This window comes from Diadema setosum, chromosome 1 (assembly GCF_964275005.1).
Source record: "Diadema setosum chromosome 1, eeDiaSeto1, whole genome shotgun sequence".
Classification (NCBI taxonomy): Eukaryota; Metazoa; Echinodermata; class Echinoidea; order Diadematoida; family Diadematidae; genus Diadema; species Diadema setosum.
The window spans coordinates 41,555,657-41,809,215 of record NC_092685.1 but is presented as its reverse complement, the minus strand read 5'-3'; the positions used below and the strand labels follow the sequence as shown (position 1 = coordinate 41,809,215).

Genomic DNA, 253,559 nt, shown 5'->3' with positions numbered 1-253,559 from the left:
GGTATAAAAACCAGAAAACTGCATATACTGTAAGTACAGTGTACCTATAGACTACGGTAAATAAGTAGATGGCAGTTCTGCATTCAATGTACTTCGCCTTGATCAATTTTAAGGAAAAAGGCCGAAATAACTACTGTAAAACATGATATATTCACGGCATGAATTTTTCCCGAATTGCCACTTGCATTCAATGCATATAGTGTTGGCAAAAACTTTCGCGTGCATTTTAATTTCGCGAATCTTGGCGCTCGCGAAATTTGCGAAATCAAAATGCACGCAAACATTAAAAAAAGTTGCGAAATCAAAATGCACGCGAACATTCTTTGTTTTACAGTATTATGTTTGTATGTGTTCATGAGCATCACGCATTTGTGTATAAACTTATTGTTTGACATGCATATAGGCACACTGTGTTTCTAGGCACTAAATGACATATATATGTGATACTGACTGCAGCACTGGCACATGAACAAACATAAGGGCATCAACAAAACAACAACGAAACTCAATGTCTCCTGTACGCACGTGGTGTGGAGGTGACCAAAAATAATTAGTGAAACAAAGAGAACAATTATATGTATCTAAACGTCTGTAAACAGAGGCTAGCAAACAAATTCCAGAGGGGAAACGTGAACCCCGTGACCTCACGAAGAGGACACATTTCGGCAACCCCTAGAATGAAGAGTGTTGTTGTGTCATGGGGTTAGATTTCTGCAGGGAAGATTGATCACGCTGGGTGATAAGTGTCTACCAGTCCCCATATGACCTTGGGAGGCGCTTAACAATGGCCTTCATGGTTTGACAGACAGGTTTTGGTGGAGGCAGTCAACTGCTGACGAGATTCAAGTGCTCTGCCAGTGCCACTAAATTTGGAGGAGGGGGGGGGGGGGTGGAGGGAGATCCTCCAGACAAAATGTGTGTAAGTCATATTCAAGATTAATCTTTTTTTTTTTTTTTTTCAAATCTTTACCAAGGGAAACTATGACACACTGACACTTGACATCATATCTTAGTCGCAGCATTACCGGTACTTTTTTTTTTTTTTTTTTCTACAGAGATGAACGTGAGTGCCCAGACACACATTGATCCCAACCCTAGGAGGGGGTTGTCTACTTTACAGTGATGAATTTAGATTGGAGCTGTAGCAAATATCATGAATCATAGAAAAGTATGACATTTGAATACATCAGCTGTCCTTTCTCATATACAATACATAGGTCAGGATCCACAGCGAGCCCCCCCCCCCAAAAAAAAAATGCTAATTCATCAAGACTTTTTATAATATCACATTAACGCTTCAAACGCTCAGCCACTTTTTGTCAACAGACTCCTTTTAAACTCTGATCTTTATAAAACAACCACAATGAAAATAATGAACATGATAACATAAAGATATTAAGAACAAAAACAATAACAATGATATTGGAATGCACAGCTTGATATAAGCCTAAAAAGCCTCGCTGACAAGGTAACTATTAAAAAGGGGGGAAAAAAAACACAACAACCTTGTGTTGGCTTTCCCCTGAAGCATGGCGTGAAACGCACTCCTGTAGGCATCAATGAGCCTCGGGAGTAGCCAAGCGCTACTCATTGCACATAAAAGTTGAATCTGGAAAATGGTGGGTTTTTTTATGGACGGGCAGATTTCTTTTTGGGGGGTTTGCGAAGAGAAAGAGACTGTGCTACTATTCATATAAGCATGCAATGCGCACAAAATGTATCTAAACCATGCTTGGAAAAATCTTGCTGTGCAGGTGTACCGCATAGGTATATTCACACATAAAAATACTGTGAAACAACAAAGGGACCCATCTCATGCATGAGCAATTATTTTCTTTACGATTCACTTCACTTTCAATTTACGCACATAACCCCCGTCAGTGTTATGGAATAGTGATATATAAACTCCATTTATACTGTATCTCACTGTTGATGGGGGGGGGGGGGGAGTGGAATTGCAATAATTTCAACAGAACAGATAACATATTTTCTTTCTATTCTGTGTTTACACTACTACTCATATTCCCTACAGATTTTTTAGTTTGTCCCTTTCACATGTGATGTTTAAAATTTGTGTGTCCCTTTACAACCCTGAAAATTAGATTCTTTACATGGATCATAACCTGGTATGTATATTGTAGAGGCAGATAATTCAGACCTATCCAAAAAACTGGAAACTTTTTTGCATAAAGGGAGGGTGAAACAATGCTATAGGCCTTGATTTCTAGTGAATTTATTTGGACCCAGAAAAAAACCCAAAATTGTAAATTTGCAGTACAAAAAGGGAAGTGTATTCTGGAGTGACATACGATTAGTTTTTAATTTCTTTCTTGAAAAAAACAAAAACAAAAACTGAAGGTGTATCACCGTAAGATTTCATACACCATGTTGGGAGACATTATTCTTCAACCATGTAAAATTTTGTGACGTTTGCAAAAGGGCGATATGACTTCTAATGGGCTCAATTTCAAATTCCTTGGTAAGATGCCAAGAAGACAACTTTACCCTCTGTGAACAACACACCAAGATGCCACTGACATAGCGTACAATCATGTTTAGCGACAGTAACGACAGGTTCTACACACTCATGGTACTTCAATAAAACAATGATACACAACTTGTGTGTCAATGGATTTCAATCCTGAAAAAAAAAATAAATAAAGCGAAAGCAAGAAAAAAAAAAAGAGAAAGCAAGAAAGACAGTGAGAGAGAAAGCAAAGAAAAAACAGGTGACTAAAAGGTCAAACGCACTCCAGCTAAAAATAAGTTTGATGAGTCACACAAAAGCAGGTTGCTGCTCCCTTCATTGTGGTAGCCCCCAAACCACTCACTGTTATTTACTCCCCGCTCTTCCCGTCCACTTGCTCCTCATTCACGGCTCTATCTGCACGGATACGTCATATCTCTACCATGCATGATCACCAGTGATTACTGATCATGATGTTAAAGACGGACTCATATTATACAATATGTCTTCCCCCCCCCCCAAAAAAAAAAAGAATAAAAAATAACAATAATAATTGCAATCAGATTTTCGCATTGATAACTCCCAATATGATTAAACTGTCTGAATGCTACTTCAGGGTCTTAAAATGTAACATCTTAATATTTGCAGAAAACCCCATTCAGTTTGGCTATTGGTCACAGAGAAATATGGATCATTGCAAAGCATGTCATGGGTCTGATTCTTCCAAGTTTAGCACTTGGATGCTCTTGGAACTGCATAATGTGTGAACACGATGGACAGAACTTGGAGGGAAGGGATTCCTGATATGCTCTACAAAACTTCTCATTTCTCTTTGACCACTGAAACAAATCGGATGGGGTTTTCTGTAAGAAGTGGGTAATAAGTCATAGTTTTATACCCTGAAAAATTGTATTTGGATTGACTCACTATTTTTAGAGTTATCATTGCGAAGGGTCCCATTGCAATTTCTTCTTTTTTTTTTGGGGGGGGGGACATACATTGTACAGTACATTCAAAGAGGCATTGTGGAGGACGGGGGAGGGAGTGAGGGGAAAGGAGGGGGTGGGGCTGGGATTAGTATGAGGGAGGGCCTTAAACCGGAACAAACCCATCATATCTTGATATACCCAGTACACTACAATCAAAATAAAAATCGTACCTTGAAAAATCACGATATACAGTATCCAGTACACTATAATGTATTTATTCAAATTCATGAAATTCTTTATTCAAATTCATGAAATTCTTCAGTCAAGATGTTTTCATTGCAACTGATTGACAAATTGCCCTACATTGACGTAAATAATTATTTACGTCGATGTACGGCAATTTCTCAATCGGTTGCAATACAATGTATTTGTTTTAATAGTGCACGGCTTTTACAGTCACTGGGAAGTAAATTGGACTATCAACGTTGAATATTTTTGCTGCATAAAAGATGGATGCTTGAAACATGCAAAGAAAATGAATACGAGTTCACAACTTGCTTTCAAGATCCCACTTTGAAACTGCAAGAAGTTTGATGAAATACTGTCATACATAACACTCGTATAACACGAGTACCATCTACATGGCTAAACTGTCAAAACTGAGAGAGGATATAAAATCAGATACCTCCATAAAACTCCCCTCCCCCCTCCCCCCACACACACATAATTGTGAAGTGGTAATGAAGGCAATAATCTGTATGCATACTCTGAAATGAAAATCTATTACATTAACAGCTCACATTATCGTGTTGACTTTACAGTATAAACCAAAATGATAACTATTCAATTACACAGGTACTGAGAGTAGCTTTGATTGCAACACGCACATATAAATTTGTTTTCTTCTTCTGGTCTTGGCTTGGTTTAGGCTTGTTGTCGTTGTTGTGGGGTTTTTTTTAATCAGTCATCTTTGAGTTACTTATTTTTCACACATACATAGGCTAGAAAATTCTCTGTACCTATTCATATTTCTTGCCTACCCCCAAAACTGAGAGACTAGATGCATATTCAAAAAAAAAAAATACTACAAATAAATTCTCCACCAGTAATTTAATTTGTCTGCATCTATAATCTACATTTAACAATTGTATATATTTCCTAAGGCCAAGAAAGGCATACAGTATTTTAAAGAATCAACCAACAAAATCAAGTAGGAACAAGATTTAGCTTATTTCTCCTACAACTGTAGAATAAATTGTCTAACTACACAGGGGCTTTAATGAATAAAAGTTTTTATTCCTGAGCCAAAGCTAATAGCTCACAAAACTGACTTACAAAGAAATTTTCTTTCTGCCATATATACTCACTTCACAACTTTATTCTATACTTTTCATTCATAGCTGAATATGATCTTTACACTACAGAAGTCTCTAAAGTACACATTATATATGCTGCAGTTAGGAATGCACTGGTTAAGACATGTAACCCGTTGCTGAACACCAAACTATTTCGTAGTATTTTGAATGATGATCTGGTATTAAATTATTCAAATTCATGAAATTCTTCCGTCGAGATGCTTTCATTGCAACTGATTGACAAATTGCCCTACATCGACGCTAATAAGCACTGAATTGATCAGTGTTTTAGTAGTAGCCATGATTATCATGGCTACTACTAAAACCAGGGTTCGAAATTGGCAATGGTCCGCTGGCCATTGGCCACCCAAAATCATGTCGGACTAGCTAAAAATCATAAAATTCTGAAGTTACTAGTCCATCTGGCTAGCCAAAATATTGCTTCAGTGTCAAAATTGATTCTAAGTAGTCCGCCTGGCTAGTTAAAAAAAAAGTTAAGTGCGACCCCTGAAAACACTGATCAATTCAGTGCTTATTAACTGGTATTAAATGTTCCAAAGGGAAAGCCATACATTTTTGTTTTGGCTCTGTCTTCTTTCCGGTGTTTTGGGGTCTCTTTTGTCTGTAACACAAAAGCACAGAATGCAGAGCTGAGGTTATTAACCTCCAATAGTTGCTGTATATTCAGACAATGACCTCCTACACTACATGCCTGGTGCCTCAAAAATTTCTGCTCAAATATTCCATCAACTGAATTCCTCCCCTCCCCCCCCCCCCCCACGCACACAAACGCAAAAATTCAAACATGTGAATTCACAGAAATGCATACAGAGACAACAAACAACAAAAAATAACAAAAAGGGAAAAAATAACAAAAGTAGCGAAGACATTCAAAGATATTGTCTGGCATTATTTCGCAAACATCTGCCGCTAACAGTTGAGAAATATTGGACGCCGCAGCATCGATCACAATGGCATGAGTAATGCTCCAGCGAGCCCAGTTTTAAAATGTGGCGCATCTTTCGCCCTCATAGGTCAATGACCAAACCTCCTGCTCAGTTGAGTTTTTTCCCTCTCGGTCCATTCTGATGCCAATTTGTTTGATCAAACCCAGCTATTTCAGGGGGAGAAAATACAGTGAACGTGTGAGGTTCCCATGACATTCAACATTTCAGTCATGTTTGTTTATGTTTTTGTTTTTTTAATCCCCAGACTGTATTCAGCATGAAAAGAAAAAATATATATGCATAATGGACAGCATTATCTGCGAAAAGTTAATGGGAGTGTCCTAGTTTTGCATTGTATCGTTCCAGCAAGCAAGAAGTATGATTTAAAACTGCAATTATTCCACATGGTGTTAAATTTGAGCTTAAATTGACTGTCACAGACAGTTACATCAGATAAAATGGAACAGCAAATGGGAAGGATGGGAAGATAGGATTTAAGATAAGAAAGTTGGGGACTTTTTAAGTTTAAACCATTTCACAAAATACTGATATTTAATAGTAACAACGACAACTGCAAAGTCGAGAGATGATGTCACAGCCTGACAAGTCTGCCGCTGGCATACACACATTTGAATGAAGATACTCCTTTTGACATATACAGTGTATACTGATTTCAGATCAGCTTAACCCATTAGGAACTGAAACGCCCGAAACCGCCCACCTTACTACTCCCTGAAACACCCAAAACTGCTGTTAATTTAAAAAAAAAAAAGTTTTATGCTTTACCATTTTTCTTTGTTTTGGTTTAGAACATATAATTATGTAATTTGAAAAAGGTCCAAGGTAAACAAGAGTATGTCAGAATTACTTTTGTGACACACCATTCTCTTGGTAAAGTCTTAATAGGCTTTCAAATAAAATAAAAATTATAACAGACAGAAATAAACATGCAGTGAGCTATTCTACATCATTTAGAAAGTTGTTGAAATGAGAGCAATATTGCTGTACCTTTCAGGAAATCATAGACCATTATGTACAGAATCTTCAGTTCCTAAAGGGTTAAATGAATAAAGCTTCTGTCATCACTACATATTAGCTAGCTAGAGATCAGTGGGTTTGAAAAAAAAGTGAAAAAGGTTGGTCCGAGATGGACTATTTTCCCCTATTTGAATTATTTTAACCAATACCACAGGTTTTATATGATGGTCACACTTGTGTTCACTGTATATGGGCAATTCCACGGTAAATGGGTAGTTTTATGCACTCAAGACATGGAGCAATTTCATTTGAAAATATTTGTTTGAATCATCTTTTTTTCTTTATTTCTTGAATACATGTGGTAAGGTGAAATAAAATATTCAACCTCGTTGAGTCCTGTTGTTATTTTTTTGTGATGTGCTGGTTTGTTTGTTTTTATTTAATATTATTGATAATGTGCAAATTTGAAATAAAAATTGACATAAATTGCAACTTGTATAAAATAAATTTTCTTAAAAGACACGCATCCTGGGTGGATTACAATTCAAAATTTATCACCAACGCACCGAGAAATCATTTTCTTGTTCGCCCTGAACGATTACAAGAGTTTTGAGAGAGTGGAAAGCAAGCTGGACCGAAAAGATCGGCGTTCTGTCCTACTTCAGTTACGTACGTTCGGCCTCAATTTCGTTTGGTTTCCAGGCGTCAGAGTGCAGTTATTTTGTGTTAAATACACTTTGCTGACGACAGTTTCAAGTTAGGTTTCACTAATTCAACAGAAAATCAAATCAAATATTTAATATCCGTATTCAAAGTTACCAAATTCAATTTTCTGTCCACGCCGCGAACGTACGTAACTGCTAGTTGAGACACTCCAGTGTCGTTCGATTTAACACAGAAACGCGGACACTACCCTGAAGTTAGACATCTGCCTTCGGTTTCGCGCCACAAGCATAGCTGTCTTTTCAGAACATTTAGTTATCTAGCTTCAGCTTCCTTTTCTAATTCTGTCCAGTATGTTACGTGCGTTCAGTGGGTACGCTCCGCTTGGTGGGACGCACGAACGGTGGACAGAATCGCCAATCGGTCTTCGTTACGTGTGTTCTGAACGCGCGTAACTCAGACAGATTGTTCCCATGTCTTGTTTACCTCGTTGTTTCGCGCCGTTCTGTCCGAGGTTGCGTATCGTTCGCATGAAATTTCCCGTGTTTATGTCTGCATTGCGTATGTGCAACCCATCCACTGCTCAGATCTGAATATGACGGAGGTGATTACGACTCTCGCTGACAAAAGGTAAATTTTACATTCTAGAGTAGAATCTTCCGTAGTTTTAGGATTAATGGCCCTGCTGGCATTATTAGAAATTCTTTTGAGATTCTCTGTATGCTAGCTTTCACTACTCGTTTTCGAGTTTACACGGACGATAACTGAGCCTAGTCCCACATGTGTTATTTTTTGTCAGTAAATTCTTCGTTGCTTCCAGCTTCAAATAATCTTTCTTTTCATCTTTTCGTAATATTTTTTCCTCAAAATAAAACCAAACTGACAGTGACAGAATAGCAATGAACGAAAGCTAAGCCAAGAGTGGTACTTTAAATGGCTGAATACAAGTTTAACTCCCACTGCACTGTCCATCGTGAGCTGACGCACTGTACGACCTTTTTTACGAGTGTACTGTAGAATCTAATTGTAACTTTTTACTTTTAATATAGAATTTAGAAAGCCAGGCTAGCGCTACGCTAGTGACACGAGTCCCAAGTGTAACCACACGATAACGTTAGTGTATGTAGACACCCATGATCAAGCAAGTTAGAAAAGAAAATTTACTAGGTTTACATCGGGATTTGACTTGATTTATTTCTGCCTAACATTGACAATGTAAGCAACCAAAGTGCAAACTCGACTTCCAACGTTGTTGATGTTGTCCTTCAGCCACATGAGCTCAGTCTACTCATTGCAGTTCTATCATGATTTCCATGATGTGATTTATTTATTTAGATTCTATTTCTATGTTTTGATGTAGACTAGACAACTAGCAACTTATGTGAGAAGCTGTGCTGGCCTGTTCTGCACCTTTTAGTGCAATAGTGGTGATTCAATCTGTGTCGTGAGTGACCAGAGCGTCCCTTCGATCATCATGCCGGTGCCCAGCCTGTCTGCTTTCCAGTGTTACGGTGAGGTGTGTATACATATTTTTATGATTTTGCGGGAGGGCTCATTGGAGCTAAGCAACCCTGACTCAATGTACAATCTGTTCATAACACCCTGTCTTGTGTGGCCTGGACAGTTGTCTGTGCAGAGCCTCATTCCAGCTGTTGCACCATCCACCATGTTTGCTCTTTGCTGGCCTGTGTTGTGTCCTAAAAACGATCCCTGTGATGAAATCAGCCCCAAATCTTTCTGCTCTAATAAATATATGACATGACCGAAGTTCCGCAGCTTCACTTCGCAGAAATTCTGCGATGCCGATGTTATGTATGTACAGAGCTATTTTGTATTTATTTAATGAAGATTGTAAATTTGTATTGCATACATGATTTAATGACCACTAAGCAAATTGTGTAGGAGAAATGAAATCTCTTTGTACAGTGGAAAACAGACATTACAAGTAACAGTAATACCTTTCAAAGAAGCCATGGCCTCCATATTTTTAATGCCATGCTATTATGTATTGTAAATATTTTATTTGTAGATGTCATAGAACTGGTACATAACTAGTCTTCATTTTGTTGTCTTCCATGATATTTTGGTCCATTGTCATGTAGCCACATCTGTGCTTATTTGGGGTTTTCTTCTGATACGATTATCATTTTATTTATAGAAGCTGCATGGCCCTGTTCTACAGCTTGTGGTGGAGATTTTCTGAGTGCCTGCCAGAGCATCCCTTCATCATGTCTAGCCTGTCTGCTTTGTAGTGATAAGGTGTGAATGCATATTTTCGTTTTATTATGTAATCTTTTTTTTTTTCTTTTGGCCAAAAAGGCTGCTACATTGGCACTCTTAAATATGTTAAGGTTGCATATATATATATATATATATATATTTTTTTTTTTTAAGACCATGACAAAAAAAAAAGGTTCCTTTTATTTACAGGACTATTTCTTGTTCATTTTTAAAGCACATAAATTTATAATGCATACATGAATAAATGATTGCAGAGCAATTTGTGTAGGATGTTTGTTGGAGATACGTGTATTGAATTGCTTTCTACAGTGTAAAACAAACATTAATTGTTACCCCTCAAAGATAGAAGCCATGGCCTCCATTTTTATTTAATTTTTTTACACTATGTTATATTCTTTTTTATTATGAAGATTTTATCATAGATATCTCTTTGATTTTTTTTTTTTATATTTTCATGACGTTGCAATCAATTCTCTGTATCGCCAGTGTGCAAAAAAACTTCTGTGCATGCTGAAGAGCTCTGTCACAGATACACTGTGGGATTCTTTTGTGCCCTTGTTCACTTCTGGTTGTCTCACGCTAAGTAGAGGTCGCAGTTCCCAAATGATTCAAGGGAGTTAATCGTCTGCTTTTCCATTGCCATCCCTTTTTTTTTCTTGGTTAAAATTCAGCTGAAAAGAGTTGAAAGTTTCTCAGTTTTACTGATTTGCGGTCACTAGAGTCGTGGTTCACTAGTGCAAGGCTTCAATGTGCTGGTCACATGATGGAAAGCGAAGAAATCTTCAACAAAAATATCTCTGGATAAAGATAAAGCATGATCTGAGTGCATGTGCAGCCAAAACCAGGTCAAGTTTGTCCCGTAAGCTATCTCATAATGCATCTAAAACACTGCTCTCTGCACGGCACCTAGGTATTGGCGATACCAAGAATTACACCTATCCTTTTTTTGAAACTTTGGCCAGGAAAGGTTGCTAGGTGGGTTGATAGATTTTTTTTTTTTTTTTTTTTTAAGAGTCTACTGTATTTGTAGTTTGTGTATTTTATTGCTTGGTTTACGGAATAACTAAGCAGCAAAATGTTCAACTATATTTCAATTGCAGGTGACATGTACATGCCTTTTGAACAATCTTTTTATCTGCGCTCAGTATATAGGAATATTCCAAACTTTCAAAAATTTTGATAAAATGAACTCAATATGTGTATTTGTTGATTATGTATATAATTTCTTTCTTCTTTTTTTTTTTTTGACAGGTAAAAGACATCCTGGATGATGACTTAATGGGGAAAAAAGAGGCATGGAGTTTTCATGTGGTCGATCAAAGACGACATCTCCGGAGAATCTACAAACAACATCCTGTGCAGAATGCCTGATCCCATTCTCTTGGAGGAGCAAAGCACCACAAGACAGCAGTTGTTTTTTTTTTTTTCCTTCAAGTTGTAAAGTATATCAGATGGTATGACTTTAGCTTTTAACTTTTTGCAAGATCTAATACAATGTACTAAGAAACCACTTATGAAATTTTATGAGCATACAATTCTACAAGGAATTCAAAGTTTAGCTTATGAAACATGGTCTTCAAATGGCTGAGGTATGAAGCCACAAAGTAAACCAATGTTATTGAAATAGAAGATCTGGGTTTCAACTTTTATTAGGATCACTTTGTTTAACTTTCTTTTTGGATATCTCAGCCTTTCCAAAACCGATTTTCACTTAAGTAAACTTTCAATGCCTTTAAGAGAACCTGTATGCTATTTCAAAAAGTTAAAAGCTGAGTCATCACCTAAACCAATACTTACCATCCCTTTTGTTTTAAAGCAAGATATAAACAGGGATACAACTGAATAAAAAAAGTTGTTACATTAGCTGCTTTGTTTCTTACTGTGGCTGATGAACATTAAGGCGATAAAAGAACGAACAATGTCAATTTTTATTGTGTTCAGAGCCTGTATGTTGATCGAGTTTTGGAATATGATGACTGAAATTCCAGAATGGGCCCTATACACCATTTGAATACATTGTACGTATGTATCGAATGGGCAGGCACGTAAAAGAGTGTTTTTTTTTTTGTGTGTGTGTGTGGGTTTTTTTTTTTGTGTGTGTGTGTGTCTAATTTACAAATCAACTCATAGGTTGTAAAGTTAAGAGTTCTCTGACAGTACCTGAACATTTTGGAAAGTGTTATTCTTTGAAAACAGTTGATGGCACATTAACTTCTTTATGTTTCTTACTGTGGCTGATTTACATTAAAGGTCCAGTTTACCTTTGGGAGCAGTGATTTAAAATATGTTCAAGATATCACATTCGATGCATATGTGTCAGTCTGTTGTATCACAATATCATACCATTTAAAATGTTCGCAATAAAGCCGAAAGTATAAGGAGATATCAGTATTATTCTTGATAAAGCATATGTTTCTAACTATGGCTGACGGACATTAAGGCGATAGAAGAGTGAACAATGCAAGTTTTAATTCTTGTTTATGGAGCCAGTATGTTGATGTAGTTTCAGATGTGATAACTGAAATTCAAGTTTAGGCCCTATACACCATATAAAAATGTACACTGTATTGAATTGGCAGGCAAAGAAAAGGGTGCTTTCAAATTCATGGAATTTTTCCGTCAAGATGTTTTCACTGCTGTCAGGCAGAAGCTCGGTGGTCTAGTGGAGATGACGCCTGTCCGGAGATCAGGGGGTTGTAGGTTCAAATCCTGCTCGAGCATGTACGTCCATGATTTATTAACATTTTTTTTTTTCTGCTGTCAGGCAGAAGCTCGATGGTCTAGTGGAGATGACGCCTGTCCAGAGATCAGGGGGTCGTAGGTTCAAATCCTGCTCGAGTATGTACGCCCATGATTTTTTATATCATGGCTACTATAGAAACACTGATCAATTCAGTGCTTATTTACGTTGATGTAGGGCAAATTGTCAATCAGTTGCAAAGGATGCTTTGTTCTCTAATTTACAAATCACCTCATGGGTTGTAAAGTTAAGAGTTGTCGTACAGTACCTGAACAATTCTGAAAGTGTCATTCTTTGTGTATTGATTCCCTATAAGGATTATTTCCCTAAAGAATGTTACAACTATTCATTTTCGAATGAATGTAAATTGAAATGAACAGATTTACCTGTTGCACTATCAAATAACAGTTTCTTTTCACATTGAAATCAGTTATTGGTACATTAACTGCTTTATGTTTCTAACTGTGGCTGATGGACATTAAATGCAATAGAAAAATGAACAATGCAAGTTTTAATTCTTGTTTCCAGAGCCTGTGTGTTGATTGAGTTTGGGATGTGATGACTGAAATTCTAGTTTAGTCCCTATAAACTGTATCAATACACATGTATTTTTGTATCAGTAAAAAAAAAAGTTTTAAATTTGGACAGGCAAATACAATCCACTTGATTTACATACATGTACGTGTATCTAGGAATATCAAGGTGTAATGGACACGAAATGATAACTGCTGACCCAATGACAACAGCAAAATGCTCCTTTGCACACAGTATTTTGATAGTTCAGCCTTTGTATATACTGCACATTGTGGTTTAAAATGAACTACACAATATACTGGAGAACGGGAGTGTATTGTTAACCTTGGAAATTAAAAAACTCTGTAAAGTTCAAGTTTCTGTCCTACTCTTGTGTTACATGCGTTCACCACTAATGCAGTGATACATGTCATATCATGTACTTTGGAATTTCAAGAAACTCTATTGCAATGAAGCTCTGGCTTTTCCTCACACACACATGCACCCACACAGATATGAATATGACAACACTTCGCCCGATTATGGAGGAACTTGGTACAAACACGATCTCGCCTTTCGGATATGATGCACAAATTTTCTGGCATTAATCATGAATGCACACTTCAAAATGACACAAATAATGAATGTTTTCACAAATATGGACAACCTAAATTGTTCTTATCATAATGTATCAGTACAATAAATAGTGTCAGATGATTTCAAATCAATATTTGTATTCTTTGTATGAGGAATCCATCATTCCAATATTTCTGTCCTACTCTATGTGTTACACGCGTTCGCCCCATACCTATTACACATGTCTTACTTACATACCCACTCAAGCTCTATTTGAATACAAAGTTATCTTTTCCTACTTAAAAATATTTAATATAGGTATTAGGCAACCAAACTCTGAAATATGGATACTCTGAAGACAATTTTAATTTTTCATGTTTTTCCAACCTAAAACTACCCATTTACTGTGGAAATGCCCACATATGGTACCTGCTAAAAATAATCGTAACATATTTACATTTCTTATTACATACAAGACTTTGTGAGATACGTTCGGCAGAAAGTCCAATCGATCAAGAAGAATAGTCAGTCTTTTGTACAATATGATCGTTGTTTCATAGCCGTTTGGTGTGTCCCGCAACATGGCGACGAAGTACTCGAAAGAAATCAAGCCATAAGTTACAGAGCAATACCTCCATCGACATTACTGCCTTCTCGCCAAGGAGCATGCAATCCTCTTTCCCCCCCCCCCCCTCTCTCTCTCTCTCTCTCTCTCTACATAAGGGGGGGGGGGAGACATCCAACTCCATTCAAGCTGGGTCGCACACAGGAGGCAAATGGCTCTGATATTTACTGAGCTTGATGTATAATCAAATGTGTCGCTCACATTAACATCTCGATCTGCATTCTGAGTGAAAGCAAGGTGGCCTGGTGTGTTGGTGTGTGTGTTGATGTATGTGCGTGTGCTTATGTCTACAGGGGGGTCTATGGATGTATGTAAGGTGCGTGTCTGTAGGTGTGTGTCCCCTGGGAGGTTATTGACATTTCTACCCCTCTGCCCCTGCGTCTGCTGGGATGTCATCCACACTGATGTGTGGCCGACAGCAACCTCTTCACCACAATGGCAACGGCGCATTGCCCGGACCCCTGGCAAACAAATGCAAGGAAATCTCAAACATCAGGATGCACGGAGGGTTGCACTTCTCCAACAGACAATTACCAGTTGCATGTTTCTGCTTTCAGGACATGTGACCACCTACTGCATTAAAGGTAGGGTATAATCGTTTAAGTTAAGGTATACTTTGCATATCAACTAGACTCTCTGCAAACATTATCACTATCAACGATACTACTCAATGCAGAGCCTCAGGTATGTTTAGGGATAGGTTTTGTTTTGTTTCATTTTGTTTGCTTGCTGTTGCTTCTTGGGGGAGGGTGGTAGGTGGCATCATCACAGAAAGTATTACAGAAATGCATTCTCTTTTCAATATCATATGAAGGGAGCCAAAATAGAACATGAATGTCAAGAAGATTTTGGTTTAAAATCATGACATGAACAAAATTTTATTTTGGAATCACTAACGGAACAAGTGCCATCTACAGAAAAATTTTGACAGAAACTGTAAAATCTCATAAAACAGCAATGACACAGTGTAGCACCCCCTGCCCTAAAGTTACAAAAGAGAAATGTTCCAACATTGAATTCTTAACAACCACACACAAAAAGGGACAAATATTCTATAAAAGTATGTGAATCATAGGCAAAGATATATGTATTGCTATCAGTGGTTATCAATGTCAATACAATGTATATAAATATTGATTGTTGTGTTTTTCAAAATTGAAATGATTTGAATGTTATCTCTTCATTTTTCTCCAGCTCCTTTTTCTTTTTCTATTTACAAAGTGAATAGTTACTACGTCTATGGTGATATGTACTATAGAAATGTGGTTAATTAACTAATTAATTAATCATACATGTGACATTATGAAAACTGAATCACTAATATATGATATTTCACATAATGACAAATAGGCTAAATTGTTCTGGTCCAATAGTCCAATAATCTATCTGTGTTGGTGCTCCCATGTAGATTTTGGTTGTCATTATCAACAACGCTGGGCTAGACCTGACCAACTTTTCTCAACATGTACTATCGTTGTCGAAACGATACTGGGGGCTTTAAGATGCTCCGCAATCAACAGTGCCCAGGGGGACCCACTATACAGTCTGTTAACACGGAGACAGCTGTGATGTTTAGCATTGCAAGTGAGGCAAGGGAGCATGCACGCAAGCACTCCAGCACGCAAGCAGGCAAGCGAGAAGCGGTCTCCCAGGTCTCCCCCACTGATTTGAGGCACTTCTTGGAAAGGGGTGTGGCAGGAGACATGTTACCACGGTCACCGCCACAGCCATTCATCTCAAGCGAGCAAAGGCTAATCAAACAATGTGAAGGAGGTCATGCAATCATTTTGGTAGTTCTACCACAATTGATCCCATTTAATACAACTTATCCAATTTTGTCCCCATTCCCCGGCAGATCGCTCGGCAATGAACCCTATTGATTTTTCATCTGTTTTTCTGTCAAATCTTTCCTGATTCTGCTCGGGACTCGAAAGAAATAGATGCTAGTACATAAAACAGACATTGTAAGACCCCCCCCCCCCCCCAAAAAAAAAAAAAAAAAAAATCTTCCAAGCTGTCTTTGGAGAGTGATGCCATCACATAGTTTCTCATCACTGAGCTTTTTCCATTCCATCTGGTTCTGTTCATATCTTTTCTTGAAGCTAGAATCTACTATATGCGCCATATATATATTCAGCGAGTCTAATTTTTCATGAATCCGGGACTTCCCAACAATTACGCCAGCGTTTAAATTCGTAATCGGGAAGTACAACACTGAACGAAGAAAGGTATGCATGCACATCACATTCATGCCGGGATCAGAGTTTATATACTTTGGTATGTTTTTGAATTCTTGAATAGCACCCAACACACAAACTTTGCGAAAATAAAAACCTCGCGATATATTCAGCATATACAGTACTCATTGCAGAGTATGTGAGCTGGTGCACATAAGTGACAAAAGAAGAAAGAAATAAAAAGTGTACTATTCTTCCTAGCCATTCTTGAAGAGTCATCATCATTATCATCATCATGATTTCCATTGGCACACATACCAGGTACCACTGATGTGACATGGATGAGCTCACATCAGCCTTCCCTATCTCTTGCCTGCTAGGATGCAGCTGAGCAACTCAGTCCTCCATATATCTTAATGTTTTCAGTCCAAGTTGTTATTGGTCTCCCTCGCCCCCTTTTTTCCTTCCACTTTCCCTTGAATATGAGTGTTTTTCATACAACTTCTTCTCATGAAGCATCCAAAGAGTCTGAGAGTTTGAGTGACTATCCCTTTTCTTTGCATGACTAGCCCTAGCCGATCCAATCTTCTCTTACTGTAGTAAACCATCATTTGTGTTGTGTGCTTTCCATGAAATTTTTAGCATTCCAAAGGTAACACCATATTCCAAATGCATCCAACTTCTTGCAATCTGCCTTCATGGTATGAAGAGTCAAAATCTGCATGTTTGATAATAACAATCATCTTAGAATGTATCGTTCTCTCTATATATATTTTCGCACCATGTCCTTGACATTTGCAATGATCCCTAGCTGCTTGTAGCTATCGTTTACTATAAAAAGGTTCAACAGTGCTTTCCTGTAAGTAAAACATGCATGCAGAGCTCACATTCAAAGCAGGGAGCACCAGTAGGAATTTTGACACTCTCATAAACTGAAAGCATGGTGCAGAATAATGTTTGCATGAAAATGGCTGGTACTAATAATAACCAGTTTAGATAGACCGTTAACTTCTGCTACAAAAAAATCCATTTGATGGAAACCTTGGTGAGATGAGTAACAGTGTGTGGGTGGAGAAGGAGGAAAGGAGACTTGGAATACCGGGGAAAATTAATCGTCTACTTTATTTCGCCGGGGGATCAGGAATTAAAGCGCAGCACCGCCCCATCCAACAATCAGCCTATGTTATCGCTCTTTACCCTGCAGCCTCGTCTGGACGAGTGTCGCTGCATGGCGGGTGCTTTTTCATGCCAGAGAACGGGAGACATTTGGAAAGAATTCCCCGCCTATAAATGCAGGACCCATTCATTTCCGTATCATTCCCTGTTCCTCCACGTGGTCGCAGTTACTGGCACCGGCAGGCCTTGCTTTCATTCTCTAGAGGACTGAACAAGGATCTTGATGCCTACATTGTGGCCCGCCTGAAAAAAGCAGAAGTACTTCCTGCTACGAGGCCAATTATTCTGACCCGCTTTTGCTGGCATCCCCCTTTCCCTCATTATATGTTTGTGATCTAGTTGATAATACCGCCTGAAATGGACGTGCTAAATTCCACAAAGTGCTAACAAAGGACCATTTTCACACAATCCTTTTTGTAGGAAAATGCTGTCAGTCAAAGAGCGTGTTTCTACTGAGCGACGACAATTCGAGGTGATGCCAGCCGATGTGTGGTGATACCGGCCGATACCGGTTGATGCGTGGTGACACCTCGAATTTTTCCTCAGTAGAAACAGATCGGGTAGTGGCCGATGCCGGGTGATGCGAGGTGCTCCGTCGTCCACCTATTGAGGTGGTCGATGCGTGGTGACGAGAAGGACGATTCTCAGTAGAAACACACCGGGTAGCGAAATTTGTGGTGTATCGGACGTCTAGAATTTCTCCCCGCGCTTTTCAATCGGTTCATCGCACACACTCCTTCGACACATGTGTACAAAATACGTGTGTACACACAGCGACTGTGTTCGCATCATGCTTTGTTTGTACCAACTCGCTTGTGTACGTGTTATAGGCCCTATACGTTACGTTACATGTGAATTGTGGCATTCATCGTCTATTGTTCGCATGATTAACAGCCTAACTTATTGCATTACTAAGCCCTCATCACTTACTTTGATTACACAGCGTAATTTCATTTTATATTGTCTCGAATCGCGAGAGTACCACATTAGTATGTCGCAGCCTTGAGAAAATCTCAACTGGACCCTCAATCTCCAAAGATTTCTCATCAGTCAGTGGCAGGATACCAGTATGTTGGTTCGGGGTATATTGGCTGGGGAGACGAAGAGAAATGGCTTATCAAAAATAGCTGAAGCAGTAGCAAAGCAGGCAGGGTTCGGATCGTATTATCAGGCAGTGCGCGCGTGAACCAATCTGTGACTTAAAAATACCTGACTTCCGGAATCGCCGCATTTGCACGTCACCTTTGCATCACCTCGTATTTTATCGCTCAGTAGAAACAGCTCGAGTGGTCGTACAATACGAGGTGCTGCGTTGGACAAAATTCGTGGCGATGCCAGGGATGTGAGGTGCTCTCAGTAGAAACACGCTCAAAGGCACTGTTCCACATACACTCATTGGATATGTGAATTCAAAGAGCTACTCCTATCCATTTTCAGTTGACTTTGACAAAAAGAGTAGAATCAGAAAGACAGGATGTTCTATCAACGTTGGACAAGACAGTTCAAGAGTTATACATTGGAGTTCTGGAGTTTCCCATGCTTTCACAAGCAGCAATGTTTGTTTTAATCACATGTGCATACACTGAAGTAGATCTTCTTCTTCTTATGGTATGACATACATGTATACATAGTCAAAGTCCAGGCTGCCAAGCCAGCAGGCTAGGGCGTCATCCGTTGTGTCTTTAATTTCCTCAAAGTAGATGAGGTAAGGATTATATTGGATCACCACACATAGATTTCATTGGTATGTACACACACACACACAAAATAATGATTAAAAATATCTTTGGGTTCAGTCACTTGGCAAACATGACTCGTCATAATATAATTACGGAGATTATGTCTGATGAACACAAGCAATGGATGAACCCCATGACAGATATGGTAAAACTTTCTTTGGGGAGAACATTTGATTTGCGAGTTCATCCACTCACAAATTATAGTCACACTATTTAATCCCACATGCCCATATCCATGTTGGTGCTATGTAGTATACGTAACCTTTAGCAAAGTCTATACTTTTTGACATTAATTCACTTGTCTGTAACTGGATGAAGAACATACGCAAACTTGAATAAATCAAGCATTTAGAACTTTAAGCATTTAGTGTCTTTAATTTCCTCAAAGTAGATGAGGTAAGGATTATATTAGATCACCACACATAGATTTCATTGGTATGTACACACACACACACACACACAAAATAACGATTAAAAATATCTTTGGGTTCAGTCACTTGGCAAACATGACTCGTCATAACATAATTACGGAGATTATGTCTGATGAACACAAGCAATGGATGAACCCCATGACAGATATGGTAAAACTTTTTTTGGGGAGAACATTTGATTTGCGAGTTCATCCACTCACAAATTATAGTCACACTATTTAATCCCACATGCCCATATCCATGTTGGTGCTATGTAGTATACGTAACCTTTAGCAAAGTCTATACTTTTTGACATTAATTCATTTGTCTGTAACAGGATGAAGAACATACGCAAACTTGAATAAATCAAGCATTTAGAACTCCGTACTTGTCAGTTTATCTGGTAGTAAAGTTCACATCAGGAAAACTGCAACAGGTTTTTTACAAATTGAGATTTCACGTGGACGCACCTGAAAGTCGTAGCCTCCTTTCCTCTCGACGGCAGCGACCTCTGGCGCCATCCAGTACGGAGTGCCGATGAAAGACTTCCTCTTTGCCATCGTCTGTGTGATCTGCGCCGAGACGCCAAAGTCCGCTGAAACGAGTTAAAAAAAACCCAAACACAACCAACGTGAGAAACGTTGCTGGTTTGCCTACCCTATGCGGTTAAAATTTCATGTATTGTCATATCGTAATCATTTCATACACTATTGAATGAGAAACAACAACAACAAAATCCAATCCTTTAGACCCTTCATCATATCGGGCATACAAAATAATAAAAGAAAATATAAAGATTGACTGAATCAATTGAAGGATTGATGAAAATGAGACGTGGGATTGACAGATGGGCGGACATGCCATCAAAAGACTTAATGCCTTCAGCATCCTTTGGAGTGGAGGCATATTAATTATAAATTTGTACCAGAGGAAAACCATGTTATTGTTTGCTTTAAAAGCTAGGCCATCACAAAATACTGCATCATCACTTCATGGACTTTGTATCCATTGTCAGTGACAGATAAAATTGAAATTCTCATGAGTACGGTACGCATAATACCAGCGCACATCAAAGGGGAGATTTTGTGACACGAGTTCAATGAAAGGTGGAAGAAATGATTTGTGTTAACATGAATTACAGCAGGACACACGAGTTTGTCTAGTATCTGAATCACACTTGTAGTGATGTCACTTCTAAGACTCTGCATCCATTACTAACTAAAAAGGATTTTGCATCATATCAAAAAGGGAAAGAGATCACTATAGACTTCAAAGTCAGGTGACACAATTGTAAGTATCTATTAAAAAAGCAGTACGGATTACTGGTTTGCTTAACAGATGAAATCATGTATGTTTATGTTGCTTCTTTTCAAAATCAACATTCCCTGTCAAAACAAACAAAAATACAGAAACACAGTCCTTGAAGATGTAATACTACATCAAGTAAAGAGACTTTATTAAAAGCACTGTCTATGATATAACTTGCCATGCTGTGAGCAATGTCTAAGACCGTACATTCTCCTGTGCTCTACTAATGCAATATTATGTTTGGATATTGGGGCTTTGATAGAAAACACACAAGTACTTCTCTCAACGCTATGCTGGGAAAATCATGTTTGTCTCTGTTCATGATGTACTACCTTTTCTCAACAAATGCCTACAGAACTAGAACATCAGCCCAGGTTTTAGACTATGGGTAAAAACTATACTCTTTGATGACATGCACACTTAATTACTTGTGAAGAGCCAAGCTGGGCAGGATTCAATATTTTGGAATGGCACACTTCTATGACATAATCACTGGCTCAAATTGCTGTTCGGAAGTGTCTGTCGACATATCTGTGGCTTGGAACCAGAAGGTCGTGACTGCAATTTTGGGAGGTATTGAATTATTGGTAATCACATTGTAGAGCTTGATCTCCTCTACATTATAATGTCAGTATCATATTATTTGAACTTTTAGTAAAATGTTAAAAATCAAAATCCCATGGGCCCTATTTGATCCCATATTTGGAACAATGCTTACAGCTGTATAAACTGACCCATTTTTGATTAAACAAACATTTTATTTCATGAAAATTGACTGTTTTGTTTTCAATTACAAGCTTGTATGCTCAAATCTTAGAATGCAATAGCACCCTTCTGGTTTTCAGCTAATGATATAAATGCTTATGAATATTTACATATGTGTAAATGGTAATTCATCTAATCAGCTAGTACATTCTACAGCAAACTTAGCAGCCACAAATACAGTACAATATAGATTTCAACAGTAAAATGGACTGTCTCAGAAAGCTACCATGTCATGGGGTAGGAAGAAAACAGTTGTAAACATTGCAATTCTAACCAAAATGACCATAATTTGCCATGAGTTGATTCCCCATTCCAAATATTCCCCCGAAAGAGTGGTGTGATTAAACCCTCAATATTCTACGCTTCCTACCTACATGTACCAGTGCCCCCATCCCCCATCCCCTCTCTCTCTCTCTCTCTCTATCCTCGGTAAAGCCCCATTTAAGTAAAATGAACTTGGGGTTGGCATAGGGCTTGGCTCTATCTAATCCATGAGGAAGGAAACTCAATGACAGATTATTGACATGGTGAAAATGGTATCACTTAGCACTGTCCTGGCATGGACAATTGCGCAGCCATCCCTAAATGGATTTCTCAATTATGCCCAGCTCTGCGAGCAAGCCAGCTTGCTGAAGAAAATAACAACACACACAAAACAGTAAAAACTGTCATTAAAAACCACCAATATCCGCTGCACGATGAAAACTCATTCTGCCATAACCTCACAAAAAAACAAAACAAAAAATATGAGAGTAGTGTGAGACCTTGTCACACAACTTTATCACTCTCAAACCCTGACACTTTAATTGAGAAAATGTGAGTTAATTACCGCAGAGGACGAGTTTGTGGAGGCTGACAGAACTTTACACCTATTATAATCATCATCACAGTGATTTATTAGCAGCTTTAAGTGACATAAAACGAACGAGGAACATGTAATGGTGTCAACTTTGATGACATAGCGTCACTTCACTCATAATAGATGTCCTACAGTTTTTTTTTTGCCGGTTGACTGTTTAAGATATTCATAATTGTATGACATAAAACAAGTACCTATTATAGAGTAACATTATTTAAAAAAAAAAAAGAAGAAAAGAAAAAAAGATAATAATAAAAAATTTTACAAAATTTAAACATTTGCAGGACAAATATTTCAAGTTGGGTAAATTTTACAGAAATTCTCTTGCTATTGATTTAACAGATCAGGGTGATTTTGCATAAAAGGAATATACAAATTTGCATGTTATCATTTGGAAATGGAGCACAAAATGTGTGAAAATTCCACATCGTGAATGTCATGTTCACAGTATTCTTCATTTCTAGGTTCCCATCACTCATGTCTTTCCCAGATATATATGTCCAATGCAGAAAATTTTCCAGTGCCATGTATCTGTATCAATACAAAAGGTTCTAGCAGCATGACATAAAAAATCAACATCTTTACAAAATCAATAACAAATACAGTTAATTTTGTTGAAGAATGGACATGGCTGATATAAAAATTTAAGTGTAAGCAGATTTAGCTTTTACCTCAATATATGAATCCTTCCAGGAGAAAAAAAAAAGAATCTGATTTACACAATAATAATCTGCACAGTCCTACTATGAAATCATAAAAAAAAAATGATAAGAAAATGCAAGACTATCAACATTCTCACACCAGAATCAGGGAGAAATCAAAGAGCAATCAAGAATAACTAACTTTTATTCCATACTGTTAAATGCATCTCAATAGGTCAAAATAATATCAAATCAGGGAGGGGGGGGGGTGTTTCACAAAGAACTTAAAAGTTAAGGCTACTTAAAATTATGGTATGCTGTTGGTTTCTCTTTTGGTTTTTCAGAATTCACTTCAAATTGTTATAAAAATTTACAGATAAAATTCTTTGTCCCTTATTTTATTTTGTTAACTAATGCTTGTGAGAAAAAATCTCAAAAATGTTCATTGTTATATAAGAATTAGAATATTATTGAAGTCACACACAGCCTATCATAATTTTAAGTTCATCTTAAAATTTAAGATCGACTTAAGTTCTTCGTGAAACACCCACGGGGAGGCTTTTGAATTCTATTGTTAGGACATAATGAGAAATGTCAGCTTTCACAGAGCCTCCTTGGGAATCAGGGAGACTTTGATGGCTCTGAAAATAATACAACAATTGACACCTCGTACCATAGCTATTAACTAGTACAATTATGACAAATGTCCTAAGAGCGGGAAGGATGTCCACTGTTGGTTTTGTTTCCAAATTTTCCCTGGCGCATTGCCACAAACGTGTGTGGAGTGTTTTCCTTACCAAGTTTGACATCGCCATCGTCCGTCAGCAAGATGTTTGCACCCTGCAAGAGAGAAAAAAGAGACAGAGAGAACATTTTAATGGTTACTACAAACTTGTCACAAGCAGACAGCATCGGCAAAGAGACTATAGGCGTGTCTTCATCAGCCCGAAGTTTCAAAATAGCGCGCTATCTTGCGGTTACCAAACTAGTCCGATGTCAAGATAGCGCGATATCTGTGTAGTGAAGATGCAAATAGCGAGCTATTTGATCGCGAAAATTTCCCCCGAAATCTTGGTCTAGTTCGTGAAATAGCGCGCTATTTCGGGTGCGTCTCCATCAGCCCGAAATTTTCTCGATCCCTCCACGCTTCTGGTTAGCCAGCTGGCTATTTGAAAGCGCATGTACAAGCTATAGTGATTGTGTATAGTGCATACACTCGGCGTATTTAAGGATCACATGTGTGTACTAGGCCTACTGTTGTTGACATCTTAAAAACCAGGGAGGCGATTCCGTGCATGCTAGCTGTTTTTTGTAAACTTCTTCTTCTGGTCCACTCTACCTTAGCTAAAGATTCTTGCAGATTGTGTGTATTTTGGATTTGTTTAAACATTGCAATTCGTTCATTTCATATAAGATGTGTCACTGGACAGAAGAGTAGCGTTATTAATATCCCTTTGGAGAGAATTTGCTGTACTGCTCACCTCCCTGATTGTAGTATCGTACATACGGTGTTGTAGGAGATTTTGAGCGGGAAATCCACTTTCGAACAGCGAGCTAGGCAGAGTAATGATGCAAAGTGCGCATGCGTCAATTTTCGGTCTAATTTCCTGAAGTAGGCTGTTCGAGCTGATGAAGTCGCACATTCGCTCTATCGGGCTATTTTCTAAGACCGCAAAATGTCCCGCTAGTTTGAACTTCGGGCTGATGAAGACACGCCTTATGGGTGGTTCTTGCGTGCCTGACACTTTGGGGGAACACGAAGAATTTCTGGTTTACCACAAGGCACCAGTGATGGTTTTCGATTGCATAATGACAGACAGTGCTGGATAAGTTCAGACCCCATTCACACGTGACATGAGCAAGCTCAGACTGGCTATAAAAATCAATTTGTGACCTTATATACTTCCCCTTCAGATGCAGAGTGCTCAATATATAACTATAAATATCTCTATTTCGAAGATCTCACAGGACATGAAGTTACAAAATACACTAAAGAATGGTCATGATTTCTTTGGCATTCATGACATTCTGTTCACTATTCTACTGACCTCTTACTTCTCTGTCATAACGTTGAGTCAAAACTTTCAATTTCTAGTAAAATCTATAGTACGTGATCACTTTTCCTACTCATAAAGTGGGGATTTTCCCCATATATTTTCCTGCCATGCAGTGAAATAAAATCTTTTAAAAAGACTTTTCTCAGAAAACACACTATGCACACAAGTGATAATACCCTTGTGTGCAATACACACACCTAGGCCACAGCACATCCCCCCCCCCAAAAAAAAAAAACCTGTGAAAGTGAAATGTACATCAAAGTGCATTATTCTGAAGAATCCTCTTATGCCTTTAATGAAGAGCTTCAATTGGATTGAAAACATGGTGTTCTTGTCACATTGCACTGTTCACAGGACTGTAGGGCTGTCACAGGCCAGACTGCTCGCGGAACACGGCAAATGAATTATATCATGAATGCCAACCTATGCCATTGCGGTCTTCTAATGGCTGAAAAGGCATTGTTTGGTAGAAAAAAGTATTTTTGCTTTTAACGCAATAAACATGTCATAATACATTTTTGCAATGAATAGCATTTTTCATGAAATCTGCAGTATTTCTGGCCAAAAGCAAGACAGAACAAAACAAAACAAAACAAAAAACCCCAAAAATACCACAAAAAAACAACTGACATCCTTGTTTTATTCATGCAGCATGTCGTGACATAATCACTGTTGCCCGCGCTTGCTTACCAGGGACCTGCACTACCAGGCACCAGTGAAAGTTTCAGCTGTGAGGCGCGTGCTCTACGTTCGAGCCTAGTTGTGTAGATCTGCATCAATTACTCCATGATTGGCCTAAAGTGGATTACATGCAGTTAATACCCATTCCTTGCTGTCAATTATCTTGCCAATTTTGATATTACACAGGATATCTATCCTTGGTAATGAAAACAGATACAGCAAAAATCATGTTTCGGGTATGAAAATTTGAATAATTCTTAGCGATCCCCTATTTCATTTCATCCATGTTGTGTTTGTGAGTATGAATGACAAAATATGAATTTCCTGCAATACACTGAATACATTCCAAGCATCTTTAGTCCCAATACTTTTTACATCTAAGTTTTAAGTTGATACTTTTTTGATAAACTCTATTTAGAATCTCCTTGTCCACCTCAAGATTTCATATCTCTATAAGTCTCCATCATTACTCTGCATCGAACTACCAGGAACCATAAGACAACACTTATGGTCAGTTACTTATCATATCAATCCTATTGTATTTGGACTGATCTTATGTATCCATGAGAAAATAGACATGCATTTCTTTTTCCCATTTTCTTAATGGGCAAAAATGTCCCCAACATCACTCAACTTTTTTCTTCTTCTTTTTTTTAAGGGGAGAAAGGTACACTACCTTTATCCAAATGCACGATAAGAAAAAAGTGAGACCTTATTAACTTAAAAAAAAGCATTTTTTTTTTGGTTTTCTTTTGTTTTCTTTTAGACAAATTTCACACCTGTAGACACGTTTGCATGGACTCCAGCAGTGTTGACTGAATGTTGCGAGTGCCAATTCACACAGAACCCGACAATGGGTCTGGGTCACGATTACAAATTTCCATGAATCCTGCACTTCCTCTTCCCTTCCACCAGTCAAATACAGACCACAATGCAAGGTCTGCTGATCAGTGTAAATACTTTCGGTCTTTCTACCCTGCCGGCATATACACACATTGTTGCATACAAGTTTACAGTCACCCCTGCTTAAATGGAACCAATCGGGAGTAAAGTCTTTGTTCCACTAAGGAGGGTGGATAAAAAAAAGTTTTTAAAAACCTGAGTCATCCATATGCTAAGCAAAGTTCAAAAAAATGGGCTCACATATCACATTGCACCATGCAGACATTAGATTATTATCTACCTGAATAAGATGATTCATTAAAGATGATGGGGTTTGAATTGGCTTAAAGGCACATTGCATGATGGGGTTTGAATTGGTTTAAAGGCACATTGCATTTTGATAAATTTGCAAAAGCATCTTTCAACAACCTTGAAATCGTAATATCCAATGGCAATTTTTAGAAATGGGCTCAGCATGCCAAGGACTTCATGGTGTGTTGTCAGGCAATAAAACCCTTTTCCTTTGTTGCATATTCATACATTTAATTTTCATGTCTAGTAAAACACTTTTAAACAATTCATTGGTATATACTGTATGTTGGTGTTTGTGTTTATTGTATGTATATAGTAGTAGTATTGTATCATCCAACTTATTGTAGTTAGTAAGAATGTATGCTTCTTTTGTAAAGCACTTAGCACCTTTCGTATTAAGTGCTATATAAATGTAATCTATTATTATTATCATAGTGCCATGATATGTCCCGTTAAAGCCATATAGCCATTCAGCCGAGTTCTACTTATATGGTGGCAAGTGTACAGCCAAAGTTGGTGGTCACTGGGCCTGTTTGGATGGTTACTGGGTGACACCGTGAAGGGTACACCATTGTCAATAACAATGTCAGAATGCCGAGTACAAATTGTGGTGAAGAAAAGTGTTGAACCAAAACCCTGATTTTTGTCATGCATTGCATCGTAGTTGCAGCAATTTTTAAAAAATAACCTGGAAATATGCTGGCTGATCAGAATGAAGTCTATTATAGACAGTAAAGGGGAAAATTGTCTTGATGTGTGGAGCATGTTCCGTACTTTAATACTCTGCACAATGGATGTCCACTTCCATCTTGCTTTCACACTCTATAATCACTTTATTTCAAATCAATCACCCATGCTCTTGTAGTGGCCACTTCTGTAGCTCCAGTAAATACACCTTTTGCCCGTTTCTTCCTTCAGGTTACATGTTATGCCATCTCACGAGTACCTTCATGAGTGCCAATAATGTGGTAATTACTTCATGTCTATTGTCCATGACCAATAAGTGGCAGGTTTTTCCTTCCTCTTTCAAATTTTTTCTCTTCACTTCACACTTTATCAAAATCAAATGTAAAAAGTAACCATATTTTACACAATCATGTAAATTGGTTTAGTACATTTCCTCCCACAGAACACAGTTCAACTCATACTGCTTAGAGGCAAAGAGTGAGCCTGTCCCTAAGACATGACATGCAGTCATAGTGATGTACAAGGGTAATTCCCTGAAGTTGGGGCACAACGTGTTACATTTTAGCATAACTCAATACTAATTATATGCTATACATATATTGTTTATAAGCTTTACATTTGTATTGAGACCATACATTTTCCTGGAAATTTTGTGCCATTCAGACTCAATTTTGATGAAGTTATTACAACAACATGTAACGGTGTCCTGTAGCATCGTGACGTGTCCATGTAGCATCGTGATAGTTAAAATCTGGTCCTAAAAGACAAATTAATGCAATTAGCTTGACCAAAATTTGATATAATATGCATAATTACTAGATTAGTCAGATAGCTAAATATCTTAACTCTCCTTTCCACAGTTTTACTTTTACAAGAAAATTACACAATGTGTCACTATGCTACGCGGTGTCCACCAAATGTAACAAAAAAGGACACCGCATAGCATCGTGATATATTTTGCAATTTTCTTTTAAAATTAAAACTGTGTACAGGAAATTTGAGATGGCTATCTCATTCATATCTTGTTAATGCATATTGCATCAAATTTTGGTCAAGCTAATTGCCATAATTTGTCTCTCAGGACCAAATTTTAAAATATCACGATGCTACATGAACACGTCACGATGCTACAGGACACTGTTACATATTGTTTAATAACTTCATCAAAATTGAGTCTGAATGGCACAAAATTTCCAGGAAAATGTGTGGCCTCAATGCAAATGTAAAGCCTACAAACAATAAATGTATAGCAAAGTTAATATTGAGTTATGATGAAATGTATTTTTTAAATATCACGATGCTACATGGACACTGCTCCAACTTCATGGAATTACCCACAAATAAGATCAATACTATAAATCCTGTACATTGAAAAAAAAAAAAGAAAAGGAATAATTTCATTATGTACACCTGGATACGGACTGTCATCACTACAGTATGGCAATGGAACAATGATATTAAAAAGAAGACAAGACAATAACGACACGTGAACCTATTAACTGTAACAGGAAATAGGATACTGATCTATTAAACACAAAATACTAGGAGTAGAATCTTCACTGAGAAGGATTTCATGAGAATCACTTTCCCATATAACCCATTTCCACGATTATATTTTCAGTTAGTTAACAGATCACGATTACATGTAAATTCACATATAAAGCAAGTTCCTTTCCATTTTGTATAATACTTTAAGAACTTCATGGCATTCAGTTTAAATTAGATATTATATGTTAATGATCAAGAGACCTATAAGCTGTATCAATTCATCCATCATGTCAAAATGGGTAACTACGTTACAAACACTTGGCTTCCATAAAAACTTCCTGTACATGATGACTGCGACATGGAAAGTGGAAGTAAAAAACAACTGAATCTTTGAAGGAAGGCTAATGTGCGACACATCTTGGGCGCTGCATTCTCGAAACACTTGCGCTGTCACAGATGCATGCTTGTAATGTGACCTCACCGACAGTCACACAACCTGCAGTACATTCACTATGGGGGAACCTACGCTTTAAACGAGTTATCATACTGTATTGCATCATGACAGGCAGAGAGAGTTTGAACATCGTCATCGCATGAAAGTAAGAACACTGTTTCCTGAGCCACCCAATTTGTTATTGGTCAGTATTGTGTACACTGTGTAATTACACTGTGAGATGATGTGACCATATGCAATGCCTTTCTTCCAGTCTGTGGAATGGTGCTGCAGTCAACACAGAAGATCACAAGTTTGACAGAACTATATACACAGTGTCGAACCATACACACAGTGTCAAACCATATACAGTGTTGAACCATATACACAGTGTTAAACCTTAAATTGTAGCCATTTTATCAAAATATATGACTGTATGACTTCTAACTTGTGTGTGAAGTCAGACCAGTTTGATTTTCATGTGTTAACGAATGGATTTGTACATCATTGACAATAGAGAAGCAGCCCTAGCTCGTGGTAAAAATGTCAACGTTTTGGATACGTATGGCTTCATAGATTATGTTTGCTCTGCCAATGTGATTTCAACAGTCAAACAAATCCACAGCTTGGATAAAGGCGGATAATCCCGCTGTGAACACAGTCTGATGAAGTTTCACTCTAATTTCCTTGATCAACGCAGTGTAAAGTCTCTTTTCCGCCTGAGCCTGCATCAAGATCCTCCATTTGCAGACGAACAAATCTCTGCATTGTTTACACGTCTTTTGCCCTGGTATTCAGGTCACCAGACTCGACCCCTTGTCAGATTCTAGTACAGTCGGGGGATGGACTGCCATGCATGCACGCCAATATCACGAAGACTTACACCACACCGTGTGCTATGTGTAATACATGGACTGTGAGATTGGCTATCACTATCAGATGGGCCCATCAGTGTATGTCCTGGTACCATTCTTATCCTCCGCCAAGGAGATATGTTCTTGTCGGCATTGGTTTGTCTGTCTGTTTGTTTGCTTGTCTGCGTTTGCAAAATAACTAAAAAAGTTATTACAAAAGAGATCTGCATTAAATTTTTGGTGATAAGTTTATAACCACACAAGGAACAGATGATTAAAGGGGATTAAATGAGAAGGGGTGGGTACTACATTCTAGCAAGTACCCATTAGTCAGTAATTTGTACAATTTGACAAGAAGAGAGTTTCAATTGCCCAAGGCAAATGGGTGTTAAAGGGATGGTACAGTATTGGTGGAGATGAGAACTGGGCTTTTAACTTTTTGTGAGATACATACACTTTATGATATAGTACAGAGCATACCATTTTAAGAGGAATTCAAAGTTTGTTTGATGAAAATCGGGTTTGGAATGACTGAAACATCCAAAAACAAAGTAAAACAAAGTGATCGTAATAAAGTGTGGGTCCCACACTTTATTAGAATCGCTCTTTTTTGGATATCTCAGCCATATCAAAACCAATTTTCATCAAATAAATGTTGAATTCCTCATAGAATTACATGCTCTTTCATATTTCATAAGAGGTTTCTCATTATCTCACCAAAAAATGTTAGAAACCTGAAATTAGGTCTCAACCAAAACTATACGATCCCTTTAAGTGGGTTTGTGGGGGGAGGGGAGATTATATGGTTGTATCAGCAGAGACTCCAACTCTCCCGTTTTCGACGGGAGATCTCCCGCCGAAAACCCATTTTTGCAAAATCTCCCGTTCTCCCGTTTGAGATTTAATTTCTCCCGCCCTGGCTCTGTGTCTCCCGTTCGAAAGGATTTCTTACTTATTGCTATTGTATGTTGCAAAAAATAAGCCTTATATAGGACCAGAGAGCATCTAGAACCCTGGGAACTTCGCGCTTCGCACACATCAACTTGGAGTCTCCCGTTTGCTAGGGGTTTCAGGCGGGAGAATCTCCAGATCAGAAGGTGCTTTGGGTTGGAGTCTCTGTATCAGGCAAAATGTACATGTAAGTATGCGAGTAGATTCAGTAATCATGAATGGTACCAATCGTACACTCACACTTTAAGCAGCAAGATGCATATTTTTGGCTTCTGGTAGCCCTGTAGAGGATTGATATTGCTAATAATGACTTTTTGTTTGAATTTGTCTAGTTCATGTGCAGTATACACTCAGAATGAAATGTCAATACTAAAGTGGACTGTCTATCATTGAGGGTGGCAAGGAATAACTTGTGCGAATAAGTGTGCATTAGGGTACATGAATTAAACACGAATCTCCATCCTGCATCAGACCTGAAATAGCTTGTAGTGTGCGTATATCGCATGCTTTCCCACCCTCCCTGACGAAAATGAAAGGGAAAATGTCAAGGCGAGTGACATCACTTCCACTGTTGCAGAAATTGATCTCTTTTCACCGACGCCTACCTCTTCTCCTCCCCCTCCTATTCCTCCTGTAAATTAAAGACCTAGGCTGCGTTCATGCGGAACTAGAATTGCGTTTCTAAACGCATTTAGTCGCTAAACGTGTTTAGATGCGTTGCATTCATGCGATTTTTCCATTTAAACGCATTTCAAAACGCCGATCTGAAACGTGGAAAAAAGGGCTTTTTGAATCATGATTCTGCCAGAATCAGAATCGCAGAAATCGCATGAATGCAACCCTGATTTCAATCATGATTCTGGACATCATTGTGCGCTGTGCGCATGCGTGTCTCATGGGGTATCCCACAGCTTCTGGTTCTGTTGCGCGCTTGTGTACGTCTTATGAATCGTGTGTTTCGGTACCATACCTGCACTAGTACTAGTTTGTATACATCAACGCCATACACTGATTCTATGCTAGTATCTAGCTGTTTATTATAACAATACATGTAATTACTCTCCGATTGAGTTGATCATAGTAATGGCTGCAGCTGTGTCTACCTAGGGAAACAATTAGAGAGACAAAGAATTGAGATTATTCCTCAATCTGTGGACAGAGCCTGAATGCCACAGCTTATTGGAAGGTATTCACCGAAATAAAAACGTAAAGGCCTACAATAAACTGACTGATCAGTTGGCAGAAGGATTTAACAGGATGTCAGGCTTGCAGAGACAAGGTCAAACTGCGCAGTGTGCTGGACAATGGCAAAGGATGAGCTGAGCCAGAATCAGCGTTGTGCAAGCCCGCATGAACGCTCTTCTGCGGAGACCGTGATTTGAAACACCGTTTTGGATCATGATTCATATTTGTGATTCTGGCAACGAAATTCGCATGAACGCGCCCCTAGTCTGCTTGATAACAGTAGGGACATTTACGATGCCACCGAATAACCAAAGTTCTTTTTTCTCGTACCAGGTGTCACAAATGTACACACAAGTAGTTATGTACATGTATCAAGGCTGTATGCATGGTTGTTTAATGTGTATGTACACAGGGTGACCAGATTAATGGAGAACATTCTATATGATATTAGATATAGTACATACAGGCTGACCAGATCAGTGGAGAATTTTCTACGTGGTATACAATGTAGCTACAGTACATGTATGCATGTGACAGGAAATACATTATAGCTCACTCAATCTAGAATGATTTTAACCCATTCCAGAAAATTCTAGGAAGTGCTGGCTGAGTGAGGCACTGCCCTTGTAGCCCAATGTGATTGGTAGTTAATTTTGGCAATGATGTTATGCACATATTAGGCAGTGAGTCATCCAGGATTCCTGGAATTTGGACTTGCTAGTATGTTCAGGTATGTAGCCCCAGGTTGGAGAAAATTACAGAATGTACTAGAAAGGGGTGAATGAATATATAAGCAGGAGAAATTCTGAGGTAGGCAGAGTACCCAACACCTCTGCTCTGAGAGTTACGTCACTTCTGGCTCTGAAGCGACTTGTTATAGTCAGTCCTGTGTTACCTGCTGACCTGCTATACAAATTGTGTTTGTGGAGATAAGGCCGGGAAGACATTTTTGCCTGCAGAGAATTAATTTGCCTACGTTGGAGATAGACTCCATATCTTAATGTCAACGGACATTGTTACGGCAAAGCTGTGACGGGCTGGATTCCTCGCTGGACATTATAAAGTGAATCATCATTGAACGCATCAACTGGACGTGGTCGTCATAACGTCTGGATTCTACACGTTTCGCTGTGGACATCTATCGCGGATTTTTACCCCGGATTAATAACGTGGATTAATGCAACCTGTGCCTCTGGAGTTACGTCGGAGGAATCATTCATCGGCACGTCAAGGATTATTCATTTGTGCACTGAACATCGCATTTGGACCTTTTCAATTAAAGGAATACCTGATTTCAGATATCTGTAAGTGAATCCACTACTGATTTATGATTGTTTTATTGATCATTATTGTACTGATGTGAAAACCGATTACGAGTCTGTACCCGCAATATCACTGTTAACAAGGAAAAGTAGAAATTACGCGGTGCGTAAAATATGTCCCCGCCGGAAGTAGCATTTAGTATCAAAATGTACTACATAGGTCAAAAGATCAAGGTCAAAGGTCAAAGAAGTCAAAGGTCAACATTCTGTGTAGAAGTTTTGAAGCCCTCACCTAGTGCCATCACATAAAGCAAACGGAATCGAAATCCGGTTAGAAATGGCGAAGGAGTAGCATTTTGTAGCCAATGTACAATATAGGTAAAAAATCAAGGTCAAAGGTCAAAGAAGTCAAAGGTCAAAATTCTGTGTAGAAGTTTTGAAGCCCTCACCTAGTGCCATCACATAAAGCAAACGGAATCGAAATTGGGTTAGAAATGGCGAAGGAGTAGCATTTTGCAGCAAAATGTACAATACAGGTCAAAAAATCAAGGTCAAAGGTCAAAGAAGTCAAAGGTCAAAATTCTGTGTAGAAGTTTTGAAGCCCTCACCTAGTGCCATCACATAAAGCAAACGGAATCGAAATCGGGTTAGAAATGGCGAAGGAGTAGCATTTTGTAGCAAAATGTACAATATACACTACGCGCAATAGAAAACGCCCGACGAAAGTGCGTCCAAATTTCGTCCCAACGCTTTTAGCGTTGTTGATTTCGCCTGGGACGTTTTCAACGCTTTTTGCGTCCAGACTTCATGGACGGATTTTGGACGAATTCAACGAATTCAACGAAATCCCCGAACGCTTTTCCGAAGCTGTGGACGCTTTCAACGCTTTCAATGCTTTCAACGCTTTCAACGCTTTCAACCCTTTGTACGCGCGATCACACACACAGCTACAGTGTATACAAAGTTAGCTCTAATCGCGAATCGCTAGCTCTTCTTTCGTCGAAGCTCTCTAGGTTTCCCGTCCATTTCTCTCATTTTCTCTCTTTTGCTTCCGTATCATTGTTTCCCTTTCTTTTCAGAATACAATTATACTTCTGAGAGTGTTTTTTTCTCATTTTTATTAAGTGATTACCCTGTTTGCCACAATTTGGGGTGAGTTTTTGTTCGAGTGTTTGTTGAGTTTTTCGATTGAACGATGTGTCGATTATCTTCGTGTGTGCGAGAATATCGTACCCACTCGTTTGTTTCCGTGTAAGTATTTTTACCGTAAAAGTGTCTTCATCGTTCGTCTTCACGCATCGGGTTTTCACCCTAGTTTTCCTCATCGTAGTTTTCCACGTCCATTTTTTTTTTTCCGGTGCAAGATACTCTGTGTATTTTCTGCTACGGTAAAATGCCATCGTCGATAGTTTTTGTGTATTCATCGTAGTTTTCCACCTCCATTTCATTTTTGTGTGCAAGATGTGTAGCTAGGTCTGCGATGTCTGAATCGTTTACAGATGTGTTTTGTGAGAGTATTAACCACAATGATTTTGAGGATTTTGAGGGTTTCGCTTTGGATAAGATTGACTGGAATGATAGTGGTAATGATAATGATTCTACTATCTAGTGGTGTTGATATAAGAGCTCTTATGATGATGCAATTTTAATTCGTGTGACCGACCATCATGACGTTGGCGATGACCAGTACAAAACGATGTATGTACCGTACAATGTAGGCCTGTATGATCTAAGACGAGAGTGACACTGACGACATGGCCTGGCCCTGGGGACTGTTTTAGTGTTGCTCGCTCGATCGTGCACTGGAGTGGTCTAGAGACCTGCATTTTATTTTTTCACTTAATTGTATCCTTTTGCTTGTTCACTCTGGTTTACTGCTACCAAAATGTATGTCTCTGAAGAAACTCAACCAGAAGCTAGACAATATGTTTGCATCAGGTCCAAGTCTGTAAATTGCGATGTTCCTACTCCTATTGAACTCGAAATCCCATTTTCTTTGCTCTTTTTTCCACTGATAAATTATTTAGAACTGTACTGCATTTCTGATGAATTGCTTTTGCGTTATATCAAGAGCCTGCTGAGTAGGTGTTTCATTCTTTCCTTTCAATTATCTTTCTATCACTTTCTTCTTTTGACCCTGGATGGAAAAAAAAACCCTATCTTGCCATGTAAAGACAGAACACATGCCATCATGAAATATCATGACATTACGAAAGTAATAAAAGAAATAGGTAAGCGATGAAAATTCTTGTTTGTAAAATCATAAATCAAAGGTGATTTCATATGAACCAGCTCTTTGAAATGTATTTATTTTGCCTATTGATACTTGCCTTGCAAGTATACATTTTCTCTCCCATGAACTTTGTGTCCCCCTTTTATGTGCTTTAATGATTATTATTCTAATTTGTTTTGTCAATATCATCATTATTACTGTATTAATATTACCATACTTTGATATGGTTAATTGCATTTGTTGATTGACTCTCACTTTCATTTTGTTGCCTCCTCTTGGTACTTGTACAGATCCTTTCTAGGGCTTGCTGTTTGCTCACCCCCCCCCCTTTGCTGTTGCTATTTCACTCTTTACCTTTCTTTATCTCTCTGTTGTTCCTTATCTTGTTTGATGTTGCCTCCATATTCATCCTTTTCCTTCAATGGTTGCCCCCTGGCCCTCACGGCGACCATTACTAACCTTCCCCTGCCTTTTGTCTGTCCATCCTCCTGCTCTAATCCCTCTCCCTTTACCTGTTGGGCTCCTTGCCCATGACTTCCTACCCTCTCCTTTTGTTTTCTTTGTTCCGTGTCCCTTTGCCCGTTCCTGACTGTTCTTGTTGTGTGAAGTCGCTTTACATGTGTGTGGTTGCTTTTTCTGCCTATTTGCCATTTTGCTTCTGACGAAGATTCTGCTATGATCGAAAGCTTAGGTCCCTTTTGACTCTATCCTAAAAACATTCATGTACACTCCCAAAACTTGCTGGGCTAGTAATGAAAACTTCCATTATCTAGCAGGGGAGGGGGAATGCTTTCATTTTCTCAAGAGAGCTTTTGTGTGAGAGAATGCAAAACTTGATTGAGTGTTGCCAAGTTGTTTTCAAACTCCTTCATTTTATTTGATCTTAAGCATAATCACTTTCGTAAGTACATGTACAGTATTACGATTTCTTCTCCCTTGACTGTAATCGGAAAGTTTGCCATAACGACGATCGCTAATGACTGTTTTGTGTTTGGATGTGCCGATATGCGAAACACGTGGTTCAAAGGAATGTACCATGTGCTACTAACTTACTGCCTTAGAGGTTACTGCAAGTTGAATGGATCGAATGCGCCATAGGCTTAGTTACGGTAAACAGTTTACGTTCGATGCGAATAATTATTACGTCTTTCAGGATCGAGGAATAATACACACAAAACATGCAAACAAAACAAATCCACGAACGAGTGTTGATAACCAAAATTCATTTGAAAAGTAATAGGCAGTTTTGGTGAGCGTGAAATTTTACTGTCATGATTTTGCTGTTTAATCGGGTGGTGGCTGCATCTCACATAGGACATCTCAGTGAATTTGTCTAGGCATATGAGACCTTTCATAATCTGTGATTGCATTTTTGAGTGATTAATCAATTCCTTTTTACAGCTCGGGAACATATAAATACATTGTACTTAGATCAAGTACGCAATAATCGACTGTTCGATGTATGCGCCTAAAGAAAGGCGAAAGAATCAGAACATCTTTGCAATGATTCCGTTAACTCAACTCACCAGCGAGTTCTTCGATCGATATACTACACCAGTGCGCGCATTCTTTCGTCTGGCACCTGGGGTCTGGCACGCACCTGGTTTTGTGGAAATTTCCACAAAGGGATCCGAGGGTGGGGTTTTTCCAATCCCAAGAGACCGCATTATACACAAGAAGACAATCTCGTCGCTTCTATCATTTTCCGTCACTCGTGTTTTCCCCTTATTCTTTGCTAATAATGAACGTTTCGATTGAACTTAACGATGGTTGTTCACACGTGGTTCCTTTTGTTGTGAGATGTAGGTACAGTATTTTCTTTTTTTATCATTCTTGGGAGGGGAAAGAAGAGTAAAAGAGGGAAAACTTATTTAAATAAACGAAGGGCACGTATAAACGATCAGCATCCACAGCAAGCCGTCTTTTACATCAGCATCGTTGATTATCATCACCTGCACTATCATCAGGCATCACTCATATAATGTTGTCCTTTTTTATTAACATTTAGAAACACGATCACCATCACTCGAGATAAACACGTAGCAGTGGCAGATCCAGAGGGGGCGCACGAGGCGCACGCCCCCTTTATTTATCATGAAAAAAAAAAAAAAAAAAATAGAAGTGAAACCCGGAAGTGGCACCAGAAATATTAGTTGCGCCCCTCCCCCCTCCTGTACAGAATTCCTGGATCCGCCCCTGCCTGTACAAAAATAAATGTCAACAGACAAAGTATCAACAACCTCCCCGACAACTACATACCCTTATACAAATCTGTAAAGCATGCCTCGCAAGCTTGCCGCAAGCTTGCGGATTAGCTTGCCGCAAGCTTGCGGGCCAGATCTTGGCAAGCTTGCGGCAAGCTTGCGGCAAGCTTGCGGCAAGCTTGCAGCAAGCTTGCAGGGTTCCAAATATTTAAATGAGCTGCCGAAAATTTGCATACTAGCTTGCTGCAACCTTACAGGGCTAGCTCACATACCTGCAAGCTTGCACAAAGTTTTAGCTTGCCGCAAGCTTGCTGGCCAGCTCACTGCAAGCTTGCGGGCCAGCCTGTGGCAAGCTTGCGGCAAGCTTGCAGCAAGCTTGTGGGCCAGCCTGTGGCAAGCTTGCGGCAAGCTTGCAGCAAGCTTGTGGGCCAGCCTGTGGCAAGCTTGCGGCAAGCTTGCAGCAAGCTTGCAGGGTTCCAAATATTTAAATGAGCTGCCGCAAATTTGCATACTAGCTTGCTGCAACCTTGCAGGGCTAGTTCACATACCTGCAAGCTTGCACAAAGTTTTTAGCTTGCCGCAAGCTTGCTGGCCAGCTCGCTGCAAGCTTGCGGGCCAGTTTGTGGTAAGCTTGCGGCAAGCTTGCAGGGTTCCAAATGTTCAAATGAGCAGCCGCAACCTAACATGCTAGCTTGCTGCAACCTTGCAGGGCTAGCTGACCTGCAAGCTGGCACAAAGTTTGAAACCTTGCATATTAGCTTGCCGCAACCTTGCAGGGCTACTGGTAGCTGACCTGCAAATTTGCAGCCTTTGTGTATTGACTTCTGGCAACCTTGCAGGGCTAGCTGACCTGCAAGCTTGCAGGGAGTTTGCAACCTTGTGTGCTATGCCACCAGTTCGCGGAATGCTTGCTGCTAAGCTTGTCGCAGGCCTTTGCAAGCTTAGTTTTTTAACGAAATTAAGAAATTTGATTACTATAGAGCACTCGCACAGGAGACCCATTCGAGCACTTGTAGAGTTTGTTCGCAAAAACCGATAAGTCCATTTTTGAAGATTTTGAAGTATGGTTTCTGTTATAAAGTACAAATAATACCTTTAAAATGATATATTGGTCCTTACCTATATAAAGGTACATTTTTGAAGTTACGGTCAAAAGCAGCAAACATTTTCTTATTATTCTCTTTATTTTTCTTGACCTTTAATCGCAAATATCTCCATTTGGTAAATATGGACTTATCGGTTTTTGCGAACAAACTCTTCACATATCCCCTGAACCAATCTCCCAGCCCCCATCTGGATTACTTTAGGCCAGAATGTTGTATAATATGGCAACTGTCGCAGGATACAATAAAATCTGACGAGAAATGAGGCTGGTATATAGCACATACAAGGAATATGACATGTCATCCTATAAAAGTTTGAACAATGAGAGCACTGGCAATGAACATTTTTGTTACCTAGAATAACTCCCCATAAACCTCAATAGCAAGTTTGAACAAAATTCAACAAGAAATGTGGCTGATAGAGCATGCACAAGAAATGTGACTGGCATCTAAGTTGGAGCACTGAGGGCACCACCACCACAAGCTGTTGTGTCCTACATGTAGAATGACCATTCGTTTACCGATCCTTAGCAAGTCTGAATAATTAAATCCCATAAGAATTGAGGTTACATGTAGTACCATACAGCACATACAAGAAATATGACATATCCTTAAAAGTCGGAACAATGAGGACGCTGTCAATGAAAACTTTTGTTACCGGTACCTACATGTAGAATAACCCCCCACAAAACCTCCATAGCAAGCCTGAATAAAATCCGACAAGAAATGTCGCTTCTAAATAGCTTACGAATAGAGCATACAAGATATGTGACATGGCCTCCAAGTCGGAACACTGAAGGCGCTGTCACCACAAACTGTTATGTGTCCTTCATGTACAATGTAGATTGACCACCCGCACCTCCTTTAAAATAGCAAGTCTGAGTAAAATCCAGTGAGTAACGATCAAGTCATTGCATTACCATAAGCATTTTTCCAAATTTTGACATGGTCAGGGTGACCTTTGAACCTGTAAAAGCTAGAACAGTGAGGGCAGCATTATCAATACACTGTAGGTATAGGTGTATAGATTTGACTATGATACCTTTACATACCAAATTTGAAAAAAATCGGTCGAGAAACAAGGCCAGCATCACACACACAAGCAGACCCTGCTGAATTTACCTTTTCATGTATAAAGACGGAACAAGCGAGGGCACCACCACCAAAAACAATAGGCACCTTGATTTCACTATAATGCACCTTTTTGCCAAATTTGAAGAAAATCTAATAAGAAATGTGGCTGATAGAGCACACACAAGAAATGTGACATGGCATCCAAGTCGGAACACTGAGGGCGCCATCACCACAAACTGTTGTGTCCTTCATGTAGAATGACCACCCATATACCTCCTTAGCAAGTCTGAATAAAATCCGTCGAGTATCAATCAAGTTATTGCATATATAAGCACATTTGCAAATTTTGACATGATCAGGGTGACCGTTGACCCTGTAAAAGGTGGAACAGTGAGGGCAGCATTATCAATAGGCATACACGTAGGTGTATAGATTTGACTATAATGCATTAATACATAGGCCTACCAAATTTGAAAAAAAAAAAAACGGTGAAGAAACAAGGCCAGTGTACGTTGCACATACAAGCAGACCCTGTTAAATTGACCTTATTTTCATGTATAAAGACGGAACAAGCGAGGGCGCCATCACCAGAAACAACAGACATCTTCGTTGTACCATAATACACCTTCATGCCAAATTTGAAGATGATCTACGAAGAACTGCAGCCAGTAGAGCGCTCTCACAAGAAAATCTCTGTGGCGGACGCAGCGGTGCAACGAGGCCAAATCCATAGTATCCTCCGAACTCTGTTCGGGGCCGGGATACAATTAGGAAATTTAATTGAAATTTGCACAAAAGTGAAACACAAAAAAAAGGAATGAAGTATAAATAATACACTCAAATCTGTTATACATTCATTTATTTTACTATAAAAAAAAAAAGAGAGAGGTATGCAGAATGTACCGGTATCGAGTTATATGTATAAAAATACCTGTTTATACACACACAAATTACAATGGGTGGGACTGTATTGCACATGTAGGGGAAGTTACAATGATTAATTTGTTAAAATGTGTAGATTATTGAGGTTTATGGGGAATGAAAATATGGTGAAGTTATTCAGCATGTTAATGCATGCAGTTAGTTATAATAGTATTAATCAATTTCATACCTTTGAACAGAATTATTGTCCTGAAATCTAAGCTGCACACAGAAACAGTCAAACCGCCATTTTGAATTTCAGAGTGAACAAAGTAACTTTTTTGTAACAGAGAGGGCACCAGGCAATTTTCTCTATCAATTAACCTATAAGTTTGCGACAAGCTTGCAAAGATTTTGATTGTGGCCATACAGTTGCAGTAAGCTTGCGGTAAGCTTGCAGAATTTGCTCTAACAATTTACCCACAAGCTTAAGCTTGGGACAAGCTCACGAAGATTTTGACTGCATTTTGCATGATTGCGAAGTTCTAATCCGCAAGCTTGCAGCAAGCATGCAAAGATTTTGATCACAGTTCACAAGCTTTTAGTAAGCTTGAGGAGTTTTCTTTAACAACCTGCAAGTTTGCGAGGAGTTTTCTTTAACAACCTGCAAGCTTGCGAGGAGTTTTCTTTAACAACATGCAAGCTTGCGACAAGCTCACAGAAATTCTGATAATGGCCTGCAAGCTTGTGGTAAGCTTGCGGAGATTTCTGCATTACTTGCAAGCTTACGGCCAGCTTGCAGAGCTGTTAGTTGTCTCACCGCAAGCTTGTCATAAGCTTGCACAGCTTTCATATGGTGTTGCAAACTTATCTGCAAGCTTGCGACACAATCTGCAAGCTTGCGACACAGTCTGCAAGCTTGCGATTATTTTTGCAATCATATCTGCGACCTTGCAATCGTTCACAAGCTAATGGTAAGTTTCTGCAAGCTTACCGCAAGCTTGCAGCAAGCTTACCGCAAGCTTGTAGCAAGCTTACCAGGGGATGCCAAGTTTGTATCATGCTTGCAGTAAGATGGCAATAAGCATGCGCAAGCTTGCACTCTGTAATACAAGCTAATTAAGGTTGCCGCAAGCTTACCGCAAGCTTGCTGCAAGCTTGCCGCAACCTAAGATTTTTATAAGGGTAAACATTACCACAGAGCACACCGAAGCGGCTGGCATCAAACACCCTTCGAAATACTGCAGCAAAGCGGGAAATCGCCGTTACGAAAATGCATGTACACAGTGCGAGGCAATTGAAAGAATTACCTTTAGATTAAGAATATGAAGGGAACAAATAAAGTGATATGAAACGAAAGAAATCGTACACCAAACGAGAGGTATAACGACCTCCAATAGGCCCTAAGCCGCAGCATATCAATAAACATGACGTATAAATAAGCACACGGAATATGCGTGTTTCGGATTCCTCCCTTCTATTTCTTTCCTGAACTATTCCCAATGCCCGAATAAAATAATGACTAGTTTGTTATTCTGATTTCTTCTTCTGAGGAAAGGAAGTTCGTTCATCCGAAAACAAAAGGATTGACACTCCGAAGGTTTGCTAATCGGGCAATGCCCCCCCCCCAAAAAAAAAAACAAACAAAACAAAACAAAACAAACAGCCAACAAAATGCTCGTTAATCAAAATATTGGTTAATAATGTTCAATACGATAATAATAATAATAATAATAATAATAATAATAATAATAATAATAATAATATAATAATAGACAGAAATAAAACAATATATGGCCCTATAGCAATTACCCGCAGCATGATTACATTTTCGAATCAACAAACATGGATAGGCACAAGGAATATGCGTGTTTCGGATTCGAAATAACGCCGTAACCATCGGAATAGCGCACCCGTTTTCTTTTTCGGAATAATGAACACCACGGAAATCAATAAATGATTTCAAACTAAGAATCCGTCGTAATTCTTGCCTTAAAGATTTTCCTCCCTTCTATGTTTCTTTCCTGAACTACGTGTATTCTCAATGCCCGCATAAAATAATGACTAGTTTGTTACTCTGAAAGTGGTGTTGTGAGTTAAGGAAGTTCGTTTATCCGAAAACGAAAGGATTGACACTCCGAAGGTTTACTAATCGAACAATGGGGGAAAAAATAATAATAGTAATACATTTTATTTTCACACTAGGTACGAACATCTATGGTGTAGGGAATTTGCGTGTTACGGAACATTTTATCACTTTCGCATCAGCGAACTTTACGTGCAGTGGGTACTACAAAAATGCCTCCCCCCCTAAAAAAAAAAATAAAAATGTATATATAATTACACCAACACTTGAGCATAACAACAAACAAGCAAGCAAACAAACAAATAAACAACTTAAGATTTAGTCTCATAGCTGCTTTGAATATTTCACGTTCCGCCTGTATACTTCTTTTCAGAATTATCTCTCGCTTCCCGCTTCACAACTAGGAAATAAACGATGTCAAACTATAATAAGAATTACACTTATTGTCTTGCTCTGAATATAAAATTCATTATTCCGAAAGTTCGTTTATCCGTGAATACAACAGGCTCGATACTACAGTACTCCGAAGGTTTGCTAATCCGACAATAACGCACCTATCCAATCACAAACATTCGTGCATTTTCGGATTATGAATCATAATTTGACTATCACATTTACGAACATCTATTTTTCGTGTAGGGAAGTCGCGTGTATCTGAATGTTTCATTTTCGTACTAACGAACCTTATGGGTGCATGGGTACAACGAACATGACCCTCAACCCCCACCCCCCCCCCCAAAAAAAAAGAAAGAAAGAAAGAAAGAAAGAGCCAAGTCAAACTAAGAATCAGTCTGAATTAGTCGCTTTGAAAATTCCACGTACCGTCTGAATTATCTCTCTGTCCAATAAAGAAATAAACGATATCAAACTAAGAATTAAACGTATTGTCTTGTTTTGAATATTTTTTTTTTTTTTTTTTTTTTTTTGCTTTTCTGGGGCCCGTTGCATAAAACTTACCATTGAATTTCAATGGTAACTACCGTCAAAATTAGGCATCACAGCCAATCAGCATCAAGGATTATAAAATTTACCGCTGATTTGAAGACTTGCCGCTAGAAAGGAGCGGTAAGTCCAGCGGTAAGGGTTTTATGCAACAGGGCCCTGATTCAATAAAAAAACGGGCAATGTAACGCGCAATTGCTGAAGAAAGAAAATATATTTAATGACCAAATAACGGCGAACAAATCCTTCTAATTTCTTTTTTCCTCTTTTTGGGGGTTAATTTTCTTTCTATACTCAAATGGATTTTATACGTACACGCAATTTTAGTGAAACCATTTTCTTTTTGGTCGGCATTCTACGATAAGGTTCCTGTGGGTTCCTGTGGGTTCACCCTCGCCAAAAATGCGTGATTTCTCTTAAATACTATGAACCCGAATGATCTCTGATTGGTAATTTAGTCAATTTCATGATCAACCAGTTGTTTATTTTCTGCTTGTAAAAAACAAAACAAAACACGTGAACTACTACATCGTATAACATCTCTGTTTCGTTCAGCCGAGCGAGCCATGCCATAGCAATGGCGACGCACATACGGCGCACTCGCCTTTCCCATACGTGCACATTCCCTGGTTACATGCAGCCCGCATACCACCATGTGATGTATCAGGTGACTTTCACTAAATGCAGTGAATAATCTGCTAACGGTGCCGTACTTACAGCTAGGGTAAGGGAAACTAAAACTTTTACAAATTGCTTCAATGAAAACGGCATCGATATATGTATACATGTTACCATTTTTAATATTATTATGTGTATCAGGTGAATTCCACGCCTGTCTACTGTTCTCATTCCCGACCGCTGTGCTACTTGTTGAGTCTAATCTTGCAGTGATTCTTGCCGGCTAGCGGCTGTGTACTGTATTCCATGTGCGCCTTGGATCACGGACGCTTCTAACGAAATTTGGACGAAACTGCCGAGCTCCGAACACGCATTTTCCGAACGAGCAACGCATTTGCCGAACGGAATTGAGCGGGCGGTCGTGCGTGAAATGCGTCCACAAAGCGTCCACAAAGCGTCAGAATCGTTGCTAATGGATCGATAACGAAATTTCGTCCAAATTTCGTCCAGATTTCGTTGCTACTCGATCGATAACGAACTTTCGTTGGAAAACGAAATTGACGGAGGCGTTTCTTATTGCGCGTACTGTAGTTCAAAAAATCAAGGTCAAAGGTCAAAATTCTGTGTAGAAGTTTTGAAGCCCTCACCTAGTGCCATCACATAAAGCAAACGGAATCGAAATCCGGTTAGAAATGGCGAAGGAGTAGCATTTTGTAGCAAAATGTACAATACAGGTCAAAAATCAAGGTCAAAGGTCAAAGAAGTCAAAGGTCAAAATTCTGTGTAGAAGTTTTGAAGCCCTCACCTAGTGCCATCACATAAAGCAAACGGAATCGAAATCCGGTTAGAAATGGCGAAGGAGTAGCATTTTGTAGCAAAATGTACAATACAGGTCAAAAATCAAGGTCAAAGGTCAAAGAAGTCAAAGGTCAAAATTCTGTGTAGAAATTTTGAAGCCCTCACCTAGTGCCATCACATAAAGCAAACAGAATCGAAATCGGGTTAGAAATGGCGAAGGAGTAGCATTTTGTAGCAAAATGTACAATATAGGTCAAAAAATCAAGGTCAAAGGTCAAAGAAGTCAAAGGTCAAAATTCTGTGTAGAAGTTTTGAAGCCCTCACCTAGTGCCATCACATAAAGCAAACGAAATCGAAATCGGGTTAGAAATGGCGAAGGAGTAGCATTTTGTAGCAAAATGTACAATATAGGTCAAAAAATCAAGGTCAAAGGTCAAAGAAGTCAAAGGTCAAAATTCTGTGTAGAAGTTTTGAAGTCCTCACCTAGTGCCATCACATAAAGCAAACGGAATCGAAATCGGGTTAGAAATGGCGAAGGAGTAGCATTTTGTAGCAAAATGTACAATATAGGTCAAAAAATCAAGGTCAAAGGTCAAAGAAGTCAAAGGTCAAAATTCTGTGTAGAAGTTTTGAAGCCCTCACCTAGTGCCATCACATAAAGCAAACGGAATCGAAATCGGGTTAGAAATGGCGAAGGAGTAGCATTTTGTAGCAAAATGTACAATATAGGTCAAAAAATCAAGGTCAAAGGTCAAAGAAGTCAAAGGTCAAAATTCTGTGTAGAAGTTTTGAAGCCCTCACCTAGTGCCATCACATAAATCAAACGGAATCGAAATCGGGTTAGAAATGGCGAAGGAGTAGCATTTTGTAGCAAAATGTACAATATAGGTCAAAGGTCACGACTGAAATTCTGTGTAGAAGTTTCAAAGCTCCCATGTAGTGCTATCATATAAAGCAAACAGAATCAAAATTGGCTCATAAATGACAGAGAAGTAGCAAATTGAAGATTTTGATCACACACGGACGCACACACGGACACACGGACGGACACACGGACGGACGCACGGACGGACGGACGGACACACACACGTACGGAGCCCGTTTCATAGTCCCCTGTTCGAACTCGTTCGGCGGGGACAATAAACCGCCTGAACATCAGTTGATTGTTTCTTTTGTGCGATCATTCTCAGAGTGATTTTGGTCGTAACACAGGTTTTGGTTTGTTTGTTTTTTGTCGAAAAGTTGCTAAACAACTACCTGTATGTGGGCGAAAAAACGGAATCAAAAACCTCATCACAATGTGAAGTGTTTTGTTTGTTTTTTTAACCTGGCAGTTTGATCTCTTTTTTTTTGCCAGTGTAAATTCTCGCAAATTTATTTTGGTTTTCAGTCACGTGATATCAACTCTTTGCGCAGGGGATCTCACTGCCAGCCGACATCTCTGATCTCTGTATAAAAATCACACAGATCAGCGGTTTCCACTCAAAGACAGTGTTCAGCAAGTTGGGCGTGCGCAGAGTCCTGAACCCAAAAAAAAAAAAAAAAACCCTAAACATTCCGGTTTTTCCCATGCATGCACATTTCCTACAAAAAAACTTGACAAGATTCTGGCTTTTCTGGCAGTGTAAATGATCACTTGAAAAAGTTTTTTTTTTTTCTTTATTTTATTTATTTTTTTTTCAGTGGAAATGCCCTGAGTGCTTGTTAAGGCCCGGTCCCACTGGCCGACGGACACAAAGCGTATGCAGAAAGGACAGAGCGGACGAGCAAAATTTCGGGGATGGCTTCATCCGCTGTCATCCGCTCCAGAAATTGACAAAATTGGCGAAAATTGGCGGTGACAGAACGGAAATAGAACGGACGTGGGTAGTATGTAGCGGGGATGTTAAACGGATGTTCATCGGAAGCCTAGCGGATGAAAGCGGATGGAAGGGGATGACAGCTCCGACGGAGTTACCGGAGATAATTGCGAAATGGACGCATAGCAGAAAAAGCGGATGCAGAGTGGATGCAGAGCGGATGCAGAGTGGATGCAGAGCGGATGCAGAGCGGATGTAGAGGGGATGCTTTCGAAATGCTTATATACGAGATGCATACGCTTACATCCTTTCTATTAACGTGCTATTAACGATGTAAAGACGTTCCACGTACCATATCTTTCCTCCCTCTTTCTGTTTTTAGCTGCAGCGGATGTGAGTTGCGAGGATGCCCAGAGGATGCAGAGAGGATGCAGCGGACGTTTAAGGGATGCCGCATGGACATACAACGTTTGTTGCTCGTATGTCGCGGATTTACATCGTACACAGTGGAAAGTTCATCCGTTCTAAAAGTTTTAAGCAGCTTAAAACTTTTTGCGCGGATGAAATCACAGTGGACGGATGCTCGAGGGATAGAGCGGATGAAACACGTATGCGATGGGTACACAGCGGATTCGTAGCGTTTTCCAACGGATGGCAATATTTTTTGTACGCTTTACATCCTCTTTGCATCCGTAAGTGCAGTGGGACCGGGCCTTCAATGAGGGAATCACCTGGTCATTCTTGAACAGGGCATGCACACGTGCCAGGGACAGATCAGTAAACAGACACATTTCAAAGATATCGAGTAAACCTCAGCAGCATCGAAACAGTATTGGAGTGTGACTGTCAATCATAAGAGGTCTGGTTATGACTTTTGAATACAATGATGCATCCTTCTGGAGAACTTGTTTTGGCATTCCACACTGATGATGCTGCCGACTGTCGATGAGACAGTTTAAGGCACACTGGCAAATCCATCTGCAGCATATTTTAAACAGAATAACTCTTGAAACAGAAAAAAAAAAATCTCTTGGCCTGAGATTACATGCCCTTTAAACCCAGCAAAGCCAGCAGTAAGATGCAACGTACGTGAGCAGTAAAACTGAAAAGGCAGGTAGCCATTTCTGGACAGCATGACTTGAGCTGAGTCAGCCTGATGAGGTGGAGGAGGCACACGACCTGCTGCATCCAGGAGCAATGGATGAACGTCATAACGCTCTACAACATTCACATCACTAGTTCCATCTCATTTTACCCTCAGTTCATCTTGGTTCACCCTCAGTAAAATACTCCCCCCCCCCCCCCCCCCCGGAAAAAAAAGAAACACTCAAACAAAATAACAACACCTGTCTCATGTGTAAGCCATACAACCATCCAACTACTAGTATATTGATTGTATATTGATTATATTTGCATTGTAGTTTTAGTGCACTGATTAGGCGCGGTCAGACTGGCAAAAAGATTGCGAAGTTTAAGATCGCGATCTTTAAGATCTCGAAGTTTTGCCAGTGTGAACGCAAACTTCCCGCGAAACTTCCCCAAAAACTTCTCGATCTGTTTGCGGGCGGTGCCTCCGAAGCGCGAGGCCATTGTCATGTACACATGGGCATTGTTACGTCACAATCACTAGCCATCGGACGGCGCACTCTTGCTTGTGCGCGTACCAATGGCCCAAACTTCGCGATCTTAAACTTCTCGATTTTTTGCCAGTCTGACCGCGCCTATTGAGTGACATTTGGCTTGGTGTACAAACACTGTGAAATTAGCCTACTATTACATTACATTAGCCTATGCATCGGATTATAAACTGAACAGAGTAGTTGCACAAACAACTGGACAAATGACAGTCATCCATAGACGCAAGGGAGAAAACATTAGCTGTGATGTATGGCTTAGACCCCGATCAAGTTATCACATTTTTCAGTTTAACATCTACACTTATATTTTCTCAATGTTGCAAGTGATTTCTATCCTTAATGCGTGTCACTTCTTAGGTTAATAATAACAGTAAAATATTTTTTCATCATGATGATTTATTCACAACTCATGAATAATTTTAATAGCCATTAAGTGTGGGCAATAACTCCTTGCATTAAAACCCTGACAGTGAATCATACTGTAATCTTGACAAAGCCCTTTAGTTCTTCCACCAAGCATGTGGTGCAACCATTGTCACATCCTAAACCAGGCGCAATCAAAACCAATTTGTACAATGTGAGGTTAGACCGTGCGAGAGAATGGCGGTACAGAAACGCACTCTTGATCGGATAATGTGACAACTGCTCTTTGTGTAGGTAAATCATGGGTTGACTTGACAGCCGAGACCGACAACATAACAGTTTCGTGATGCAAACCTGAGTGTGTCAAAGAAGAGCTTTGCTTTCACTGCTCACCTACTAGTCAATGAACTAACCTTGGGATAGTTTACCCTTGAACCAGAATGCAAGCTGGGGTTGATGTCATCGTTAGTCACCAGAGGGCCATGAGGAAAAAGAAGAACACACACACACACACACAAAATACCCTACACACTGTGTTTCATTTTTCCCATAACACACATGTGGCCCCTATCAAACTGTGCTTACACACTGCAAGGTGCTTGATAAATGCATTTTACATGGTTCCTCAAACATTTCACCACATGAGCGCCGTATAGTTTGGGGAACACTGATCACTGTAGATGTGTGTAATCTTTAATGTAGACAGTACTAGACAGAGCTACATACAATGGATACAGTATGTGTATATCTACCATAAACCCAGCAGACTCTGACAATCAAAGGAGAATGCTTGGATACGCCCTGCAGAAGAATCTACAGTGCATGAATGCAGAGATAACTCACCAGATTGGGGAAGCTGGTGGCAACATTGGACAAATATCTAGCGCTATGATCTCCCTGTGAATATCAATTGTAAGTGATCAATCGTGGCTGTCAATACAGTTGTATGCCTTTTCCAGAGACACTACAACACAGAACTCTGATGGCACCTGACATCAAATACTAGTACTACTTACCTCAGTTGTTTGGAAAGTGAAATATTATCTATTTCATGCTGTAAAAGCATAAATTGCTACCCTTCATTTGGGAATGGCATATTCTCACATATTCAACCAAATAGAGCACAATGACTGATTGACACCAATTCTATACAAAACACATTCTGTTTGTTGTTTTGTGTGTTTGTTTGTTTGTGTGTGTGTGTGTGTGTGTGTGTGTGAGGAAAAGGAAATACAAGCATATCAATGGAAGTTAAGCAACCAAGATAAATGGATTCTGTCCAGGAAAATAGCATAGCTTTGTTCAAAACATGTAAAGTTGGCACCATTTCCATTCATGTGTAAAAATGTTCTAATTGCAGTGATCTTAATAATTTAATCAAATTTCTGAAGTTTTCCTTTGAAGCCAAAGTATAATTTTGTACATATCATAACAATATTACCATGTGAAGTCTACCTCAAGAAATCAATGTTACACATCCTACCCAGCCATGACCCTGCAGTTACATGAGAAAGATTCATGAGCCACTCAGGAATACGTAAATTTTTTATATGCCATTTTGAGATTAGCATCAGCGACATATATAGAAAAACTCAAAATAAAGCACTGCATTCAAAAAACATATACTGAATAACAATATTTTCTTCAAAACAGTATGAAAGCTTCAAGTATTTTCATGCATGTTGTGTTTTCAAAAATAGTTTCTCAATTCATGTGGCTTTGCATGCTAACTCAGCCACTTAATTCTACACTATATCATATATTTAATCAATGGTTTGCTGTAATTCACCCAGGCACACACATGCATCAAATTTGCCATGTTCCTGGCTTGGTAAAAGTCATGTTAGCACTCCTAGCTTCTGAAAGCGTGGGTGGGCGAGTGTCAGAGAGGAGGAAAGCACTGACCTTTCAGACCCCTCCCTCTCCTTTCCCCCTCATTCCCATCAACTGCTCACTCCTTCACAACTTCCTAGTAATACCCACACACCCTAGTCCCTACCATTGGCAGTCCCGTGTTGACACTACGGCCTGTGTGACAATTTGCATGGTGTAAGTGCAGTACATGGTTTACCTGCCCTCTGCTATTGTTTTTAATTTCTTTTAGTGTCTTTTTTTTCTTCTCAAATAGAGAATATGACCATGTTTCACTTCACAAACAATGAGCTTTGTCTAGCACAGGCCAACACAGAGAAAACACTGACAACCTCTGTAAACAGATTGCATGAAGACACAGTTCTACTTTCTGGAAAATAGTAAGTGTTTTCATGTAACTTTGTGTGTGTGTGTGTGTGTGTTTGCATGTAATTTGTGTTCATAATGCAGTTCAAGTGCAGTCAAAACAACCCGTATAAATGCTGTTTTGCCTCATTCCTACCATAGTAATCACATCCATGACAACACGTTTATTAGACTGCAAAAATGTTTAGGTAACTGCCCCTATGTTTTAAGTCCTCATAAATAGTTTCCTTCCACTAAACACTGTTATTGAGCATTATGAAATAATGACAATTAAAATTTCAGTAATAAAAGCATCTAAAATACCAACCCTCAGCTACTAATTGAACATTGTCATTCTCTTCAACGCCCCCCCCCCCTTATACAAACATATTCATACTTCCTGTTAATGATATCAAAATATGCAAACAATAATGTCTAGCCGATTTGACTCCAGGTCCATATGCCATGACGTGAACACAAATCTAGATGAACAGGGTGATAACAATCAACAATACTATGTGGGGGGGGGGGGGTAGGGTGACTGGCAATATCAAGGTAAATTCAATCAATGAGCTGGATCCACTAATTGTTAGTCCCATGTAGTAATGTCCACCCAGATACACAGTATGCATTACACATACCACACCCGTCCAGCATTCCCATAAATGGACTTTCAAGAATACTACATACAACATAACAAGCCTTGTAAATTCTATCACAGATCTATATGTTTGTACACTTGATATGAAAAAAAAAAAAGTATTAAACATAGAATTAATGATACTGATTGATTCCTTCCTGTTGGCAGATTGGCGTACGAATGTTGCTGGTTAGGCCAGCACTTCCCAAACTGTCAGTAAAAATGAAAAAAGCAATCAGAGACCTTGACCAATTTGATAGTATGCTGACCCATCATATCAGGAAGTTCCAGAGCGATAATTCCCTTTCGCTTTTTCACAAAGGTGCAGTAACTTATGAATTTCAACCTCACTGCTCAACTCGACCTCCTAACATTCATACATACAGGTATCCATAATTTTTTTTTTTTTCATCTCCAACAGAAGCATGAAAATTCGAAGTTTTACAGAAAAAAAAAAGGGCGGACGTACCAGTACTAACAATAGATTTTATAATCACAACATTTATCTATGTGAATTGTAAAGAAGGTAGTAAACATTTTACATTATGTGTACAAATGCTGGAAATGGGATGGAATGTTAAAGAAGCAATGTTTCTAGGTTGTACTCCCCTAAAACTTGATATTACATATTATAAAATTAATCATTCGGAATTACAGCACACCATTTCATGACCTGCCACACTAGTCCTCGCATGGCATTTCATCAAATACAATATACTGCCTGTTGTTCTGTCTATTCTATCATCCACATGCAAATTTTCAAAGGCAAAATGGACCGAACCTCATTTTCCTCTGAATGAAAGTGCAGTTGACGGACAGGCGTGCAATTTCTTCATAGGCCTATATGTTGTATACAGTTGCCCACGGAGAGTCTGAGCGGTACATGCCAAGACAGACATGCTCCAAGAATGTACTCAGGGCGTTTGTGTGGGAGCTTGACACAGAGGTATGAGCGTTTTGCGCCACATGCACTGCTGTATCTTCTGCCTCCCCTCAAAACAGCTGTCTCTGTGCAGTAATAGCCAGTCGATTTTAAGGCCAAAAATCGTCCTGATTTGTTATTAGGTCACATCCTGCTCACACACACAGAGAAAATGTACCCATGATGTGTCTCCTATAGTAAGCTGACAATTAAGTTTTCCCATACCGAAGTATATACATCACACTTTTTTGTTCCGATGTTTTGAAACCATGAGCATAGGTAACATAATTGCATAATGGAATTCACTAGAGATATTTTCAATTGTAGTGTTAAGCTGGTTTTAGTCACTCACATACAATGTACATCTCACAATAATAAGCTTCTTGTCTGTTTGTGTATAGACCCACGGATGTCTTTTTACATACACCTTGGTGACCTGCAGTATAGAAACAGTATGTGTATACTGTTCATTAAAGTTGACCTAGAAACAGTCAATTCATACAAAACATTAATGTTGACTAGCACAGTACTGGATTTAAAAAACAAAACAAAACAAAAACAAGATATAACAAAACTCATTTTATTCATTACTTCCTATGCCACAACACTTTAACTCAAATTTATCTAACACTGCCACTGGGAGCAACGTAGAGGAATCAAGAAGTGAGACATAACAATTATGGCAATGAAAAATCAATCCAAAATGTCTCTACTTTCAGTCCGTATAATATATTAATCAGTCTTGATGTTCCCATTTTACTGCAACACACACACACACACACACACACACACACACACACACACACAAATAGATTAACCTCTATGCAGAGTTCTGCTGCAGTAATGCAAACATTAGCAATGTCAAATTCCTCGCACAGACACAATAAAATGAAAGCAGTGATTAATTATTTTGAACATTCATAAAAAGAAGACAGAAAGATAGAAGAGAAAGGGGAACAGAGAGGAGAGAGAGAGAGAGAGAGAGAGAGAATTGTGTAAAGTCCATGTTGTAAAACAATCAGGTGATACAATGCTCTCTCTACATCAGTGTACATTGTACAGCGGTCAGGTGTCCTGGGTTATTACCTTACTCCATACAAACTAATTTTGTACTCATCGTAGTGTGCACGGGTACCCACTGATCCACTTATTCGCATCAGCGCATCCATTACGTGTATACAGCCACCACGTAGCAAACTGACTCACACGTGCGCATGAAATTGACCCTCACCGCGAACTGGTGAACGTCACAGGCAAACGGGCTGTCGGCATCAGTATCAAACTCACATTGCTCATGACATTCCACCCGTTTCTGTGGCAACACGCCAATTTGTGTCCCACAATGTTTTCTTCTGGACTTGCTGCCATCATTATAAAGTGAGTGGGCACATAGACAAGAAGACATTCATGTACAACTGTGCAAGCTCAACAAAAATGACAAGAAAATTATCTCGAACCCAACTGCTCATGCCATAAACATCCTTTATTATTGACACACATTTATCACTTATGAGTCCCACTGTTTTGGAGATCAAATATGATCTGAGTGTTTGTTGTTGTTGTTGTTGCCACTGTTGCTTGCTTCATCACTGACTTTGACCTTGAAAAATACTGTTAGTCACGAACACCCATGGCCCAGTTTTGAGCATTCATTAGACAATTTGTAAAATGGATAGAAACAACAGTGTCAGAAATTTTATCTCAATGATCAAATCTAAAAACTAAACTTAACTTTGAATCAATGAATTGATTGAATACTTGTCAATCCGCTGTACTAACATTACAACTGTCTCGCGCACCAAACGATGATTCACTTATCAATCTATTTTCTTTTTGTCAATTGCTTTATAGCACCAATGCTCATCACCACCCCCCCCCCCCCTTGGAAGATTCCCTGAAATCACAAATCCATTAATGGCTGTTAATTAAGATCTCGGCTTCAAAGGGGTATACCTACTGATTTATGAAGGCAAGGATGTCATCAGATCCAAGGAAAGGCCCATTCACATTCAGAAGTTATTGGGCTTTAATCTTGGATCATGACACACACACACACACACACACAGAAATCTATTTTACTCACTGAAATTTACACTTTGGCTGCATGTGAAGCACATTTATCTCTGAACAGCATGGAACATGAACTCAAGCATCCTACACTGGGATTTGAAGCAGCAAGCTGAACCACAGGTGGAAAAAAAAAAAAATCTATTTTGTGTTTGCGTACCATCACTCACACTGCACAATGTAAATTACAGCATGGGTTAAAAAAAAAAAAAAATTGATACGGACCGACTTTTTTGCATAATGATGCTTTTTTGCAAAAGTTAATGATTACAAGAGATTATTGTAGATGTTTTGTTTTTGCCTCAAATTGCAAAAACTTGACTTTTGAAAACTGATTTTTTTTGGGTGAATGTGAATAGGCTTTGAGTAACATCATTACTACAGTAAAATGCTGAAATGATTTTCATGTCTCTATTCTGCTATCAAATTTCTGCAGTGAGTGTTATTGATTCTAATTATGATCACCTTTTTTCTATACTTGTCTTGTAGATTATGTAACATTGTAGCTACTGATGGAAAAGCCTTACCGGTACTTATAATAGTTTGGTTTGGTTTCTTTCTATGTATTAAAAATCCACAATATCTATACTATCATAACTGAAGTAAAAATTACACAAAATTTACACCCCAAATTATTAACATAGACTGCTAGATTGTGTGAATGTGATTTCCACAAACTCCTAATTCAGGGAATATATACATTGCATTTCGCACTGACCTCGGTAACATCTTAAATGACCATTTCGTCGTCGCCACGCACTTCATTTATGCATGCGCCGAGCCAGCTACTACTACTACACATAGGCCAATTAATACATACACAATACAAGACAGCCCTAAGTAAGTTCTTGTAAGCTCTTCCCCCTTGATTATGTGCACAGGCCAGTAATTAAAGCGGCCTCGATCAACCTATAGAATCTGTCCTCTATGGCGGAGCACTCCTCGCTTGGCAGATGTCACGGCGCAAGCTGCGTTTCTGTCTGCAAATCTGGTCTTCTAGCTAAATCACTTAGTCTCCTTCACCAGACCAACTTGCATAGCACACGTTACCCAGAAGGTAATATTATTAGCTTAAAGATCCAGTTTACCTTTGGGAGCAGTGATTTCAAAAATGTTCAAGATATCACATTTGATGCATATGTGTAGGTCTGTTGTATCATAAAACATCCTACCATATGAAATATTTGCAATAAAACCTAAAATATAAGGAGATATCAGGGTTTTTCTCAGTAAACCGTAACTGTATACGGTTTAGTCTGGAAACATTTTTATTATAACTATTGTTCACATTTTGTGTATTTAACAACACTTAACATCGATTATACGGATTCAAATTTCGACAGTGGTTGTTTCTATCCCTAACTCACATTTTAGAACTATTTTAAAGCACTAATGCTTTCATCTGCAAATGGTAAATTATGCCTTTAATACAAGTAGTGCAATCATTTCTAATATGTATATGTCAGGCTGTCTACACTTGTGCGATCTCTATTTCACATATAAATCTTATTAGGATTGAATATTGATTAAGGGTGTAAACTATATGGTGGACCAATACTGTCATTTGCAGCACCAAAAATACAGTCTACGTCAAGAGCATAAATCTATGCCATGACTGAGGCTTACTTGGAAAGGAGGGTCAAGACCTGTAGGTATTGGGCTCATGTTTAATTGTAGTCATATTTTGTCTCCCTCAATCACAATACATAGGTCTATTTGTATTACAGTGTGTCTGATCTCCTGTAGGCTTATCAAAGGACTGTTAGATCTGAAGGACTGTATTGCTGATGTTCACTGAAAGTGAAAGACACAATCAATGTATAGTTTACATGTTGATCGCATACCTGCCAACTTTGAAGTCCAACAAATAAACGTATGAAGAAATGACAGTACGATCGATCAAAAAAAAAAAAAATACTTGTGATACATAATTTTTCACTTTTGATGGATGTTCGTAACCACAGAAACACAAGGCTGATCGGAGCTCCATATCACAAGACACAAATGTTCCTAAAGTATGAACAGTTGGCAGGTACAAGTATTAATCACTGGTATCAATGAAGGGTGAAAGAGCCCTTCTGCAATGGCTTTTCACCCAGATTTCTGATCTAGTATACAATCAATGCTATGTCAGAGCACTGTGCTGCTTCTTTCTAAATCATAAAAAATGATTTTGAATAATCATTGGTGATTCTTGATGGTCAACGTGAGCTCAAGAGCAAGATTTTTTCTTCCCCTTTATCACATTAGCTGTGGTGATCCATAAATGAAATTTGAATTGCACAGGTTACAAAATTATTACCTCCTCGTCTACAAACTGATTACATGTGTACGAATAACGAGCATATGTGCGATACATTCACTCCTTGCATGTGGTGCCGCATCTGATGCTCTTTATTTCTCATGACATTTGTACATACAAGTTAATGTAAAATGCGGCCATTGGAAGCGACTGAAATCTTGATTTCCCCCCCCCCCCCCACACACCAAATTCTGTATGATAAATAAACACAGGTGCAGAAAGAAATTTTGCCCAACAGAATCCAGTTATGAAGCATTGTTTACTTGGAAACAAAGGTCAGACCTCTTGGCATTTGGTTGGTGGGATGCTTTTTTTTTTTCTCCTTTTTCTCCCCCTCTCTCTATCTCTACTGCAATAGCTATTCTCTGGTGTGTGCACTGAAGGACTGAATTTTGCCAACTGTAAATATTGTATGAAGATGCAGTGAATATTTGCCCTGGAATTTTGTTCTACAATTTGATGTGAGATTTTACTGTAACTATTGCTATGCACACTACAGTAGGCTTGAAAGTGATGCCTTCTGTCAGGACAATTACATACTACAAAACAACCTCCAATTTTTGCTGGTGAAAGAAGTAAAAAAAAAAACAAAAAAACACACCAATATCCACAGAAAACCCTGAAACATTACACCAACCTACACAGTAGACCAAGGGCACGGAATGGTAATAGTAACCATGAACTCCCAATCCTCTTCCTTACTCCGATTGCATGCCACAGTAGTTTCTATACATCTCCCTAGCGCTGCCGATTGGAAACATTCTGCACATACCCCCGCGAGGGCCTTCTCCAGAATTTTCAAGAATTTGATCCGGACGCACAAGTTCCTCGCCCTGCCAACCAACTGAACATCTCACCGCATTCTAATTCATTCTATTCTGACAAGAGCATCTCCTGCTGTATAGGATTGGAGGCTAGTGTGGGAGAGTTGGAATTTGCAGTCATCTCATACAACATACCCCTTTTTATACACGCACGAACAGTTGGATCAGAATATGTGATTTTCCTGGTACAGTGTATCACATCGCAATTTTGCTATGATGAATTTTTCATACCACTGCTACACAAACTATCTTTGAACATGTGTAGGAGTTTTCTCCCAGAGTATGCCATAGAAGCGTATGGGATACCATTTGAAATGGTATTCATCAGTTGAAATTGCTAATCAAATTCAAGTTGGAGAATAATTCCATGTAGATACACGCACAAAAGACCATTTCTCCAATATACTGTCAAAGTTCTTGAACGGTTAATATGAATATATGCAAATTGCACTTTATGGCAAAGTAAGCATGTCATCCCCTCACAACTTGCCATATAGTATGGTTTGTGCATAAAATTGTGAAATTTCCAGTTTTTCATTCAAACGCAATTACAATGCCCGAGGCTCAAATCCTGATATATCTAACTGATCACAATTCTGAAGTTATTCAACCAGGAATAACATCATGTTTCAGACTTCAATGACAGAAACATTGAATTTTCGTCATTTTTTGTACACAATCAATGGAAAATTGTGAGGTTATGACATGGTCAGCTCACTCATTTGCATATTCATATCCACTGTACAAAATACAAGAACTGTTTTGCAGAAATTAGCAAAACTTCAAAATTTCATAACTTTATTTTTCATCCGATTTCAGTCAAATATTTACCGTTGAGCTCGTAAGATTTTACTCTTTTTTATCAGACTAACTTATTTTTGGATCAGATTTCCCCTTTAAAGTGTGGAAGCAATCTCGAAGATGAAGATAGTTCACATAACATTCCCATATGAATTTCAATACTTATTACCACACACCTTAAAGGGTGTGTACAGTTCTGGTCGAGGTGAGGATTTAGCTTTTGACGTTTTGCGAGATATTCAGAAACCACTCTATGAGATGTCAAAGAGCATGCAGTTCTAAGGGGTATCAAAAGTTTATTCGATGAAAAACGGTTTTGGAATGGCCGATATCCAAAAACAAGGTGAAACAAAGAGATCCTAATAAAGTTGTGGCATGTCGCCTTTTATTATTAGCACTTTTTTGGGATATCTCAGCCATTTGAAAACCAATTTTCATCAAATAAACGTTGAATCCTTCTTAGAATTACATGCTCTTTCATATTTCATAAGAGGCTTTTCATTATCTCACTTAGGAATGCTCAAAACATGAATCCCCACCTCAACCAGTACTGTACAGTCCCTTTAAAGATGCAGTCAGAATGGAATAATTGCAAATCAAAAATGTGCTTTCATTCCTTTAACCCTCTGTGAGTCACATTTATTTTCTGTCATAAGTTTGTGTGCAAAATTTGTGCACATTTGACTCACTGTCACAGAGAGGGTTAAAGAGCAAAAGGTTAAGTATTGGATATTAGAAAGGATATGTCAAAATTTGATGTGTGCATACTACTGCTACTCCTTATGTCATCCACAGAGTAAAGTTTGTGGGAAGATGAGCACGATTGCAAGGGCTTGCTAATCAGCTCTGTGTGTCTGTCTTTGTGGTAGTGTCTGTATGCACCTCAACACTCACACACCATCTCTACAAACAATTTTGAATACTAGTACAGTAGTCCTACACTTGCATTTTCATAAGCTGCGATATCATGAACAATTTCTTTCTGCAAGAAACAGTAGAATGTCAATGAAAGCAACTCTCTTTACACTTTCTGCCATAAAGGATCCCCAAGTGTCATTGATAAAATATTAAAAAATCCGTAAGTATCATACAAGATATTTTTTTCCCCCAAGTATTACAAATTGAGAGTACTAATATCATTGGTTGAGAACCAGAAGGGCACTATCGGCTTCTAAGATTTGAGAGTAAATAAAAATGAAACAATCCATTTTCATGAAATAAAAAGTTTAATCAAAAGTGGGTAGATTTATAAGCACTGTTCCAAATATCAGGTAAAATAGCACCCTTAAGGTTTTAATTTTCAACATTTTTTTTGAAAATGAAAATAATTCAAAATTGACACCATAATTGAGAGGAGATCGAGGTCTACAATGTGATACCAATGATTCAATACCCTCCAAAATTGTGATAACAGCCTTCTAGTTCTCAGCCGACAATATGGAAATGAAGTACATTGAGAAAATGATATTTTTTTGCTTTCTTTACCTTGATGTCTCGATGCATCTTCCCAAGAGAATGCATGTAGGCAAGTCCTGTCAGGGTTTGCTGGCAGACGTATGCAATCTGTTTCTCTTCAAGCGGACCAGTCACTGTTACGCAGAGAGAAATAAAAAGCAAAAAAAAAAAGCGATTAACAACAATACCAATTATTACAATCTTACCTACCATAAAAGCTGTTATTTTCGCCAGGATTTCAATTTCACAAATTCTACCAATCACTGCAAAATTTTACCAATCGCTGCAAATTTAACAACACGCGAAAATATGGGCACTTTAATTTTGATCGCATATACGGACAGGTATTGGTGCACTTTAGCCTTGGTGTCAAATCGTGACGACAAAATCACAAACACACACACACACACACACACACAAAATGTCTGTGACCTCCTCGTTCGTGAAAATATCTGTATGCAAAAATAACAGCTTTAACAGATCTCAGAAGACACATGCATACAGCATTTACCAACCACTGCCACCCATTAAGCCCTCAAAACCACATACTACATATCTGTGGTTTGGTGTTGTATCTTCCATTACAGTATGATTTTTTTTTTTCACTTCTAGTATTCATTATTTTAAGTGTTTCAGATGTTTCAAAATGGACCACGTGCCAATTGTAAACATTTTAAAGTAAGTCCATTATGAGACAGAGCAAAATAAAACCTTTCCAGTAATAATCTCACTTGTAACATAACACAGCATATTTATAGTTATGATTAAAAAATATCCCATATTTTCTTATTGTTTTTTGTCTTGTTTCTGAGCAGTCTTAATGGCAAATATCTCAACTTAGCAAGAATGGAGTTAGCTCATTTTGCGATCGAACTTTTCAAATATACTCTTTCAGTCAAACCCTTTATTGTTCATATATTGTTTCCACAACGCAATTGCCAAAATCCTCTCAGCTGCTACATTTACAACTGATCCTCAAATTGGCATCTTTTCTTTCCTTTTTTTTGGGGGGGGGGGGGGAGGGGGGGGGAGGGAAGGGGGGGGGGTTAGGTTCTCTCTAGAGTTTGTACAGATTGATTATGAATTCAACCAGAGCCATTTAATCTTTCTCCAGTGCAAGATATACAGTGCAACTCAGAGGTGCCAATTTAATGACAAAATGCTAAATTTTGCAGCAATATTCCCCAGAGGCTTGATGCATTAAATGGGAGCACGTGTAGATCATAAAGCAGTGCGAAGGAGCACTTTCTGGTCTATCGAGTACGGTCAGGCGGTACATCTGTAACCAGAATGGGACGTGATCCGTATGTCAAAGAGCACATATCCCAACTCATGGATGTCATAAACAATAATACACAGCATGCATACATGCACTGAATAGAACATTTGTCTGGCATTCGCTACAAAAGGCACACAGCAGCCAGGCTGATATTTCCATTTTTGCAAAACTGCAGTGAAATCAATGAATGAGCTTCAGTGTCCTACTGGTGATAATCCCCATAGAACTCTCAGATCTACAATATTTCCACAGAAAATGAGCACACATTTATAAAAATAAGACAGTTAGTGGAATGGAGACTACGTGAGATTAACATGTTTTAGCATAATTGTATGTGCAAAAGCTTCTATTTCAATACACATGCGCCATGGCATAGCCAAAACTTACATACAGTAGGGCCTACCTTATAGATATCATGGACTGCTTCCACAAGAATTTGTTCCCACCAGGTCTTAAGTGATTGCTAAAGTACACCAATTTGTTGATTCTGAGCATATAACGAGCACATTTATAAGGCTTAGCGGGAAGTGTCATGAACTTATGACCAAAACCCTTCCTGAAACCCGTTTATAGATATTTCACACAATGAGAAACGGTTCTATGCTCCATCTTAAAGGACAAGTTCACCTTCATTAACATAAGGATTGAGAGAATGTAGCAATATTTGTAGAACACATCATTGAAAGTTTGAGGAAAATCGGACAATCCATTGAAAAGTTATGAATTTTTGAAGTTTTTGTGCAGTCACCGCTGGATGAGAAGACTACTGCAGTGTAAAAAGTGCAAAAGTTTTAAAAATTCATAACTTTTGCATCGATTGTCCAATTTTCCTCAAACTTTCACTGATGTGTTCTACTAATATTGCTGCATTCTCTTAATCCTTATGTTAATGAAGGTGAACTTGTCCTTTAATGTCTAACACAGACTGTCCCTCTTTATTACATGTAGATCTCCATTCTTTTACCTCGCATCTTACATAGAGCACTGAAATAATACATATTTCAGTGATAGCCAACTGTTCTTTTTTTTTTCTCCCCTACCAATCAGGAACACTAATTTTGTGATGCCATACGGTGCATCACTATTAACATCACATTTGTTATTTTTTGGGGGTGGGGGCTATCGGTAGATATTTCATTAAAATTGACTGGTTTTGACCAAAAACTTTCATCTCCTACAGCATTTGATAGCTGGAGTGAAAATGCAGTCCTCTTGTAATAGATGGGCAAAACATTGACCCACATCAATTGTCAGTTCTCAATGATTCACTGTTCAGTACATACCAGCATAAGCTCAACTAATGTATGTAAACATGTTGGGACTAAACATAAGGCCTCATATCTCACCAACTGTTTACCCAGTCAAAACCAAAGAATAAAAGGCAAATAGATGTAGAAAAAAGGGTTCTCTGGCACAATAAAAATGTACATTAACTGTGAATTAATCCAAACAAAAGAAAAACCCACTGTAGAAGAATACTCGCGGATCGTAGGTGGAAGAGCATTTGGTCCTCCACTGGCTAAGATACATTGCACTGTTCTGCAACCCAAGCCAGCACATACATTTGCAGCAATGCGAGGGGAGGAAAAAATGGCTCACTCAAATTACATTAAAGTCTCAGTCTCTCTCTCTCCACAGTATAAAAGGTCCTTTCTGCCGGACACTTTTGAGCTGAAATCAAAATTGCCTGAGGGTTGTCTGACATAAACTCCCTGCGAATGCTCCCGTGACTGCAGCAATAGACGGACGGACGTAAGTCGGCGGAAACCTATCCGCCCGGAATTGCGGGATATGGTAATTCCAATAACACTCTCGCGCAGTAACGTGAGAATAAGGATCGATCACGGACGGGGAACCAACAACTGAGACTAGACCTGCACTCCCTTTTGAGACCAGGGAACGTGCATCAGCTTCATGCAGGTGCACCAGATGAAAATACTTGGCCCTGAAAGCAATCATATCCTGATAGCACTCTTGACAAAACACTGGTGAATATTCTATAAAAATGATCAAATCTTGGCCCTGAAAGCATTCATATCCTGATAGCACTCTTGACAAAACACTGGTGAATATTCTATAAAAATGATAAAATAGCGCCACCACTGTTAAGTATCTATAACACAATTTTTAACACTGACGATAATTTGCCTTTTAAAAGAGCAAGGTCGAGAACTACTTCAGGTGAACACAGCCATTACATGAACTTGACAAAGGTCAAAGTCACAATGTACCAGTAAACTTTCACATAAATACATAAAGTATGGCGCGTATTCAGGCAGTAAACAGCTTCACGTATCCAGCAAGCATCATATAACATGTTTATACTTTGGCACATAAAATCTTAACCTTCACAAATATCACAAGCTTGGTTCAAAAGGCCAACACAGATTAGGTCTATTCATTGGTGATTCCAAATACACATCTAGCCTATAGTGTGTCTACAGGAAATGCCAGTATGAAAGGGCTACCGAAAGATCCAAGTAGGCCTACACTGTCGGGACAGAGAAATCGAGTTGATGCAAGACATTACAAAATTTTATTTAATATCCTACCTCCAACCCACAAAAGCAGTGAGATAATGACATGTTCTGAATTTCCTATTCAATTATGCCTATGTTGAAAGGAACTATAAATTACTTCTTCAAGAATAAAAGAGTGTATTAAATGAGTAGTTGAGGTGACTGTTTCCAGCATGCCACACTCTGCATGTTGCAACATGTTTATCACCAAAACTCACAATTTCAGGACGTGCTGGGGTCAACTTGCGCTTGTGACCCTCTTGATGCAATGCTTCAAAATGAAGAGAGCATCCCACAAGAATGGTAGCCCCTGAGTGCAAAACACCATGGGGGATCACGATATTGTACATTGTAAATGTTTAGTACCACAGAGGAGGTACTAGCCTCATACCTCCTTGGTACCACATGGACAAACATGCATGGCAACTGAGAAAATGGCAGTTACAATGGTAGTACGGTGTGACATGTACTGGCATGATATGGGAATTTGAATGTTCAGCAATCCTAACTTAAGATGACCGGCACTACTGGCATAAGGTTTGATTCGATCTATTCCTTCGCCACATGAACTATGAAAACTTAATCTATTCCTTCATAAGAATGCAATTTTTTTCCGAGTGCTCAGATTGTTCTGACATCAAGCCTTTACATGAAAAAAGCGTCATCATTTCAATTCAGCAATTGCTGAATGAGCACAACATTATTGCCATATCACTATGAAACCAGCCAGTATGGGACAAACATCAGAGACATGTCCGTACATTGTAATATCCACACTGTCGTCATCAGATAAATCCTGACAGAAGCAATGCACAACACAGACCCACCCATAAACAAAGCACTGTACGGAATGGTGATCCCAGCGTGCACATATGGATGGCAATAACATCAGAAATTCTATAATCTTCAAATTAATTTACATTGGGCCATATTGGTCTGAGCTGTTAGGACTGTGCCATAGGATTTGTGACATTATGACCACATAAAGATGTTAAGTTTTTGTTTTGTTTACAAAGGTGATAATGATAAAATCAGCCTATATAGTTTTTCTTGCTCTTGCTCAAATATCACAAGATGTCACATGAATGTGGACTGCTATTTCACCTCCTAACCTCCCCCAACCCCCATCCCCAATAACAGCAGGAGAGATTTGCCGCAACATGCCCCTGTAACCTCCCTACATTCTCATTTTTTTCAAATCAATCCACACAGCAGATAGGAGATACGTGATCCTTCACAGCCGACCATGAATCGATGCTGGAGGCATTCAGTATTCAGCATCAACTGTGCCCCAGCTAGAGGGCATAACACTCCCAGGCAGAGACACAGATAGCTCTGTGTAATATATCACCACTGTAATGTGACACAAAAGACACATTAACTGAAATGCACCTGCTACATAGGCCTATCTTATGCCATAGAGAATTGTCTTACAGTCTCTACGATCTACAGACCAAGCATTATTCAAGACACCATTCCATTTGATGTTGTACTCCTAGCTTATTACTATGTCCTGCCATCACATGCATCAAGCAAAAAAGAAAAAAAGAAAAAGTTTACTGTAAAATGAGGAATGTTCGCGTGCATTTTAATTTTGCGAATTTCGCAAGCGCCAAGATTCGCAAAATCAAAATGTACGCGAAAGTTCTCGTCTACACTATATGCATTGAATGCCACTGGCAATTCGCGAAAATTTCATGCCGCGAAAAAGGCCGTCGGCTCAAATTCGTGAAAATTTCATGCTGCGAATATATATCCTGTTTTACAGTATATCCACGAGACACAGAGCATGTACATGTATCTCCTCCACAGCCAACAGACCATGCAAATTAGATGGAAGGGACAAGAGTTTTAATGAAATGTATAATGTGCCAACATGTCATGTTAACCCCCTCAGTCAAAGTACATGAGTACCATTAAAGATAATAAAAAGTTTTGGTACCTCAAAAGTTTCCCTGAATTTAAGTGTTTCAGGTTAAAGTACCTTTCAAATAACTAACACTGTGAGACTTACTCGCCCCAAAGTGCTCTCATTTCTTAGTAATCATGCAATTAACTGCGACCAGCAGCCCCATACGCATAGCGACCAGCAGCCCCATACGCATAGCGACCAGCAGCCCCATACGCATAGCGTAATGGGGCTTCGCCTTGTAGCATTCAGGATAATGACAGATTTAGTATCGCGGGTAAATATCAACTTAAAATCCAGAAAATTCTTCAATTTGAAGACTTACCAATTAAGTTGAAGTCTTGGAAACAGGCTTCGGGCAACGTTTGGTTCTGCCAATAGTCCCTTTCTGTTCGAATTGATGACTGAATGTGACTGTCGAGAGGACCTTGGGAGAGCTACATACACTGATTACTACGGCCAGCGCATACGCACACATCACATGCGAACAAATTTCAAATCCACGAACGGATAAGATGTTTGTGTGCGCATGCGCTGGCCGTCAATTCAGTGTAGCTCTCCCAAGGTCCTCTCGACCGAGTCACATTCAGTCATCAATTCGAACAGAAATGGACTATTGGCAGAACCAAACGTTGCCCAAAGCCTGTTTTCAAGACTTCAACTTAATTGGTAAGTCTTCAAATTGAGGAATTTTTTGGATTTTAAGTTGATATTTACCCGCAATACTAAATCTGTCATGATCCTGTAAGCTACAATGCGAAGCCCCATTTAACTATGCGTATGGGGCTGCTGGTCGCAGTTAGCTACTCAGTATGCGTATGGGGCTGCACGCTGCTGGTCGCAGTTATCATGCAATAATGGTTTCGTACAATACGTGTACTACCTCGCCGCCGTACGGCGGCGGCTCTGGTACGAAACCATTATTGCATGATTACTAAGACATGAGAGCACTTTGGGGCGAGTAAGTCTCACAGTGTTAGTTATATGAAAGGTACTTTAACCTGAAACACAAACTAAGACAAGGAAATTCAGGGAAACTTTTGAGGTAATACCAAAACTTTATATTATCTTTAACATGTGAAAGCAGGTTGCTGATGTGGTACATAAATTGATGGAATTAAACAGCACAGGTTCCAATACAACTGTATCTCGACAGAGATCAACCCATAACCAGTCTGACCTAAATTTGGTTTGCCGAGCTTTTATTGAAAAAATGAGAAAAATTTACAATTATGCCCACATGTACATCCTGGCGTGGTTTTTCACTTCCTCATCGGTGCACAGAGTTCACTTCCACTGGCTGGAGAAAACGTGGAAAGGTGTGAAGAGAGAAAATGGATGGATGAAATACCGGCGGACGAGGAGACTGACAAGGATGGTGGCTGGTGTGTTCCTCTCAGATGTTACACCATGACTCATCGTTGTCCGTTTTTAATTTTCCCTGACTTCACACAGACATGGTATGGCAGAGGTTAGCTTCACTTGCAGGCTATGGGCGGATGTCCACTCTACCTTATATCAATGATTAGATTATTCTTAATCCAGTTATAGATTTAACGGATAACTTAAATTTGTCAAAACCATCATCTCGGTCAGTGTCCATTCCTATTCGCAGGTTTATACAGCCATACCGAAAACTGGATTGATAGTCGCTAACACAAGTGATGAACCATCGTTTTCATTGAGGGTGGGAGTGAAAAGAAATCCTTAAAGAGTCTGGAACCAAGGCTAATTCCAGACTCATTACAAGACCTGTACAGGCAGCAGTAGTAGGAGCACAGTGTGCAGGAAAGCTACTGTAAACGAGTTGAGTGTACATATATGACACTGTAAACAAAATACTTTCAAATTGATTACTAATCATTCATCCTGAATCATGACTAGACTAGCCTTGATACAATCTTGACACGAATACGCTCAATGTTATTTGTGGTCTCATCATGACACACACATGAATCATCACAGAACATTTAGCACACCCACACACAATCTACTGTATCGCCTACCGGTACTCGGTGGGCACACACACCACATGGCAATTTCTGAACCCCAAGTGACAATGGCATGTAAATGAGTAAATATACAACACAATGTGACGATGAACAAATTAAACTATACAGCATAACATACAAAATGCGGTTTGAATCAATAACCGTTAGCACATTCAATTGTGCATGTACAAGTCCACGCCTTGTTCATTGGTTGCCGATGATAAAGGTCAACTGCAGTGCATATTTGTTTTCATGCAGTATTTTTATTTACCTTCAATATACATAATTGGTAATCTCGATTCAGAATACAATGCCATTGTCATTACATTTCCTTTGGCTGATCACGAAAAGAAGGGAGAAAGAAGCCAAATGTTGCCACAGACTTGATCATTGCTCTCACCAAGTCACAGGTATTTGAAAATGACTGATTGTCAATTAACTCACCATGCCCAGCACCCCTGTCAGAGTTAATGTGTTTTCCATAACACACAATGTAGCTACATTTGTAGAGTTCTAGATGAGAGTTATGTGTGGGACACACACAATATTGTTTGTCGTTGTTTTGCTTTTTTTCCTCCGATATCTCTGATTCTCTCACACAAAAAATCATGAATTACACAAATTCCATAGGAAAAAAGATCTGGGGGTGGGTATGAATAGATATGATATCAGTCAAATGACTAAGCAATATCTCAAGTTTTATACTTGTTACCACTTAAACAATAAAATAAAATTGTTTAATATTCTTTATACACATAATGCAATAAGCTTCTCACAGATGTATTATCACTAAAATAAAACTGCCATTGGGCTATGTATGCATTTGTTGTACATATAATCTACAGTAGTGATAGTGCATTCAATGTCATGCACTGTATGCAATACCATAATGCAATATTAAATGGGGTGAATGTTTACATTCACAAACAGTTACACTGTGTGGCAATTCTTTTACATACAATGTGTGTACCACATACTAGTACATAGGGTAGAACTGCAGTCAATCTTTTTGCAGAAAACTCTCCCCTCCTCTCCCATCCATCCACTGCAATGTTACTTTCCTGCGCACCGACATTGTCGCGGTGCACCCTTTCCACGCAGTTCGTTCATTTATGGCCCGACTATGCACTGGGATCATGAGTTCAAAGGCCATGTCTGTTGAGTGTTTGTGTTTTATCCAACTGAATGAACTTGACAGTACTCTCCAAGGTGATGGCAAACCATGATATTGATTAAATCTTTAAGGGCAATGTCAGTTGGATTTCCTCTCATTTGCACTTGCCATGGTGGCAAGAATTAAGGTTTTGCTACATATCACTTCCAGGGTTAATCAATGGTTTAAACATATCACGTAATATCTAAGGACAATAGTCAATTTAAAATTGCATCTGACCTCTTTACAACATCAAGCCTGTAGTACAGATATGATGCATTAAACCCTTTATTCATTTCCACTTTTTTTTTTTTTTTTTTTGGGGGGGGGGATTTTTATGCAGTAAGGCATGTTCTAAGGGAAACTGTCCTCCCCCCCCCCCAAAAAAAAAGGAAAAATGATCACATTATGTACATTGTAACTTACAGCAATTCCCAGCATTTAGTTCCAACCAGTAGCAAGCAAGCATCATAAAAGCAATGAATGGCATACAATGCAGTTAAAAATGTTCAATTTCTGAATAAATATGCACAAGTAGTAATAGTATTAACATTTTTCATTAGTGGTCAGATGGGCTGTGAGAGCAATTATAATCCATTTAAATGGATTCCACTAGTCCCCCATCATTTCCAGCAATTTCTGCCTTTCCACAGGCTGAAGGGCTATTGACACTCCCAATAACTAACATTAGTGGTCATCGAGAAGGTCAGACAGATCATAAAGAGATTACTGGATAATCTATGACTGTTTAAAAATTATAATGTGATATCTGTATGGGGGTCAGATACTCCAAATGGCACCCATCTGCTTGTACTGTATGGACGGGGCATAGTCTTGACCACAGTCTGACTGATGAAAACTTGTACTTTCTAAGGAATGAAAATTATGAGGTACGCAGTCAACCGCCTGGGACAGAGACTTCATCATGAGCAGCTCAATAAATACCTCTTCTACTTTGTGGGACAGATTCTTGCTGTAGGCATATGTACACTGTACAAAGAGCACACTGATACCTAATATCATCTTCATGATGATCTTATTTTGATATCAGATGTGACTTTAGTTAACACTTCATTAATACCGAATGCTACTTTGTGACAATCCGCACTGTACCGAAACCAAAAGCATGATTTCTTTTTATTGGTACATGCACTATGTATAAAGCATCGTATTACACCATGTACAAGTGTACATCAAAGAACAGGAGTATCATCTCGCTAGCTTTGACACTGATTGGCGAATTCCCCTTGAGCTGTATTGATTGATGCCGACCTACACTCTTTTAATTGGCAGCCCCTGCATGATGCTTCAGTGGAATGCAGCATGGATGTACAGTTGTATAGTAGATCCAAGTCCTATCACCAATAATATCAGATACATTCACATTAAAATTTAAAATTTGTGGCATTAGATACCATAGTAATTTGTCAGCACCGATCTCACTGGCGAAACATCACAGTAGTAGTACCAGAAATTCACTTGGTACCATTTTCATTCACAAAACGCCATGGTATATTTCTGGTAAACATTTTACATTTACATGTGTGCATGGCTCCAATCATGGGGTACACCCAAAGTGTAACATATGGGGTCAAAAATGAAGTTCTTGGAATAAAACTGATTCTCTCCTTACAATCTTCCTTACACCCTGTATTACTCACACACCAATTTTCAGAGCTGTTCCATGGGCAGTGCACATGTAATCAAACATCGAAACATCAAGTGTCTTTGTTCATAACTCAATGTCCATTTCCTTTTCTTTCTTTTTTTGATTCATTTATGGAAGCAGTTTCAGAAAAACTTCAGTGATATATTAGTTGATAATTGCTATGACTATCATCATATACCAGAAATTCAGGGATTTGCATCTTCACCAAAGCATAGTGATTGAATCCATTATAGACAATAGTTATGAACATAAGATTTTGTGACCTATGCTGAAGAAATTTAGCAAACATCTCTGAATTGATATCATATCCCCATTAACAACATTTCAATAAACAAAGGCAATGGAGTGGACCAATATAACATAACTAAAGTTGTAATCATTCTTATTCTTTTCCACTGTAAGAATTTGCTGTTGTCAAAAAAAAGATTATGTTCATAAATGTAGGACACTACTGATGGTTATTTTAAAGAAACAAATTACTCTTATGCATCAAAACTTACAGGAAACTAGTTAAGACTAAAGAAATAATGACTTAAAATCAAATTAATTTTACAAGAGTAATTTTAAGATCAATGTTTTATTTTTATGAAGTTGTCGTTATGTTCATAACTGTTGGACGTGGTGTCCAGGTTATGAACATAAAGAAGAGATGAAAGGAAGTACAACAATATGTAGTATACAACACATAAAATCATTAGTAGTTTGTGTTTTTATACTGAAAAAGACAGAATAGTTCAGAATTGTTAAGAAATAGCTACATAACTTTGACACTGATATTAAATAAAAACCGAATGTTACGTTCATAACTCTTTTGTTCATAACCATGTCCACCTTCGTAATTGATGAAAAAAATTAAAAAAAAAAGATGTAAAATGCTTATGTGAAGTAATATTTTCTTATATTTTTATGAAAGCAATCCCTGGTGATACAAAAGTTCAGAAAATAATTTTCCATTACTTCAGAATAGGGCTGTATTATGTTCATAACTGTGGACACTAAAAATTCAAGTGATGTTGCAAGTGATAGTATATTTTTAATATCAGAGTAATGGGGAATAAAAACCTTTTTAATTGTTGGACTGTTCCTCTGATCTCTTTTGAATGCTATTACAAAACAGCTATTGCAATATCAACTGCAATTATGTGATTTATTTATATACGTTTGGTGGACACCAAAAGTTATGAACAAAACCCTAAATATAATACATACATATATTCTTATTTGAAGAGCACATGGCATGCTCTCAATATAAAAATTTTTGTACTATACTACTTCATACATTTCATTCATCAAATGCCCAACAAAAGCACAATCCCTCCTTTTAATGATGGGCATGAAATTGTGCTGTTTTTAAGGTTACGTTTAAAAAGCCAAAAAACTGCATTTTTTAATCTAAAAATGGCTGTAAATACAAAAATATTATTCTAAATAATACAAAAATTGGCTTTCAGCTTCCTTGGCTTTATTTTGTTAAATCTTTATCAGAAAATAGCACCTTGGTGCGGTCAGCAAAATTCTATGGATGTTAAAAATATTGCAGGATGAAGGGTACCCATGATCAGAGCCATGCACATGGTGCAGTTATATTCCAAGGGGGAAAAAAACACTAGTTATGTCAGGTCGCATGAGCAATACACCACTGTAAGATTGGTGGAATTTCATGACATGATTCACACTCAAATTTTGCATGCATGCATATTTTGTGCGAAGTTTGAATTACACCCAAAATACCATGGTATTAAGGGATGTATTTCACGATGATTTGTGTTGACTAATACCACATGTCATCATCAATGTGAATGCACCTCAAGTCCCATCACCAAGAACACACGGTCTAACATGTGTATGTATGGATAGGCCTACATTTTTACGATCAACTGTCAGGTGAGAACAACAAGTGCGCATTATCCTCTTAGTCTTGTATTATAATCTTTTTTAGAGTGGTCATGACAGTCAAATGTTCAGATGATGTTCAGAGAATGGACTTCTGTTGTTTTCAAATTCCACATCAATAGACTAAGTTTACTATTCAACAGGATATTCAAATTCTATGCATATTCATTACTATGTAGAATTTTACCTGAAAAGAAGCTTAGCCCAGGCGTTCATGACTCTTGCCCAACATGGCAACAAATAATGCATGCAAAGTGCATTCCAAGTATTGAAATGCTTGAGCATGTACAGGTAGACTAAATAGCTTATTACCAGATCCTAAAAAGAAACTATCAAATCTAGTTCTTTTCTTGAATGTATTCAAGTTATATGCAAACTTTCTTCACAAAAGATAATCTTCCTAATCACAGAGCTTGCTGGCAGCTTCTTGCCCTTCCTACAAACAACTACTAGCTGTTATTTTCACGTACAGATATTTTCGGGAATGAGGAGGTCATGGACATTTTCGGGAGACGTTGTTTTCGTGCATCAATGACAACGAGGACATTGTAAATGTACTATTACCCTGGCACATGGCAACATTTTTGCGTGTTGTTAAATTCGCGGACCAACAGTGATTGCTGATATTCACGAAAATGACAGCTTATACAGCAATGAATGATATTAAAGTGAATGCCTGTGCAAGAACTTACTAAGGTGGAACAGATGAATATTATGGTTCATCATTAGGCTATCAGAAAAGAAACATCCACATGAACAAATGGTCTATTGGCCTACGTTTAGTTTTATATCAACACTACAAATTATAACTGTGCTACATGTTTGGCATGCCATGCATTGTATATTTCAAGACACCTGAACAAACAGTCATGGCAGAGTAAATGCATTTAAGAAAAAAAAAGCACTTTGTGTTTGTTTTCTCATGATAATGCAACATTGTGCAGTACATTTACTTCTTCATAACAAGGTATTGATTTACATTGCAATCCAGTTGTCTCCAAATGCAAATTACACAGCCTGCTTATGGGATGTTGTGATGTTATCCATGGTAGCCTCATCCATTCTTGCCATCGAGGTGGCTGGGGCATTGAACACAGCCAATTTCTGGATGACCACGTAACTAGCTGCACATGCAAAGACGATGAGTACCTGGCTCCCACTGCTGCTAAGGAAAACCAGCTGACCACATCCCTTTGAAGGATGGGATCCAGGGCTGTCTTCATAGACTTGTTTTTGACAACTCATTCTAAATCAAAAGCTTAAAGGTGCATAGTCCCGGTAGTGTAGAGGGCGCTGTTGATGATACTGCCGATCACCGTTAGCATTGATACGAAGATTACCAAAGTTGAGCTGTCATCAAGAGTAAAGTGCGTAGGTGTGGCTAAGTAACGTTGCCTTCGTTGTCTTCTCTGCGCATCGCGCAGTCTGTAGTAATGCCGGGGTGCGTGCATATGTGCTTGTTATTATGACATCACAAAAGAAGTTTGCTAAAGCTGTCATTCCCCTCAGCCGAATCATGAGCCGAACTGTGATCGGACCACTGACTACAGTAAATCGGACTTCTTTGGACTCGGGGGAAGTTGGCCACAGCGTAAGCGCTAGAGAGGAGTCGATAGCGTAGGTCTCTATAGGAAACTTGTGCCGTGCGCCCGCGTACGCATTTGACTAAACCATCAGGACCATGTGCCTTTAATATTCAGGTAGTCTAACTCTTAGGATAACGGGTTCATCGAGAAGCACAGCGTTCCAAGGGCATTACAAACCACAAACATGGATGTTTCTCCTACTCGCCCCAAATAGTCATCTTTGCTAGGGCCTCATACTTATTACTTGCTCAGCAGTGAGATCCAGGATGACATTGAGTATAATCATGCAGAGTAGGTTTGTTGCGTTCTGCATTCATACTTACACTGTATGCGACACTGCATGAACTATCAATCATTAACACGTTCTCATCGGGGGATACATAATTTAACTGGAATGTGCATAAACCACAGACTGTATAGTAGATATTTCATGACCCTTTCCATTTAGAATTGTAAAATCACAAAGCAGTTCGACTGAAATATTGTGAAAAGCATTATCCTGTATGTTAATCCTGATCCTGAAGATACACATTGATGCATCTACATTGTAGGTAATAAATGACTTACTAGCAACTGACCGTGATGCACCTTGCACTAATTCTGCCATCTCCCCCTTTTATCTCGCCTTCCAAGCCAATCATTTCCACAGGAACGAATGGCTGCTAAAAACCCTGAGGGCATCCGATCCCTAAGTAGGTCTTAGCGAGGGGTAATCTTCCCTATCCTTACACCTCCAACAACCAGACATAATGTGTCTTCCTTTTTCCCCCATCCGTTCGACCCCTCCCTAGTTCTCCCAAACCCCTTTAAAATACTCGTACCCACAAACCAGTCTACAAATCAATTGGCTGCATTTCTTCCAAAACATACAAATGTAGAAGATCTCTCAGCACTTGGATGATGAGAGTACAGTCATTGCATACACTGCTGATTTGAGCTAATAAGTAGGACAGGTTGGGACTGCTCCATAGACATGTGGGCTCGTCACTCACTCAAGAAGGAGGCAGCGTTGTCGTGGGAGAGACAAAATGTACAACATCTGCGCATTTATTCCACACCGCTCAGCACTGGCGTGTCCTCAGCGAGTGGGGGCCCACTCTGAGGTACTGTACCAAATGAATCCCACTTCTACAACCTACAGTGCCAGCCATGGCAGAAATCCCTGTTATAACTCCATCACTGACATTTGATGTCATCATAAAGAGGAAAATGACAGCCAAATTACGTCACAAGACTTGTTGTTAAAGAATAAGCTTTCCTGAAGAAAACTTGTAAAATACTTTCAAAAACAAAGGATTAACTCTTGACAATGTCAAGGATAGAGTCCCATCAAGATATATTATAACTCTTTGTGAGTCATCTTGGAAATAGCTCACATAATACCATGCCAAAGCTGATGTTGGCTGCTCGTTTATCTCTCATTTAAATGCCTAGAAACATGACCTCAAATGATGAAGTAGTTCATACAATCCATCACAACATAAACTCCAACAGACATAATCCATTCCAGACTCAACAGAGGCAGAATGATTATCATCGGTGTATCACCGAGTAGCAAAATATGTGCAAACACAATCAAATTGATAGCATGAATTATACTATCAAGCGGCCAAAACTGTACAACAATTGCTATTATAGATGACCATTGCTTGTGAAGGTCTTTTGTGCGTGTTTCTTTGCTTTCATAGATCTACAAGTAACATATCTCTCAGAGCTGAACAAGTAAAAATTGGGAGAGTGCTCCAGTGTTGTTGCCAAGAATTAAAGTCAGTTTAGCTGGGATTAAGATTAGGATCCTAGTTACTCATGCTTACAGACTATTTTGTTTTATGATGTCATACAATGTACATAGGGCAGCAACATGCCCAACTGCAGTGAGGATCTTCTTCGTTTTTGTTTTTGTTTTTGTTTTTTGTTTTTTGTTTTTTTTTGGGGGGGAGGGGGTGTTGTTGTTTTTTATCTTTTGGTCTTCTTTACTTCAAACAGCAACTGGCATGACTGAATGGGGCTCCCAGTCAGTAGAGCCTATCACTGGGTTTTCAGCATATTGCACAACAGATTCGACAGGTTTCAAGGCGGTGTGTTTTGACAACTCTTGAAAATCCAGTATCTTACAACATATTAATTTGTCAAATTCAATAGACAATCAGTTGGATGTGTTTTTGAGCGTCAGTAGCCACTGTTTAAGTGTAAAAGAAAAAAAAAAAAAGATGCTATGATATTTTTGTTTGTTTGTTTGTTTGATTTATTTTTCTTCCAACACAATTTCATACATAAATCAAAATTATTTTCCGTAATATCACATGGAATATCAGTAAGCAGATTACAAGTACATGATTCAAAGAAGGAAAATCGATGTGTAAATTAATTTCATTAACAAATTATAAATCGTATTACCAATTTTCCAAATAATTATCTGAGAAATTATGCGGAAGAAGGACTGCCACTATAAGCAAAAGCTTGAGCACGTGGCAGCCCAGGGACCTATCTACATAATACACAAAAATTATATTGTTTGCGGAATGGAGAAATACTACAAAATATAAAACACTGTAAATACATTGTTTTTTACATATGTATAGTGCATAGGTACGAATAAGAGTAACGTGAAATATGATGATGATGATGATGATGATGATGATGATGTGGCTGGAAGAAAAGAAGCATTTTTTTGGGGGGGGGGGTCTAATTGGGCAACAGAAATTTATTCTATCAACATTAATGAAAAAATTGATATGAAATCAACTTTGAAAGCAAGAGCTCAGTAAAAGTTTGAATGTAATAGAACACATACACTTGTAGCAAGACAGAAGAATATAAAATGTCACCTAACATAACCTCCTAGAGGGACAAAGATAGCCATCGCAATCATGTGACTATGCAGTCACTTTGTACAATTTCTTGCTGGTGTAGAAAGAAATACCAACAACAAAAAAGTAATAATAATATAATATATAGGTTCTGTTAAATAGAGGATGTGTGATTTATGGACTCTCCCTGTTGCAGTTTTCTTGTCACATTGCATGTAGGGCATAAACTTCTCTTTGGAGTTCATTCTCCTTTGAACAGTCGCACCTTCCAATGCACTTCACAGAGAGTTGATATCCCCTTGATATCCTGTTTACGAAGTGAGATTGTCTACTAAAAGTAAAAACCTCTTTTAACTCTGCAAATTTTCTGCAGTGCTAATGTCACTCTAGTTCTCAACAAAGTAAACTTATTCAGTGATACCTGCACCTACACGTAGTAGCTATATGAAGCATCTGAATTTATCAATATTGTTGTTGTTATTGTTGTTGTTTTTACAAGTATGAATACATTTATGCTGCTCTCTACAACATGGTTGCATTGTAAAGTAACAATTTGCAAACTGTAAAGCATGATATTTTGGTGGTATGAAATTTTCATGAATTAGAGCCCAGGGCCTTTCCCGTGGCTTAAAATTTTCACAAATTATCAATGGTATTCAAGGCATATAGCATAGACAAAAACTTTTGCGCGCATTTCAATTTCACAAATCTTGGCTCTTGTGAAATTTTGTGAAGTTAAAATGCATTTATATATGAACATTCTTTGTTTTACAGTAGAATGCCTGAAATGTGGGTTCATGCCGTACACAGCACGCCTTGATAGCTAACTGGCAGGACTCACTGTGATAAATGTCTTGGAGGGAGCCGCCACCACAGTACTCCATGGCGATCCAGAGTTTGTCTCTCCTCAGGTAGCTACCAAAATAGCCGACAATGTTGGAGTGACGACAGTCCTTCATCATCAGTATCTCCTGCTGGATGATGGAGAAGTCATCACCTGGTAGGGAAGGGGATGGGCAGAAAGATCAAATTATTTATCTCTTCTTCATTCAAAATAAAGATGAGCATCACCATTGAGACACTACTAAACTAGCTTGCATTGCTGTTTCAAGGGAGGAGAAGAGAAATTTTATGATTGTGTAGACAAGGACACAGTTGTCATTCTCTAGTGGTGCCAAATGGTTGTAGTCCACTCATTATATCCACCTAAACATAAAAAAAAAAAAATAGAGAACTCACTTTGATTTTCAGTACACATGTGCACAACATAAACATTATGAACTTGTGACTCCACTCCCTCCCCCCCCCCCCCCCCCCCACCAAGCCGGCCCAATTTTAATGCCCAATGATGTTACCCATCCAAGAATCGAGGAGAAGATGAAATCCTTCGCACAAGCGTTCTCCATTCTGGTACTAAGTGTGCCACAAAACCCCGGATCATGTGCAATTTCTTCGAATGACATCATTATGTCGCAGTCCACTATGCTGGACATGAAAATTGTTAAGCCCTCTTCGTCAAAGGAGGGGATCATCAAAAGAGGGAACAATTAGATGGGAAAATAAAAAGGAGGGCAGGTTGTTGGAGAACTAATTTCAAAAATTTGCCAAATCTGCACCATGAATTTTCCATTTCAAGATGACAATTGCAAACTAGAACTCATATTCATACATTACACAGAAAGGAAAATGATGATGAAAATAAATATATACAAACAATGATAACAAAAAAATACACATGTACATGTACATATGGCCTCAAATGACTGAATTATCTATCTTCAAATATGCTGACTCTTAAAGGGTGTGTACCTGTAGTTCTGGTCGAGGTGAGGATTTAGCTTTTAACGTTTTGCGAGATATTCAGAAACCACTCTATGAGATGTCAAAGAGCATGCAATTCTAAGGGGTATCAACAGTTTATTTGATGAAAATCGGTTTCGAAATGGCTGAGATATCCAAAAACAAGGTGAAACAAAGAGATCCTATATTATCACTTTTTTGGATATCTCAGCCATTTGAAAACCAATTTTCACTAAATAAACGTTGAATCCTTCTTAAAATTATGTGCTCTTTCATATTTCATATGAGGTTTTTCATTATCTCACTTACAAATGTTCAAAACATGAATCCCCACCTCAACCAGTACTGTACAGTCCCTTTAATCTACTATTATGATGAAAAAGACCCTGCGACAAACATCAACATTATGAAATGTACAGTACGCATTCATTCTGTCATTGAGAAACTATTGATGATTTTATTACCCCATCTAATTTGCATATTATATGTCAGTTTCATGAAAATATGTTTAAAGTAAAAACTTGATATCCCAGACTTTCTTTGGCACACTTAATTTTGATCAAATGTCAGCCATATTGTCTGATTTTAATGGAGGTATACTTGTACTTTAAAGAGATGGTATAGTATTGGTTGAGATGAGGATTTAGCCTTTAATTTTTTGTGAGATACTAAGAAACCTTTATGAAATGTTAAAGAGCATACAATTCTAAGATGAATTCAAAGCTTAGTTGATGAAATTCGGTATTGAAATGGCTGAGATATCAAAAAACAAAGTAAAACAAAGCTATCGTAATAAAAGATGGGTCGCACCTTTTATTAAGATCCCTTTGTTCTGGATATCTCAGCCATTTGAAAACCAATTTTCATCAAATAAACTTTGAATCCCTCTTAGAATTACATGCTCTTTCGCATTTTATAATCCGAGGTTTCTCATTATCTCACAAAAAAAGATGGAAACCTGAAGCCCCATCACAACCAAAGCTACACCATCCCTTTAAAAGAGTTCCCCTCATTATGTATATGCGAACTGTCTACATTTGTGACACTTTGACAGGCTTATCATAAGGGAGTGCAGCCTCATGGCAACCTTGAGCAAGCCTTGGTGTTTTCAGAGATAACCTTTGCAAGCAAAACATGCAGGAGCCTCAAACACTATATCCACAGCAATATATCCATAGCATTTCAGAGCAGCATTCAGTCAGGGAGCGAGCTGGGAATGTTGAAAGTACAGCTGCATCTAATCAGAAATTCTTGCGACGAATACAACAACAAAGGCTCATCTCCCCCCTCGTAATGTACACATGATATCGATTTTGATTGGTCGGGGAGGGAATATCGGGGAATTACTGTAAGTGTGTGCGAGGGGTTTGAGTGCTATTGAAGGAAGGATGTGAGTTGAATTGCAATCTCGACATCATGACCACTTTGAGTGATTAATAAGTGTGGCTCGGTGAGAATCTTATTCCCTTATGTAGCACTAGCAGGTTGAAATCCTGTCTGTACACACACACACACACTTGAATAAAGCAATGAATGTTTTACATTACAGCATGACAGGAGCCATAAAACCTACAGTCTAGCCATTGAAATATTCATTCTGTCGTTATTCATTCCGCAAATGCCACACTGTCATTACCAGGCAACGAACCAATTTACCAAGCGGCCTTCGGATGTACTTTGACTATCTTCCCAAACAGCGGGCAGAAGACCTTGGCGGGCTTATGCCACGCAGTATGTACTTAACTACGCCACTGTCTCTGTACACAGAACTGTACAGTAATCTCTTGTACATAGTCTCAGCGAGTCAATTAAAGGACAGTGCTACAACTCTGCATGCAGCAGAGAATATCCCCATGAATATTCGCTTTGAAACCTAATCTTGATCTCCTACATTGTGCTCATAGCCGACTGTCACATTTGGCATTGCTTAATAAAAAGTCAGACCTACTAAATGTTGTCTCCTTTGTGGCTAATGCTAATAACACCAAAATTACTTCCTTAACAAAACTTGACCTGCTTGCAAGTTGCCTATTGTCATCGGGGAAATTTACAGCCATGATAATAGTCAATCTGACAATAGTCCTGAACTCATAGAAAGCTTTGCTAGACTGTACTTCCCTTTCTAGACAACTGTATGACACTTGACAGTGATACATGTATTATCCTTGATCTGTACATGGTTAATTACATTAATCACCACTGCTTGCACGAAGGCCTTACCAAAACACACACTGTTCACAAAATGGAGGAGGTAACACATGGAGTTTGGGGCTGTCATGATTTTAACTGCACAATGCTATTAATCATGTTCACAGAGATCACTTTAAACAGGGAGGTGGAAGAGAGACCCACCTCCCTTCTTTAAACATACAATACAGAGAACTGTTTTGCTGCTTGTCTTGTACTACAGGTCTATATCGTTGCGGGTAACTAGATTTCTCTATGAGCCTGCACAAATGAGGAATAAAATCGCGTGACAGGCCATGACAACTGGCTACCACTGGATGCACACAATATACAATTTGTACATGAACATGTATTCTAATCTTGCTGTTATTCTAATTATTGTACTGTAGATGTAATCCTGGTTTGTCTAAAGTACTTGTACATGCAGATAGTTCTCCATTTGTCATCACAAGTTCATCTTCATTTAGAGTAATACTGTAATACAAGCAGATACAATAGTACTGTATGGAGTTGTGACACACAATGCCTGTATGCATGTGGGGAAGCAAGAAATCCTGTATGTGGATCCTCTATGGGGCTCGTATGGCTGCAAGACACTGTATTAACATTCTCGTTCTCCCCCTCTTCTTCCTTATAAATGATTCGAGCCCAGGCTAGCTGGCTGGCTGGCTGCTGCTGCTGTTGGCGGCAACAGGGTAAATCTCGTCAAACATCCGTGGAATGTTCCACATGCGGATGGGGAAGGGCTAAACTGTCTCTTCACATTATGCCACGCTGGTCTAGTCTACAAATAGACACCCTTTTATGTGATAGCTGGGATTCACCAGATTATCATATGGAAATAATTAGAAGAATTCAAACTCATCCTGTTATCATCCTGTGATACATTATTGACTAAATGACAGACCAAAACTTGACGAACGTCTCATATATCAAAACTCAAAGTTAATGTTAACCATATTAAAGAGCAATATCATATCTGTACATGTTGCATTGTGAACATAACATACCATACACAGAGGTGTCGCCTGTAAGCTAATTTACCATGCATACTTGAAACCTTGTACAAACACACTATTTCATAAGTCAATCTACAATGGAATATATAAAGACTGCTTACAAGACATGAATACAGTACTCCATCAAGTGCAATACAAGCATTTACAAACAAGCACATCCTTGTACCTACACGACTGGCAGTTCACAACTACTATAATGGTTGTACACTGTATGTATCTCCCTGAACTATAAGGCCCAACAGCTACATACTGTACATAATTATGTGCCAAGCATGATAACACATTTTAATGATCACTGCACCTTGGAGACATACAATTGTACATTCAGCCTACACATTTCACAGTTTAACCAAAATCAAATACAACTCTCAATGTGTGCGGAGAATTTTCGCCTAACATTGGCCATTGATAGGGAGACCAGTCTTGCTTGTTTCGTATTGCAAGCATAGTAGAGGCATGGATCTCCCTGCACTCCTCCACTCCACCAAGTGTAAACTACTGTTTTAAGAGCAAGAAATGTTCACGGCATGAAATTTTCACAAAGTGGAGTCGACAGGCTTCTTCACAGCATGGAATTTTTGCGAACTGCCACTGGATTTCAATGCATGATATTAGTGAAGCAATTGTAGTGAAGACAAGAACTTTCATACAAACATGGGTATTTTAATTTTGCAAATCTTGGCTCTCGAGAAATTCATGAAATTAAAATGCACATAAACATTTGGGCCCGAATTCACGAAGGTGGTCTAAATTTAAACCATGGTTTATGTAAATTTCTTCTGCGTAGATATGATTGACAGATTGTGTACGCTAAAAGGCATCCAGTACAAAAACGTGCATTTATGCGCGCATGTATTGGTACGCCTATTTAACGCTTATTTTAGACCATGGTCTAAATTTGTACCATGGTCTAAGTTTAAACCACCTTCGTGAATTCGGGCCTTGGGGTTTTACAGACTTACCAGTACACATTTAACCTCAATTTTTATCTCAACAGTCAGAATCTGACCCTTGCGGAAAAGACACTTTCACTTTCACTTTTTTTTTTTCCCAGCAGCAGCAGAACTGACATGAATGACACCTGAACGTTGCACGTCACTACATCGGGTATGGACACTGTTATCACTTTTAACCCGTTGAGGATGAGTCCCGAGTATCCTCGGGCAAGTGTCAATGGGAAATGCGTGTTGAAGCAAAATCAGCCCATCCTCAACGGGTTAAGACCCATCAAACTGCTGGGATAAGTTTGACAACAGAAATTGATCATTGATCATATTACTGCATACTACATACCGTATCCCAAAACAGAGACAGATAAGATGGAACCAGCTAAATTCCTCAAATTTGCAACAAATCAGAGATAAATTGACGCATATTGTACTGGATATATGTACATTGTATTTGCCAATTGGAGAAGCATGAACTTTAACCCTCTTTCCATAAGTGTATCGCAGAATTTGAAAACAGTTTATGAATTTAGGAATTAAGGATAGGCTTTTGAAATTCTGCAACCTAAACAACAGTTAAACATGAAAAATAAGATCTCCAAAGAAAAAGAGTTTTGTTATTATTATTCATTGTAATTCTGCCTTATATGTATACAACACAATGAATAATAAAAATCTTACTAATCCCACACAGTACCTAACCACAGAAAAGTGGTAAATTGTATCTGGGACTAACATGCAACAAGCTACATTTTGCACAAAGCAAAGCAGTGTTGGAAATAAAAATGCATTTGGACAAAAAAAAAAACTGTCTGAAAGTCCAGAATACAGTGTACAGTAGCTGACTACATAATGTACACTTCAAAGGCCTTAAAACTTGCAATACATTGCAACTGGCTTTAAGACAAATGTAGGTAGAATGGCCATTCTGATAAAAACTACTCAAAGTGACCATGACTGATACAAAAACGACTACTCAAGACCGACACATACACGGATATGTGGGACAATGCACCACTGGTGAGATTACCAAACACTTGTAAGGCCAAGTAAAAAAAGAAAGTAGTTTCTCGTCCGGGTTTTTTGAGCAAGGCGATGAGGGAGGTCCTTACTATTTGATATCTTACTATTTTTTCGAGAATTGTCAAAATGAAAGTAATATGTGTTTCTCGTCCGGTAATTCTGAGAAAGGTAACGAGAGAGGGCTTTACTATTTTCTATATCCAATTTATGAAATGAAATATCACTCTGGTAGCTGTGTTATGAGAGACCAGGTCCCAAGTGTATGTCTTGCCTGCACTCTGTGCATTTTCAAACAAATATATACGTACCATACTTGAAATGAAACTTCATGCATGCAGAAATACATTTGCTTTTTCTTTCCACTACAGATGTCAAGGGAAAATGACCATCTTAAAACTGGTATTTAGTGTTGTAATGGCATTTCTGATACCAGTGTACTTGCAATTCTGATGTATTGTGCTATTAATTGAAACAGGTATAAAACATGTCTTTCAACAAATGTATAATACGACTGAAATAAATTCCATGATATTCAAAACACTGCTTTATTTATCATTGGTGTTTGTGACTTTTTGTGTCCACACAGCTGGTATGTATCTGCATTTCTTCACAGTACAATTGTAGCACATTCAACTGGAAACTGGCTGGTACAATTGCAGATGGATGTCAAAATGATACTGATATGGCATTATAGCATTAAACATTTAAAGATGTTTCTTCATGTTCTAAAATGACATTTGATAATCACTCATCATTTGGATGATGAATGATTGTATACCACACTACAGATGATACGACTCACGGCCGTGTCCGTGAATTCACATCGTAAAGAAAAGTATCCCGCAGAAATACGAGACAAACCAGAATCCGTGGAAAAGTTATTTATTTTGTAGATACACCCATTTAATAATTCTACATTTGCTGGAAAAGCGCATTCATTTTATCTTCAAAATATAACAATACATCGCCGTCAGATGCAACGTTACAGAGCAGAGTGTACGGGCCTCTACACAGCTACAGACACGCACATGGCCAATAAACGGTGCGGCACGGCCACTGCATTACCGTACCTTCCGACACTGCACGCACATGCACATAGTCACAATGAGAGGAAAATGTATACAAACTCCATACAATCCTCACAAGCATTTGTACAGTACAATTCATCCGCTTAAAATATGAGAAACGGGGAAAAATACGAACAATGCGCGAAATACGCGTGGAATATCAGCGATTGTTCGCAAAAATGTTGCCGCTATCGCGTTCACGACGTACCGAGTGCGCTGTACATCACAGCCCAGGCCCGCCCGCGGCCCGCCCATCCAACTACAGTTCGACTGCTTCGTGGAGCAGTGTGAAATGCATGCGTTTTTACATACGCACTACAGAAGCTACAGCTGTACTACAGCTAAGTAGAGGACGCAAGGCGTAATTAGAAATGAGACATCACCATTGGTAGGTGAATATTATTGTCAATTTCTTTTTTCGGCGGCCGAAAAAATAGTAAATATCAAAAAAGTCTATTCGGCAACTGAAAATCGATGTCGGCGGGGAGCGGGCTGGGACGAGAATTATGAATTTCTTGGTATTTTCAGCGCCATTTTGAAAATAGTAAATAGTAAAAAAATTGATGCGGCGGCCAAAATCGATGCGCGCGAGGACGAGAAACTGTTTTCTTTTTTTACTTGGCCTAATATGAAGATACACAAAATACTGAACACTAAATATATTTCATGGTGGTTTTATACAAGTGTACATTCTTTCATGAATTTTAACAACTGACTGACACACAAATTTGTAGATTGCAATACAAATGGAAGTTATATGAAGTGAGGTATTACTACAACCCTTACAAAATAATGTCACTTTTTCTCATTCCATGGTGGTGGATTTCAAACACAGATTTAACCACATACAAAATTTTCATAGAAGTCTGGGTGTAAAAAATACTATAGCTGTACATGTATACTCACAAAATGTATATTATGCTTTATACAGAAGTACCTGTCGAGTCTTATTTCAATCCTTGCATATTAAGTTTTTGAGTGGTTTACAAGTGGTTTTGTAATAACACAAAAGACTAGTCACAGCAAGCACACACATCTCCCATAAAAAAAAAAAAAAAACTTCAAACCAGCAAATGATACCAGCAAATGATACCAGCAAATGATACCAGCAAATGTGGAATTCATACTCTGTAGCACATGTTGATAACAAAAGAGCCTAACAATATGTATGAAAGGCACGCAATGCCATTATCAGTAATCTGATCTCTTGGAGCATCAAAAGTGCATGAGCTCTACAACATGTGAGGGACAGGACATTGTGGGCAATATGACTCCTTAATTGCCTTATTAATTTGATTTGTGTGTGTGTGTGTGTGTGTGTGTGTGTGTGTGTGTGTGTGTACAAGTGTGTATTTCTTTGATGGTAAAACCAGGGCTGTACACTAACTCATTTTTTTCTACTGGTTCGACCTGTCCCTGTCAGACCAATAGTGGAGCTTATATGGAGTGCTGTAATGTTTTTCACTGGGCAATTCAAGGTCTGAATAACATTCACAATGTTTATTTTCCTCTGGCATTGTGACAGAGATGGGTCCAGATGGAGGATACACAAACAAGGCATGTAGAATTAAAGCAACAGATCACTGAAATACAAGTAAAAACAGACAAACAGCAAGAAAGCTGGGTACCATAATTTGAACAACCATCACAGAGACTCCAACTCTCCCGTTTTCGACGGGAGATCTCCCGCCGAAAACCCATTTTTGCAAAATCTCCCATCCTCACGCTTGAGATTTAATTTCTCCCGCCCTGGCTCAATGTCTCCCGTTGGAAAGGATTTTTTACTTACTGCTATCGTATGTTGAAAAAATAAGCCTTAGATAGCACCAGAGAGCATCTATAACCCTAGGATCTTCGTGCTTCGCACACATAAACTTGGAGTCTCCCGTTTGCTTGGGGTTTCAGGCGGGAGAATCTCCAGATCAGAAGGTGCTTCGGGTTGGAGTCTCTGCCATCAGGGTGGTACATAACTTTTTTTTTTTTACAACTTGCCCAGTCAGACAAGCAAATTTTCAAATTGCTGCAGAACACTTGCCTGAACATGATTTACACAAAATCTGCAAAGTTCTTCACTGCAAGTTGTGTGAACCACACACATTAAATACATATAATGTTATAATGTTACAGGTATTAAAAAGCCTTTTGCTACAGGTATTAAAAAGCCTTTTGCTGGTCATGGAAACTACACATGTATGTTAATAACGAAAAATTCATCAACAACTAAGGGTGTCAAGGGTAATAAGAATGATATAGAGTACACTGTTATTTACAATGGTATCAATCCCTTTTATAAGCTTTAAATGAATTCTCAATATTGGCTGTTTTAAAAGCTGACACAAGAGCCCCACGGGGCTTTGTGCCCACCTGCTCAACAGTGAGCTCCAAGACAGATTTAAACTGTGGTACTTCTTGATGGTATGCAGTTGACTTCACACTACCTCGATATATTTCTACTCTTCAGGGGCCTCACAAATACTTATGATGTCTCATCCCCACCTCCAAGTGTATCTACACACAATATAATTTTACTGTTCTACTGAATAGAGAGAGAGATTATGATTGGCACTCACAGTATTTTGGCCCTCAGTAGCCCTGCCCCAAGGCCAACATGGGGACCACATCAAATGTATGATCTAACAAGAATAACTCTACATTTCCTATCCCTAAGGAAGATATCCACCAAATCTGATCAGAATGCCACCCCTGCCACAGTCACATACAACTTACCATCTTTACCTAAAGATATTTAAATGCAATGCATCTTTGGTGACCTTCCTCTGGGCCTGAACAAGAAGATCTCGTACAATTTCCCAAGTTTGGGGGCATTTTGGACCAAACTGTTGGCACAATGGGGGTCACCTGAACCATTTGAACAACTTTGTATTGATAACATGCGTCAGACAACACATGAGGGATGATGGTCTGACAGCAATCGCTCAAAGCCCTTGGCATTGGTGAGCTAATAAAAACTTGTCCTTGGTGAATTCATACATGTACATACTTAGAGCTTGAAAGTGATATATTCCAAGTATACAGTATGTCCCAAAAATAATTACAATCAGATTTTCGCATTGATAACACCCCATATGATTTAAAAACTGCCTAAATGCTACATCAAGGTCTTAAATATAACATCTTAGCTCTATTTTGCAGAAAACCCCACTCAACTTGGTTAAGTGGTCACAGAGAAATGTGTATTGTTGTAAAGCATGTCATGAGTCTGATTCTTCCAAGTTTAGAACTTCAATGCCCTTGTGTGTGAATACAATAGACAAAACTTGGAGGGAAGAGATTCCTGACATACTCTACAAAATTCCTCATTTCTCTTTGACCACTGAAGCAAATTGAATGGGGTTTTCTGTAAGATGTGGGCAACGAGTTATAGTTTCATACCCTGAATTTGTATTTAGATTGATTCACTATTTTTAAAGATATCATTGCGGAGCTCCCGTTGTAATTTTTTGGGGGGACATACGATCGTACGGTACATGTGTACATTACATTTGCTTTAATTTTTAATCTCTGTTAATTGGCACATAGGGTTTCACCCTCCAGTCATCTTAAGTACGTAAGTGGTAGTGACTGTTCTATTTCATATCGTCTTTCATGGTTGGTTCAATACTATCAATCTTTAAAGGTATTAGCCCACATTTGTAAACCTGCAGCAATTGGTCTCATAGTTAGCATGGAGTTTAGGTATGATTGTAGTAACACCTGTGCAAAATTTCGTTCCAATTAGTCCATTACTTTCACAAAAATAAATGAAAATGCACCGTATGCATGCGTATAAAAACGCTCGCTAGCTCCGGTCCACGCACGTACTACATGCATGCGATACATGTATAAGTTAATGTGCGTAGCTAGCCCGCGCTCGTAATTCGATTTTGGGTCGGGTTGACCCGGTTTGAAAATTGATTTTAAAACGATGATTTTCTCTCTTTTATCGAATGGTATAGACAAAGAGCAACAGGCGAGGTATGTTACTGTTATAACTTGTACTTGAAGTCATATTGGACCTGTTTTACGCAGTTTTGATTTTTGTGGGTTTGCAAATGTGGGCTAGTACCTTTAAAGACAGCCAGCATACTTATTTAGAATGAACGATATAGTATCTCTCAAAATACACATCCTTTCCTTTACTTTTTTTCTTTTTTTTTTTAAAGTCCCAAAACTGTTCCAAACAGTCAACTGGATACATGAGGTATTTCCTGTGTTATTTCCTGTTTGCTGATGGGTGTTTATTTCCATGGGGGAGGCGGGGAGTGAGGGAAAGGGGGCAACATGAATAAGGCTTCCAGTCAAGATCCCCAACCCAGAGAGTGAATGACCCACTTATGACTGGAAAGTGCAGGTTGCTTATCACATACTTGAGGGCCATTTCTGCAGGAGAAGTGTGTCAAGGTAATAGCTCCTGGCCACTAAGAATTTTTTTAATTGCATGGAATTGCATCAAGAGATGGAGATTGTTCTGAGCATGGGGTTAATGAGAAGGTCTTTGCCGGCCTGCCTGCCTGCCTGCCCGACTGCCTGCCTGACTTTCCTCAGTCTTGTTCCTTTGGCAGGGGGGAAGGGGAACACTTCCGGCCATGAATCGCAGGAGTCCCGCGCCCCTCTCGGCTCCACAGTCCTAAAATAGACATTTCACATTTAGCCACCGCCGCACGGCTGCCAAAGTCAACTGATATCCAAGGATCAAAAATTTGACACACGGTCTCCCTCCAAGAGGAGGCAGGCTGTCTCGCAGGGGCTGCCTCGCTTTTCTGGCGTCTAAAGACAAGTGTTTGTCCCAAAATAAGAGAACAGGAAATTCTGCAAAACGACCTTTTTCTCTCCTTCAAAGACTTTTCTGTCAAGGGCAACATCTCACATATGTGGTTGAGTTCCTGCAGTCACGGACTCAAGGGGTAAAATCTCAGGACTCACATGAATAACTACATGCAGTCAGGGATGCAGTATTGTAGACACTTGAACATGCACTCCAGTGTTCTGTTGCTGCTGTGCATACTTTCATGGGCACAGAACTGCGACCAAACTATTGTACAGTCAGTAGAGTGTATGCAGGTCTACCCATATCCATTTGCTAGGCTTCCTGCATAGACTACATATTGTAGCACGTCTTGTTTTTCCCTATTTCCTCATGTTGTGCTACAGAACATTGTTCCATTCTTTTTATGTTTTTGTTAGTTTTGTTTTTCCTATAAAAGCTTTCATCAGCTTTTCTGCCTGTTTACAGGCTGCTAGGGGTGGCAGTGAACAGTTGGTGTACTTTGTTGTAGGTTCTCAAGTACTTTCCACTAAAATAAGAAGCCACTGTTTCCACTTACAGATTACCTTTTTCTTAGTGTTATCTTACTGACAGGCATGGCTTTTGTCAGAATCAATGGCAACAAGGAGGCAACCACATGAATATTGACTTGAAAGCACAAACAAGTACATGGGCATAATTTACCTGGTTCTATTTTGATGACCTTGATTGCTGATAGGGTGCCTGTTTGTGTCATCCGAGCCTGTAAAATGCAACAAATAAGGGGGGAAACAATATTTAAACAAGAAGCCATAAACAAACAAAAAAGTTGATGGTTTACATTTTTTTTCCTGGCATCATGTGAGACAGCGGTGAAGACATTACAATTTTGTAAATATCAGAAATGAGAATTTGGCATAAAAAGAGAGTCAATCGTAACTTATAAGGCGACAGCATGTAACAAAATATTGAATTTATATTGTACATGTACACGTAAAAATAATACAGGCAATGCATTCATGTTGTGCACCTGATTTTGTTTTCTAACACTAAACAAATTTTGAAAACCCACCGTATATACATGTATACAATGTAGTTATTTGTCTCAAAATAAATGTAACATACTCTGGCTTTAGACAAAAAATAGACAAATGAGTGAACTGACCTACAAACCTTCATCAAGCTCTTAGACATTTGCACAAACACTTTGTGCAGGAAAATTACACTGAGAGGCCTTTACGTAGTATGCAATATATGTGTAGAGTCTGTTAACAGGTGATTAGGGACCTGAAGAGGGGCTTACTGGGGCTAAGGGGGGAAATCAAAAGTTTCCTCTCCCTGCCTCAATTTAGCCGCCTCACGCCCGTGGCAAGCCATGTGCTATTTGGAGATTGATAACCTAGCAGCCTTTTTGTTGAATCCCTCGTACATATAGGCATAATGTTAAACATTTGGGGATAGATACACAGTACTAGTTGAAGAATACCCTTCACTCCTGAGACTAAAGAGTGATACTTAGTTCATTGATGTGGTTTACTTACAGTCGGTACATTTTTCTTCTTTTTTTTAGCAAATAAGAATTGAACTGGCTACAACAAAGAGTATGTGCAAATTTGTCCTTATTTTGTTTATATATTTTTTTAAAACTTGTCATGTTTGGCTCTAATTTTAAAGTATGTACAGTTTGTATGTATAAAATTATGCAATATTGTATTCACTTATAGTACAAACTGTATTATAGTAAGAATGTTTACCTCTGACGAAATACTTGTAGTAACATGTTATTTCCAGCTTGATCATATTCAAAAGCATATCATTTCAATATTTGGAATCTACAAATACAAACTGTAGCTTGCAGGCATTAGCTGTTGTTGTGCTGGACAAATCTTAGGACGAAGGCAGTCTGGTTGACAGGAACAACTTTGTTACAAATGTTTATATCCTCAAAATTTGAACATAATATTAGTGAATCAGTCAATCCCTATTTCGAATGTCAGCTATAAAGAAAAGCATGGCGTGCTGCAGCTTATATAGTGGTTCTTCTGTCCGCTTATACATTTACTAAATATTGTGTGTGTATGTGTGTGTGTGTATGAGACGACTTTTCCTTTGATATACATGTAGTTCCTGTTGGACAATGAGTATGAAGGTAATCTCACAATATAAGAGGGATTTAGAAAGAAAATATTTAAAAATTCACAAAATTCATGTTACAGGACAATAAAAGAGCATTTGATGCCTACAGCTCCTCCAGCGGGCATGATGACTGACATTTGTCCCAACCCATCTTAAACTTTATCTATTAAAAAAAGAAAAAAAAAAAGATGATCTGTGAAATTCTTTCGCATTAAAATCTTTCTTCATGAAGCATTCAAGTACCATGGCAACACAAATTGTAAATTTCTGAATTAGACAAGGGGCACAGAAAATCAACAACTTCAAAATTCATAACTTTCAAATAGACTTCATCTCTGATATTCCTCAATCTTTCAGAGTGTCTTTCCACTAATCTTTCTGTGCTACAATGTGTGTATGTTCAGGTAGAGTTCCCCTTTTCAGTGGAATTTTCCCAAAACATGTGTGGATTCATTGAATACAGAAAAATTAATGATAGTACACATCAGTAAAGTTTGAGGATAATTAGACAATCTGTTCAAATGTTTTCAAATATTTTCATAGCATAATGAAAGGGCACTAGACTGTACCTCTTTCAGTAGGCAGGAGGAATAATATCATCCTTAACATACAAGCGGTACAATGTATGTCAGCTACAAGCCAAAGGAATGGGTACTTTTCATTAAAAACAAAAACAAAAAAATAAATTCCCTACCCCAACCACAGACACTGCGCAAAGTACTCCAAACAAGGTCGTTAAAATTGATAAAGTGACCTTGACCATACAATCACAGACAATTCAGGTGGCACTTTGAGGCAACGTTGTGGATACACCTACACCTGTAATAAATTTATTGCCCTATAATTGATTACCGGTACTTCAATGCTTCAACAGAGTTTACAGCCTGCTTAAATTTGACTGAATTCACATTGTTGCAATCCAAAATTCAACAGCTACAATGTACATAACGTACAATACATTTAATCGTGCAAATTGTGGCTTTGTAAATGATAAAAATTTCCTTTTCAAAGGAAACCGTTAAAGGCATTAATACTTTAAGCACACAGATCAATATTTCTTAGCACCTTGTACAAAGACTACATTAGCAAAGTGCGGAGGCTATTAGACATCAGATCTCTTATAACATGAACACTCTTGACAGTCTACTTCAGGAATGAATACATTACTCTGCCCTTCCACACATATCAAGTGTTGACTGTTTCTACTCACTTCCTGTACTGAAAACACACTTTCGCCTGTGAAGGAAAGGGTATACAGTTATTACAGTTATTCACGGACTTACAACGAATCAACAGCTGCAGCAAAATGATTATGAAATATGACTGTACAATGTATCCCCCTGCAGTTCTGGTCAGGGGAGAGATTTCAACAGGGTGTTCAGACACACACACAAAAAAAAATTATACTAGAACGGTATAGCTATATGATGAATTAATACGTCTGAACGCTAACGAAACGACGTATAACGAAATGACGTATAGCGAAACGACGGTAAGAGCATCATTTCGAACTAGAACTCGATAACAAATCAGCATTCCATCATGTACAATGTACATTATGTGTCTGAACATATGGCGATCATAGAACGGTATAACTGGGCGAGGCTTGGGTGACCCCATACCTGTCACTCATGACCATAACAGCTTGCGCAGTGAGAAACTGCACATCGATAATACGACATTTTCCAGAACGGTCAAGATTAGCGTCTGAATGGTCTGTCGGCTATACAATGATTCTTTATACGTCGTTTCTTCATCGAGTTTTGGTATAAACTTGCTTGCGTCTGAACAGGAGGTAATACTAGCACTCTGCCTTGAAAGGGATGGCTGTAATGTACCGTAGGTAAGAGGGTGCTAAAACAAAGAACCACTATTTTTTTTTTTTTTTTTTTGTGGGAATAAAATCTGATTGGGAAAGACTGGAGAATAAAGCAGCTGGGTTGGCACGACGATGCCTTTCCCAGTGGATTTGTTATCTGGATTGAAAGCTACCCTGCACCAAATTTTGAAGAAATAAATTCTGGGGGAAATGCCTAATGCCTAATAAAAGTAAAGTGGATTAACATTTCAAAGGAAAATGAAAAACAGACAGAATATAATGAAAATAAAGTGGAGTAACATCTTAGAAGAAAGAAATAGTTACTGCCACATCCATCCTTAAATGATACACTAATAAATAAATGAATTAAAAACTCAAATATGCAGGCGTATCACGTAATAATTCGATTGAACTTGATGGGCTGTTTAACAACAATTTTGATTGTGAATCACTCTTGATATCACCAGGTTTAGATCATTACAAGCTTTAATACCATTAGGTGTACCGTTAAGAAAATTTTCGCGTCATGAAATTTTTGCACATTGCCACTGGCATTCAATGCATGTAAACAAGAACTTTTGCGTGTAGGTATACCATTTAAATAGGTTTTAACTGAAGTCAAACTGACACTTAATGGAAAAGAAAAAAGTGATATCTTTTTTCTGTAATTAATAACATCAACAAAAAGGACTCACACGGTAATCTACTCAAAATTGCCAAGAGCAAAGTTCTGGCTAAAGAGAGATGTAAGGGCAGTGGGTTTCCCCAAAGAATTCAAGGAAATGGTTGTTTTCAATGGATATAATACATTAAAATGAACAATTATACCATACAGGGAAAAATATGTTTGCCTAGGTTCAGACAAGAACCCTAGTCAGACTAGAGTAATTAGCCATGTTTGTGACAGGGCGCCCATTTGTGGCAGGGGCTATTTCATACGTTGATAAAAAAAAAAGGCCCAATCAGGTGCGAGAGTACCCTCACTATCCATAACACTTGCAAGAAACTCCCACTTTTGTTCTAAAGTAAGACAAAGTACACATGATGCTCTTTAGCTGTTTTTACTTTTATTGATGAATGAAAGTGCCCCTGCAGCAAACAGGGATATTTACTGTAGACAATCAAGAGTAATTATCCCTGTTTGTGACAGGGTGCCTATATGCGGCAGGGGCTGTTTCATTCGTTGATGAATAGGCCAAATCAGGGCCCCGTTTCATAAAAGATGTTAGGATAACAACTCTTGCTAGAATGGCAACTTCCAATAGCAACAGCCAATCAGGAAGCTTGATTCTTGTTGTTACCATGACAACTGACATTCCAGCAAGAGTTGATATCATATCAACTTTTTATGAAATGGGGCCCAGGTGCGAGATGAGAGTACCCTCGCTTCCAATAACATCCCCTTGCACTACAGTTCGCACTGCCACCATACATGAGCAATGACATCATGTCTCGCTCAGGACATTGTACGCACCATGCCGTTTATCCCCATCGTAGCAGACGATGACAAACCAGTATTGGTTGATGATCTACTTGCGATCGCTTTCAACTATGAAAGGTTTTCCCTCAGTGGTCGACTTGTTCTCCCACAATGCCTTTCAAAAATGACATCATCACTTTCTTCCAATCATAAGCTTTGCGTTGATACCCAGTACCCCTCCGTGGCTTTTTGGAAAACAACATAAATTTTCCTTGTAATTTCACCCTTTCTAATAGACCTTATGCATATGACGTCACACGGTCTTACTAACTGAAGGGCGCCCTCCCTCAGAGGGCAAGCGATGTGTTGCTAGAGCGTGCTTTTACACGCGAGGCAATGGGCATTTACACACATCAGTGTTTCTTTTACTGTCTTTTCTATTGCATGTAATCTACAGCCCTAGATCGGGAAATTCAAGCTTGTTTAGCAAAATCGACATTTGATGTATGCATTGCACTCACCAGGTTAATGATATATCCAACATTTTGGCACAATTTTCATGAAAAAAGATGCAACTACCAGCGGTCGTAACAGCTCATCAACCTACGAATCCGTTAGCCAATCACACGTGCGATAGATTTCTACGTGTTTTTCACTAAAACACGTACCTCGCATGTGATTGGCTAATGAAATTCAAAATGGCGACACTCATTCAGCGAACGGCGATGTTGCGCTATGGATACAAATTTCTGCGATATAACCTAGGAATTCTGTAGTTACTGTGAGTATTTCGATTGCACAATGTGAGAAAATTACCCAAATATTGCTGCATAATGTGTCATGTCATGTCAAACTTGTTTGATGGTAAAAAAAAACCTGCCACTAGCCTGGGGACTGGCGGCGAGTGAGGCGATCGCCGCTAGCGCGCATAGGAAAAGCACATAACTAGCTGCACGCCTCTGCGATGTCAAGGACTTCGCTTGCCCTCTAAGATGGCGTCGCGAGAGGTTGTCAAGCTAGTGATGACGTCAATGCATAAGGTCTATAGAATTTTCCGGCAATTTGTACCAGGAATATGTCATCAAAGGAGTAGTTTTGGTCATATATGCATATTTTGTTCGTTCTCTTGGCATATTTTCATGAATTCTCGGGCGATTCATCTGTGTTTTGATCCCACTTATAACGTGTGCAATGTACTTGCAAGGATGTCTGAAGTGCATCTAGATCAATGTTTAAAATGTTAGATTTCTGTAGCGAACGACCTACCCGATGCTTATGCGGTGCGCAGCGAGACTGTGGGGTACAAACGGGTCACGAGAGCATGCTAACTTGCAGTGACCACTTACGCTGCGCTGTAAAAGGAAGACAAGCGAGACACACAGCCAATAATGCAATGCCATGGCTCAGCCAATCAGCAATGAGGTAAGACCTGGCAAGCGCTCAGCAGAGAATAAAGAGAGCTTGAGAGAGTAGCGGGTAAGATATTTTTAGCCCTCTCTTTTGCTGCGATCACGCTGCGATAGTTGAGATATTATCGATATTCTCTGAGCAATCAGGAGTGAGTGGTGCAGCGGCGGGCATTCTCGGTAGGTTCTGGGGCAACATGAATTAGAACTTCTAGATATATCTTTATTATCATCATGCATGCTTGGAATCTGCACTTGCGCTGTGTTGACCGAGACTCTGCTTCAACTGTGTACATGGCATACGGCAGGCATATCATAGTGGCTTGCGAGTAGCCTACTAGACTCAGGCTTTTGGGACTTGATCTAGTGGCAGTGCATCATGTGCACACACTTGATGCTCTTTCGCTGCTTTATTTACTTTTATTAGGGTGTCGGATCGTGCCCTTCCTACCTTCGGACCATTGCGCGCCCTATCTCACAACACGCAACTCCCATAGGACGCCGTGCAAACGCGAGGTGCGCCGATTTTGGCAAGCAATTTTGAGCCGGATTTCGCCTTTATTGAGTTTTCCACAGTCGATGCCGACCTCAAATCCTAACAAATTTGGTATCATATGAAAGAAGGAGTTTGTCTCCATCATGTATTAGAGCGCTGGTACATGAATCCGCCAATAAATAGGTGTAAATGTCGTTAGAAACACGTTTATCCCCATATCTCAGCATCTACTTCGGTACTTGCATCAGCGTGTAGCATGTGAGTAGTTTAGGATATGCTGAATCCGATAGTGTGGTTAGTTTTTCGCTAGCTCCACGTCTTCGACTGTGGATTTTGCCTTGAAAGCACCCCTTGCAATAATTTTTCGGCTGCAGCGAACGTTCAAGGCGTGGCTTCGTATGCAAGGATCCATGGTAACTTTCGCGTATTTGGGGTCATGCATATTTAAATTCAACACGCAACGCAGCCACATGGCGTTCGCGGCGCGAAGCTGGATTGCGTGTGCATGATGTGTGTATGTAGGACGCCTGTGTGTGTGTGTGTGTACCATACGTATACATACGACTGCGTCTATTGCAGTGCTACTCCTCGCTATCGCTACACACAGCGCAGCCAGGCCAGGCAGCGCAGCAGCAGCAGGAACATGCCAGCTACGCAGGCATGCATGGCATAACGCGCTGTCGACCTAGCTAGCTTGTGTTGCTACAGCGCTACCCCGGTCGACAGCATGATTGTGCAACGCACGATGTTTGATACACACTGATTCCACAGTTTACAAATGGACAATGCTAAATGCCACGTGCCTTCGTGTAGACTCAATACATACAACCACAGTCACAAACAAAACACTATTGACAACATTGACTCTCGCTTTTCTCAGACAGCCGATGCAGTTATCGCAAACAAATAAGTTGTATGCATACGTAGGCGTAAAGCCACAGCTTGATCATAAATGAGCAGTCAATTTCTTCCCAGGCCTACGCGTGGAAGACACGATTGAACGGGAAACTGTGAGTACGATCGAGTAGACCTATTACGAATACCGATATTTGTTACTGAACTTGGCAAATCGAGGTTTTTTTTTCAAAAGATTACTATAGCCTGTAAGCTCTTTAATGCTTTTATGGATGGTGGTAATTTGGCATCATTTTCACGCAAGAAGCTGCTCATGGCGCATAATTCTCGCACGCCGACAAGAGCATGCTTTCGCGCTAGCTTTATCGCGATGATTGGGGGGTTGTGTGGGTCTGTAGTGTAAACAACTGCGCTGTGTGGCACGGTAAGGGTAGCGAGCACATAATGTGTACAAACACACACACACACACACACACATATACACAAACACCACATGCGGTGTGACGGATTGTGGGGGAGTGGCTTCAGCGCTTGTTACGCGTATTTTCTAACCGCTGTACGCTCATTATCCGATTGCTCAAGATCCACACGCGAATGCAACTTTCCGGCGTAATGATTTGGACACATTTTGGAGCGTTCTCGGAGAAAAGTGGGGTAATATTGCTGTGATTTGAAAGTTAAATCTCTCGAGATAGAAGCATCGTTTCGCCATGAAATTTGAAATGTGTCTTAATGATGTAATCCTCTTTCATATAAAATAGTTCACAATTCGTTTTTCAGAGAATTTCAAAAGTTACAAAAATGCTTCAGACACCCTACTTTTATTGATGAATGAAACTGCCTCCAGCTCTGGCTGCTGCTCGCTGGGCCCTGCTGCAAATTGACACCCTGTCACTCCAACGTTTCTAGAAACTATCTTGACAGTCTAGATCGTAGATGATTAGAGTTTCTAGATCTAATATTTAGATATAAGCTTACAACTGTTATCAATGTTAGGGATCTAAACAGGTTTAAATTATGTTGTAAACAAATAATATATGGGTTGAGCTGAGATGGCAGCCTTACTTTTTACAGTAAAATACACAGGTAACGTTAGGCGTCTAGGTCTAAATAGGTAGGCTTAGTTCTAGCCGGCTATTTATTCTAAAGAAAGATAAATTTAGTGTCGAAACAGTTACACTTCATATAGAGTTCTAACAAGGTCCCCTAGCCTAAGTCGCTGTAAAAACCTCATTAACAAAAGACTGGGATCCCGGAATTTCAATTGATATGAAGGCGTGAAGCTTATTCTCTGAAAGTGGGTAGGCCGTGGGCCCCTCGCCTAGTGAACGGCGACCCTGCCTTCGCCTGGCGACATACAGACAATGCAGACGTGCCCCTGCCCCTTGCTGTAATCCCCAACCATAACCCATGCCATGTAAATACCCACACGGAAGATGCGCCCAGCAGCTCAGTCGAAACAGTACATTTTGTACGTACATGGCAATGCACTACGTTCTACGTCGTATGACATTCCGACTGTTGTAAGCCGGACCGTTTTCGACTCACCTTGTAAACATCGCCGTACGTTCCGCTACCGATTCTTTGCAGAAGCTCAAAATCCTCTAAAGGATTCCTCCTAGAAATTTCGGCGCTCGCAGCCGACGACATGGTTTCTGTGTATCCCTACAAGTGATTCAGAGTGACCAAATAGTGAAAAATCCACGCTTAAATTCCAAAATGATCTCGGTGACAGATCGACGAATTTGCCGATCGAACTGGACGTCAGCCCTGCCGAGTCTGTCCCTTGACTTCCTGTCATGCGCACAATCTTCTTCTCAAATCAGTAGTTTCCCCAAACGCAAGGTGGCGCTATACAGTCAGAGGTCAGAGCCGGCCCGTACGGCACAGATCTGGCGAAGAGGTGCATAAAAAAAAAAATAATAAAAAATAGTCCATCCACCACCACCACCACCACCACTACTACTAAGTACTACATAACTACTACTACTACTACTACTACTACTACTACTACTACTACTACTACTACTACTACTACTACTACTACTACTACTACTACTACTACTACAGAGACTCCAACCCAAAGTACCTTCTGATCTGGAGATTCTCCCGCCTGAAACCCCTAGCAAACGGGAGACTCAAAGTTGATGTGTGCGAAACGCGAAATTCCCAGGGATCTAGATGCTCTCTGCGACTCTGGTGCTATCTAAGGCTTATTTTTTCAACATACGATAGAAATATGTAAAAATCCTTTCCAACGGGAGACAAAGAGCCAGGGCGGGAGAAATTAAATCTCAAACGGGAGAACGGGAGATTTTGCAAAAATGGTTTTTCGGCGGGAGATCTCCCGTCGAAAACGGGAGAGTTGGAGTCTCTGCTACTACTACTACTACTACTACTACTACATATACTACTACTACTACTACTACTACTACGGGTAGTACTACATATACTACTACTACTACTACCTACTACTACCTACTACTACTACAATAAACAATTTGTTACAAAATCGTATCTAGCCCCGTTTGCAGCCAGTCAAATCCTAAAATCATATTACCTATATTATCATTACCTTGGGTCATCAAAAATGTTAGCTTAGGATCAAGCTGGACAAGTCTTATCTATACTCTTTCACAAAACTGAGCCCATTTTTTTTCAGTCAAGATATAAGTATATAAATCAGTACCAACTGGCACAATTTCCTTCAACATCTCACAATATGTCAACATGCTAGAAAGTGCTCAAAGGAAGTGCAAGTAGTTTATCCTCATTACAGACTTCTAAAAAAAAAACCCTGCAAATTGATATACATGCTGTTCTTCTGCTGTACCTACAATCTATACATTCACAACGAAAGACTGTCTCAATTCTCATGTTCTTTGGATGCATGAAAGCAGAAGAAAATTATGAATAGAGAGGAAACACACACACATCAACACACAAACACAGAAATACACACATACAGAGAAGAAACCACTTTTTTTTCCCTAGTGAAGAGAGAAAACATGTAAAGGGCCATTTATGAGCAGTTTTATTGTAGTTTATTAATACCTTGAAGTTTTACATCCTTGTATAGACAGAGTGAATCTATATCTCCTATAGACCTATCGAAGCAAAGTTATCAATTTATCATTTTGATTTGTCTGAATCTTTAGGAGTGTGGTTGCGCAGTCATCTTTGTTTTTTTGTTTTTTTAATCTAGAAAGCTGCACACTTATGATATGCATAGAAACTAGCTTATGTAATCTTTTAAGTATGCTAGTTCACACTTTCATTTTCTACTCAGTGTAGAAAAGTAAGGATTTTCCTATTTATGTGAATGTACTTGTGTTTGTTTATTTAACTTTTTAATGCAATGTCTAAATCTACTTTACTGTAGAACAAAATGAAACTGTGAAGATTTGATCTCTCCAAGTACAGTTTGACCTCGATTATCAGGCCATGTCGGGACTGGCGCTCATCAGGATAAGCGAATTTGCCGGATATGGGAGACACAATGTTAATGTATATATAGCTGTCGTCCAAGCTGCCGTCCCAGTGCACTGGCAGCTAGGCAGGTAGCGTACCCCGCAACGGTGGTGTAATCTATGCTAGCCTGCGCAAAATTGTATAGTCCCTTACTTTTACGATGATAATGTGGTGTGAATTTATGTTAGTTCTGTCGGGAATATTGTAGGTAAATCGTGTGAGTTTTGTAGAAATTTTAATTGAGTTTAAAGTCGCTGTTTTTTCTCAATTTTTGGATGAATAAAAAAGTCCTTCACTGCGTGAACGCGACCGGATAATAGAGATTTCCGGATAAAAGGAGGCCGGATAATTGAGGTCAAACTGTATCAATTATTCACAGAAAACATTTAAACTTGCTTTCAAACACTTTCATTGCAAATCCAGACAATGTTCAAGTGTCCGTTTCCATTTGAAGAGTCTTATCACAAAATGAGCTAACTCCATTTCTGTTAAGTTGAGATATTTTTTATTTAAGCTGCTAAAAAAAAAAAGAAAATACAGGATATTCTTAATCATAACTTCTACTATATTCCTTATTATGACACAAGTTAGGTATTACTAGAAAATTTTAATTTTGCTCTATCTAATGATGGACCATACTTTGACATGTTTAAAAAATGGTGCTTAGCTCATTTGGCAAGAAGACTCTTCATTTGAAGAGTTTGTTTGCAAAAACCGATAAGTCCATATTTGCCAAATGGAGATATTTGCGATTAAAGGTCAAGAAAAATAAAGAGAATAATAAAAAAATTTTAGCTTCTTTTGACCATAACTTCAAAAATGTACCTTTATATGTAGTGAACAATATATCATTTAAAAGGTATTATTTTGTACTTTATGACAGAGACCGTACTTCAAAATCTTCAAAAATGGACTTATCGGTTTTTGCGAACAAACTCTTCATTTGCTTATAATATGTTTCCATCCCCAGATAATATGTGTCAATGGTATCCAGATTATTCTTCCTAACAACTGTATGACAAAGGGTGATATTTGCAAATGAAATGAGGTTTGTTTTTCCAAAGGTTTCTTATTTGAAGACACAGAAATTCCATAATTTATACTTCAGTGTTGGTTAATCTGAGAATGATATAAGCTTCTTTATGCTTAAGGTTCATTTATCAAAAAATTAAATACCAGTAAGGTTTGTTATTCCAAAGGCTCATTAAACTGGAAATGAAAAAAAAAAATATCAATCTAAAAATGGAATAAAAAGGTGCATATTAATGAACCTTCTCAATTATGAACCTCATTTCATTTTCAGATTAACAAACACACAAAACACAAACAGACAAAAAAAAAACCAGCTTTAGAATAATGAACATCATATCATTTTTGATATTATGAATGTTTGGAATAATGAACCTTTGGAATAAAGCAATATAACCGAAAATATTTTCAGTATTCTTTTATTAATATTATTATCTCTCTCTCTTTTTATCTATTTTTTTTTTTTGTTGCATTCTTGTCTTTGTAAAGTTGCAGAAGGATACACCCTGGCACTATACCACAACTGCGTCGTATTAAGATCTTTGATGTATTCTAAAAAAAAAATATAGCGGCAGGAGAAATCTAACTAGGACACGCACTTCAGGCATTGACTTTAAGAAGAAATACATCCAATGTTCAATTAAACTTGAACAGAATAAAATCACACAGTTACTTTATAACTGGATTAGAAGTGAAAAAATGAAAAGAATTTTGAATTCAAATTGATTCTTGCATTGAAATGTTTTTATTGCAATTGATTGACAAACTACCGTTCATCAACATATCATACATCATACTCCATATGTATGCCCATGATTTTTATCATGGCTATTACTCAAAACACTGAATAATTTGGTGTGCATCTACTTCAATAATATTGATAATCTATTGATTATTTGCAAGAATTTTGAAGTCTCACATATTTTTGCAAGACAATGAAATCACTTTAATCAAATTATTTGACAAACGTCTGAATTGATAATTAGGCCTATACATCTACTGGCCTCTCAAGGTTCCCATTCACTTGCACTCAAATCTTTATTGAATTACAGTACCTAGTTATTTGACAAGAGGAAACTATCCTTTGCATCAAATTGTTCTAGGATTTGAAATGACTTAAACACTAATAAACAGTGATAGATTTGTAAAAACATGATAGTTTATACTTAGAGAATAATATTGCCGACTAACTGAGTGATCGTTAAAGGTCCCAAGGATGAACCAGTGACGAAGTTGTATGGTGATGACAACATGGTTACAGCTCGTTATTCCGAAGGTTCGTTATTCTTAAGGCTCTTCAGTCCGAAGATTCGTTATTCCGAAGGTTCGTTTTTCCGAATTTCATTTTTGGATGAACAAATCTTCGGAATAACGAACCTTCAGAATAACGCCACAAATATTTGGATTAACGAACCTTTTTTTTATTTTCGGATTAACGAACCTCTAGGTATAGGGAATTTGTGTGTTTCGGATTAACGAAGCTTCGGAATATCGAACCTTCGGAATAACGAACAGCACCTAACAACATTGCCCTGTTCAATCAGTGTTGTATTGCTGTTCTTTTTTGGTGTTATTTTTTTAAATTCCTATTCAATATCAAAGAGTTTAAGTCAAGCACCGTTTTGTAAGGCACTGTGATGCTTGTTGTGAACAGCATCTTTCAAATTTAATATTCTTTTTTATTGTTTAATACGTGAGATTGATGTCACTTTTTGCAAAATAATCATACGTCAGGCTTAGAAATTCCGAAACCTTCTTGTTTTCAACACGTATCAATAAAACTTTTATCGTGATTGTTTGACTTGCTGTCTTTGCATTTCTTTTCGAAACTTTTGGCCTTTGTTTTTTTTTTAATGATCGGAGAAAAGCATTGCACACACAGGCAGTTTTTAATTAATTCACTATACCTCATAAAATAAGTACAGTAGACCTACATTGTACTAGTAACTTTTTTTTTGACGCTTTTTATAGCCTTTATTCAGACCAATCAAATGAAATTGTTACATTGTAATGGCACAAAATATAACTATAATACAATAAAAGGTTGTGTGCAAAATATAGATAAAACACACATAAATTGTACACATTTGACATGATTCAGTCACCAGTCTGAATAAAGATTTTATCTAAAACAAATACAAAAAAAAAAATGTGAGAGGTGATGGACTTACAGAATCTTTAAAATGTATTCTATTCACCAGTTATGAACATCATAATGACTAATATCTCTCTGGGTCTTGTGCAAGTGGAGATTCATAGCCAGATAATATTTGATTAAGTTTTAATGGTATGGGGATCAGAGAAAATAAACGAGTGGAGCAGGCAAAGCTGAAAACACAGGATATTCAAATCATTCTAAATAGATTGACTGAGGTAAATACAAAAAAAAAAATATATATATCTTAACAAGATGCAATAGTTAAACCCGGTATTTCATAAAGTATAATTTTCCCATTTCGCGCAGTGTAATGTCAATTTACTAGTATCCTTTAATGTTGCTTTTTCATATTCAGATTGTTTTGAGGTGGCGATTGCCCTACATATTTCTTCACAGGTTGGAACTCTTCCAATTTTACGATTAGTATAAATCATATGCTTAATCAAAATTAACACATGATTCAACAAGGCATTGAGTTTGATTTTTTCCCTGAATCCAAGTAAACATCCAGCCAATTTATGTTAATAAACTGAGTAAATTTTAGTTTATTTCCTACCTCGTTCCATATTCGATAAACTAAAGGACTTTGCAACTGATTGACAAATTGCCCTACATCGACGTAAATAAGCAGTTGCAATGAAAACATCTCGACGGAAGAATTTCATGAATTTGAAAAACTAAAGGACAGTCATGAAATATGATTATATGTTTCGACCTCTTCCCTACAAAAGGAGCACAGATTTGAATGTGTTATTCCAAACTGATGAAGTTTATCATTACAAAAAATAACATTGTGCAGAAGCTTATACTGGAATTCTCTCAGCTTCCAGTCTAGTGTTGAACTATTGTAGGAATAGAGAAACAAACAAACATCTTTGGTGTGGTTGTCACTACGCCATCTACTGGTAAGAATTAGTAAACGATACAAGCCACGGACTTTTTTCGTGCGTGGTGCCGGTGCGTGAGGTTGCCCATCGCTCGCTAAAACGCTACGCTACGGCTGCCGATGCCGCGGCTCCCACTGTACTGCACTGCACCTGCACCACCACCACCACCGGCGGAATAAAGTGGTAGCGGTTTATTAGACGGGGGCAAACGTACCCGGCTGTCAAGAGTACTATAAGTAGTAGGCCGAGTCGAGTGAGAGCGTCGTCTGGTATGGTATATATGGAGGATCCGACGGGTTTCTAGCTGTAGAGAGCAGCCGATTCTGCGAGATAGCTTTACTGCAGGCAGTGGTGGTAGACTTGTATACCGTGTGTGTGCTCTGATCTGTGTAGACAGGTGGGTTGTTTTGAGGAATCGCTCGTTGATCTTGGTAGAAGTGGAAGTGCACTGAAAACGGCACAGGTTACTTTGTGTGGGAACTTTGGTTGGACCTCATCCCGACAGAATCGGCAGCGAAATTCTTTTTAATCGGAGAATCCCATATGGTAAGTAAAGGTGCTGCATACAAGTAGACCATCTATGACTATGTGAATATAAGAAAGTGTAACCGGTTAGACAGCGAGATGACGACCATTGCCGTGTGTGCAATGAGATGAACGTGTTTTCTCCTCGCTGCAACACACGCTCCTCATGTTTCCCGAACGGGGAGTTGAAGGCACGGTGAAGAATGCACGAGTGCTGCTGGCGGCGGTCCCCTATGAACGCTCGCTTCTTGTTGCCCGAAGTGTTGTATGATGCAGCTGCTGCATGTTGCGTCTCATTGCTAAGTAATAATACTTATATACAGTTAAGCTAAGGTTGGTTAGTACGTTCGTCTTGAGGTGTTCGACACGTGTTACGTTGTAGTTGTAGAGAAGCCAGCTCTGATGTACACTTAACTTTCCACTAGTTGTGGGAATGGATATGGTCTGGAGAAAATATCGGAACATTCGTAGAGCGTCACATCTTACTCTAGATAGAATACCAGGGCCTACCATCTAACATTAGATCTCCGTGATCTATAAGATACCATACTTCAATAAGGGTTCTCATGCTTTTTTATTTTGTTTTAATTTGTTCTATCTAGATCTAGAATCTAGTCGATACGTATTGTTTGTGTTGTGTCTACCTGTATTCAATTGTGAGCTATCTTGAGTTTTAGGGGGCTAAATTATTTGAGGCTTTCAAATATGCCTTAGAATCTAGATTCTACATTCACTGTCCTTTGTGCTGCTGCTTACTCTGTATTAATCATGTTAATGGACAGCATCATTCATTGTTGATTTCCTGTTTGTGCTGACTTGTTCATTTTGTTGTCTCTGAAACAGATTGTTGGAAATCAAGAAGCCCTCGACCTTCACCCTTCATCTCTGTGAGATAATTTTCAAACACTGTTTTGATGGTAATGTTTTTTCGGGGGGGGGGGGGGATTCACAAAGAAATTAATTCGATCTTAAAAAGATCAACTTAAAATTATGGTATATAATTATGCTGTGTGTCTTCAATGCCCCTAATATCATACTATAATTTTGAATCATTCTTAACTTTTAGGATCAACTTCAATTTTTTTTTTTTTAAACACCTACCAGGTAGTACTGTGTATCATGTACACTGTAGGCCTACTTGTACAATGTGCAGCATCTTGTTAAAGTGGATATTTTCGTGTGATTAATTTTTCGCGCTCGGCCAGATAAGATGAGTTATGCATTATGTTTTAAATTCCGCGGAATCAAGAGCTCAACTACTGGAACATATGGCAAGTGTGAATATTTGCATGCCTTATTTTCGTGCTAGTTTCTGGTTGCTTAAAATACATGAAAATTTCCACTTTCACAGTATGCATATTGCCAGTACATATCCATCTGTCATTTTGCACTGAATTTAAAATGTGAAAAAACAGTGCCCTCACCCCTTGCAGTAAGTAGAGAAATAAAGTCGAGAAGAACAGTGAAAGTAGTATTTTTTTTTTTTTTTTTACTTTTGTGAAGAAGCAATCATAAGCTGTAGTGGCTTATACTGTACCTCTGTACTCGTACGATGTAACACTTCACACCATAAAATGGGTGATTTCAAGTATGATGCTGTCTCAATACTAAACCAGCATTAATCCTTGGACTGGATTCATTTGATATATAGGTTAATATTGGCGTCAATATTATGATGTAGTCCCAGTGGCTAGTGCTGGGTTCAGTGCATACATTTGTAGTTGAACCGGGCACAATCACTTATGTTGTTGTGCAATTCCCAGCATGATTCCGCATAGACTTGTTGGTGTGAAGATAATAACACCACTGTCGCATTGAATAGTTATGATCATTATTGCTTGCATTAATCTGACTCTTGGTGTTGAGGCTGAATTTCTCACAGTTGTAATATTAGGGAGATGCCAGCACTAGTGCCAAACTTGAAAATCACCTACATTTTGCAGTAAGTAATGTACAGTATATATTTCATCATAATTTGTCAATCATATTCCAGTGATGGCATGTAAGAAAAATATATGATTTGATATTGTTTTAAGTTGTTTATCTTGTCACTGTAATGCCAGTGGCAAATCCAGATTGTATGTACATCATGTGGTTGTCAGAGTGAAAGTTGGATGACTTGACTCTGGGTTTTGGCATTCAATAACAAATGTTATCTAGTTTTAAAGAAAATCCTTTATTCAATGCACTTTATTATGTGGTTGTATCAGATCAAGCTGTGTTTTGATGCAATAAGCTACACTATTGCTGTCAGATTATTACATTCCCAAGAAGTGAGTGAAAGGCAAATTTCCATTATCATACATGGCACGTGGCATTTTCAGCTCTATGATAATGAGATTTATTATTACATTGCATACACTCCGCATGCTCCATGTCAGTCACAATGCAAGATTTGATTGCCACTCAACGTAATGAACTGGCTCCCCTGCCCCCCCTCCCCCCCCCCCCCCCCCCGCTTCTAATCAATGGTTGTTTTACAGCAACAGCTTCGATCAATGTTGGAAAGTAATACACTTGTTGTAGTGGAGTCTTGACCGATAAGACGCAAGTTGGTGTCAGTGTGGAAAGAATTATTTTGGTGTTGTGCATGGTAGCATGTTTTTTTTTTTTTTTTTTTTTCTAATATGCCTCTTTAGTTCTTCAGATGGGGTCCTGTTGCATACAATTGTACAATGTATGTTGATGTTTTTGTTTAAGGTTATTTTGGCATGGATCGGTAGATTTGATGAGTGCAATTTATAAAAATTTTGCATACTGTACCGTTGTACATTGTATGCCATAAACTGTATGTGTGTCTTAATCCTAAGTACTCTTCAAATGAGAGCTGATCAGATTCTTTTGATTGTAGGGATAGAATTCGCAGTGTAGATATCTCCTTATAACTGGTACTGAGTATTTGGTGTTATGTGGGCCTATGAAAATATACTTTGATTTGGGTGTGAATTTTGCACATGTAGTGTTATAATACTGGTATGTGATATCTCAGCAATACATAGATGTACAAAAAGTGTACATGTACAATGTATGACAAAAACCAAGTGTTCATCCCCATCCACTCCTTAAAATAAAAAAATGAATTTGTGAATTCCATGTACACATTGGCCCGAATTCTCAAAGCTGGAATAACTATTCTACAAAATAGTTATTCGGGGGAATAAGTTATTCCACCTTTGAGAATAGATTCCGGGGAATAAATCACATCATTTTACGTCACGAGGGCCTGATTTGCATAAGAGGCGTAATAAATCGGTGGAATAAGCGGTGTAATAAAGTTATTCCACCTTTGAGAATTCGGGCCATTGTACTGTATTCAGTTTAGCCGTATTAGTCATGTGACTGCTAGTTCACATGAGTAGTTCCTCTAAATGTCTGGATCTAACATTCTTTGTTTCTCAACGAGAGATGTGCATAACTCTTGTCTTAATTTGCATACATGTACATCACATGTTTGCCTGGACAGAAAAGGACCTTGAGTCCACAGTCACTTGATGATACAGATGCCATGGGATGTCGCATTTGCAACCCTGAAAATTAGATTCCTTTCACAAGCTGGTGTAGAAGTAGATAATTTAGACCTTCCCTCAGAATTATAAACCTGGACACTTGTGGGAGGATGGAGGGGGCAACAATAGATTTCCAGTAAATTTATTCAGATCCTGAAAATTCTAACCATCATTCTTGGTACAAAAAGGATCATATTTTTGAGTGGCATGGAGTTAGTTTTTCCATTTCTTTAAAAAACAAAACAAACTGAGGTATCACTTGAAGATTTCTAGATAATACGATATCGAGAGACATTATTCTTCAACCATGCAAGATTTTGTGATGTGTGCAAAAGGGGTACATTGTAGACCTATGTGCTTGTTCCGCATGACCTTCAATGGCTAATATTATGACATGAGGTAGGTAATCTGTGATGTCAGAGTAGCTCAAGTTTTCACAATTAAGGTGCTTGTGTTTCATGTACATACATTGTAGTTCATTCACTACAGATTATCTCTGATGTAACTGATCTGTGGCTCTTCTTTTATTCTTCTTCTTCCTATATTCCTTCACTTGTGCAGTTGTGTTAAGATTTAATACTCAGTACTTCATGCACGAAAGGTTATACTATGCAATGTAGGTGCAATTCATGGGCGAAAAAAAAAACAACAACAGCTGCATGATCACACACAAATTGTATAAGATGTTCTTTTATTCAAAGCAAGTTTCATTGCATTGTGCTAAATTTGTAGTCGTTGATAGGTAAATACAAGCCACATTTGGCAAATTGCCAAATACAATGAATGTGACATTCCAAGTTCTTTTATGTCATTTGAATCACCTGTCATGGAATCAAATGATTGCATTTCAAGGCCATATTTTGTTATATCTTGTGTTGATTTTGTGCTCCTTTCCATTACAGAATACTTGTATTGCACAGCAACAAACCAAAAAATGTAGGTCTAAAGGTTTTGGGATGTTTTTTTCCGATGGCATGTCTCACACAAAATCAGTTGTAATAATTGTAGATTCATTTGCATTCTACCTCATTCCTAGAGAATGTGGTTGTTTGCTCGATGAATTGAAAAAAAAAAAGTCAATTTATTTATATTGTTGAATACCGTTATGGTATATCACAGCTGTCCTTTGTGTTTTTTAAAACAAGTCCAGGTAAATCTAGGAGTATGTGAGCATTTCCAAATCTGTTAAAGATCAAGAGATAAATTTTGCTGAGAATTCCCTTCTTGGCACCATTTGGATATGAATTCGCTGGTAATTCCTCTTTTTTTTTTCCTTCTCAGAGCTGCAATGGTATATTTCTGTCCAGAGCTTGTTTTTTGCTGCCCTATTCATCTTCCTCCCCCCCCCCCCCTTTCTCCCCAGTCTGCTTTGTTATGCTCTGTTGAATGCATCAGTAGACATTGCACCCTGTGGAATGCGACCAATGTGGGCTCCTTTATTCTGGGTACACAAAAGCTGTGATTCAAGCGCTGGCATAGAGCTATGATATTTGCATCACAAAGAACACACTCCCCACCCCCCCCCCCCTTCTTCCATTGTGAACCTGAGCAAGTGATTTTTTTTTCCTTTCAATAATATGATTCAGGCATGTGTGCTAGCAGCAGGAACTCTAGTCTTCTTCAGTCTCGTGTTTTCGTAAGCCGGAATTGATCACGCTGTTTGCTGTCAAGACAGATAGATTCACATCTCACTTGATTGCAGAATGGAGTTCATCCTATGGGGATTACATGCCATTGTGATAAAGAATTAAGACAATGTAAAACCTCATAAAATGGAGCAAAACTTGGAAATACAATCCTCCTTACACTGTTGCAATACAATGTCAGTGAGTCTTTCATGTGGTGTCTACGTGTATCTATCATTGGTGATTTGGCCCGTAACATCAAGGAATATAAGAATTTAATTAAGACAGAGTCCAAAATAAACATCAATGAACACATGAAGCTGATGTACCAATCAATGCAGATGATTTCAGAACAGTTTCTTCTCAGCTTCCCAGTAACAATGAGATGATTCTGAACTCATCATTTTGTATAAAATTAAAAAGATCTTACAGCAACAAAAGCATAACATGCGACCTCTGACAAATGGGCCTTGTCACTTTCAGATTTTGGTACTCCTGTTTTATTGTCTTGATCAATTATTCAGTTTTTTGGAGAAGTGTTTCTGGAATCTAAAAAGATGCTGAAGAGTATGGCTTGCCTCATAAAGAATTGACCCCATGGCTGTACTGTTTAGGTAACCCAGAATTATGTCAAAGTACATGTATGGGGGGTTTTGTCAGGGTCAAGAGGAGGGCAAATTCTTGGAGAGGTCATCCTTGACCTGTGCAGATGAGATGGGTCTTGGCACAGATGAGCGGTCAGTCAAGTATGGCAAGGGCTGCCCTGAATGGACTTGCCGTCGATTATTTCAAGTAAACTCAAGTATAAAAAACTAAGATGTTTCACAGGTAGCCTACGGTTGTCGTTCACAAATTTCATATTACAGAAGTATCTTTGTTATATACAGTTTACTTTGTATGTGTGTTTAGGAAAGGTTTTGATGAGAAAATTACTCAGATTTTGACAAGAAAGGATGCCATGATAGTTTTGTATTCCTGACACCCCATTCCCTCACACCTGCCCCCCCCCCCTTGAAAAAAGAGAGAGAGAAATAAAATATTAATTGTGTTGTTCCCATAGCAAGACTTCATGAAATCTTCAGAGGTCATATGGAACAAAGTGAGATACTACTTTAATGTCAGAAATTGAATTGAATATATCAATGTGACAGTACCTTATGTGCCATGGGCAGAGTTACAATTACATATTTATAGAAATAGTGAAATAGAAGACAGCACATTTTGCACCAAGGATGATTTAAATAAAATTTGACAAAATATAGGAAATGTCAATGCTTGTTTGTTTTTTTGAATAAATATACACTTTTACCACTATTACTTGTACAATGTAAAGGCCAAATGACCAGATGTTGTGTTGTAATTGTTGTGTGATGAGATCAATACTCCGTAGTCTATTTTGGGAACACCATGAATTAAGTTGTCAATTTTGTTTTCTTATTACTACCATTTTCTATGAATCTGCTTGAGAGGTAGGCCCTATAGGTTATTATATTGTGCAAGACAAACAAAAATGTAAAGATTATATACAGTACAGTGTAGTTATAAAAATTCAACAGGGGTTGTTCAGTGAGTCCTTTTGCCATTTAAACGGCTTTTAAAATACTTCACTAACTAGGAAATGTAAAAAATTAAGTGAAAGGATGGCTTCGTCTGTACCCCCCCCCCCACCTTCACTGTTGTGATTTTTTCCACTTAGTGTGACAATTTCTTGAGAGATTCACAAAGTTCTGTTTCTCTAAGCAGATTAAACTGTGGCAGCTAAAAAAAGGCTGATTAATGTAACAGCTACCTCAGGAGCTGACTGATGATCCCTAAAGCGGATTAGATAGAGTGAGCGGAATATATTTTTAGGATTATTACAAAGAAACATCGTAGAGCCTACATTTTCCGTACATAATAGACCCTTGCAATGGAATGTGGGATGTATGAGATTAAATATTTGTTGATTGCAAAAGAGAATGTAGGGCCTAGGTGTGACATGTAATGATATCACTCCAATGAAAAACATGGACATGTTCATATGTAATGTGATATGATGCAGTGAGTTATCGTCGCGAATTTTGGCTCTCGCGAAATTCGCAAAATTAAAATGCACGCGAACATTCCTCGTTTTACAATATTATCTTTGTCTCATCTGAACTGTTTTACGTTAGTAGTATATTGTTTGTAATAATAATATTTATCCAGTCAGTTATAGAATATTTTTTATTTATTTATAGCACAAGATAAAAAAAAACCAACATTAATTACTACATGTACTTTTAAATGTACATACTTGTACCTTCAATGGTTTCAAGGCTGATTCACGCATTTTGTGTGCAGAAAAGGGGCATTTCGAATGGGAAAGGATAAACAATAGATAGTGATGACAATGAAACATGAGAATAAAGCCTTGAAGGAAGAGAGAAAAAGACGAATTAAGATACCTGAGTTTGTATGATAATTTGAGAAACTTTTAATCTGTTAGTCACATTCTCTCATGCAAAATATGCTCATACAAACTGTTGATTGACTAGTGGATGTTTCAGTTTAATTTTGAGAATATATTTTAATGTAATTAATACCATGCGCCAGGTCAAATTTGGTGGAGAATATTTTCCATTAATTCTTTTAATGTCTTAAAGATTTAGGTGTTTTTTTCTTTCTTTCTTTCTTTTGGCTTGTGATATGGAATGTACACTATGTACATGTATGAACAAGCCAGGCATAGAGCAAATTTATCAAAGGGATAAACTCCGTGCCCTAGGTCACTGGTGTGATTATTTCAAGGGTGTTCAAACAGAGATATTTGTACATCACACCTGACAGTATTGATGACTAGGATGCTGAACGTGCCTCTATTACCGTCAGGATAAACTGTTGGAAAAACAAACCACATTGTCATTACGCCAGTAGTTGTAAAGTTTTTACTACCCAGGAGTGTGTTTTCCGTGCAGTCCCCAATATTCTTGCAAAATGAAAAACATCCCAAAATAATATTTTGAAAGGGATCCACGCATTGAGCGAGGGAGAAAAATTGAGTGGGATGCAGCTCATTGATTGATTGAGGAGTACACCAGAATACAGACAGATGTAAGCATTGTGATTTTTCTCCACTGCTCTTTTCTTCTTCTTCTTCTTTTTTTTTTTTTGAACTGGCAACCAATCACAAGGCAGACAAAAATGAACCTTGTGTAAACAGCCACCAACTCCAGTGCAAAGTGTGAACGTCTTTGACATTCTATCAACAGCCGCTGATGCAGATTCATGGCCATGTCACAGGAAAGTTCAAGATCTTCCGTGCAATTTGTTTGTAGACCAGAGGAACCATGCATGCTGAAAAATCGACCCAAAGGACCAAACAGAGAACGCTTTGGTTCCCTCATTGCCACTTTCTCTTGTATGGCAGAGTCATTTACCATCAAGTTTTGTTATCAAAACATGACTATGTTTTGTAACATCTGTGGCCCTCCTTCGCATGCCAAGTCTTTTCCTCCGAAGTCCAGACTTGGTTCCCCCACCCCTTAGATGAATATTGAACCATTTTGTATGTACAGTGTAGATATCAATTTGTATTCTTCTTGTTTTTGTTCTCTTTGGATACACCTTCTTTTATTTTCAAGAATGATGGGGTTCGTACATACTTACCATGTACAAATGTAGTATGGTTAAAAGAGTACATTCAAACACCCGGTGGCGTGGGGATCCATGGGTGGACCGATTTGTTTGCTGCCCACTGGGGTACGTTCAAAAGCAACGAATAGCACCGGTCAGTGAATATGTACTTCAAATTGTACGCTCGTCTGTAACGGCTGACTCAAGTAGAGAATCTGTATCTGTGTACGTACACAGAGATCAGTGATATAAAGCTTTATACACAATTTGTGACAGGAATTCTCGAATAAAACCATGCCAGGCCAGCCTTCCCACTCCATGGTATCCCCATGCTACTGCAGGTCTTTAAAGGGACTGTACAGTACTGCATGAGGTGGGGATTCATGCTTTGAACATTCCTAAGTGAGATAATGAGAAACCCCTTATGAAATATGAAAGAGCATGCAATTTTAAGAAGGATTCAACGTTTATTTGATGAAAATTGGTTTTCAAATGGCTGAGATATCAAAAGAAGTGATAATAATAAAAGGCGACAGGCCACGCCTTTTATTAGGATCTCTTTGTTTCACCTTGTTTTTGGATGTCTCAGCCATTTCAAAACCAATTTCCAACAAATAAACTTTTTATACCCCTTAGAATTGCATGCTCTGACATATCATGGAGAGTGGATTCTGAATATCTCGCAAAACGTTAAAAGCTAAATCCTCACCTCAACCAGAACTGTACACACCCTTTAAAGTGTAGACAGTGATTGATTTACCTCTCCATCTTTCCTCCACCACGTAAGTTTTGTCTGTGATTATTTTTCCATGTCTGGAAGGAGGCTATTGCCCTGTGTTTTCCAAGTGCGGAATACTTCAAATTCCTAGGACATCAGCGAGATAGCGTCTTGAGATACCATTATCAGTGTTAGATTTTGTGTACACAGAGCCTATTAACACTTGGATTCTGCTAGACTTGATGATTCTGTCGTTGTTTGATGTTACCTTGTGTGCATTGGAAGCTGACACAGGGCACATAGGGTGTTTTGGCATCCATTCATGGTTTTACTTTAAAGCGTAGCTGTGGTGTTGGGTCCACCAAAACCTTGTCTTATTTCTCAAAATCATATGAAAGCAGAAATTACACGAGATATGAAACTCGTCAGACTGACGAGTTAGGTGATACGCTTGGGGTTATCAGATGTCGGTCATCGGTGATCGACAAAGAAAAGAATGTGATATAGGCACCTTGAAGTTATAATTTAGTTTGCATGCAAAACCGTTTCCCTAAGTCAATGCCCACTCAACCAACGTGGCCGCGTGAACATGTATTGCATTGCTAGACGGAAATGCGGTCTTGTAACTACTGATGTCGCTATGCCATTTCTGGCAACTTGGGAAAAATACGTGCCGTAAACATAAAACCTATAATCGGCTGGTTTTGATACCTTGCCTTTAGTCACAATTTTCAGTGTGATGACGTCATCAAAGTACAAAATAATGATGTGGTCTTGAAAGACAATTGTTCAAAGTACAACACCTTCGTCGTCGTCATTACATTATTATGATCAGTTTGACAAAGTCAGCCTGCAAAATTTTGCAGCAGTCGAAGCAATATGGTCTCCAACACAAAAAAGAGGGATATGGTGTGTGTGTGTGTCTGTGTGTGTGTATAGGTGCGTTTATATACGAATGTGATTTCTACATGGACGAATATGTAATACAAAATTGAAGAAAAAAAAGTAAAATAGCTAAGTATTTTGTTTCGTGGTCTTGTGGGGTTCGAACCCGCACGTGTGCAACCTCACGTCTCTGAGACGTCGCCTTTAACCACTCGGCCATACGTCTCGACGAGAAAAAAAGAGGAACGTAAACTTATGTATGTGAAAGATGAATCAGGAATCGTTTTGTCCACATTCCATTCTCATTTTCAGTTTTAAACTGCAAAATTGTCAAACTAATGAGGAGATTTCAAAGAATAACATGCATGATTACTGCAGCTTATTGTCTCAGTTACCACACACTTAAGTTACAGAGGAGGAAATGGAGCAAAATCATCTGAGATAAAGGTGCTTAAACGTTGTCAAGTCAATGCACATTAAAAAAAAAATCACCTCCCATAGAGATAACACGTAAACTTGTCTGATTTTGAGTCTTTACCTTTAATAACAATTTGAAGTATGATGGTAAGTCTTCTCGAACCAAGAGTGTGGAACGTAAGCTTCTACGTGAAAGATGAATCATGACGATCACCAGTGACCGACACATCTTCAAAGGGATCAGTTATTAGAAGTGGAAGCCCTCGTGCCAAGCATATTGTCTCAGCAATTCCAAAGCAATGATACCCGTACATTTATGCATACCATAATTTCCCTCTGAAATCAATGGTAGGTATATTCATGTACAATTGCTTGCCTTGTCCATAAACTTTGCTTTACAAACTTTCAGTGAAACGTGTCATAACATAATTCTGTAACTCCATTAGCAGGGATTGACTTCATAAAGAAGGATAACGCTTAGCGCGTATAACTAAGGGGGATTTTAGCCTGATGCTCTGTTATTCACTGCTCAGATACCAACAACACTCATTACCTACGGCTACGTATAGAGAAACAGCCATGACGAAAATAAGTTATTCCTTTTCTTTGGCAGATAGACACACAACCCCTTTAAACCACACTACAATTGACATGGAGGGACATGAAAAAGTTCATTACTACTACTAAACAGTGATGCCTTCTACTCATGTGGCACAAGATACCTCTATAGCAACATAAAACCTGTCTACAATTCCGTTATTGGGTCAAACAATAACATCCTGGAATTTCAAAGAGATGAGCGAGACGCCATACACCTGGCCTAGAGTTAATTCATTCAGTTGCCATTCCTGCTCCAGTTGAGTTATGCAAATTATTTTCCGACCTGTCTTGTGACAATATAACAGGAACAAACGTAGAGAAAAGGAAAGGGAAAAGGAAAGGTGGCAAGCGGGGCACTGTACCAAGGGCAATTTAAACAATACGTATGATAAATGAAGCAAATCCAACCTCCAGCCTCCGACAAAAAAAAAAAGGAACTTGAGCGACTGTGTGTCGTGGGGTAGTATAATTGATAAGATAATACGATAAATGACATCGATCGGAATAAAGCTGAACTGCCAAAAGAAACACAAAGAAAGAGAGAGAAAAAAAATGATAGCGTCCTGCGGGTCTCGAACATCTCGTCCTAAGGTAGTGCATAATGACCATGCAGCGCGCTAAGTGACTATAAAGCCACACGGCTGTACCGAAGATTGGATGTGAAATTTATATTTGATCTTTATATATATATATATATATATATATATACATATATATATATATATATATATATATATATATATATATTTATCTTAAATATTTATACCATATACAACATGAAAAAGTTCATTACTACTACTAAACAGTGATGCTTTCCATTCATGTGGCACAAGATACCTCTATAGCAACATATAACCTGTCTACAACTCCGTTATTGGGTCAAACAATAACAACCTGGAATTTCAAAGAGATGAGCGAGACGCCATACACCTGGACTAGAGTTAATCAATTCAGCTCCCATTCCTGCAAGTTATTTAAACGTACATGTTCCTACCTATCCTGTTACAGTATAACAATAACCAATGAAGAGAAAAGGAAAGAGCAAACGAAAGGTGGCAAGCGGGAAACTGTAACAAGGGGCAATTTACAACATTAAGTGTGACAAAATTAATGAAGCAAACCCAATCTCCAAACTCCAATACAAAACAAGGGAAATAGAGCAGCCGTGTTCACGGGTTACGTACACTTGATAAAATGATACGATAAATGACATCGGAGTAAAGCTGAACTGCCGAAAAAAAAGAGAAAAAAAGAAAGAACGGATAAAAGTCCTGCGGGAGTCGAACCTCTCGCCTTCCGGTATGGCGTTATGAACAACCAGCGCGCTAACCGATTATGCTACATGGCTGTCCTGAAGATCGAGTGCGAAACTTAAATCTAAATACTATCGTGACAGTGTTGACTTGTGATGGCGCTATTCAACTTCCCACAAGTGGCAGCGTGGATTCGATCAATATACAGTTGCAAAGAAAAATTGGGAATCGTTCCGTACAGATTGCATTCTCATTTTCAGTTTTAAATTGCAAAATTGTCAACCTGATGAGGAGATTTGAAAACATAAAATGCATGATTACTAAAGCTTATTGTCTCAGCTACAACATATTTATGTTTCAGAGGAAATGGAGCAAAATCAGATGAGGTAAAGGTGCTTAAACGTTGTCAAGTCAATGCATGGTTTTAAAAAAAAATCACCTCCCATAGACATAACACGTAAACTTGTCTGATTTTGAGTCTTTACCTTTAATCACAACTTCTAGTATGATGACGTCATCATATTTCAAAACCATTACATGGACTTGAAAGGCAAATGTTCAAAGTGCAACATATCTGAATTTGGGGTAATATTGAGCTTAAACAACAGAGATACGAGCAAATGAATGTCAGAAACAGTACCTCAAAAAAATCAATTCCACTTTTTTGATTTAAAATGACGATATGATGACGTCATCGCGTTTTCCTGCCAATACTGATACTTGGAATGTTATTTACAATTCATATACTTTTGTTATATGCAATAGAAATATAGGGTCAACGGACGATTTAAAGAACTATGGCGAAATAAACAAAGACATGTTTTTTCACTATATTTGCAGAAAGACGCGCACGCGGAATTTCAAATTTGACGCCAGTGCATTCCTTTGTTATGGGTCGAAATCGATCGGAAATCAATGGATATTATTACTCAAAGTATCAAGAATCCAAATCAGTCAAAAAAATTGCATTTTCATGTTGCTTACGGGCTCTGCGCGCGAAATTGCGCGGACGGACGCGCACGCGAGAAAATGTTTGAAACGCTTAAAATTGTCTGAAACTTCGAGATTTCCCATTGGGAAGTCGTTTTGAGCCTTTTAAAATTTTGACGCGCGCTTACGCGCGCGTAATGATGACCTGTGTAACTAGCGTTAAAAAGTAAGATAGAGCGTGACCTGAACTTCATGTCCACCGAAAATGATACAGAAATGACATCTAGTTATGAAGTTATGATCGATCATGTGACAAGGTCCGAAAATCACAAAATGGCGCCTAGATGACGTCATAGATATGTTACTGTCATGAAAACCTTATTGTGGCTAGATTTTGTCATGAGACATGTTGACTGAAAATGTCATGTTATTTCGTAATGTCATTCTTGAGATATTGACGACACAAAATTGTCCAGAAAGAAAGAAGAATAAAAAAAAATAAAGAGAGATTTTGACAATCACAATAGGTGATACGCTGATAGCGTATCACCTAATTAGGTGTAGTGACTCGCAAGTGAGAAAACTGCTCTGAGACACAAAAGAATATGCACACTGCATCTCTATCACAGATTTGCACTGCCAGGTAGTTCACAGCATTTTCCAGCAAGTTTGTTTTGATACAATGTAGCTGAAGTTTAACAAGCTTGGCTTATAAAAGATGGGGATTAGTGTTTTCCAGAAATAGTTTGAATGAAACAGTTGTTATGCCTTGTGTTCTTCCTGGAAAGTGATCTTCTTTTCATACCAGAGTGACTTCAAATCTTGAAACTGCAATTATCAAGGTGGTGCAGGGAAGCATTAATTCATTTGCACATTTTGATTTGATCTACAATTACAAAATATAATGAAACAACTATAAGCATGCTGCAAGAAAAGGTGGTTGGCCTACAATGTTTTGGGATTGATGCATTTTAAGATTCAATGGTGTAGGAGTATAATGTCTGATGTAGGTGCCTACATTGTAGATGCAGTTATTTTTCTGTTTAGCCCATGGACAATGTAATTGCAAGGAATCTTGTCCACAGGATAAATACACAGTAGCATCCAGTTGAATCGTGAGACGGATTCTTGCAGTGAGTAGAGATTTCCTACAGCTCTAAAGAAGACCCATGATAATTTTGCTTGCTTCATGCCACAAAAAAAAAAGAAAAAAAAAAAAAGAGGGGAGAGAATGAGAAAGGAGAGTGAAAATGCTTTGCATACTTTTCATTGTATCAATATTGATTTTTTTTTCTAACACTGGCTATTTAGTTTCAACAAATCCAAAGTAGTGTTCTTGGCGCTGCGCCAACACCAGAGGTGTACCGCAATGTGGTGAAGACAGATCAAGACTTCACTCACCCTCCCCCCCCCCCCTTCTACATATGACCGACCCCAGTCAGTTAGGGATAGGCCGTGATATCAGCAACCTACTGGCACACAACTGTATGTACAAAGGAGGGGCATGCAACATTCAGTGTGTATCACACTGAAAATATGAATTTTTAGCACATTCAAGCTGACTCGTTAAGTTCTGTATTGTAGAATTGTCAGTTAAGAAATAGCCGTAGAGTATAATAAGTGATGGCTATGTGATGTAAGAATATTATAATTATGTTAGTGTCACAACTGTAACATTTTCACACATAAACAGTAGGCCTATATTTACAGCTGTATGATATGGGAGGCTAAGAAACCACCATAAAGTTATTGATTATGAATTTTGCCCATGACATGAAATACTATCATGGATTTTCATGTATAACACAGAATCTGTGAATAAGGGGTAAATTCTTTAGTGTTTTGTTCACTGTGTTTTCAATGAAATCATTACATTCTTCTTGATGATAATATTTGACAGGGATTAATAAGAAATGATTAGATCTGATAGAGTTGAAAAGGTTTGTTAGTGCAGTATTGAGATTTGAAGAATCGATCAAGACTCAAATATAATTTTTCAATAGTAATCATGCTTCACAGTACCAAAGAAAGAGAGAGAGAAAGAGAGAGGGAGAGAGCAAGCAACCACCAGCAAACGAGCCAAGTTTGGAGAAATAAATAGCTCAGTTTGTTGAGATGATCCCTGTGGCGGTTGCTATAGCAACCTGACATTCCTTTGTTGATTGGCCGGTTTTCAAGGCTTCCAGGGTCAGTGATAGAGTGAAGGGATGGATGCATGGCAGGTGGTTCTCCCGTCGCTGGCCCAGCCATGCTCCCCTCCTCTCCTCCGCACTCCCTTCCTCTCCTCTGCACTCACATGAGGTTGGAGGATTTTCTTGAGCTTGTGATGGAGACTAACTAAAAAAAAAGAAAAAAAAAATGTGAGTGGTATTGACATTTGGCATTGATTGCCAAACTTGGACCAGATATAAATGGCAGAGCACACGTAGTGATGCGCACACTGTGGATTTAGGCTCCGTGGCAAGGATACCAAACATAGCGCAGCACAATCTCTATACCAAATGCATCGAGCAATGTGAGCTGTCAAGTGTGAGATTGAGGGTTCGGCATTGGTACTGTAGGCACTCATGATCTGAATGGATGGCCGGACTCTCTCTCTGTTTTGGCCAAACTTGGCTGCGACCAGCAAGCGGTTTACATGTAGAATGTTATTTTGTAAAAGGGACAAATAGAAACAGTCTCAGAGAAAGCAAACAAAAAGTTGGTGATTTTACATCATTTTAGAAATCTGTTTGAAATAGTTTGATAGCCTCATACTCCCGACCAGTTGCAATCTGCATGACTGTCTCCACTTAGGGGAAGTGAAAAACACAGACCTAATGTACTAGGGTGCTGTTGAAGTTATTACTATTTTTTGGGGGGGGGGTGGGCGGGGGGTGGAAGAGGTAGTTGCTGTCAACTTTGGTTTTAGCAAGTTGGTTGAATGTTAGTATGAATTCATGCATTCCTCAACCCTGTAAGTTTCCATCAAAACTTGCACAATAAAAAGTTACCATGACCTCTTCATGGGGAGTGTTTTCAGTGTTCTAGCTGTCCTATGTACGTCCATCCCTCCCCTTATCAGCAATGCATCTGAAATCCGAAAAACAAAACCCATCAATTTGCATCTATACATGAACATGCCATATTTGTAGGCCTACATGTATCCTAAAGATATTCTTGTTTGAGAATGAGATGACAATTTGTTTCAGACAGTCTGTTGACAATCTCCAATTTGTGTCAGCATCGTTTGTGTGTTTAATATAATGTATGTGCCATGTTTTTGAGTACATATTACATGTCTCATATGACTGGAGCATGATTTCATATTTTGACTGTAATATCTCTTTTCTCGAGCCCAACAACATGCATGAGAATTGGCATCTTGATCTATTCAGAGTTTGAGACTGTATGGCCAGTACCTCCAAGAAATGAGTTGTTTCTAGCAGAACTAAGGAACTACATACTGTACACTGAGGCTGTAAAACGGCTCCCAGCAATTATTAGGGTCTACAATGTACGTGCATGAAGACATTCTGATCTAGATTCCAGAAAAAAAAAAGAGAGGGGAAGAATAAAAGCACATTGCCCCCAAAGAGGGATTGTGAGCTTCAAACAGTTAGAAGGCGACAAATACCAAATACAAGAGTTTTCGAGTTGAGTGCATCTCAATGCATAATTGGTATAATACTTCTGGTGAGTTCATGCTTGCCAAATCCGCATGTTCTTTGTGGACTACAACACACGTCAAAGTGTTCATTGGGAGCTTTGCTCTCTCAGTGTGCGATTTGCAAGCTAGATTTCATATCAAAGCAGTACAAGAATCTTTGCCTATTTTCAGCCCATTTCACTCCAGGGGCCCAAGATTAAAAAGGAGACCTGGAATATTTGGGTTTTTTTTTCCTCCGCTATTCTTTTATTACTTGCCGTGGCTTTTTTCCGACCATAGTAATATTTAGTAACTTTCTATGGATGTTTAGCAGAGTGTGAAAATATACATTTTCAAGTCTGCGTCAGCATGGTTTGTTGTTGTAATATCAGACGACGTGGTCACCTGGCAAATGTCAGATTTCTTTACATCTTCTGCTCCATTCATATGACTCATGGCAGGGGCTACTAATGCTCCATTCATACTGACCGTTAGCCACAGCTTGGTTGAAACTTTTATGTTTACAATGACATTGTGCATGAAATGTACCAGTTACATACTTCCACTATGCAATACTGATATATTAACCTGCTGAGGACGAGTCCCGAATATACTCGGGCTTAATAGTTTCATGTGGAAATGAGTAGGCCTATACTGTTCTCAAAATCATATTCAGTCCTTACAACCAGAGAGTGAGGAGGAAAGATTGGGGATGGGGAATGACAAGATAATGTGACACAAGGTACATTCACAATGTCGCAGTGTGAGTACAAATACACCACAAAATACCAGGATATTTAGGGTGGAAATTCAAACTTTCCACAAAATAGGCATGCAAGATCTCAGTGTGAAATGTGTCATGAAATACCACCAATATGACGGGTGTACAAAATGTATTTTTCATGTGACCTGACGCACTTCCTGTCTTATAAAACATAATGACATTTTGTGAATGAAAATGTTTCCAGGTGAATTACTGCAGTACCTATTACCCTGGTGTATCGCCAGTGAGAACGGGATCAACAAATTACTGCAGTATTCAATACCACAGTGATATTCAGATGTGAATGCCCCCCATAGTAATCATGGATTATGTCAGCCAGAATGTTTGATATTGCACTGGCATATTGCACATTATTTGTACAGACTCTTGGGAGCCTATGGCAAGTGTTTGAAGTGAGCTGCAGGGATTAACTGTTCTCCAAGGGGAGACATTTCAGTATGAATGTGATTCTTCGGTCGTTGCCCCCCTTATATTTTTTTTTTCCTCGGCCCGAGTAGTATTTGAACATTTACAGAGTGGGTGATGACCAGGCTTGGAATCAGTTTTTGTCTTGCGCTGACACAGAACATGATATGGTGGAGAAATACTTTACCATGTATCTATTTTGCTGAAGCCTGTTTCCTCAACCAGACATGAGGGCTCATCAAGTTACAGTAGGTATGTGCCCCCTAGCCGGGGGATTCATGGGGGCAACATTGTTCAACCGACCCAGTTTGAGCATAGCAGCGCATTTCTTCATGGGTGCAGTGGTTTCTGCTTTTATTGTTCTAATGATGTGAGACTTGATGCAATACCCCGTGAAGTGTCATTGATGAGAAAAGGAAAGAGAAAAAAAATAAAAAGGGGAAAGAACTTGCTTTTTGTCACTTTGTGGTACTATAGGTGCAAAAGCGAAAGTGATGGGGGGAGGGGGAGGGGTACTATTGAACCAAAACTCCAAGGGAGATGTGTGAATTACTTTTGCACTGCCCAATTCCTGTATTCTATCCCTGTGCAGTCAAACTCCACATTTACAGGTCATACATTGCTACATGAACAGTTTGGATAGTATCCTGAATGCTAGCACACTAACCTTTATTGTATGGTCATCAGGATTGCATTTATTCAAATTCATGAAATTCTTCCATTGAGATGTTTTCATTGCAACTGATTGACAAAATTTATGTTGATGTAGGGCAATTTGTCAATCAGTTGCAGGATTGCATTTGTTATGCAGGAAGCAGCCAAACCTTCACATAAACCATGAAGTCAAATCAAGATGTTTATAATGTGTTATTAACTTATGTTGGACTGAACCACAGTGAGGACGAGATATAATTTCTGTTATCTCTTCTGCAAATGAGTCAAGTAACAAGGTGTACATGTATGCAAATCACTTAAAATATTTTGTTGATGACACTCTATTTGATAAGAGTAATTATTGTACTGATTTCATTATACATTTTGTTGGAGATGAAATAAATGACACTATAACAAAAAGAATGAGAGTATAGAAATGACTCCTGATCTTCTTTTTCATCATGTGCTGTACAGGAAGTGGTAAAAGTATGTTTGTTTGTAAGAGCGGGCAATTTTAGGAATGTGTACCAATTTGAGAAAGGTTATCATGCTGATCTTTCCTTCTAAGACTTTATCAAAAAAAGGCCCGTTCACACACAAGGGAAAAAGTGCGATTTAAAAATCGATTTTCTTATCACGATCAAAATTTCGAAATTTTTTCCAGTGTGGACAGAAAAATCTCACTAATTACCGCGATCCTTATCGCGATCCAACTCGCACTATTAGTGCGATTTTTCAGAATAATCGCGATTATTTTGCCAAGCGCCGTGTGTGTGAGGGCGATCGAGATTCGGAAATCGGTATTTTTAGTCCCATCGTTCGCAGCGCGTGCGAAACTCTATTGGGACTGCGGGGTCAGTCTTCGGTCATGCAGATTCGCGCATGCGCAGTTTGGCCACTGATCGTTCTTTCCTTGCTGTGTATGAACGGTCGAAAAAAAAAAATCGAAATTTGGATCGCGATTGAAATTTGATTTTCGTTGTTTGTGAACGGGCCTAATGTTTATAGCTCATGAATCGATGAAGAGATCTTTTGTAGCTATCTGTTCCATCATTAGTATTTTCATGTTGTCCAGCAGTAGTGATTATGACTACCAGCAGGTGCTAGTTGTAAGATAAGAGGGAGAATGTAAAATGTCTGGACTATCAGAGTGGGCTTATCTGAAGTTCAGCTGCTTCTACACATGTGGGAATCTCCTGCAACTCTTGGGCAAGCTAATATTTGACGTGACTACCAGGGACATGTCATGTACCCCTGTGTGGCAGGAAAATTGTAAAATGAAAGAGAGGGGGTAAAAAAAAATGAAAGCCATTCTCAGGTTCAGGGAGGTCATGCACCATCACCACACCCCCCCCCCCCCCCCCCCACCACCACCCTTCTCCCAAATACAAAATACACAGAGTCCGTGTCTGGGGCTAGAGGAACAAAAGACTGCCTTATGACTTGCGGTTTTGATAGGTCGGGTGGTACCCAACTCACCAGACGCTACTTCACCAGAAATTTTGCTATTTTTAGCTTGGAATTTTGCTTTCTTTTTTATAGGAATATATTCAAATTCATGTGGCAGCTCAGTTGGGGTGTTGGAATATGCCTTTGCAAATTCCAGGACAAGCGCTGAAATTTTGTTCGTTCATATTAGTGGAAAGCTGTTTCCAACTGTTCCAAGATTTGAATGCATTTTTAAAGTGATAACGGCATCAGGCAGGCAGGAATATATGGAGCTGATGAAGTCAAGTGGTATGTTACAGCTTTAATCCATGGTTTTGTCTCGGAATCTCCGTTACGAGATTCTGTTTGAATACCCGGATCAATTCGGTGTCTTCGCGCCAAATCAGTCGCATGTTTCGGAGCTTGATGTAGGGAGAATTTGCTGAAAACTCGCTTGTTCCTTCGGAATTTTGGACTCCGAGATTTTTAATTCGCGTTCAGTGTGCCATAGGCAGCACTGGACCTGGTATAGTCTTAACCACATGTGCCATATGCTAACTCTGAAAAATTAACATAGGACCTATAGTGTACTTGTATTTCACAAGGAATGGGTTAATCAAGAAGCGTATCCGAATAATGACATGATCTAGACCTGGGAGACAAATTGTGCCTGGAAATTAGTACAATTTAGTTGGTACATACTTTCTTTTGTGCCTTTAACCCTGTTGTTCACATTAATACCTTACTTATGTACCATGCCAATGGCATAATAAATATTTTTTTTTTTTTTGTTGAGGCATTAAATGACTTTGCACCTCCGTATTTAAAAGATCAATTTCAATATTGTCTTTCTAATTATTCACTCAGGTCAACCGGTAACTTAGCATTGCCAAAACCTAGGACAGAATATTGTAAAAGAACTTTTTATTATTAGGGGTGCTTTGCAATATAACAATTCCCTCCAAATTTGAAAGTTGTTTGTAGTCCTGCCTCATTTTCTAGTAAGTTAATATCATTTGTTCCAGATTTTTTATAATCCCTCCATAGTATAAGTTTATTCTTTTTGTAGCTCAGTCAATATACTTTTTTTTTCTCTGTTAATGATATACATATTTTTACAGTTTGAATCTTTTTATCTTGATATCAATTTCGTTACATGGAAGAACAGCCATGTCTTTGTAGACTGAGCTGAATGGGCTATCCTACCGTACATATTCATTGCTTATTCTCTTTCTCTTGCTTTCTTCCCCTTTTCAATATATGATGTGTTTCTATTTTTTAAACATATATTCTTCTGTTGATTATATGTTTGTGTATATTGCTTGTCAAACTTTTTTTTTTTTGGCATGAATTTACGGTGAATAAATAAATCAAATCAATCACATAAAGTGATGGTGCTTTGAGTGTTAACAGTGCTGATGACTGGTGACTGATATACATGAAGCTTGCTTTGTTCTGATTGCCACACTTCCAAAATGTGTATTATCCAGATTATGGCAGTATGCTGTATTTATCTCGTTGCCTGTATGACTTTGATATTTGAATGAGTATTGATATTTGAATTTAGATTCTGAAAATATATAAAAGAATACTACAATATAGGGGCCTACTCAATATTCAGGATTTTTTTGGGCACCGAAGGGTTCTACAAACATTTTTGTCTCCTTGCCGTGAGCATCTATACTCTAATATCCACTGTCTGGCAAGTAAAATAAATGGGGGCTTTCCCTGAATGCCCTGCACTAAACTGTGGAAAACTTCTCTGTGTATCTGTTCTGCTCAGCTGATGGGACTCAGATTTTGCTGTTTTCTGTTGAGGCAGGATTTGTGTTATTAGATACAGAAATTGTCTTGTTGTTTATTCGTTACTGCCACTAAATTACAAGTGAGTAGAGAGCACCAGGATTATTTCCTATGTCACTAAGCTTTTATTGCTCATGTTTCGATATTTTTTCTTTACAGGTGATGATAATTGAAAAGACTCCCACTTGGATTGAGATGTGAATGCACCATCAAAATTGGCACCAACAGATGCAGAGGTTCTCCACCACTTACACCAGAAAGTGTGGCAAGTTACAGAGCACCCACTACCATTCTCGCTTCCAGGTGAACTCTGTGGATTTCTTTTCCCCCTTGTTGTCAACACTAAGAGTAAGAAACTGTGGGTTACGTCAACCGATGAATTGAAGACGATCCCGAAACTGCGGGAGGCGGCAATTTTTTCCCCCCACTGGGTACCACCGCCATCATCTATAGTGTGTTGCCAGGGCGTGGTCTGCGTGGTGGTAGGCGGGTGGGGCTCTCCTCTGCCCTCACCATGCCCATTTGGGGTGGAGGAGGAGGAGGAGCCAGTGGCATGGCATCAGGTGCGGCGGGTGTTGCCGGGAGCACCAAAGGCCTTCATCAGAACAGCAACCAGCGGTCAGTCTGTGTCAAACTCTGGGATGGTCAGCTACAACTCAATGTTGAGGTGAGTGATTGATTGAGAAAAAAAATCATGCAGTTATGAAGGATATCTGAATGAAGTGTGATCATGCATAAGATTATTTTCATACATAGTCCACAATCAAATGTTTGAACAAATTTGTTGAATCTGAAGCAATTTTTGAGAGAAATTCTTACATTTCTTTTTTAATTGCTGATATGGGAATGTCCATAAATCATATTAGTTTGTAAAAGTACAGCATTCGAAAGGAACCCCCCAAACAACAACAACAAACAAACAAACTTGTGACAACCATTCAGTCTAAAGTTCTTGACATCTGTCAACATGAATTTTTTTTTTTTTTTAAAACAAAACATTGATTGCCACTGGCAATTTGCGAACATTTCATGCCCAAATGTTTCTGGTTTTACAGCATTCGTATATCATCTATTTTGCACAAACTATTGTTGTATATATCAAATGTTTGTAAACATGCATATTTGGAGTATCACTTTGAAGAAGATGTGTGCTGTATAAGGATACTCAAACAAAATGGGAGGGAAAATGTGAGAAAGGTTGGTCAAGAAGGTCTTCACACCGATGTGGTCTCTCAAGGAAGGCGGAATGTGTTGCAGGTGGCTGTAATTGGTGTTAAATCCTGAGCACTCAATCCTCGCCCTTCTTCTCAGCCAGTCATCTGCCATTGGACCTGGCATCGGTGCACACTGGAGATACCCTCTGGCAGCAACCACATTCCCATTTCTGCATCGTCCCCATGATTTATGCGCGATTTTATGTCACGTATTAAATGCCAGTGGTGCATCGCCTCTGAATTATGGCGCTGCCCCCAAAATCCTGCCTCTAGTCATCTTTAAGATGGGGTAAGGGACCCGTAACAATTTGGAGGCAAGGTGATCAATTAGGAGTGCGCTCCCAAGAGTATAAAACTTGCTTGTGAAATGAAATGGATTTCATGCCATATAGGAGACAAGTTACAATCTATGCTTATTGACCTAAAAAAAACAACAACAATAAACTCCCCCCCCCAAAAAAAAAACAAAAAAAAAACAAAAACAAAAACACAAAAACCCCAAAAAACAAGCGAAGCATAAGACTAGAGCAGTTTACATATTTTGAACAGCTCATCCATGGAGAAATCATGTTGTCAGATGCAGATCTCACCACTTCCATCTCATCATGTAGGTTGTGTTGACATCATGCTGTATTGCAATGCTCTATTAATGGCAAGCCTGTGTAAAAAACAAACAAACAACAACAACACACGCACACATACACACAAGTCTGCTAGTGTGTGTAAAATTTTAAGACCGGTGCTGGCATATACTTTTCAGGAATGTTTTTATTGTCATGAATTTTGACACCCGATAAATACATGAAATGGCAAAAGAAGAAAATTTATAAAATTATTGCCGCCTTCTGTAACACATTGCACTATCCATTGTTTCCTGAGCTGGCAAATTGCAAGGTTTTCTCTTGAAAAAGGGATGCTACTTATTTCTTATGCTATTGGTATATATTTCTGGATTGTGTACTCTCAACTTGACAGTGTAAATCCATATTCGCAAAATATTGCTCTTGTGAAATACATGTAGATGCATGTGCATCACTTTCTGAACAGAAATGGTACCTGGAAGAAGAAGAGAAGCAGGATTTCAGTTTACAATAGTGTTTTCCAACCCTCTCCCAGCCTTTTTATTGGTGCTTCCAAACACAGAATTCAGCTGTTGACAAACTACTCCCCCCCCCCTGTACAAGAATGTTTTTAGAAAAGGATGAGAAATATTTACGTGAAGGCCTCTGCTTCCAGGCCCCCCATCTTCTGAATGTTTGGTTTTGAAATGTTCATAAATCTGTTTGGTGTCCTGTTTCAAAGAAGTACCGATGATGCTGATATGTGCACGTAGATACGTTGTATATGATCTAGCCCAAAACCCTTCCATAGCCAAAGGCCAAACTCGCATTGTGTGCATGAACGGGGAACTCTTAGAGCAGAACGTCATACTGGAAATGGATACTGTTCATTAGATTTAGTGTATCCGCTGCCATCATAATGGAGCATTTCCACAAATGTTGGTCCAGGCAGTTGCCCAGTTATTTGTCTTTAAGAAACATTCTGTTATTTGTCCAAAATTATATTGATGATAGAATAAGTATATATATTTTTTTTCAATAAGAAATATCCTTATCACCGTTCCTCATAAAGAGAAAACCATGTGTCTGCGTGATCATTTCATCTAATTTGCTGAAGATGGTACAGGATATTGGAATGGTATGCTCCAGGGCTTCTCTCAGAATACCAACAAATTTAGCGGCAAGATGCGTAGGCATTGTGTAGATATGTGTTTGTGTTGTAATGAATAACAGCATGTCTCCTGCAATGCACTTGCCCCAACTTGAAGAAAATGCAGTTTGATTTGCCAAGGAATGCCATGCATTTGCTAACCATTACATCACTTGAACTACAAAGCCTTCATCCATCATCTGTAGCTTTGTAGGAGACTCTTGCCAAGTCATTTTCGTATTCTCATTTCATAGAGACCGATATAACTACGTGGGGATAAGAATCATCAAGTTCATAAAATATGAATGTCACCAGCAACATGTTTATACATGTTGGAAGGTACTCCAGAATGGAAGTTTGATGTGATTCTACCAGACAAGTTTATAAACATAGCCATTGACATACATTTTTTTTTTCTATCTTCTTGTCCTTTCTTCCACACACATGTAAGCATCTTCTGTAATGAAAGAATGTTGGTTGCCTCACTCCGTTCCTCACCTTGGCACCAAAGTGGTTGACCCTATCATAAATCTGTCTTGTGTGCCCTGCCAGGAGAGAGAGGCAAATACTTGACCCTCTACTATCTCTAGATTTTCTCCCACATTCCTGCCAAACCCCTGCAGGGAAGAGGAAGAGAGAGGGAGAAAGAGATTATGGAGAAAGAGAGGGAGAGAGATTATAAAGGTATATATTTCATATGTTTCAGGTTGAGGAGTATTGGTGTAGTTTGGCCTGGGAGTGCGTAGTAACCTTGAAATTGAAAGAGGGAATTCCTCCTCTAGAAGAAAATGGAAGTGGCCATACCAAGGAAGTACTAGGCGAGCTCGCCTAGTACCTCCTTGGCCATACTCTGTACTTGCAAAGATTATAATGGAAGAGGAGTGAGGGTGGGGGTGGGGGGTAACGAGGGGGGGGGGGGGGCAGTAATAGTAGGGAAAGTGAAGGGGAATGAATGAAACAACATACACAATAAGCCTATCATGATTCCATGTTTGCTTGGTGGGTGATATGTGGGATCAAATTACAGATGTCATACACGATTAGACTCATTTGCTCTTGACAGGGGGGCGGGGGTAGGGGACTGGTCTACAACAGAACCGGTATTTTATTTAGACAGAGGCAGTGAAGTAGAATCTATATAGATCTGTGGAAATATGAGATGTTGTCAGGTCTGGAATGTCTGGGGTTTATTTGATTTGACATGCTATGTATGATGGGCTATAATCAAGCATTGCCATCCAGCCCAGAGTAGTGACTCTGTACAGGAGGCAAAAGAAATGCTGGAACATCCGGGTTTCCAGGAACTGTCTCCAGTGAGCCAAAGTTACTATGGCCAATCAGCGTAGGATTCAGGGCCTATATATTTACTTCTACTTGTCAGTTTGTTCCTTTGTGTAGCAATCCTGTTTATATGTGTAGGCCTACATGTTCAAGTGTGCTTTTTACATTATATTTTTGATGACATCCAAGTAAAAAATGAAGGACAGAAGACAAGACTCTGAATGAATTGATGAGATTCCTGCACAGTGTTTTTTAATTGAAAGTGTTGGACATGCCACCGTGGATCATCCTTTTCCAGTGTCTTTTGTATCACCGCCTCTGATACAACTAAATTTCTTGTTATCATAATTGACAATAGATTAGGTGATCAGGTAGGCCTATAGAGTGTAGGGCTTACATGACGTATGTCTGGCATGTGTGTTTGATATTACCATTCCATTATTCTAATTTTATTACCATTCACTTTACTCTAATTTTACTGAAGACCTTTTTCTGAAGACTGTAAATTATGAGAAAATCAAAATTTATATTTTTTTTTTCTCTGATTTTTACGACAAACTTTTACATTGGGGTCCTGTTCAGGCCACTATTAAATTTTTCAAGTCTGAAATTTTGGTGGCGGGGGAAAAGAAATATAGTGGCCCGAAATTACCTGAATCATAGCAATCTGTTTTGAATAGTAGGCGCCCAATCTTGCCACCAAAAGATAGTCTTTGTGGAAAGTAGGTGGCTGACATCAATCTTAAGCTGTCCAGGGCCACTACTCATGTCAAGCCCTGGTATGTGGAATCTGCCTCCTCTGAATGCAAGCTCGTTGAGATGTTGGAAAAGATCCCCCCCCCCCATAAAAAAGGAGGTGGGAGATACATATGATCACTGTACCCCAATAGAGATTATTATATGTACATCCCTGTGCCACATTGCATTATGAAACCAGGACATATGGTGGGCTACAAATATGTGAAACCTTGTGTTCTAATTTCATGATTTTCAATTGTAGACCTACATGTAAGGAGGGTGGGGAGTGAAACTAATTTTGGTATGGCGGCACAGGGTTGCTTTAGAGGGGATCAGATTAAATGAAGTCTTCTTCAGGAGGAGGAGGTGAGCGAAATCTGCCAGGGTTTTGAAATAGTTTGAGCTTTACTCATTCCTGTCGCCTCCGAGATTAAGAGATGCAGTCATTTTGGTATATATTTGAGAGTGGTCAGAAAGAGAGCTTTCGACATATCGGGTCTAAAATAACCATAATCAGATCTGATTAAGCAGGTCATGGAGAAAAGACGATCAAATCTCACCGAAGGTTAGTCAACAACATCGATGGCAAGTGTTATGAATGACTCAAAGATGTAAACTGGTAGCTCTTCAAAGCTATGGAATTAGTGATCGAATAGTTGTCAGTCTCTTGGACAGGGCTTAAAGCTGCCATTTTTTTTTTTTTTTTTTTTTTGGGGGGGGGGGGGAGCGGGAAAAGCATTGAGTTGTAGAATTATATTGTTGAGACAAATCCTGGCATTTGATCCACAGAAGCTGTGTTAGTAGTTTACCATCTCACTGCATCATCAATGCTTAAGTCAATCAAGTGGTTGTTAATCTATATTCTGCATTAGTGATAATAACAACAACAACAACAACAAAATATATTGGAGTTCGTTCCCTGTATACACTGGTGTCTGTAAATATGACCTAGTCCAGCTATGACCCTTATTGAAAATGATTAAATGAATTTGGTATAGCCCACTTCCCATTTCTCAGTTATGTGTTTTCCTTTGCCAAACCCTGGTATTGGGGGGAAGGGAGGGGGGGGGGGGTGTGATATGTAATCTAATAAAAGGCTGGAAAGAAAATGGCCAGAGTATGCAACCTGGATTATTAGATTGTAAAAAAAGGAAATGGACATTTATCTTCCTGCAATGTATTTCTCTGTTTAGCTCTACCTGACATTGCAGAGTTTGTATTTTCTCTCTCTCCCCGGTGCTGACCAATTTTCTGCCATTACTGACCCAGCGTGACATTTCAGACTTTATCAAGGCCGAGTACAGATCCTTACAGAAGGAGATGGCGAAAACGAAAGAAAAGAAAATGGTTTCCTTTTGTAAGGATGATATTCCTTTGCTCAGTTGGTAATGCTGCTCAGTTGCCAAGGTTGAAGTTAGAGCTCAGTCCTGTGCCATATTGGCTATATGATAAATGTAACATATGTACTCAATTAATTTAATTAGTTTAATTACTTGACTTTGTCTCTGTGTTTTTTTTTTTTTTTTTGGTGTTCTGTATATTCTTTTTTTTTTTTTTAATCCTGGTTTTGCACATAGATCAAAAAGTCCCTAATGGGTTGAAGTAGTACTTGAAAAGTCATACTTGTATGTTGTTGTTTATTCATTAGCCTTTCTTCTCTCTTTGAGATGACTGTTTTAATACTTTGCTAATATCTTGTATTTGATACCTTTCTTGTATCTTGTTGAAGTGGTAAAACTGCTGTTGCATTGCCAAAGTTTCATTAAGTGGTCACATTAAATGTTGAGATTACATGGAGCAACTGTACAATGTTGAAGTTTAAATTATTTGAATCAAAAGAAATAAAAAGTCCTTTGAAATTCATGTTAAAGTAGAATTTTCTGTGTGAGGATTTATGGCAGGAATTTTTACTGGTCTCTGAACACCATGGTATTGGCCTATACATGTAAGTCCCATTATTTCGTTAGATATGAATTTCACATTCCAAGCATAACAGTCAATAAAATGAAATACTGTATCGAAGAACTTGAAGTAAAGCATTTGTATATGAAACTATGAAAAACTTTTGATAATAATGCTAAATGCTTCAGAAAGTTAAAATTTATCTGTGACCAGATTTTTAGCTTTGAATAATCCCAATAGACAATAGTTTTAGAATAAACCACATGTAGTAATGGTTGATGAGCATAGTAGTATTTGGGTGTAGAGCTTTTGATAGAGCATAATTTTAAACAAATACATGTATATATGCTTGGACATTTTCATGCATTTTGAACATCATCATACAACTCAGTCAGCAAATTTTGACAGAGTCTGAAACAAATGTCTTTAATCTGTTTGTGATTGTTTTGTTCAAAATGTACTTTTAAGACCAGCATAGCATAGTACTAGCTCTCTGATGTTTCATTGTCAGGGGTTTCATTGAAATTTCACCAGAAATACACGTATACCAAAGTTTCCCTATTCTTTTCTTGGGTCTCTTTGAATTACAGGCAAAGGCAAAAGCACAAGACTTGTACGACCAGGTGTGCTTTATGCTTTCAATAAAGGAGGCTCAGTTGTTTGGACTGACAATTTTACGAGGTGAGTGGAATTCCACAAACTTTTATCGTTGGCCTGAATGGGCTGAAAAGAGGAACGTAACGACATGGAATTGTTGGGTATCCCAGGTTCTAGATGAGCCAGCTTCCCTGCATGTGTTTTATGCTTGTTCAGTTTACATATTGTCAAATTGTTTCAAGGGAGGGTTCTATTAATGTCAGTATTTTCAAATCAACATCATTTTGAAGAAGATGTTGTAATGAAACAATGTATCATAGTTCTTTTCATGACAAGACCTCGTATACAAAATGTCAAATGTTCAGGAGAGCAAAAAAACATGGCAGCCAAAGCAAGCTGTATCCAATGGGATAGACATTCCTTTGACATGCCATGGTGGCTTCATTTTGGGGGTGAGACATCTAGGATTTGGACACGACATCGTTTAACTGATTATCTGACCATTAATCCAAAAAAGTCATTTTCACCAAAATTGCAGATACAAGGTCTTGTAGTGACGATATATATCATATCAATTACCAACTGCTCCAACCGTACATAAAAAATGCTTATATAATATGTGATATTGGTTTATTGGTGAGGTTGTTTGTTTGTTTGTTTTTTTTCCTTTTAGTGATCCATGACCTACAAGCTCTTCATTTCATTGGATCATTCTTTTACATTGCATTATTTATTTGATTTTGCAACAATTGCAAAGTGTTCATTCATTTTTAATTACATTATCATTCATACATATATTTCATTATAAATTATAGTCTTAATTAATGATTTGTCCTTTCAAATTGTTTAATCAAAGTTAATCATTTGATGAGTGTATTACCTTGTATTATGTATTTCTTATATTCATGAAAATAAAAGTGTAACTGAATTGGATTGAATTTGATTAAAGGATCTTTCTTGCTTCAGTGATAAAAATTTGTTTCAAGGTAATTATGAGCAATTTTCCTTCTACAATTTTTTTTTCTTCAGAAAATGGAGAGTATGAGTTTCTAGACTTGAAGACCAAGCTTTCCAAGTATGCCCCCAAGGGATGGAAATCAGATTCCAGTGAGGTAAGAGCTGTTGGATTTCTGAGTTTTCAGACTGAGTTTTTGCTCCAACAAGTAGGACCTACAACTTCATGCAGTTTCCAACTTTTCACACTTAGGAGATCATTCTACGCATTTTTGAGGTTTTCATATACGCACTAAAGTGCATGCTCTAGTTACTGCTAGGGTGAGGCGTGCTGCGCAGCTGAGGGTTTATGACGTAACAAAAGGAATCTATATTGGGAAATCGGGTGATTTTCAGCACGCATACATTTGATTGGAAATCACTGATCTCTACAAAGAACAAGATCAATGGTAGAAATGAGCTACTTGGCGGAGGTCTGTGCTCTCAAAGTGCTTATCTAGTTGATTTTTTTAATGGCTTTTATATACATCAATATGATCTGCCAATGACTGTAAAGGGGTACATGTGTTGATGATATGTAACAAACTACACATATCCATTCCCCCAGTGACTGTGATAGAGATATATGCCACCACCCCTCACCCCAGGGGGTAAAAAGGAGACAAGATTTCATGAATTGATGCTGTCATATCCTCAGGCGATCACACTGATTACAAAGTCAGTGATGTTTCTAAGTAGCCCTGAAGGATGTTTTTGAATTCCTGTCCATGATTGATGATGGGCATTGTCATACACTCCGGTTTTGGATGATCAACAATAATGATGATAATAATTGGGACCGCTCTAGGGCTCCAGAAAGGATAGTAGGACCAATGCAAATATTGTCATGTTTGACGACTTTTGACAAGTAGTGGCCTACCTTTTGTGCATTTGCAAGTAATGCTCATGTCAATGACTGGCTAACCAAAAAAAAAAAAAAGAAGAAAGGATAAAAAATAAATAAAAAACATATCAAAGTGGTTTGCTTGTCTAAACTGTGATAAAATCCAGTCCCATTTGTTATTAGCACATGAAGCTATAACAATGTAGATTTGGCAGTTATCAACACACTGTCTATGGAATTTCTCAATAGCCACTACGTAGCTTTAGTGCTCATGTGGTTCACAACAAGCAGTGATTAATTTTGTTCAGCTTCATATTCAACTGTGAGGATAAACCTTCAATGGACAATTAATTGATAGCTTGGCTGACCCACGTGTGAAATTGCATATTGCATTGATTTCCCAAATCATGAAAAGCAGCAGCTAGATATCTTTTGAAGAATTCCATGGAATCTTATTGCAATTCAGCTCTTTGTTAGTGCATTAGCATTGACTATAACTAATGAATTCTACCACGCGGAAACTGTTTAAACGCACAGCTCTTGAAAGTGCAAGTCATGTTTGTTCAAGGCCTAGACTCTCTTTTAAACAGATAGGGCTTTGTGGCGAATTGTTCGTCATGCATTGTGCGACAATTGTTGACCGTGAAGGGGTTTATGGCATTGGCAAAATGGACAGTCCCTGTATAGTACAGTGATCAACTTTAAGGGTTAAATAAAAAAGAAAAAGAAAAGATGAAATCTCTGTAGCTGTCATTAGTGCACACATGAGAAATAACTGGTTCAATGGCTGTAAAATCAGTGTTTCTGTTGAAGTGTTTACCTTTGATCAATAACGTCCCCATATTACTCCTCCTCCTCCTCCAACTTTATTGTTGGCTTGCCCAAGAGTTTTGATGGATGGGTGAAAAGCCAGGGGATTGGTTTTTGTTTTGTTTTTTCTTTTTTGAGGGGGGTGGTGGATGGGGAATCGTGTTCTGGTTCCTTGCACGATGGCCTGCTAGTAGTATCGTATTGTCTGTAACGTCAGGAACCAGTGAACTTTCCCACAAACGAAGGCATGAGAGATCGACTGGTTCGTTGAACTGCCGACGGTACGCATGACAAACTGTTTGTGCGAAGTTGGTCCAGCACCGCTGGGAGGATTTGGTTGATGCGTTATCCCCAGTTGTGACAATGCCTTGCCATTTGCAGCCAAGTCACACGTGCTCAGGTGACTGTTAGCGGTAGTTATTTATTATTCAGGAAAATGGTTGAATTCACAAGTTACAGGTGTAAAAAAAAGGCTCCCAAAATGGCACAGAACAAAACCACTGCCTATATAAACTCACACACACATACATGTTAGAAATTGAATGAGAAGTCTGTAAAGAAGATTTTCCTTGTTTATACAGTAGCTTAACTTGGCCCTTTTTTTCTCCTGACATCTGAATGGACGTTGCAATGTAGGACACTGTGATGATTTTGTTTTGACTGTAGATATGGACTCTTAGTCTGAGGTCGCTTCTATCAACTCACTTCTGGCACAGAATTAAGGTTTCTAAGCAACTTTCAGGGAGTTTTGGGCAACTGATAATGGCAAAGCTGTTTTGATTATGAGGTTAGAAATAAATTTCCGAAACGCTGAAAAAAGTACAATCCCAAACGCGTTTGAGCCAGAAATGTGTTTCTGTAGATTTGATAAATGCACAGTTGTTCTGAAATGTATTTATAGCATGGACCTGCCCACACCAACCACTGCCAGCTACACATCTCTGCTCCTCGGATCAAACTGCGCAAAGAAGCTGCACAGTGACAAGGCCTCCCAGAGTTGATAAATGCAGCAACTCGCAACTAATCCAAAAGGCGTTGTGATTGTGGATATTGAAACATGTTTGAAACATAGGGAAGTTGACAAACACAGCCTGTATACAGTGTAGTTTCCTTTTGCTTACCATCTCACTCTCTTCTGCGGAAAAAAAAAAAATGCTCAGGGGAGGAGTACTCAGTCATAAATGTCATTAATGCAACCAGGTACAAGAAATTCTGTAGTCTAAAACGAGACAGTAGAGGAGAAAAGAAATTACCATTACTGAAATTGAGAAAAGGATTCCATGTGGTCCATATTTGCATCATACTCCAAGTACAGCTTTAGGATGTCTGGATGTGAAAAAAAAAAGATAGGCATTGCAACAGAAGAAATAACATGTACATTTTATATGACCTTCAGCACCTCAGACAATTAAACATACTAAAAAAAGAAAATTTAAAAGTATATATATCAGGGCCCTGTTGTGCTTCAAAATGAGTTTGCAGGTATTATATGACCAACACATTTGAACAAACAACATAAATGGATTAGCACAAAGAACTGCCGGATGTTTATTTTGTTTACATGAATGGACATCTAGGCATGTTGGCCTAACCTGTAAATGTATATATGATAGAAGAAATGAAACAATATACAATAGGTTTGAGAATTCTTTTGTTAATCCAGACATTCCTGACAGCTAACTCCTCCTTTCTCTTTGTGTTTGAAATTGTTGTTTTTTCGGTAAAATCAACAATGAGATACCTGTCTGGTTGACAAGAGGGCATTTATTTTGAATTGCATTTTTTTTTTCAATGCAGACACCACATGATTTATTTTTTTACCACTGAATAGGAGATCTCTTTGGAATGGAATGCAGCTACCGATCCGTGTTCAGTGTATGTTCACCAGAACAATAGAGTGGAATGTTCAGCACCATCCAATTGACATAGTTGTGTGCTGAAAGTAAATAGTTGTGGAAAGTAGTTTTTTTGTAGTGGTCACATTGTTGATGAATGAACACCTCCCAAACCAGTAGAATTCATAGATTGTTGATTCCATAGGCCTCTGAACAAACAAACATCCAAAAGCTCGAAAATCTTATTTGCAATGTTGTCGATGAATGAATGCCCCCAAACCGGTAGAATTTATAGATTGCTTCTTTTGTATAACTGTGAACAAATAAACATCCAAAAGATTGAAATCTGTGGTAAGTGGGGCATGTTTACCAAAGTATCTTTAAAATTCATGAGTTGAATTCGGTCTGCATTTTGCCTTATCCTGAACTACAATGTATTGTAACCATCCTCCAAAGGTGCAAACAGCCTCTGAATTCCATAGACATGTGAAATAGACCAACTCACAATGTGTGTTCAGAAACACTTAAGGTATCATGAAGTCTATCCTGCCTAAAGATCTAGAATGCCGTCACAGTCATTTTTTATTATTCCTTGACATTCAGGTACAAAATTTAAAGCCAAAACATACTTCTTGGAAGGGCTCAAAATTCATCTTTCACCAATTGGAATTTCCTTGCAATACATTGAAAAGGTCTACCATGAAACTTGCCTGGCTGATGCATTTTCCCGGGGTGATGAGTTGTTTTGGAGTATTTCGAGATCAAAGTGTGAAATAATTTCAATTGTGGTACACAACTTCTATTCCAGAAGAGCCACCCCGTTTTGCACTATGGGAAGGTAAAACATTACGTGATGACCGATTGTACCAAGCTGCATACATATAATATGATTAGCTCTAACATGGAAGATTGATAGATATTGCTATGGCCTGATTTGTCGATTATCAATAATCAAGTAAGAAAAATTACATAGCAACCACAATCCATGAAAGCTCTGAGATTGTGGACTTCTAGCGAACCATTTTTGACTAATCCACATTTTCATTGTCACCCAACTGGAATCATGTATTACAGCTTTTCCACACATTTCTTCTGCATATGTGTGCATTTTGGAGCAATGATTGACATTTCTGCAGGCATATGAGAGCTATGTTTTGGCTTTAAAATGCCGTACTACGAAGAGACCAGATCACTGTGAAAGGGGATCCAGGAATTGGATCCGATATACTTGTCATGCTTCTTCAGCAGCAGTTTTCTTGAATTGATGTTTTTATTTCAATAATAAAAATACTGTCAGATGATGTGTGGAACTCTTGAGAGCACATCTTCCTTATTTTTTTTTCATTTCCACATTGAATTTCCGATAACTCTTTTATACGATCGGAGTACATATGCAAGGTGTTAATATTCTCTCGTCATGTGATAAAGGCAGTTGTGTATGTACCGAGAGGATCACATTATTGTCCTGCTTGCATGATGTGTCTTCTAGTAGATAGATTTAGAGCAAATACCTCTGGCTGCTTGCAGACAAAACTATTGTAACCCCTAACTGCTCCTCCTCCTCCTCCCTAGAATTCATCTTCATTATCTATTCCTACATTCCCCCTTTTTATTGACATGCTCGGATTTGTGAGATGAGATTAGGAGATCCTTTGTGTTCTAATGCAGCGTGGAATGTCAAAGTCTTGAGAAGCTGGGGAAAGGAGGTGGATTGGGGGGGGGTGGATAGTTTAGAATGGAAGATGGTCACTTGTTGTCCAGTAGTTGTGGTCCCCCTTCCTTGAAATGCTGAATTACCAGTTGGATGAGGTTAGATCCAATGCTTGTTTGTTTGGCATAGTAATGGAAGAATCCTCATGAGCTTGTGATGGAGTAGTCTGACTCTACAGGTCTTTTCACAAACTTACATGCAATCGTCACAACCAAAGCAGTCCTAATTACATTCTTTGCAATTTCACATGTTATTTGAATATTGCTCTAAAAAAAAAAAAAAAAAACTATTCAAAAAAAAACAAAACTTAAAAAAAAAAAATCCAGCAAATGCATCTGCCGTGGTTTCGTTCGGTTTTTATGTTTTTTTTTATAGAAAGCATTTGGCATTAATATATTTTTATTTCACATTGTTTTCGGTAAAGTGGTGGCTGCTTTCAGAGCAAAGTACTGAGGAAATTCAATACAAATTTCTCAATGTTTTTCATTTCCTTGTCTTTATCAGGATAAAATAGACTGATTAGGTCTCTTTAACTTCAATATAATTAAAGCTATTTATGCCATTTATGCATTCACTGTTGTGGTTAGTGTTGTGTGATCACGTTCAGAACCATTGGTTTTCTCTGCATTCTTGAAAAAGAGTTACTTTCAAAGAGGAAACCTCTAAATATTTCTGTACAATTTATTGGCTGGGAGTACAAACCACAACTTGTATTTACAGCCACTGCAAGGTTTGAGGGCTGGACCAATTTTCTATATTTATAGGGAGATGCCTGTTAAAAGATAACACCACAAGTATGCCACAAGTGTTTGTGATAACTACAGATTGGGAACACAAACAAATATGGGGGTCTCCTCGTGACGATTAAATAGGTAAACAAGAGGGATGGGTTGATTACGGAGGTTGGTTGGGTCAGTGGGATAATAGGAGAGCACCCCATCTCCCTGTCTCTCACCCCATTCACCCTTTGTCTTCTTGAGTTTGTGGTTGAGAAACAGATCAATGGGTAAGTGCTGAGAGTGGGAGAGAAGCAGCTGGTGTGAAGTGATAACAACCCCTCTTATGGCTGCGTTCACACTGGACCTGGAATACTGTATATGCCATATTTTTTCGCAGGGTTATCTTTGGGAATCTCGCAAGTCTGTGCTGTTCACGAATCTAACAACACACGAACATGTTAACCCTGATTCTCACATGATTGCAGTGTGTATGTTTAGACGTACATTTCTTAGTTCATTACCGTACTCCACGATTGCAAATCTAAACACTTGCAAAATTATCAAAAAATCCTGATTTGCAAAAAAAGAATTAGACTTGCTGAATATGCACCATCGCTGCACTTGTTTATGCACAAAAGCTCTTCATGTCTTTGCCTAATGATATATGTTTAATTTCTTGTGGTAATCAAGTGACACTGTATGTGCATATGTTCATGATGAGGTGGTATATCAAGCAGTGTATTCATGATATCTCTCATTGCTGTGTCAATGCTCATTGTAAAATCCAAATCAACGGTTATTTCAAGACAGATTCTGTAAGAAGATAAGCTACAAAACTTTAATATGACAAGCAATTAGATGATTGCCTCAGCACTCAAGGATGTGGACAACTTTGAAAAATGTGATTTTTCTTAAATACATCGTTGGATATTGATATGTGGTGCATGTATTTGGTGCATTCTATTTTGTGGCATTTGTAATTTCATGATAAAATTGCAAAATAAAATGACAGAGTTGGGAAAGGGTTTGATTTTCCTTTCGGTCTTAGCAATGAGGTACTTGCACATTGCATAAATTATGTGATTGTTTCATGATGGGTTTCTGTGCAAAAGTGGGAATGAGTGTGATGAGACGTCTGTGATCAAACCATTTTCTTATGATATTTGTTTATTATTGTGGTACATGAGTCAGTAACAGCTTACCTTTAAATAGTGGTGGATGGTGTTAATTTCAAGGAGGTTGTTCTGGATCAGCAATGGCCACTGCTTTATTGTACATAGGGACAACAGATTTGTGATAATGTAAAGGAGTGCATGTTCCATTGAATATGAAGAACAAAATTTCAGGTAGTGTGTGGATGTAAACACACCTTGCTGCTAACGGTTAACTGTACACTTCAACTTCAAGAGTGATGATCTGCTTCTTCTACAAGAGCTTTTCTCTTTTTTTGAGGTGGGTGCCATCATAACAACTTGTTATTCAAAATCTTCTCTTCTTTTAAGCGCAAGATAAACAATGCAAAGGGTTGTATTTCATGCCATGAAAGGTTTCCTCTAAAGGAGAGTAAGGGGGTCCATTTTAGAGTCTCCAATTTCTTCAGTTTCAAACTTCTGTTCGATTATAAATTTATCAGGATTATTTTAAGTTGAATATATCTTTGCTGCATCTGTATGTGCCATTTCAATTTCTAACTTTGTTAAGTGCAGTCAGATTTACCTACAAACTTGATCACCTGTAATATAGTCTGTTCAGTGCCTTGCTTCTTTCATCCTTCAATAAAGGGTTATCTTTGGGGAATTTCTATCAGTCAGTAGAAAAACATGCTACTGTAATGTAAAGGAAAACTATTCCATATGTTGATTACTAGAACAGTAGCAAGTTGAAAAGGAAATAAAAGATATGGAAAGTATAAGTGTCTGAAATAATCAATTATATATTCATTTTATGACCAAATCTAATGACCACAAGACATACAGTGTAGATACCACAACTTCACTTGTAGAGCATTGATCAATCAAATGACAGGAGAAAGAATATGTACATAAACATTGGAATCAGAATATTTTCCTTTGTTTCAAATTATTTCAAAATGCTCAAAATTTGTTCTTTATGAGCCATCAACCTTGAAGCTACATGTAGAGACTACTTGTGCTTCAAACTGTTATAAAATGTGGTATTGGTGACTTTTTTATGACTGACTATAAATCCTCTTGATTGATACACGTGTAGTATATCCCATCAAATTTATTTGGGTCAACTGGTCCGTTTCAGTAAAGCTTTCATTGAATGGTGCCATCAAATTCTCATCAAAATCTAATTTCATCCCCCTCTCCCATTTAATTATCAAAGTGTGTTTAATTTCCTGTGACAATAGCGATTTCATTACAGTTGTGTGTAGTGTACAATTAATTGATTTTAAGGTGCCATTTTTTAAGCATCTTTATGGCATATCTACTGAAGTGATGTGCAGTATTTCTTTAACACTTTCAAATAAATTGTTATGTCAATTCATGGTGATTTTTCTTTCGTTTAGTGTCTCTCAGGAAGTGAAATTATGAAATTTTGCTCATGATCATGTTGAGTTCCTCTGTGTCTTCAAGTCAAGTGTACACTAAGTACTGTAAAAGTGGAAATTTTCGCGGTGTTGAAATTTTCGCGCATTTCGCGCAACCAGAAACCAGCGCGAAAATAAAAGCACGCAAATATTTTTGCATGCCATATGTTCTAGTACTTACTGTCGTGATGCCGCGGAATTAAAAACACGCGAAACTCTTCTTACCGCGCCGAGCGCGAAAAATTAGTCGCGCGGAAATATCCACTTTTACAGTAATAGTGTTTTGCTAGTATTGAAGGAGTTAATTTCTTGTTCTGTGTGTTTTGGTATATTCCTGTCTGAGGACAGAGTGTAGAAGTGGGGTCCTTGAGATTTGTAAATCCACTGGAAGTAGCTGGCATCAGATCGCGGACATAATCTTTTCTGAGCAGCTTATAAGAGGCTCCTCTCGACTTGACGAGCATTTTGATTTGAGTCTCTGGAAGTGATTCAGGATGGGCACAGATACTAATAATAGGGCCCTAAACTGTAGTCAAGGTAGCTGAACCAGCAGACCCGCAAGAATCATCTAGACAGTGTATCTCACACTTGTGATCAAAAGTGTATCAATCTCTTATCCATGCATTGACATTTTTTTGCAACAGTTAACATCTCTGCAAATCTGTAGTGAAAAGGATGATAAGTCTGTGGGCAAAATACTCAGCAAGTGAAGCAATAGAGCAACAAGTTACACTTATTTTCATGCCATTGTGAAGAGCGGTGTCTTGGGTTTGCACTCTCCTATAATGCACAGTGTGTGAAAACAAAACAACAAAAACGAAAAAAAACACCATGATGAAGTCCCCGTCACCAGGCCATTTTTGAAGATGTAACAGGGATTGTCTGATGGCCTTAGATGATAAACAGACAACGAGCCCAAATTGAAATCCATTCGAAATTTGAAATATTACTGTCAGCCTCAGTGTCTAACAAGATGATTTGCTTTCTACTACAAACAAATTAAAATTTATTCGGGTATCAAACACTATTGCTGGTGTGTATGTACAGTATGTTTCTTACATTTACCAATAGTAATTGTGGGGGGGGGGGGATTTGCAACAGAAACCTACTCGTAAAGTTGTTAAATAAATCATGTCTTTCATAGCCTATTTTCAAAAGTCATATTTTGTCTTAATCAAATTATGAGGGAAATGCAAGAATCTGAAAGAGATGTGTACTTGTATGTGTGACTTATGGGGCCTTCATAGATCCTAGGATTCAAAGCATCCTTTGCCTGTGTTGGACAGATGGGTGAAAACAAAAAAGCACAGGTCACACGTACATATTCGTCAGTGAGTCAGCACAGCTGTACTCTCTCATTTTGAATGTGAGAGGTGAGAGGTACTTCACCAACACTTACTCCTTTCGCAGCACATTGCTCTACACATATCCTCGGCTGAGCCCACATGCGGAACGTGTCCCCGTCACTGCTGTAGAGGCACAGGCACCCTTCCCTGCGACTGGGGATGCAGACTCCTAGAGTGGTGGCCCTTTTCGTGCCGTTGAGTGGGTGGTCGCCAACCTGTACTTGTATGTATTCTGCATAATGAGTAACAAGAGAACCCCAGTCTCTCCCTTAGCTTATCCATGATTAAAATCCCCTAGCCTACCCCAGGGGATACCAAGAAAAGACGGGACATTGCTAGGCAAGTGGGATACCGTTAACGGCTCCTTTGTCTGGACATGAATTGTTTGTGTACTGCTAGTAAAAATGCAGACTGATTGAAGTGCTGTTGAAGGCCAAGATTGATCGAGTTGAAAGTGAAAAATACAAATGAAAGTGCCGATCGTACCACGTGTTTGAAATTGACTCGTTTCGTCTCATTAAGCTTCATACCATTATGACAAATTTTAAATGGACAGTAATGCAATAGGTTTACAGGTTGTTAGCATGGTGCTGTAGGTCCGTAGATGATTAGGTAATTTCTGTTTATCTGTCAGCTGTTCAAATTCAAGCCTAATTATTTCTTGCAACTGTGAGGAGCCAAGATATTTATTGTGGTGTTGTGATAATGCTCTGTGTGCACTTGTGATAATCCACAGCTCATTTCACTTCTCTTTATCTTCCATGATATGTCAAGATACATTTGCATCTGTACAAAATGATTGCACAGACATGCAGTAAATCATACCCTGATATTTTCTGCCATTACTCTGGATACATTTTGAGATGAGATGAAAGTAATAGAGAGCAACTAAGTGCGATTAGCAGAGATAGAAAGAAATGAAGCGAAGACCAAAAATCTCAGTAGTGAATTAATGCAATTCTTTTTTCTTGATTCCATGCTATTGTTGAAATTACAAAGGACCCAGATATAGTGAAAAAAAGTGTTTCTTGTCATGCACATCACATATGGTATGTTATAACAGTCAGAAAAAAAAAGATATGTGAAACTGGCTAGATGGGACTATTTATCATCAACTGGGTTATGTCTCATAAATGTCTGCTGTCTCCTGCTGTGTTGCACATGTGCAGGTTACATATTTTCTTCTTTTCCTATGATCCATTTTCTTTCTTTTCTTTTTTTTTTTTTGGGGGGGGTGGGGAAATAGGCATTGGGTTGGGACCAGCAGCATGGAAAAATCCATACCCCCCCCCCACACACACACACACACCAATAATGAATACAATGTGACGTTGTTATGTGATCAAAGTTCGCATCTCACAGATCATGAGATCATAGGGTGGGAAAGACATAAAGGTTTAAAGCCAGAATCGGTAACCCGGTAACCACCGGATGTTGAACTCCAATGTGAAAAACGGGGCAGCATCCATCCTGCGTCTGCTGCGAGGGGGGTAGCATTTATCATTCTGCCTTCAGCAGCGTCCCCCTTTGCCGAAAACACATCAAAAGCTTCAACTGTAAATGTTCCATAAAGTCGGTGGCAGTGTGTGCAGTGGTCGTGCAGTTTTTTACGACACCTATGAACCATCTGGGGCACATGTCACCTGTTAGTGTCATTTAGTCATGACCATACAATTGTACATAATGCACAGCTAGGAGGATGCCTGATGTTGGTGCCAGAAAGGCGTAGATTGACAGAGAAAGAGATCTCTTGGTATTTATGGAGAATCAGTTTATGGCACTGCAATGAATGAGAAACGGTGATTTAGTTGTTAATGCAAGCCAAGATATGTCATAAGTTCTATAGATTATCTCTCACTTGCAAGCACTCGGTGAAATGAAACATAAATAGTGTTTGATTGAAATGGTATGGATAGAGGCATAAATGAAATATTTTATGGGTTTTTTGCGAAAAGTGTAAAATCTGTCAAAAGTTAGACATCATCTCCCACTGAGCCAATACCTCATCACTTTCAAGTTTTTAGCACCAATCTAGAAGTTTTCTCATTGTATTCCACATTTATGGTTTGACATTAGGAATCAGGTAATTGTAGAACTTTTCAACAGGGGTCATTTTTTTAAGTGTGTGATGAAGTGCTGGAATACAGTATGTAAGATTTCATCTTTGGCTGTTCATCCTGGTCTTTTCATTTCTGTCAATATATATTTTTTTCTTTGTGTCTGTTTGTCACAAGTTGCCATGTAGATGATTTCCTGCATGATGTCCAGTTTTCTACTTGCTGTCAGTTTTTCTACATGTTGTTGGTTTTGTAATTCATGACTTTTCATGCATTTTGTATTAATGTATAATGTGAGATATGATAGTGTTAGTATATTTGCCATTCTGCTACTGGTAGTGTGTTGTGATTGTCTGACACTGGACCCTGGCTGAGGAGGCATTAGATACACACTTCAAGAATTGATCATGACCTAAATTTTATCTGTCCATCTATGTATTGATGGATCCCAATGTTGTATACAGCAATGTTTCTGAATGCCATGCCTTGCAGTTGACATACTGGTACTGTGCAGTCAATGCAGACATTTATATGTTTTTGTTTTTTCTTCCTTCTCCTTTAGGCGTAATATCGCATCAGGGAGGTTCTCTTTCCTAACCTCCTTGTCACATTCAGCTAATTACGTGTAATAATCTGAAATGATATTCATTGACAATAATACGACAAATATCATGGGTATCTTCTCTTTATCTTCCCTTTTGTCCCCCTTACAGAACCATCTCACCGTTTACCTCAAAGTGCAATTATACGTGGAACACGTGTCCTTGCTAAAGTGAGTACTGTATGATTTCCTTTCGTTCGTGAAGTAGCGAGATTTATCACAGCTGATTTTCAGACGGCAGTGATCCTGATGCTCTCAGTAAAGACTTTAAAGGACAAGTTCACCTTCATAAACATAAGGATTGAGAGAATGTAGCAATATTAGTAGAACACATCGTTGAAAGTTTGAAGAAAATCGGACAATCCGTTCAAAAGTTATGAATTTTTGAAGTTTTTGTGCTGTCACCGCTGGATGAGAAGACTACTGCAGTGTATGATGTCACATGCGTACAACAATATAAGGAAAATATAAAGAGAATTTCACAAAATTTCATCTTTTTAAAAAAGTACACATTCCCTTGATTTGTTACTGACATATGTTATGGGTAATATTATTCCAATTGCCTTTAGAAAGAGGCAAGTCAAGTGCTCTTTTATTATGCAAAAAAAAAGTGAAAATATGTTGAATTTTCTCTACATTTTCTTTATACTGTTGTACTCATATGACATCACAAGCTTTAGTAGTCTCCTCATGCAGCGGTTCCAACACAAAAGTTTTAAAGATTCATAACTTTTGCATCGATTGTCCAATTTTCTTCAAACTTTCACTGATGTGTTCTACTAATATTGTTGCATTCTCTCAATCCTTATGTTAATGAAGGTGAACTTGTCCTTTAAATCAATTGCCTAGAGGAGCAGAAGTAGGGTGGATAGAACATGCCCTTGTCATTGGCTGAATTGATTTGCCGTCAAAAGTACAAGGTAGCACAGATGCTACATTTGTGTGTGGGTGTGTGTGTTATGTGTGTGTGTATTTGTTTTGTTTGTGTTTGTGTGCATGATTTTTCCTCTTAAAAAGTAACACAAAACAGTTAACCCCCCCCCCCCCCCCCGGAACATTCACACATCTAAAGGTTGTCTTCTATGGAAATTTGGTTAAAACGTACACGAACACGTACGTGTTCATGTATACACGTGTACTACGTGAATAATGATTTGTTGTGCATGTACATACATGTATGTATGATAGAAGTAGTTGAGTTTCTTACATATGAAAAGGTAATCTCTCATTCGTCAGATATAATGAAACTCATTCATGATACAAGCTCAGTGTGATCAAGGACAATGAAAGGCACATCAATAAGTGCCCGCTGTACCTGGATTTTGTTATTATCTCACAATGTGTCAAAAGTAGAGCAAAAGTTCTGTAAGAATAGTGATTCTCTACTTCATAATGTCGAGTAGTAGAGGGCAGAGGTCCCCCAACAATAGTGTACTCATCATCATGACGCAAATGTTGGGCCTTGCAACAAATTGGGGGTAAAAAAAGAGAAGCAGAGGAAAAAAAAAACATGAATTGAGAACCGAACATCAACATTTTTGTGCATCTGAAGCCTTTGTGACAGGATACACTGGTAGAGACCTCAAACCTGCAAACTTTGACCCCCCCCCCTTCCCAGCCTGCTGTATATCTGTCACGATTTGGTCGATGCCATTGTTGGAATTGGTCCCAAATGGAATTCAACCCTCGCTAATCTCCTTATTTCTGCCAAAACGCACGGAGTCAAAAGTGGGGAAAAATTCTGACTTCCCGCGTTCGTCCGCTATGGTGCAGAGAAAATGGGGCCAGCAGTATCCCTGTGTCTAAAAATTGTTGGGGGATGAAAGTTCGGACCTACAAATAGGCTAGCCTTTTGCACACACAGTCAACCTTGTTTTCCCACTCATGGAATTATTTCTTGTAATTGGTAGAGGGTACCATATCAAGCATTCATATAAAACAAGCTGTAACCATGTCTCATCTTGACACTGAATATTGCAAATTTTCTTATGCATTTCAATATTTGTGTTGACACACACACACAAACACACACACACACACAAATAATTTTGTTTGCATAAATGTGCTTGTCTTAACAACCCACTGTATTCTACTTGAAAATGGTGAGACATTATTGGCATGATCGGCCAGTCAGGACTGTCTGGAGACAAGATTTCTTTTTTAAAAAAAGAAAAAAAAAAAAGAGAAGAAAGAATAACCTTGTCATTGCCTGAACTGGATTAATACTCAAAGCGCCTTCCATGTTGCATCTTTGCAGGGACGACGTGACGCGACATCACTACTATCTTCAGCTGAAACAGAACGTCCTGCAGGCCCCCGTCCAGTGCCGTGAGGAGGCTTGCTTCGTCCTCGCATCCTACGCCCTCCAGGCTGACCTCGGCAACTATTCGGAGGAGGAGCACTCGGGCCGCTACTTCGAACCGGCCGATTACTTCCCCGAGTGGGTGAGTGTGATACGGTTATGCATGTTCTTTGCTATGTTCCTTGTTTGCTAGTTCACTCATGTGAGAAGTAATGAACATATTCTGTATGTGTTCGATATCTTACTGACCACCCACCACTCCACTTCCTGACATACTGGGCAGCATAATGAAGGATCGTCGTTTCGACAGTGATCTTGGGCCATCTGTTGACCACTTGCCAAAGTCGTACTTATTGATTACGTCTCCTCCTCTATAGACCTATTCATTTTTTAAACACTGTAACGTACATGTAATTTTGGCCATAACTTGGGGGGGGGGGGGGGGGAGTGGCATCCAAAATGAGAAGAAAAGATGATTCATTCAGAACTTCCACTATCCTGCCTAAAGTTCCCCTCAGCTTCTGCCATTGACATGCATCCTAGTACCTGTCAAGAGCCCTGGTGGTAGTCCAACACACCTTTGCAGTGTTGATTCCTTCAGTTGCTGTCTCTACAAACAAATATCTTTACTGGAGAACCCTCCTTCTCTTCCCCTCTCAAATCTATCTTCTCAAATCTACGCTGACATTGCATGTATGCAGACTTCTAGTGGTAATGGCATGGTTAATTCTTCCAAAGTCCATTGCTGTGGCTGTCGCCATTACACCTATATATACTGGTTTCTTGCTGTGCTCATTCTACTGAGAGTCCAAAATATCTTTGCCTTTTACATGACCATAAGTAATTTCTTTCTTGGAAAAATGACAAAAGAAAACAACTACCAAACATTCAGTTCTCAGAAATGTGCACAGCCTTTCTCTCTTTATGGCACACTCTCCATGTGGTCAGCATGAGAAGCCTTGTGTGATGCTATGTGCACCATCTCCATCCTCCCCTCTGCAGAGTGTTCAAACCCCTGCTCCAGTGGGCCAGGGCTAAAACCATTCTCTCTCTAGGGCTTCCCTCTCTTGTCCATGGTACTCCAGGGGTCAGAGAGGCGCCACTGAAGAAAGTCTGGCGTCAAATGGCAGCTGGGGTCACAGACAGGGCTTGAACCAGGAACTGGGCGGTCAAGCGTGCAGTCTACCAGACCACAACACCTATAGATACTTTGCACATTACATTGTAGTTGTTGTTGTGTTTTGTTTTATGTAGTGTACTCTTTTAGAAAAGAAAAGGGGACACAAATGTCCTTGCCATGTCTTTCAAGAAGCATCATGATGCACATGTAGTTTTTGCTTATGTTTGTGTATACTGCAGCTTAGGTAACAGATGTATATTTCCATCTTGCGCATCCTGTTTTCATTTTCTGTGCAAGTCAGGATTATGGATGCCAGCTGGTACTTTTTAGGCAGGAATACAAAGACCCAAGAATTTTGCATACACACAATATCATGTTAACATGCCTTCAAATAAAATGTCAAGCATACGTCACATTTTACAAAGGCAGTCATGTGTATACATCATTGGTTTTTTTTTGTAGACAAACAGCTGCCAGGATTGAATTTGCTGAGAATACCTGTCTGATTGAGCCATTCATTCATTGCTCCCCCACCCACACACCCACACACACACACACACACACACACACACACACACACACCAAATAAGGGCCAATGCACTTTTGCAGCTTTGAATCAGACATCTGGGGGAATGGCAGGAATGTTCGTTGCACTCCATTGCTTGCCCGTGGTTTATCCTTCTCAATGTGTTACCATGAATAGACCCAAGAACAAAAGCATGTTTTATTTGCAGACACTATGTTCCTTTTGCTAGAACGACAAGAATGTCTTTTCAAGGTTATCCCTGATCAGAGAGAAGGAGCGAGAGTGGCACAATCCTTGCTTGCAGGGATTCAACGTACATTTTCTCTTCATTTTGGGCAGCGCTTGTTTTCTTTGCTTGAGATGAAACCAGGTTGTAAAAGAAAGCCCACTACTGTTGTTCCCCAGGCAAAGGCAGCCTTGCAACACTGTCATCTATGAAGTGTACAAGGAACAGTCTTGTAAATGCAGCAGTTAGAAGAGATCCCAAGTACAATGTATAAATTTTCCCCAGAGATCAAAATTGACTTTCATCACCTGCCTGAGAGTTGAATAAATTGATATTTTTTAAGTCTACAATAGTTTTAATGGGGTAGCACTCAGCTCAGGAGAGTTTCCAACCAGGAAACTGCAGGTGGAACTTCTAATCACTGACAAGGGTAGTAATCCTGATAGAATTTTAAGGGACAATAAGAAGAGAGTCGCTCAGTGTGCTTTAGATTGAGGGTAGATTCAGTGAATCAATTACTAGTATATGACAAATATGGCCAAAAAAAAAAAAGAATAAAAAATCCAGATTGCACCAATAAACAGAGAAAAATTACCATCCAAATCGCAATTATTCGAGGGAGGCCAAATTGTACCATGAGTATAGGAGTTTGGCCTTACTTTGACCCGACTGTCCAACATATGCCTTGCATTGTGGAATATGAAAAAAAAATAGTGTAATTCGTACACCATTAATACACATTCTGCATCACAAATAATTGCAATCATTCAGAAAAATCAACACTTTTGAAATGTGGTGCTCACATTGCTATTTGAGTCTCATGAATAGTCTGGTTTATACATCAACACAGATCAAAGAATTTTTTTTTCCATCACGAGTACTGTAAAACCAGAAATTATCAGGCGCATTTTAATTTTGCGAATTTTGTGAGAACCAAGATTTGCGAAATTGAAATGCATATGAAAAATCTTGTGTACACGTACACTGTACGCGTTGAATGCCAGTGACAATTTGCAAAAATTTCATGCTGCAAAACTTTCTTGCTTTACAGTAGTGGCTACCATTGGTTGCTGTATGACCAGACCTAGAATATCATCTTAGGAACCCATGCTTGCATCAATAGACCAGTGCATCTTTAACCCCTCTGATGCCATGTTTTTGTTTCCATATATATATATCAGGTTATCAAGAGGAGAGGGGAGACGTACATCATCAAACACATGCCCTCGATGCACCGTGACCAGAGGGGGACGACGCCCGCCTACGCCCAGAAGGCTTTCATCCGAGAGGCGTCCACCACCGCAGAACACCAGATGCACTTCTACAGGCTCAAGAAGGTACCTTCAATATTTCATGGGGGTCAACTACTACTGAGGGCAAGGCACTCTTTTTTCTTTTTTTTTCCTTTTTTGTACCTCTCTACCACTGAAGGGTTTGCAGATTTTACCAGTATTACCATTTCCCAGTTATTGGTAATTATTCTGCCAAGGAGAATAGAAGAACCAGCAAGGCTCGGGTCATTCTGTTTATATGAATATATGAAGAGTTTGAATACAAAAACGGACAAATGTTATTTTCAAAGCTTTTAAGTACACAGGTCATAATTCTGTATAGAAAAATGGTACCACACTCATTACACAACAGGAAATATTTTTTGATCATATTATTAAAATCATCACATATACATTAATTATTTTCTTTGTTTTCCAGCAACTTCAATCTCAAATATATCTCAAGTTGATAAAAATGGAATGATCGGTTTTGCAATTAATGTCTTCAAGATTTTTTTTTTTTTTTTGGGGGGGGGGGTGGTAGGGTGAGAATGAGAGAAATGTCAGACTGTTGCCTGATCACTCAGTATCCATTGCATGGTATATCACAATTTTTCATTCTCATTTTTCACAGAGAAAGGGTTACCAATCATTGGCACATCAATAAAAGTTCTCTCACCTTCCCCTCTCAATCACTGTTCTTTCATCTTTTCTGCTCGATCAAATAGTTGCAATGTGATGGTTTAGTTCTATGAACTTGTGACAGGTAGGCCTATATCATGCGTCTGGAGTAATATTATTTAGTAGATGATACACACTGTATTGGAATGGAATTGATGCTGCCTAGAAGATGGGAATATTTTCTTTTCTCCTAAATGGTTGTCTGGTGTTTGATGTCTGATCTTTAAATAACATTGCAATGAAATCCTGATTGATGAGGACTACACTCACATAGTTGTGACATAGAATGACGGTGAATGCACAGGTTTTTGTTTTTCATCAAAAGTAAGATTTCTGTTGGTTTATGGCAAAGACATCTTAGCAGTGTTAGAGGCTCGATGAGAGTATTGACACTTCATGGGTGCAATCACCTCTGCATCTTCCTTTGTAAAAGAAAGGGTGAAAAAAATAGTACTTTCAACTGGTTGCGAAGGTTAGCCTTTAATTGATATCAATTATGGTAATTCTCATGAATTATGGCTGTAGCTACTCGTTGTGTAGGCCAATTAACTTCTTCTTCGTCTCGCTCCTGGAATATTGAAAGCAGATCCAGGGAAGTGTGATGATGTAGACTGGTGGTTTTAGGTAGGAACTGCAGAGGCTATGTAATGCAGTCTTATTTGAGTAAAGCTGGAATGACGTCTTCTTTGGACCCACCTGCATTGTGCCGGAGAGAATGGAACGTGGTTATATGCCCCGTTACCCCAATTTAGCATAGCGGTGCCTGTCAGCGTACCATGAATTTTGTGGCGTGGTAAAAAGATTTGGCCCAGGATGGATGGGTTTCAATATTGACGCTGTTGGACACATTGTTGTGTGTGTGCTAATGCACGACTGGACATGCTCGAAAGGAAAATTTATGTAATTTGCTCTCCAGATTTCGCCATGCTGCATTAGCCATTGATAATTTGTGTAGAGAGAGTATTGAATGATACCAAAGTTTGCTGGAAATCAAGTGTGCTCCCTGTCCAGAAAATGCAGGGGTGCTGTTTACACAGACACGTGGGTAGGTCAGCATTCATCATCACCATCTGAGCAGGTGCAGAAATTCATGCTGTTATTTTGTGTCCAGTGGAATATGCTAATTATAATTTTTTTTTTTTTTTTGGGGGGGGGGGGGGAGGGGGAGGGGGATATTAATCTGTAGTGGTGGTATATGTGTGTATGTACAAAAGTGTGTGTGTGTGTGCGTATTTGAATGTGCATGAGTGCATACGGCTTTGTCTGGAAAATTATCGGTCAGACAGGCACAGTGTGGTTTGCACAAATATTTTAAGTATGCAACCATGGACTCGGCTGATAATAGCAGTGTGCTTGTGCAGTGACCTTCGACCTTGTGATTTGTGTGCAGCAAAACCAAATGACCAGAATCATAAATTACCAGGGGCCCTCGTACTGGTCGCCAGCATTCATTTCAGTTTGAGGTCACATGACCCCAGTTGCTCATTCAGATCATCCTTTTTACATACTGTCAAAGTTCTTGAAGTTCTTTTCATTATTAAACGAATGTTCTGCTTCTACAGCCTTTATGTAACCAGCTTTAATAACTGAAGTTCAGAATTTAGGCCTAATGACAATAGCAAAACTTTGCATTGGAATTGCATTGGCAAGTCCTTGATATGTCTGTCATTCACTCTCTGTGCTTTATTTTTCATCATATATAGAATAACAAAACAACCTAAAAGAAAAATAATAAAACATTGTAGCAAACTTTAACCTCACTACAGGTGTACAATTAGACTTACATGTACATGGGAATAAAGGGTAGGGCCTACATGTATGTGTAATTTACAAAAGCGAGAATACCAATCACAGGTAAGCATTCAGGAACTTCTTCAAATTGTTTTCTAGAGGGAGTTTGGTCTGATAGACAAGAGGCTACATTTAATATATGTCACTCTACAGCCACATCTCCATCCCTGCCAGTAATTCACAACACAATTGCCTAAATTGTCAACACTGCTGTAGGCCAATATGTCACGATGACAAAGGTACTTCAAAGCCGTGCTTTGTTAGCAAACTTTCATAGATACGGCTCTATATTTGAGTTCAGAATGGAAGGGTGTTGGATGTACACAATGAGGAATTCATGCAACTTGTTTACGAACATGTTTGGATCATTACTGAAGCGCACAATGGCCTCCACAAAAAAATGATTGACTCTTTTCAGGCTTTGCATTTTCACTCATGAGCTGGGAAGTGATCGATGTGGAGGAATCCATTCAGGCTGTTTTGTGCGAGCAGATGAAGGAATCTCGACAAACAGTCTGGCAGTTTCCTCGCTTAACTACCGACGAGTGCTAATTGAATAACTGCTTGGCATTAGAAAGAAAAGCTTTTGCTGTAGTAGTGTGAGTATCTAATGGTGGAGGCCAGATTCTACGGTGGCCTGTGGAGATGGAGCAATGTCAACCTGTAATGAGGCTAAAAACTGACATGTGATGAGCAGGTGAATTACAGGAGGGGCGTCTGTCTGGAAGATCACAATTTACCCCTGTCACCACCAATGATAAAGTTGTGGGATGCATTGTCAATAGCAGTTGTAATAAGTGCTCCTGAGAGGGGTGAACAGCGGCACCCCTTCCTCCTCCCCCAGCCCCCCTCCCCTTTTACCCCTGCCACATTTGATCTCGTCTGTTATGATTCCATGTGTTGCTTGACATGATGACTCATTTGCTGAGCATTTATATGGCCTACATGGATATGCATTGCGTGCGTAATGGCGTTCTCTGCGGTCTCCGAAGTTTAATGGCATTCTTTTGGAATCATGCTTCCAACTGTTACAGAATTCAACCAGCAGATAACAATGGGCATCAGAGTGGAGTACGTGCCAGGGTTTTCTTTTTTATGGGAGTGCATCGCTATTTGACAGTGAGGGAAAAAATGGTTACCAGTGGCAGTGTCATGAAGATGTCCTGTGTATGGTATTATATATTTCATTTTGCTGTATCCATTAATAGTGTGGTATATGCCTACTATGATAATCAGATGATTTTGTATTCTTTGTTGAAAGAAGTCGTTTTTTTTAGGTCATACTTCCCATAATCTCTTGTAAATAAGGAAGGGCTACTACTGGTGGTATCTATGAGCTGTCATGAGCCCGATGGGCTACTGAATCAGCTATCTGCTGGTCCAGGCTACCAAGTAGAGTTCAGTGGCCCCGAGTGGCCCGCATCATTGGCTTATTCTGCTGCTGCACACACCACGCAGTGCTTGGGCCAGCTAGTAAGCTTCTGTGTACCAACAGGTAGACTCTATGTATGGGGCATGCTGCAACAGAGCCAATATGGGTGGCCAGAGTTCCCAAGTATCAGTACTCCTTTCACATTTGAGTGGAGGGAATGCTCAGATGAGACAAGTGTGCAGAAGAGAAATGTGCCAAAACATTACTTACACCCCCACTCTGGCCCCCTCCACCTGCCCCAGTATAGAGGTAGAAATAACCCTTACCTTAACTCTTTATGTGCCATGGTGGAAACCCCCTGTGTGCCACATTATTCTGAGACACGAAGATAGTCATGCTTAGAGAAAGAATTCTGTTTTTCCAATCTGTATAACTTCTACAAATTTCTGTTAAGCTGGACATAATAGTGAGCAAAGTTAAAGAGGAATGCCAAACTTTGCTTCCATATACAATGTATAACAATTCTATTTTCGATTTTTCTTTGAATTATCAGTTACTACATTACTGTATAGGAATGACAAAAAATAGTGACAGAAACTTAAAGTGTACATGCAAAAAGCTAGTTGGGAACACCGCTTGATAGTCATTCACCACATAGAATGCAAGCCGTATGTGAGAGGAACAAAAGCGCGAGAAACGCTTTGATTGTACCACGGGATTAGCGATTTATCGATCGGTTTTGGCGGCTTTGTTTGTTGAGCAGAATATGCGAAGTTGGCACGCAGTCGACTGAGTCGGGCGTGCGAACGTGGCACATAAAGAGTTAATTGAGCGACAGTAGAGCAGTTGTTTGGTGGTACCCTGTAGACCATATCTCCAAAAAACATTCCGTCGACTGAAAAGGTACTCTGGAACATGACTGCTATTGTTTGGATTGGAACAAAAAAACTCTTGGGGGTGGAACAAACATACATGTAAACAAACAAACAAGCGGAAGGAGGATATTGTTCAGAAAATTTTCATTTGCCGGAGAAACTTTGCTGTAGAGTTAGAGAATAGTTCATCCATTCAGGCTACAGTGTGTGAATAGAGAATGGGGGAGGTCCCCTACACACCCTGTCCTTCTACTTATTTTATACCAATCTTAGACAGAGCGAGAGAAAGAAGAGCCATTTGATGGCAGAAAACAAATAGTCATGATGGCACCATGCTTCATTTGGAGTGACATACTTTTGGAGAATATATGATGTTGTTTTTATTCTTGTTTAGGTTTATGGCATGTTCAATTCAGACTGAACATATACAACAAAAAATGTTGGAAGTTGTCTGCTTTGCAGCTGACTGTCAGGCTGTGGACTGCTTTTTTCCCCCCAAAAAAATGATATCTTTTTCTTTTTTTTTTATCCAAGTAGGCCAATTTGTGTCTCTTCAGTTCTTAAATTTATGGGGGTGGGGGTCCACTCAAACTCTTCATATTTTCTTGGAGAAAGACTACAGTTCCCCATTCACTAGTAATGATATGTGTTTTTTATCATTGAGTAAAAGAAATTGTTCCCTGTGAGGGTAAAAGAAAGTGTGTTTAGCCTCCAAATGCTCCAAATGGGATGCATTTTGTCTCAGAATTCTTCCTAATTGATACAGCTAATAAGTTCCTATCAAGCTGGTATTGTGTATGTTTCTGTTTCACCCCAATTTATCTATTTTTGTGTGTGTGTCTGTGGTACAAGAAAATTATTGGGCTCAGGTTTGTCCACATTATATGCATGGGTGAGATTTCTTTTTAAGAGTTGAGCAACAGGATTTTGTTTTTGTTGTTTTGGTTTTAATGGCGTGTATCACTCAAAATTGAGTATTTATGCCAAATGGATGGATTTTTTTATGCTTAGTATTTTTTTCCGACATTACATACAATTAGAAAAGAGGTGATGAAGAGAAGATGATAAGAGGCTCAGCCTGAAAGTAAGGCTACTAAAATATTTTGAGGAAGTCACAAATTGTTTGCTTACATTTTCTCATTCTCTTTCCCTTCTCATATCCAGACGAAGACGGAGCAGACACCATCAATTTGGCTGGGCATCTGCACAAAGGGAGTGCATCTTTATGAGGTAAAGGACAAAGCAACCCCCGTTTGCTCTTTATAGAACTATGCATCAGTTTGTGAAGGGTTCGAATTAACCTCAATCGCAGTTTATGTCATTCGGGGCTGATGTGTGCAAATTATCTGCACAAAAGGGATTGAATCATCTTTGTTGAGTAAATGACAATGTAAACCCTGTTTACTGCGGAAGAGCTATGCAGTAGTTTGTAAAGGCTTTGATTTTTTGACCTCAATTGCAGTTAATGTTATTCTGGACTGGTGTGTACTAAGCGTGATGTATTGGTAGTTTAGACAGGACTCTGTGTAATGATACATACTCATGTTAATCCTGCTGGGATTGTTTGGTATTCTTTCTTCCTCTCCCCCCCCCCCCCCCCCCATTTTTAGCTCATTCCAAAATTAACTCACTAGTTAAGTATGCAGAATTACAGTTTCATGATTGGCAAAGTGAGAGAGAGAGAGACTGTCTTTGTTCCAGTTTTTGGAGTCGAGAACAATATTGTGATGTTGTCGCATATCAACGACCCTCATTATAGAACCTGCTGCCGGAAATTGCAACCCACAAAAAAAGGAATTAATGTTTGCCACTTTTAACAGGCATTGTTAGGGAAGGAAGTGATTAGCGCTATATGCTACATCTATTCGGTTATTAGTCAAGTGATTTTCTTTTTCTTTTTCTGAGGTGTAAATAACAGGGAAAAATGAGGGACTAAGGTGTGAGGGTAAATGGGGCAGAAAATTCCCTACATTATTTTCTTCGACCTTTTGATAGTGTCATGGCCAGCTAGCAATTTCCGAAACCAAACAAGGGAAGGGTGTTTTTTTTAGGGTGATCTTTGATGCTGCTTGACTGTTTATTCTCCCCTGTGTTCACTCTCTGTTTGGTTTGTTTAGGTCATCATTGTCTGCTCTTTAAAGGTTTTGAGACAGAATTAGTTTACCCATCTTTGCAGTGATTTAGAGAAGAGTTGGGGGGGGGGGAGTTGAGGGTAATGTGAATGTGTTTGCTGTCTGATGGTGCATAATGGGACATCATGCATCAATACAGATAAACCAAATATGTGTATCAGGTATGGAACTCATATTTTCTAGCTTGGAATCTAGTTTCTTTAAATTCTCTCCTATTCAGCAAAGTTTTGGCAGTTTATGGAAGGGTACACATGTAGATAATACTGATGAAGGTGTCATGTTAGGTGTATCAATGTCTGTGGTGATTCATTTTGTTTCGCTCTCTCTTCCCCGTCCCTCCCCCTATAATTATATAATAGGCAAAGGTTTGATAGTTGACCAGCTACTGCTTGTAACTGAGGAGATGAAAGTAAGAGTTGAAAAAAAGAGATAAATTTGCCAGTTTTAAAGAGTACTGTAAAAGTGGATATTTTCGTGCGACTAAGAAGACTACGAAGAGTTTTGCATGTTTTTAATTCCGAGGAATCAAGACATGAACTACTGGAACATATGGCAAGTAAAAATGTTTGCCTGCTTTTATTTTCGTGCTAGTTTCGGGTTGTGTGACAGTTTTAACTCCACGAAAATTTCCACCTTTAAAAGTTCATGAGCACATAATCTCAGCTATATAACCCCCAGCATATTTCAGCCATTCTTTATTACATACTCTAAAGCAGGACTTCACTGCAACAGTACTTAAATCTTGATGAAGAAAGACAGAGAAAATTTGAGGAATTTGTCGTTCTTTAGTGTTTGTACATGTGTAATCTCATCAATATAAATGTCTAACTTTGTGTGTGTCTTATAACTAGGATTGTTCAGACGGGAAATATCTTCTGTGTGAGTATGCCTGGGGTGTCATCAAGAGACTCATATTCCAGGTGAGTACAGTGAAAGTAATCAGATTTGGCATCTTGATATCCTTAGTGTAAGTTAGAATGTAAAAAAAAAGGAAAATGCCAGTGAAAGTGCTAACGTTTTTATCATATCTAGAATGCCAGAGTTTAGAACGTGATTTCAGTGGAAAGATCACAATTCATTGTTGAAAGAACTATATTTCTGACCAGAAATGGTGAGTTTCAGGTGTATTCATAAGGGATGAGTGATTTTTTTTTTTTTTGGATCCTGTTAAAAGAAAAAAAAATGTGTTCATTGGTGCCATAATGGTAATGTTTGATTTAAGACCTACATAAAACATTGTTATTGTATCACAATATCACCATTCAATCAGGTGTGAGCTTTTGATCAGCTACCCTTGAACCAATACATATTTTCAAAATTGAAATTCAGTTTTAATATTGCATTTTTGTATGTTTTACTTTTCATGTACATACATTGTATCTTGTCTTTTGTAAATGCTGAATAAGTAGCAATAATGATGAAAAAGGAAATACCCAACACCTCATAGAGATGTCCGCTGCTTCATAGTATCATTGAATTTCAAAGAAAAAGTAATCACGTTTTTCCTCTCTAGAAAAAGAAGTTTGAACTGCTGGTGGAGGGTGTATCAGACGGGAGGAAAATCACCTACTACACATGCACGGAAGCAAAGTAAGTCTGAAGTGGAGTGTAAGGCTTCTCTTTTACTGACGTCATGTTAATCACCGGCATCATATTTCTCCCCCCCCCCCCCCCCCCCCCAAAAAAAAAAAAAAAAAAAAAAAAAAGGTGAGGAGGAAGACTTATGACTAGCACACATAATGTTCGTCTACTCTAATCCTTTGCCAGGGTGAGTTGTAGAGCTTCGTCCATCTTCTTTGGCTTCCAATGGCACTTAGAAATGTGTGTGTATGTATGCATGGGTATGTATGTATGTGTGTGTTTGTGTGTGTGTGTGTGTGGGTGAGTGTTTGTGTGTGTGTACTTACATAGATTCATTCATGGGTACAGAGAGGAAAAACGTGTGCGATGATGACCTGTGTTCCGTCATGCTCTTGGTGTATGGAAAACACCGGGAGAAGCAATACAGTTCCCAAAAAATCAGTGAGTGTGTGTTTGTGTCTGTGTGTGTGTATGTGTGTGTCGATATATCTTTCTGTGTGTGTATGTGTCTTTGAGAGAGGAGAAAGAGAGAGAGAGAGAGAGGGAGGTACATTCTTTTCTATTGTGGGGCCCTTAAGTAAAATTTGACCAATATTTGACCAAAGTGTAATTGTCTTTACTAAAGTTCACTCCATCATATATTTCAACCTATATGTTTGTGATTGTGATTGTTGAACTTCTTTCATTTGTATTTCATTTTGTGCTTTTTTATGTGTGTGTGCATTGTATGTGTGTGTGTGTGTGTTTTTGTTTTTTTTATGCTTGGTGAAACCAAACTACACTACACAAAGCTAAAACTGTTGTCTGTTTGTGTCTGATCACAGATCAAAACACCTCCTGAGGCTGTGCAAGGTAACTCATACATTCCAGATGCAGAACCAACCCCAGGTGGAGCGAGCCAGGAAGAGGGAGTCTGCATCAGGTAGCCATATTTTTGATCTCTCTTCTTTTTCCTTCTGAAATTCTTGCCATCGCATATTATGTAAAAACTCAAACAGTGGCGGCACCATTTAATTTTTGTAGTAATGTGTTGACAGCGCTGTGCCAGTGCACAGTGCAATTCAAGCTCTATTTGGGAGTATTCGGAAAAGCATCGAGCACTATCTCTATCTCCAAATTACCCATAGTTTTGTAAATTTTGTGAGCAAGTGTTACGTGATTGGAAAAGCATTGTCAGCTGTAAGCTCTGAAAATGTGTTTCTTTTGTGAAGTGACAATATTCAATTATGATAAACAGGGGAAAATTAGATGTGATGACTGCATAAATGTTCTGTGCATGCCTGCTGCATGGTAACTCTGCATTAGCGAAAGTGCACAAGTAAACGGCTTAAAATGTGACCCTGCTTGTCCTCTGCCTGCTGCGTGTCGGTTCGTGAGATCACCTCATTCATTTGCATGTAGTGTATAGCCAGCATATGAACTTGACTGCTAGCAAAGAGATGTTGCATTTATATGTGATAGGGAGAATTTATTTTGTGTGTTTCACTGATTGGACACAAAGGCATGTATGTAGGATTTTTTTTTTTTTTTTGGGGGGGGGGCGTTGAGTAGGGGAGAGAGAGAGGAAGGAGTGGGAGGGTCATTCACACCCTATGCACCCCTTGTGAGGATGAGATGTCTTAGATTACTATAAATACAATATATATATTTTTTTGGGGGGGGGGTGGGGAGGGGAGAGCGGAGGGTATGGGAGGAGAATTCACACCCTATGCACCCCTCCTGCAGGTGAGATGTCTTAGATTACTCAGAACATAATAAATAGTTTTTTTTGGGGGGGAGGGGCAGGGGGAGGGGAGAGAGGCAGGTATGGGAGGAGTATTCACACCCTATGCACCCCTTCAGCAGATGAGATGTACTTAGATTACTCAAAACATGACAAACATATTTGTGTTTTGAAATTGACTTCTTTGCCTGAAAAAAAAAAATGAAAACAAAGCAGGGCTTTTCCTTGACCTCGTAAATTATCCAAATAGGCCTTGGTGTGATTTTGTGGCTCTGAGCTGAAAGGGCATTCAAGACATGAAGTATGTTAGAGAATTAAGAGCCTTGGTGCTTATGTTAGAGTTGCCAGCTTGGATTTCTCTCCCTGGTCGTTAATGGAATCTTTAGTGAGAAGCAAAAAAAATATGTGCTTTGAGGCATTCTTTTACCTTTATGCAAGGAGAAAAATGTCGGGCAGAAATCTTTTCTTCATTCTTGAGAAACCACATACCCGGTACTTTAATTTTTTACCAGTGGTTATCTACTGACTCATGACAAAGAGCTACCAATAAGTATGTTTGAAAAATAATCTATTTCTTTTTTTTTGTAGAACAAAATTAAAAGAAATATGTTTGTATATAATAATATGCAACTATGTTTTCCCTGATATTTGATTTTGCATGCATTGCATGTGAAACTTCCCCATTTTAGACCAAAATGTTATTTTTTTTTTTTTGCATTTGAAATATACATATTTTCTTTACTGTGCGACAGTGCATTTCTAGATTTGCAGAAGTTAGCAGCCGTGACTGTAAATCATGTGATAATGTAATTCTCTCTTAGACATTCTGTTAGCTGTTTTTCAGACATCTGTACTACAGTTTATTTACTTCATCTCAAGGATGTATACTTTCATGTGGTGTTTTTTGTCCATTACCGTGAGAATAAAATGTGCAATGCTCCTCTTGAAAATATTTTTGCAGAGAAGAAACGCTACAGGGAATCGTACATCAGTGGCGACATCTCGTGGTCGGATCTGGACAGCTCCATGACGACAACGTCGTACAGCGAGATGTCGGCAACGAAGGTGGAGCAGCGGCTGTCGGTCATCAGCAATGTCAGCTCCGTAGCAACCTCCGGCATTGTGTCGGACGAAAGGCCGCCACTGGAGAAAACTCTGAGTGAAGGTAGATACGTGTGGCCCTTGCGGCAGCATCCTACTTTCTTTGTTATGATTAAATTTGTTTTTGTTTGTCAGGAAAGATTGAGATTATTGAAGTTATATGGAGTGCTTGATGTAATCATGTTGACCTTTTGCATTTTCCAGCATGATAAGAAAAGCAAGAGTCTTCTCGAACTTTAAACTTGTATTTCATTTCGTCAAACCATTTCAGAGTACTAGGCATAAGAACTCGGTTTGGTACAATTAGAATATACAAAATTGTGTATACAAACTACAGAATGTAACAAAATATTGAATACATAAGACATGCTACATGTATATGACACAAAAGGCATCAAATAATGGATAGTACAAAATATTTACAGTAGTGCTTGGATAAACATGTAATACTCAACACTCTGCTTGTAGAATACGGTAAATATCCACCAGAGGTTGTTAAACAGCAATGCTTAATCAGACTTATCATACAGTGTTTGACAGTTTAACTGTTTGCTTATCTTCTTAGAGTGAGGTTTACTGTAAAAGTAGAAATTTTCACGCATTTCGCGCAACAGAAACTAGCGTGGAAATAAAAGCACGCGAATATTTTGCTTGCCATATGTTCCTGTGCATGATGTCTTGATTATGCGGAATTAAAAACATGCGAAACTCTTCTCACCCGGCCAAGCGCAAAAAATTAATCATGCGAAAATATCCACTTTTACAGTATTTGGTTTCAGATCAGAAGTCGTGATGATTACACTCCCAATACCCATTTGAAAGTATCAGTTTATTAATTGAAAGGTTTTTCAGGAAGCATCTGATACTAAAACAGTTGTTAAACATAATTAGAAAAAAAAAAGTTAATAAAGTGAATGACACCAATTTTCAACTGTGGATTCTGCTTAAAGGTTATTTATACTATGGGGGGGGGGGGGGAATGCTATTTGATGAGATAATAAGATTGACGGTTGTGGATATTAAAAAGATTCACTTTGTCTTTTTGCTAAAGCGAGCCAGAAACTACTGAGCTTTGTCAGGACTGTTGAAATTTTACTCCGACTTCCCCCTTCCGTACTTTCAAATACTGGACTCAAGAAATGATCTCAGACTTTTCAGCTCTCAAGGTGACAAGATATCTGCGCTTTGATAACAAACATAAATCACAGAGAAATCATTTGGGTATTCCCATGTCTTCCATTAAGCTGAGAGCCATACTTTATATGGTTTGTAATGTCGAATTTTATATATGCTGGAATGGGATGCCAACTGTACCTAATAGATAAAAATTCAACTATCACTGAAGTGTGCATGTTTAAGGGAAGACCGCCTCTCATGGCTTCATTGTTGCCTTATTTTTCCTTTTGCCTTACCGTCCATTGCAGCCGAGAATGACGACTTGTCTTCCACGTCCAAAGCTCTTGGAGTCCTCCACTTCCGGCATGCTCTGCGGTCCAGGCGTGCAGCTAGAACCCCAGCTGTCTGTTCTGCCTCGTTGTCCAGGGAGGATATACTTCAAGCTGGTAAGCAGTTTGGGCATGAGATGGGTCGCACTTGTGGAAGGTTTGCTCCAGAGCTGATAATCAAGAGCAACAGAGCTGCCAAGCTCCCCCCCCCCCCTTTGATTCTGCAGGAAGCTCCCTGAAAAAAAAAAAAAAAGAAATGAAAGAAATGAAAAATAAAAAAGATAGACATCTCACGCATCTATGACAAGAGAAATGTAAAAACTAGCATCCTGGATAGGAAATTATTTTTATGCCTCCGCCACGAAGTGGTGCCGGAGGCATTATGTTTTCGGGTTGTCCGTCCGTCCGTCCGTCCGTACGTCCGTACGTCTGTACGTCCGTACGTCCGTACGTCTGTACGTCCGTACGTACGTACGTCCGTCCGTACGTACGTACGTCCGTTCCCCTTTCGTTTACGCGATAACTTGAGTAATATTTACTGGAATTTTACCAAACTTGGTCCAAGTATGGAGTATGATGGGGCAATTATTTGATTAGATTTTGGGTGAAATCGGCTGAAGGTCAAAGGTCAAAGGTCAAGGTCAAATCATGAAATTGTATCCGTTTACGTGATAACTCAAGACTGGATGGAGCAAATTTCACCAAACTTTGTTGGAGGATGATGTATGATGGGACAATTACTTGATTAGTTTTTCAGTGAAATTGGACAGAGGTCAAAGGTCAAAGATCAAGGTCAAATCCTAAAATTTTTCTGTTTACGTGATAACTCAAAACTGGATGAAGCAGCTTTCACAAACTTGTTCCAAGGATGATGTATGATGGGACAATTAGTTGAGTAGATTTTAGTGACATTGGCAAGAGGTCAAAGGTCAAAAGGTCAAGGTCAAATGCTATAAATGTTGCAATTTCCCCCATATCTATGCAATGCCCGAAGGTATTTTCTTGAACTTGGTGTGGACATGTACTACTGCGTAAAGATTCTCCAGAGAGAGTTTCATGTCATAAGGTCAAAGGTCAAAAGGTCAAAGGTTAGATAAAAATGTTGCAATATTACATTTCTCTCAAATGCTTCAATGTATCTTCGTGGAACTTGGTACATATGCATGTACTGTCTGGCAGGGATTATCTAGGGAATTTAGGGGTCATGGGTCAATAGTCAGGGGTCAAAGGTCAAGGTCAACTCCTCAAAATTTTACTATTTCCCTCATATACTAGTATATGCAATGCTTGCATTATTAGTTTCAAAACTTAATGCATTACCTAATGGAGATTCTCCGGGAAATTTCCAGCCAGAAGGTCAAAGGTTAAGGGTCAAAACCAGGTTTCAATGCCCCCCCCAAAAAAAAAAAAAAAAAAAAAATCTATTTTGTACCGTCATCACACTCTTTCTAGTACCTTGGAAATTACTCATTGCATAAACTTTCCCAAAATCCCCCAAATATGTGTACCTGCACTCTTAGAAAATTATAGCAAACCCAGTTCAAGACATTTCTGACAAACCTGTCATTTCAATATTTTGCCAGTTATGTGAAACTGTCATGGATCACACATTGTGAAGACATTGTACTATACGCCTATTGGGAGAATCATGCATTATGGCGGAGGCATCAGTCGCCATAGCGACATTTCTAGTTACTTCTGAGATACCTGAACAAACTTGGACTAAGTAGCAGCCTGATTGCTCTTTGAAAAACTCCCTGAGTTTGATGCGTTTATGTTTGCACCCATGGAGATATTGATTACTTATTCACTGCTAGAATTGTCCCAACACTAAAAAACATGCACACAAGTGTTTTTGTGAGCGAGATATTCCCCTTCTGGATTTTCATTAAGATGAAATGCGAGATTTGCAGAAGAATTTTGACGAGTTTCATGATTATAATCAGAATTATGTTGGTAATGGTGTGGTTGTGATTTTCATTATATATGATGATGATGATAATGATAGTGGTAATGGTGGGGATGATGATGATGATGATGATGATGATGATCATGAGGATGATGATGATGATGATGATGATGATGATGATGATGATGATGATGATGATAATGATTATAGTGATAGTGATGATGGTTGTGATAATGGTGATGATTGTGATGATAATATTATTATTACTTTTGTCATGATCACTGTGAAAATCATTGTTATTATCTTCATTATGGTCATCATTCTGGTCTCCTAAACTTATCTCTGATGGTCTGCATCTACAGACTGTGCGTCCAACCGCCACTCTGCCGCCATGTCTGATGCCTCAGCCACAGGGAGCACATGCAACTCACTCTTCTTCCTCGAGCGAGCCGGGAGGATGCCAGCTCACCAGTTGCATTCGGAAATCATCGCAGTGCCCAGCGAATCAGAGTGGGCCTCAGATGATGAGGTCTGTGCAGAGTCCTCTTGTGGATCAATGAGTAGAAAAATTGCCTGCCATTTATAGTTTGGAGATGATAGCTCTGAGATGATTTTTATTTAATTAAAGAGGCGGTGGGGGGGGGGGGGGGACAAAACTTTATCTTGAATAGTTAAAAGCAGATAATCTCTTCTTTTGGCTTTATAGTGAAATGGATACAATAAAAAGAAGAAAGAAAGAAAAACAAAAAGGAAATGGTAAATGCTTTCTTTTTAATAAAAACCAACCAGCATCATTGAAAGTATATTTGAATGTCATTAATATTCTTATAGTTTGATTGATTTAATGAATAAATCTGATAGTGTAATTGAAGTGCATTATGAGAATTTCACAGTCTATAAGAATTTCGTTCCAATGCAAGTTTTCTTCACATATATAGCTTAGCTTACAAATGCATGCATTACATTACAGATTACTGTAATGTGACTAACTGAAAAACAGGTTGTGTTTTTTCTACTAGACATGTCACTTTGGATTGCTATATGTATACCTTCCTTCCTTTGTGTCCGGTTTGAGCACTACAAGTTTTGATTTGCTTTTTTAAAACAATCATTCATAGGCTGAAGATGAAGACGACGATGAAGATGAGCAGCGGTATCAGAGAAAACTCAGGTTCATCCTCAAACCCTCATCTCATAGACACGCGAAAGATACGTGCCGAGATTGCCGACAAGGACGTGACAGCGCCATTGCTCAGTGCTCTGTGCAACGACCCCTCCCTTCTCATAATGCAACAGCAGCAGCAGCAGAAGGAAGAGTTGAGCAATGCGAATCAGGAGGACCATTCGCTGGACAGTAACGATCTCAGCCGCACGTCCAGCAGCCGCGGCTCAGGCTCTGTGCACGAGAAGAGCTACCACGAGGACCTCAACAACTCCCTGACGACTCTCGTCAGCCACAGCTCGATAGACTCTGACATGCACAGCTCGGTGGTGGACCGCCTCAATGCCAACTCGTGCTCCATGCTGAATGCCCCTAGCGTGTACTCGATCGGCCTCTCGCACGGGCAACTCTCAAAGCACCAGACACTCTCGACCCTGAACGACCTCGGGGACGTGGTCGACCACGCCCCATTCGACGCGCGGTTGAGCTTTGACGCGGCCAGCGACGGGAGGGTCAAGTGCCAGACGCTGCGTCCAAAATGAACGCAAGCGAGCAGATGCTCTTGCTCGGCGCGAGTGTCAGTACAGTGTCCCGCGAGGAGTCCGTCTCGTACTCTGCCCCAAATCTTTCACCGGGTGCTAAAGTTCCTATCGCTAGTCACTGAGAGTGGGCGACTGACCACACACCTGATGGAATAGTGGTAGCAACAACAACAATAACAAGACAAGATGTGTTGACCACATCTTGATGTCCACACTTTGCTGCATGGAGATTCCGATAATCACAGAATGAGGCTGTTTCGACAAGCAATGCAATAACAAGTTATGTGTATCTACTGCAAGATATGCTGAAAGAGCATTTTCAGATATTGTAAAAAAGCAGTCTGAACGAAGTATTATCTTTTAATTTTTTTTTTAAAGACAGGGTCTGTCAACTAAGCAAGTCATCTCTGTGTTCAATTTAACTCAGATTTCCATGTGCTTTGAATGCCAATCAATGTACAACCTCAACTCTATGTGTGAACTCGTCGAAAATTAAATGTCAAGTATTCATTTGCAAGCTCATAAACGGTGTTGGAAGGAAGATGCAAAGTTTGGACAATAATGAGAGTAATTAGGTAAACAGCATGTTACAAAATTCTGTACATGTGTAGATAGTGCATATGTGATATGAGTGTATGTTATTGTTATATGTTTTTGTGCTAATTATTATGATTTATGAAAACACAAATTAATGATAACAAATTTGAATACCTTCTTGAACGGCATAACTGAATCGAAATGACTCTAAAGGGAAACAGTGTTGATCGAACATGGATTGTTTGGGACTTTTTATATCCATTTGTTGTTTTGACTGAACTCTTTTTTTTTTTGGTACAATTTGTGAATTGTCAGTGTGGATGTTGTATATGACAATGCGATTTCACTTTTATACCTGTATGATATACTGTATATGTCATATATTTGCAGGTTTTTTATTTTTGTGAATTTGCGAGTCAGGTGCTATTCGCAAATTTAGCAACGCGTGAAAATATGAACTCTGATCGTGACATGATGCAATGTGAGCATGTACATTTCTCCATCTTTTGCTGCACTCCATGATCGTGAATTTTACCACTCATGAAATTGTCAGGAAGTTCGGATTCACAAAAAATTAGCCTCGCTAAATATATGGCAGTATACAGTAGGTATCATGTCAACGTTCAGGCAATGTGGTTACACCAACCATGGTGATACATTGTCCATTTAAAATGCTTTCATATACAGTATATAGTCATACATGCACAATATGTGGGGCCTTGCCACTCTCAAGATATTTCAAATGTCAAAGACCAAAGATTGTAATGTAAAAATATACAAATACTTACAACGAGCTGGTACCTCAAGGACTTCACTTTGTGAATTCTGTTAAAAGGTGATTTTATACCAAAATGAGGTAGAATACTGCATTTTCTACATGTTCAGAGATCTTTTGTAGTATGCTCTGTTGGTCTGTGTTCATGACCATAAATTCACAGTGTGAGAGCATATTTAAAGTGCTTTGAGAATGGGAGAAATTAGAAGTTAGGATATCTAAAGAGTGGAACATGTTTCACTTTCCTAAAGATGCTTTATGTTGTGAGTTGTGAAAAGCTGATGGCTTATGGCTGAGAATTTATGTGAATTCAGTATTCAATCTGATTAGTATCATGAGGATCAGAAAAACAAAATCTGGGCATGGGTTCTTCATATCAGAAGAGACGCGATGTTGGTATATCCTGCACTAGTGTTGGAGATGTGGCAAAATTCATTCGGAAATATATTAGGATTTTACCATGTACGTGACAGTGAAATATAATTGATATGGTTGCTGTTGATATCAGTATTTAAGTGTGACTGGCTTCATTTGAAGATCCAATGTCTAATTACAAGCCATAAAGGTGCAGTTCTAGCTTCTCTGAAGATTGCATTCATGCACGTCAAATTTTAATTTTTCCGAATATCAAACTGGGCAGTCGCAAATCTTGCAATGAAATGCAAGAGAAGAGAAGTTTATGCGGAGAAAGCACCAAGAAAAGAAACAATCAAAGGGCACACTTTGTAGGTATGCCCTGTTTGTTTTCCATAACTATAGATTTCATGTTCTCTCTTCCTTTGTACGGATTTGTCCATTGTCTTTATTCTTGGCAATAAACGAGGGGAGCTTGAACATGAGCCATGCAATTCAATAGTTAGTCTTCCAAAGGAATGCCCTTGATGTCACAGACTAAAGAATGATCATATTTCACCAATCAAAATTTATACCTTTGCCTTCAAACTTTGAAGAGGGATGCAAACAGCTGGAACAGATGTTGACATACCCCATTCTAAGGTGCACATAGTTGCTTTCAGAAGATTGTCTCTAGTGTTTAGTGTGTCAATATCATGATGCAAAGACCCTTGCTCTCTCTAAAGTCATTTCTTTTCCCTTATGTTTATTTACATATTTCATAAGCAGATGCTATATCAATTGATTCAAAACCATGGATTCTTTAAATGGTGAAGTTGCAAGGTCCATCTTACTTCCATTTGTTCTAGCATTCTGTGCTGCATGAGTTGTAAGTTTGCTATCTTTGGAGGGTTTCTTCTTTGTTCAAATTTGCCTTCAGATTTGGCCTATTGAAGCTTTGAATTATACTTCACAACCTGTAATTTTCTTTTAAGTGGTTGGGTGTTGGAGAGAATGTCAGTTCTTTCTTTCTGTACCCATTTTGCAGTATGATACAAAAAAGATGGCCTTTTTGAACTACTCTTTCTTGGCCTTTCTGTAAAACCATTTAACACTCTTCTATTTAAATTCATGAACTCTTCTATTTTCCTGTTACATGAACCCGTTTCATTCATAATGCTTCCGTAGCTCTGTGAATTAAATTAATGTAAGGTAAATTGCAGACTTTTGATGAAGCTAATTAAATATATTTACCTTGGGGCTGCATTTTCAAAAGAAGGCTGGGAAACTCAAGTGTTTCAAAATCTAACAGGGATTTGCTGCTGACTGTAAGCAATGCACTGAAAATTGTGGCATGTAGTAACATATCCCATTGTGTTTAATTCTTCTGTCAGAAGCTTATGCCAGTCATTTGTTCTGATGTGCATATTGTGGCTACCTATTGTGTATTCATATTGTGTGTTCACTGTTAAAAAGAGTGAAAGTGGGCTTTTCTTACCCACAATATACAACGTGTTCGAAATTTCAGAAGTACATCAAATCTCTAACATTTTGAATTAGTACAAATATCCGTCTAAACATTATAATGGTATTTGATCACAATGTTAAAAGTTATGTCCAGAGCAGCTATGTACCTGCATAGCATGCTAGTTGATGGAAGACTGTTTTTAAACTTTGTCCCAAGGGTAACACTTTGATATACAAGTAATGTTGTATCTTTCAACAAGTTCAAGCCAATAATCTTTGCCTTTTTTTTATAACATCAGGCTAGCTTTAAAATGCACTACATATGCTGGCAATTTTAGCGTTACCTCATAATGTGTCAAAGTATTTCCCTCCAACCTAGCCCTCCTAGGTTGCATTAAAGGGGATCAGGTATATCCTAAGACAATGAAGCCTTTGCAGCTATGATGAAATGATTATTCCATTTTTGTAATGCTAATCAAAATCTCAATTGTCATATCAAACATGAATGTATATATACATCATATGTTTATGGTTGTCACCCATTATACATTGCCTAAACTTATCTTTACAGAGAATCTCAAGACCACCTCAAAACAACTAAATCTCTTCCTAGTCACTCTGTAAGAACAGAGACATCTGTATTCGTCCTGAAGATGGAGAGGGAGTGGGTCCCCAAACTGCGTACTGTAAAACCAGAAATATTCGTGGCATGACACTTTTGCAAATTGGAGCCATCTGCCTTTTTCATGGCACAAAATTTTCGCGAATTGCCACTGGCATTCAAATGCATTGCATGGACAAGAACTTTTGTGTGCATTTTACTCTTGTGAATCTAGCCTCCTCGCAAAACTCGCGAAAATTTCATGCTTGCTAAAATTTCTGGTTTTTCTGTAATCAGTTGGCTCAATCTGTTTGGATGTCTTAGAACTGTTAGACATAGGGATGTACATGGAGCAGGTGGCATAAATCAAAAAGAACTTATTTGAAGCACAACTTTCTCCTCAGGTAGCAACATCTCTTGTATGCAAATGATAACAGAGGCTGTGTAAAGCAGAAATGAAACAAGGCTCATTGTTGCCTCGCAAAATGTCAAGGGGTTGAAATGAGGCAAAGTTCACTTCTTCACTAAAGAGCGAAACTTGCATAGAACAACTTAGTCTTGGACAAGTGGAAGAATCCTTCACTAGTCAGAAATATTGAAATGAAATCAAAAAGTCTCCTCCACTTCGTATGGCCAGTATAGGGACCAGAGTGAGTTCAAGTGTGGCATCTTGCTATTTTACTGCTGAGCGTCCTTCTGAAAAACTTGTGCATCAGTATGAATGGTGTGTGAGGGAAAGCCATTTTTTCTTCTTTTTTCTTCAGAAAGATTTTAAAGTGTGGTTGTGTTAAACTGCACATCCTGGTTGTTAACCTTCACATTACTGTTGGCAACCTGTTTATGTCAAATGTACATTATCAGTGGTGTTTTTAGATGGTGATCCTGAAAAGGTTAGACTAAATTCGTTGCTGTCCTTGCATAATAGTGTTACCTTCATTCATCAAAGTCACCAAAGGAGTGTCTGTTAAACAGCATACTGTTAAACAGCATATTGTCTTTGATGGGCACAGTTGGTCTTAAAGGCTGAAAGGGTTCGCGTTGTGCCATGTCTGTGAGGTCTCTAAAACTCTACAATGTCAGTTATGACTCAAATTTTGAATTGAATCAAATCAAAAGCAATCAAATTTTAATCAAAATTTAATCAAATTGAACTGTGTTCTGTTTTTGTTTTCTTTCTTTGCATTCATTCTGCTTGTTTTCATTAGTGTAATACAGAGTAGGTGAGTTGCAGGCAAAGCTTGTACACTGTCCAATGCATACTGCCATAAGCAGTCATTTCAGAATCACACTTAGTGTACAATATCTGCTCACGCCTGGGGACAGTATTTACTGGCAAACTATGAGGAATCTGGCATACATAAACTCCGCCCACTGAAGTAAACCATGCCATGCCGGGGCATAGTTCTTTGGTTGAATTCCGCAGTGGACATACTGGTAGCGGTAGTTAGTGTTTTACAGGTGTAGTCACAGACTGCTTCATCAACAAATCAGATGTGACAGAGTCTTTGAATGAAATGTACAACATCCTCTGATGCATCTCTGTGATTCGCTGGGTGCTGTTTTTATTTCAATTTCAGTTTTGTATTTGTGATGGTATGTCACATTGTCAGGTCATTTTTACATTATTTTTTATTTTTCACTTTCATTTTTCTAATAAGTATTTATAGCATGAATATGAAACACTTTTACCATCTCAGCATTTTACAGATTGTAATAAGGGGAGTATATTTTATGTAGGAATATTTAAAACATCTTTTTATATGATACTCTCAGGTATGTACTATTTAAGAAGCGAACTCAGACATTAAGAAACGACTTGCATTTCCTGCTATGCAAATATGTATTTTGTCAATTTTTTAATGTTCTCTGTCCTTGATTGTATTTGTTAGTGAAAGAAATGTGTTATTTTCCATAAATGTAAGTCAACACTTCCTGTGACTTAAAAAAAAAAGAAGTTGGAATGGACATGGGGATGATATGTCGACCAGCCAAAATAGCAAGGAGTCTGTTTCCAGGGTTTGTGTGTACCATATGTGACCCGCTACAACAAAAGGATCCTAAAGTCGCTGGTGGGTGAGCCGAGAAAATTGAGTTTGAAGTCAGATCATCAAAATCCGTCGAAACGTTCAGATTTCTGTTTTTGACATAATTATGTGGTCTAATGTATCTTTTATCATCTGCTGAAATTTCGAAGCTAAATGATCAGTGGAAAGGCAAGAAAATAGCATTTTTCTGGGCCATGATTTTCCGACTTTCAACGCAACAGAAACGCGTCCGAAGATTTGGATTTAGCGCCGCAGCTAGACTCCACCCCTAGCAATGAAGGAGTGATCTCATTGGTCAGTGCGTGGCATCCTGATCACTGATTGGTCGTGCGTAGATCGCTGGCGCTAAGCTTGAATGAACATCGCAGAGGTTGCTAGGAGCTTACCTTCTATTGTCAAACGGTGAAAACTGTCTTGCATCCCCTTGATCATGATAGCGTCGGAAGGAAAACTTTGAAGGCGGTTTTCTCGAAATGCTGATTTCCTAAACCACTTGACATGCGCTAATAAAATCATCGATATCTCCGCAACCTAGAACTTTTAGTAGTCATGTTATATATGACATTGAAGCGGAAGAGTAAGGGAATAATGTCGTGTCATTTTCAGAAAATTGTCCTCTATTCGGATCCTTTTGTTGCAGCGGGTCACATATGTTCTTCGAATGGAAATGTACACCCTTATTTCTATTGCTTAAAGATACCAGTACATGCCTTGGCATGAGCTAATGTACTGTAAGAGTGGAAAGTTTTGCGTATTTAACACGAAATCAACGTGAAAAATAAAAACATGCATTTTTTTTTTCTTGTAATACAGTGTATGTAACACTACTTTGAAATTTGATTACACAGAATTAAACTCATCTTACCAGGCTGAGTGGGAAAAATTACTTGTGAAAATTTCCACTTCTGTAGTAGTTTACAAGTCTCCCGTATTTACACCTCAAGCGTCCACCCTATGTTTTCACAGTGCAGTACTATTCTGTTGTGATCGAGAACATTGTCCCCTCCTTTGGAAATTTTTGTGTCAGTGCATGGGAGCAAATTGTCACAATCTAATTTATTTTCTTGTCTCCACTGTCCCCTTAAGTTTGTTTTCAGTTTCATATGAAATGTCATTGTTCTATCGCTATTTCATTCATGAATGCCTTTACTTAACAAAGACCTTGGGATTGATTATTATGTTTATTCCGTGAAGAATTTACACCAAGTTCTGAGAAAATTGCTTTGATGTAAATATCACCTTGACTATTTTTTATAGCAGGTACTATTCATGCCACCAGATGTTCCCTAGTGATGAATGCATTGTCTTGATTAGTGCACTGTCCCCGTGCATTAAACAATGGTGGGTTTCACACTTTGGGAAGTACTCGTTTGTAATTGTGTTTCAGAAACAATCAAACATGTAACCATTGATGTACTCACATGGAGGAGTTTGTATATACCGATGCAATGTGGTGAGATGACTGCAAGGTAAACCTAGGCTCCATCTCTTAGTAGGTTAACTGTTTTGAATTGCAGTTTGTGCTAAGACTCGAGCAAAATTTCATTGCAAAACACCTGTGATCCACAATCACCAACTGTGATTTGAGAAATTTGTGGATTTACCAACCCCCCCCCCCCCCCACCATAAAAGACAAATGAAAATTGATTAGCATAACAAATTTGAAGGAACGTATTTACAAACAAGTTCTGTGTAAGTGTGAAGTCCTCCACACTTTAAATAAAAGGAGTGCACATTGTTGTTGTGTTCATATTTTTATGTTTTTATTCATTTTTGCACAGGAGTGCTGGTGCTAGCATGTACACATTTGTGTTATTTTCTGATGATATGAAGTATGAAGTCTGTCCTTACAAAAAGCAGATATGGGGTGAGGTGTTTGCAAGAGATTTTCACTGAAATTGTCCAAAAATGCATTTTAATGTCAAAATTTAATTGGCAAATCATTAGTGCCAATGGAAGGAAGGATTTTAACTTTTCTGCTATCATGTGACTGGAAAATTCATGGAAAATTCTTGCATTTTTGTTTGATATTATTGGCTGTACAATCCAGGAAATATAGGCTTGTTTGAGGCGTGGCTGCAGATTTGAGATGGTCATACTGATAATGAGAAATCAAAGAGAAGGTCATCGAAACATGAAATATATGCACAACTTTCACATATAAATGTCCCAAACAGCTCATGTATGATGACAATTATTTGTCTGTCATCACCTTTTCTTTTACTTCAGGTAATGTATCTGAAGACTTTGTTTATGCTTTAACCAAATCATTTTAAACTTCATGTTATCTATCTTCTTCTTTTTTTTTTGTATTTGTATTGTTTAAAATATTGTTTCCAAGTATCATTTTTTTACACCTTTCCCCCAATGTTAGCAATTATAATGTTGATATTATTTTGTGTTTAACTGTTGTTATTACTGATATATCTGTTAACTCTTTTTGTGTATCAAGTGCTATTTGAGCATACTGATGAATGTTTCAAAAATAACACCAAATAAATACTGCATACGTATCAATTATGAATATGAATGACTGCAAATCCATGTTTCTTGTAATCTCTTCTCTTCATGAAGTACGAATTTGTATACTGTATTTGTGAAAGGGAGTGTTTTCTGATATTATATAATATATAGTTTATATAATACAGGTATATATATGTATATATATATGTATATATATATATATATATATATATATATATATATATATATATATATATATATATATATATATATATATATATATATATATATATATATATATATATATATACTGTACATATATGTGTGTTTGTGTGGGTGGGTGTATGTGTAGAATTTCAGCAACAAAATGACAAAGACAGTTATCTTTACCAAACTGCGAAGAAAAGTACAAGATTTCAGAATTCTACAATATATCCTTCATACAAAGTATACTGTATGCCCCAGTTACATACTTAGTAACTTTTCTTGTGTGTGTGTGTGTGTGTGTGTGTGTGTGTGTGTGGTGTTTTTTGTTTATGTTTTTTCTGGTCTGTCTCTTGAAGTGTAAGCAAGGTTTTGGTAAAAATCCCCCCAAAATTGAAAAAGGGATCTTTAAAAATTGCTATTGTTATTACCATGATTTTAAGAAATGAAAAAGGAAGACAATTAACCATGAAACCACGGAGCTGCTAGTGCAGATAAGGTCCGGACAAAAATATCGTTCTCATACAACAGTTTGACAATCAGCCGCTGCATTATTCAATCATTCTTGTTTATCTTTTCTCAGTACACTTTGTGCATCATGTCATTGCTCATTTCACCACTTCCAGTTGATAAATTTATGTTCTTCCTCATGAGGAAGACTCATAACCTCTACCAAGTAACTATGTTATGTATGATATACATATCATTGCTAACTACATAACAGAAAAGAAAATGACAGCATATTATGCTGTCATTTTTTTTTCTGTTATGTAGTTAGCAATGATACTGGAAAAGTTATGAACAGATCTTTAACAAATTTTCAGAACAGATCCACTGTGGTATGAGTCTTGGACAATTTGTTTCTCAGAGGCTGAGGTGGAGGTTTTCACTATTAATCTAGCCGATTACTTTAATGAATTTTGCATTATCTTTCTTCCTTCATTGCTTTTGAATTGCCTTTTGGGAGTACCTAATCCTCACATTTAGTTCAGACTATACTACTTTGTATTTGTATTTTATTTCACTTTTGAAATAAAACTGTTCAAATGAATGAATGAATGAATGAATGAATGAATGAATGAATGAATGAATGAATGAATGAATGAATGAATGAATGAATGAATGAATGAATGAATGAATGAATGAATGAATGAATGAATGAATGAATGAATGAATGAATGAATGAATGAATGAATGAATGAATGAATGAATGAATGAATGAATGAATGAATGAATGAATGAATGAATGAATGAATGAATGAATGAATGAATACATAAATAAGTAGATAGATAAATTATTAAATAAATAGATGAAAAAGAGTTTGAAGTATATAAACAAGACTATTCTTTAAAAAACAAAATGAGTCAGAAATAGGAACCTACAGGTGAATGTAACCACACTGTCCAATCAGGATCCCAAGTACTAGTACATGGGCAGACCTCTTCATGATTAGATCAAAATTTTGACCTGTAGTAACATATTGTACACACGACGTACATGAAAGCCTGAGATGAAGGCTAGTAACATACTCGAAAGCAATTTTACACGTAAAAATGTGTAGTACGCCGTGGAGCCCAACGGCGGCCATTTTAGGAAGCAAGCCGCTGGATTAATATCGCGAGTGTATAATACGTGACCTATGGGAGTGAATTCTGCCTCCCCTTCATTTTCTCCCTTTTAAGGAGGCAAAAAGCGGTATAGCTTTGTTTGATACCTCAAATTTCCATTTAGAAGCATCATTTATGCCAAAAAATGAAGAAATCTCCATTATTTTCGAATCTGTAATCCCTCAAAGTTCGAGCTGCATTTATATAGCACAACGCCTTTCTCTTTCTCTCTCCCCCTCTCTCTCTCCTCTCTCTCTCCCTCTCTTTTACCCCTGCCTTTTTGGCCTTATATCACACCTTTGGGAGGGGGAGAACGTTTCCCCTGGATTTTTTCTGAGGATCATCCCAGTGCATTTTCAAACTTTTGTGTATTCTCATTTTTCTTTTTTTTTAACACTATTGATAGACCTTGTCACGATGATCTGCAATGCGAACATGCAAAGATCACAAATATTTGATTGAAAATTTATTCAAAAAAAAAAAAAAACAAACAAACGTTACATTTTCTCAAAATTTCTCAAAATATTCCACTAAAGGTGTGCATCACATCGTTGAATTTTAATTCAGAAAATGCATCTAGGCTCCCTTCCCGGCCCCTTCGGTCCACCTCTTGCACACTGAAGACGCGCATATTACTAGTATGTCGATCCTGGATAAAGAAGTCGCGAATGATAATGAATTTAACCACATTTTCCCTACATTTCTTCCTTTTTTAAAATTAAAAATCGCAAATATTCCACGAAGATGTGCACCAACCCGGCCCGGGCCCCAGTACTGTCGACTTCAATACAGAGTGCACCGTGAAGACCGATAACGTAGATCAAGAGATGACAGACTATCTCTGCCAAGGATCACTGTTGTCTACTCCCAGAGTCTCTTTGGTTAAACACATTTTGAATATCAAATGCACCAAAGTGGGCACCGAGATTGTTGAATTCTTCTTGAAAAATCCAAAAGCTCCGACGGTATGGAGGGGGCAGTGGGTATAGACAATCCTCAGATCAGACCTGGAGGTATGATTTGCAGCCAAGAGAGACGATCTCAATGTAAGAAATACGGCCAAGAAAGGCGATTAATGTACGTTCAAGCCCCCCCCCCCCCCCACACACACACACACAGTCACATCACTACACATTGCCACTTTACCCAGGAATCTGTTTCTATTAGGGCAAGCTCACACATTGTTATAATTAAGGTTTAGAGACGTTGTTTTCAGGGATCAGTAATGTGAAAATGTATAGGTGACGGCGACAAAGGATCACGATTATGATGAAATAAAATAATAATACTAAGAAGGAGAGTACCATAGTTGATAAGAATAAATTTGTATTTCATTTCATAATTCTATTTACTCCAGGACGGCACATGATTCAGCCAAAAGGGCCGGTGTTCCTCATGTCCGTGCATCATAACAATACATAATAAAAACAATACCACTCATCCGTTTGGTCCAGTTTAATTCCAGTTCCAATTCAAATTTAAATTCAAATCTTATTTGTACTTTTTCAACAGAATGTACGAAGAAATAATATGTGAAATTTGACTGACATGCGTGTCGTTGAAATTTGATATACACAGCGACCCGGCAATATGCAGGGATAATCATGTTGATGTCTATTATGATCACATACCAAAAAAAAAGAGAGACATACAATTCACAAATTTAAAAAGTGCAACACAGCGAAAAAGCTCACACGTATATATCAAAAGGTCTATACATTACCCCCCCCCCATTAAAACAGAAAGAAAGAAAGAAAAAAAAAGAAAGAAAGAAAGAAAGAAAGATAACCCCCGAAAGAAGAAATAGAATAGTATTTTGCAGCTTTTTTTGGAAACGACTTTATAGAAAGGAAATTTTATTGACCGCCTACTATGATTTCTATTGGTTGTCCCCCCTCCCACGGTGAGAACTTTTTTGCATTTTGATGTTGCAAATGGTGCAATTTGATGCATGTTTTTGCGTGTTTTAACGAGTTGAAACAGTCCCACTTGTTTAAGGTTGCTGTATTATTTTAGTGTAGATTATTATTGAACAATTTGCCTATAAAAATGGTGTCATTTAAATAATCTTCTTGTATTAATTCTTACACTGAATATCATGAACGCTGTCTGTTCAGCAATCAAACAGAAAAAGCATGAAGACAAGGGTGTAGATAGGGGCCTATCCCCTCCCACACGAAGGTGATTTTGCATTTCCAGATCTGAAATTCAGTGATCTGGTGCAAATTTTTGGTGCAATACTTTTTCAACGAAGTGTTAAAATCACAGAATTCAGCTCTTATTCCGAATGTGCATCATCAGCCTGTGTGCGTACATGTACAAAGTCTAGTGAGGTAGAGCTTAGGGGAAGGGGGATTCCCCCTCCCCTTGTACATGAGGGAACTTTGAGTTTTCGGAATATAAGTGATAAGTCTTGTGCACTCAGAATTATTCATAATTTTTTGTAAATCTAAAAAGTGTACTAAGCTAGGGAAAGAGGTAGAGAGGGGGAGGGTTTGGGAGGGGGATACCCCCTCCCAAGCACGAGAGATTTTGCACATTTTGAATTGAAATTCAACGATCTGGTGCACACTTTGAGTGAAATATTCAAAAAATATGATCTCATTTGATGAAAGGTTGCAAAGGAGACCCGCTTCATGTGCATGCATACAGTATACACGCATTTTTTTTTTCCGCCTCCCAAATCCCCGGTCCAAATTTTAGGGGGGGGGGGGGGGGGAACGACCGCCCCATCGCCCCCCCCCCCGCCCCCCCCCCCCCCCCCCCCGGCTACGCCAGTGGGGGGAGGGCTCTGAAGCTGTGAGCACCCTCATAATACACACCATAGTTTAGGTATCATTTAGGAGTTAGCTCGAATTTTGAGGGACTACAGATTGGATGATAAAGAGCATTCCTTCATTTATATTTCGTTCTTAGGCAGGAATGATACTTATAAATGCCGTAATGAGGTCCGAAGTTCTTCTTTTACTCTGTATGCCTCTCTAAAAAGGAGAAAATGAAAGGGAGGCAGACCTACTCTCCATTGAGGTAAAAATCCGCCCGCTATCGATCGATCGCCTTGCTTCCTAAAATGGCGCCAACACTCCGGTGAGCGTACTACGCAAAATCGCGAGAGTGCACCCTCTTTGGTTTGTACGCTCTTTGCTCGAAAGCCCGTAGGGTCATTCCATCATCGTTTTACGCACGTACGTTTACTGTTATCACGCACCGGAACCCCCCGCGCCCAGCCTGGACCTAACCCCGTTGGCATCCGCAGGTGAGAAACCCGGGTATTCTTTGCCCTTGTCCTTTGAAAACATCATGAAAGTTCCGTAGTACAGTCAAGAGAAGAAACGATTGAAGGTTGTGAATGTGTACAACCTGTACGAAAGCAGAAGAAGAAAACAAGTGCGTGTACCACTCAGACCGCGTACATGTGTGTTATGGTTAGTGATATGTTTTAGTCTAGTCGGTAGAGCCCTAGAGGGCTATATATCGTCGATCGGCCGGTGAGTGAGCGTGAGCTGATGAGTGGAGTAAATTTAGTGTAGGAGTTCCTACTCCCAATTTGCAGGAACTGTGAATGAAAAGCAAAAGTGACTCATTTCGCATGCGTATCGGTGGATCTCGGGGGAAGAACGTGACAACAAAATAGTGAATTGTGGCAGTGCGTTTCGTATCGCAGCGTGACACTGCACTAGTGTAGGCCTACATGTGCTATTTGTGTTCTTCTATTTTGTGATGTTTGGTGAGTATCATTTCTGTTTAAAATGTAACGTTAGATAAAGCCCCATATTTCTTGCTGACCAGTGCCTGCCTGCACCTTTCTGAACTAACGTAGGTATCTACGTCAGTAAATCACAAGGGGTGGGCCCTAACTAAGTAGCGTTAGCCTAGTAAAACCTCACAATGAACTCGGATTCTAACGTTACATGTCTCTAATGTTACGACTACAGTACAGTAGTGGGGGATTTCGAATTCTTCTTCTTCTTCCATGACTAGTATTAATAGACCTTATGCATTGACGTCATCACTCGCTTGACAACCTCTCGCGACGCCATCTTAGAGGGCAAGCGAAGTCCTTGACATCGCAGAGGCATGCAGCTAGTTATGTGCTTTTCCCATGCGCGCTAGCGGCGATCACCTCACTCGCCGCCAGTCCCCTAGGCTAGTGGCAGGTTTTTTTTTACCATCAAACAAGTTTGACATGACATGACACATTATGCAGCAATATTTGGGTAATTTTCTCACATTGTGCAATCGAAATACTCACAGTAACTACAGAATTCCTAGGTTATATCGCAGAAATTTGTATCCATAGCGCAACATCGCCGTTCGCTGAATGTATGTCGCCATTTTGAATTTCATTAGCCAATCACATGTGAGGTACGTGTTTTAGTAAAAAACACGTAGAAATCTACCTCGCATGTGATTGGCTAACGGATTCGTAAGTTGATGAGCTGTTACGACCGCTGGTAGTTGCATCTTTTTTCATGAAAATTGTGCCAAAATGTTGGATATATCATTAACCTGGTGAGTGCAATGCATACATCAAATGTCGATTTTGCTATACAAGCTTGAATTTCCTGATCTAGGGCTGTAGATTACATGCAATAGAAAAGACAGTAAAAGAAACACCGATGTTGTGTGTAAATGCCCATTGCCTCGCGTGTAAAAGCACGCTCTAGCAACGCATCGCTTGCCCTCTGAGGGAGGGCGCCCTTCAGTTAGTAAGACCGTGTGACGTCATATGCATAAGGTCTATAGTAAATCCACTAACGTTAAATGTGTATCAGTGTAGCCGTAGGCCTACTATAGTACTAACATTTATAGTTTGGTGCTACTTGCTGCTAGTGCTAACGTTAAGTGCAGTAGTCATGGTAGTGGCAGTGCTTGACCAAAAGATCGGTCTGTGTCTGGTCGTTGGGGATATGCTCCGCAGAGACAGCGTCTGGCTTCACGGATCCCCGCCTATAGTATTGAGCGATAACGAAAAAAAAAAAAAAAAGACTCGGGACAGACGGGGGTGTTTCATCAATAATAGTAAGCGCTGACAACTTGTCAGCGCTGACTATTTCAGTAAAATCCTTGGTTTTGATTGGCTGAGCTGCTCTGGGGGGCATTTCATGAAGGAACTTGTCGGATAAAACATATTACAATTTGAGGCTTAAAATGTACTACCGGTAACCATTCTTTTGGCGATAATCATTGTCAATGAGGCCCTGAATACCGTGGTAACGTAGGTTTCAATCACTCTAAATCAATCCAATATGGATGTTAATGATATAATGATGAAAACTATGGCTTTTATTTCAATTATCATATCATTTACTTCAAAGTTACAGTGATTGTAGTCTAGCAAATTCATCATGTGACACTTCATTCCTTGTAAATAGAGGTAACGTAGGTTACGTAGTTATGTAAGAATATCTTATTACTGATTTACAGTATGGATTTTCTTATTTCTCTGTTAAGGGAATTTTATCATTACTCCTGAATAGGTTCCAAGAGTTTAAAATGGGAAAATCAAGAGCCAAGATTCAGGCCAATTACCAAAGAAGGAAAAAGGAAAAAATTGGAGAAGATGCCTTCCTTACTCTCTAAAAAAAATCGAGTGAAAATATTCACTCTTAATGGAGTGAATACAAAAAAGAGTGAATTTAGAGTGAAATTGGAGTTAATTTTGAGTGAAAAAAGTTCATTTTCGCTCATTTTGGAGTGACCTCAGGGATCACTCGAAGATTTAGGAGTGATCCCTGAGGTCGCTCTAAAAAGAGTGAAAATGAACATTTTCACTCTAAATTCACTCTTTTTTTTTTGTATTCACTCCATTAAGAGTGAATATTTTCACTCGATTTTTTTTATAGAGTAAATCCGAGAAACAACGTGTAAAAAAGTATAACGTTTTTGTGGAAAATCTTAAGAGTTGGGAAAAACAAGAGTGCAGAAAAAAATGTGAATGAAAGAGTTAAAAAGCACAGAGCCTTCGTCAAGAAAGTAAAAGAAAACTTAAACCGATCTTAGCAAAGGGTGATTGAAAGTGATAATTTCAACTTGATTGACATGGATTGACATGGAGATTTATTAACAAATTTAACAATTTGATAATGATGTATTCTTCCCGTATGCTTTACAGTGAGAGGTACTGGATGAAAGTGTTCTCTCCTACACTGGCTCTTACCCAGTACCTTTTATTGAAAGTTGCCTTTTGCAGAAAAATACCAGATTGTGAGTTTACAGTTGTCTTTTACAATGATGTAATATTTGTTGAAGACATTTTATATGTCCCCGAACTTTTCTTCTATCTAATGGAAAAAGAAGAATTGCAATTTGTTCTTCTGACATTTCCATGCCTTTTCTATGGCCTCTTTCCAAAAAAAAAAAAAAAGGGGAGGGGGCATCCAAATTATAAAAGGTGCGCCTTTTTGTGTTTATAATTGTTGTGTTTATAGACTAGTGTGTCATGCGTTAGTTATACTCTCAATCTAAAATCGTGAGAAAGCTGTCTATTGACGTGACCACTCTTGAATTGTTCATAATTCTGTATTTTGTTACTATTACCCAAACCATGCATTATTGTTGCTTAAAATGTACAGATATCTTGGCACATTATAAAATAATGTGCCAAGAAATCTGAACGTTTTAAGCATCAATAATACATGGTTTGTTCATTAATGAAACTCGTGAAAACCATGCATTATTAATCATAAAGCAGTGCTGGTGTTTGCATTTTGAACTTCATAGGCTGGCGGTGATTTATTTCACATTTTTTACACTTATGCCTGATACACCTTATTGATATAAACTTTATTATGCTGAACAGTCAAGTGCTGACCAGTTTGTGCACTTACACTGTGCAATGTTGTTAAGCGATGTATCATTCCTTTTTGATGCACTTTCCAATGCATCTCCACTTTCGAGTGATTAATTTTTCAATCTGGAAACGTTTGAAATATACTTTACAATTGTTTATAGTACACACTGATACATTTTTTAGGTTCTTGACAATGTCTTTTTTGACTCTTATGTAAATGCATTCCTTTGGTTTTAAACAGGGCACTTCAACAGGTAATTTTGCAGTGAAACTCATAATATTCAGACAAAATAAACTCTTGAAATTTAAATATTTTATTCCAATTTTCTATTTTAGACCAAATGTATATACTTTAAGGACGATGACATCAGACGACAATTAAATAAATCTGCTTCCAAAAGTACTGAAGGTCTTGCAACGTTGGTACTCTTGATATTCAGTAGAACTCTTAAAATTTATCTTCTTTTTTAGTGTTTAATATATCTATGTAACATACGTGACTCATATGCGTAACAAACATTACCAAGGTTTGAACAGTCACTTTTTCATATGTCATATGGTGACAGAGATTTTTTGAGAATATGTGTGGGACAAATCCATCTAAAAACATTTGGCAGTTATCTGCAAGTTCTACAAAATAGTGTATGTGTGTACGAATCAGAATAATATAGGGAACAATTTAACTTTACATAGTTAACAACCTCCATCATATCTATCAATATCATAATTCACAGTTACAGTAACTCATCAAATGAATGAAAAATATAGTAGACACATTGAAATAAGAATGGTCATATCTTCAAGACTATCCAACAATAGAAGGATAGTTGCATTGTCCATCCCTTAACAGAATAAATATGGTCAAAGAAAAATAAGCGCAGTAACGTAAGTTACAGTGGTGAAATTTTCATGTTCAGCTTCAAATTTCAGAAAATAGAAAGTTTGCAACATTTGTTGCTCATTTTTGTTTGAGTTGAAATTCAGTATCCTCTTGCAATTTTTCGTTGTCGGAATGGTTTTGAGAAAACTTTATTTTTTCAAAATTTCGAAACCTGAATTGTACATTTTTAATGGTTTTGGGCCTATAGGGGTACTCTTAGCCACTGTCCCTATGGAGAATTGGGTGAGGTACCTCTCCCTTCTTGATTGCATCTAATAAATTCACAGTGCTAGATCGGCATATTCAAACTTATGTAGTAAAATCAACATCTCATGAATACAATGCACTCACCAGCTGTTTGAAATATCCAAGATTTTGGTGAAATTTTCGTGGGAAAACATGTTGATGCAATACCAATCATAACAGTTCCGCAACATATTAATCCGTAATAGCCAATTACATGTGATTCAAGTGCAACAGGCATGGTCCCTTATGCCAGTTAGAGCGCAGCTCATGTAAGTACGTATTAAATGGCGACTTACAGCTAGCAAACGGCAATGTTGCGATATCACAGATATGGATACAAATTTCTACGATCGAACATAGTTACTGTGAGTATTTCTTCTCAAATGATACCTAGGGATGACGTGCCACTATGAAAAAAAAAATGTTCTGTTTGTGCACAAAAACACTACCATACCGGTAACCAAAAGGTACTACAATGTACGTAGTACATTGTACAGTGCAGGGACCCGAAATTATTTTCTTTCAGTCATGGACACTTCACCCAACCAACTACAGGACTACCATTGCTCCGCATCTGGGCCTGCAGCCCTCACCCCACTAAAAAGAGAAAAAAAAAAAAGTTCCCCTCTGCTCTTGCCTTCTTTACAACAATGTATGTATTTGAATAGAGTTTATATTTAAAATGTTGTACAATATTTCAAGGATTACACAGGGTCACTCTCTGCAGTGGATTTCCACAGTTATTGCATTTTTAATTGGCATGCCATTGCTTGTAAAGAATATTTTGCCATCACAATAACCATCATCAGTGTATGATGCTTTGTGTGAAAGTGGAATGTAATCATGGAATATTCTTTTCAGACTAGGCACATATTTGTGCAGTCAATATTGACATGAAATATCAATGGCTTTTTTTTTTTTTTAAAGCAAACATTCAAACACAATATGGACATTGATTAGGGTAAGGGGAGATGTGAATTATGGAACTGCAAATAGGAAATGAAATTAGATGTCGCAAACATGCATATGATCAACTGCAGACATTCATCGGGTGAATCAATGTTATTTGTCCATATGGTGTCTCATGGTATCAAACAGTTCAATTGATAACGATTCAGCATTTCTATCATACAGTGGAGATTCTACAACTTGATATCAAGTCGATTTTTTTTTCCTGCATTAAAAGACAATTCACATACAAAGTAGAGTTACCATTGGTATCAAAAGAGATGCACAAAACTGTGAACACATCTTGCTACTTTCTATAGTCTTGCGTACTTACATACAAGTGTATACATAGTATGTTGTGTGTTAATTGAAAAAAGGGGGGTAATGGCGTAGAGTAACGATTCATTATTAGCCTTCTCATCTAATTTTGGAGTCGCAAATACATTGTGATAGGTCAGGTAATTATTGTTACACTTACGGAGCAACACCTCCACACGTTCAAGTTGACCAGTTAAAGTAGCATTAATGGGAAAAAAAAGAATTAGAAAATTAGAAAAACTGACTGTAAAAAAAAAAAGACTGACTCGTTTTATTCTAAGTAGTTATAATTGGAACACTAGCTGCAGGCTCAGTTTGATGATTTTATGAAGGAATGCACAGAATTGTTTGATGTACCAACACAAGTCTGCTCTTAAGAGTTGATCATAGTACAACTGATAAGAATGGCCCATTACTGCTATCCACACAACTGATTACTGGAATTATGGCAAGGTCTAATGTGCAATGTATATAACTAACAACCATGACACACGTTCACAAGAAAAGGATGTTCCCATTTGTATTATAAAGGATACAGAGTATCGATGTTGGTGTTTGGGCATGGTTCACTGTGCTGTGTTTACAGTTGTGCTTTGTGTCAATATAATCAGCTACACTGACAAGACTCTTGTACCATTTTTTGAACTGCTTTGAGTTGTCAACAAATGATGTACTTTGGAGCAGGGCTTAATGATGGAGAAAAGATAAAGAAGGTTCACATTTACAACCATTGATTGGAGTGTTGTGCTACGATGTCATTCACTTAAAATTCTTTAGCAGTTATACAGTGTATTTAAATGCTGTTTCTTCTTTGTTGTGGTTGCAGACTCGTGTAGGAGCATTTCAAGGGATACTCACATGGCAATGCATTCCAGATAGCATCAAAGAAGCACACCCAACATGACTAATGCAGTGGTGAGGTACCTGCGGGCAGTGACTGTGGAGCCGGTCCTGTTTCTCTTCATGCTGGGCTTCTTCATCCAGGGGCCCATACTTCAGCTGCTCATCATTCAGAAGGTGTGCCGGCTCACCTATGAAGACAGCGAGTGCAGCAACAAGACAGCGTTCCGCCAGATCGAGAACGACGTGGAGCGGGAGTCGACCCGATGGATCCTCTACTTCAACCTCTGCGCCAACCTGCCGGGAGCCATCATGGCCACCATCTTCGGTCCGCTCAGCGACAAGTTCGGCCGCAAGGTCATCATGGCGCTGCCCTCGGCCGGTGCGTGCGTGGCGGCCGTGAACTTCATCCTGAACTCCTTCTACATCGACTGGCCCGTGGAGACCTTGCTGCTCAGCGCATTTGCCATGGGGATAACTGGCAACCTGGGAACCTTCTTCGTGTCTGTCGTCAGCTACATCACGGACATTACTGACCCCTCGTCACGCATGAAGCGCCTGGGGCTCCTGGAGGCTATGGTCTACATCGGAGGGACGGTGGGACTTGTGGCAGGGGGCTGGATCCAGGAGTCTGTGGGCTTTGCCGCCGTCTTCATTCTGTATTTAATCCTTCATGTGACAATCCTCGTGTACGTGTTTACATACCTTAAGGAATCCCTGCCAGTGGAGGACAGGGTGGCGCTAAACCAGAACGGCTCCGTGGACGGGGCAGAGGAACAAAGGACTAACGTAGCCAAGCAGTGCTGCGGTTACGTGGTGGACAGCTTCAAGCGGGCGATGTCCGTACTGTTCTTGAAACGGAAAGGATCAAGGAGGAAACATCTCATTCTGAATGCCATGATTTCAATAACAGGAGTGATTGCGCAAGCAGGTTAGTATGTAGTCAAGACTTGTACTTCTGTGTAAAATTTGTCTTCTTTTGCTGTGAGCATGGTCATGAAAATAAACCTAACAACTCATATTACATTTTGTTGTTATTTTGGATTTCCTTTGATATACTGTACATAAACATTGGCAGTTGAAGTAAGTTTATGGACCAAACTCAACATTAACACATCTTCAGTGTAGAGCTGGTGCACAGCCAGATTAGATGCATACAAATGTACAATATACAAAGATTAAGTTTCAGTGAGGCCCAGCAGAATTTGAAATCTATACATGGTACAATTGTATTATACTGTGATTGAGTGTTCAAATGTGATCTATGACTGAAGTGACCCATAACAAACCATGTACATGAAGGGTTTGTTTGCAAAAACCGATAAGTCCATTTTTGAAGATTTTGAAGTACGATCTCTGTCATAAAGTACAAAATAATACCTTTTAAAGACACCCAGTCGCGAGGATACATGGACATATTTCAGCCGCGGGCGGCAGCACGTAAACTCGCTTTCGAAGTTGCTACGAAGCGAAATGTGTGTGTGTGCGCAAGACATCCCTAAAGCAATGTATCGCGCTATAGTATCTCGTTTGCTCGCTTGATTGATCTGAGCGCGGGGAGTACGTTTTGTGTAATGTGAATTGAATGTATGGTATACTGTATGTACTGTGTGATGCAATGTTCGCATGAGCTATACTCAGTAGTAGCTAGCTGCCTATACTTCATACGACTACAGTGTACGCCTTCTCTTCATCGCACCGTCGATCGTCGTCACTCGTTAACTACACTGTAATCGTCAGATCAGATTATATATAGGTAGGGTGGCCATCATGGACGATGACACATCGTCATGGGTAGCGGATATTACCGCCGAGTTGTCCATTCTGAACGCGGACGATTGGGTCGGAGACCCTGTGTCTTGTATGGTAGCCCTACTACATATCGACCACCCTTATTGAAACCGACCGCGTATAATTCGCGCACCGAACACTTAGTACGCACTTCTCTGCGCGCAAAGCACATAAAAATGGATTGGCTTTGAATGTAGATGAGGATGGTGTGGGAAAACGCAATAATTCATTGTTCATTAATGGTTTTAATCAAGGACAAAATTTCGAATGAATATTTTCACCGAATCGTAATGACAGCGCAATGTAATGTCTATGGAAGTTTCTAAACGGCTTCTAAAAAGCTTCGTACAACACGGTGTTCAATACAACTCGATTTGCGTGCATTGTCAATGCAAAAACAGCGGTCGATCCTAATAACGCGATTTACCGCGGGGAGCTGAAACGAGGCCACGCAAGTTCGTCGCCGATATTTTTGCACTGAAACTTCGAATCGAAAACGGAACAACGGCATTTGATAGAGCTGGATTTTCTCAATCACGTAGGTCAAGTTTTTTTACGTGAATTTCAGTGTTAAATATTCTTATCAAGCAGATAAACATTAGGCGGTCGATTAGTAGTAGGTCCAACCATACTTGCCCTGGCGTGTGTAAATTCAGGACGGGGAAGCGACTGTGCCCGTGCAGGGCCAACGGCCACAGTTGCACTGCACAGTGTAACTGTGGCCGTGGTAGAAGGGGGCCATGCACCAACCGACATACCTTCAAGTCGAAGTAGGGCCTAAACTAGAATCTATTATTGTTAGATCTATCATCTTTGAACCTATAGTTTCCCTGTTTAAACGTTAGAGTTCTACCAGATCTATTGGGTTAGACTACATGTATGATGGAGCTTGCGATAGATCTATTCATTTTTTTAAAATTTATTTGCAAATCCTAAATCATATTCTTGGGGAATTTGCATGACATGATTGATATGAAAAACTTCTCATTTAATGGGACTAATGACATTAAACTGACCCAGCAAATGTCATTTCAATTACGGCATTATCATAATTTGACATAAATGAGAACTTAGAGAAGTTTTTCGCGGAATTATACATAGAAAAATAGGCCTACTTGTCGATCAAACGCAAATGCCCTAAAGTTACTGATACTAGATTAGAAAAAGTCATTCCACTTCAATCATTGATTCATGTGTACACTTCTACTTACACATCATCTGGATCTGGATTCCTTGAAGTTGTTGACTTGGCCAGCTGGGGTTGCTTGATTGGCGTAAGCCGTGGCAACACAATTCCACCGTGCATGTCGTAACACGAATTTGCACATTCTAAATAAAAATTCCTGCAAAACTGTTCATGCATCTCCAGCAAGTGGAAAGCAAATTTTTCATCGGCACGCTGACGCTGAAGCCTCCCCCTCTGGTCTCTTACTTGTCCTCCAGCTAAGAACACGTCCCTCTGCGTTCTCCACTCGTCGATAGCGTCAAACAAGTAGATACGTTGCCTCGAGTTGGACGGCTGTTTGATCTCCATTGTGAGGTTTCATTACTAAACCAAAGCCAAGGCTAAGCCGAAACAGTACAGCACTTCTTATTGCAAACAGTACACGCATACCACACACAATATTGATATTGACATACCGGTACCGACGACTTTCTATCAACTTTGTTATGTTACGATCCGGCCCAATGTACTGTAAGCTGTACGTATGTATAACACATGCAGCTGACGCAGCAGACAATATTGCACGATGAGATCATAACAACCTGCCATATGGCCATATGCATTGCAACTTGCTATACATGAAGCTTAGAGTTTTAATACTTCTTCATCAAAGCATATTTATAAATACCAAATATTAAACAACGTAATATATGAATAATTTATGATATTGTTATATAATATTTTCAGACATTTTGAAATATTATTGCTTAGATTGCTGAAATTGGCACCATAGTGCATATAAACAGAGACTGGAGCTAGATACGTACGTACGTACACCCGACAGCTCTCACTACTTGTGTCGCGGACCGGGAGAGATTTTCATACGCATGGCTGTTGTGCGGTTTTGTGCATGCACCCATTCGGCCCCATTCGGTAGGTATTCGGGCGTCCATGTTGAAATTACAGTGGACAGCTCGCACGGCGCTCTTGCCCCATCTGGTTTTCGCTGGTGCGCTGCGTAGCGTCGTGTTCGGCATTCGGTACGTACGGGGGTACAATAACGGGAGGAGCAGCTTGTCGTGCTTTTCTACTGAGCTGCGAATCGCCTGCGACGACCGGCTGCCTTTAAATAATATATTGGTCACTACATATAAAGGTATATTTTTGAAGTTATGGTCAAAAGAAGCAAAAATTTTCTTATTATTCTCTTTATTTTTCTTGACCTTTAATCGCAAATATCTCCATTTAGCAAATATGGACTTATCGGTTTTTGCAAACAAACTCTTCACATGTACATTGTATGTACACATTGTACTTACGGGAAGGTCCCTACTATATGCATGACCCAATATTTGATGACTTGCATGCACAAAGGGATGATATGGAACTTGTAGAATTTTTTTGTGACAGTGGTGGTAAAATGGGTACAGCTGTACATACTATGTTATGCGGCCGTACAAAGCTTGTGTACTTAACTGTATGAACAGGAAGCATGCTACAGTGTGTAACAAGTATGAAAAGGCAAGTGACGTACAGTACTATTCCTTCATGTGAGGGCTTGCAGCCAATTAACAACCATGACCCACATTCCCACATGATCTCATATTCAGCTATGCATGGGGCAATGAAGAATTCTTAATACGCCATCATGCTACACTCGTGCGACGAAACCGTAACCTCGGCTACAATGGCAACGTGGTTGTAATTTACGAAGCATGCCTCAAATGTGGACAGGCCATGAAATATTCAGTGTGCTCGTAGTTATTTTGCTGCATGATTGATACCGGTGACCTATGCGATATGTCCCGGTGATGGCATGAACTCCTGCAGGCCCAGGCTCATTCACATTTGATAACAGTCAACTTTTTTGATAATAGCCATCTCTTGAGTATGTATTTTCATGATAATGCTAACGACATCTGCTCGTGCCAAGCAGAAAAGAATTGATGGCAAATGTTATTTTCGATGTTTCGGGCATTTTATTTCACTTGAGTGGGTGAACCTTCTATACCACTGGTCAAAATGACTATCAAAGGGATGATACAGTTTTTGTTTAGATGGGGCTACAGGTTTCCAACTTTTGTGTGTGTATTTGTGAGTGAGATGCCTCTTTACAGTGTACGCATGAAAGAACATGTAATTCTTAGAGGAATTCACAGTTTACTTGATGAAAATTGGTCTGGAAATAACTGAGATATCAACAACAACAACAAATCGACCCTATAGAATGCGACAGGCCATGACTTCTACTAGGATCTCTTTGTTTTACCTTGTTTTTTGATATCTCAGTCATTTCAAAACCCATTTTTATCAAATGAACATTCAATTCCCATTAGAATTGTATGCTCTCTAACGTTTCATGAAGTGGTTTCTAAATATCTCACAAAACATGATTCCTCACCTCAACCAATACTACGCCATCCCTTTTATGTCTGTCTCCTGTATGTGCGGCGATGCAATAGCATTATTCATTTACATGTAACAGAAATTCATTGCACAAAACAGCCTTGCCTTATTAGTAAGTACTGTTGAAGTGGTGTCACTTTAGGCAACAATGACTTGTTCATCAAAAGATTGAAGAGACAGCTCTAGGGGGAAAAAAAAGTATGTATAGTGTGTTGAGTCAGAGAAAGAAAGATATTCAGAGTGTTTGTTCGTTTTTACTTTTGTTTTGTACCAGGAAGCACTTGTCTTGTTTGGATTCAGTTTCTATCAAAGTACAATCTGTGTGATGTCCGTGAAAGGACATATGAGAAATCTACGTGCATTCATGCAGTTACAGTTTCAGTTTGCACTTTACTAATGTGAAAGCTCCAATTTGATTTTGGATTGTTAGCTCACCTAAGCTGAAGGCTCAAGTGAGCTATTGCGCTCGCCCTTCGTCGGGCGTGCGTCGTCAGTCGTGCATAAACTTTTTAGCTCACCTGAGCCAAAGGCTCAAGTGAGCTATTGCGATCGCCCTTCGTCCGGCGTGCGTCGTGCGTCGTGCGTAAACTTTTTACATTTTCATCTTCTTCTTGAAAACCCCAAGACCGATTTTCATCAAACTTGGCAGGTAGCATCCCTAGGGGGTTAGGAACTCAATTTGTTAAAATGGGCACCATGCCCCACCCAGGGGGCCCCCAGGGGGGCCCAAACCCCCCAAAATTAAGGAATCTGTAAAAATCTTCTTCTCTAGAACCAGAAGTGATAGAGCTAAGTTAATACTATGAGTTAGTACATTGATGACTGTAGTTTCAAGTTTGTTCATGGGGGAATCAGGGGTGCCCCCCTTGGGACCCAGGGGAGGGGGTGGGGAGGGGTCCTAATGGGGCCTAAATTGTACATTTTCATCTTTTTCTTGAGAACCCCTTGACCCATTTTCACCAAACTTGGCAGGTAGCATCCCTAGGGGGTTAGAAACTCAATTTGTTAAAATGGGCACCATGCCCCACCCAGGGGGCCCTCAGGGGGGCCCAAACCCCCCAAAATTAAGGAATCTTTAAAAATCTTCTCTAGAATCAGAAGTGATAGAGCTAAGTTAATACTATGAGTTAGTACATTGATGACTGTAGTTTCAAGTTTGTTCATGGCAGAATCAGGGGTGCACCCCTTGGGACCCAGGGGAGGGGGGTGGGGAGGGGTCCTAATGGGGCCTAAATTGTACATTTTCATCTTCTTCTTGAGAACCCCTTGACCCATTTTCACCAAACTTGGCAGGTAGCATCCCTAGGGGATTAGGATCTCAATTTGTTAAAATGGGCACCATGCCCCACCCAGGGGGCCCTCAGGGGGGCCCAAACCCCCCAAAATGAAGGAATCTTTAAAAATCTTCTCTAGAGTCAGAAGTTATAGAGCTAAGATAATACTATGAGTGAGTACATTAATGACTGTAGTTTCTAAGTTTGTTCATAGCAGATCCAGGAGTGCCCCTCTTGGGGGCGGGGTGGGGGGGGGGGGATGGGAAGGTCCAAATGGGGGCCTGAATTGTACATTTTCATCTTCTTCCTGAAAACCTCATGATGGATTTTCGTCAAACTTGGCAGGTAGCATCCCTAGGGGGTCAGGATCTCAATTTATCAAAATGGGCACCATGCCACACCCAGAGGGCCCCAGGGGGCCCCAATCCCCCCAAATTAAGGAATCTTAAAAAATTTGGGCCCTTATTGTACATTCTCATCTTCTACTTGAGAATGCCTGGTCAAATTTTAGTAGAGCTGTGAATAATTTAGATTAGTGACTGCGTGAAAGGTGAACTTGCGATACTCAGGTGAGCGCTAGACCCGCGGGTCTCTTGTTACATTTTCATCTTCTTCTTGAGAACCCCATGACCAACTTTCACCAAACTTGGCAGGTAGCATACCTAGGGGGATAGGATCTCAATTTGTTCAAATGGGCACCATGACCCACCTAGGGAGCCCCAGGGGGCCCCAAACCCCCTAAAATTAAGGAATCTTTAAAAATCTTCTTCTCTAGAACCAGAAGTAAAATTAGGGCTTAGTTGATACTATGAGTTAGTACATTGATGACTGTAGTTTCAAGTTTGTTCATGGGGGAATCAGGGGTGCCCCCCTTGGCATCCAGGGGAGGGGGGATTGGAGGAGTCCTAATGGAGCCTATATTGTACATTTTCATCTTCACTTTGAGATCCCCATGTCTAATTTTCACCAAACATGGTAGGTAGCATCCCTAGGGGGATAGGATCTCAATTTGTTCAAATGGGCACCATGGCCCATCTGGGGGCCCCAGGGGCCCAAACCCCCTAAAATTAAGGAATCTTTATTGATCTTCTCTAGAACCAGAAGTGACAGGGCGTAGATAATACTATGAGTTAGTACATTGATGACTGTAGTTTCAAGTTTGTTCATGGGATTGGCGGAGTCAGGGGTGCCCCCCCCCCCCCCTTGGGGACCCAGGAGAGGGGATGGGGATGGGTGCTAATGGGACCTGAATTGTACATGTTCATCTTCTTTTTGAAAACCTCATGATGAATTTTGACCAAACTTAGCAGGTAGCATCCCTAGGGGGAAAGAATCTCAATTCATTCAAATGGGCACTATGACCCTCTTGGGGGCCCCTAGGGGGCCCACCCCCCCCCCCCCCCCCCCCACACACACACATTAAGGAATATTTAAAATCTTCTACTCTAGAACCAGAAATGATAAAGCAAAGTTAATACCATGAGGTTGTACATTGATGACTTTAGTTCCAAGTTTGTTCATTGCAGATCCAGGGCTGCCCCCCCCCCCCACCCTGGAGTTGAGGAGGGGGGATCCATATATGCAGACCTAAGTTTCCAATGTTCTCAGGTATGAGTATGCAAGAAAGCATGGAAGGTGAAATTGCGATACTCAGGTGAGCGCGTGACCCCCGGGTCTCTTGTTGTAGTTGTTGTTGTTTTAATCTATTGTACCGGTAGATAAAAGTTCCTTTAAGGAGAAACTGGTGGAATCTTTTTCAGTAACATTAATATTTCCTCATCTTGGTCACCTTGAAAAAATATATATACAAAGTGAAAATGTAAAACTTTCTGGATAACAAGTGCTCTGAAGGTTCATACTAACGGTGAACAAAATGCTCTGTTGCAATAGTCCAAGTCCTTCTGTTGATTTTTTTTTTTTTTTCTGATAATTCTTTTTGGTCTTGTATTTGTTTTGTTTTATTTTTCTAAGTGGGGGGAGGGGGGCGGAGGGGCCATTGACGTTCTACATGTACTTACACACATTTTACATACATTTTTATTCATGATAGTAAAAATTGAGTTGTTCTTTTCTTTTTCAGGGGGGGGGGGGGAGGTATATCCACAGATAATTGTACTACAAAACTGTATGTTTGATTGTATGAATGTTGTAAACAGAATTCCTAAGTGAGTACCAGATACAGTGGCCATGAATTTTCAAAGGGATTTTGCAGAGATTGTTCATTTGCAATGTAATGAACTACATGTATAGTAACAGTGAATGAGAGAGTGCTGTTATGTTCCTTTTAATTGCCATACTACAACTAACTGTAGGTACTAAGTTTGACAGTATCACTTCCTGGAAGTACAAGAAACTCATGCAATTTGCTGGCATAGCATTATTGATATACTGTAGTACAGCAGAGTATATTGCATTGTGTGTCTGAAACTGAAATTTATTCCTTTTTACAGTGTATCTGTGAAATGATTTCAAACATAATCTGTGGCTGTGAAGCAATAGAATAAGAGGGATACTCTAAAGGGATCGTATAATTTTGGTTGAGACCTAATTTCAGGTTTCTAACATTTTTTTTTTGGTGAGATAATGAGAAACCTCTTATGAAATATGAAAGAGCATGTAATTTTATGAGGAATTCGATGCTTATTTGATGAAAATTTTGAAATGGCTGAGATATCCAGAAAAGAGCGATTCGGATAAAGTTTGGGACCCACACTTTATTACGATCGCTTTGTTTTACTTTCTTTGTGGACGTTTCATTCATTCCAAACCTGATTTTCATCAAATAAACTTTGAATTCCTCTTAAAATGGTATGTTCTGTACTATATCATAAGTGTTTTCTTGGTATCTCGCAAAAAGTTAAAAACCTAATTCTCATCTCCACCAATACTGTACCTTCCCTTTGATGTGCATGAATTCTGATGTTCATTGAAAAGAGACACATAAGCTCCTTCTCAGCACTGAGTGCACATGCTTCATTTATCTTCTGTAAAGCTTGTCATTGGTCATTACGTCAGTCTCGCAGACAAGCTTTAGTATGCAAACTGGGAGTTTTGATGTCTGTAAAAAAATTAGAATATTATACCATTGTGACAATTGAGCACTACCATAAGATACTTCAGGAAACTACATAGATAATTTATTTATTCTTGTTGTTGTATAATGCATGGCATGGAAGAGACATGTAGCAGTTAATATGGGACTTACATTGTACCTGCACATACAGTATGAATAGCCCTAGTACAAATTTGGCTATGTAATGCAAATGATAGATTTAATCATGCAAATGACTGTTTAACATAAATCAGATTAATGTGCAGTACATAACATCCCAATCAATGAAACATGAAAAATAATAGGATGTTTGTTGTTTTTTATTTTTCTTTTGAAATACTTGCTCATGGTCTTGTTCATGTTCAGGTACTGTATACACAGAATATTTCACAAGGTTTTTATTTTCCTGAATTTCACGAGTCGGGTGCTATTTGTGGAATTAAAGACACGCGAAAATATTGACTGATCCCGATGTGAATGTGACGTACGTGTGTTCTCTCCGTTCAGTACGTACAGGACTTCATGATCGCGAATTTAACCACTTGCGAAATCGTCCGGAATTCCCAATTCACGAAAATTTAGACTCGCTAAATATATGCCGTATACAGTATTCGGTTGTTGTATTGGGTCTATGTGGCCACTGGGTTACCATAAAATCTTGTGTATTCGGCACACTCATGTTATACGGCATACCTTGACTTTTGGCATTGGGAAGAAGGGGGAAAAAAAATAACAAAAATTGTGAATGCATATACTGGTATTGACAGATACTGATGTCTTTGCTACATGTGTTTGTTAAAGGTGACATGGATCTGACCATCCTCTACACCAAGCATTCCCCCCTCAGTTGGCCCCCGTCCACAACGGGCATCTACCTCGCCCTCCGGACCATCATGAAGGGCGTGGCGCTGGTCATCGTCATGCCCATCATCGCCAAACTGACCAACCATAGCACCCCGGACAGGGACATGGTGTGGGCAGAGCTGGGGCTGATATCCACCATAGCTGGCTATGTGACCATGGCCGTGGCAAAGTCCACAGGGCTAATGATGTCTGGTAAGTGTAGACTAGTGCCTGTTTGGGCATTTATTTGTTTTACATATTTACACTCAGTGTGGCCAGATGGAGCAGTGGTCACATATTTTCAAGACCTGTCATTTTCATTTATGATGGTAAAGTGCACTCCCGTTACAACAAAAACAGTTATAACAAAATTCCAGTTACAACAAAGTAAAAATTCAGGCCACAACATTATCCACTCTATGTATTTTTATTGTTTATTTGTTCGGTTTTAACGAAATTTCAATATACTGAAAGAAAACTGCTGGTCCCAAGGACTTCATTATAACGGGAGTCCACTGTAGTTGGCATAGTGTGTTGGCTCTTGATCCACCGTGGAATTTAAGAACGTGGATGGGGTTCTGATACTTGATGTCTTTATACAGCGCAGTGCAAATGGAAACAAAATGAATTCTCATGAAGATCTTGATATGCCTTTTACATTTAAAATATCTTCCTGCAACAGGATGCACAGTTAACTTTTTTTCATTGCAGTACACATATTTATGACAGTATGATCGTGCCGCTGTAACTTATAACATTGACATACATGTACACCATGCTGAGTCCTTATGCCTGAATCACCAGCATAATCACCATCACCCTCTATGTTCATTCTTACATCCTTGTAGTGTCTGTTATCGGTTGCCTCTTTGGACTGACGAGGGCAGTGCAGGGCTCTATAGCAACCAGACTTGTGGAATCCACAGAATTTGGTGAGTCTTAGGTTGTCAATACATGTGTGTTGTTTTTGTTTGTTTGTTTGTTTGTTTGTTTTTTTTTTAGCAGGAATGTTCACTAGGTTTGACATAGGACGTGTAATGTGGAGCACCCATGGCAGATGATGATGATGATGATTATAAAGATGATGATGATTTGTTCGTATGATAGTGATGATGTTGATGATATGGTGATGATAATGAAGATGATGGTGTTGGTGATATGATTTGACATAATTATGATATTATATGATGAAGATAATGATGATGTTGATGAGGAAGGGGGTGAGAATGAATATGATTTTGATTTACTTGATAATGAAACAAGTCGTGATGATTGGTCAATTTTTGATAATGGTGGTGATGATAATGATTGAATTTACTCAAGACAGGATCCTGTGCTGAAAATGATTTCAGATTTGCCATTGTGTCCTTATAAGAATGGTCTATCCAAGTAACCTTATACCTCACTTAGTTGTTTGAGGCAAAGTATGCCGTGTTTTTTGAACAACTTTCCTCTCAAATTTCACATTTTTTAAGGGTCCTGTTGGAACTCTGGCATGAAAATGTTGTGCAATACTAGTATCTGAGGATATTTGGGGGTTAAAATATAAGAAGAGGAATTTGAGACAAAAATATCTGCAATAGATTTAAACAGAATTTGTTCACTCATATTGTGCACAGCACACACACAGTATTTTTTTAGTGTATTTCACAAGTGGTTGAATTTGCAATCAAGATCCACAGCAAGGGAATGTGAAATGATAGTTATTATCCTTTTTGAAAAGAAAACTAGCAATTTCCAACTCTGGAGAAGACAAACATTGCATTTCTGCCATGGGTGGCAATATTCCTTTTTGAGCTGCTGCTATTGTGAATCAGTTGACTCACAAAATTAATGTATTGAAAAACACCCCAAAATATCTGGTGTTACCATGTATGGTGTACATACAGTATCTTGATCAAATAGTGGTACATGTATTTAAGGACAAGGGAGGGGGGAGGATATTGGTTTTTCAGGGGATTCATTCTTATATTAGCCTCTTGTGAAGTTTGCTGGTATATGCGCAGTTGTTGGTGACCTTTTGACGAGACATAATGCTAAGTGCTTTTTGCTAAAATGTGCCCTCATTTGAATATGTGTTGAGTGCATGCCCATCTATTCAGTTCTGGATCTGCTGGTTTGTCTTCCTGTCAGTATGTAGCCTAAAGTCCCTCTCACTGTATTATTTCCAAGGGAAGCGAGCAGAGGGTGGTCATGCCAGACAAAGTCAAGCCACCAGCGAGAGGCAAGCCCCAATAAAGAGGGCATTGGTGACACATGTCTGAATTTTTCTATAAGCCCTTAAGTACTGAATTTTGCTACCGGTGTTTGGTAACAATAAGCACAGCCGGTTAGCAGAGCTCTGTTCAAAGAAGCTGATGAATATGCAAATTTTATGTTTTACACTGATGCCAACTGGCAAATGTAGCAATTCCACTGGTTGAAATTTCAACTTGGATATTAAGGAGGAGCAGTGTGCTGAGTAAACTTTCTCCCCAGTTCATGAATGCCCTATGGTAATAATCACATCTGTATACCTCTAAAAGATCTTCATCTTAATGTGCTTGAGCTTTTGTGTGCAGCTGTCACCGCAAATAATAGCATGAGGGCCTTGAAAAAAGGCTACTCAGTGCTGCTCTGTCTAGCGGTCCGGAGGTGATGTCATAAACCCACACAATTGTCTATGCAATACATTTTATGAAATGTACTGAACAAAATGGATGTCTTAACTGAGACTAAGTAGCTACACAAGGATGGGTATGTTAGACTTTGATGTAAATGTATGAGGTATCAGGAAAGATTCTTTTTCCATTGAAGTTTGCCATCATATGAAAACAGTAATCCTCAAAAGAAATAGAATATCCAGAGCAAATTGGTGGCATGCCAAACTTGGCTGTTTTTAAACAAGAAACGTTCCTTTCTCTTCATGACTTGTGATAACTTCTAAAAAAAAAAAAAAAAAAAAAAAAAAAAAAAAAAAATCCACCCCTGTTTGTGTATTAGCAATCTAAGATTCAATGTGAAATTAAAGACAAGACAAACATAATAATTCTTTATTTCATGTATGAACTTCTTATAATTTTTATCTTCTCAACTTGAACTCAAATAATATGTCGAAAGGAAAAAAAAAAAAGAAGAAGAATATTTGCAATGCTGTTAACTCATTTTGATATGACAGGTCTGATGGATGTGGAAACATCACTGATCTCAATAGGAACTATCTGGATATCTCATTAGCCAATCGCTTTGAAGCCACCTTGCAGCCATCTTTATCACAGACATCGCCCGTATATACACTTGTGTACAGAGCTCACGGCATCTGGGTTTTTGGGTGATAATTCTGCCGGAAATTGTGTGCATGTTGGCACAAGAGTGTGCATGGTAACATGGTAGTGCGGCGGCTTCAATCATTTGTACAGTGTGAATCTATATGCCAATGAGATATCCAGATACTCCCTGTAGAGATCAGTGAGAAACACCCGATGCATGTCTGAAAGTGTAGACTAATCAATCAAGGGATCATCTTGTTTGACTGCTAAATGTGCCATGTTCTTCTCATTGCCTCTGTTCCCCACATGTGCGTATGTGCAGGTGCCATGTTCGCCTGCTCTTCCCTGGTCGAAGCCTCGTGCCTCATGCTCGGCTCCATCTTCTTCAATAACCTGTACCGGGCCACCCTAGACTTCTGGCCAGGCTTTTCGTTCCTCGTCATGTCTCTGCTTGCAATAGTCAGCCTTATATTTGCAGTGTGAGTATGGTCATTCTGCATCAAAGACTTAAAAAAAAAAACACACACACACAAACAAACATGCAAAGCCAAATACCAGTTTATACTGTGTGATAACAGATAGTGTGAAGATTAAACTGTTTTAAAAGACTCATTATTACTAGTGCTATTTCATACTGAGGAGCTGGAAGAAAAGGTGACCATTACAATAGCAAGTGTAGCATTTCATGACATTTTTAAATTGTACTCACTGAATGCATGCATAGGAGAGCTGTCAACATTAAAACAACATTTTTTGTTGCCCTAATACACAAGCATTTTAAAATGAAATTCTGAAGTTTGGAGCTATTAATGTCCAAGATGTTCAGTACTCTCTAAATGATAAGTGTATGAGTGATCAAAAAGCCTGAGCCTAATCATGGTACCTTCATCATATATCCAGGAACTCTGTAAAAACTGATCTTACTACATAGGCCTCAGAGCTAGTGTCACCCTCCTTTGAAATCTCTCCGCATGTGGGTCATGCTTATGCACATTTATAAGCTCCAAGTGGTTCACAGTGCAAAGGCCTGAGCCTAAGCCATTTAGTAATGCAAATGGCATTACGTATCATGCTTCCATACACTTATTTAGTGTCATGCCCCTAACCATGATGCAAAGGAGGAGAAAAAAAGAAAGAAAAAAAGTAAGCACATTCAGTTTGGTTGCTCTCACAAGAAACTATGACAGCAATGAAGGGCTTAATTGGGGCTCGGCATATATGCACTCAGCTATAATTACACGTGTTATCTACTACAGGAGGGCAATTAATTAAGTTCAATCTAAAACTCCATGTAAAAGGGATCATGCAGTGTAACAGAGGTGTTTGTTTTCAGCTTTGTCCCGTATATGGGGGAATTAATTAGGTATAATCTAAAAGTGTGGAAGGGATCGTGCAGTGCAACAGAGGTGCTCGTTTGCAACTTTGTCCGGTCTGGGGGAATTAAATTACCATGGTAGATTCAATGTAAAACTCCATGGGGAGGGGATTGTGAAGTGAAATAGAGGTGCTTGTTGTAGAATGTCGGTATATGGTCAACAGCTCCAGATGGTCGGAGACAAATAGTAGCATTGTGCATCATCTGATTGCAAGAGTGGTTTCCTCTTATCAAGTTCTGCCAAATGTCCCTTTTTCAAAGCTCTTCCCCTTTTCTCCGTTTGTCTGTCTGTGTGTCAGTCTGTCAGTCAGCCTATCTGTCTGTCTCTTCCATCTCTCCTTCTCTCTCTCCCTCCCTCTGTGATCACATCACATTTGAGCAGTAGATTGCAAAATTGGGACATATTTTGCAGACTGGAAAGAAAAGGATTGGTTTTAGACAGCCACCTTTTCTGAAGAGGTTACCAGCCCTTCCTGACCTAGTACTGAGACTGAATACTGTATTATGAAGCTTTTCTTTGCACATTGTTTTATGGGCATCTCACTATAGCCATCTCAGTTCTGTTCTTCTGACTGCCGTTGTGTCAAAAATTTGAGTAATTCATTAAATGCATGAAAATTGCTAATTTCACATATTTTCAACTGAAGCATATTCCCTTGCACCCCGAGGGTAAAGGTCATAATCCCTCGAAAGACACTACTGATGTTTTGCTGATTATGGTACAATTCTAAATTGGAGGGGCAACCTCGGAATGCCACGTAAATTGGATGCAGTGGACTTATCAAAGTTTTAATGTGAACAGACTTCATTGCCTGATTTCAATCGAGGTCCCTGAGAGATATAGTGCTACTGCCACAAGGCATGTTATTGTCTTTTGGGTGGATATTGCTATTGCAGACCCCTGATAGCGCATTTCACGATGTTTACTCAACTTATGTTTCATTCTACTACCAACAGATATCTCCAGTATGACATGAAATCTGATTGGTCAGAAGAGTATCAAGAAAAGGGTGAGTCATAAAATAGTCTATACCAACTAACCATGTTTATATCAGGAATGGTGTATATGTGTGTAAGCATTATATGTATTTCGAATGAAATAGTCTTCATATTTGTAACTAATATAGGAAAGTAGAGACTTGTGGTGAGGAACAAATTTAAAGACTTTCCATGGAAATGGTTTGTGGCATAGACATTGTTTATTCCAACTGTTATCTTGGATAAGTATTGATAACAGTGATGAGAACATTCAATATGACTAAGCGTTGTAAATATGGTAACAATTCCTGTTTTGTGATGTACATTCCTCAGTCTCTTGATCCACAGAATAGGCCTAAAAAACTTATTATTCCAGCTGTAATGCAAATCCTAGTATTTTTGGTTAACTTGTCTGGATTTGCTAGTCTGATTTGAAGGTCTTTTTTTACTATTCAATACAGTGCTCATTGTCTTACAAACTCCACACATATTTTGAAAAGAATGTATGTACCGCAGCAATATGGAGCTTCATCCAATTGAATAGTTTTTGTATGTGTTTGTACATTTTTACATATTAAAGGGATCATATTGTTTTGGTTGAGACCTAATTTCAGATTTCTACATTTTTAGGTGAGATAATGAGAAACCTCTTATAAAATATGAAAGGGCACGTAATTCTATGAGGAATTCAACGTTTATTTGATGAAAATTGGTTTTGAAATGGCTGAGATATCCAAACCAGAGCGATTCTAAGAAGTGTGGGACCCACACTTTGTATGATCGCGTTGTTTTACTTTGTTTTTGGATGTTTCAGTAATGCCAAGCCCAATTTTCATCAAATAAACTTTTAATTCCTCTTAAAATGGTATGCTCTGTACTATTTCATAAGTGTTTTCTTGTTATCTCACAAAAAGTTAAAAGCCAAATTCTCATCTCCACCAATACTGTGCCATCCCTTTAAGCATGATACTTTTCTACATGCTTTACTCCAAATATATTTTGTTATGTGTACAGCTAAATGGCATGAATGTTGATATTTGGGCATTGTAGTTAATGTCGGTAGAAAATCAAAATATCAGAACAATAATCACTGTGCAGGATGAAAACTCATTCAATATTCATGTCCTTCATGTACGCAGATTTGAATAGATAAGTAACTTATTTTCTTGTACACTGCATGTATCAGGAGATGGTGTTCGAAAACTACTGAATGACAACGAGACGGAGGATGATGAAGAGGAAGTGGAGATCGTCAACTTCGAGACGGTGAGGCTCGTCAACGGGCTCACTGCTTCCGCGACGGGTGCTGGACAGGTGGAGACCAACGTGTGACCTGCCACGGCTTTCTGCCCTGATGAGATGCGGCAGCCTGCGTCAATGAATCGGGGTTAATTTCAGCAAGCTGTGGTATTTAGTATATTCCACAGAGGCTCTAATCGTAGCCACACTTCTCCATCCATTTTCTGTGAGTGAAGGTGTTTCTACAAGATTCCTCAGTGCAGTAGGTGACCTCTCACTACCGTGAATAACAGTCTCCGAAACTTTGCTAGGAGTAGTTGTCATGGAGCTTCACAACTCAAGTTTTGTGTCAGCAGTACATACAACTGGACTGTATGGAAGACCAGCTGGTGCAGTTGAATGTGGCCTGTCCAGCCATCTTGTCAGATGGAAATAAAAAATAAAAAAAAAACAAGTGGTAAGCTCTGAATGCCACACAAGTCTGTCTTTAAGTGGTCTAACAGTTCCCTACATTCATGTGCCAAATCGCTCTGTTTGGCTGAAATTTGTCCTGTTTGTGGAAGCATGAACAATCAACAGGTGAATTTCAGGTGTATGATCTCAACAAATTGAGTCAAAGTGTTGAGCCACACATTGAATGGTAATCCTGTAAGATTAAGTATAGGAAACATGTGAACTCTGCTGTTGTGAATAATAATTAAACTTCTGATGAGAATTAATCTGGGCCTTGTTTCACTAATTATGGGAACTAATATCGAGCCAAACAATGAAGCTGAAGTTGAGACAGAATCAGATCAGATCAAGTTGGGAAGGCACAAGATATTGTTCCCAAGTGCTTAGTGAAGCAGTTCCTAACTTCTGAGGACTTGATTAACCCCAAATTGTCCCTAAGATCAGTTGAATTGAAAGTAGGATTGATTTCAGAGCTTTGTGAAATAGCCCTCGTGTTACAAAGATATTTGTGTGAGCATGATGTTATGGTAGATTTTGTAATCAATTGAGATGGGACCCAGGACTGTGAGTGAAATCAAATGCTTCCCTTCCCACACAGAGTTGTAGAGATTGAGGAGTTTGAAATGTTTGAAAAGATGACATTGGTCACATTTCACAGTTTTCCCATCCTGGTGATGGATGATAAAGCTCTTTTAGTGCAAAACCAACAAGTTCTCCTCCAAGTATCAAGTTCATAGAGTTGTTGAGGTATGGAACATGGGCTTGCTCCATTGCAAAAGAACATTTTGAAAGCACGGTCGCACAAGGACCAAAAAGAAAAAAAAAAATGGCACCGAGTACCATGGTGTTTTAGTTTCTGAAGGCAATTTCAAATCATAAATTCATTGTTTGCTGATGGTCAGCTGTACAGGCCATAAAGATGGAAGCATTGTTTATATGCAATAATCAGAGGGATACACAAAGTAATAGAAGAGTTTTAATGGCAGCAGCATAGTGTGGATGATGTTATCTTTTTTTTTTCCACTTATTTTTAAATGGTACATTTCATGTCAGAATATTTCCTTAGTGTAAGATATCAAATTCACCGTATCCATCAGAGTGAATATGTTCTAAAATTAGGCATGTCATGCAAACACTGTACTCATCATACAGATGTTTATTTCGTGCAGATTTTATGGCACTCAAAAAACACAATTTCTTGTTTTAACTTCCTATAAATTTGGTGCTATACATTCAGGCAACAGAGATGGACCCTTTCGATTATTGTTTGTCTCCCTGTGTAAAAAGTATACAAAAAAATTGTAGTTATTACCATCATAGCATGTCACTATTTTTTAATGTAGTGTACCTTGTTCACTGTTGTACCCCTCAAGACAGTAATTACTTTTATTTTCTCTATGTACAACATGATTATTCAGGATGATGTCAGTGTTGAAGCCAAAACATAGTTATCAGAAGGGCTCAAAATTTATTTTCTGCCATTTTCTACCATACATTGAAATGGTCTACTAACTGGCTGGCGCATTTTGTCAGGATGATGAGTTGTTTTGGAACATTTTGAGATCAAAAGAATTAAAAAGTATTGAGCATAGTACACAACTTTTATGTCAGAAGGGTCCTTCCTATAATAGCATTGTGGAGAGGTAAAATGTTACGTGATGACTGATAGTGCCCTTGTAAATGTAATCTGCATGTGATTCACTCTAGTGCGGAAGAAGGGTGGATATTGCTGTGCAAGCGCGCCGGAACACTTCTGGTTTTGGGGGGGCAAAATCTCAACGGGGGCACATTGTGACGATGTGAGATCCTCGGCGCGTGAGCAAAGCGAATGAGCGGGGGTGGGGGGGGGGGGGGGGGGATGGAAAGGGGGATACCCCCCCCCCCCCTCCCCCACTGTAGGGAGCTTTTGTAAAACAGGGTACAAAAGTCGCGTTTATAGACCAAATTTCTAAGGAATTAAACATGGTTAAAATAATCAGTGCGAAGGACTGTGATTATTACATACGGGAGTACATAATAATGTGATGGTGTGAGATCCTCGGCGAGGGAGCAAAGTGACCGATCAGGGGGAGGGTGTGGGAGGGGGGATACCCCCTCCCACGGTGGGGACTTTTTGTAAAAACAGAGTATAAAAGTCGCGTTTATAGAGAATTAAAGCAAATTTCTGGGGAATTAACATGTTGAAAAAATCAGTTGGAAGGACTATAATCATAACATACGAGGAGTACATTAATAATGTGATGGTGCGAGATCTTCGGCGAGGGAGCGAAGCGACCGAGCGGGGGGAGGGTGTGGGAGGGGGGATACCCCCTCCCACGGTAGGGACTTTTTGTAAAAACAGAGTATAAAAGTCGCCTTTATAGAACATTTAAAAGCAAATTTCTATGGAATTAACATATTGAAAAAAATCAGTTGGAAGGACCATGATCTTAACATATGGGGTATATTATGCGACCGAGCGGGGGAGGGTGTGGGAGGGGGGATACCCCCTCCCACGGTAGGGACTTTTTGTAAAAACGGAGTATAAAAGTCGCCTTTATAGAACATTTAAAAGCAAATTTCTATGGAATTAACATATTGAAAAAAATCAGTTGGAAGGACCATGATCTTAACATATGGGGTATATTATGCGACCGAGCGGGGGAGGGTGTGGGAGGGGGGATACCCCCTCCCACGGTAGGGACTTTTTGTAAAAACGGAGTATAAAAGTCGCCTTTATAGAACATTTAAAAGCAAATTTCTATGGAATTAACATATTGAAAAAAATCAGTTGGAAGGACCATGATCTTAACATATGGGGTATATTATGTGATGTTGTGAGATCCTTGACGAGGGAGCGAAGCGACCGAGCGGGGGAGGGTGTGGGAGGGGGATACCACGGTAGGGACTTTTTGTAAAAACAGAGTATAAAAGTCGCTTTTATAGAGCGAGCCACTTTCACTTTGCAATTTATCTGAAATGTACTCATTAAAAGCTTAAACGTGATCGCATCGTTCGAACAATAACAAATATTCTTATACTACTAGAAAGCAAAGAAGAAAATGAAATATGTAAGGTTTACTAAAGGTATGTTTCAGCGGGCACACTCGAGGACACGAGGCTACCATCTATACACAAAATTTACTCATAAGTTACTATTAGTGTATAGATACAATAATGTATGTTGTTAGTGCACTTTCGCCCCGTTAGGGGCGAAAAATTTTGCATTTTCAGTTATGAAATTACAACATTTAGACAAGAAATATGCCTTTATTGTTCATTTTGGTCTTTAAATCAGTGATTAATTATTTGTTACAGGGGGCACTTTGGGGGGGGGGGGGGGGGCAAAAACTCGTTTTGCCCCCCCAACATTTTGTTTCGGGGGGGCAAGTGCCACCCCTGCCCCCCGCTTCCGGCGCCCTTGCTGCTGTGGCCTGATTTGTTGATTATAATCAATTATGAAAAACTGCGTAGCAACCACACAGTTGGGCGAGTTTGGAGATTATGGACTTCAGGCAAATCTTTTTGGCCAATATTTTGCATTTTCATCAACAATTGAAATCGTGTTATTACAGCATTATTTCACTCATTTCTTATGCATGAATGTACATTTTGCAGAAATTATTGACAGTTCTGCAGGTTTACAAGAATTATGTTTTGGCTTTAAATAGGAGAGGATCACATGTTCCAAGCCAACAATCCTAGTTGTCTACATGCATGAATAAGATTTGATTTTCATATTCTGCGCTTGCAAAATGGAGATTTTGGAACAAAAACCAGTTATCAGTAATAGCAGCAGTATAGCCACACTGTTTCAAGTTAACAGCTGAGGATGTTAGTGTGTGACTCATGATTTATGGGTGTGGCTTGACTGAACTTGGCCTTGGTTGTGTATTTTGTTGTTATTCTATTGAGTGTGTTCAGTGGAAGGAATTTAAAGGATTCTATCTGTGAAGATAGGAGCTTTGAATTTTTTTTTTCTAGATCGAGTAGTCATCGCAGACTGTGTTTCAGTACTTTTGTCAATAAAGTGAATAAGGAAAGAGCATATGTGACCCGCTACAACAAAATGATCCTAAAGTCGGGCGAGGTCGATTATTTGAAAATTGCATGATATAATCCCCTAATCTTTCTGCTTTAAATTGATATATAACACATTTTATAAAAATAATCGGCTGCGGAGATATCGATGTTTAAAAGAGAGCATGTCGAGACGTCTGGAAAAGCACTGTTTCGAGAAAAGTGCCCTAAAAGTCTTCCTTTCGACGCAATCACGATCAAGGGACATGCAAGTCAGTTTTCACCTCTGTGGACAATAGAATGTAAGCCCTAGCAACCCCTGAAGAGTTCATTCAAGCACATCAGCGTCGGCGGTCTCCTCATCAACCAATCAGTGACCAGGATGTGAGAAGCGGCTGAGCATAGCGCACCCCGCCTGCACGTGCACCAGTCGACTGGGCAGTGTGCGAGCTTCACGCTTAGGTTAGCAGCAAGCAGCAAACTGACCAATGAGATCACTCTGGTCGTTGTTAGGGGCGGAATCTATCTGTGGCGCTCAATCCAAAATTTCGAACCAGTTTCTGCTTCGTTGAAACGCCAAAAAACATTGCTCAGAAAAACGCTATTTCTTTATCTTTTCTTTGATCATTATCGTCAAAATTTTGACAGATGATAGAAGACATATTAGACTCCAATAATATATCAAAATCAGAAAATCGTAAGTTTTGACCAATTTTAATGCTCTGACTTCAAACTCGATTTTCACGGCTTCGACAGTGCGCGACTTTAGGACCTTTTTGTTGAAGCGGGTCACATATAAATGAATTTCAGAAATTCAAGCTGAAATGGTTCGATTTGTTTTCGATTGCATTTGATTTCAGTCCTTTCAGGCTTTTGACAGTGAACATTTTACTTGAGCAGCATGTTGACATACGATGGCGTGTGAATTAAGCACATATGCAACATACAAGTTGAATTCTAAAAACAGCTTTACATGACTTTTTGTGTTGTTTGCAGTGACATATTTGTGTACAGTATCTACGCGCGTCTTCAAACCTTGATGCTAACTTATATTTCTAAATGTTGGATAAAGTAGGATGGCATGCAGTTAGTCTGAGAACTTTTTAGGTAGTACGTAATAAGCAGTAGACTCAAGCACTTTTTGTGAATGCTGATGTACTCTTGACTCAATTCAACAGTGACCTTGGAAAAATTATTGAAGGAGATATGAGTGCATATATTATAGTACATGTAGATACATGTTTAATCAGAAAGAAAACAGTGTGCTGTTTTAAATTAAGTATAGAACTTTTTTTGAAGGAAATGCCCACATGTTGATCACATATCATGAAATATTTGGTATCATCAAGTTTTACTAATTTATAGTATCATGTGAGTTAAGTGTGTTTTGTGAATCAATAGGCAGTATTAGTTTCTAATCATGACTGAACATTTTGTAATCAGAGTTGACTTTGTGAATGAATGTATACTGCTTGTCCTCTTTTCTGCTCAGAAATCCACATGGAACACATACTTCCAGACTTTACCTGAATGATACTTCCATTTGAGTGTCGGCCAAGGCTGTTGAATTTCATTTTACTTGAAATTCTCTGTGTTAGTTTGCATAATTTGAATCTAAGAACGCTTTCTGCTTTTGTAGTGCAATATAGAAATGACATTCTACGTGTTCCAATTTAATAGGAGCTTTTTGAGTCAAAAATTTGTGTCTTTAAACTGATTGCATTATATAAGTTATTTGATTTGCTATATTTCCTGTTCTGCTTTAATAGTGTACAGCCAATAGATATATTTGATGTATTAGATATGTACAGCAATTGTAGCAGTTCCAAAGCAATAACTATTTATATTACACTGAAATAGGTTGGGATGCTTTATTGCTATGGATCATTCTAAGCCAGAGTATAGTTTGTAAACAAAGGCTTTCTTTTTTTCTCCCTTTATTTTGTTGTGGAAAGAAACTGGCCAACATGTTTTCAGAATGGTTAATAATGCAGACAGTGCCTAATGTTTACCCATCATCACAAGAGCCTTACGAAATTGATATCCTTTAAGGTTAAAACGTACCTCTCAGAAGGGCTCAAAATTCCACCTCCCAACATCTGGAATTTGCTTTCAGTATATCGAAAGGGTCTGCTAAGCAACTTGTTGGGCTGATGCCATTTGCCAGGATAACAAGTTGTTTTGGGAGTATTTTGCGATCAAAAGTGCAAAATAAGTTGGATTGGAGTACTTGACTTTTATTCCTGAAGCACCCTCCAGGTTCAGTGGTGGGTATGTGGAACGTTGCGTTAGGATTGATCATACCCTAGCAGTAGTCTTTCCTACAAGCTGCATGCGATTCATTCTTGCAGGAAGATCAGTGGATACTGTTCTAAAACATGGCAACCATGATCAGATACACTGTAATTTTTTATAGATTGCAGTACTGTCAGCATACTTTTTTTTTTTCAAACATTTCACATATTTGTCGTTGCCCAACTGAGATTGTGTTATTGCAGCTCATCATTTTACACTTTTCTGATTATGTCTTTTTGCATTGCATATCAAAAATACAGATGGATGAGAATGTGAAAAGAAATGTGAAGTGCGGCTGTTCCTCCTGACTTTTTCAAATTATACTCTGGCTACATACTTATTTTTATGTCATGATATTATTCTAACTTATTTTCAAACAAGTTTAGAAGGCAAAATGTTGATATTGTGTAACTGTTGTGTGAAATGTTCTTTGCATTTTATGAATAGTTGAAAAAAAAAGGACCTTTATATAAGATGTACTCAAGCCTCAGACTTGGAGTGTACAGGTTGTGTGAGGAGTCTTTATTTTTTAAGTGTACAGTGCATTTGTTTTTCTTCATGATTGTACAGCATATTGTTTATAATAATGAAGTGTGTGAGCTATGCATTTCACTTGTTTTTGTTTTTGTGTATTTATTATGTACATGCTTCTATTGAGTGACATACCTGCTACTAAATGGGAAAGTGTTGAGATGATTTACAGTGTTTCCAAACGTACTTGCCAGGTTTTTGAAGGAGTCATGTTAAAATTTCATTTGAATTTGAATTGAATGTATATGTGCCAACTTTTGTACAAATTGCAGTTGCCATAGCAACCAATATGCCTACATACCACGTCTATTTAGGCCATTAGCACTGCAGGAGCACTTTTAAAGCACTGTAAGCTCTGTATGAACAGACAAAATGGTACTTTTTCCCCTCTCGAGGAGCGTTCCTGATTATACAGTCACCATCGTAATAGAGCACTCCTCAAGTAGAAAATGTATATGGTGCATTCTGTGCATACAGTTAGTATGTTGGACTTTCCATTGTTCTCTAAGGTTACCATGACAGTTATGCCTCTCTGCTTCATGCATGGTCCCGGCTGGTAGTGACTCTCTAAACAAACAAACTCAAGGGTTGATACAGTGAGTCAATGTGTTTCAGGAGCACTCCTGTGTCCAATGTGTACAAAGGTTTAACAGTCTAGTGCAAATTGTGGACTGAAATAGTTGAAAAGTGGAAATAGAGCTCTAGTTTCTATCTGTTTATTCATTGTAAAGCATAGTTTTGCTTGGAAATCATATTAGCAAAAAATGATGTCTGAGTATAATATATAATGACAGACAAGTCAGGGGGTCACTAGTCAAAGTTCATTTACATGATCAAGGATTGAAGCTTGGCTAGCCAGCTCTAATAGTTATTGAAGGATACAGCAGAAAGGGATCAAATGCTCCCAACAATAAGTTTGCTTATTTGTTTCATGTGTAAATGCACGAGCACATATCGTCGGCCTCATGCCAGAAGGGCCTTAACACCATAGACTTTGTACACTGTTAGGGCCCTTTTGGCATGAGGCCGACGATATTGCAATTTTAATATTTTTGGTTGTGTTGTACTGAATGATCTTCCACAGCATTGATACATGGTGTACAAGTGTACATTCAACTCTGGATGAAACTTTGGCAAACATTTTAACACTCCACTCCCAAGCCATTAGCTTAGTCTTTTTCATGAAATCTGTCAATCACCAGTGGCGGGTGAAAGTTCTGTAAAACTTTGCTGGTTCTGCCATAGAGGGTGCCTCGCCTGAATTGAGGATGGTTTATTCAAATGGGAGCATGCTGTGTTTTAACGTCATGATTGGAGTGCACAGGCAAGATGATATAAATGACATACATATCCTTACAACGGGAAAGACTGGTGAAAATTTGCCGCATCAGAAATTATCATGAAGTAGCTGTACTGTAGACTGGACTAATGATGTGTTCAAATTGTTATTTTATCCTTAAAGCAGGGCTCGACACTAACTTTTTTGTTTGGTGGCCCGATGGGGCCACCAAAATCCTCAATTTCACATTTTTGGTGGCCCGAGAGAAAAATTTGGTGGCCCCGAAAAAAAAAAACAATAAAAAACATTAAAAGTCCTGTTTTTTTTAATGAGTCAAATATCTAAGTTTTATCCAGTCGTAGTAAGAATTGGAAGTTGGACATACATCTGCTCATAAATAAACCTCAACAAACTCGCAACACTCACTCTCAGGCACTCATTCAGTCCTTTTCATCCATCCTTTAAACAAATATAACTGCTAATTTCTGGCGCAAAAAGTTACGAATTAATTGACGTACTTTTCAAAAAATTTGCCCTTTTGGGAAATTTGGTGGCCCGACTTTCAATTTTGGTGGCCCCGGGCCACCGGGCCACCGTTAGTGTCGAGCCCTGCTTAAAGGGTGTGTACAGTTCTGGTCGAGGTGAGGATTTAGCTTTAACGTTTTGCGAGATATTCAGAAACCACTCTATGAGATGTCACAGAGCATGCAGTTCTAAGGGGTATCAAAAGTTTATTCGATGAAAATCGGTTTTGAAATGGCTGAGATATCCAAAAACAAGGTGAAACAAAGTGATCCTAATAAAGTTGTGGCATGTCGCCTTTTATTGTTAGCACTTTTTGGGATATCTCAGCCATTTCATCAAATAAACGTTGAATCCTTCTTAAAATTACATGCTCTTTCATATTTCATAAGAGGCTTTTCATTATCTCACTTAGGAATGTTCAACACATGAATCCCCACCTCAACCAGTACTGTACAGTCCCTTTAAACACAGATATTTTAGTGGCACTTCATGTACATCTGTAGTAGCTATTCAGCTCACGTTCAGTAAGCATGCCAAGGCAAGCCTCAAGAGAAATTTTCTAGTTGTCGGGAACAACCAGTGTCTCAAAGGTGCCTATGTAATGTGAATATTTTCTTGAAATGGTCTACTTATGTTTGATGAAGCTTTTATTCTGTGACAAAATGAAAATGTGGTTTTTGTGCACAATATCCATCAAATGGTTGAAATTTAATGCCCTCTGCTCTTTCATGGGAGAATACTTTTTTTTAACCATGAATTATAAAGAATAGTGCACGTTAAATGGAATTTTATTATTGGAAATGACAATTATTATTTGTATATATATACATTGCACTTCTTGCTCTATACCAGGATGCATACATGTACCAAGAAAGCAATCAAGGAATTGGCTGTATATCTAAGTACTGTGTTTTGAAAAGTAAATAAGTTTGTGGACATTATCATGTTTTGTTTTGTTTTTTTGTCATTTTTGTCATTTTTTTTTTTGGGGGGGGGTCATTTTCCACAAGTCAGCCATTTGAAAATGTCATATTTATCTACGCTTGCTATGTATCACTCATCACTCAAGCATTCAGTTCTCATGAGCTATTTGTATGAATTGGATAATAAAGAATTGTTTCCAATCACTTGAGTCCGTAAAGTTGGTGCTATTATGTTTTTCTTTTCTTTTTTAATCAATAACATTAATACCAGTGAATGAAGATATTGAATGACACAAAAATGTGAATGTGCAAACCTTTAATTTATTTTTGTACAAATACATTTACATGCACATGATTACTGACAAATTTACAAATACATGTACATGACAATGTACGTTATGCACAATACCAGATTGCTACAAATATTAGCAGTCTTAAATTTTCTCAGTCTTTATGACTGACAAAACAACAAGAAAACAAACAAACCAAAACTTGTCTTGTTTATAGTACTGAGATTCCAGTATTTGAGATGACATCTTATCAGTGTGTAAAGCAGATAAGTTTATTTTTTTTTTCCTTTTTTTTTTTTTAAATAGAAATTCACATTCACATGCATTATGTTTACCATTTCCGGGTTAAATATGCAGCATTACAATGCATCTCAGTGAAAAGCTTTAAGTTTTATGGGTTTTAAATACTCTTGGAATTACTGAAGACTGCATACTCAATCAGTAGAGCAGTAGAGTCGTGGCCACAACGTACAGTTATGCTCACATCACATGGAGTTATGGCAACATCATTATCATCGGAGTTGTGACCAAATGCACGGAGTTGTGACCAAATGCATGGAGTTGTGACCACATGATTTGAAATTGTGACCAAACAACATTCTATTCATAAATCCTGTGATATTTATTCAAATGTGTGGCTCATAACCATAAATGATACCTTGCTATATAGTGCACTCCCATTATAAGGAACACGGTTATAACAAAATTCCGGTTACAAGAAAGTAAAAATTAAGGCCGCCACATTATCCACTCTATGTATTTTTATTGTTTATTTGTTCGGTTATAACGAAATTTCAATACAACGAAAGAAAACTGCTGGTCCCGAGGACTTCGTTATAATGGGAGTCCACTGTACTGCATTAAAGTTCACAAATCTGCAAGTATACATCGGTCTGGCCAAGAAATATGAAGTTCATAATTTAACTTAACTTCTTTCTGCGCAGTTTCCATATGAATGACCAAAAAATATATACATACATATCTTCCGATGTTGACAAAACCATCATATCAAATTCAATCTTCAATTTGATATAAATAAAGGTAAAACACACACACACACACACACACACACACACACACACACACACACACACACACACATGACATGGTGGTTCAGATTAGGACTCTTGTCTTGAGAAAGTCACGAAGCAACATGTTATGTACAAGGGCACATACAAATACTACAGACTGTACAAGGGCAAAGTTTACTTCACCTACATTTCCTCTTATAGACAATCAATGTAACTAGATCCGATGGCAAACCCAAAAGTGAATGTGCTTCAAAGCGTCCAGGTTTTTAACTATTTGGAATGTATGAGAAACACAAATTATTGAGATCATCATACAGATCTACAAACGCGCATTAAGACTGCGAGATTATTTCAGTGGAGTGCGCAGATTATTATAAACAATTTGATACAAACGAATTAACTTGTCCAATCTTCCATTCACACCTTCAGGATCGCTGAGATGAAAAGACATAGTTAAAACTACCGAGCACATTTACATGTATAATGTTTCGTACAAAAGTCTTTTGAGATAAGGCATCCGTGAAAGTCGCATCCACCTCCCTGGTCGCATAGAACGGCATCAACACTAAATCATTCTGTATTGTGCTGTTACATTCATTCGTCACAGATCTGTGATCTTGTTTTAACATAACTTATTTAAAGCACACAAGGACTGAAGGAGGTTATCATGCTAAACACACTTATAAGTGCAATGGTGTACTTACATCTCTATGGTACTGTATAAGAACCTACTATCCTTGCCTTTATACTGTACATAGTACACGTGATTATGAAGAGTTTGTTCGCAAAAGGAGTTAACTCCGTTGTTGTCTATTTGAGATATTTGCGATTAAACATGTTAAAAACAAACAAAATAACCATGGGATATTCTTTAATCATAACTTCAAAAATACTCCTTGTGTAACAAATGAGGTATCACTGGAAATATCTTATTTGCACTTACGGTAATGTTTCAAAATGGCGCTTTACCCGTTTCACGACAAAACTCTTGAAATGATTATTTTCTTGGTCTTTTGAATGATAAAAAAAAACCATCTTCAGCATTTAGTCCACCATTCACTCCGTTTTCTTCTCATCTTTGGCTTGCCTGTCCAGCGTAAACATCACTACGTATCTGTAGAGTGAAATAAGACGACATAATGGTGAAACAGATTTACATACAACGGTGCCTGGCAGCATTTATCATACACATCAGATTAAATAAGCCGGTACATTATGTACATGGTAATTGTTTATTTGGCTATCTCGATATCACCAATCACTTCAAACGATATAAAACAGCATATAGATCAGCATATGTTCTACCCCAGGAGAAGTAGACGGAAGAAAGAACATAAAGGTGACGGGATAAGACGACGAAAAATGGGAAATACAAGGATGTTTGTAATTTTTAAAAATATGTTCATCTATTATGTGTTTTTCTTTTCTAAGGTTTCAATTCTCCTTCGTGCTGCTTTTGTAAGAAGGAAAGAGAAACGAATAATTTAATCATATTGTAAGCAATCACTACGGACAAAAACCCACCAGACTTAGAAGGATGCTCCCGAAATCAATCATGCCTCTTAGATAAGCATATGAAAAAATAGATGAAAAAAAAAGGACAAATGGAGTGTCGATGACTGCATGGCTAATGGACCCCGGCATGGAACATTATTGTTAAGGGCGGACGTTCACTTGGGCGCAGACAAGCCTAGGAAGGGTTGCGGAAGCAAATTCTGTCATTTCGGCATCCTGTCCGCGTCAGACGCGGAAAAAGTGTGCGAATCGGCTTGTCCTGGGACATTCCTAGGAATATCCGCGAAATTTCCGCGGACTGACTGTGGACATTCCTAGGAGTGTCCTAGGAATCACTCCGGAAGAGCGCGAAATACCCCGGAATATGCTAATCGTAGCCGGGCAACGCGGAAACATCTAGGATTACACCAGGAATGATTAAATCATGAACGCGGACAATCAGGATGACTTGCGGACAGCAAGAGTATATGCGGACAGTATGAGGAAATAGGGCAAAGTTGTAAATTGGGAGCCGACTTTCGATTTTTCTCATTTGACTGCTAGCCGTCATGGAGGTCACACCAGCCGAAATTCGCTTTGCCCTATTGCTTCAAATACCAGCTGTGAGAGATGCTGAGATAGCACCTATAGCTCACAAGTCAGTGAGGCATCACGGACCTGATACATGGAATGCTTTACCCGACTCCTTAAAAACATGAACATCTCTGTTTTCTTTCAAAGCTAGTTTAAAGAAATATATTTTAACTCAATGTATTTAGTACAATAAAGTATAATGATTGATATGATTTTGTTTACGTTTTGGTCTAAATTTATTAGTATTATTATACTTGTATTATAGTATGTATATATATATATATATATATATATATATATATATATATATATATATATATATATATATATATATATATAAAATGACCTAGTTCCGTTTTTGTGGGGTTTGAGGTGGACGGTCAGATTTAAAGCGAACGAAACGATGCACTATGTATACGATGTAATGGCAACTATCAAAAATCCCTCAAATGAAAATGACTTCTGAAAAGAACGCAAAAAACTCCCAGAGTTTACTCGGAGCGGAGAGCGCTGCTTCCTCTTTTTCCTAGTTACTGTTGGCAAAATATCCACTGCCTTCTGTTTTGCTTCCTTCATTTGGGACTGGGAAATGCTGATATTTACCTTTCCCTAATCAGTGGAAGAGAGGTTTGGCTGTGGGGCTTGCATGGGGACCTCGCCTCCCTTATTGGTCTTTTTGAGTTTCATTGACATGATGCTGCATTGATCTATTTTTTTAAACTTTCAAAATCCTTCCGCTCATGGATCGTGTTGACTCTTTCATGTCTTGATCACAAAATGTCTGCATCGGCTCCGGACACTTGCATATATAGATCAGCATCGGTTCCGCACTGTCCTAAAACATTCCTGGTGTCTTCCGCTTTCATTCGCGAAGCTTCCCCACACCGCGGGTCCAAATTTTGGTCTCGATCAAAATTCAAAATTCAAAAATCAAAATTTGAACGCGGATATTTTCTCTCTCCCGAAGGTGCGGAAACGCCCGGACATGACTGTTTAGGACAGTGAGCGGACACTTTCAGGAACGTGCGGACAGGTTGCCGAACGAGTGCGGAATACCAAATTTGCTTTGCGGGTCTTGTCCGCGTCTTGTCCACGCCCTAGTGGACGCCTGGTCTTACAAAATAGGTTTCCGCAGCTCTCGACGATGTACACGTCTGGGGTTGCTGCGGGGAATTTCCCAGTACATCGTATGAAGTGTGATATCATAGCCATGCATCGCCATTTGAACTGATTCTGAACAACCTCACCCGGCTCGAATCTTTATGCGCGCACCTGACATCACGTCGGTACTCTTCATATACACACACACATCTATTGTTAACGCTTGTGATCACGTGACATGGACACGCCACAAATGACAAAGGCAGATGATTATTATCACGATTAGCTTTGCACTATAATGACGCTTGTAACACAAAAATCAATGGAAAGTCATCATGCTTTACTAGACTCTCTACTTCATCTATTAAATCAGTGTTGATGTTATCTATGTTGGGTAACTATATTCTGTCGACATGAAACTGTAGCTCTGATGTATTTCAAGCCGCTGGAAATGGCATCGTCGTTGTTGACCAAAGTTACAAACGGAATTGTCTCGAGAATAGAAGGAACATGGACATATAAATGAAATGTTTGAATCGATTTTTATGAACATTGAAAATGAATACTTGACATAATGATAAGCCGATTCCTCTTTTTTTCTTGTTGTTCTTCTTCCTTTTCCATAGTAGTCTACCAAACTAACTTCAAAGCGAATGGGATCGACACGGAAGCGTTCAACAATGCTTGGTGATGGGAGCATGGGTGCGGGATTATACAGCGATATAAATGATGCATGTCACGAGACCGACACCCACGAGTCATATATCCCACGAGTTATACAGCCCACAAGTCATACAGCTCACGAGTCATACAGCCCACAAGTCATACAGCTCACGAGTCATACAGCCCACAAGTCATACAGCCCACTGGTTAACAGCCCACGAGTTCAACACTAAATGAACAAAGCCCACGAGTTCGACATCAAGTAAAATAGGCTCACGAGTTATACAGCCCATGAGTTCGACAATAGGCAATTAAAGCCCATGAGTTCGACACTAAGCAAAAAGGCTCACGAGACCGACACTATCTATACGCAAACAATTAAAGCCCACGAGACCGACACTACGCAAAAAAAAAAAAAAAGGAGGGGGGGTTCATGAGACTGTACACTAGGCAAAGGGGCCCACGAGACTGACAGGATGAACAGCGCCATCTATAAACCAATGAAGATTGCGTATACACGTAGTTGTATAGGGTGTCTTGAAAGTGGCATAAAGAAGAAATGAGTAATGGGAAAGGGGACTTGCTGGGGTGTTACCGCGTCAGTTGCCCTACCTCACTCCCTGGAAGTTTCAAGATCTGTCTTTGTGTGTGGGTGTGTGAGTGATTGTGCAAAAGTGAAAATGAAAAATCGTTACAAGTGTGCAGCTGATCTTTATACTTCAATTCTTAAAATGCAAAAGCACCGTCGTTTGCAAGTTAACTCCTCGACATTACCTTTAGGTATTCTTGCTCCCCCTCCCTTAAAAAAAAAAAAAAAATAATGATATATATATATAAATCTGTGCAGAGCCACGGTTATTACAGTCTAATAATTACAGTCTAATCTTACAGTCTAATATATACCTATATGTATATATATATATATATATATATATATATATATATATATATATATATATATATGTATGTATATAGTGTGCATATTCAGTTCAGCCTACTAGAAAAACGTCCAGTTGGGAAATCAAGTTTAGGTTAAGACAAGGAAATACTACACAAAATGATCAATGTCACAGGGCACACCTGCTGTTGTAGTAATAAGCGAAGGTGTGTATGAAGTCACAGAAAATACATGTAAGTCAATCGCCTATTAAGGTATTTGTTATGATTCAGGAAAAGAAAATGTATATTGCATCCATGAAAACAGTTTAATTCCTTTGACAATTTACCGCTTTGAGAAGAATAATCATATTACAAACACAAGCCAACAAAATCGAGGATCTATCGCTGCAATATAAAACGTTATCATCAATTGAATTTCATACATTATAGTTACAAAGACAAATTGGCTCTACAACTTCAAAGCAGTCGAGTAGGATATCTAATACTTAAGTGGAGCGATGAAAAAAAGGGGAAAATTATCATCTTCTAGCTAGAGTGGGGGAGGGCCTATTAAAATTAGCACGATGTCGTTATGATAGAGCTAACTAAGTCATACGTCATTCTTTTTATTTTCCCTTTTCACCTTTTATGACTTTAATGCAACACCTTGTACAGATACACACTTGTGGTTGACATATAGATGACATGACGCTGTTCATCCTGTTGGTCTCGTGACCCTTCTTTGCCTCGTGTCGGTCTCGTGAGCCTTCTTTGCGTAGTGTCGGTCTCATGAGCCCCCCCCCCCCTTTTTTTTTCTTTTTTTTTTTTGGCCTGGTGCCGAACTTATGGGCGCTGTGGCATACTAGTGGATAAGACTCTCGACTCCCGATCGGATGATCCGAGTTCGAATCCCGCCCATAGTGCTTGTAACGTCCTTGGACAAGATGTTTTTTACCCACTATTTAAAGATGTCCCTCTCGACCCCGGTGTATAAATGGGTACCTGGCAATGCTAGGGTAATAATAATAGCTGGGCTCTCTGGTAGAGCAGTGGCAACACTGAAGAGGCTATACCCTGGGTAAATAAGACATTATCATTATTATTATCATTATTATCATTATTATTATTATTATTATTATTATTATTATTATTATTATTATTATTATTATTATTATTATTATTATTATTATTATTATTATCATCATCATCATTGTTATTATTGATATCATTATTATTATTAACATTTGCCTAGTGTCGAACTCATGGACTGTATGACTCGTGAGCAGTCGGCCTATAACTCGTGGGCTGTATGACTCATGGAACCATTTTCATTATCGGAGATGAGGTTGACAAAAAGCGGGTAGGCTTAATTATTTGGCACACGTTATCATGTGAAGATTGGAAGGGATCACATCAAAGGCATATGGACCCACGTGAGTGCTGAGAAAATGGCCGCATAAGCGACGGCGATAAACAAGAACACCAGGCCTGGCCGGGTCTGCACCGACGCCGAGTAGATGTTGTTGAGGATGAAGCTGGTGACGGGTACGGCCAGCGTGTTCAGGAACGTACCGAGCGACGTGAACGCTCCTGCAGGAAGAAAGGCAGAAAGAGATATATAGAGCTTGGGAGAGAGGGAAAGGGGGGGGGGGGGGGTAAGTTTGAGAGAGCACGTACATGTATGTGTGCGTGTGTGTGTGTGTGTGTGTGTTTGCGCGCGCGGAAGTAATTTATGCACATTTTGTGTCTGGTTTACAAAATTTATATTGCTAGAAATTAGAGACGGTCATCAGAAATTTGATATTCCTGAAAAAAGTTTGAGAGCTATTTTCATGAGGCCTATAGAATTTCAACGCATATTGGAGATGAGATGTTAGACAATTTCAACTGAAATCATTTCATGGAGCGGTTCATACTATGGGGCACTTATTAAAATTTTGCTTTGTTGCTGATAAATTATGTTCTTTTTGTAGTCACATTTCAGAAACTTATTTGTATTTTGGAATTGCGTTAAAACTAAAGAATTTTGGCAGGATATGATTGAGTATTTTGAGATAGCAGAATTAAGAAGTGTATATGGCAAGATATACACGAGGGCATACAAGGGAGGTCTCATGGAGTAAAATTGTGCAATACAGTTATTTTGGTAACCACATTTATTATATATAAAGCAAGGTTACAATTAAGATTACCGTCATTGGTAGAATTGAAAAATATATTAGGTACATATTGTGAGAAAGAAAAGAAAATCTCCATTAAAAGAAATAAATTAGGTTTACATTTATTGTAATGGGAGCGTTTTGAACATTACAAATAATATCTTTCATTCGCAGGTGTTTTTGTGTTCCACTTCTTTATCATAACGACGATACCTGATATCTCTTTCTGACAGGTAGAGTTTTAAGTAGTTTTATGATTTCTCTTTTTTATTATTTATAACAACGACGGTATTTGAGTGGTAAAATAGTAAAATTGTAATGGGTAGGGTGGGATGGAAAGGATGGGTAATTAATAATGGGCGGAGTGGGTTTCCATCTATTTTTTTTTTTTTTTGGGGGGGGGGTAGTGTATATTAAAGTAGTATATTATATGGTTAGGAAGGGTAGTAAAGTTAGTTAATAGATGGATTTCATTTAGATATATTTGGCATGCATTATTGAAAAATGAAAATACATTATTTCTTTAAAACTATTATTCCCTTATATTTCAACAGTCAGCTGACAGTAATACCAAAGAGAATTGATGTATTTTGTATGATGTGATTGGAAAAGAACAAATAATATATAATTTGAAAGAAAAAAAGACTTTAGAGGGAGAGAAACCAATATCGGTTTCCTTCTTACATTATCGTCATGAGAAAAAAAAAATATATATATCTTCGGCCTTATGCCAAAAGGACCTTAAAGAACTTCCCCTGCTATGCCAAAAGGGCACTAATAGTGTACAAAGCCTATAGCGTTAAGGGCCTTTTGGCATAACAGGGGAAGTTCTTTAAGGCCCTTTTGGCATAAGACCGACGACATATATATACATAATTATGCGCATAGTTCTTGTTTACTGCCTAAGCTCTTTTTGATGGGCCAGAATGTATCGAAAAGCAATGTAATCGATAAAGAGATTTTTTTAATGAAATTTCATCCAATCATGCATTTTATTTGATTTGATTTCACTTATTTTCAAATTTCTCAAATCCACATTATTCTACCATATATACTTATGCTAAAAATTAATTGGAAACACACACCTACAAATATTTGACATTTAGATATCTAAAATTGAATTACTGAGAAGAATAACGCTGGAAATGTTCCCTTGAAATCCTTTTATTATAACTGGAAATGAAGTAAACGAAATGACAAATTAAAAAAAAAAAGACGAAAAACGTCATCGGCCAAAATGTTACGTTATTAAACATAATGATTATTCTGATGAATCTTATGATATGATATACATTCCATTATATACATACATATATATATATATATATATATATATATATATATATATATATATATATTTATATATATATATATATTTCATATTTTTATTTTCATTACGCATGATTCTTGTCTTCCAAGCATGGATTTCAATTCATCCATTTCAATAAAGGCAATGAATTCACTGTGGACAAAAGTTACTAGTCCACGAAATACCTTACTATGAATTGAAAATGTGGCGAAATAGCTTCTTCGATGTTATCAGAATCCCATAGCCTACTACTTCATCATCAAAATTAATGAAATTCTTGCGTCGAATTGTTTTTATGGCAACTGATTGACAAATTGAGCTATATACGTCCATGTAAATAAGCACCGAATCAATCGGTGTTTTAGTAGTAGCCATGATTAAAATGGTCTAGGGCAATTACCCCCTGGGCAATTACCCCGGACCCTTCCCCTGGCCCTAATCTTAATCCTGAATCTAATCCTAACCCTAACCCAAACTCCTAACCCTAAACCTAACCCTAACCCCGGTAATATTTACTCTAACCTTACCACTAACCAGTATTTAGCCGGGGGTTAATTGCCCTCGGGGGTAATTGCCCTGATACGGATTAAAAATCATGGGCATACAGTATACTCGGGCTCGATTCGAACCAACGACCTCCTGATCATCAGACAGGTGTCTTATCCACTAGCCCACAGAGCATCTGCCGACACCCAGAGATGGTTCTAGTAATCATTATACTAGTATTGCATGCAGCGGGTACTGTGTACTTTAATATTCAAATTACATTATGTAATGAAGTTCTTGCGTCGAGTTGTTGGATTGACATATTGTCATACATTCGGTGCTTATTTACGTCAATGTATAATAGGGCAACCTGTCAATCAGTTGCAATACGTCATCATTCTACAACCATGTAACTGTGCGACACTATTATGAAATGACGTATACAAGACATGATCCGTTACAAAGTTACGCGAGACACAATGGCCCAACTTTCACGAAGGTATATACATGTATATAGTTTAAATTGAATCCATTATGATAGGAATTTGGTCCAAGGAGCTGTCCTGGCTCAGTGGATAAATTCATGGGCTATTAATCACGAGGTCCTTAGTTCAAGTCCCCTGACAGGCTGACAGCAGCACCTGCAGTGCCCCTGTAGGCAAGGCACCATGCTTGTTGCCAACTGTATATAGGCGTTTTTGTTTTTGTTTTTGTTTTTGTTTTTTGTTTTTGTTTTTGTTTTGTTTTTTTTTGTTTTTTTTTGGGGGGGGGGGTGGGTGGGTGACTTTAAGCTATCGGTCCCGAGGTTACCACTGTAACGGCCACGTAAAGCAAATCATAATTGAAATTCAAAATACAAATTTAACATAACATATGGACTGAACAAGCACGAAAATGATGTCTATGTCTAACAGCACTCATTACTGAATGTCTGTTGGCGTAGGCAATGTATAAGTCGTTTTCACAGTCGAAATTTGCATTATTGAACTAGATAATAAATATAAACCATCTTTATCAAGTCCGGTCAATACCCATAAATTCTTACCTTTTTGTCGAGGACTGACGAGTTTTGATACTATTGAAGCGGGTTGTGCGGGAGCGCAAAACATTACGAAGATGGTTGCTGACAGATTAGAAACAATATTCAAAATAGAGCAATAACAAGAACAACATTTATGTTATGTTGTGTACGAACAAATATCATACATTAAATTTTGTACACCCAAGCAGGCGCAATTCATGCACGATACTTCTTAATCATACCATAACATATCATTATGATCATGACAAAATGAGAATCAGAGAAATATATGAAACAGGCATAAAAATGATTTTTTTTTTTCGGTGTCAGCTATAACCAGCTGTCAATGCAGATAAGTATTTTAGTGTGATCAATTTTCTCTCCATGCGGTACACATGGACAGTACTGTCAGTATTTCGGGTGTCATGTTATAGTTGTGAGAGAAATGACGTGATCGAGTAGTGTCCACTTCAGGTCACTATAAACTGTTCAACAATCAAAGACTTGATGGGGAGTACACCCATGCAGTAATATATTACGGATTACCGATATTTGTTAATCTCTGCACCGTAATCAACTTTAGTGAATATCCAAACAATGAAGTTACGCCTGTTATAGCAAAATATATTCTCCATTGTTAATGACAAATTTGTCACGTCATTTTGTCACCATATCCAACTCCTTTGCTGGCATCAACATAGCTCTATGGACTCTTGGTTTTGAAAAAAAAAAAACATATCTTTTTTCTTTCTTTTTCCCTTTTTTATTTCTTTTAACATCATATCTCATCCACGAAAAGAAGGTTGTGTCACACAGAGGACCCCAAGTCTATTTTGTTTGTTGCTGTTATTGCTGCTCGCGTACACTCACAATCTCCGACGACGAAACAAAAGGAAGTAAGTTACAAGAGTCTTATTTCTGAACAAAAAGGAACTGCCAGATCAAATATTTCACTGCTAAATTACTATGATGCCTGAATTCAGATATTGTTTGGTTCGCTTAAAACCATTTGGTTAGAACAATCTGTTCAATATACATTATAAATCAAATCAAGCTAATTATTTTGTCATTTTGCTATACCACACTGGCCAGAATAGTCCGTAAAGACAATCGCAAAACTCACAAAACCAAAGTATGGCGGACGACGAAGCCAAGCCCGTGATAATACTGATGGTACATCTCCCCAAAAAGGCAATCTGGAGGAGGATGAAATCGTTGCGTATCGATCTCTCGCCTACGACCCGGAAGAAGAATGTCGTGCCCCAGGCTTGACCCACGATACCAAGGCTAGTCTTCAGCGCGGTGTGCAGCGAGGACATTGTCGGGGTGAAAAGAAACGGGGCTTTTTTCGCGTAAAGCCTCAGGAGGCTCGCTTCGACTGGACAAAACAGGTCAAGGCGATTGATGAGTTAGGTATCTAGTGATGCCTTACATCAAATTGGCAATGCCACTAACGCAAAAAAAAAAAAATTGTCACAAAATAAAATCTCAAAAGAAAGCAAGCAGGGCGCTTAATCCATTTACGCAAAGAAACGGAAAATGAGATTTTTACTGATAGAGATTGTTTTTTTTTTTTTTAATATAGAGATCTTTAGAACAATGATTATTATGTGAGCACATTTAATCATGGAACTATGCGATATAACAATTTCTGTTAAGATATGATATAACACATAATAATGTTGAAATCAGTAGTTTGCGATAGAGTTGAGTAATAAGTTCAAATGCTATGCATTCGTGTAAAGAAAGGTTGTTCTTGTCAACCAGATGCTTGACCAAGCAAGAACTAATGTATACGAACTGAATTCCGTATTTTAGACTACAGGCCAAGTACATGATGCACTTCTGTATAATGATATCTTACCTCTGATGACCTGGTAGCAAGCTGTTACATGCACATGCAGTTCCTCAGCGCATTTCAAATACATCCTACTTTGGATCTGGTTTGAATACACTGTGGTTGTTGCGATCTTAAGTATTTCTGGCTACAGGAACAAGCCTTTGTTGGAGTCTGGAATAACATTTGTCTTACATTTAACATGATTGATGATAAAGGTACAAAATTAAATCAATTCACAAAATTAAATCAATTCATCTGGACTTACTGTTTTAATTCTGAGAACGATGACGTCAAATCCTAGACGCTTCGGCGCAGACGCACTAGTGACGTTATTGTTCGGAGTCAGTCGTCGAGGAATTCTCCGGATAACAGAGTTGTACACCTGGGAGAGGTTGTGTTGCCGAGAGAACTAAATTGGTGGAACCGGCCAAGCAGCCACTACACAGTATAAGCAATTATATCAACATCGAAGACCAGGTACATTGGGCAACGATTCGGCCGTCTTAACCTACACATGAAGACATTCAAACATAACTTCAAAGACAAAGATGTGTGCAACCGAGACTGCGTTTATCAACTTTCCCCTGTTTAAACGGCTTTCAAAAAGCCGTTTCCAAAGCCCTTTCCAAAGCCCTTTCCAAAGCCCTTAAGAAACGGCTTCCAAAATAGTTGCGTTTATCAACTCATCGCGAACACGATAACTGGCCTGTCACTGCACAGCTGCATTGCGCAATTCGACCCGAGGAGAAGAGGTCACATAAGGCGTGCATTGTAAATTCGTAACTGCAGTACAATACTACAAAGCCGCTTCAAAACAGCTTTGCGTTTATCAACTTCAAAAGGCGTTCACAAACAGGTTTCTGAAAACCTGTTTAGGAAACCTGTTTGGAAAGCCACAAATTTGCGGCTTTTGAAAAGGCTTTCCGAAAGGGCTTTCAAAACAGCTTTGCGTTTATCAACTCGTAAAAATTCCTTGAAAGCTGTTCGGAAAACCTGTTTCTGCCGAGAACAAGAGTTGATAAACGCACCCTTAGACAAGGAGCTTCGGTGGTTCGAGGGGGGGGGGGGGTCCGGAAGCCGTCTACGTCAACTCCTAAAACCCCATCCTTAATAAGGGCTGGGAGACTGCGACACAACCTCTCCCGGGTGTACACCTTTGTTATCCGGAGAATTCCTCGACGACTGGCTCCGACAAACGTCGCTTTGTGCGTCTGCGCCAATTGGCAACGACGTCTTCCCGCCATCAAATCAGATGAGCTGATGAAGCGTCCAGGATCGGACGTGAAACCGTTCTTGGAAGTGAAGTAAGTCCAGATGAACTGATTTCATTTCGTACTTTTATTGAACGTTATCTGGATGAATCAGAACTTACACCAAATTTATTGAACATGGCTGTTAGTATAAACTAAAGCCGGTCATTCTGATCGGAATTAGTACATATCTTTTTGTTTTATGAAATAGGTTATTTCACAGAGAAATTGGTCACGAAAGATCCGAGATATCTGATCTTACCAATGACAATGGCCATTCCGACCATCCTGATGAAGGTCAGCACGGCTAGTTGTAACTTGGCATTCCTCGATTTCTGCGAGGTGAAAAACACTAACGCCGGCCGTGAGGTTCTCGCGTGCTGACGCCACCACACCAATCGGCTTATCCTTGATGCGGCCATCGTTGTCAGACGACTCGTCCGCCACTCGGGAGGGTTCCTCCAAATGGAAGACGACGAGGTAGACCACGCTGATCATCATGAGGAAGTCGATGAAGTACACGGCGGTAGCGTCGAATATTTGGGTCAAGAATCCAGACAATGTATAGCCCGCAATCACGCCAAGCGATATGAAAGGCATGATCTTGCCGAGTCGCTCGGTGCGCTGCTCCTCGGGAGTGCTGTCGGTGATGTAGTTGGTCAAGGCCGTTGTAAACGTGCCGAACCCACCGCTGAGACCAACCACCAGGGAGCTCGTGAAGAGAAACACCATGGAGACCTTCGGCAGTAAGGAGCCTAGTAGGCGGATGAACACGAGCAGGGTTACGCCCACTACAGGAATGAGCATCATCGGCTTTCGCCCGACCTTGTCGCTCTGTGCGCCGAGAATGAGCGCCGACACGGCGCCAGGGATGTCGGCGAAGACGGAGTCCCAGATCATGATGCGCGACGCCTCGGCCTGGATGGCGTCCTCCGCGTCGGGGTGTTTACTGAGGTCGGAGCAGACGTTGTCGTCATAGTCGAGCCGCTTGCAGGCCATGTTCAGAATGAGATGTTGGGTGACGGGGGCCTGCATAACGAGCCCGGATGCGAAGACGAAGAGGATTACTCGGAGCATGTTTGATGGGTAACTGGCTGAGGCTCTAGACGAATGATTACAATTTGAGCCGTTACAATGTCGCTGAGACTATCAAAGGCAAAATGATACACAAATCGATTTGATGAACAATGACATACACACGCAATCACACACACACATACACACACACTGCACACAGGCTCTGGGCTGCCCTTATTTAATATAGATATCATGGATTAACTTTCTGCTCCTTTCGCACTATGCCCTTCACACTGACCGAACTCTGTATGTGCGTATAAAGCACATACACAACATTGGTATCAAAGGTCACTTTGAAAGGAAGGATGTGATTGAAATGAATCGAAATACAACGAAACCTAGACAGAATAGAAGCACTACTCGGTATTGAATAGTGTGCATAACAAGGGCACACACACACACACACACACACACACACACACACACAAGTAAAGCCGTAGCAGACAAACCAATAATCTTCCGATAATCTGTAGATACATGGAACTTTGAAAATTCATAGAGTTTGAACAGATCGTCCGACTTTCCGCAAACATTCACCGTGTCTATCATTAATCCTTCACCGAATCTACATGTTTGAAGAAGTGTTCCCTTCGAGTCGGCCAAGAGGGCAATCTACAATACAAGTACCAATTACACGATTTTTGTTTAGGCATATTCTTCTTAATTTTTATTCTAGTACTGCAGGTATGCTATGTTATACACTGGAAGTCCCAGCGTTTCCACGTTGCATTATGTATGTATATATATATATATATATATATATATATATATATATATATATATACATTGTATATATATATATATATATATATTATATATATATATATATATATATATATATATATATATATATATATATATATATATATATATACATGTGTGTGTGTGTGTGTGAGTAGGAAATTTCAACCTTCATATAGACTGAACTAATGGAGTGTTATCAATATTTGGGCACTTCTAAATTGCTTTAACTTGAAAGAATTTACTTGGGGTAATCATACAGTGTCATATCAAGGAGGTACTAGGCGAGTATACCTCCTTGGTCATATCAAACTTTTCGCTCTTCCCACTGAAATAATCAGGCATGCAGTCTGATTTGCTTGAAGTAGGTTTTCTTTTTATAAACCTATATGCTATTTGTCTTATTTTCTTTGGGAGAAGATAATACTGATTCGCTGAGCTCAGGTCCTTTCCTCCTTACTTTCCCTTTATAAGAATAATGTAAAACTTAGAAGTTGCTGACGATCGATTCGGCACATTTTTACTGTAACTTTGTTTTGGCAATTCACTTTGGGAAATGTTCCAAACCATAAAAGAAGTGGAATTGTTTTTTGTGAATCTCCTCAGATACTGTTCAGACGAGAAAGCGAGGAGAATGCTTGTGTGAGTGCTATAGCTGTCACAAAGAACTCTCACAATAAAGTGATTAACTAGTTTGGTTACAGTTTGTTATTCCGAAGGTTCTTTCATCCGAAGGTTCGTTATTCCGAAGGTTCGTTAATCCGAAAATGTGATAAGGTTTGTTATTCCGAAGGTTCATTAATCCGAAATGAAATAAGGTTCGTTATTCCGAAGGTTCGTTAATCCGCAAAATGAAACAAAGTTCGTTATTCTGAAGGGTTTGTTATGGACCCTATTTCATTTTCGGAATAACGAACCCTATTTCATTTTCGGATTAACGAACCTTCGGAATAACGCCACAAATGCGCGGTATCATAATCTTATAGGTGATACTACAAACTTGATTAGCATCGTTCCCCCACAGCTGGGATGCCCCCTGTAGCACAGACGACAGGTGGTGCTATATGGTGCTTAGTGTAATTTAGATTAATGACTGTAGTTCCGAGTTTGAGGCAGATAGGGGCATGAGCGGGGGGGGGGGGTACCAAAAGACCAAATTGGGGCCAATCTTTTCATCTTTTCATTTTTTTTTTCATCTTCTTCTTGAAAACGCATGGTCAGGATATCTAACACAAATGAACTTTTTCACGAGTTCAATCTAGGATTGCAGATTTCATTAACTATGAACTGGAAAGACCCTGTTCTTTTATATTACATTGTTTGCAACCAGCCTCGTTACAAATTAACTCGTAGGGTTTCAATCTTTATTGAGCTTGATCATACACTCACAATGCAGTAAATGATTAAACTGACTCAAATGTTAAAATTTTTCCATCATAAATATGATATAATGATGTGCTCAAAACACAGGAAATTCGATTTGACCTGTACTTCTCATGCACTACAATAATCTATAACATCAATGCAACTTATGTTGCATTGTACTAACTGAAAGTTGCACCGTAGCCTCGTAGGTCCTAATGAACGATCTTCCACCACATCGATGCATGTATTACAATTATATTCACCTCTTGAGGAAGCTTGGGCAAATATTTTAACACTCCACTCCCTTGCCTAGAGTTGGCTTGAGCCCGCCGCATTACCGTATACGACTCACGACTATACGACTTACAGACTTTGTATCCGAAATAAATCACAATAGCCTCAGAATAAACACGCTTGTTTATTTCAGATCCAAAGTTTGTCAGTTGTGTAATCGTATCGTACTCGTGAATCGTATGACTTTTATTCTGTGACAAAACGAAATAAATGTGTAACACAGCTACGTTTTGTGCACGACGCCCATTAGTGGTTGAAATTTGATGCCCTGCTCTTACACGGAATATTTGTTTGACTGTGAATTCGAAAGTGTAGTCACATCGATTGGAATTTTGTCATTTGAAATGGCATTAAGTACTTCTATACCGTATAAGGATGTCCCAAGAAAGCAAAGCACTGACTGTACACTATAAGTGCTATGTTCTGAAAATTAAGTTAGTTTGTGGATATTATAATTTCCCCGTGTTGATAGTGAGCCTTTTTAAAATATCATATTTATCTACGCTTGCTATGTATCACTCATCACTCAAGCATTCAGTTCTCATGATGTATTACATTGTATTTGTAAGAATCTGACAAAGAACTTGTTTCTGTTTTTCTCTTCTTTATGACATTGATACCAGTGAAGAAACACATTTATGACACAAAAGTATGATTAAAAATTCTTTGATTTATTGCAAATTATCATTATCTCAAATATATATAGTATGTGAAATATAAATGATTACTAATTGGCAAATTTACAAATGCATGTACGTTATGCACAATGCGAAAATTACTAGAAACATTAGCAGTCTTAAATTTTCAGTTGTAATTTACTACTGTAATAATTATCACAAATAATTTGACTAGTTCATATAGTACTGAGGTCCCAGTATTTGGGATGACAGTGTGTGTTAAACAGATAAGTTTATTTCTTTAAAGAAAGGTGCGTTCACATGTATTATTTTAACCTTTAGAAATTAAGTATGCAGCAATACAATGTATATGGGTGAAAAGCTCATGGCTCCATCTTTTAAAATACTTTAGAATCACCGAAGATTGCTGAAAATCAATCATTAGTGTCGTGACCAAAACAACGCACAGTGTTGTGACCACAACATCTATGTACAGTATTGGTGGAGATGAGAATTGGGCTTTTAACTTTTTGCGAGATACCAAGAAAACACTTATGATATAGTACAGAGCATACCATTCTAAGAGGAATTCAAAGTTTATTTGATGAAAATCGGGTTTGGAATGACTGAAACATCCAAAAACAAAGTAAAACAAAGCAAAGTAAAGGAAGTGTGGGTCCCACACTTTATTAGAATCACTCTTTTTTGGATATCTCAGCCATTTCAAAACCAATTTTCATCAAATAAACATTGAATTCCTCATAGAATTACATGCTCTTTCATATTTCATAAGAAGTTTCTCATTATCTCACCAAAAAATGTTCGAAACCTGAAATTAGGTCTCAACCAAAACTGTACCATCCCTTAATATGATTTCAGGTAAAACGCCACATGACGTGTGAAAGTCACTACGCAACATCTTACTACGGCAAAGTCTACTTAACTAGCACTTCTTCAATATAGACACTCAATGTAACGTGGTCAGTGGCAGAACCAAAATCAAACTCATTCTGAATTCAAATCGCTCAGGTTTTCAGCTATCATGAGGATTGCACATTTCAAAACATACGGATCAACAAACAAACATTAGCTTGCAAGTTCAGTTTCAATGAATGCATAGATCATCACAGTTATTCATACATGTATTACGTCGGTTGAGAATGAAAAGAGGGTTAAGTTGCGAGAAAAAAAGGTAAACAATATTTGAAGGAAACAAATAAACTTGTTCAGTTTTCCATTCACACCTTCAGGATCGCTGAGATCAAAAATAAAACCGGCAACTATGTTTCGTAAAAAAATCCTTTGAAATAAGGCATCCGTCCAGGTTAAATCCGCAAAACGGCATCAATTCTGTATTCACGTGTGCTTTTACATTTATTCGTCACAAATCATGTGATCTTACTTCAACATGGCACCTTATTTATTTTTTTTTTTGCACAAACCAAAGAGGTTATAAGTGTATACAGTGCTAAACGCATTAGCACATACATCTCCTATGTTAAGAACCTACTACCCGTACCTTTTATAATATTTTATGAAGCGTTTGGTCTCAAAACGAGCTAACTCGATACTCTTGTCATTTTGAGATATTTGGGATAAAACGTGTTGAAGAAACAGAGAAAATGATAAGAAAATATGGGATATTTTAAACCAAACAAGTGAGGTATCATTTGAATTTTTTATTTTGCTCTATCTGATGATGCATTTACTTTAAAATCTTCAAATATGACACTTAACCCATTTTGCGATAGATTCTTCATAATGATTATTTTCGTGTTTTTTTTTTATTTTTATTTTCAATGATAAAAAACCAAGGTAAGCGTTTAATTCACCATTCACTCAGCTTTCTTCTCATCTTTGGCTTGCCTGTCCAGCGTAAACATCACTACGTATCTGTAGAATGAAATAAGACGACATAATGATTAAACGGGTTTACATAGTACGAAAGTACCTGGCAGGCTTTCATACACAGGTTTAACAAGGAAAAGTAGAAATTACGCGGTGCGTAATATATGTCCCCGCCGGAAGTAGCATTTTGTAGCAAAATGTTCAATATAGGTCAAAAATCAAGGTGAAAGGTCAAAGAAGTCAAAGGTCAAAATTCTGTGTAGAAGTTTTGAAGCCCTCATCTAGTGTCATCACATAAAGCAAACGGAATCGAAATCGGGTTAGAAATGGCGAAGGAGTAGCATTTTGTAGCAAAATGTACAATACAGGTCAAAAATCAAGGTCAGAGGTCAAAGAAGTCAAAGGTCAAAATTCTGTGTAGAAATTTTGAAGCCCTCACCTAGAGCCATCACATAAAGTAAACGGAATCGAAATCGGGGTAGAAATGGCGAAGGAGTAGCATTTTGTAGCCAATGTACAATATACGTCAAAAATCAAGGTCAAAGGTCAAAGAAGTCAAAGGTCAAAATTCTGTGTAGAAGTTTAGAAGCCCTCACCTAGTGCCATCACATAAAGCAAACGGAATCGAAATCGGGTTAGAAATGGTGAAGGAGTAGCATTTTGTAGCAAAATGTACAATATAGGTCAAAAATCAAGGTCAAAGGTCAAAGAAGTCAAAGGTCAAAATTCTGTGTAGAAGTTTTGAAGCCCTCACCTGGTGCCATCACATAAAGCAAACGGAATCGAAATCGGGTTAGAAATGGCGAAGGAGTAGCATTTTGTAGCAAAATGTACAATATAGGTCAAAGGTCAAGGTCAAAGGTCACAACTGAAATTCTGTGTAGAAGTTTCAAAGCTCCCATGTAGTGCTATCATATAAAGCAAACAGAATCAAAATTGGCTCATAAATGACAGAGAAGTAGCAAATTGAACATTTTGATCACACACGGACGCACACACAGACAGACGGACGGACGCACGGACACACACACATACGGAGCCCGTTTCATAGTCCCCTGCTCGAACTCGTTCGGCGGGGACAATAAGCCGGTACATTATGTACATGATAATTGTTTATTTGGCTATCTCGATATCACCAATATTCAGATCTGTTCGAACGGCATAGCAAAGCATAAATCAGCATAGGTTCTATACCATTAAAATAAAAGGAAAAGGGAACAGGAGAAGGGCGAATAAATGGTGACAAAAATGGGAAAGACAAGGAAACAACGTTTTGTATTTCTTTCACACGCCCTTTTTTAAGGACAAAAAAAGAGGAAAATTAGGCAGAACATAATGTTAGGAAGGAAAACAGGGATCTGAAACAAACACAAGCGTATAATGATAAATACGTACATTGCTGCTGCGATGAGTTAAGAACAAATAAATGAATAAATAAACAAAATGATGGAAAAAGAATTCGAATAAATTAACGGGAAAATGAATCCGATAAGACTTACACCCAATTTCACCTATATAACCAGAGGAAATACAATAAAGGTCATACACCTTTTAAGTCAGCGAACTTCATTCTGATTTATGCCTGCCAGCTGAGATTACAAGTAAAGTCAATGTGTGTTAAAGGCTCCTGAGGGAAATCAAGCTGTACGCAATGCAGCTCAAGAAAAGATGAGGAAGGAAAAGAAGAAGAAAAAAATGCGTCAATGTAGCACCAAAGTCAGCCTGAAGATAGGCAACACAAGCGAGAGATCTGACTCAATGCATATGGGTACGATTTAAATTTAAAGAATACAGTTTGATGTACTAGTGATCCTGAAATTGTGGCAAAACAATCAAACAAACAAACACGCGCTTTCAATGTTATATCCGACATGCCTACAATGGGGGTCCTCTTTTTTGAAGTGTCTTTATTTCAAGTGCTGTATCACTTTTATGCCGATAAGTTTACATATAATGATCATTACGAAAGAGTTTATCCTCCTATTTCATGTAACCTCACAATTCTGACTGCTAGCCATTGTATTACATGCATGTGTATTCTGCCTACAACTCTCCCTTGCTGTTCAAAAAGTAAATGTATGTCAATAACCGCAATATCCAACATTTTATGCACACATCAGCAATCGTAAGAGAATTAAAAGATATATGACACACAGCTTGCAGACTCGGGATTTCCCTTTCTGTCGGTTAAGCACACCACCGGGAATTCAATATTTAGCTTGCAAGTTTTTTTTTTTTTGTTTTTTTTTTAGTTCCGAATAAATGTTGCCACAAATCATTAATTTTGCAAAAACCAGGGGCCCATGAAGGTGCACAACGCATGCATGGTACACACTGTTCTGGATTATGTATGTGCGAGGGTGCAGATTTAACGATTTCAAGTAAAGCGTATCAAGACGGAAGCGATGTGCGTTTAAATAATGCTTGAAGGTTTAACTGACTCTGCGATAAAGTAATTTATACTACTTGCCGATTTCTCACGAAAAGCAAAGGGAAAAAATGAAGGAGGCAGAAATATATATATCAAAAATAAAAAAGGAATGAGCAGATAAAGAAAACAATACAAACATAATCACTGAATAAGGAAGTACATGCAATTACTAATATACTTCTTTGTTCTCCATTTTTTATCAATTCATTCATATACCTCTTTTCTGAAGTTTCAGTTCTCCTTTACGTTGCCTTTAAAAGAAAAAAAAAACAAATAACACCATACCAAAAGCAATCACTACGCTAAAACCCACCAAATTTGAAGAATGCTCCCGAAATCAATGTGCCTCTTGGTATAAGCATGCGTATGGGAATAAGTCCGGAAATGGAGTATCGAATACTGGTTAATGGCCCCCGCGTGGAACATTATTGCTTACAAAATATACATGGCAACTGCAACTCCCAATCTATCGGTTCTGCGATAGACAGATGTCACTGCAGCTTTCGGCAATATGCATTTATAAAGCAATATATCTGGGGTTGCTACCGGGAATTTCTCAGTGTTCCCGTCGATTGCTGACGACTGTGATCACGTGACATAAATACGGGTGAAAGTTTGATGAAATTATTATTTATTATGATTAGCTTTGCACAACATACCTTTACTGACGCTTGCAACGAAAAGATTCACACAAAATCATTATTATTAGACTCATTACCCGATTTACAAAATCATTGTCGATATTTTTCAGTGATGTGCACTTTTACCGGAGCTTTGCACACAAGAAGATCTGGCAGCTCTAACGCCCTGCGCCAGGCAGTGTATCTAACATTGGATTGGAAGAATCTAAAACATTTCGTTTTGCGTAGTGAATTACCGAAGAAGGAGGAGGAGGAAAACAAGAAGAAGAAGAAGAAAGAGAAGAAGAAGAAGAAGAAGGAGAAGAAGAAGTGATGTTGGAGGTTATCCCACGAGACCGATATCCATGAGTCATACAGCCCATGAGTTCGAAACTGAAAAAAGGTCCATGAGTCATACAGTCCAAAAATTTAACACTCATAGGCAAACAAGACCCATGAGTTCGACACTAAGTGAAAAACAGCTCGACATTTCAACATGGGGCTAAATATGTCGGTCTCGTGGGTCTTGCTTGCTTAGTGTCTAACTCATTGGCTGTATAACTCGTGGGCTGTATAACTCGTGGGCTGTATGACTCGTGGGCTGTATGACTCGTGAGCTGTACAACTCGTGGGCTGTATGACTCATGGGCTGTATGACGCATGGATGTCCGCGGTATCATGACATGAAGGAGCAGTTCTTAGCCTACATTTCATCTAGTTTGAAACTGTAGTTGTGATATAGGTCATGTAATATCTTCACGCCACTGAAAATGACGCCGTCACTGACTACAGCTCCAAACGCAATCGTCTCGACAGTACAAAGAAGCAAGAAACGTGGAAATTAAATAAGAGTCTTAATCGAGTCTATCAACGAACATTAAAAATGATGATATAGGCCTACTTGTATTATACGATATCTTCACACAAAATATGAGACCCTAAAATAGTGAACATGACAAACCGTTAGATTTAAGCCGATTCCCATTTTCTTCTTGTACTTCTTCCTTTTCCATACCAGATTAGACTGACTGCAGTCGTTCGTATAGCAAATGGGTACAATTCACCAAGGAGAGCATCGACATACAAGCGTTCCACAAATACAGGCAAGAGTATAAGTTTGGTGGTTGGTAATAAATGCGGGAAACATCCTGCGACATCAATGATAAATGCAGAGACTTCCAAATAAGGTGATTTTGACAGAAAGCGGGTAAATATTTGGCACATAATTCATTATGCAAAGGTGATGGGAAGGGATCACATCACAGGCAACGTTCGTTTGACCCACGTGAGTGCTGAGAAGACGACCGCGTGAACGGTGGCGATGAACAAGAACACCAGGCCTGGCCGGGTCTGCACGGACGCCGAGTAGATGTTGTTGAGAACGAAGCTAGCCACGGGTACGGCCAGCGTGTTCAGGAACGTCCCTAGCGACATGAACGCTCCTGCAAGAAGAGAGGGAGGAAGGGAGGAAGTTTATGGGTGTGTGTGGGTGTATGTGTGTGTGTGTGGGTGTATGTGTATGTGTGTGTGTGTGTGTGTGTGTGTGTGCGTGCACCCGCGCGCGTAAGTGAAAGAATTGGTGGGAAAGAGACCACTTGCAGTTTCGGCCGGAAACATAAACATTATTATGTGCATGTTTGTTTGTGTGTGTTTTGCGTGTGTGTGTGGATATGAAATCATTCAATACCAATGCAATTTATTTAATCAATCAAAAAAAAAAAATTAAATAATAAGCAATCAACCAATAACGCATTTCATTTGATTTCATTACATTCATTCTGAAATCTCTAAAATATTAGTGCATCTATATCTTCAAAATTGATTGGACACACATGCATACAAAGAGTTGACATTAGCAATCTATTATTGCATCATTCAGAGGAATTTAGAAAAATGACGTATAACGTCTCAACACCGTCACCGGTATAGGTCGCCATGGGTCAATGGGTCATGGAGACGTCATGGACAAAATTAGTCTCCGCGACTTGGTCGGGACTTAAGTGACGTCACCAATGCGTCTCCGAGACCTACTGGAGACTTGAACTAGAAATGTCGCTTTGGCGACTGGTATGCCTCCGCCATAATGCATGATTTTCCCAATAGGTCTAGATAGTACATGTGGACATTGTGTGATTACATTTTCACAAAATTGGCAAAATATTGGAATGACAAGTTTGTCACAAATGTGTTGAATGTTCACCTTCCTTGACGTAGGTTTAATTGGATGAATAGGAGAGCATGTATCTAGGGATTTAAGGACTTTAACTTGACTTAGACCCATTCATACATTTAGGCATTGAGTAATTTTCAAGGTACAGGTGTGGAGAAAAAGTGCAATTTCTGAATTGAATAGTAAATTGTTACCATTTTCATCTGGCCCTTGACCCTACAATTCATAAGATAATTACTTTCAGGTAGAACATGCATAATATGTACTAAGTTCCAAGGTAACTTGAGCCACTTCCGAGATATGGAGGAAAAAGTTAGTTCAGCACTTTCACTTGATCTTTGACCTTTTGACCTTTGAGGCAAAAAGAGAAAAAAAAAAACTTTCCAGAGAATTTATATTAGGTTACACATGCATACACCAAGTGTAAAAAAATAACCCTGCTGGCATTGCATAAATATGAGGGTAATAGTAAAATTTTGAAGTCTTGCACTTGACCTTTGACCCCTGACCATTGACCCCAAGAACCCTACATTCTCTAGATAATCACTTCCAGTCATACGTGTATATACTATGTTCCATGAAGATACCTTGAACAATTTTCCAAGGTACGGAGAAAAAAAAAAGAAGTTTTAATATTTTCACTTGACCACTTGACCTTTTGACCTTTGACCTCATGACCCAAACTTTCACCAGAGAATCTTAATTGGGTAATACATGTATACACTAAGTTTCAAGAAAATCTCTTCAGGTATTCAATAGATATGGTTGAAATAGTGAAATTTTATGTATTTGACCCTGACCTTTTGACCTTTGACCTTTGACCTCATGACCCAAACTTTCACCAGAGAATCTTAATTGGGTAATACATGTATACACTAAGTTTCAAGAAAATCTCTTCAGGTATTCAATAGATATGGTGGAAATAGTGAAATTTTATGTATTTGACCTTGACCTTTTGACCTTTGACCTTGAGCATGTGCACCCAAAAGTTGATAGGCACAACTTCACCCCCTAATACACATACATGCCAAGTTTCATTAGGATACCTCAACAGGTTTCGATAGTTACCTTGTCCACAAAATTCATTACGGACGGACGGAAGGACGGACGGACGGACGGACGGACGGAAGGACGGACGGACGGACGGACGGAAGGACGGACGGACGGACGGACGGAAGGACGGACGGACGGACGGACGGAAGGACGGACGGACGGACAACCCGAAAACATAATGCCTCCGGCACCACTTCGTGGCGGAGGCATAAAAAGTCTCCGAAAAGAAATGAGCGTATTCAACTCCCTCGAGACTCCCCGCAGATCAGGCTAGTCTCCGGGACCAGCGAGACTCGAGTCCAAGACAAGTCACCGCACCTGGTCTCTAAGCTAATAAGATGACCACTTATGTCGTTTTCATAGTCGAAATTTGCAGAAGCCATTATAGATTACATTTAAACCACTTTTGCATGGGTGAATTCCAACCAATATCCATATTACATGTATTACCTTTTTGTTGAGGACTGACGAGTCTGGATACTATTGAACCACTCGCTGATTGTGCGGGAGTGCAAAACATAACGAGGACGGTTGCTGATGGGTAAAGACAATCAACAGAGAAGAACAATGAAAATGTTAACAAAGCTGATTTTAAGACAGATGAACTATTATCATTAAAATTGGGAAAAATAAGAATAGGGATGATGTTGTAAATTTGGCATTTTTAATTATTCACAAATTACGTATTTTGAAGAATGAAACAGATGAGGATTAAAGGAAAAAATAATAATGGCATTTTTCTTTCTTTTTTGCGGGAAATCAAAAGTCGTCTAGAAATCAATAAGATACTTGAAAAATGTGGGGGAAAAAACGTGTATGATTTACTTATTTCATCGACTAATTATTAGACAACAATGCTTGAAAGAATGACTATAACACACAATCTGAACTTTTCGGAAACGTTTTACTTTAAAACAAAATTAATGCCTGAATAGGCGAAAGACACAATGACACCAACGAAAATGTCATGTTGTCGACAAACAAAAATCATGCATCGGAGCATTCAATCACTTCCCTCCACACGATGTACTTTGTAATAATCAAACGCTTGCAGCAAAACGAGTCATCGTAGAAATATATTGCAAGGACACAAAGAAAGAAAAATATTGAGGACCTTTGGTGCCATCTTGAACCACCTGACGTTGCAAAGATTACAGTGTGATCATTTTCCTGTTCACATTAACTAACGATATTTCTATGATTACATTCGTAGGAAAGCATTTCGGGTTTCCTGTGAAATTTGTGAGAGAAATGACAAGACTAAGTGTCCACAGGCCGGCCACTTCCTTTTTAACGATCAAATCTATATGACATCACAATCATCAGTCAACATCATCATCAAAATCTTCTAAATACTGAAGTTGCATCTGTTCTTGTCTCTGAACATTCTCCATGACTGACTATGGAGAACATTATAAGTCAAAATATGTGCCAAATACTTTTTCTCGCATCACATCAATATACGAGTTAGCGGCGCTCACAAATTTGTGAGCGATGGACCCTTCAGAATTCCGTCCGAAAAAAACGTTATTTTCCAAAAAAAATCGCGTGTAGTTCATCCGCGAAGAGAAGGGTTGTGTTACACATGAGACCTGAATACATTCAGAACATGGTGAGTCGTGTATAAGAATAGAATAAATCAAATTAAGATAATTGTGATCGTTTGTCAGAGAAGTCAGAATAGTATACTTGAAGTCACTCCCGAAACTCACAAAACCAAAGCAGGGCGGACGACGAAGCCAAGCCCGTGAAAATATGGATGGCGCATCCGCCTAGCGAGGCGATTTGGAGAAGGATGAAATCGTTGCGTATCGATCGCTCGCCTACGACCCGGAAAAAGACGGTTGTGCCCACCGCTTGACCCACAATCCCGAGGCCATTCTTCAGCGCTGTATGCAGCGAGAAGGTCGTCGGGGTGAAGGAGAACGGAGCTTTCTTCGTGTAAAGCATCAACAGGTTCCCTTCAGCTGGACAAAACAAATCAAGACAGTCGATGTGGCAGTTATCCATAGAGATGATTTACTTCAATCTGATAATGTAGTAAGTAAAACGTTACTCTCGTCTTTTATAAAAGGCCTAGTCTCCATTCAGTTGGAAGAAATTGGTAGTCATTAAAGGGTGTGTACAGTTCTGGTCGAGGTGAGGATTTAGCTTTAAACGTTTTGCGAGATATTCAGAAACCACTCTATGAGATGGCAAAGAGGATGCAATTCTAAGGGGTATCAAAAGTTTATTTGATGAAAATCGGTTTTGAAATGGCCGAGATATCCAAAAACAAGGTGAAACAAAGAGATCCTAATAAAGTTGTGGCCTGTCGCCTTTTATTATTATCACTTTTTTTAATATCTCAGCCATTTGAAAACCAATTTTCATCAAATAAATGTTGAATCCTTCCTAATATTACATGCTCTTTCATATTTCATAAGAGGTTTCTCATTATCTCACTTAAGAATGTTCAAAACATGAATCCCCACCTCAACCAGTACTGTACAGTCTCTTTAACAGCTTTTAACGAAAAAAAAAATACCCACAAACATAGTACAAACACACACACACACACACACACACACACACATATATATATATATATATATATATAACATAGGCACTTCCCTTGTGAAGGAGCACTGAATCAATTTACAAAGCAGTCCACAAAATCGATTACGGACGGTTGGACGGACGGACGGTTGGACAAACCGAACGCATGGATAGCAACACTTCGTGGCGGAGGCATAAAAGGTTTATTTTCACGAATTAGCTGGTCATGAGAAATAGAGGATATCTGATCTTACCAACCATGATGGCCATTCCGACCATCCCGCTGATGGTAAGTACGGCTAGTTGTAACTTGGCAGTCCTCGATTTCTGCGAGGTGAAAACCCTAACGCCAGCCGTGAGGTTCTCGCGTGCTGACGCCACCACACCAATCGGCTTATCCTTGATGCGACCATCGTCGGCGGATGACTCTCGGGAGGGTTCCTCCAAGTGGAAGACGACGACGTAGACCACGCTGATCATCATGAGGAAGTCGATGAGGTACACGGCGGTAACGCCGAAGGTTTGGGTGAGGAATCCGGACGATATGAAGCCCGCAATCATGCCAAGCCCCATGAAGGGCATAGTCTTACTGAGCCGCTCGGTACGCTGCTCCTCGGGAGTGCTGTCGGTGACAAAGTTGGTTACGGCTGTCATGAACGTGCCGATCCCACCGCTGAGGCCAAGCACTACGGAGCTAGTCAGCAGGAACATCATAGAGGCCTTCTGGAGTAGGGAGCCGAGTAGGAGGGTGAACACGAGCAGGGTCGAGCCCACGATAGGCATGAGCATGATCGGCTTCCGCCCGACCTTGTCGCTCTGGGCGCCGAGAATGAGCGCCGACATGGCGCCAGGGATGTCGCAGAAGACGGACTGCCAGATCATAATGCGCGACGCCTCGGCCTGGACGGCGTCCTCCGCTTCCGGGTGTTTGCTGAGGTCGGAGCAGACTTCGTCGGCGTAGTCGAGCCGCTTGCAGGCCATGTCCACAATGAGGTGTTGGGTGACGGGAAACTGCATGACCAGTCCGGTCATGAAGATGAAGAGGACTACTCGAATCATGATTTTTTTTGGGGGTAACACGCTTCTTCAGACGAATGATTTAAGTGTCCACCGTTATAATGTTGCTGAGAAATCAAATTCAAAAAGATACACAAATTAATAAGATGAACAATCTTAACATGCAGGCACACCCATACACACACACATTAATAATAAATACACATGACAGAAATGGTGGTATAAGGCTAAATCGCTCTATATATAATGGATTAAATTTCTGCCCGCACGAGTTCACACTCAGCTACAGTAATATGATAATTTAATTTCACATAATCATGCCCCTCTTGATCAGCGCCGAGTATTCAGAGACTCAGGTTTGATTTTCTAGCTGACTTATGCTTGATGACAATTTCCATGCAACTGGACCCAGAAGTACGGTGAATTGGGCATACACCTGAAAATGATGGAGTAATATCACTGACAAGACGACCATCTGGGAAGATAGCACAACGTCATCTTAATGTGTATTGGTATCAAAGAATAGCTTTGAAAAGAATGGAGTGATTATGAGACATTGTGGGGAAAAGACCACGACAGAATAATTACTGTATAAGCTGTTATTTATCAAAAAAATAAATAAATAACAGCTCAAAGAGTAGTTGAATAGTTAACTGGATGGTATGATTTCGGATGGGACGAGACTTCAGCTTTCTAACGTTTATTGAAGATCATTTTTTTAAAAAACGAGAAACCTCTATACAAAATATGAAAGAGCATATAAATTGTAAGGGGAATTCAAAATGTATCTAATAAAAATACAAAGTGATCCCAATACAAGGTGGGACGGACCTTTTATTATAGGACCGCTTTGTTTTACGTTATTTTGGATATCTCGGCCATTTCAAAACAGATTCGCATCGAATAAAACTTGAATTCCTCATGGAATTGTATGCCCTTTTCATAAAGTGGTTTCATTATCAAAGTGTTTCTAAGTATCTCGAAAAAAGAGCCGAATCCTCAACCAATAGTATATAGGCCTACCATCCCTTAAAGCACTATAAATTATGATAGGCCTACTGGGCATCGAATGTAGTGTGTAAAGACAGGAAAAAAAAGTTAAATCCAAGCGAACAATTTGTTGAAAGGATGTCAGAGTTTCCCTTTTGTCAACAACAAAATAGAATGAAAATCCCACTCTAATCTCGTCTCTGAGAAAAGAGAATAACCCCTTGATCACACTGCTGCAACACCTATTCCTTTTCTTCGTGTCCTTGATGAAAAGTACTTAGTGTATACATTGAATTCCCTCGAGCGGATTATACTCCGTCAAAGCAGGGAAGGGTCTCAACTCCTTGGCCATAATACTTCGGCAAGCTTTCAATGTGTCTATACCACTCATCCCTCCCGCATTAATCGAATCCACATTAGGCCTATAGGCACCTAATAATTTTGAAGAACTGTTGATATAAAGGACCTATACCAATGCGCTGCGAAAAAGAAATGCCCCTGATGATCGACAGATGAGGTCACGCGCAGAAACTTGTTTGGAAGTCATGTCCTGTAACATTTTCTTTTGTTTTCGACACGAAATACAAACGCTTGAACCTCTTGTGTACAGAAAAGTAAATCAATACGCAATGGATCAAACGGAAAACGCGTAATTCAAATCATTTTCTCACTTAGCCTCTTTTACTACTACAACCTATGTAATAGTATACTCAGAGAAATCGGCGTGTAGGCCCCATCAAAGATGTACTTATTTCACAGGAAAGATTTTCTGTCCAGTTCTGCTCGGTTAGGTCCCTTATTCTATTAAAATTCCAGTATGATCCTACACCTTTGCAAGGTCGTTGGATCTAAACCATGCAGGGAGGCGTCAAAGAATGAGCGGAATTTCTTAATAATTTGTGCAAATCTAAATAATATGTGTGGGTTCTATACCATGACAATTGAATGCTTAATAGCATTTTCACCGGGCTTTGATGCTTCATGATCCATATACCGCTCTTTCAATAGACTTTAGATTTGGGGAACAAAAGAAGACGTTCTTGTTAACAATTCCAAGCTGAATTTCTGAGGAACGTTAAAAGCCTGTTATATGGAACTTGATGGTATATACTATGTTACAGAACAAATCCTCCCAAATTTTCTTCAAATCTTGTTGTTATTGATTCCTCAGGACTGAAAAGAGGAATAGTGTTAGTAGGGCCTTGTGTCATTAAAAGTTAACATGGCATCTTTCGGCAGACACACTTTAGGATTAGAGTTAGTAATTGGCTGTATGCTTCTTTGCGAGTAGTATTTACATTCTTAACCGTATAAAGATATACACTTATCAGTATATATCTCCATGCTTGTTTTCTTTCATTATTTTTTTATTATTTTTAATTGATTTTTTTTTCTTCGCATGTCGTGTTCTCTACACGCACGCACGGTACAAAAGAAAAAAGAACTGTTGTCTTTTGCCGAAGCAATGTATCAAAACATGCGATAGAGTGCATTATAATTACGGGTATAAGAAAGCAAAGATTCTGTTTCTTCTCCTTTTCTAATACCTCCCTGGCTGGTCGAACAATACACATGACATGGTTCCACGCGCTCATTCTTGGGTTACGTCGTACCAGGGAGGTGAGGTACGCACAAAAAGCCGTCACTTGCATCGTATCGGCCCAGCAAGGAGGTGGGTTGGTCCCAACCTCTATCAGAGATCGTAGTGAATATCTCTCTGCATGAGCGGAGTGTGCAGGCGCCAATCAATACTACGTATCGAATCGAGGTCTGCTGTGGAAGCTCGCCATGTATACATATAGGCCTACCTAGACTCTACTGTTATGGGCATGTACACTAATATCACCTAAGAGTTGTGATTATAGGATACGAAAAGGCCAGAACTAGCCCCTGTTAGCTAGCAGGATGGGCTCTGCTGTATGCAGTCAAGGAGAATACATCTGGGTCTGTTCCTCACATGAGCTCTTGTGCAGTAATATACGCGAAGCAATACGAGATACTCGTGTATAGTATGATAGTTCTTACCTTCTGCCTCCGACTTTTAGTTATCTCACACCTCCCTGTTCTTTGAAAGGATATACGCTTCGTGAATTAAACAGTACAACTAGTAACTGACAACTTTAAGTCAGTACGCTTTTTCGCCGGGCAGCGGGAACCTACAACGCCACGACCCCGGAGCTGGCTGCTGGCAGAGAAATCCCGGTGTGCGTCGCTCGACTGTGTGTGTATCGAAAGAGAGACAAACGGTAAATCCATACATGCCGCTGCCAAAAGCGCCATACATGCCGCTGCCAAAAGCGCAGACCGATGTTGCGCAAACACATCACGATCCAATATCTCTCAAAGGTGTAAAGGTCAACGCAATGCATCGCGTGTCATATTCTGTACATGTGTGAGGAAGCCATACGCGTACGAGTATGACCGCTTCCTTTAAGTCCATTCAAAGGTCATTTCTCGTGTTTGATCATTCTCAGTTCAAGTACAAATGACGTTCAGTCAAGAAAAGAAAAGAAAAAGAAAAATAAAAGTCAGGAAAAGGCATACCACAAGTTAAACCCCAAACTGGAAGGAATATAATGTTCAAGACCCAGTTGTGGAGCGGATGTCCTTCTCATCTAGACATTTTTTTCTTCTACTACTTCTGTTCCTTTTTCTTCCCTTGCTTCTTCATCACCATCATCTTCTTCTTTTGCTTTTTTCTTTTTTTTCTCTTCTTTCTTTTTCTCCGCCTTCACCACTATCTTCTTCCTATTCATTTGAATCCGTGATAAAGATCAAAAGATCGGGTACACTGGATTCTAATCGATTGACAGCGGATCTTTCTGCACTAAATCTTACAGAATGTGAATTTCTCCGGACAGTTCATTCCCTGCCACGAGTACAATATCAGACGGTAGGCCTGTACGTACTCATTATAATCAAAGAAAAATATAAACCTCCGCCCCCCCCCCCCAAAAAAAAAAAGAATCGCCCCATGAGGACAAGTGCAGAATACAACACATATCTTAAGTTAAAGATCGCTAGCTTTCAATCTGTTGAAACAAATTTAGCAAAAATATTTATTTCGTAAGTCGTTTACACTTTAAAATAAAACTACAAACTACTGGAAACCAATGCGTTTATGCAGCGCTGCGAATGAGAAATTCATTAGTCAGTAAATTAAGATAGGAACTTGAGACCAAACGGACATTAGCGCTGGCCTTAATAGGTCTACTATTATGTTTCACTCGTCAGATATGACGAGAAAGAAAGAAAGACACGTTTCGGCAATGGAAGGTAAAGTAATAGATGAAGTAGAATTCTGCTCCGTGTTCACGAAAATTCTCATAAACAGAGTAAAATCAAATGAATAGAAAGATAGAAATCTAATCAAAATCGGGCGGACTGAAAAGTTAATATTTAAAGATGTGAATGTTTTAATGCAACCGTGATATGTGTCACAGCCACACATGTGAATTACGCATCATGAATTTGAGTGAATCCCCCGGAAGTCTCGGAGAGTCATGGGTTTCCTGTTTGTTTGTTTTTAATCGTTTATTTTTTTTTTCTTATTTTGCTGTGTGTGTGTGTGTGTGTGTGTGTGTGTGTGTGTGTGTGTGTGTGTGTGTAAGTGTGTGTGTGTGTGTGTGTGTGTGTGTGTGTGGTGTAAAGACAAAAATGTAAAGGGCTGCAGCCGCAACCCCCGTTCCGAGCGGCCCCTA

At 38.8% G+C, this 253,559-nt stretch overlaps 5 protein-coding genes and 1 non-coding gene across 6 annotated transcripts in view; 3 read left to right on the top strand and 3 right to left on the bottom strand.

Moving 5' to 3' along the window:
- Positions 1-100,285, bottom strand: part of LOC140230721 (mitogen-activated protein kinase kinase kinase kinase 3-like) — a 150,782-nt gene extending 50,497 nt beyond the window's left edge. The window contains exons 1-6 of the mRNA XM_072310863.1: positions 100,124-100,285; positions 91,149-91,206; positions 78,498-78,653; positions 60,878-60,981; positions 23,907-23,949; positions 20,007-20,131 (exon numbers count right to left, since the gene is read on the bottom strand). Of these exons, the coding sequence (XP_072166964.1) occupies positions 20,007-20,131; positions 23,907-23,949; positions 60,878-60,981; positions 78,498-78,653; positions 91,149-91,206; positions 100,124-100,225 (588 nt within the window). The 5' untranslated portion in view covers positions 100,226-100,285. The remainder of the gene's footprint in view (positions 1-20,006; positions 20,132-23,906; positions 23,950-60,877; positions 60,982-78,497; positions 78,654-91,148; positions 91,207-100,123) is intronic.
- Trnas-aga (transfer RNA serine (anticodon AGA)) lies at positions 12,350-12,422 on the top strand. The gene has a single exon. It is a non-coding gene; the product is annotated as a tRNA-Ser (tRNA).
- A 6,251-nt stretch (positions 100,286-106,536) lies between the features above and the next one.
- Positions 106,537-172,277, top strand: LOC140237093 (uncharacterized). Its single transcript, XM_072317067.1, is given in 16 exon segments — positions 106,537-106,666; positions 129,035-129,542; positions 136,311-136,401; positions 137,347-137,429; positions 149,900-149,958; positions 152,045-152,231; positions 155,143-155,298; positions 161,116-161,181; positions 162,935-163,003; positions 163,597-163,673; positions 164,489-164,586; positions 166,349-166,552; positions 167,913-168,050; positions 170,205-170,352; positions 170,961-171,532; positions 171,535-172,277. Coding segments are annotated over 15 exon segments (2,235 nt in total). The 5' UTR covers positions 106,537-106,666; positions 129,035-129,389; the 3' UTR covers positions 171,669-172,277.
- Positions 172,278-185,080: 12,803 nt separating this feature from the next.
- LOC140230711 (proton-coupled folate transporter-like) lies at positions 185,081-209,114 on the top strand. The gene is made up of 7 exons (XM_072310854.1): positions 185,081-185,306; positions 191,591-192,535; positions 202,094-202,348; positions 202,984-203,067; positions 205,706-205,862; positions 207,716-207,768; positions 208,923-209,114. Exons 2-7 carry the CDS (start codon positions 191,665-191,667, stop codon positions 209,066-209,068), a joined length of 1,566 nt encoding a protein of 521 aa, XP_072166955.1. The 5' UTR covers positions 185,081-185,306; positions 191,591-191,664; the 3' UTR covers positions 209,069-209,114.
- Positions 209,115-221,325: 12,211 nt separating this feature from the next.
- Positions 221,326-234,174, bottom strand: LOC140230699 (uncharacterized). The gene is given in 6 exon segments (XM_072310843.1): positions 221,326-221,415; positions 226,466-226,622; positions 230,032-230,109; positions 231,131-231,385; positions 233,360-233,444; positions 233,446-234,174. Coding segments are annotated over 6 exon segments (1,362 nt in total). The 3' UTR covers positions 221,326-221,357.
- Positions 234,175-237,995: 3,821 nt separating this feature from the next.
- On the bottom strand, positions 237,996-248,910 carry LOC140230690 (proton-coupled folate transporter-like). Its single transcript, XM_072310835.1, has 5 exons — positions 248,106-248,910; positions 247,026-247,280; positions 245,764-245,847; positions 243,376-243,532; positions 237,996-239,084 (listed from the first exon to the last, which is right to left on the bottom strand). The coding sequence occupies exons 1-5, from the start codon at positions 248,908-248,910 to the stop codon at positions 239,027-239,029; spliced, it is 1,359 nt and encodes a 452-aa protein (XP_072166936.1). The 3' UTR covers positions 237,996-239,026.
- Between the last annotated feature and the right edge of the window lie 4,649 nt (positions 248,911-253,559).

Excerpts from the sequence above, each read along its gene's own strand:
- LOC140230711 (XM_072310854.1), top strand. The coding sequence starts at position 191,665 with ATGACTAATGCAGTGGTGAGGTACCTGCGGGCAGTGACTGTGGAGCCG. Across the intron at positions 205,863-207,715 it reads GTCAGCCTTATATTTGCAGT|ATATCTCCAGTATGACATGA; the intron begins GTGAGTATGGTC and ends TACTACCAACAG. Across the intron at positions 207,769-208,922 it reads AGAAGAGTATCAAGAAAAGG|GAGATGGTGTTCGAAAACTA; the intron begins GTGAGTCATAAA and ends TGCATGTATCAG.
- LOC140230690 (XM_072310835.1), bottom strand. The coding sequence starts at position 248,910 with ATGATTCGAGTAGTCCTCTTCATCTTCATGACCGGACTGGTCATGCAG. Across the intron at positions 245,848-247,025 it reads GTCCGCCCTGCTTTGGTTTT|CAACCGTCCTCGTTATGTTT; the intron begins GTGAGTTTCGGG and ends TTTACCCATCAG. Across the intron at positions 239,085-243,375 it reads GTCGTCTTCTCAGCACTCAC|ATACGTAGTGATGTTTACGC; the intron begins GTGGGTCAAACG and ends TTCATTCTACAG.